The sequence below is a fragment of the Phyllostomus discolor genome, chromosome 10 (genome assembly GCF_004126475.2).
Source record: "Phyllostomus discolor isolate MPI-MPIP mPhyDis1 chromosome 10, mPhyDis1.pri.v3, whole genome shotgun sequence".
NCBI classification, from domain to species: Eukaryota; Metazoa; Chordata; class Mammalia; order Chiroptera; family Phyllostomidae; genus Phyllostomus; species Phyllostomus discolor.
Window position 1 is genome coordinate 85058733 of NC_040912.2, and position 281929 is coordinate 85340661.

The 281929-nt window shown below is 48.3% G+C and overlaps 14 protein-coding genes, 3 long non-coding RNA genes and 1 other non-coding gene across 21 annotated transcripts in view; 12 read left to right on the top strand and 6 right to left on the bottom strand.

The window, feature by feature from the left end:
• The first annotated feature begins 7551 nt into the window (after positions 1-7551).
• Positions 7552-80632, top strand: AGK (acylglycerol kinase). The gene is made up of 16 exons (XM_028525693.2): positions 7552-7640; positions 12582-12685; positions 36783-36822; positions 39662-39741; positions 46179-46254; positions 52361-52453; positions 54047-54079; positions 55387-55481; positions 60416-60485; positions 63280-63359; positions 65952-66009; positions 69984-70131; positions 70570-70667; positions 76512-76582; positions 78509-78593; positions 79598-80632. The coding sequence occupies exons 2-16, from the start codon at positions 12585-12587 to the stop codon at positions 79733-79735; spliced, it is 1266 nt and encodes a 421-aa protein (XP_028381494.1). The 5' UTR covers positions 7552-7640; positions 12582-12584; the 3' UTR covers positions 79736-80632.
• On the bottom strand, positions 76326-79968 carry LOC118497203. Its single transcript, XR_004899736.1, has 2 exons — positions 79827-79968; positions 76326-79694 (listed from the first exon to the last, which is right to left on the bottom strand). It is a non-coding gene; the product is annotated as an uncharacterized LOC118497203 (long non-coding RNA).
• Positions 80633-82846: 2214 nt separating the features above from the next.
• DENND11 (DENN domain containing 11) lies at positions 82847-117781 on the bottom strand. The gene is made up of 9 exons (XM_028526131.2): positions 117474-117781; positions 105794-105893; positions 104718-104876; positions 94819-94972; positions 93184-93322; positions 92005-92136; positions 91667-91817; positions 90960-91028; positions 82847-88798 (listed from the first exon to the last, which is right to left on the bottom strand). The coding sequence occupies exons 1-9, from the start codon at positions 117739-117741 to the stop codon at positions 88603-88605; spliced, it is 1368 nt and encodes a 455-aa protein (XP_028381932.1). The 5' UTR covers positions 117742-117781; the 3' UTR covers positions 82847-88602.
• Positions 117782-123473: 5692 nt separating this feature from the next.
• WEE2 (WEE2 oocyte meiosis inhibiting kinase) lies at positions 123474-145491 on the top strand. The gene is given in 11 exon segments (XM_028526130.2): positions 123474-124695; positions 129609-129805; positions 131427-131478; positions 133328-133500; positions 134940-135061; positions 140064-140210; positions 140902-141009; positions 141132-141217; positions 141827-141997; positions 143648-143790; positions 145338-145491. Coding segments are annotated over 11 exon segments (1695 nt in total). The 5' UTR covers positions 123474-124353.
• A 4461-nt stretch (positions 145492-149952) lies between these two features.
• Positions 149953-165991, top strand: SSBP1 (single stranded DNA binding protein 1). Of its 3 annotated transcripts, none has more exons than XM_028525796.2 (8): positions 149953-150002; positions 150692-150756; positions 152555-152615; positions 153411-153551; positions 153775-153862; positions 155971-156059; positions 159168-159240; positions 164000-165991. In XM_028525796.2, exons 2-7 carry the CDS (start codon positions 150733-150735, stop codon positions 159209-159211), a joined length of 447 nt encoding a protein of 148 aa, XP_028381597.1. In that variant the 5' UTR covers positions 149953-150002; positions 150692-150732; the 3' UTR covers positions 159212-159240; positions 164000-165991. The 3 variants fall into 3 exon arrangements, with proteins under 3 accessions (XP_028381597.1, XP_035866861.1, XP_035866860.1); XM_036010968.1 differs by having other exon boundaries at positions 149984-150066; positions 164000-164442; XM_036010967.1 differs by having other exon boundaries at positions 149996-150361; positions 164000-164442.
• Positions 165992-173047: 7056 nt separating this feature from the next.
• LOC114508123 (taste receptor type 2 member 3-like) lies at positions 173048-174110 on the top strand. The gene has a single exon (XM_028526129.2). It carries the CDS (start codon positions 173160-173162, stop codon positions 174108-174110), a length of 951 nt encoding a protein of 316 aa, XP_028381930.1. The 5' UTR covers positions 173048-173159.
• A 2544-nt stretch (positions 174111-176654) lies between these two features.
• Positions 176655-177623, top strand: LOC114508130 (taste receptor type 2 member 3-like). Its single transcript, XM_028526135.2, has one exon. It carries the CDS (start codon positions 176655-176657, stop codon positions 177603-177605), a length of 951 nt encoding a protein of 316 aa, XP_028381936.1. The 3' UTR covers positions 177606-177623.
• A 2225-nt stretch (positions 177624-179848) lies between these two features.
• LOC114508127 (taste receptor type 2 member 3-like) lies at positions 179849-181091 on the top strand. Its single transcript, XM_028526134.2, has one exon. The coding sequence runs from the start codon at positions 180141-180143 to the stop codon at positions 181089-181091; it is 951 nt and encodes a 316-aa protein (XP_028381935.1). The 5' UTR covers positions 179849-180140.
• A 9271-nt stretch (positions 181092-190362) lies between these two features.
• Positions 190363-191606, top strand: LOC114508122 (taste receptor type 2 member 3-like). The gene has a single exon (XM_028526128.2). It carries the CDS (start codon positions 190378-190380, stop codon positions 191326-191328), a length of 951 nt encoding a protein of 316 aa, XP_028381929.1. The 5' UTR covers positions 190363-190377; the 3' UTR covers positions 191329-191606.
• A 1316-nt stretch (positions 191607-192922) lies between these two features.
• Positions 192923-198037, top strand: TAS2R4 (taste 2 receptor member 4). The gene has a single exon (XM_036010970.1). It carries the CDS (start codon positions 196517-196519, stop codon positions 197432-197434), a length of 918 nt encoding a protein of 305 aa, XP_035866863.1. The 5' UTR covers positions 192923-196516; the 3' UTR covers positions 197435-198037.
• A 10765-nt stretch (positions 198038-208802) lies between these two features.
• On the top strand, positions 208803-210028 carry TAS2R5 (taste 2 receptor member 5). The gene has a single exon (XM_028525220.2). The coding sequence runs from the start codon at positions 209039-209041 to the stop codon at positions 210026-210028; it is 990 nt and encodes a 329-aa protein (XP_028381021.2). The 5' UTR covers positions 208803-209038.
• An 8727-nt stretch (positions 210029-218755) lies between these two features.
• On the bottom strand, positions 218756-223794 carry PRSS37 (serine protease 37). The gene is made up of 5 exons (XM_028526225.2): positions 223761-223794; positions 222010-222151; positions 220457-220710; positions 219748-219884; positions 218756-218946 (listed from the first exon to the last, which is right to left on the bottom strand). The coding sequence occupies exons 1-5, from the start codon at positions 223792-223794 to the stop codon at positions 218806-218808; spliced, it is 708 nt and encodes a 235-aa protein (XP_028382026.2). The 3' UTR covers positions 218756-218805.
• Positions 223795-228824: 5030 nt separating this feature from the next.
• On the bottom strand, positions 228825-228931 carry LOC114508316. The gene has a single exon (XR_003685545.1). It is a non-coding gene; the product is annotated as a U6 spliceosomal RNA (small nuclear RNA).
• Positions 228932-232158: 3227 nt separating this feature from the next.
• LOC114507264 lies at positions 232159-237033 on the top strand. Its single transcript, XR_004899737.1, has 3 exons — positions 232159-232944; positions 235735-235985; positions 236789-237033. It is a non-coding gene; the product is annotated as an uncharacterized LOC114507264 (long non-coding RNA).
• Positions 237034-257202: 20169 nt separating this feature from the next.
• On the top strand, positions 257203-258199 carry LOC114508218 (olfactory receptor 9A4). Its single transcript, XM_028526227.2, is given in 2 exon segments — positions 257203-257923; positions 257925-258199. Coding segments are annotated over 2 exon segments (942 nt in total). The 5' UTR covers positions 257203-257227; the 3' UTR covers positions 258171-258199.
• Positions 258200-259168: 969 nt separating this feature from the next.
• LOC118497204 overlaps positions 259169-281929 on the top strand; it is a 24890-nt gene continuing 2129 nt past the window's right edge. Inside the window, exons 1-2 of the long non-coding RNA XR_004899738.1 lie at positions 259169-259489; positions 269681-269687. This is a non-coding gene — a long non-coding RNA (uncharacterized LOC118497204). The remainder of the gene's footprint in view (positions 259490-269680; positions 269688-281929) is intronic.
• CLEC5A (C-type lectin domain containing 5A) lies at positions 262647-273710 on the bottom strand. 2 transcript variants are annotated; one of them, XM_036010972.1, is made up of 5 exons: positions 272589-273710; positions 269880-269939; positions 269220-269356; positions 265973-266079; positions 262647-263773 (listed from the first exon to the last, which is right to left on the bottom strand). In XM_036010972.1, the coding sequence occupies exons 1-5, from the start codon at positions 272752-272754 to the stop codon at positions 263659-263661; spliced, it is 585 nt and encodes a 194-aa protein (XP_035866865.1). In that variant the 5' UTR covers positions 272755-273710; the 3' UTR covers positions 262647-263658. The 2 variants fall into 2 exon arrangements, with proteins under 2 accessions (XP_035866865.1, XP_035866864.1); XM_036010971.1 differs by lacking the exon at positions 262647-263773 and having other exon boundaries at positions 265415-266079.
• Positions 281296-281929, bottom strand: part of TAS2R38 (taste 2 receptor member 38) — a 2158-nt gene continuing 1524 nt past the window's right edge. Inside the window, exon 1 of the mRNA XM_028525176.2 lies at positions 281296-281929. This exon is cut by the window's right edge and continues 1524 nt beyond it. The gene's annotated coding sequence lies outside the window, so the exon portion shown is untranslated.

Sequence of the window (281929 nt, forward strand, 5' to 3'; positions counted from 1 at the left end):
TCTCCCTTGCCCCACCGCCAACACTATCCCTCTGGGTTAATGGACACCAAAGCCTGGTTGGTAGAAATGGGAAAAAATGCGAAAATGGACAAAATTCTTTCCTTTGCCAAGTGGGCAGAGTTGCAATCACCACCCACATAATACAGCTTTGGCGTGTGAACCTGGGAATCACCAGGAAACAGATGGAGTTTAAATCCACCGGAGCGGGCGAGATCACTTAGGAGGAAACCGGAGCAGAGCAAAGGCTGCATCAGGCTTCCCAGGCTGCCTGACCCAGCACCCCGGACCTGGACCCAGACCCGGACCCGGACCGGGGCCTTCCAACACCAGAACTGGGTGCGGAGGCGGGAAGCCGGAAACCGAGCTCACACCAGGGCCACGCCCCCTCTGAACCCCACAGGGCCGGGTCCTCTAGCTCCGGGGTCTTCCGGCACTCCTGGGCATTCCTGGGCTTGTAGGAGCATCACCCCAGACTCTGCCTCTGTGGAGACACCCTCCCCTCACATGCCTGTGTCTTCATGTGGCGCTCTCTTTCCTGTGTGTCCTTCTGTCTTCTTTGAAGGACACCAGTCCTATTGGATGAAGGGTCAGGCCTACTCCAATATGACCTCATCTCAACTAATTATAACTCTAAAGGCCCTGTGTCCACCTTAGCTCTCATTCGGAGGTATCGTGGGGTTAGGACTTCAGCACATCTTTTGGGGACACAAATGTGTAATGACGTCTATCCCGTTACAGTATCATACAGACTGGTCTCACTGGCCTAAAAATCCCCTGTGCTCCAGCCACCTGTCCGTCTTCTCCCTGCTCCTAACCCCTGGCAACTACGGATTTTTTAACAGTTTCCATAGCTTTACTTTTTCCAGGGGTCACATGGCTGGGATCTGACAGCATGTAGCCCTTCGGATTGGCCTCTATCACTTAGTAATATGCTTTTAAAGTCTCTCCACGTCATTTCATTGATAGCTCATTTTTTCATTGTTGGGTAATATTCCATGATAATGTATTCCCGACAGACTGTTTACTTAAAAAATAAAACATCAAAAACTATGCCATATGAAAGAGAAAGAGCTGAATTAAAAAGAAAAAGGAACCCTGGCTGGCATAGCTCAGTGGATTGAGCGCGGGCTGCAAACCAAAGTGTCACAGGTTCTATTCCCAGTCGGGGTACATGCCTGGGTTGCAGGCCGTGACCCCCAGCAACTGTACATTGATGTTTCTCTCTCTCTATATATATCTCCCTCCCTTCCCTCTCTAAAAATGGATAAATAGAATCTTTAAAAAAAAAGATTAAAAAAAAAGAAAAAGGAGTATGGGCAGCTTAATGGTGGTGGAGGGGTGGGGGAGAGGGGAGTGGAGGGACGGTGGGGGAGGGGTGGGGGAGAGGGGAGTGGAGGGAGGGGGAGGGGGGAAGGATGGCGGGGGTGGGGGTGTGTGTGTGTAGAAAGGGAAATCACATACCCAGTCCAGGAGATGGTGTGCATCAGAGGAGACAGGGATTGCGGGCCAGTCATAAATATAAGAACGACAATATTTTCCCCTCTGGTCCCTCCTGAAAACACAGCTCAGCGGCCAGCAACTCCGTCCCCTGAGTTCAGGGCCTGAGCGGTCACGCTGGTGCACGCTGGTGCACAGCTTGATGCTGATAGCAGACTGAGAAAGACCAGTGTGGAAGTCCGGTGCCTCTCCACCCACATCACTCCTGGCGGTACGCCCGACACTCACGACAGGCGATACACACGTGAATGAATGGCTGAAGAAACACAGGCCGGGCCCCAGACTGGGGACAGAGCGAAGGTGCGGGGCGGCGGCAGAAAGCCCCACTCATCAATGATCTTGTGATCAGGCCCTGGAGATACTATTGCTGAACCGAAGACCCCTTGACAAGCTGCTGAGCACTGAGGAGGGACAGTCTGCATTAGATTCAAGCCAAGACATCCCCCAAAAACCCTGGCAATGAAGGAAACAAGAGCCTGGTGGCAACCAACAGACCCAGAAGAAAATGGCTTGTGCGTGTTTATTCCCAGTTCTCCCGCTACTGTCGGGTCTTCAGCGCCATCTAGTGGCGCGCGCTTCAGGCTGGCTGCGCTACCCGCGCAAGGAACCAAGGCTTCCTGCCTCGGTTTCAACCTAGAAGGAATAGAAGCTTCCTCTTAAGGTTTGAGATAAGAGACCACAGGGAAATAATGACTATATTAAGAGCATAAGAGTTAACATCAGAAATTTTAAGTCGCAGAACTTAATCTCAGCAATTACATACACAGTTAGCAGGATTTAGTATTTGTGCTTACCATTTTTTTGCAGTGTGGGGTAGGGAGCCACTTGGGACGGTGGGGGCGGGGGGGGGGGGTGGGGCGAGATCAGAAGCACCGTGGAGCAAGGTGGGAAGGAGAATCCGATCCAGCCCCTACCCGCAGGCAGAGGAAGTGTTATTTCCATATCTTGATTACAGCAAGAAAGTCTCCGTTAACTGCCCAAGGTCAAACGTGTCCAGTGTAGGCGGCGAGAGCCTAGCTGGGTGCCGGGCTATCTTCCCTTTGCTGTGCTGCTCCGGAGCCTACCCCTGTTTCTTTTGCTCCCTGCCTTGTTTTGCTGTAGTGACACTGGTGTCCTCCTCCCAGTGGGTCAGCCATCTCTTTTCTGTACTTACCAACTGTACTGAAGGCCTCGGGTCACTCTGTCCCTCGTGGAGGCACTAGAATTCCAGAGAAGTTCCGTAATGTGGATGGCACAGCTTATTGTATTTGCTATCTACATTAAGTGTATTTAACGTCAACTCACATCTCCTTCATCTGTTTTAAAGTTTTAGGCACATCTCTGTAGGTAACATTTTAAGTCTAATTTATACAATTCACAGTGAATGTTTCTCTTTATTTTTATTGTTGACATTATTGCAAATGTCCCATTCCCCCCCCCTTTGCCCCCCTCCTCCCAGCCCTTGCTCCCCCTTCCCTCTGGCTATCGCCATACTACAAGCTGCATTTTTTTTTTTTAAAGGGCACATGGTTTGGAGTTAAACAGAGAACTTACAGGTATTTGGCACCTAGTAGGTGATTTTACATCAACAACTAATTTAATTTTCATGACTAGCCCTGTAGGTAAGTTAGAGAATTATCTGTTAGTGAAGAAACAGAGATTCAGACATTGTAAACAACCACCCCCAACGACATAACACCTAAACAGAGTCTGGAAATTAAACCTGGGTTTCCTGTCTCGAAGTCTGGTAGTATTTCTGCCATGCCACTCGACTCCACAACACTTAAAGTCAAGAAGTCTAAGTTTTATTTCCAACTTAAATACATAAAACACTGTGTACTCTATTGCTCTTTTGGAAATTTGTGTGTTCATTTCTACATCAAAGGTTCTATTGAATTCTAATGCAAAGATACTTTTAGTGATTTCTACGCTCATGGAATTATTGGTTGATGTTTTTTTCCCCCTGTTACTGTTGTTTGGCGTGTGTGTGTGTGTGTGTGTGTGTGTGTAACTATTAACTCTGCTCTGAACGATGCTTTGTAAACCACCGTGAGAAATGCTGGTGGAGATGACCTGCCGGGGGGTGTGGAGAGAGAGTTGTGCACTGAATACAAATTCAATCTCTTAAAACAGCCGTTGGGTGTACTTGCCGAAAAGAGCTCAGGGCATAATTTTATTTTAAAATTATTGTTGGGGACGTCCCTTGTTCAAGACAGAATTAATGTAGGAGAGCGGGATTTCAGTGGTACAGTGATATCTCCAGGGCTCCCCACAAAAGTTAAAAAGGCTCTCACTTCCTTTCTTTGCCATCTTTCACCTTTTCTTGGGTTGCTAGTCTCTCTAGTGGCCCATCTTAACCCGCCCATCTCTGCACGCCCTAGGTTTCAAAGGTACCTTTGGCACCTGTTCTGATCTAGGGTCCCCTGGAAACTTGCGGCCACTGAGGGCAAGGGACTTTCACTGCTACACCACCCCAAAGACATCCTGTGGGCCAGCCCACTCCATTAAAGCCATCACAGTGAAGGACACGGTGCACTGTACCCTCCACCCAAAGAAGGGACACACGTCGGAGGTGACAGAATGACATCTGTGTGCTGCAGTGACCTGTTTCATGGGTGGGTGGAAAGCCGTCAGGTTTGGGTGGACTCAGAGCCCTGAAGACCTAGCAGATCTGGTCATACTCCTGGGGTCGGATCAGGAGGCTCCCAGCCTACAGCAAGACCCAGGAAGGAGTCACAATTTGGTTTTAGTTTCCATGCCTGTCATGCCTTGCCAAAGCCACCGCCTGGGGACTTACCATAGGCCTTATAAATGGTCATGGTATGTTATGCAGCATTGCCTTCTAACCCAAGAACCCAAGTGAGGTCACAGGCTGCAGCCCATGAGAGCTGCTGCTCTCACCATACCCGAGGCACTGGCCCACTGGCCTTGCAGAGCAGCAGAATGGCAGATTAAAATCCACGGGTGCCTCTAGCTGGTTAAACAAGCACTTTCAGTATGGAGTGCCACCTGTCAGACGGAGGAGAGTCTTTGAACGAGTGTGATCTGAGGCAACTCCTCCTCCTTTAGCCAGAATACGTGAGTCAGGAAATCAAGTGGCAGACTTGGGGATAGCACGGCTCGCAAGTACCCAAAATGTTTGTTTCGCGTCCCCATTGTGTCGAACATGTAATACCCAACAAAAGGATGCTGGCACCAAAAGAATATTCTTGCTGAATCTGAAGTTTGGATTCTCAGCTGGGTGTTACACCCACTGAGGTCCCTGGGTAAACAGGCGCCGCCGGTGCATCACTTCCTGCCTGCTGACCCCACCTGTCTGGCAGGCTGGGTTTTGCAAAACAATATTGGGGTCTCCGCTTGATGCAATCAACATGGACCCTGCCTTTGTCCCCCTTCACTCCTACACTAAATGGGCCGTTGCAAAGTGCCAGCCAGATGTCCTCAGGAAGAGTAGGTGGCAAAGGGTGACAAGAAGACCCATGAACAAAAGAAGTCACACTCAGGAAAAGGCAGAGCCATATGGATCTCGTGTGAGAATGGGCATTACAGAGGGTTCCTGTGAGCTCCATGTTATGATACGGAAGACGCCCCCTCTCCTGGGAACCCACGGCTTTCTTGAAAGGCCTCATTTACATGCCTCCAATCTGGCAGTAGTAGATGCAGTGGGTACTAAAGGTTACAATAAGGGAGAGATTTTAAGCATAAATACCCTAAGAACCCCATCTCCTATTTTTTTTCTCAAAGGAAACAAAGTGGTCTAAAGAAGTATCTCTGTGCATAAAATAAGTAAATAAACCAAAATGAATGTTAAAAGAATTTGTGGATAATTTTCTGTGGTAGGAATCCTGCTGGGGGGGGATCTATTCCCTCAAGCAGGATTCATTTGAGATGCTACATTTAAGGCCAGTCATTGTGATATGAGTGTTATGTCACTTTTTCTGAACCTTTAACTCTGTTTTATTGTTAACAAACCCGTAGAATACGAGCAGGGCACAGGGCCAGGGAAATAGCTGGGCGATGATGTTAGGAACATGACAGTTTAAGCATACCATGGATGCCATCTATTTTTACCTGCCTTTCCTCTCCTTTGAAACCACATCATCTTTTTAAAAACACTGCCCTCACTGTGTCCTGTATGCATCCGTAGGCTGTGGCTCACCGTTTATCTTCAGGAATGAGAAATCCCTGACTCTGATGGCTTAACAGTAAGGGATTTTATTATTTCACATAATAGGACGCCTAGGGTGTGAGCAAGCTCTTGGCAGCGTAGAGCCGTTTGGCTCGATGATGTCATCAAGGACTGGGATTCTTTTCATCCTCTGCGAGTTGGCTTTGCCCCAGGCTGACTCCCTTCACGGCCCAACAAAGGTCCTAGCAGTTTCAGATATCATGTACGCCTTTGATCCTATCTAAGGGAAACCGTGGGACTATCACTTTCTTTTTAAAAACTGCTCTATTGAGCTGTAAGTCTCATGCCAGACAATCTTCCCATTCAAAGTGCCCAATTCTGTGGTTTTCAGGACACTCATGGACTGGTGCAACCATCACCACAACCAATTTTAGAATGTTTCATCACTCCAAATCCTGCCTACATTCCTTGGTTTATGGCTCCTTCCTCAACTCCCCCCCCCCCCCCCCATCTCTGGTCTCTTCCTTATGAGGACCCCTCTCATTATACTGGGCCCACCTGGATAATCCAGGATAAAATTCTCAGGATCCTTAATTTGGTCACATCTGTAAGGTAGTCGCAGGTTCCAGGGATTAAGAGGGGCATCCTTGGGGAAGGAGGGGTCCTTCTGTTTGGCACACAGTATTCAAAATCAACGCCCGTGAAGAAGGTAGAGCAGGAGGTGAACTGGGCAGAGGGCAGAGTGAGCTGTGGTGCAGCCTGTGCATGCGGAGACCAGGTTGTGAGCTCCCTAAGCGTGCAACGTGAGGGGTGCCGTGTAGGAGGGCATCCTTGAATGCACTTAGCAGGCGTTGAGTTGACAGGATGATGGGCAGAAGGAGGAAAGGAAGAAGCCTGGGCTGACTGGCTTGGTCTTCATGCCAACCGGGAGTGGGCGTGGGGGTGGGGACTGAGGAGTGGAAGTGCTATTGGTTGGTCAGCATTGGCTCTGGCTTCTCTGTAGCTTTCTTGCTTCCTAGAATCTAGTTACTAGGCTGTGGCCAGAGAGATATTTACAAACATAAACCAAAGCCCTGGCAGGGTAGCTCAGTTGGTTAGAGCATCGCCCCAATGAGCCAAGGTTGTGGGTTTGATCCCTGGTCAGGGTGCATTCAAGAATCAACCAATGAATGCATGAATAAGTGGAACGACAAATCAATGTCTCTCTCTATGTATCAAAATCAACAAAATTAAAATGTAAACCAGATCCCATTGTTCCCCAGAATGAATCCCTTCAACACCTGTCCATCCCTTTTGGTTTAATGTCCTCACTCCTCAACACCGTGGCCTGTCTGGCTCACCGCTGCAGCTTCATTCCACCCCTTACTCCTTGGCTCCCTGGGCCTCACCCGCACTGACCCCTGGCCTGTCACACTGCCTCAGGCTTTAGAGTTTTGCACTGGCTGTTCCCTCCCCTGGGCTCGCTGTTCCCCTGGATCTCTGTTTGACCTGCTCACGTTTTAGGCCTCAGATTAATGAGGCCTCTCACGTTTTAGGTCTCAGATTAATTGCCCCTCACCCAGAGGGTCCTAACTTTGCCTCATTTAAAATAGTTCTCTCCCACTCAGCTCCTTCATATCGCCGGTTTTCTTTGTGGTCCTTATCACTACCTAAAATTGCCGTGTTCGAGTTATTTTTTTTCTTATTTTAATTTTATTTTTTAAAATATAATCTTTAATATATATATTTTTACTATTTAGTCCCCTTAGGCCTCCCTCCCCCCAGCAACCACCTCAATGTCCATGAGTCCTTTTTCCTCTTTGCTGATGTGGTGCTAGGCCCTAAAATAGAGTTGAGTGATAGATGGAAGGTTGAGTAAATGAGTGCGCGAGAAATGAAGGCAGCCCCCAAGTGGCGGCCCCTGCATACCGCACCGCCCTGGCGCGGCGGGAACCCGGGCCGGAACCCTAGGGCGACGGCAGCGGTTTCCCTGAAATGAGCGGAGGACGCTTGAGGGAGCACACAGGAAGGCGGGGCGGCGAGCGGACCGGCGGTGGTGAGTGCGGCGGGTCCGAGCGGGGAGCGGGGCGCTGGGACTAGACGGGAGCGACGAGCCCCGAGCTGCGGAGCGGAGTCGCAGGGGTCGCGCTTGGTCGTGGGGACCCGGGCTCGGAGACCGGCGTCGGGGCCGCGGGTGCGGGCGGAGCCTGGAGGGCCCAGCGCCAGTGTCGCGGGGAGGACCCCGTGCAGATGGCGGGGTCACTGAGGGAGTCAGCTGTCCTGGGTTCTGGTCCCAGAGCTGTCGCTAACTGGTGTGACCCTTATTTTATTCCTTTGGGCTTCCTGTGAGTCATTTGACAAACGGGGCGAATAGTGCCTGGTCGATTGATTGGGTTCATTCATTCCAGGTGCTTGACCAGGTTCTGTTTGCTGCAGGCGCCGCAGACAGAACCTGCATGTGAGGGGTTCGGGGGCTAGTGAGAGAACCCCCACCTGACTGGTGAGGGGGCCCAGTACCATTAGGTTTTGACGATTCCTCGAGGGGAAAGAACACCCTGCTTTTCAGGCTAGAAATAGTCATCAAACATATACAAGTGAGACTTTTACTGATACTGGAGAAAGAGAATTCCGTTGGGTACTTGGAAGGCATATACATTGTTAGCTGAAATATTGCACATTGGGACGACACCTTAAATGCTTACAGAGAAATTTACAGCGTGCGTTCACAGCCCCATCAGATGTGATCCTTGCAGCCTAATGAGTTCATCAAGCAGGTGGTGTGTCTTTGTTTTACTGACGAGGGAAGTGCATTCACAGCCCTTTCAGATGTGATCCTTACAGCCTAATAGGTTAGTCAGAGCAGGTGGGGGGGCCTTATTTTACTGATGAAGAAGTAGAGGCAGAGGCTGGGTGACTTACCCAGCCAGCACTGCCAGTAAGTGACAAAGCTGCAGCCAGAGCCTGGGCCTCAGGACCTTTGAACCAGTGCTCTTTACAGCACACTGGGTAGGTAGCCTGTATGTGTCCACTGTTCTTAGAACATACGGATTATTTGTTGGGTCGTGGTGACCTTTAAGCAGACACACGGACTCTTAGATTGTTCTCGGACTTACTGGCATTCTTCTCCATCCCTACCCTTGGATGATCTTATCTGCACTCTGACTCGACCTCCTTCATAGCTAAGAATCCCACATCCGTACCATTCTGCAATCTACATCTTCTACCCTGTGTCTCCCAGCGTCAAATTGCTAAATTTGGACCTTCACTGATCGTTTCTACTTGGATGCCCGACAACCATCTCAAGCTTAGCATCTCCTAAAGTGCATGTACTGCCTTTCTCCGGAAACCGGCACTCCCAGGCCAAAGATTGAAATCATTACCCAGTCAGTCGCCCAAGTACGAACCTGGCTTGGTTCCTGTTCTTTCATCTTCCACAATCAATTGATCACCAAGTGCTTCCAAATTTTCTCCCTCTCTTTTTAAAGAGAGGGAGAAAAAAACCTTTTTAAAGGTTTTTTTTTTTTTTTTTTTTAAGACAGAGGGGAAGGGAGGGAGAAAGAGAGGGAGAGAAACATCAGTGTGTGGTTGCCTCTTGTGTGCCCCCCACTGGGGACCTGGCCTGCAACCCAGGCATGTGCCCTGACTGGGAATCATACCAGCGACACCTTGGTTCACAGGCCAGCGCTCAATCCACGGAGCCACACCAGCCAGGGCCCACATTCTCTTTTATAAGGATCTCCCAAATCCATCTTCTATCTCCATTGCTCCTTCCCTTCTTCCTTCCTTTTGGTGACTAGAGGTTATGGTACTAACTTCCTACTGGTTCTCTTCAGCTTTAAGCTCAGCTTCACCCAGTCTGTTTTCCATCCTGCTAGGAAGTGATCTTTTCTACAGTTCAGATGTAATAATCATATCACTCGCTCGCTTAAATCCCTTCAGGTTTTTGTAAATGTCAACATAATATCCAAAGTCCCTGGAGTGGACTCAAGGTCCTTCCTGATCTTTTCCGGACCTCCCCCATCTTCCCTGTCCTTCACCTCTTGACCACTGTCACTCTAAGCGTGGTGTAGTGCGGACCTCAGTTAGAGACTCGGGTGTGCTTGTTACAAGTGGCGATGACAGCCCAGCCAGAAGAAATCAGGGTCTTGGGGGGTGATGCTTAAGAATCTGCATTTTACATACATTCTCAGCATTTTAGCAACTTTTTTTACTAGCGTTGCAGAGGCCTTGTGCTAGATGCTCCCCCATACTGACCCTGTTCTCATCTACACCTGACTACCCGCTTGTGTTGTCCTGAGTTCACTTTGGCATCTTTTGTGCCTTTGTACACATCAGTCTCGTTAGCTCCTTTTTTGGTAACTCCTCCTCATTCTTCAAAACTCAGTGTCACTGTAACTCCTGGGAAAGCTTCCCCAACCATGCACAACTGTGCGCCTCTGTGTCACCTCCAGTCTACTATTAGGTGTGCCTTTGGGTTCCATTACTGCCAGCCTGGACGGACTGGGCCCCTGGTTCACAGGAAGCTGTACTGTCCGGTACTGGTCTTGCCGTTGCTGGTGATAAGGATGTTTCTTGCCTTGGGAGGCATTTTAACCAATGGAGGTGTTAAAGAAAACAGTTATCTCGTGACACTTGTTAAAGAGTGGTAAGGTGGATTTTACTGAGGGGGCAGGGGAGAGGCATCCATCTCCACGGATGTAGAGACCACTGCAGTGGGTGTGTTGGCATGGGAGCAGGAGACGGGCTCCGACCCCACCCTGGTTCCCAGCCAAGACCAGGTGGAGGTCAGTGGATGAGAAATTACTTATGGAAAATACCAGGATACGGGGGATTCTTGTTAGAACGACTCAGTGTGGCAGGGTGGTCAGAAAACCAAGGGTGGGTTGTGTGTGTGTGTGTGTGTGTGTGTATGCGCACGCTGGCATGCACGCTAAACCCACTTGACAGGATTCTTGCCCCAACTGGATTCTGTTAGGACAGAGCAAAACCCATGGCTGGGCTCAGACCAGCAGAGAGCTCAGAGGAACCTGATTACATTCAGGGCAGAAGAGAGCCTTTGTCTGCGGTTCCAGGGAGTAACAGGAGAAGCATCATCTTCAGTGAAAGCAGCTTTTTTTTTTAATTGGTTTATTTACCGCATGCACACATAGTCATAAAAAGTTCTGTTTAAATATTTATCTGTTCAGAAAATTATTTCATTTTAGAAAACTTAGAAAATACATTGTAATTTAATAAATAAAATAAATGTCGCCCATTATCCCACAACCAAGAGGGAACTGCTAAAGTTTTTGTGTGTTTATTTCTGTTGGTGTTTTTCCCATTTATATTTGTGTTTGGACATAACTGGGATAGTACCAATTATATACGGCTTTTTCGCCTGCTGATTTTACTTCCCATTGTATTTTGAGTTTTTCCCACATCAAAAATCCTTAATGAAGAAACAGTTAATGTAGGGGAGGAAAAGTTTCATTGACCCTCGTGTGGTCTGAAACTGGGCCTGGAAACTAGCCCGACAAAGACAGATTAGCAGGACCAAAGCACGCACGTTCACTTGGAGTGAGTTTTACGTGACGTGGGAGACTTCAAAAGAAGTGGAAGACCCAGACGGACCGACCTGAGTATTTGGTGCTAGGTTTGAGGAAGAGTGGAGGAATGTGATCAAGTAAAGGCTGTGAGGTGACTGTCGCAAATGGGAAGCTTAGCAGGGGCGGCCAGCTAGGGTTCTCCTGGACACCCCTTTGCCCAGGGAGGGAAGGGTGCTCTCCTCTGGGTGTAAACAGAGCATCTTTCATGTGAGGGTTTTTTGACCCGTTTGAGGCCAGTAGGTAAAATGGGGAGGAGGTCAGACTCGTTCGGCTTAAAACATTCAGTATGCCAAGGTGTCATATTTTGGGGTAGCATGTCCTGAACTCCGTCACGTTCAGCAGTTACTTATTGCAAAGATGTTACTCGCCAGGTCTTATTTTAGGCACAGGGGACACAGCAGTGGCCAGAGCAGTCCAGCGTCTCACTCTCGTGGGGTTGACATCCCAGTGGGAGGAGCTAGTGAACCAATCAGCAGGTGAGGATCAGCGAGTGATGAGTGCCGTGCGGAGGCAAACAGCGTAACAGCAAACAGATGTGCTGTCCCTTCGTGTTTTAGAGAGGGTGAGCCGGTTTACCTTCCACTCAGGAGTGTGCCTCTCTCATTTCGTTTTGTCATCGGTGACTGTGAGCACTGAAAACATTTTATTTTGTAGGTGACCATCGATAGCTCTTCGTAGTTTGCATGTCTTTGATTACTCAGGAAGCCAGACTTTAAAAAAATTTATTTATTTTTAGAGGGGAAGGGAGGGAGAAAGAGGAGGAGAGAAACATCGATGTGTGAGAGATACATCGATCTCCTGCACTCCCACAACCCAGGCATGTGCCCTGACTGGAATCGAACCAGTGACCTTTTGGTTCACAGGCTGGTGCTCAGTCCACTGAGCCACACCAGCCAGGGCGAAGCTGAACATTTTCACGTAGCCACATATATCTCCTCATCATTGAGTTTCTGTGCCTGTTCTCTGCTTGTTCTCCTCTTGAGGGTCTAGTGTTCTGCTCTATTTTGAATAAGCTCTTACGTTACTAATTTGGCGTTGAGTCTTTTATGCACACACAGCAGATTGACACGCACCCTTCAACTGTGTGTAGTGACTGTAAGAGCAAAGGAAAAACAGGAAGCCTAGAATTCCCTTCTTGCCTTTCTGCACTGCCCCGCACCCCGCAATGAGTACAAGTGATCAGAGCGGGGAACATGGAGTTTAAGTGCAAAGACGTGGAGAGAGGAACTTCAGAAGGTGGGTGGGCAGGTGAGAAGGTCATGACGGTGGGACTGGAGGGGCGAAGATGAGCCGGGGCCCGAGAAGCCGCGAGGAGGACGCGAGCGAGGGAGGGGACCGTGGAGGAGCCCCAGGGATGCCCCGTGCTGGCCTTGGATGATCACGTGTGTCGTTTTTTCTTTCTCTCCCTTTAGAAGATGACTGTGTTCTTTAAAACGCTTCGAAGTCACTGGAAGAAAACCACAGCTGGAGTCTGCCTGCTGACATGGGGAAGCCATTGGCTCTACGGAAAACACTGGTAACTAGCTGAGAGCCCCAGCCCAGCCCAGCCCAGCCCGCCTTCACTCCCACAACCAAACTGCCCTGGGGGGCCTGAGGGTGAAATCTTGTTCAGCTGTGCTTGTCCCTGTGGGGGAGCTTTGCCCACAGAGCCCCCCACCCCCACTTCCGTCTGCCGAGGTTGAGAATAAGTCTACCAAGACATGATCTGCTTGGGGAGGAAAGGTGGCCGATCTTGCAAAGGAGAAGGGCCAGGAGCCTGTTCCTCAATGGGCTTTTATTGGGTACAGTTTGCACAGGAATACAGGTAAAGCTCATCAATCATTGTCTGGCAGTAAGGATCAAACAACAGATAATGGTCAAAGAACTCGGAGGGCTTATTCTGAGTCAGGGTCAGTTAGCTAAAGGGCCATAAAACTTTGGGGAACAAACTCATTTTATGCTTTAGACCCTTATCAGAAAATTGAGGAGGGCATTCTTAGCAGAGCAGGTTTCACAGGATTGTATGCATTCTTCCTTAGGCCTGATCTCCCTGGGAACCTCTCCTTCCTGCCCAGGGCTGCACCGCCCTCCGGCATTGTTTCAGGCTGAAGTCAGGCAGGGGAAGTAAGGCAGCCAAGAGATAGGAGACTTCTCACAGACAGAATGAGGACTGAGACTATGTCAAAGCTGAGAGGCAAGGGTCCATCACCTCCTTTTCCTATAGTCCCCCAAGTCCTTCCCTGATGCCCCCATCATGATCGTGCCTGTCTTAGGTCGTCCCTCCCTCTAGGAATCTTACCCGTCACTGGCTAACCGGTCATTTGCCCGGGGCCAAGCAGGGTGAGGTAAACGGGTGCAGAGGAGGTGCCCCTACCCAGGAGATAAGCTTTGTGTCCTTAGTGGATTATGGTCCCAAGGTCTCTGCTCAGCCTTAGCCAAGGGGGGGGGTTCCCAACACGGTCTCTATAAAACGCTGTGGTGTAGAAAGAAAAATGTCTTAAAACCACAGACAGAGGCTTCTTGTGGCAACCAGGTCTGTGAAGTCGGACTATGCAGAGCTGCTCACACTGATGCTGCGGTGGATGTGCGTTGTAGCAGCGGGTTGGGGAGGTGAGTGGTGGAGCCCAGCCTAGGGGGAGCAAGTCACCTGCCATGTTAACAGTGGACCGGGACTGGGACCGGAACTGGTGTTTCACTCCTCCTGTTTCATACTACAGTCTCCTGATCTCTTACCACTCTGGTTGCCCGACCAGACTGGTCTGCCTCCTGCAGCCCCTGTGACTGTCCTCCTGCGTCCCTCTAGGTTGGGCTCATTTAAATGAGACAAAGGCTGTCAGACCTTTTGTTTGAATAAGGAATTCCACAGGGTCCTGGGTTTTATTAGCCTGCAGGCCTGGAGGGTGGAAAAAGCGCCAGAGCGCCTCTTCTGATTTAATAGGCTACTAAGATTTAAATACACAGAGTTTTTGCATAAAAATTATACAGGTTTTCCAGGGAGCCAATCAATTTGCAGGCTTTTGGGGGATTAAGGGCTCCATCCTAAATATATAGCAAGTTCTGCGGCAATCCGGTGTCTTAAGTGACTGCTTTGTCAAACAGAAGACGGGCCAGGGAGGCCTCCTGACAAAGTCCCCACGTCGGGACGGAGACTCGTGCTGATGCTCCTGTGAGCGTCCCGTGTGTGCTCCGCCGTCGGATGGTTTTACGGTGCAGCACGGCGTCCAGCTTTCTGCAGCTGCAGAGAAGATGAACTCCCCCTCCCCCCACCCCGCCGCTTTCTGAGTGTCCTCAGTGCTAAACTTGAATTCCGTTAACTGGTACATAAAGAACAGACGCAAGAAGCTTAAATCTGGTAATACGGGGAAAAGAAAAGGGTGGAGGAAAGGTTTTAACAAATGGAATGTGACGGCCACGGTGTTTGCCTTTTCCTCCCTTTTCTAACTGTACTTGAGTCCTCAAGGAAAGGCTCCGTTAAAACACACACTTTAGCAGTAAATGTGGAGATGGAACGGGCGCTGTGCAGAGATTCAGGAATCAGGCAGCATCCCATCTCGCAGCTGGAAGGGTGCGCTGAGGGGTTGTATTCAGTAAAAAACACACAACATAAAGTTTACCCTCTTACATTAACCATTTTTAAGTGTGTGGCAATTGCTGTTAAGTTATTCACATCATTACCCAATAGATCTCCAGAACTTTTTTCATCTTGCAAAACTGAAGCTCTCTACCCACTAAACAATAACTCCCCACTTCTCCTCCCCCAGCCCCTGGCCACCTCCCTCCTACTCTCAGCCTCTTAGTGAGATTGCTTGAGATTCCTCCTATGAACCGAATCACGTGGTATTTGTCTATTGTAGCTGCCTTATTTTATTTAGCATGATGTCCTTAAGGTTCATCCATGTTGTAGCATGTGGCAGGATTTCCTTCTTTTTTAAGGCTGAGTGGTACTGGTTATGTGTATGCACCACATTTTCTTCATCCATTTATCTGTTGGTGGGTATTTGGGCGGCGCCCACCTCTCGGCTGCTGCGAGCAGTGCTAATACAGTACACCGAGGTGTGCGGCTCTGTCTTCGGGGTCTTGTTTTCCGTCCTTGCAGGTGGGCACTCAGAAGTGGGATTGCTGGGTCACATGGTAGTCTTACTTGTAATTTTCTGAGGACCCTCCATACTCTTTTCCATGTCGGCTCTACCACTTTTCATTCCCACCAGGTGCACATGAGCCCCAGTTACTCCACATCCTCACCGACACTCCTTATTTCCAGGCTCTTGATAGCTAATGGGTGAGATAGGGCATCTTGACTTGCATCTAGGGTTTTGACTTGCATTTCTCTAGTGATTGATGATGTTGAACATCTTTTCATGTTTCTTGGCCACTCATTTATCTTCTTCGGACATTTAAAAAAATAAGGTTTCTTGTACTTGGTTTTAAGTTGTTGAGTTGTAAGCATTCTCTACCCCCTTATGAGATATATAAGTCTGCAGATGTTTTCTCCCTTTTCATAGGTTGCCTTTTCACTCTGCTGATTGTATCATTTGATGCACAGAAGTTTTTAAGTTTGCTGTCATTCCATTGGCCTGTCTTCGCTTTTGTTGCCTCTGCTTTTGGGTCACACCTAAGAAATTATTGCCAAATCTAATGTCATGAAGCTTTTGCCCTGTTTTCTCCCAGAATTTTTATAGTTTTAGGCCTTATATTTAGGTCTTAAATTCACTTTCGGTCTCCCTGCCTTGTGTTGTTTTGGCATCCTTGTTGGAGGTCACTTGGTTGTATGTGCACGGATTTACTCTGGGCTTCTGCTCTGTTCCGTTGCTCTGTCTTTATGCCTGTGCTACATTGTTTTGATTTCTGTAGCTCTGTAATGTGTTTTAAAATTAGAAAGTGTAAGTCTTCCAACTCTGTTCTTTTTCAAGATTGTTTTAACTATTTAGGGTCCCAGGAGATTTCATGTAAATTTTAGGATTTTTTTCTATTTCTGCAAAAAATGCCACTGGGATTTTGATAGCAATTGCATTGAATCTGTAGATCACTCTGGGCTGTGTGGACATTTTAAGTGGTCCAATTTATGACATTGGGATAGCTGCCCATTATGTTTGTCTTTAGTTTCTTTCAGCAGTTTTTTTGTAGTTTTTAGTGTGTAAATCTTTTGTCTCCTTGGTTAAGTTATTCTTAAATATTTTATTCTATTTGATGCTATCATAAATAGGATTATTGTCATAATTTTTTCAGATTGTTTATTGTTAGTGTATAAAAATGCAACAGATTTTTTGCATGTTAACTTTTATAATCATCAACTTTGCTGAATTTGTTTATTCTAACTTTTTTTGCATGAAATCTTTAGGGTTTTCTACATATAGGATCATGTCAGCTGCAAACAGATAGTTTTAGCTCTTACTTTTCAACTTGGATGCCTTTTATTTCTTTTTCTTGCCTCATTGCTGTGTGGGACTTCCGATACTGTGTTGAATGAAGGTGCCAAGGGTGGGCATCCTTGTCTTGTTCCTGATCTTAGAGGAAAAGCCTCTAAGGCTTTAAATCCTTCGCTGTTGAGTGTGATGTGAGCTGTGGGCTTGTCACACGTGGCCTTTATTGTGTCGAGGAAGTTCCCTTCTGTTGTCTGTTTACAAATATGAAGAATGCGAGGACTGTTATATGACAAGGTTAGGGATGTGTGCATTCAGCTGCTTACTCAACCTGTCTACTTAGGTGCTTCACAGGTGCCTAGCCTCAACAGACTAAAAAGTAAAATCAAAAGCTTTCTCATCAAACCTGTCCCTTCTCAGTGATTAGCACCGCTCACCATCCGACTGATTTCCCAAACTAAAAACCGACCATCATCTTCCATTTGTCCTTCATCCTTATACCCCACATTCAGACTGTACATTCTAAGTGACTTTGCTTCTTTTAAACCTCTTATTTTGTTTGACTTCTTTTGTCTGTCCTCACTGTTGCCGCCTTTGTTTGTAGTACCATCACCCCGGCTTGGATTCTTACTGAATGGTTCCTAACCGTCCTCCTTGCATCTGCTCTTGTCCCTTTCCAATCTGTTTTGCATACCGTTGCCAGAACAGTCTTATGAAAAGTGCAGATTGCTATTGCTTTTGAGGCTCAAGTCCACAGTTCTCATCAGCTTTACATGCCGTGGGCCCCTGTGGATACATCCCTGTGTATACAAAACGTGTCCCCTTGCCACGCTGTACCTTTTAGCACGTGGGACTTCCAGGTCTTGCTGAGTGACATGTTCTTTCTGTTCCGGGGTTCCTTGGGGGGCCTTTGCATGTGCTGCTCTCTCATGGAATGCTCTCCCTCTTTCTCCCTCCCGTTTCACATAGCAGCCCTCTGCCACTTCTCCAGGTCTCAGATAGCTTCTGCCCTCTCCGGGGAGACAGTCTCAGTTAGGCAGTTCCTCCCTTCTCTTCATGGTGCTGTGAACTGCTCTGTGTAATATTCACCACCACTGTAAATTTTTTTGTTCCGTTTGTTTCTTCTCTTACATCATAAGACTAAAAAGAGCAGAAGTCCTATTTGTCTTTTTCGGTGTTGTTCCCAAAGCCCCACCCGTAGCAGACACTTGTCGCATTCTTTACTTACGGAGGAAGGCACCGGCGTGAGGATGCAGGTCTGAGTCCCTGGAGGGCAGGATCCCAGCCCCACGGACTGGCCAAGGGGTGGTGGGGAGCCCACACACCCAGGCCGCTGAATGCTCCTGGGGGGATTGGGCACGACGCCCACAGCCAGGTGACTCTCTCGTGCTCCACGCATTTATTCTGAAATATCCTCAGATTTCCCGTTTCCTGCTCCGCCTTCTCCACGCTCACCCTTAGACAGCTGGAACTCCTGTTGCAAAGGGAGAGTGAAGAGCACCAGCCAGCTGTTCGTGTGCGCACACATTCGTTCTTTGTCTCTGGGTGGGGCTGCCTCCCGCGGCCAAGGCAGCCCGCCCTCTGCCCTGACCTGCGTCCTGTCCCCAGCCCCAGCCCCAGCCCCCGCCCCCACCATGGTTACCCTTTTCCTCCCTTGCCTCTTTAGACTCCTCTTTCCCCCATTTCTCAAACTCTTCCCAGCGCTCTCTCCACTGTGCCTCCCCATTTACCGCTGCCCTGTCACTCTCCGGTGCACGCCGTTCCTGAGAGCATGCCTCACGCGCACGGTCTCTGTCCCCACTTCAGAATAGTTGAGTGAGATTTGCTTTCTGTCCCGTCACTTGAGGGAACCTGCTCTCAACAAGGTCAGTGACAGCCTCCTGGTCACTACCTCGGACGGGTGCTTTTCCATCTGTCTCGGCCACATGTGGTTCTCTCTGACCGTGTCCCCTTCAGTTTCCCGTAGGGTGTCTGGGCTCTGCTTGTCCCTTCAGTAAGCGCTGGTGTCCCCAGGTTCCGTCCTCATTCCCCGTGCTTGTCGGGTGACCGTAACCACAGCAGCGTTTCCGGGTGTGGTCCTTAGGTTCCGGACTCACGATGTTGCTCCAGTCCACATCTTGTGTCTATTGACATTCTGCATTCATAGTGTCCCTGGAGTTGTACAGTGCATCAGCCATCAGGATAGTCTTTCCTTTTTTAGATGGTTTGGGTTAAAAATTTAGATTTTTAGAGAGAGGAGAAGGGAGGGAGAAAGAGAAGGAGAGAAACATTGATTGGTTGCCTCTTGTTTGCCCCCAAAAGGGGACTCGGTCCCCAACCCAGGCATGTGCCCTGACAGGGAATCGAACCAGCAACCTGTGGGTTCATGGGCTGGCGCTCAATCCACTGAGCCACACCAGCCGGGGCAGAATATTCCTTCTAAGAGACAGCTCGAACCAGGTCACTATTCCACTGACAAGCTGTAAGTGGCCCCCCGCACCCCCCGTGCCGGGAAGACAAAGACCCTATTCCTCAGCGTGGCGGGACAGGCCCTGCCCGACTCTGCCCTTGTCTTGCTCTCCGCTTGTTTACATCCCTTCTCCCCGTCCCTGCGTGACCTCTAAACCCGACCTCCATGCCCCAGCAGCCTATAAAAGAAGGCCCCTCTCCTGTTGGCCCTCATACCCATGCCTCTGTTCTCCCCTCCACCCGCAACACCTTTTCTCTTCTTCCTCTGGCCCATACCTCAAGGTGTGTCACAAAACTCTGTAAAGCAACAATGGCATTATTAGAATAAGAGGAAAGAAAAACAGTATCTGATGAAGAATTGCTCGTGCCGGGCGAGTCATTTCCATGTATATGGTCTCACTGAATCCTCAAAATCACACTGGGAGAGAGGTGATACTATTTCCATATCACAGATAAGGAGATGGAGGGTTAGAGGGATTAGTAACTTGTCTTAAGTCATATGGCTGCTTATTCATGAAATTGGGATTCTGATGCAGGTTAATCATGCTCTAAATCTCCCATAATTTCTGTGCTTGTGACAGCTTTGGAGAGCAGGGCTCACTTCAGCATACAAATTATGCTGTACTTATTAATGGCATTACCTTTTAAACACCTTTCCTGTGACTTTATTAGAATGTCACGTTCCTATTACATTTTTCAGCCCTCAGATTGAATGAGGCTCCTTTATGAAATAGAACATATTTGTTAGCATTTATTTTTTCTAAAGATTTTATTTATTTATTTATTTTTAGAGAGGGAGGGAGAAAGAGAGGGAGAGAAACATCAATGTGTGGTTGCCTGTTGAGTGCCCCATGTTGGGGACCTGGTGCTCAACCCAGGCAGGTGCCTTGACTGGGAACTGAACCGGTGACCCTTTGGGTTCTCAGGCCAGCACTCAGTCCACTGAACCACCCCAGCCAGGGCGGTTAGCATTTAATGTAGGTTAGTGGTAAGAACTGGACACGTGGCCCAGGGACCAAGACACTCACCACAAAGCCCCCTGAGTGTTTCCGGTTCTTCCTGCATGCCCTCTGTTTTCTGTATGTGTTTCAATTTATACTTTTGTCTGACTCCCCTTCTAGTTTTTTCTCCTTTTTACTTACTGTTCTTTCCCTTACACTCTGCCTTTTACTTCTTTTTGTCCTTTTCTTAGTCCCCTGTTTAATATATAGACAAGTATATTTTTCTTCATTTCTATGAAAATGTTCAAACGTACAGCAGAGTTGAAAGAAGTTTACAATAAACACCTGCTTATCTGCTACTTGGAGTCTAGATTTTACTATTATATTTGCTTTATTGCATATCTGTATATCTCTGCATCCCTTTCTTATTCTTTTTATGTTTTTTATCCTCACCCACGGATATGTTTGTGGATTTTAGAGAGAGAGGAAGTGTGTGTCTGGGGGAGAGGGAGAGAGAGGGAGATGTGAGAGAGAAACATCTCTTGGTTGCCTCTTGTACATGCCCCGACTGGGGATCGAACCCGCATCCTAGGTGTGTGCCTGCCCTGACTGGGAATTGAACCTGCAACCTTTTGGTGCTTGGGAAAATTCCCCAAGTCACTGAACCACCTGGCCAGGGCTCAGCCTTACTTTTGATGCATTTCAAAGTAATTCGTAGACATCAGTGCCCTTCCACCTAAATACGTGACCATGCCTATCAGTAACTAGAGTTCAGCATTTGCTTCCCTGCTTGTAAAACTTGGAGTGCGGAGGACGAATCGCAAGCGCATATTTGCCAAGTTCCATCAGACGCGCACACCTGCGTGACTTGAGGTCCCCACGCAGTGCAGGTGCTGCCGTCACGCCGTCCGTGTTTTCTTCACAGCCCTTTGTCCTCAGCCTAGGAGCTTTGAGCTTTGTGCCTGTCATTGGATTTACGCAGTTCTTTCGTTTGGTCCTTCTGCTGCTGAGTAGTGTTCTCACCTGCCACTTATTTTAGAGGTACAGGATTTCAAGCTCCTTGATTTTGATTTCAAAGATTAGTGAACATAATAATTTACATTTCTCATTTTAAATAGCAAGCGAATTGTTTTATCGTATGTATTTGACTTTCATTCTGTGCTTTGAAAGGAAAGTAACATCTCCTGATATAGGAATCACATGACAATAATAATTACCTGTATTTTAATGTCGATTTTAAGATTTTAATAATGAACATGAAGTAATAGTGTAAACTGTAGTTTGCTCTTAAGGGAAAAAAATTGTTTCCAACAGATTTGTAAAAAAATTAATGTGTTTATTTATATGTCTCCTTCTTAGTTGCTTTTAGTTTGTCTTTTGACATAGATATTAGTTATTTGTAGGCTTTATTCCATCATTACTGTATTTGTAAGTTTTCTTTTCCGTTGGGAATCCTCTTGCCTTTTTCTCCCTTCCTGTAAGGGAGGAAAAACCTGGGATATGCTCCCCCCTGTATAACCTCCCCCTGTGTCAGGGTGGTGGTTGGCAGGGGCAGCCCGGACCGCCCTCAGGATGCGGCGAGAGCGAGTGAAAGGAGGAGGCAACCCATTTGCCCAGAGCGGAGAGAATTCACGTATTTCTCCTTCTTCTTCACCTGCTGTTCCCAAGCTTTCCGGGCTCCCTGGGGGAGGTTGTGCTCCAGGTTGCCTGTGGCGGTCTCTCCCTCATTCCCAGCCCTGTCAGGACACAGGTCTGCTGACAGAAGGCAGCAGAGAGGAGGCAGTCTCTGGAGTCCCACGGAACCACACTTGTGGCAGCGTGACCGTGGGCTCCTCGGCCGCAGGTCCATCGGTGAAGTGGGGATGGTTACAGGACCTCATGCGTGGCTGAAGGACCAGGCGAGATGACTGTAAGCTCCTAGCACAGTGCCTGATGGGTCTCAGGCTTCGGTAAATGCTCACGATTGTGAGGGAACAGGACTCGGCCCACGCTGCGTACGTGGGGAGTTAGAGTGAATGCATGCTGGCAGTGGGGCAGTGAGTGAGCGCAGAGATGCCAGTGGGGAAGGAAGGGGGGGGCTGGCAGATGGCCCAAGAAGATCTGGGTCCTTATTTGTTTCACCTTCTGTAGCAGGACAGCTCGGGGAAGTGTCCTGTTAAGACCGACAGAACTTAACCACAAAGTGGGCAGTTAAAACCAGCAAACCTGGTCAGAGCCCTCTCACCACTGGGACCGTGTCCCCACCCATCCTGGCCTGGCTCCGCCCGTGGTCCTGGCTGGTGCGCCTCAGTGCACAAAGCCCCTCCACTGACCCTCTGGGCGCAGCGAGGACGGCGGCTCTGCCGTAGCTCAGTTCTGGCTCCTGGCTCTCAGCCTCCATTTCCGCGCTGCCTCTGCCCCCCCCCCCCCCACCTTGGCCTTGACCCAGGGCTCCCTGCTTATTTTTGTGGAACACCTGGCCTCTCAGCTTAGCAGGGATTCTCGGTACCTCCTTGAAGATTTTTAAATCCTATAAGCACCATGAATTCCTCGACCTTAAACTTGCAAAGCAGAGACACTGTAGTGATGGTCCTGGGCCCACTGTCTCTACGTTTTCACTAATATTGGTTTTTTCTCCCCTGAATATAGGGACATTAGTCTTGATTACTGTGCATGGGCTTTCACAAACATTGGTGGCAGCTCACCTTCCAAGTCCTGTTGCTTAGAAGACATAAAAATAAATGGCTGGGAGTTTGCCTGAGGGTGGGTTCAGTGTCGTTCAGTTTTATTGAGAACTCAGTAATAATAATGGCAGTAACAGCTCACACTTAATCAGTGCTGGCTGTGTGTCACCCATGATTCAAGCACTTCACATTTATTAACTCATTTGATCTTCCTAACTCCTTTATAAGATGGTAATTAATCTCCTAGTGGTGTGAGATTAATAGTCCCGTGCAGATGAAGGGACTGAGGGACAGCGGGAACTAACCTGCTCCAGGTCACACGGAGAGTGAGTGTTAGAGCCACGATTCAAGGCCAGGTAGTCCTCATCTTAGCCACTCAGGATGGCTCCGCCGTTCAGGTGCTGGGAGAGGACCGGACTGCAAGCTGAGGTTGCTTAGCTGAGGTTGCTTATGCCGTAAGCCCCTCGCGGCGTCTGACGGATGTTTTAATGCACGGCGCCAAACCTGGGCTCCAGCCTCCCGTGACGCTGGGCGAGTTATTCCAGGTTGCTGAACTTCACTTCTGTTCGTGGCACAGCCACTCACTGCCATACGGTGACACCTTAGAGAGATCATCACAGCGCCTGGCACGTGCTGGAAGGAGCGGCTGCTTTTATTATCGGTGTGTAAGGCGCTCTGTGCTGTGTCCTGTCTGAGTGGTTCAAAGTGAGTGGAAGGGCTGCCTAAAGAAAACTGGGTTAGTTACTTTTCATTCTGGAAATCTTAAGTATAAACATTAGAGAGAATGGTATAATAAATCCACACATACCATCACCTACCTTCGACAGAGAGCAACATTTTACTAATCTTGTCTTACAACCTTTTTTCCCCTGGAATATCCCAGATATTCCCTCTCATGTCATTTTACCCGTAAGTACTTCAGCGCCTTATTTCAATGAGTAAGGACTTTAAGAAACCTCAGCGCCACTCACTATCTTGAACCTTTCGGAGTCCACAGTCTCCCGTATCACCGAACATTCCATCTGTGCGTGTTTCCTCTGGCGTCACCCCATTTTCTGTGGCACAGGTGGGTTCTCACCGATGTCAGAACAAGTTTCGTACTTTGCACTTGGTGTCGTCTCTGAAGCCTCGTAACGCCTCCTCCCTTATATAGGACCGATGTGGTATGGAGACCAGGCGGGTCTCTGTTGCTCCTGGACTGTGTTGTGCTCTGGGTGCAGCAGGGTGCTCATGGCGTGCCGTGCTGTGCTGCCGTGTTGGCGTGGGGACAGGAAGAAGAATCAGTAGTACTGATCGTCTTTACTTAAACCCGTGGCATTGTATTCATCATGGGGTTCTCTTTGCATTTACTTTAATTTTTAAAATTTTGTATTAGAATATTTATCTTTATTACTGCATTTTTTTACCCATAAATTTTGTATCTGAGGCGTGTGCCTCATTCCCCTCATTCCAGCCCTGACCATGAGTTGTGTAATTTGTCCCTCTGTCTTTCCTGTGTCTTACAAACTGGGGGTCAGGTGCAGATTCCGGGCTTCGCTGGTCGAAGCATGGGTGTGGGCCAGCAGCACAGGTTATTTCTGGGGGCTTCTGAGAAATGCAGAACCTCAGGCCCAAGCCCAGACGTGCGGAGTCAGAATCTGCATTTAACCAGAGCCCACGGGAGCTGGGTGCACGTTACCATTTGAGGAGCACCACTCGGGAGGGGTCATTAGACGCGGGTTGAGAGGCTTTGGCGAGAATGCTTCCGGGGCATGTTGATTTCCCCTCGCTGCACCCCTCAGGAAGTCCATGTGCCTGGTTGTCCTGCTCTGGGGACGCCAAGACTGAGCAGTGGAGTCAGCTGTGGTTGGCCTAGTCCACCCGTGAGAAAGTTAAGAAGGGGCCTCCTGAGAGTTCACTAGAGTGGCGTGGTCAAGAGGAGAGCTGCGGGCGTGGGTTTGAATGTCGACTTCACACTCACCAGCCGTGCCGCCCTGGATGCGGTGCTTACCCCCACGTGTCCGTTCTGTCTGCCAGCCGGGGAGCACAGCAGCGCCCATCGCCCTGGGCGGCCATGCCGGCTTCCCACCGAGGAAGACCTCCGTCGTCAGGAATAGCGCTCCTTTTCCCTTCTTACGCTCCTCCCTCCTTGTCAGAGAAAGTGTCACAACACAGGTGTCATTTGGATCGAGCCTTGCAGAGTGAGTAGGACAGCGCTCTCCTTGATGTTAATGACTTCAGTGTAGACAGGAAGTGGAAATGCAAAGCGTGTCTTTGGAGACTGGCAAAGAATTGGACTTCATTGTGGAGTTGCATTTTTTTTTTTCCAATGGGAAGTATGAAGGTGGAGAGGGCGTCTGGACTTTGCATAGAAGAAAGGCAGGAGCCAGCCTGGCGGCCTTAGGAATAGGACGAATAAGTGGGCAGATGTGAGGTCGCGATGGCGTGAATGCCGCCTGAGCGTGGCGCGTAGGCAGAGAGGCTGCTCTCGGGCTTGGGTCTCTTGCTGCTTACTGGCTGTGTGGCCTTCATCAAGTTTCTGAACTCGGAACTGTGCCTCAGTTTCCTCGGAGGTGACTGGGATGCTGAGATCTGTTTAGCAGGTTGGTTTTGGGTGTCTAGCGCCTGGCGAGTAGTTGACTTCTGGAAAAACGCTAGCTGTTATTACTACTGCTGGCCGAGTGGGCGTTCGGTTGAGGGAGAGGCAGGCAGGGGAACCTGTTTTTGGCGTCAGGACAAGGATGACTGGCTGTACGGAAAGAGGAAAGTCGCCGGGAGAATCGGTCGAAGGAGACGGTATTCTGTTCCCTTTTAGAGATGCTGGTTTTGAGATGCTGGCAGGCTCTCCAGGGGACTGTTAGATTCCAGGGGAAATTAGGAGGGAGCCACACTTGACTGGACTTGTGCTTTTTGGGGGGAGGTTATAGATCATGGTTTCAGTAATGTCTTGTGCTTCATTTGTCAGTGTCCCTGGGATTTCAGACAAAGCAGGAGTTTTACGTGACGTCAGTGTGGAGAAGCCCCTGACGTGGCAGTCGGCGGCCTGGGCCTGGCTGGTGCAGCCACCGCAGAGGGCAGTGAGGGCTTGGCCCCTCGTGGCTTCTCTTCATTGCTGATTGTGTTACAGTTTTTTTAAAAATATTTTTTTAAATTTATTTTTTAGAGGGAGGGGAAGGGAAGGAAAAAGAGAGTGAGAGAAATATCAGTGTGTGGTTGCCTGTCCCACGCCCCCTCCTGGGGGCCCTGCCTGGCCCACAACCCAGGCACATGCCCCGACTGGGAATCGAACCAGTGACCCTTTGGTTCGCAGGCTGGCGCTCAATCCACTGAGCCACACCAGCCAGGGCTGTGTTACAATTTCAAGAAAGCAGTTTGTTTGACTTCTTAGCTATTTCAAGGTTCTTGTCTGTCACTCTGCCCAAGCAGATGCTCAGGTTTGGGGTATTAATAGTTACTATTTAAAGAAGCTCATTTATGGACAGTTAAATGATATACATGCCTGTCAGCCCCGGTTTGATTGGGAGTCGGGGAACCTTTTTTATTTTAGAAAGATGCATTTTATTTTGTTTATTGATTTGAGAGAGAGAGAGAGAGAGGAAAACATCAATTTGTTCTTCCTCTTCTCTATGCACTCATTGGTTGATTCTTATATGTGCCCTGACCGGGGATTGAACCTGCAACCTTTTGTGCATGGGGATGACTCTCTGACCAACTAAGCTGCCTGGCCAGGGCTTTTTTTTTTTTTTTTTTTTGTGTGTGTGATGAAATTTCATTGTGTTCCCTTTCCTTTCAACTCTTTTGTCAGATTACTTAGAAAACAGATGTTTGTTATTTTTAAAAAGTCTGTATCATTGTTTTGTTTCTTCCTCATGTTTATTGGTGTGGGGGGTGCTGAGATGGAAGGGCAGGAGATACATTTAAGTTATGGTTTTGTTGATTTTACATCATTTTTAGTGATATTTATATCAGTGGTTTTAGCCGCTCTGAGCACTGCAGACAGTTTTAGCATCCACTGCGATTGTTCTAACCCCTTGCTAGGCAATAACTGGCCTCTCATATATTTTGGGTCGTGGACCAACACAGATCCTGACCGTGGGATGTGAGCTTACAGGTCAGAAGTTGTCCGGATCTGCGCTGCACCCTGGGGCCCACAGTAAACAGCATTCTGTGCACAGTGTTGACACAGAACAACCTGCTTGGGCGGGAGGCACCTCGTCTTCCTGAAGAGCTCTCACAACCCCTGCAGACTGGAGTAGCTTGTATGTAATGGACACTCAGTATGTGTGTGTGTGTGCCAACGTGCAGTGGTCAATAAAACAAAGAGCCAGGCTTTGATTGCCTAGTAAAGTTGAGGTGTTATAGCAAATGAAAGAAAAGTATCTGGCATAGGATGTTTAAATTGAGGTGCTGGGTGTGAGTGAATGGGTGGAGAGGAGAGCAGGAAGGAGGGGTAAATGGGCCGTGAAAGATGCCAGTGGAATGCTGAGGAGCGTTATGCAGGGGTAGGAACCATTGCAAAAGTGGCTGGTGGTGGCAGCTCAGAATGGTGGCCTTTAGGGGCAGCCAGAGTCTCACCCGACGTGGTGCCGCCTGGACTTGAACGTGAACCCAGGGGCCGGCAGAGACAAACCCAGCAGCCGGCGGAGACGGTCCACAGAGCTCCGCCAACTCTCTTGGCTCCTGTGAGTGTTGGGATGTTGGAGCAGGAGCAGAAACTGGTGTTTCTGCGGAAAGCTGAGGCTAGAATGAGAGGGTGAAAAAAGAATAATTATGTGTTCCGGGAGGAGAAAAACAGCGAGCTGTGAGGATAGAGGCTTCCTCCACTTCCAGTTTTCTCCACGGAGTGAGGGGAAACCTGCAGAGTCCACCTCCACCTCCTTGGGTGCTGGCAGCGGCTCTCGCACAGACCAAACGATTAGCGGGGCTGTGTGAGGGGACCCCTCAGGGGATGCCGCTTTCATTAAGTAATTTCCCATCCTGAATCGGAGGGAGAACACCTTGTGTGGAGAAAACCTAAGAAGTTTGGAGGTGCTTACCATGTCTACAGGAGTGTGGCTTTTCCCGTGAAGTCCACCTCAGTCCAGGGGACAGATGTCGGCTTACCGTTGTGAGCGTGTGAAACACAGTGCACTCTTGTACTATTGTTTTTTAATTATTGTTTCCCATAAGAAAAGCTGCGAGCCTACCTTTACCCCACCCTGTGTAGACTAAAGTGGTTGGGAACTAATGAGACTGGGAGAAGGGGAATGTTACATTTCTGTATTTCAGAGGGTAGGAAAGAAAGGCAACACATTAGCGCTTCGCTGTAGCTATTACTAAATTATTAACTATTATTGTAAGCGGAGTTTTCTCACTGAGGGGAGATTGAGTCTTTGGCTTCCAAGTGCTTTTGAGTGAATGAATAAAGAGCAGGGTTGGGCTGAGTTGGGCTTCTTCCTGAGCGCGCCTGCAGGAAAGAGGACAGTGCACCGCTGTGGTGACAACTCAGGGATTGAGCTGACCGCAGATGGTGGCCTTTGCCTGTGTGCACGAGTAAACAGACTGTGGACAGACCCTTGTCGGTCGCATTTTTGTCATTGGGGAAGGCCCTCAGAGAACAGAGTAGAAGCAGAACCTCGAGAGAAAGAGGCCAGGCTGAGAGTCAGGAGACGCGACTCCCAGTGCCGTCTTTAGTAACTTCTGTCCCATGCCGGACAACTCCCCGGGGGGCGGGGGGAGGCGTCTTCTCAGACCACATCAGTTACTAGTTTCCTGGCGCTCGAAGGAGAAGGCACTGCTGGACAGCACCCTCCGGCACGGAGCACCCCGGACTCCCGGGGCTTCGGGACTCGGGTCGGAGCTGTGGTGCCTGTGCTGCGCGTGTGTGTCTCTTTGCCCAGGTGAGAATCACCGATGGCAGAGCCTGTGCCGCCCCTGGGGTGCTGTCGTATCCTGCGGTTGGCGGGGATCAGCGTGTGCGGGGCGAGGTTGGAAACGTGGGACCAGACGACTTCTAAGGACTCTTCCGACCTTAACACTTGGGGCTTTCAGGAAATAGAACTTGGGCTTGGGTACCTTTGATACGGGCATTTTATTTGCCTGGCCGCCGTGGGGCTTTGATACTTCGACAAGGAGGTAGACAGAGATAGTGAAAACAGGGGTTCGAGACCTGGAAGTTGCTGTAGACATTAGGAAGCTGTGGTTAACAGCGGGTAAATTCACTGTCGGGGGTAAGTCGCACATCTCATGCAGTGAGCAGGTTAAAAGGTATTTCGGCAAAGGCCCGCAGGGAGGACTGACTTTGCAGAGACGAGAGATTCTGCAGCTCCTCTTGTATTGCTCACTCCTCAGAGTGGCGATTTTTACTAGATTTTTAATTTCAGTGCTCAGCCATTCATTCTTGTTAACCAAGAATAAGACTTCTTCCCCCCTTCTCCCCCTCCCCCCCCTTGCCTGCCTGCCTTCCTTCCTTCCTATTTTAGCAAATTTAGATAGACTTGGGGAAATGCTCTTGGCTTGCTTTATATTATTAAAAGTGTTTTTCTTTTTTTGGTGGCTTTGCTAAAGAGACCACCAACTAAAGACACCCATTCAGAGGCACCATTTGACCCCAGAGCCCCAGACCACAAGGGGGTGCACTTGCCACTGGTCCAGAGGGGAGCAGTGCCCTTGTCCTGTGTGTGTGACGGTGGACACCGTTCGCTCGGTCTTCCTGTTGCTGCACTTTCACTGTCAGCCACAGGGACCGTGGCGTTTTAATGCTGGGACGGCCCAGGGGCCCCTGTTCTCACTCCTCTTTTATGTGTGCTAAGGGGCACTGAGATGAGGGGCCGGCCCTTACTCCACAGTAATCAGTGGGTTTCTTCCTGGCCCTTTGTGCTTCCATGACGTTAGGGAAGGCCTCCAGGTCCTCGTGCTCAGGACCGATAAGAAGGTCCAATTCCTTAAGTAGCAGGTGACTCATGATGGGGAGGCCTGGGGAACATCCTTAGGTTGCCGGGAAGGCCAGGCCAGAAGGCCCTCAAATCCTCCTAAGAACCGTTAACATTTTTACTGTTCTCTTAGAGCTTCCAGCCTGTCCCGCTGCCCTTCGTCTCCTAGCCACATGAGCCCCCTTTAGGTCCGGAACAGCAGGCTTTCTTCCTTAGCAGCCGGCATCTCCCCCTCGTGGTCACACGTCTTTCTCTCGGGCAGACACGGTCAGCACTTCCCGCGCCCGCAGGGCCGCACTGCCCAGATAGAGCATCATCTGCGTGGGTGGGGATTGGGCGAATGGGAGGTGGGGGGCAGTGTTCATCTGAAGAAGCTCTTTCCCTGCACACCAGAGACTCCCTTCTCTGAGCTTCCTCTTCGTCTGTGCTCCCATCCCCACTGGTACGGGGCCCCCAGCGGGCACCGCCCCTGGCGATGCGATGATGAATTATTCTGGGGAGCTTGGAGAGGTTGAAGTGATCGCTGTAAGTGTGGAAACCTGAAATCCGTTTCACGTGGAGCAGAACTGTGCTTGCGTGCACCGAGGGAAAGGCTGGTGGTGGAGACGGCACGACGTGCCTCCGGCCCGGGGCGGGAAGGACTGTGTCTCGGGAGCGGGAGGGATCGATGGGACTTCTCTCTCCCTGTGAAGCTGTCACTGAGGTGAGAACTTAGCTCATTCTGCAGTCCGACAGCAATAAATAAAACATGTACGGCGCGGAACGAATTGAGAGCGTCTCATTTCCCGTGGTAGCAGGCACGTTCGTGTTCTTTTAAAGCCTTGGGCTGACTGACGTCAGATTTTTTTTTTTTTTTCCATTTTACAATCCAGGAGCTTCTAGTTTCTTTCGGTCAAAGAATACCTGTATTTCGTAGTGAGCACATCTTTGGAGACCCTTGTTGATGCAACTCCATCTCGCAGCACTGCTTCCAGACTGTGTTTAGTGTCAGCTCTCCCGGGAGACACCACGGGGTAGTGGGGAGAACACGGGCATGGAATGGAGGCACCGTCGTTGTGTGTCCGTGTGTCCGTGTGTGAGAGACAGGGTTTTTAGCTCACGTTCAGATTCTTGACCGTTAACACTCCGGGATTTCTCAGCTGGCCAGTCCCAGCCACTGGGATGTTTCTTGGGGTTCATCACTGAGATGGTTTAGAGGGAACCAGTTCCGTTACCTCTCCCCAAACACACACATGCACACCCAGCCCTCGGGTCGTCTTGCTGTAGTAACACACCGGTGACTGTTGTAAGCTTTTTGTCCTCTTCCGTACTCACCAGAGTGTTTCTTCCTCTTGCCTCTGGGGGTCGTCCCACTGAAGGACCGCCCACTGATCTCTCGGTTCAAGGACGCGGAGTACTCGCACAACCAGCCACCCTCAGCCTTTCCTGCTGTGAGTCTGTCTCTCCTGTTCAAACATTTGCTACTTACTACCACGCGGGTATTCACTGAGGACCACTAGCTACACGAGTCTTGCTCAGGAAGAGAACATGGTGACTTCTCCATGACTTCAGACAGTTACAGTGAAGGAAGAAAGCTAAGACACTCAGTTCTGTGTGCGGCGGGGTAAGGGTGCGGGTGGTATTGTTGTGGAAAATCACTCACACGTGGGGGAGATGGCGAAGCACGATCCTTTATTATGCGCGGGCTCAGAGAGGTTAACCATCCAAATTCTCTGAGCAAATGAGCTTAAGCTGGAGTTTTCTTTATGTACTAGGTACACAGGCAGAAAGGGAGGAGGGAGCAACTGCTAAAGCCAGCATACAGGAGCAGAATCGAAGGTCAGTGTTTTGGCCTTGAGAAAACAGGCTGTTACCCTAGGAACGGCTGCTAGTCAGCTCCTACCTAAGTCACGTTAAAACACAAAGGCACTGTGAAATTTTGCAGGTGTTACAGAGAGCACTGCTTATCAATGAAGCTGCGGAGCATAGAAGCTTTTTCATGGGGCTTTTCTTTTCCTGCCACAGTATGTGTTTGGCCTTCTAGTTCTTAAAGGCAGAGGGGATCAGATCCTTGGAGGGGCAAATCATAGTGACTTTTAGAAACAGCAAAACCTGCAGTTTGTCGAGTGTAGAGGCAGCGTCCGGAGATGCTGGGGGATCAGGAAAATGGCGCTTAGCCTGCCCCTCCGGTGTCCACCGCGTTTCTCCTTCGGTTCTCAGAGGCAGTGCGGTATCGGTCCACTCGAACCTCTGCTGGCTCTTCCCGCCTGTGTCCAGCGCGGCTCCTCCCACCACTCTGCTCCTAAGCCCGCTGTGCCATCCTCCCCGCGCCCCTCCCTCCGATCACTGCGCGTCTTTAGCCAGCACGGCAGTCTGCCGTTCCAAGGGTGTGTCCGGCTGTCCCCTGGACGCGCCGCTTGGGGTCTCCTCAAGGTCTCACGCCCACAGATCCAGTTCCTCCTCGCCCGCACCTCCTCGCGCCTGTCAGCTCTGCAAAGAGCTGTGTCCATCGTAGAAACCCGTGGCCGCGGCAGGAACGCGGGTCCTGTCTTTGACCCCGCCCTTTCCGTTCCTTCCCACAAGCCAGCCCTCAAGTTTCCTCCTGAATATCTGCTGAGTCTGTCCTCTTCCCTCTGTCCCCGCTGCTGCCGGGGTCCCGGGGTCTGCCGTAGTCGCTGCCATCACTGACCTGCAGTCCCCGAAGGGCCCTGCCTGGGCTCCCTGGGTCCAGTCTTCCTCTGGCCAGTGCCATCTTCACCCTGCGCCCAGAAAGGTCCTTCTAAAATGGAAAGGGGGTCACTCCATCTGTTCTCTTTTTTAAAACCTTTTCACGGCCCGCAGGGTAAAATCCAGACTTTTTAAATAGCTTCAAAGGCCCTTGGTGACCCGCCTGTGCCTGACTCCTCAGACCTTTTCTGCTGCCACTGCCATGGCCGGCCACCCCGAGCTGTCCCCACCCGCCTTCAGGCTGCTGTGTCTGTCGCCTTCCAGCACTTGCAGGCTTTCCACGCCTGGACCAGGGATTGTGCACATTTGGACCAGGGTTCGAACTTGCAGTTCAGGCACAGGCCCTGATGGGGAATTGAACCCTCAACCTTCTAGTTATGGGGTGAGGTTTAGCCAACTGAGCCACACCAAGCAGGGAGGAACTTCTCTTTTGAAATAGTTTGCAGATAGACCATCAGAATACCTCAGTGGGAGAACTCTTTTTTTTTTCTTTGAGAATGTTTGATTTTTAGAAACAGCTTGGTTCACAGAGTAAGACCAAGATGGTTAACACCATTTTTGATATTTAATAAAAGTATGATCGCAATGCGATTTTCCTTTGTAGTATCTAAATTGATATACATTCCGGCTTTCTTACAAGTAGTACTGACAGCATATTCCTTTTGCCTCATTAACATTCAGGAAACTATCAAAAAATCTTGAGTTTTGAATAGCACTCTGATAAAATCAAGCAGTGTTAGTAAGCTCAAGAGGGACATCTTTAATAATATTCTTAATCAGCAGTCGACCATCAAAATGTTCCTTCTAGCAAAGAAGAATTTAGGAAAAAATGATCTGAGGTGCTACCCCATATTACACAGATTTGGGGCTGTTCTCTGTCCAGCGAGGGCCACAGTGTCTGTGGCTGAAACGCATTGCGGAAGGTGGGCCCCCTATGACGCAGAGATCCTGGCTCCTTCAGGGGCCTGTTCCTCGTAGAGGGGAGGAGCCGCGGGGGAAAGGACAGGGATGTAGAGACAGGCACTCGGCGTCTGCAGAGGCACAGGGGACGTGCACGGCATAACCCTCAGGATGTGCTTATAGGTGCACGATTGGAGGCACAGATTAATCCCTGAACGAGAAGACACATCCAACCGAGTGGCTGGGGGAGCAGCCGGGCAGGGCTGGAGGCGTTGTAACCCCAGGCTCGTGGGGAAGCTGGGCCGGGGGTTCCAGTCCACGGGGACCAGTCACGGTACGCAGGTCACTGCACAGAGCCTCGCTGCAGTCTGTAGCCCAGCGGTTGCTGAGGGTTCGGTGCGCTCCCTCGTCATCGTGTAGAAGGTTGTGGATGTGAGGTATCGAGGCAGCTGTGAAGGGCTGTGGACACGTTAGGTATTTTAAACTAGTTCACTAGTTCGTACCCTGGACTTACCTCATCCTGTGTGCGTGTGTTTGTGCACATATGTGCGTGTGTATTTGTTGATGCTAGAATGATGGAGAGGGATGGGGGGCGGGGAGAAGGATGCACAGCTCTCTCTGAACCCTGGGTGAGGGGGGGAGAGGGGAGCTTGTACAGCTAACTCCCTCTGCCACAGGGTGGTGGTGGAGCAGTGTCGCTCGGGCATGTGGGGACTGAGCCCGGCAGGAAAGGCCTTGTGAGCCGGACTTCACGAGGCCTGGTGCCCCTGAAGTCTGTCACAGTGCAGCATGCGCTTTGGGGGAACTGGTGTCATTGTGGTTTTACCGGTACCTCGGTCATAGGTTTCAGCTGGGCGGCGTTGGTACGTGCCCTGGGACAGGGTTTTCTGGTGGAAGCCGGCCGCACGGTGGAATCTGAGGCCGCTTCTCCAGCCTGGCTGTGGAAGGAGGATCACCGAGCGGCCTTAGACGACACCTGTGGCTAAAAGCAAGTGGTTGGCTGTTTTAATTTCTCTTAGTTCAACCTTAAATATCAAAATTCAGTTTAAATCACGATAAAGCTGCAAAATTCAAGGGCAACGATGTTATGAAAAAGGTCTAGAAAGAGAATTTAAATGAGACGCCCATTTCTCCTTTTAGTTCTTTTCTGTAAATTGTGTGTTGGTCATCCTTTCTGGGTACTAGTCTTCTTCATTTCAGCCTGAGTACAGGCAGCTGTGTCGGCAGCGCCGGCAGCAGGCGTCACACGGAGAAGGCTCTGGGGCCCCGTGGGCGGTCCGCCATGGAAAGTGCTCTTAATGGTGTGCACGGCAGACACATTCTAGCGACCTCTGTGTTGAATGGATATTTTGATAGAATGTTTTTATTTTTGAAAGGCAAATTTATTTATTTATTTTTGTACTCCTTAAGCCCCTCACCTCTCACCCATTCTCCCATACTCACCCTCCCATCTTTTTATCTTTAACGTTTGGCATTTCAATTATGATGTGTGTTGGGGTGCGCCTCTTTGTGTCTGTCTCGTTTGGGACTCCCTGTGCTTCCTGGACTTGCATGTCTGTCACCCCCACCAAGTTAGGGAAGTTTCTTTTCATTACTTTTCAAATAGATTTCCAGGTTTTTGCTCTTGCTCTTCTTCTGGTACACCTGTGGAGTGAATGTTGGGTTGATTAGAGTTACCCACAGGCTGCTTGCACTGTCCTTGTGTTTTTTTATTCTGTTTTCTTCTTGTTGTTCTGATTGGTTGGTTTTTGCTTCCTGATGTTCCAAATCATTGATTTGATTCTTGGATTCATTCACTCTACTGTTGTTTCCCTGTAATTGTTCTTTATTTCAGTTAGTGTATCCTTCGTTTCTGACTGAGTCTTCTTTATGCTGCTGAGGTCCTCACTAAGTTCCTTGAACATCCTTAGGAGCAGTGTTTTAAAATCTGCATCTGATAGATTGCTTATCTCCATTCCCTTCAGCTCTTCTTCTGGAGTTTGGATCTGTTCTTTCATTTGGGTCATGTTTCTTTGTCTCTTTGTTTTGGCAGCCTCCCTGTGTTGGTTTCTATGTTATTAGGTAGAGCTGCTTTGACTCCATGTCTTGGTGGTGTGGCCTAATATAGTAGGTGTCCTGTAGGGTCCAGTGGCACAGCCTCCTCTATCACCCAAGCTGAGTACCTGAGGTGCGCCCTTTCTGTGGGCTGAGTACACCTTCCTCCTGTGGTTGAGCCTTGGATGCTGTTGGCAGGTCAGTGGGAGGGATTTACCCAGGCTATTCAGCTGCAAGGACTGGCTGTGACCACTGACCACCAACCTCCTCCCTCCATGGAGGATCAGCTGTGCAGGGGCAGGGTGGTGGTGCTCCAAAATGAGCTATATAGCTGTCCACTGGGTGCTCTGGCCCTGGGGTGTCCTGGGTGGTGCAGGCCCAGGTCAGCCCCGACCTGCGTATGTTGCTTAGTTTGTTTTTTAGATTCAGTTGTTAATGGTTGTGAATTTCTTGCCATATCAAGTTCATAGTTTTGATCTTCTTTTCTTAAACAAGTCCCTTTGACATTTCATGTAATAAATAATGGCTCAGCGATGATGAACTCCTGTAGTTTTACTTTGTCTGGGAAGCACTTCATTTGCCCTTTCATTCTAATTGGTAGCTTTGCTGGACAGAGTAATCTTGGTTGTAGGTCCTTGCTTTTTGCTTTTCATCACTTTAAATACTTCTTGCCAGTCCCTCTGGCCCGCATCAGCTAACAGTCTAATGGGAGCTCTTTTGTAGGTAACTCTGCATTTTTCTTGCTACTTTTAAGATTCTCTCTTTATCTTTAACCTTTGGCATTTTAATTATGATGTGTTATGGTGTGGGACTCTCTATGCTTCCTGGACTTGTATGTCTATTTCCTGAAAGGCAAAATTTTGCCTCATGCCACAATTTGCCCTTTAGGATATAAGTGGGTGGCTGACAGTGATACAAAAAATAAGAGGTTTAGATAAGACAGCAGCAGAAGCAACTAAACATCAAGTTTGTTTCTGGTGAGTGACCTGAGCAACTTCCGCCGGGTCAGAAACATGCAGGATGGGTGCATTTTACCTTTCTATTGTGCCCTCGCAGGTGATCGCAAACTGAGTGATTTAGCGCGATGCAGATTTATCACCTTACGGCTCTGGGGGAGAGTGCCAGCGTGGTCCCGCTGGGCCCAAATCCAGGTTTCGGCCACGGCTGCGCTCCTTTTGGAGGCTATCAGGAAGAGCCCACGTCCTTGCCTTTCCAGCTTCCAGGAGGTCCCCACGGTCCTGGCCTCCGTCCTCAAAGCCAGCAGGGCTGCCTCTTTCCCACCATCCATCCTCCGTGGTCAGACTCGCTCATCATCACAGCCAGGAGCGTTTCTCTGCTTCTGAGCACCCTGGTGATTGGGTTCTGCCGCCCTCACACACCATCGGAATGTGCCCGTCTCCGGGTGCCACACTCACTCCCATCTGTGACGCCACAGAGCCTCCGGTTCTGGGGGTTCGGATGTGGCCGTTTCGGGGTGCGTTATTCTGCCTGCCGTCATATGGAAGTCATTAACACTGTATGTCGTCATTCAGAGTAGGTGTTTTTCAGACCCGCTCGTCATTTGTCATAGGTCTTCAAGAAACCTCCATTCGGGTAGTGCATAGGGAAGAATTGTACATATTTAAAAAAAAAATTTGGGTTTTAACCTGTCTATTAAAGCTAACATTCGTTCTCTTCTGTTTTCTCTGCTAGTGATAACCTGCTGCGCAGAGCGGCCTGTCAGGAAGCTCAGGTAAGGCCGTTCGCTGTGAGCCAGTGGGAGCACCTCGTCTCCGCGGTGCGGGAGATGCAGACTGTTCCAGGCGCCTCCCGTCCCGAGGTGCGGTGTTTGCCCGCTCTCGGGGACGAGTCAGGTGGAGGGCCAGCGGAGGGAGTGAGCCGCCTGGCGCAGAGCAGCGCCCACCTCCGGAGGCCTGTTTACCGGAGGCCTGTTTACCGCGGGCTGAGTCCCGGGGTGCGTGGGCGGGGCTCCGGGAATTTGTTCCCATCCACGGTCGTTCCTGAGGACGAGGCTAAGCCCTGACTCACCCCGACCTGAAGAAACCCACAGGGTCTCAGTTCAGAGCAGGTGTTACTTCTCAAAGACAAACCTTCTTACAGCTGTTGGTTCCTGTCTCTAAAGCTCCACCCACAGCACAGCCAGTTCGTACCACGTGCGCCCTTAGCCCGCCCCGTGATAGTGCGCTTAAATCTTCCAGTATCTCGCTGTGCTCTTGGCAGTGCAGTTGTGAATCCTCTCAAGGCCGAGGCCACATTTTGGCTCTTTTCCCCTCTCCAAACCTGTACATTATACCTTGCAGGTGAATTCCGTGATTGAGTTGCCTTCTTGTTGAGTGCCATTTAAGTTTATTATGGCAGAAATACCAAAAAAAAGAAACAGGAAAGGAAAAAGGCATGAGGTCTGTAGTAGGAGACATGGGTGGCAAACCTGCTGTCTGTTCCCGAAATGCTTCCATGGGTGACAGTGACAGTAGGTACCATCAGCAAGTAAGTTCCTTTCTTTTCTGATCCCCTAACCGCTCTGAATCTGTTTTCTGAATTTGAGCACTTGGTCGCTTGTTTTATCTCATAGGGCTCTAAGTGGTTTTGGAAATGAACTCGAACTTTGTATTCAAGTCAAGGTGACCCCCTCTACAAGTTAACTTACCATTAGCAGCTGGAAAATCAGGAGAGGAACCCTTTCTGTCTCTCTTCAAGGGAGACCGGTCACGGGGTCCTCCCTTGCCTACGATAAATGCCTCCACCTTCGTTCGAAAGTCCATTCCCTCTTACTTCTTCAGAGACTGTGTTCTTGAGTCATTCCATCTTTTCATTTATTTACCTCTTCGCACTCTTCTTTTCTTAGAGATTTTATTTATTTACTTTTAGAGAGGGGAAGGGAAGGAGAAACATCAATGTGTGGTTGTCTCTTGTGTGCCACCTACTGGTACCTGGCCCGCCACCCAGGATGTGCCCTGACTGGGAATCGAACCTGCAACCCTGTGGTTCGCAGGCCAGCACTCAGTCCACTGACCTACACCAGCTGGGGCTCTTCCCACTGGTCAATTCTCCTCTTCCCAACACACACACTTACCTTCTGTCTGATAAAAGTGAATTCATTCTTTGAGTGTCCTCTAGTTACATTTCCTATTCATGCCCTTCTCTTATGTCTAAATTTTTGAAAGAATATGAGTTTTTAAACATCATGTAAACTTAGCTCATCATAGTCTTACATAAACTCCTTAACCTGCTGTCAACGTGAAACTTGAGTTGCAAGTAAGTGTTCTGGACAGCAGAGCAGAAACCAGGACGAGGGGGCAGAGTGTGGAGCTGTGGATCTGGAACTGGGTGGGCACGAGAACTCGTCAATTATATCATTTGTGGCCACACTCCAGAAATAGTATGGATAGAACAAGAACAAATTACAATATTTAGAGATTTGGCAGCAAAATGTTAAGGTCTAATTCAGTAAGACTGAAAACACTAGAAATTATAATGTACCAGAGGGTCATTTTTTTTAACAAAGAAACAGTATGTCTTTGAAGTATTCAGAAAAAGTTTATTTTTTTTAAAGCAAGAAATCGACAATGGTAAAAAAGGCTCTCCAGTGGACCTCAGGCAGGAGGTAGGTGTAGAGTCAGCTGTTTAATGAAAATCTGGTTATTACCTCTCATTCTTCCCTTTAGTTGCTTTGTGCACCTACCCTGGGATCCTGCCTTCTGGGCCCAGACCTGCTCCCCACTGTCTGAGACGCGGAAATTTGCCCTATGTGCCGCTTTCCTCCTCTCGTCCTTGTGCTCCTGGTGGTCCGCACCCTGGATCTCCAGGCCTCTGGATTCTGCCTCGTCCTCTCTCTGCACTTTAGAGCTGATAGAGAAGGAGAAGTTTGGATTTTAGAGTTCATCGGTGTGAATGCTAGGCTGCAATTTATTAACAATGTGACTTTGATTCAATCTTTCTGAATCCTGTCTTCCTAATCTATTAAAAGGGGAAAGGTTAAGACCTCCTAGGTTTCTCAGAACGAAGAATAATGCGTGTGAAAGTGGCACATACTAAGTACTTAGAGAACATTAATTACGTTCCTCTTCCTGTCACAGCTGATGCTACTTAGTTGTCATTCAAGGTAGCAAAGCAGCGGAGGCAGGTAGAGTATTAGTTCAGACGTATGTAAATATATGAAGATTAATTGGTAACACAAAGTTCTTCATAAATAAGCTTTAGTAATAAGTTGAAGTAGGAAAAGATTACACTCTGAAAATGAAAGACAAATGGATTAGAATCCTCTTCTGGCAGCTGTTGTCTCACTTGTGTGTTTATGATAAACCTGGCCGTAGCTTGTGGAGAAAACACAAGTTACCTCTCGTGGGTAAAGCAGGGCTTGTTTGTTATTAAATAATGGGACACTTTTGTGTTGTTGCTTATGGCGTTTGTGTTAATGTGAAATCATGAAAGAACATGTTTTTTTTTCCCTCCTAGAGTAACTATTATATCTTCTGGAAGTAAATTCTTCTGGAATGAAAGAATATATGTGATCACTAACTGAATAAAAATAAAAGGACATTCACTTAAAACTTTTCTTTTTCCCGTTCTAGGTGTTCGGCAATCAACTCATCCCTCCCAATGCGCAGGTGAAGAAGGCCACTGTCTTCCTCAACCCCGCCGCTTGCAAAGGGTAGGCGGCTCGTTAAGTACGCATTGTTGGTTTGCTGCGTGTTCGGTTTTTATAAGGGGGGAAATAATCACGGAATGGCGGGCAGCTAGTTGGATTGTTTGGAACTGGAAGACTAGGTTCAGTACTCTCCCAGCAATAAGGTGTATGTGAGATGAAGAAATAACGGGTAATGAGGTACACCTGCAAAGCTGACCGGTGCTTAGCAGGCTTGGCTCATTGAAGTTCACTGACCATTCCAGAATCAACACCCGCAAGTAAGTCTTACCTGCTTGGCAGCAGCCCCCCTGGGGGACCCCTGCCGCCATGACGTGGGTTATTAGACTTTCTCTGTTGCAAGGCGATCAAGGACGGCCATGCGCTCTGGGCTGGCACGGGCAGCAGCGTCCTTCCCTGGAGGAGTGAGGCTCAGCCAGGCCTGGGGGGGCACCCCAGGGAGAGCGCTCGCTCTTCTGGGCTGAGGAGACGGTCCGCGGACAGGGGCCTAGGGCGGGGGCGACTAACCGTGTTTCTTGCTGTGTCTCAGGACCGTGAGTAAACTGGTCTGGCGGGCTGGCTGGCAGGGTCAGGAGAGGGACTGTGGGCATCCAGGTGTGAGGGATGCTTGGGACCCTGGGTGATGCTCACGTGTCCCTGTGTGTTACCGTAACAGAGTCCCACAAAGAGACGTCCCACACACAGGTGTCCCACGCTGGAGTGAGGTGTCGAAGGGGGGTGGGCTGTGTGTGTAGTGGGGTGAGGAGTGTACGGGAACTCTGCACGTTTTTAAACTGTTAAATTTTGGGGTGACGTTGGTCAATCAGAAGTATCAAGCGTACAGTTCCCTCCTACAGCACCTGCGTGTTGCCCTGTGTGCTCACCACCCGAAGCCCCGTCTCCTTCATCCTCCGCCTCTCCTTCCCTGCTGGTGACCACTGTACCGTTGTCTGCGTCAGTGAGTTTGTTTGTCACTTTGTTTCATACCCCACACAGGAGTGCAATCGTACGGTTTTTGTCCTTCAGCATCTGACTTCCTTCACTGAGCCTGACACGGTCAGCGCCCATCTCTGTGGTTGAAAACGGCGCATTTCATCACTTTTCACGACCGTTGTGGATGCCGGCGTGTGCCGCCTCCCCTTTGTTCCCTCGCCTGCGGGAGGGCCGTTCGGGTGCTTCCGAGCCTCAGCCACTGTGAATGATGCTGCTGCAGGGGACACAGGGGCACATGTGTCTTTACCAATAAATGTTTCCGAGTTTCCAGGGAGAGACCCCCGAAGAGGGCTTGCTGGGTCATGTGGTAGCTCTGTTGTTCATTTTTTGAGGAACCTCCATACTGTTTTCCATGATGGTTGTACAAATTTACATTCCCACCCGCAGTGAATGAGAGTTCTTTTTTTGTCTATATCCTCTCCAACACTTGTTTCTTTCTTTTTCCTTCTCTCTTTTTATTAATGTTCGAATACAGTTGTCTCCGTTTTTCCACCACCATTCCCCCCGTGTTATTTCTTGTCTCATTGATAACCCTTCTAATAGGTGGTATCTTGTTGTGGTTTTGGTTTACATTTCTCTCATTTTAATGTATCTGTCGGCCACCTGTATGTCTTCTTGGGGAAAGTGTTCAGTCCTCTGCCCTTTTTCAATTGGACTGTTTGTTTCGTTGTTAAGTTACATGAGTTCGTTTTATATTTTAGATATTAGACTCTTATCAGAGGTGTCATTTGCCTGTCTTCTCCCCTTCAGTCTGTTGCCTTTTTGTTTTATCGATGGTTTCTTTTGCTGTGCAAAAGCTTTTAGTGTGATGTAGTCCTGTTTACTTATTTTTGTTTTTACTTCCTTTGTCTTTGGGGTCAAGTTCTTAAAAACTTCTCTGAGACAGACGAAGGTTCAGAGGTTTAGTACCTATGTTTTCTTCTATGTATTTAATCCATTTTGAGTTAATTTGTGTGTATGGTGTTCACCAGCAGCCTAGTTTTATTGTTTTGCACATGGCTTTCCAGTTTTCCCAGGACCACTTATGGAACAGGCGTCCCTTTCTCCATTGTGTGTTTTTGGCTCCTTTGTTGCAAAGTAGTTTCCCACAGGTATGGGTTTATTTTGGGGGTCTCCGTTCTGGTCCATTGGTCTGTGTGTCTGGGTTTCTGTCAGTACCATACTGTTTTGATTATTGTAGCTTTGTAGTGTAGTTTTGTATCAGGGAGCATGATATTTCCCACTTTGTTCTTTGTCAAGATTTATTTATTTCACTGTTTGGGGTCTTTTATGTTTCCATCTAAATTTTAGGGTTAGTTATTCTAATTTAGAGAGGAATGCTATTGGTATTTTAATAGGGATTGTATTGAATCTGTATATTGCTTTGGGTAGGAAGGACATTTTAACAGTATTAATCCTTCCAATCCATGAGTAAGGTATATCCTTCCATTTATTTGTATCTTGTTCAGTTTCTTTCTCCAGTGTCTTATAATAGCTTTGAGAGTATAGGTCTTTCACTTCTTTGGTTAAATTTCTTCTTAGGTGTTTTATACTTTTTGATGCAATTGTAAATGAGATTTTATTTTAACTTTTTCTTCTAATCATTCATTACTGGTGTGTAGAAATGCAATAGAGTTCTATGTGTTGATTCTGTATCCTACAGTTTTACCAGAGCCATCTATTAGTTCTGACAGTTTTGGGGTGAAGTCTTCAGGGTCTTCTGTGGTATATGTACTATGTACTATGTACTATCATGTCATTGCAAATGTGAGAGTTTCACATCTTTGTTTCTGTTTTGGATGCCTTTCCTCTCTGTCTCGTCCAGCTGCTGTGGCTGGGACTTCAGTGCCATTACTCTGCCTAATTGATCCTGTCTGCACGGCTTTGTTAAAGCCACTCCTTCCCCCATAAGCACCCAGTCGTAATGCCTGTCGATCACTCTTGTTTAACAGCCTCACTGCATCATAGCAGCTGTTGAGCCTAACACAGCACAGTCAGAACACCCAAGATGACTCGGTAGCCAGTGGTGGTCAGGGCAGAAGTAGCACAGAACTCAGTGGGCTTCCGAGTTTGAAGGACCAGATCTGTAAACGCCTTTCCGCTCTGTCATATTGTGGGAGCTACTTCACTTAAATGCTCTGTGTACTCTCTTGTAAAATGGGGAAAGCAATAGCCCATAACCTTACAAAACTACCAACGTAATAGGTGCCTTTAGGATGCAGTGAGATAGTCCCTTTGGAGCGCCACAGGAAGGTGGGGTGAGGGCGATACGAGCTGCTGTCACTGCTGCTGTTTACCTGTGGGCTCACGAGATTCCCTGCTGCGCGCTCCCGCCCGTCCCGAGAGTGTGCGCACCCTTCCTGCTGCCTCCTCGGACTGTTCTAGGTCCTATTCCTCTGGAAAACCAGTAATTCTGATGAAGAAAAATAGACGGCAGCTGGTCTGAGCTATAATCAGTTATATTGAGTTTCTACTTCTAAGAGATACGTTTTAAAAGACTATTTTTTTAGGTTTGTTCACATCGGTACATGTAAATGTATTTGTATTTTTAAAGATAAATTCTTGCTTAAAAGCACACTGTCTTTGTCTAAAGGCGAGGCTGGGGAAAGGCTGTCTCCCCTAAAGTGGTCGTCCCCTGAGCAAGGTGAACCCTGCACCACACTAGCAAGCAGCCGCTCCGAAATGCTCCAGCCTTGCTTTTTAAAGCTTTCGCTATTTATTGCTCTGTTTTTCTCGCCCTGACACATAATTTATTATTTATTGTGTAGCTACGTCATTATGTAGTGCTGGTTTAAAACTACATAAGAGGCTTTAAGAAATAACATAAGTGTGTGTTTATCATTAACACATAATGCATTAAGGAGTAATTATTTTTGTGTGTGTGTGCATGAACCTGGAAATTGCTACAAGTATATACAGTTTTTATTTCCAGTGCTGTCTCACCCTTGATTGTGTAATAAATAATGCACTTCTTACTATAACACCCGGTTTGTTTTTTTTTAAAGATTTATTTATTTATTTTAAAGATTTTATTTATTTATTTTTAGAGAGGGAAGGGAGGGAGGGAGAGAGAGAGAGAGAGAGAGAGAGAGAGAGAAACATCAATGTGCGGTTGCTGGGGGTTATGGCCTGCAACCCAGGAATGTACCCTGGCTGGGAATCGAACCTGGGACACTTTGGTTCCCAGCCCGCGCTCAATCCACTGAGCTACGCCAGCCAGAACACCCGGTTTTTAATCTTTTACATGGAACATTAGAAAGGGAAACGGTGTCTTCACTTTCAGAAATCTTCTGTACCCGTGGCATCACACAAAGCCACGAATAAAGGCCCAAATGTCCAAGTCTTATTTCTTAAGCTCACTTAAAGGAGCTTACAGATTTTTCTAAGTAGTCAGTATGGCGGATTGAGACTTCTTCAGAGATTTGCTTCTCAGAGGTAGATCCGATCCATGTCCAGCGGACCCTGCCTCACCCGTCTGTAATGGCAGCGTCCGGGAAGGAGGGGTGCGTGCAGTGTGACTGCCCCAGCCCGCTGCCGTTGGGGCTGAGCCGCAGACACGGCGGGCCGCGAGGAGACCCCTCCGTTTAGCCTTTCATGTAGATCCTGTGACGCGCTCAGCGCAGTGGGAAAGGCGGGGGGTGTTTGTGCAATGTGCTTATCACCTGCTCGGTCAGGCCCTTGGCTTGGGATGGTCTCTCAAACGGTTCTTGGGGACATCTATCCAAGCTTCTCAACTTCCATTTTAATTCATAATAAAGGTTTTGTGTTTTGTCCGCCGTTGGTGGTGGTTCTCTTCCGTGTAGAGAGTGTGGAATGTGGTCTGCACGTGTTCGTCATTGGCTAACCTTGCATCTTTCTAGTACACAACATTCCCAAGAAAGTCAAAGCAGGCATGACTGGTTAAAAAAAAACTTTTTGAAAGAGAGCTGAGTAAATGTGGATGTAACAGCCGTTTGGCTAGTTGACTGTTTCGAAAGGATTGGTGATAGGACACGTGATAGTTGAAAGCAGTTGGGCAAAAGGCAGGTCTCCCGGTCGGTATGTTGCACACGTACTTACTCAGCTTCGAGACTGCGCCGTTGGGGACCTTCAGCAGCCTCTGTGTTCCTTGATTCCTAGGCTTTTTTTGCATCCTGTCCTGAACTGGACAAGAGTCACTATCAGAATGATGTGTGTTTTTTATTTTTTAAAGATTTTATTTATTTATTTTTAGAGAAAGGGGAAGGGAGGGAGAAAGAGAGGGAGAGAAACAGTGATGTGCAAGAGGCACATCAATCCATTGCCTCTCATACCCCCCCAACTGGGGACCCGGCCCTCCACCCAGGCTTGTGCCCTGACCGGGAATCAAACCAGTGACCTTTCGGCTCACGGACCGGCACTCAGTCCCCTGAGCCACACCGGCCAGGGCTGATATTTTTAAAACACTTAAACTTTTCTAAGGGCTTTTTAACTGTTTCTCTTGTTACATCGTAGTCATGTCACTTCCCCTCAGAATGCACAGGTCCACACTTAGGGTGGGTCTATTCACGCGTTCACTTGTGCATTAATTCATTAGGTTCTTAGTAAGTGTGCTCCACCTGCACCAGACACACTCCTAGAGGCCAGGGGACGCAGGGACGTGCTTGGTGTCTGTCTCTGCAAGGCGTCGAGTCTGGTCCCAGACTGTCTTGCAAACCCCTCATCATCCTGCCGTGTGCAAGTCCCTGAGGGAGACGCAGACCCAGTGCTGGGGCAGCTCACGTGCCGGGAGTTTGGGAAGCTGCTGATTATCCTGTAGTTCATTTCCAACTTCTCTCTATCCTAGCAGACATTTGGCCATCATGGAAAATAATATTGCTCTCTCCAGGGATTTTACTGCAGGTTTAAAACTTAAGAAGTAAAGATAGTATTTGGAGTTGTTACAAATGACACGTTTCTCCCGCAGAGGTTGTGTTCACTGGTTAGAATTAAGCGAGAATCTGTTTGGTTCGGTCTGTTCCCTGGGGCCGTGTGAAAAATGGCAAATACAGTAAATACGTTCTCTCCTTCTGCCGCTGGAATACAAATAAGTTCCTTGAGGACGTAACCCATTGTACTTAAATTGCAAGTATTTTTTGTCTGCTTTGTTGTGTGGTCTCTCCAGCTCCTACACCTGCCTAGCACATAGTAGGTGCTCAACAAATACTTGTTGGCTGAAGCAAACATTTTTGTTTGAGTGGCTCTCTGTCTGGTGTATGTTCTTCCTCAGGAACTGCACCGGGAGCTGAGACATCCCAGATGGACACGAGCTCACTGTCTCAGACAAAGCCTGAGCTCCTGCGGGCCCCTAGTGCGGGGTCTGTGTCCCTGGCCAGAGACGCTCCTTTCTCATTGTTAAACCTCCTGCATGTGAACTTGTAGAGGGAGCCTGTGTGCCTTAGTCTCTTGCTCTGCTCTGCAGAAGGTGATTGGGCTCTTTGTTCTCCCCTTGAGAACCTGAGTTAAAATATTTGTGTTTTTTCCTTTGTCTACAGCAAAGCAAGGACTCTGTTTGAAAAAAATGCTGCCCCGATCTTGCACTTGTCCGGCATGGATGTGACCGTCGTCAAGGTGAGGCCTGCCACAGAGCGTCGGTCTTGTCCCGGCTGCCGCGGCTTGTGACGTAGCCTCTCCTCTCGGCCGGCTCGCAGAAATCAGAGTCCCTGGAGACACGGTCAGAGGTTGACATCGAGTGCTGGTTCCAACAATGGAAGTGGTTTTGTTTCCTTTGAGCATTGTCAGAGGAGGGCTAGACGGAGGCAGAAACCCGACTCCTGCATGTGAAAGTAGGACGTGGAATTGCTGTCTCTTGGAAGATGAAAATTGTTGTAGCTGCAAGAATTTCTTTTTTTAAAAAAAAAAAAACAAAAACCTGCAAGTTTGAGTGAGTAATTCCTTGCTAGCTCCACACACCAGTAAACAGTTTTTCCTCTGGTGAGGAGTTATCTCTGGTGAGGAATTTTAAATGGTAAAGCTTCAGAATTTGCAAGATTTAGGTAAGAAGAAAAGGTGATAAAATAAGTTCAAGGGCATTGTGTTATCTCAGAAGATGCTTCAGGGTACCACTCTGTTGGCTTTTAAGTGACGTGTGCGTGGTGTGTACGTGGGTATGTGTAGTGGGTGGAAACCACTGCTTACATGTTTGTGAGTCTGGTTAACCAGTTTTTAATGTTGCACATTCCATTAAATCATGGCGATTAAAAGGTCATTCAGCCCAACTTACCTTTCAGTGTTCAACTCTCTCCCCCAGCGTGTCTGAGAGGTGGGGTTTCAGCTGTCTGCCTCCGGGACTGAGGGCAGGGAAGTGAAATAACATCTATGTAAGTTCCTGAAGTGCAGATGCCAGGCTCTGTGCATTAGTGATGATAGGCTGGTTACTTAAGACTGATATTGTAGCCCTGGCTGGCATAGCCCAGTGGATTGAGCGTGGGCTGTGAACCAAAGTGTCGCAGGTTCGATTCCCAGTCAGGGTACATGCCTGGGTTGCAGGCCATGACCCTCAGCAACCACACATTGATGTTTCTCTCTCTCTCTCTCTATCTCCCTCTCTTCCCTCTCTAAAAATAAATAAATAAAATCTTTTTAAAAAAAGGCTGATATTGTTTGTTCCTGGGACATTTGGTTGAACTCACAAGTAAAACCATCTGGGCCTGGAGCTTTCTTTGAGGGATTTTTAAAAATATGTATTAAATTTCTGTAATGGCTCTAGAGGTACTCAAGTTCTATTTCTTCTTGAATTAATTTTGGGAAGGTCAGTTTGTCAAGGAATTTGTTCATTTCATCAGTGTTTTTGAATTAATTGTTCATGCATCCTCTCCTGACCTTTTAGGTTCCTGTAACATCTCATTTTTTTGCTTAGTCTAGTTTATTTGTTCCTCGTTTTGTCGTTTTCTTCCTGTCGATAGTCTTGTGAGAGGTGCTTCAGTGTACGTAGTCCGTCCTGGCCGAGAGCCGCCTGTGCTCGGTCCTCTCACGTGTGTTTGTTTCATGAATTTCCCGTTTGTCTCTGTTGTTTCCTCTTCTGCTCTCTTTGGACTTTGTGCTCCTGCTGTCCCTTTCCGACACCGTGACGTGGGTTCTGTGTCGTTAAGTCGCACCCCTCAGTGCCGCTGTGTGCATTTAAAGCTCTGCGTTTCACTCCGCTTCTTCAGCTGCATTCTGCAAACTCAGATGTGTAATTTTTTCATTTCCAAGTATTTTCCAATTTTCATCATGTTTCTTGTTTGACCTGTGTGTTATATGGGTGTGTTTTTACATTTCTGAATTTAAAGTTTTTTCAAATCTTGATCATAGTGATTTCTGATTTTCCTGTGTTTTGGTCAGAGAGCGAAATACTGAATAACTCCAGTATTTTAAAATTCACGGAGCCGTGGTGCGGCCTGCCCGGTGGTTTGTTTCCTCCGCGTCGGCTGTAGGAGATCCGGGTCTGACCGTGTCCGTTACGTGAGATCTGTCGTGTGGCTCAGATCCTCTGTGTCCTCGCCGATGTTTTCCTCTCTTCCGACTACAGGTTGTTCAGAGACAGAGGTGTCGGAGGTCCTCCATGTGGTTGTGGGCTTGTCTGTTTCTCTGCATAGTGCTGTCCACTTCTGCTTTTGGTACTGTGAGCTCATTTGCACTCGAGTCTCAAACTATTTCTCTTGCACTTTAACCCCGGCATTGAGTGACTCTCCGTAGTGCTGATCCCGAGTCCATCTTATCTGTTACGGTTAGTAACCATACCAGCTTACTTTGGGTAGTTTTTTGCCTAGTGTAATTTGTACATCTTTTTACTTTCAGCCTTTTGTATTTTTATTTTATTTTTTAAAGATAGTATTTATTTATTTTTAAAGGGGAAGGGAGGGAGAAAGAAAGGCAGAGAAGGATTGATGTATGAGAGAGACACTGATCAGTTGCCTCTCACATGCCCCCAACTGGGTACCTAGCCCACAACCCAGGCACGTGCCCTGACCGGGAATCAAAACAGAGACCTTTTGGTCTGCAGGCCAGTGCTCAGTCCACTGAACCGTACCAGCCAGGGCATGTGTTTTTATATTTTAGATGCATCATTTGTCAAGGCATGAAAACAGGACATTTTAAAAATCATTCTTTTTTTTTTTTGTCTTTTGATTGGACCACTTAGTCCATGACCACTTATTATAATTGTTGATATATTTAGATTATATCTACAGTGGTTACTATTGCCGTATAACAAACTGCCTCGACAACTGTCTTCCTGCTTCTGAGTCTGTTGGTTGGCAGGCAGTGCTCAGAGCTGCTCCTCCGCCGGTCTGGCCCAGGCTCCTCAGTGGCATGTCTTTTCGTGGCTTCTGAGCTCATTATTTTTCTCACTGAGTAATACTCCTTCGCACAGGTGTACAGCTGATTGTTTGCCTTTTTTACCTATTGGTGGACATCTTGGTCGCTTCCAATTTTGACAGTTATGAATAAAGCTATGAATATTCATGTGCAGCTTTTTATGTGGAGATAATTTTTCAACTCATTTGGATAAATACCTGAGAGTGTAATTGAGTGTGCTTAGCTTTATAAGAACCTGCCAGGTTGCATTTGAGGTCGTGCTTCCCAGCATGTCATCAGTTTCACTCAATAAACTTTTATAAAAATTTAAAAAAAACGAAATAAACTGCCAAATCACCTTTTCAAAGTAGCTGTGCCATTTTGCATTCCCACCAGCAATGAATGAAATTTCCATTGCTCCACATCCTTGTCAGTACTTGGTGGTGTCGGTGTTTTGGGTTTTAGCCATTCTAATGGGTATATACAGGGGTGGGCAAAAGTAGGTTTGTCTGCAGTCCTCTGGTGACATAGACTGTTGACCACCTTTTCATGTGCATGTTTTCCATCTGTGTATCTTCTTCGTGAGGTGTTTGTTCAGATCTTTGCTCTTTTAGTTAGGTTATTTCTTGTTCGTTTTCTTATTGAGTTCTAAAGTTCTTTGTATCCTTTAGCAGATACATGTTCTGCAAATATTTTCTCTTATACAGTCTTTTTAGCTCTTTTTAAAATTATCTTAATAGTGTTTTTCACAGGGCAGAAGTTTTTAGTTTTAAGGAAGTCCATCTAATCAGTTTTTCTCCCATGAATCTTGCTTTTGGTTGATTTATCTAAAAACTAATTACCAAACCCAGGATCTGGATCTTCTCCTATGTTATATTCTAGAAGTTTTGTAGTGTTTTTTTTTTTATTTACATTTAAGTTTATGACCCATTTTGAGTTTGCAAAAGGTGTAAGCTTAGTGTGTTGATTCATCTTTTTGCCTGGTTACACCACTTTTTTATCCTTCCTCTTTTGATGCATTTGGAATTTTCATCTGAAGATCAGACAGAGCCTCAAATGTGTTGTGCCTGTTAATGTAACCTTTTAAATTAGGGTCTGTTAAATTGGTCAAGATCTTTTTGCATTTTGGTTCTTTCCTCCGTGCACTTATTTGCATTGATTAATTTTTTGCAAATGCTTATTGAGTGCTTACTGTGAGGTATACCCTGTCTAGGTATTGGGGATGCAGTCAGAACAAAACAATCTTTTCCCATCTCTCCTGAAAGAGCTCCCATGCAAAGTGTGAAAGGAAGGGGTGCAGAAAGGAAAAACACAGATAAACATTTGATTTGTCCAATGGAGATGAATGCCAAGGAGAAAAATCAAGCAGGGTAAAGAGACCTACAATAGTGGGGGTGTTAGGTTAGTTCCAAAGGCCAAGGACAGAGACCCGAAGGGACTGAGCGAGCGATAGGGCTGCTCCAAGACAGGAAGAACCCAGGCCACGCACTGCGGTCAGGGCGGGAGTGCACTTGGGCGTTTAGGGAGACTGGGGGTGGGGCAGTGTGCTCAGAGTGGACTGAGCCAGGGGAGACCCCAGAGAGGATGAGGCTGGAGAAGGAAGCGGGGGCAGGATTGTTGCTGTGTCTCCATGAGGTGAGCAGTAAATCACCTCCTCCCTCCGCTGTTGGTAAAGAGGTGTGTAGGAAGAGGCTGCAGGGGGAGCCTTGAAGAAGAGTCCCTGAGAACCCGCCTGCACGCTGATGTCACTTCACTGAGCATCACACTTTGAGCCTAGACATTGTTACTTAATTGGTAACTCATGTCATTGTATTCTAACACATTATTTCCATACTTTCCCACCTGGTTCCCAAGAATATTATCCAATAGCTGGGCAGGTGCCTTGCTGAAAACCGGATACAATGTCGGACTGGTCTCCCAGTAGCGCCGATCTAGTCATCTGTCAGAGAGGAGGGGGAGGAGGAGGCGGCGGCTTCTGAGGGGCTTCCCTCTTGGTGGCCCCACGCGGATTCCCAGTAATCATCCATTTCGGGTGCTCACAAACCATTCTTTTAATTAGGATAGGCACATCTTTTTAAAGGAATGTTTGAAAACATATAAAGCCAGTCATTTCAATTTTTAGAATAAAAGTAGGACCATTGACCATAAAGTTAAGTGGTGTTAGTTCAGGGACCTTCTCTTCCCTTTGTGTGAACGGGCCTGCTGGCCCAGACGCTGCAGCCTGCCTGAAGTCCAGGCCTTCGACTTCTGCCCACTAGTGTGTCCGCTCTAGTGCCGGGGGGAGGGGGGTGCGTCCTTCTCTCAGTGTCAGTCCCACTGTGTCTGTTAAAGTTCAGCGTTTGGTTTTAGAGGCGGCGGCTCAGGTGGTTCATTCACTTTACACACATAGCTGAGATGAAATATTACTGATAAACATGGTGATGCCTCGGTACGTTTGACTAATTTCAGTCTTCCCTATGGTTTATGTACAGTTCTGTGTGCACTGGTAACCTTCTTTGATTGAGTACAGTACCAGTCATGAACGGTTACCTTGCTCGTTGCTTCACACACAGCCGTACAGCAGCATTATGGGGGAGCTCTGATTATCCGCCCCCCAGCATATAAAAAGTACCGTATTTTGCCACGTATAATGTGCACCCATGGTTTTGGCCCAAACTTTCAGGAAAAATTTTTTTGTTTTAATTTTTTAAATTCATGATTTATTTATATTCAGATACTTGTGTTTTTTTGTATTATAAAGGAATTTTCGCACTAACTTTTGAACATATTATAGCACAAGAAATTTTATGTAACAAGTAATTACAAAACACAGGAATAGATGTGAGGTATTTCAGCTACTACCCATGTATAATTCCCACCCTTATTTTCCCCTTAAAAATTTGGGCAAAAAAAGTGCGCGTTATGCATGGCAAAGTACGGTAATTTTGTTGATAAGGAAATTAAGATCCCGAGAGTTTAAAGCCACTCAGCTAAAAAAGTAGCAGAGCTGAGACTTAACCTAGGTCTCGTGGGCCCCCAAATCCGTGCTCTTTTCCTTCTGTTTCTCTTTCTCGTCTGTGTTTCCACCTGACTCCCTGCCTTCGGAGGAAAGCCGCTGGTAAGTGAGGTCCTGGAGTCCACGCTGGACCCGGGTGGCCCTGCGATGAGCTCATGGTGCGACTGAGACAGATCATGGGAGGGGCTGATGGGATGGTTCCGGAGGTCCCTCTGGCTCTCAGGGCACAGAGCCGTGAACACCATACACACTGCTGTGTTAGCTTTCGGCGGTTCGTGTCTGTCATTCATACAGAATTTAAGAGAAGACTCAGTGTAAAACTTTACAGAAAATAGCCTGTATTTTAAACCTGTCACCAGTGGCCCCGGGATGATACATTTACCAAAGGCGTCCTTTGTGTTCCAGACAGATTATGAGGGCCAGGCCAAGAAACTGCTGGAGCTGATGGAGAACACGGACGTGATCATTGTGGCTGGAGGCGACGGGACGTTGCAGGAGGTGTGGCCCCCGTTCTTTCTGAAGCCACGTTGGGAGGGGAACGGGGTGGGGGGGGGCAGGAAGTTGGCCATAGACCCACGGCATACAGTGGGCATCGTTTAAGAAAAGGGTTCCTTCCTACCCAGGTTCCAGGATCGTCTCCCAGACAAGCGCAGCATTACGTTTTTCTCAGGTGCCCTTTGTTTAAAGTCTGATGAATTGGAAAACAACAGGAAACCAGCTGGTGGTGGGCACGATAAGCTTCTCATGGTCTGGAGACCGTTAGTCCCGGGAATCATAGTTTCAGTTGCGAGGAATGTTCCTTAGGCAGTAAACCGAGTTCCCCTTAGCAGAGGCACCCGTTCATTCTCACTTCACTTCCGTCTCATGTTCTGTGTCCCCCGTGTTCCGACGGCGGCCCCCGCCTGTGTTGTCCACTTCCACATCCTGGTGCTCTCTCGGGCCCGGTGAGGGCTGTGAGTGTGTTGCCTTGAAGAGCTCTTTTCTGAGCAGTGGACTGGAACCCACCCCCGCCCCTCCATGTGGGAAACTGGCGAGGGGCACAGCCCCTGGCGCAGGCCGCCCTCCGCGCAGTCTGCGTCCTGTGACCCCCGTTCACACCGCACCTCGCTCGGATGCCCCTTTGCCTCCGCATGGTGGTCTCATCGGCGTCCAGCCTTCAGGAGCTGGCCCCGCAGACGGCGCACTGTTCTGTGCTTTGTTCGGCTCAGCAGTCATGTGAGCCTTAGTACGCTGCTTTTAAAAAGTCTGTGCTAATGGTCTTGCAATTGTTTTAATGGCTTTTTAATGAAGTGTGAAGACTGATGGCATGTCGGCAGAGAATGCAGCAGACCCCGTGACAGCCCCCCTGACCCTAAAAGGCACTGAGGCAGGAAGTGGAGGCAGGAGACGGGCATCAGCCTTGGCTTCACAAAGTCTTCTTAAGAAGGATTCCAGTTGTGTATTCGGTATAATCCAGCCATAAAAAATATGCCCTCACGAAAAAGGAATTAGAGGGAAATGTACCCAAGTACCAACAACTGATTGATGATGGCTGTTCTGCGGAGCGGGTTTGTGAGGAAGTGTTTTGTCTTCAGGTAGTGTTCACTTTTTACAAGACACAGTGGACTGTATTTTACATGTAAAAATAAGTTGCGTGAGAATGCCAGTGGAACGTATCCTTGACCAGAGGGCCTGCTGTCCCCCGTCTCTGTGCTCGTCGGTGAGCGGCGGTCTCCTCCCAGTGTAGCCGGGGCGGCCCTCTCCTGCGTGCACACTTGATCGTGGCACTAGGGCCCTTGTGTGATCGATGTGAGCAGCACGTGTGTGCCCATCTTCTAGGCCTGGAAACGTAATTTTGCTGATATAATGTGGAGAGTTATAATTCTTCTATCTTTGTTTTCATTGTACAAGGGGCCTTCGGTCAAGGATAAAATTTAGTTTAGCTCTGACCCCGCTGGAGAATCCTGTGCATTTCAAGAGCCAGTGCAGCTTCTGCTGTTGTTTCTAGGGGGAGAACAGGAACAAGTCTGTGGTCCATGAAAATCGAATCCGGTTCTTTCAGGACAAAGGAAATACATGCTGTCCATAATTTTTTTTCTTTCACATTTGTAGGTTATTACTGGAGTTCTTCGGAGAGCAGATGAGGTAAGCGTTTAAGAAGGGTCATTGCATTTCAGCTTTTACGTTTCTGTTGTCTCTTCGCTTCCTCCTCTTACCTTCTTGCCCATTTCCTGCTTGAAGGTGGACATAGGTTGTGCGCCCATGGATTTTGGAAAGACAAGCAGGGCCCCCGTGTTCCAGGGCACCGGGTTCTCCCGCGGTGGGCTCTTCTGCCTCGGGAATCCAGGGCATCCAAGAGCTTTTACCAAGACTTGTTTAAAATACAACTTTTCTATAAAAATCCATTTTCAAAGTATTCCTTTATAAGCAAATCATGGCACATTAATATACTGGAAGGCATACAGAGGTTAAAATGAATGAACTGCATTTATAAATATTTACACGCTGAAATCTAAAAAATATTAAGTAAAAAAAGCAGGTTCCCAAAGTATGTTATGCATTTCTGTGAAGTTTTAAAGCTGAGAAGACAAGCGTCCTGGTAAGGATGCTGTACACGGGACAGCGAGATGGAGAGACCCCCACGGCCTCCTCGGGAGAACAGCCCTTCTGAGGTGGGGGGAGGGGGAGGGGAGGGGGAGAGGGTTCCTCAGGTGCATCTCCATCATTTCATTTCTCGCACCATCGGAAGCAAATATGGCAAGATGTAACGTTTGTTAAATGTGGGTTGTGGATGTATGAGTGTGATATTAGTTTAAACATTTTTTTACAAGAACTTAAAATATGTTGCAGATAAAACAAGATAGAAGACCCTTCCCAGTCCCTTTGGTAATAACAGTAGATTGTCTTCAGAATAGTCCTCAGGGACCTTACAGTGTGTCTTTCTTCGTGGTCGCTCACTCCATCGACGGCTGTGCCGTCACCTCCTCCTGCTCTCGCTGCCACGTTTGGGCCGGAGATCGATTATAAGGCACTTCCACCTGTCGTCAGTTACTGTGCAGTAACTGAGATATTCGTGGTTGGATTTTACCTGCAACCTCGTCAAACTGTGTGACAACATAGTACAGCCTCTGTCACCATTGTCTATTTGTCTAGTAACTTGAAGATCCTCATTTTTTTTAACCAATATTTTTTCAACCAGTTGTTACTGACGAGTACCAGAATATTTCTTTCAAATTCAAAGTCGTGTTGTCTTCATGGACCCCTTGTTTTAGAAGCCGCTTACTCGGGGTTGCCTGATGGCTGGTCTAGGGGGCGGGAAGGGAGACCGGGAGGTGGGCCCAGGGTCACTTCCGGTCGCTTGTCAAAGGAGGCACCCCTGTGCCTGCCTGTCCGGCATGATTGTCTGACCGTAACAGTAACACGTGCCTCTTCTCCTCCCCCCCAACCCCCAGGCCACCTTCAGTAAGATCCCCATCGGCTTCATCCCGCTGGGGCAGACCAGCAGCTTGAGCCCGACCCTCTTCGCCGAGAGTGGAAACAGAGTCCAGTAGGTTGTCGCTGCGGGCGGGGGGTGTCTGTGGCTGAGCGAGCCTGTGAGTGGACAGTTCACGTGTGGGATGTGATAGTGGTTTTGCGCCTTGATAGCCTAAAACCTCCAGTCACTGGGGACCTGGACCAGAGGTTAGCCTGTCTGTTCCCCGGTTGGGCTGTGGGACTCATGTGCTCTAACTCAAGTCCCCAGGCCAGGTACGGAGATGCCGCCGACGTCCTTCTGCCCGTCACAGAGAGACCCTCCCCAGACTGTGTTCACGCTTTTGGGTTGTACGAGTCTGTGGTGAAAAGCAGATTGGCACCAATCATTTGTCTGTTTTAGTTATGCATGACGACAAATAGCAAGCTCTCTGAAAATGGAACCAGTAGTCTTGTCTTTATTATCTGATAATATAAGTAACTAAAACAGCGACAGGGAGTCACACCCGTGGGGCAATCAGTGCCTGCGGAGGAAGTCTCGTGGAGAAAGCAGGCAGGCGGGGTGAAGCGGGGCAGCACGGACGCCCAAGTTCAGCTGCTGTGAGTCCAGCAGTGTCCTCGGGAGTCAGGCAGGCTGCTGCTGCTGCTGCTGCTGCTCGTTTCTGTCCAGAGCATCCGTACACCAAGCTCTGGGCTTTCGAGTGGATAGGAACCTTAAATTTGAGTCTTGAATTTGACAGTAGTGAAAATATAAGCTCAAACAAATTGTTTCCAGGCTCACTGTCAGTTGCCTGACCTTTAATGAAAGCGTTGTCACACCTGAGGGGGAGGTCAATAGATAAATGAATAATGAATTTATTCATTATTGAATTAATTGTTGAATGAATTAATCAGAATCTTATGATTTCTGGTCATAACCTAGAATCAATAACAATAATAATTCTCAGGTGATTTTCTTCTTTGACATTTTTTTCTTTGGGAATTTGTTTCGGCCAGTTTTGTGGTTTTATTTTTGCTGTTGTAATTTTAGGAGTCATCTTATCTGTTTTAACAATTCTACATTTTTAAAAATAAAAGCCTGGGGGTCCATATACCAAACATTAGGCAAACACGGAGCCGTATAGCAGACCTTCCTTAAAATGCTTCTTGAGCTCCCAGCCTTCGTCTCACTGGCCCAGCTCTTTGCCAGTCACCCTGAGGCCGTTCTGGGCTGCCAGACTTTCCAAGGGGCAGCAGACAGGACCATGAATTACTCAGTTTCGCTTACCTAAGATGACCCCTATCCGGTTTGGGTCCTGGTTACTTTAGGGAGCTTGTCTTTCCCTTGGTGTGAATACAGGTGGTTGAACTGCATAGCTAGCACTCTCGGACGTGTCCGTGATCCAGGAGGCGGTGGACCTTGCTCCTCGGAGAACCCCTCGCCTTTCCAAAAGCCAGCGTGTGCTCAGCGTGCCCCCCCGCCCCCAGGTCTGCATGGCCTTCGGTCTGGGGGAAGCTGGTTTTCCTCTGAGTTACACCAACACAGTTGCTGCTTCTGTTTCCAACTTAAACATGTAGAAAACTTACTGCAGAGCACACCCCAGGGCTCTTAGGTAATTAGTCTGCCCTGAGTTCGGAGCTGTGCAGACCTCCTAACATGGCAGGTGCCCGAGGCTATTGTAGGGAACAAGGCTTCGCTTCTTGTACTGCTGTCAAGATCTGTGGTGCCAGGGTCAGTGGGGGAGAGAAGGGGATCGGGGATGTGCAGGGAACTGATCACAAAACAGTAGCTGTTCTGTGCTGTAATGCTGATTGATTTAGAGCTTGCAGGTATTGCTGGAGAATGATGAATTTAGGGTTGCATTTTAGCCGTCTTCCGCAAAACAATTTTGGGGGAAAAATGACTATGAAAAGGTTTTTTTAGTTGCAGCATTTGGTTTTAAGGTCCGTCTCTCAAAAGCACTACCTAAGCCTGTCGCTGTGCTAGCCACTCCTCAGAGCGAGCACAGAGCTCCGGAACCATTTCTGACGGCTCCCTCGCAGTGAACACGCTCGTTTTGGCCGTACCGGCCCCCGTGCTTCCTGCGTTTTCCTAGCTGAGTCTCGTTTTCTAAAGGGCTGTGCACTTCACGGATAGCATGTGTATTGGAAGGGAAAAGATGGGGCAAAGGCGTTTCAGTAAAGAAGTATGAGAAAGTAAAAACAGGTGGTTTCGTGTGTTCCAGCATGCTTACTGAGGAGCCCAGAATGTTACCTAAGCATTTGCATTAACATGTGTATTTGGGGGGTTTTGAAGCATCTGGAGTTGTGTGTAACTTTGTTGGCAACGCCCATTCAAGCGGATATGACCCCTGACTCGGGTGTGCACATTTTCAGCTGGGCCACCCCGATGGGGACATCTGTGGGGCACAGGTCTTAGATGTGGGCCTGCCCCTGGGGGTCCCCGGTGACCCGATCGCTGTGTCTGAGGCGCCCTCACAAGGTACAGGGAGCGCACCTTTGGGGTGAAGACCTGGAGTCAGTGTGGTCTTGCCACAGGCTTGCTCAGGATTTTGGGAATTTTATTTAATCTCTCTGAACCTCACTCCTGCCCTGTATTTGTCAAATGCACAGTAATGGTACTCATCTCAGAAGATTGTTTACAAACCAAAATAAAGACTAGCTGGGTAAATATGTAATCATGCTTAGGATGCTTCGCAATACAGTGAAGACTTTATGCCTATTATTGAAAACTTTTTTAGGATGGAAAATAGTAAATAACAAATAGGATGACTGTATAATTACTGAGATTAGATTTTATAATTAAATTCTCTTGCAAACTGTTTCACCTAGAAAGTATTTTTTAAAAAAAGGAAAGAACAGCCCTGGCTGGTATGGCTGAGTGGATTGAGTGCTGGCCTGCAAAACCAAAGGGTTGCCAGTTATATTCCCAGTCAGGGTACATGCCTGGGTTGCAGGCCAGTCCCCAGTAGGGGGCGTGCAAGAGGCAACCACACATTGGTGTTTCTCTCTCTCCTTCCCTTCCTCTCTAGAAATAAAATCTAAAAAAAAAAAAAGTACTATATTGAAATAAAAAATATTCTGGAAAAAAAGAGGAAAACATTTTATAGGTATTCCTGTCACTTACCATGAAGAGGTGACTTGCCTATCAAATTCACATTATTAATCAGAACTGTATAGAGCAGCCCTGGCTGGTATAGCTCAGTGGATTGAGTGCCGGCCTGCACACCAAAAGGTCGCCAGTTCAGTTCCCAGTCAGGGCACATGCCTGGGTTGCGGGCCAGGTCCCCAGTTGTGGACATGGGAGAGGCAACCCATTGATATATCTTTCCCTCTTTTTCTCCTCTTTTCCTTTCTAAAAAAATTTAAGTTAAAAAAAGAAGCTGTACAGAGCAGAATAAAGTAGGAAGGGCTATATTAAGAGAGAAGCTGCTCTTTTTTAAATGGAAATTAAAGTAATTTCTAAATAACTCCTGTCTGGCAACTGTACTTAAACTCCAGACACAATACATTTTTCACTTTAGTACTGATAACAACTATATTTATTTTTCTAAAATATATATAGCAATAATAAAGGCAATAGAATACTAACATTGCCAAGCTTTTAGAAGAACCTGAACTGCTTAGGGATGAGTCTGACAAAGGACGTGTAAGATTTATATGGTGGGAACTGCAAAACACTGAAGAGAGAACGAGACCTACATGCGTGGGAAGACACCTGTGTTCATGCTTGGTAGTTGGCTGTTGGCTGTTTCTAGACGGACGCGTAAGGCCAGCGCAGTCCCAGTCAGAGTTCCTGGAGGCTTGCTGAAGAAACTGGCAAGTAGACTCTAAAATTCATGTGGAAGAACAGAGGACCAGAGTAGACAGAATACTTTTGGAAAAGAGTAAAAATTTTTAAGGGCTTATTGCAAGGTTTACTCTAATGCTACAGGAACCCAAGGCAGCCTGGTGTCGGCATGAGAGGAAACAGAGAGATCAGTGAAAGGAAGTGTCTGGAAGTAGGCCCACGTGTATGCGGACACTTGTTTTGTTTTGTTTTTGACAAAGGCCTTCAGGCAATTCAGTGGAGAAAGTGAACACAGCTCCGTGGTGGAGGGTTACAGGGAAGGACCACGTGTAGGCTGGTTGGGGCAGGCAGAGATCCTGAGGGTGGGAAAAGCCAGCGATGCGGATGGGGGGAGGCAGGCTGGGCCAGGAGGGGCTTGATGTGGGTTCCCTCCTCCTCCCTGCTCCAAGGGCAAACACCTGGTTGGTTGTCCAGCCACGTGGTGATCTGTGGTTTCTTTTGCTGACCGTCTGTGTGTATTAACGTGTGTCTGACCCTGGCTCGAACAGAGTATAAACTCGGGAACGGTTTCTAAGCCTGGCATAGTTTCACGTCCTGCGTCGATGTCCGTAGCACACGCCTTTTTCACCTGTGGATTTTCAGCCGACTGTCAGAATGGTATTGTATCTTTGAACAAAAGAGTCGGCAATTAAAATGAAGTACATCCTAGAAATCTTGGAAAATAAGAGAACTGTGTTTTGGGTTCTGAACTATATTTTACTGAGATAACTTCCATATGTCATCCCCTTTAGTTACCCTTGGGTTGTTGTTAGGGCAGTAAGAAATACTGCTTTGTATATTTCTTAAAATGATTGAAACACATTCTATTGTACCCTTTGGAGTAGCAGGATGTTTTCCAGTAATCAGGATCAGGTGTGATGTGGAGACGCAGTGAATGTCAAGTAGTCAAATGATCGGTGCCTGGTACGAACTTCTCTTTGCCAAAGCCGTCCCTTCGAGTCTGGACCAGAGCCTCCCACTGTATTTGTTGAGTGATTCTTTCATACGTCTTGGTTCTGTTTTCCCAGAGTATCTGGAAGGACTGTGTCTTCTTTTCCTGAGCCAACTATTAGTGCTGTGGGCCGGAGTGTGTGTGAGTGTGTGTGTGTGTGAGCGTGTGTGTGAGCGAGTATGTGTGTGTGGTCGGGGGAGGTGTTGCTTATTCTTCACAACACGGCCACTTCCTCCTTGGTGTCTTGCAGACGTATTACCGACGCCACACTTGCCATTGTGCGAGGCGAGACGGTCCCACTCGATGTCTTGCAGATCAAGGTAAAGTCCTCTCCTGAGTTTGAAAATGTTAACAAAGCAACACACGTAAAGAAAACAAAATGTTACTATCGAACTGAGATGATGAAAACGACAGTCCCCCTTCTTACCCTTTCCTACCCCAAGTACAGCTCCCCGGAGGAAAACAATTTCACCTGTTTCTTCTACTTACCACCAGTAAGTGTGCTGATGATGCTACTTTTGAAAATTGTGGTTAAAAATACACATAGAATTTACCGTTGTAACCATTTTTAAGCATACAGTCCAGCACGGTGAAGTCTGCGATACTAGTTTTGATTTGTCCATTTTTGACCTTATCTCCCAGCCTCTTGGTCACATCCGAGAATGTGTCTGTGTTTTCCTCCCAGTGTCACTGTGTCACTGTTTTCGGTTCCCCCGTTGATTGCCTCTGGGCCTCGGGCATGCCCCTGCCTCGGTGGCCCTTCTGAGCACTGGAAGCGCCTGGGTGCTCCGGGCCTGACCGGGCTGGTTTCTCCTCCCCCGACCCCCGTGTGTGCGTGGGGGCCGTCTCCGTCCCCCAGGTTCTGCCAGCGGGGAAGTCCCTCTGGTGTCCCGTCTGTCCTCTGCAGGGCCGTGTCTTCCTTTGGGATTCGGGTCACTGGGTTGTCTCACAGTCTCAGCCCCCTGACGGGCATGAGAAGGGGTTTGATTCTGTAGATCATCTGGCTCTTTCTCATGTTCAGAGAGCACTGTTCTCGGGAGCGCCCAACATCCCAGATGGGAGCTGAACCCCCCTTTTCCATCGGGTGGTCCGACGTGCTCGGGCTGAGTTGTCAGGGAACACACGAGTTGTTTTAGAGAGACGCTCACCGGCTCTGCAGCTGTGTTGCTGAGAACCAGCGAGTCCCCACGGCCGCGGGCCTCCCTGGCACCCAGGCCTTGGTCTTGGGAGCCATTCTCTGAGCTAAGGGGCCAGGACTGTCTGAAGGGCTGGTCGTCAGAGGCAGGGGGATAACAAGGCGGGGAAGTACTCAAAGCTCCGAGAAGTACTCAGTACTCCTCGGGGGTGTCTGTAATGATGCCCGTCCACCTCTCACAGACTCGTGAGAACAGCTGCAATAAACGTGACCCGCTAAAACCAAGTAAGCTTGGTATTTCCCAACTTACCACACCACGGACTCCTTGTCATTATTACTCTTAGCAGCAGTTAGTGCCACGTAATAACAGCCTTCGGGCCGTCGGGGGAACCGCCCCTGTGGTCCCGGCAAACGCGCACAGTGCCGCCTCTCAGGCGAGAGCGCCCTTTCTCCTTCGTTTGTTTTCTCTCCACGCTTCCCCTCCCTGCCAGCCTCCCCCTGATTCTTCACTGTTTCACTGGGTTTGTTGTGAATTTTATGTGCATTCCCCCCCCCACCCCCCCCAACGTCCCTTGCTCCCCACACACTGGTTACACCGTTGCAGCTGCTCCGCACTGTCACGATTCTCGATGCTGCTGGAACCTCCCACACGGTATTGTATCGTCTGTGTCTGACCCCCACTGCACCCGGGGCGCCTGGAGAGCAGATGTTTTGTTATTGCTGGCCGCTAACATGTAACATGTATCCACTAACCAAAGGTCTGTGTGGAGCAAAATGAACGAACGATTAGCTTAGTCTGGTGGGAAGACTCAAAGCCCTGCTCTGTCCAGCTCTGCACTTGGCCCCAGGAGACAGGCGTGTGCGACTCTGCCGGCCAGAGCGGCCTCGCCCGCCCCCCTCTGCTCTCCCGTCTCTCGTTCCTTCCCTGTGCTCTCGCAGGCGCAGAAGGTAGAGAAGCAGACCTGCTTGAGCAGGCGCACAACCAAGGACAGAGCGGCCATGGCTGTTTGTGTGTGACCCTCCCAGAAACCCCTCCCAGGTTCCGGTGCAGTGGGAAGGGCGCGAGGGTGGGACTGAGGGCGGAGCACGCCCTCCCTGAGGACAGTTAGCCGACCTTTCCAGGCCGGCACCTCCGGGGTCAAGGATTCTCCTCCAGCTCCGAATCTCCTGCTCACGTGGCCTGAATCTTCCGCTCACACTGGAAATCGAGCCCATTCAGCCCCCGACTCTGGTCTAGGAAACGGCGGCGTCATGTCTGGCGCCGGGCGGCTCTGTCTGGAGTGTGGGGCACTTGGGCTTCAGCTGTGATTCAGAGCTGCGGAAGCCCCCGGCGGGTGTATGTGTTACTCAGACTTGAAGGGAGGGAGGGCCCTCTCGGAGCAGGAACGCTCTGAGGTGGTGGCTGCTCGGTGCACGTTCCCTTACCGTGTGTGTCCACTGCACATCTCACGGGTTTATTAGAAACTCGCTGGTTATAACATGTGGGGGCATCATTTCACCACAGAGCGTTGGGCTAGACCAGGCCACTCAGTGTTGTGACCTGTGAGGACGAGTGTCTGACTGCTCTCACGTTCAGGTGACGCGTTCTAGAGAGCCAGGGTGCTGCTCGCTCCCGACAGTCCTCGGCCTCCGAGGGGCACGCAGGCCCACCTTACCTGGGCCTTGGTCAAGTGTGTGGGAGCCGACGTCGGTCTGAAAACCAGCCTCGCTGGGTCCTTCTCAGCCCTCAGTGTGAAGTGCATGCAGGCTCCTCGCGGCCGATTCGTGAGGCCCAAGCACAGAAATCACTGTCACATAGAGTGTGGTTTACTCGCGCACTCTCACTGAGCATTCACCGAGTTGATTTCTTAAATTGCGAACATCCTTTTGGATTTTGATTTGATGAAAAGGAGGCCGAGACCCTTTGCTGGGTGCTTAACCTGCGCAGAGCCCCAAGCTGCCGTAATCACTAATTCCAGTGAAACGCTTTTGTCTTCCAGGGCGAGAAGGAGCAGCCCGTGTTTGCGATGACCGGCCTCCGGTGGGGGTCCTTCCGAGATGCCGGCGTCCAAGTTAGCAAGTAAAGACTTCCTCCGTGGATGTGTGATGGTTGTTGTAAAAAGTTTTTGTCTTCTGTTCCTCTCCTTGATGTGTCAGTGTGCACTGATCTTCTGGGGATGGACGTGGCGGGTCTGGAGTTGTGTGCATAACTAGTGGAGATAAAGGTTCGTGTCTCATTGCACAAAGGTGGGGCAGGCTCCAGCTTCCCCACACTGGCGTGGTGGTGGGTGGGGGGACGGGGGCGAGTCTCTGTTTCCAGACAGACTGCTGGGGGCTCAGGCGAGACTGCAGGGTACCCGGATGACCCGTCACCCTGCTTGTCTGGGTGCCGAGTGAAAGGCACCGCTGGGGACACAGCCTGTGGTGCTGTTACAGCCCCTGGAGGCGCTCTTGGGAAGGCCCAGTGGCCCGAGAGGCCCAGGCTGCGTCGCAGGGCAGGAGGAAAGGTGGGTGCCAGCTGCGTCGTGAGGTCGAAGGAAACGGCCAGTGGGGGCCGTGATCACAGGGCTGTCGCTGGCCCCTCATGGGGACGGACTCATTTTCGGAGACTTCGCTGTGGGACAGGAAGCCCCTGGCCTTGGGGGGGGGTGTCCTCTTGTGTTTGCTGCTGGGGGGTCCTGGGGGGCCAAGGCCCCTGGGCGGGACCAAAGGGGTCCCTGGCTGAGGCTCCCTCCCTCCGTGGTGGGTGTTCGCTTTTGCCTTTTCTTACCAACGGGCTCCCCGTTGTAGTGCAGTGTGAACCAGCTGGGATCGATCTCACGTGTGGCTCTTAGCAAGAAACCCCTCCGTCACTCGGAGGCCTTCCCGCCACAGCTTCTTCGAGGAGACTCCTCCCGCTGCTTCACCCCGTTCGTCCTGCCGTGACGTTCCCGACGGTGGACTGTCCAGAGAGAGAGAGAGAGAGAGTGCTGGTTTGTGTCCACATCCACACGCTGTGTCATTCGGGGTTCCACCACCTCTGGTCTGCAGTGCGCAGGGTGGTCCTGACTCCACGGCGTGCCCTGTGCTGCATCCGTAGTGTCGGACCATCCCAGTGGCTCGCCGAGCGGGGTCGCTCCGTGGTCCCCGGAAAAGCCTGCCGAGGACAGACGGCCTCTGAAAGGCGCTGACCAGCGGTGAGGCACCAGCGCAGGCCAGGCCCCGCTCGGAAGACCTCACACCCTTGCCCGTGTTCTGATGGACTTCAGAAGGACGAATTTTCAAATCCCGGTCACTGACACCCCGGCCAGGACTGCCTGTGGGGGGTCACTGTGTGTGCTGGGGAGAACCGGTGAGCAGGCAGTGGGGGACTTCCCAGCTGTCGGCATTCGCTGTTGGCAGAGATGCGGCGGCTGCGGGCGGTTTAGGGATAAAGGTTCCAGCCGGGATGCGTTTCTCTCTGGCTGCCTCCGAGCCAGCCGTGATGTCGGCTGATCGTCCAGGTGCCCGAGCCCCAGGTGCCCCCGAGCCCCAGGTCCTCCTGAGCAGCAGCACAGCGCTCACCTGAGCAAGAGTTAGACCGGCCCTGCAGTGCTGCCCGGTGCTGGCGTTCATGGCCCCGCTGAGCCCGCCACCAGCCCTGAGCGCGCAGCCACAGGTCCTTCCTATGAGGCTGTCCCCCGCAGGGTCCTCTTCGTCTGGCTGCCCTTCCTGCCCCGAATGGGCTCTTTCCCTCTGTCCCGCATCGAAACCCCTCACGTCGCCGCGAACCCCATGCCCTCAGTGCGGGCTTGAGCCACGCACCGCACAGGCATGTCCGGCCCAGGATGCTGGCCTCAGTGATCCCTCCGCCTTCTTCACGCTCCGCACCAATGAGCAGTGGTCCGCCTAGGCCGTGTCACATGTGTTCATACAGTCTTCACTGTTTTCTGTTTCTCTTTTGGACCGTATTTTATAAAACGATAGACCTCAAAGGAACTTGATACTCTCTTTCTTTTGCTGAAGAAGCGCAGACCGGTCAGAATTCGGGAGGGGCGGTTGAGCTGGGCTGGCTGGCGGCACGGGCTGTGAGGAGGAGCCTGCCCCACGCCGCTTGTCCCGCTCCACTCGGGCACCTGTCTCCCCCCAGCAGCTTCTGGGCAGCAGCTGGCCGCACGAAGCGGACCCTTCGTCCCGGATGTTACGTTGGCCACTTCAGAGCTGCGTGACACGAGTCGTGTGAAAGCACCTGCTTTATGACGATGTTGACCACGTGCTGGTGTGTGAGAGAACACTCCAGTGTGTTCTGGGTTGTGGGTGACACCTCGGGGGGTCACCCCGCCTCACCTCCCCGAGGCTGTGTCACCTGTGCTCCGAGCCCTTTGAGTGAGGGCTCCGCCGGTGGCTGGAAGCGCACATGACTGCGAGGCTGATGGAGGTGGGGATTCCAGGAGACTGACTGATCGTCTGCCCCTGGCACAGTGCGAGGCTCTGTCTGGGTGGCCCTAGTTACGGGCTGTGTGGCACGGCATCAAAATGCACATTAAAAGCTGACTGTGATACTCTTTTATGCTAAACCAGGGTCCTCAAAGCAGCCGCTGGTGGAGGTGTGATTGATTCCAGTGGTGTGTCTGTCATGAATGCTGTCTGCTGCATCGATCCATCGATCGGTCGTTTAATATTCTGATTAGGTTTGTGTCTTCTTCTTTCTCAGGTACTGGTACCTCGGGCCTCTGAAAACCAAAGCGGCTCACTTCTTCAGCACTTTGCAGGTAAAGGCAGCTCACGGCGAGGGGCTGTGCCCTGCCTCATTTTGTTGTTGCTCCACGAAGTAACATTTGAGAAAACGTGTTGAAAAAGTGCAAATGTTGTCACTTCATGAAGCCGCCTCTCATGCACCAGCTTAATCCCTCCAATACCAGTCCAGCAGTTCATTTCTTTGTAGTATCCCCTTCCCTTTGCCTGTCCACTCACACGGCTGCTGGACACACCTCAGGCAGAACGACCTGTCTCATCAGTCAGTCTCATGTCTGCACCAGCATCTAGAAATGGATGGGAGGTTTGTATCTAAGCGTATCTTGTCACGCAGGCTTACACGTGACACAGTAGGCTTCAAACTGTGCCAGCCAAGTACAGGCAGCGGTTATGGTGTTCGGTCGGAGCAGACACGGCACGTTGCGTCGTCAGGGAAGGTCCCGTCGTCGGGCGGTGCTGCCTCAGGCTGCGCCCCGAGCGGTGCCGGCCCGGGGAAAGCCTGAGCAGTGTGTATTGATGGAGACGCTAAGAGAAGGCACCTTATCTGGGGACCCTGCACTGTGTTCGGCTTTTATGCAAATCAGAGTGGTGTGTTCGCCGTTGGGCTGGCTAGAACTGGCGGGTGAAGTTTGAGTGAAGTTGGGTTCCTGCGTTAACGTTCACATTCTGACGTGGTTTCCTGATGATCAGAGCAGCACCTGTCTGCTGCAGAACATTTGGAAAACAGCTCCTTCACCTTCTAAAATAAACCCTAGTGAGTAAAATGCATTATTTCTGTCGCTCAAGGAATCATTTCTTTGGTGGAGTGGTGGGCGCACTTAGGAAGAAACCCAGTGACCACAGATTTAACCTGGGGAGCCTGGGAGAGCCAGACCGCCCGCCAGGCCCTCCCCGCCCGCTGGCTCTCGGCTGAGCGGCCAGCCCTTCTCTGGGCTGGGAGACGGAGGCCGATGAGACGGGTCTCCGCCCTCACGAGGTGTCCAGGTGCTGGGAGGGAGGTGCGAGTCAGTCTGTGGCAGGTGTGACGAGGGCCGAGGGCCATGCGGAAGGGCTGGGGTGGGGCAGCGAGGAGGGGCACTCCTCAGACGGAGGGTCGGTGGTCTTTACGGGCAGGTGTTGCTTCTGCTGAATTGTGAAGTGTCCGTGGGCCCAGGTAATGGGGCCAGGTTGTGTGAAGTCACAGCAGTGTGAACGGTCTGTCGTCGCAGCAGCAGGATGGCAGGAAGGGGACTTTGGGGGTGGTGGGGCGGCCCGTGGTGGGCGGGGCCTGCCCTGTGAGAGCACGGGGGACCCCCCCGAGCCCCGAGCTCACGGAGATGACACGCGCAGGGCTGTGCTGCAGAGGTGTTGTTTGGCGGCGGTGCGGGCAAGAGAGAGGTGTGGGCGGCTAACAGCAAGGCCGTCGGGAGGTTGTGGAAGTGGTCTGGTGACAAGGTGACCGGGGTGGTCACAGTGGGACTGGCAGCAGAGGGGGGTGAAGGGGAGGCTGAGGCAGAGCCCGCACAGGCTGCGAGGAGGGTCTGGCATCCCCGGGTTTCCCGTGTGAGGGCTGCACTTTGGTAGCTAGAGTTTTCCGTGAGTGTCAGTGGCGCTGGCGTTGAGACCGAGGTTGTGAAGAAAGAGGAGGTTTCACCTGGCGCAGACTGAGCTCCACCTGCCCCCGGGGCAGACGGGGGAGGCCCAGTCGTGATGGTGGTCTGGGACTCAGCAGAGAGGTCTGGGCTGAAGAAGTAATTTAAATGTCTTAGTGTGTGAGTGGCACCGAAACCGTGGGTTTGGAGAGGGTGCTGTGGAGAGGACAGGTGGCCGGGAGCAGCCCATCGGACCGTCGGCATTTCCAGAACCAGGCCTGGTGCCCGAGAGGCGCCAAGAGACGGCCCAGGGGAGGGGGCGTTTCAGGCAGAGGGGGGATCCCGGGAAGCAGCAGCGGAGTCTGGCTGCAGACGGGAGGGCATCCACTGAACTGGGCCACCTCCGCGGAGGGCTGGAGGGGATAAGTGGAGGTGAGGGAGTGGAGACCCCACGGGGAGGCCGCTCACTCAAGAAGTCTGACTTTGAAGGAGAGGAAATAGAAAAGGCAAAAGCCAGTGAAAAAAATGGGGTCAGAGGAGTGTCGTTTTCGTAATTGGAGAGATACCCGCATCCTTCTGACCTGAAGCAACAGGAAAAAAGGAGGGAGCAGGTGAAGAAACGGAGAGGAGAAGCAGCCCGAGTTGGCAGAGTCCGTGAGCAGGTGGAAGGGTGTGGGGCCCACAGGCCGGGTCGCCTCAGGCAGGGGGGGCGGCGGGGGGGCACTTTCTCCCGGGCCTGGAGAGGAAGGCAGGCGCCATCCAGGTGAAAATGGACGCGTGGAGAGTCACTGCGGCTCTCACGGAGCCCAGGAAGCCACGTGACCTGTTGAAAAGGAGGCGGCGGTGGCGGTGTGGGGACTTTGAAGGAAGATGGAAACTGGAAACGGAGGATTAGAAGGGTTATCGAGGTGTTGAGGACCTGAGACGAAAAATTTGTGGTGACGGGCATGTGTGTGCGTGGGTGACTGTTTTTCCCGTGTCGACACTCAGCAGGTGTATTACCCACCCCGTCCCCCCTGCCCCCCACAATGCTGAGCCAGGGTGTCGGAGCACAGAAACTGGAGATGGGGTGGGCCTGGCCCTGGGGCTCCTCCGGGCACACGCTCTGGGAGACCAAAGACACGAGAGGGCCAGAGTGACGGGAAAAACACGGTTCACAGTCATTAACTGGTAATTCGGCACGGAGGGAAAACGGCGTGTCAGGGACTGGGCTCCCCACCGCGATTGAAAACCTGGTTGATTATGAGCTTGAGGGGCCAAAATAACACCCCTTCCTCCCTCCTCCGGGTTTGAACCAGGTTATGAGAACAGATGCGGGAACAGGCAGGTGGAGATCGAAGTGTTAGCTTCATGAAGGTCAGCGGGAGTGAGGGACACCACCTAGACACGTGGTCACAGTCTGATGCCCCAGATTGCATTTGTCCACTCAGACTGTCTCCTCTAGGGCAGAGGCTGCCGTGGTGAGCTCACTGGGACGTGGCGGCCCGACTGTGAGTCAGAGGGGTGCTGGGTCCCTGCTGTGGTCCTCCGGACTTGGGGAGAAGGGGGCAAGATGGAGTGAGGAGGGCCAGAAAGTTATTTGTGTGTCATGCACCCCATGGAAACTTGAGAACAAGGGATTAGTCTGCCCTCAGAGACATGTAAGCCACAAGAAGATGTCCCAATACCGACAAATAGTAGTGTCTGTATTGGGACAAACAGATTCAGGACGCGACGTCCCAGATGGAATGGTTTTGGTGGCGGTGGGGACTGGATGAGGCTCTGGACATGAGTGGCTGCCATGAGGCAGGGGTGATGTCCAGGGCTGGAGGGTGAGGCCGTTGTTTTAGTGACTCCTGGGGACAGTGGCGAGACCCAGGATGACACGGGACCTGGGCTGCCAGGTGGTAGAGACAAAAAGGCTAGAGCTCGGGGACCTTTGTCCACGAAGCAGCCCCGAAAGGCCCCGAGTGGGGTCCGAGACGGGGCGAGACCGTCCCAGCCTCCATGTGGAATGTGGTTCCGGACGTGAGTGAGGTGTTAGGTGCACCTGAACTTCGTCAGTGCCTTGTCTGTGCCACCGTCAGTGTGACAATGATAACATTTATCACGGGGCGGACTCTGCCCATTTGTATCGGGGGGTTTAGACAAGTACAAGCCGTGGTGGTTAGTCCACTCCGATCCTCTCTCCGCCCTACCTCGCGGAGGTCAGTGGGGGCAGGAGCCCCTGGGAGCATGGTTTTCAGGACAGACCCTGGATGGGAAACGAGAGCTGGAGGATCCCCCGCTCCTCATCAGAGATAATGCCGCCCGGTGAGAGACTAGTCAGCTTCCGGCAGGTTCAGGGAGAGCACTGAGCAGCCTTGGCACAGGCAGAGAGAGCTCCGTGAGATGGGAACTGTGGGCTCCTGACGGATGTTTTCCCCTCTCCACTTTCCAAGGAGTGGCCTCAGACGCATCAAGCCTCCCTCTCGTACACGGGACCTAAAGCCAGACCTCCCAGCGTCGCCGACGAGACCCCCCCGCGGCCCTCTCTGTACCGGAGGATCCTGCGCAGGCTCGTGTCGTACTGGGCACAGCCGCAGGACGGTGAGCGCGGGGTGGCTGAAGGTCGAACGCGCTGGTCAGGTCAGAGCCGCCCAAAGCAGACCCCCGAACCCGTGCTGGGCCTCCCCAGAGCAGGGGCCCTTCAGGGCCCACCGTCGGCAGCCTCCCGTGTGCCACTGCACACAGACCAGTGCAGTGTCCCGTGGTCATGAACACCCCGCATCATTTGAGACAGGCGGTGGCTCCCTCTCTCTGTGTCACCAGCCTTTCTGTACTGCCGGCTGCACTGGGAGGGTGTTTCCAGCACAGAGGTTCCGCTCGGAGCCTGGCCGTTCATCCCGCGTGTGGGGGGCGTGCCGTGAAGAAACAGGTGGGGAGTCAGCAGACGCGCTGGGGGGACGGAGCTGAGCCGCTGGCCGCGGGTGGCAGGCGGGAGAGGCTACCGGGAAGAACTGACCTGCGTCTCGTGCCCCGACACAGCCCTCTCCCAGGAGGCGAGCCCCGAGGTCTGGAGGGACGTGCAGCTGTCCACCATCGAGCTGTCCATCACGACACGGAACAGCCAGCTCGACCCGACCGTAAGTGCGCTTCTCTGTTGGACGAGCGTTGGTGTCTGGGAGAGCTGACGGAGGCGGCACGCTCTCCCCGACTCAGTGCTCTCACGTTTGCCCTGGGGGGCCCAGAGGGGGGGTGGGGGAAGAGGGTGTGTGGCGCCTGTAGGAACAGCAGCGACCAGAAGGGACGGCAGAGTGCGGTGGTGGCCCAGAGGCTCGCGGGGCCTGACCATGGGTCGGGGCGTTGCTGGGGAGGCCCGAGGGCAGGAGGCCTTCGGGGGTGAGAGGTGAGCTGCTCTCGTTTGTCACAGGAATGAGAAATCGTGGAGCTTTCACTTGAGAAAACATCCCTTCTTTTTGTGACTATATTAAATATGTGGGGTTAGGCCCCCAGGGAAAAATGCTATATATGTTTTTAATTACATGTGTGTATGTTTACATAGTATCTGAGTCCAGCCTATTAACATGCCCTGCCCAATGTGGTAGCCACTAGCTGCATGTGGCAATTTAAACTTAAATTAATTAGACTTAAAATTGAAAACTCACTTCTTGAAGCACACTGGCCACCTATCAAGAGCCCAGCGGCCGTCTGTGGCAGCAGCTCCCACACGGGAAAGCGCGGACCTGAAGTGTGGCTGGTGCTGCCGCAGGCCCGGGCGGGGGGGGGGTGGGGGGGTGGGGTGGGAGGCTGCTGCAGATGCCACTCGAGTGGACGTGGAAACAGGGCAGGGGTTGGCTGTCTGGCCCAGCTGAGAATTGACTTTAGGTTTTTAAGTGGTTGGAAGAAAAGGAAAATAATTTGCGATACGTGAGAAGTACATGAAATTCAGGTTCAGTATCCGTAAGTAAGGCTGGACTGGAGCATGGCTGCATCCCTGCACATACGTGTCGTCTGTGGCCGCCTTCACGCTGCGGGGCGGAGTTGTGACGGGCTGGGTGACCCTGGAGCCTCCAGCATCGCTGTCTGGCCACTCACGGAAGGTCTGCTGACCCCTCGGCCGGAGAAACCCGCAGCAGTGCGTGCTAATAATGGGAGTGCTGTAGGAAGCGTCCTTAACTCTAGACTCAACATTGTAATCGGGTTTCATGCAGTCGGGGCAGCGTGTTCCCAGTTGACCTGGTCACTCTGGAAACTGGCACGTGGACGTGACCGTGGCTATGAACGTGTGCGTGGGCTGAGGTGAGTGGGTGAGGTGAGCGTGCGGCACGTTTTGATTCCAGCGTTAGTAGAGCATTGAGCTGTCTCCTGATTATGAAAGGAACGTGTGTGCATTGTGTAGTACAGCGCCCTCTGTCTTCTGAGTTAATGCCAGTTAGATTCAGAATTAAATGTACGAAAATAGAACCATTAAAGCCCTAGAGTGAAATCTAAGGAATAGCAATAGAAACCTGGGGAGCGAGCCTAAGGCAGAAGTCGTATTTTGATGCATTTACCTTTGTATAATTAAAAAAGAACTATAGGCAAAAATTTTTAATGACAAGTTGGGGGAAATAATCTATAGAATGTGGTAGAGTAGAAGTTAATAGCTTTCCTTTATAACCAACTCCTTAGAATAAATCCATAGGAAATGGGCAAAGGACTAAAATAAATAACAGGCAAAGGGCAAGAATAGGAATTCACAAAAGAAATAAAAAATGAGAAAACTAGCTTATATTTACTGAATACATACTACATGCTGTGCACTAAGAGTTTTACATATCAACACATGTAACCTTGATGTCTGTATTAGTAGACAGATGTAACTCTTACCTGTGTTTACAGGTAAGGAAACAGGAAAAGTGCTGAACATGAAAAAATGCAAACTGACACAGCAACTAGCAGGCTGCGGTAGACCAGAAAGCCCGAGCTGTGGTAGATCAGAAAGCCTGCTGCTGGCATTCGGTGCTGGCAGGGCTGGATGGGCAGTCCCAGCACTGCTGACGGGCACAGAGAGCAGTGGCCCTTCCTCAGTGGCTCCTGGGCTGCGTATGTGAAGCACCGAGAGCACAGTCCCGCCCTGGGCCGGTTACGTGCGTTTCTAGAACGGATCCTGCAGAAATCACCAGATTAGTGCAGTGTAGTCAGCCCCACACTTCCTACATCGTGGGATTCTGGAAACACTGGTGCAGGCGAATGTATTAAGGTTACAGCAGACAGATTCCGTTCTAGAAGAATGTCAGAAAGATAAGATCTCTGATTACACACTTCCCTTCGACCCAGTCTGATCACACGTTGCTGGTGTTCTGGAACACCGCGCCTTTCTCTTGCGGTTGGACACCAGCGGACGACTGAGTGCAGGCTTAGGTAACGGTGGCCCAAGACGAGCCCCGTGCAGAAGGCGCAGGGCTTTTGCCTCTGTGCCAGTTTTGAAAGTTGATGACACTGTGCTGTAGCAGCACATTCATTTTCTTCCTTCCACACCCCTCCGTTAAAGTAAAAGTCAATAAAATATTCAAAGACAGTGAAGGTGCCAAGTGCCAGCTCCAGATGTTCATTTATCATTCAAAGCAGCACAGGCAGAGTCTCAGAGGTGTCGGGTGTGGAGCGTGGGACGTGAGGCTCCCGGGCAGCCGTGTTCGCTGTCGTCACGGCGGCACCACACGCGGACAAGCTGATCAGGGGCCCGACTCGGCACATCTGGGTGCAGCTGTTTAGGGCGTGCCCCTGTAGTGCCTGCAGGGAAAGGCGCTCATCATGTATCGTCAGACGAACAACCAGCTTAAAGTGATTTGCACCAAGTGAATTCATTTTTATTTTAAAGAGAAGTGCTTCCACCTGTAATTGAGTTTTGTGGATGACAGAGGTAAGGCCCCAGTTTTCATTCTTCCCATGCAGGAGGCGAGTCGTCCAGGCGCCACATGCTGACGCGCCCACCCCCCACCAACCCCGCCCTGGCTGCGAAGCCTGGCACACGTCCGGTGTCCGCACGTACGGAAGCGCCTACGGCGCCTCTGTTCAGTTGCGCTGTTTGCCTGCAGTTGTTCTGGTTCTGTGCTTCTCTTAATTAGCATTGTTTTGTAAGTCTGTTTTCTCTTATTTTTGAAGAGTCGCTTGGCTGTTCTTGCCTCTTTGGCCTCTATAAATCCCTTGGAATGTTTATCTTCTTAAGATCCACATAAAAACCTGTTACATTCATCAGAATGACGTTGAACCTGCAGATCAGCCGGAGGGAAAAGGACGTTTTTGCGGTGCCAACTCCCCTGTCAGATGGCCGTGGCCTAGCACTGTATTTATTGAGATCTGCTCATGTCTTCAGTGAAGTTTTAGTTTTCTCTGTAACATTTTGCTTTTTGCTGGGTATATATTCCTGGTTATCCCAGCTTTTGATGTCACTGCAAATAGTATCTCCTGAAATTTCATTTTCTAACTGTCTGATTCAGTAGAAAAACACATAATTGATTTTTTACATTGATGCTGAATCAGCACACTAAATTCTTATTAATTATATGAAGTTCGTGGCTCCCTTTGGATTTTCTATTGACTCGGTCATATTGACTGCAAGTAGTGCAGGTTCTGCTCTTTCCTTTCAGATGCTCAGCGCCCTGATCTTCGATCCTTCCTTGCTTACCACAGCGGCTGGGGCCTCAGCGCAGGGTGGAATGGAAATTACTGTCTTACTCCCGATGGAGAGGGAAAGCGTTCATTGCTTCATTTTTGAGTTTGGTGGGGCTTTTTGTAACTACCCTTCATAAGGTTGGGGACGTTCCCTTCTATCTTGTTTTGCAAAGATATTATCATGAGTGGGTATTTAATTTTATCAGGTACCTTTCCTGCTTCTGTTGAGATAAGATTTTCTCATTTAATCTGTAACTGTAGTACAACACGCTGATTTTTGTGTTTTCACTCTTTGCAAAAGACAAATCCCAGACTTGTGTGTATAACTATCTACTTATCCTCTTAGATGTCTCCTGTACATTTCCGTCTCAGCCTGTCCCGAACTGAGCTGCTGGCTCTGCCCCTTGAAACCTGCTTTACCCACCCTTCCCCCACTGCCGCGATCATCCTCCCGGCCTCGCATTGGTTCAGGCGTCTCAGAGCCACTCGTGGCTGCTGCGTTCTCCACACATCTGATCTTTGAGGAAGTCCTGGTGGTTCCCCCTTCTGATACTGCCAGTGCTTCACCGGGCGTCCGCGCTGCCTGATCCACGTCGTATGATAGGTTCCTGCGTCGTCTCCCCGCTCCCCCTCATTCTACCCCCAGCACAGCGGCCCTATTCAAATGAAGCCAGGTCTCCTGGCTCGGCCTGGAACCCTCCTGGGGCTCCCAGGTCCCTCAGCCTCCCAGCCACTTCCCCTGGGATGGTCTGCAGGGCCCCGCTGCGCTCTCTCTTGTCTCCCCCGGCTTCACCCCGTGGTCCCCTCAGCCACTCTGTGGTGGCCACTCTGGCCCCCTCGCTGCCCTCGCGCACGTCAGGCACGCTCCCGCTGCTGTATAGGTCGCCTGTTCCCGAGACCAGTGGCTCCCAGAGTGCAGGCCATGGATCGGCAACGGCAGTCTCGGTTGGGGACTTGTTGTCAGACAAGACCTCTCGGGCCTCCCCTCTGATACCCAAACTACCACCCCGGGGTGGGGTTGGAGTCAGGCCGTACCAGGCCCTCCAAGTGGCCCCCGCGGGGGCTCGAGCACCACAGCAGCCCCGGACCCGGGCGTCCGTCCGGCTGCTACTCCGCTCACCTCCTGGAGGTGTCTGCTTGGAGGCCACTTTCTCCCCTCGGCCTGCCTGGACCCCTGTTTAAAAAGCCACTGATGCCCCCCGCCCCCCGTGTCCTTGACCTGGTTTTTTCCTGATTTTTCTAATAGGCTCTGAAGTACTCTGTAATGTACCATTTATGCCGTATACATTCACTCCATGATTGCTGTTTTTGTACTGATACACTCTAATGTACTTCTAATATTCTCTGCCATTTACTGTTTTAGTGTGATTGTTGTTTTGTTTTGTTGTGCTTATCCCTCAGTCTCCCTGGTAGAATGTAAGTTCTTTGTAGGCAGAAATCATTGGGTTACTGGTTCATCGATGTAACCCAGGCACCTGGAGTTCATTCAATAAGTCAGTGTTGAAGGTGAACTCGGAGCCGAGGCCCCTCCTTTGTGCACTGCAGCTCCCCGTGGGCAGGGAGAGCCTGCTGGGTCAGCCCTGGGACCCTCGGCCGGCTCTGGGAGGCCTGTGGGCTAGCCTGGGGAGACAGATGCCTTGCCTGTCGGTAGGGACACAAACCTCCGTTTGAAGCAGACGCAGAAAGAAGGGTTGGGCTTGAATTACAGAGGGCCCGGCTCTTACCGCTAGCCGTGAGCTGCTGGTAAATCAGGGGAGCAGGAAGCATTAGAACCAAGGCCGTTTTTGTAGCTACTTCCTTGTTGCTCAAAGCTTTCTGTGGTTGGGAGCGGGAAGCTCCTCAAACATGACCTTGGCAGAATGGTCCGCTTCTCCTAAGCTCTGGCTGCACGCCAAACTTGCACGTACAGCTCTTTAAAACAGGTACTTGGGCCCTGCCCACCGAGAAGCCGCTGTGGCAGGTGTGACGCTGGCTGGGGAGGCGGGGCTCAAAGCCCGGCCCACAGGGAGGGAGGGACTGCTGGGGCCCCTGACCTCGCTCATCGTTAATGCCAGAACCTCACAGACTCCCCGCTCTGAGTTCTGACAAACCTTCAAACCTGAGTTTTACTTGCCGTGTATAGGCAGTAAAAACCAAACAATGGAGATGAATTTTGTGGTATGTAAATTATACCTCAATAAACGTCTTAATGTAAAAGGAAAAGGTTAAGTTGCTAAAAGTCCCCTGCATAATTAATACACAGCTTTGAAATGTGAACCTGTGGGTCTCAAAGGCGACAGCAGGCTGCAGTAGCCACAATTTAGAGCACTGATGTTTATCTTCCAACCTCTCAGAGCACAGAAGACTTTATGAACATCTGCATCGAACCCGACAACGTCAGCAAAGGAGACTTCATAAGTATAGGGTAAGTGGACTGCGATTTCCTGACTGTGGGGCGAGTGGCCTGGGGCTTGGAGGAAATGAGGCTGAAGTCATTTGAATTGAATTGTATCGACTGAATTGTATCGTGTTGTATCCTGTTCAGAGTGCCCCTGAAGTCTCTATATGTATAAGGGACCCAGCGAGGGACGCGCCTTGTTTGGGAATCACAGCTTTCTCTTGGTTTCATTTGGGTTGACGTGTCTAGTGCTCCTCTCTCTCTCTGGCCTTCCCTGTTCGTTTTGGGGGGATCGGAGGGGAGCAGTCTGTCTTTCTATGGAAGGAACCCAGTGCGGCACAGGGCCTGGAAGGCTAGCGTCAGGGCCCGAAGCAGCGCTGGTCCTGCCTTGTCCTGGCCTCCTGTTTCGGAGGCATCCTCAGTTCTCTGAGTCCTTTTCCCTGAGTGTGGCCTGGAGTGATGTGATCACCTCTGACTCTCTCGGGGTTGTTTTCGGGTCTCAGGTGAGGGAATGTGCGGGGAGGGCCTTTTTCATTGTGACCTACTCCCCAGTGTCAGCTGCTGCCGCTCAGTCCCCCCTTGCCCTGCTCTCCGGGTGTTAGTGAAAAAACCCAAAAAGGGGCTGAGTACTTGGGACATTTTCCAGGTTTCCCTTTTCCGCCACAAAGTATGCTTTCAGGTCCCATCTGATTTGTTCAGCCCTCGCTTGGCCAGTTTTATTGGTTAAGGATGCTCTAGGCCCTCCCTCAGCCTTCAAAGCATCATGGACCCCTGTTGCCATGCCAACAGCCAGTCTGCTTGGCTGCATTCTGTGCTCTGGCTCAGAGCTCCCCCTCGTGCCCACTGCAAGGTTAAACATCTTCGCTGGGGAGGCGAGTCTCCATGGCGACCTCATTGTCTGCACCAGCACCCTCACTACACTGTCTGTCACTCGTTTGTGGTGTGTTTGCCGGGTACAGATTCTTAGATGCTGAACAGCTGCTCCTGCAGCCACTGGTTTGTTTGCCGTGTCTGCAGGAGGTGGGAGGGGAAACACGCCCCCTCCTCGGAACAGTGTGCAGACGCCTCTCACCGTCTCAACTGGGAGTCCGACTAGTGGGGCCCGCTCCACCCCGGGCTCCTTTGTAATTCTGACATCCAAAAATAGAAAACCGGTCGTGGTGCGTAAGTGAAGTTATCACGTTCCTCGTTATTTTGAGCATCGGCAGCAGTGACATGGTCCCCTTTGGTCTCTCCAGGAAGCGAAGTCAGGTGATGGCTCCTCTGGGTATCTGAAGGCCCACTGAGAAGCTGCTTTAGAAAACAGATGAGGTTTCACCGATGAATTACTGTTGTCAATCATTGAAAAAGAACGGGCTAACTTGGATTAGCTTTTGCCCTTCCTGTACTTCCCGCGACCAGCAGTGAGGGGGCGCTGTGTGTGGGTAGTTACTCCACCAGTGCTACGCCAGGGCCATCAGCGAGGGCAAGCACGTGCTGCGCCAAGCAGGCCGTTGCCGTGGCGAGTCGGCAGGGAGCCTCGTGTGAAACTGGTGCTTCACGCGTGAAAAAGAAACCTCTGCCTTACACTGAGATAAGTTTCTCCAAGAGTTGACTCACTCCCAAGTGCCACCAAATAACAAAAGCTTAGTACTTCTAAAGGATTTAATTTCATTCTGTTAAATGTGGGGTCTTTAACAGCCCAAGAACTGGGCCCGTGTGGACGACGTAAAACCAGGCAGTCCCGACTCCAGGCACCGCTCTCGCCAGCACGTCGGCCCCTCCCTCTGGCACGTGGCCCAGTGCCGAGCGAGGGTCCTCGTGGGAAAAATTACGCACAGGTCCCCACGCTGTTCAGTGGATCGGGGGCCCTCTGCTTAACCTCATCAGAAACAGAAAGAACTTGCCATGTTCTTGCAGCCCAATGCCATGGCCGGTGCTGGTTTACAAACCTGCTTTTTCCTCTGCTAACAGAAGCAAAAAGGTGCGAGACCCCAAGCTGCGTGCCGAGGGCACCGAGTGTCTCCAAGCCAGCCAGTGCGCCCTGCTGCTGCCCGAGGTAAGCGGGCGGGGCTGTCCCGCCGCTCTCGGGTCTTTCCCGGTCTCTCTCTCTCTGTTCGCCCCCCTCCTCTCCAGTAACAGGCCCTCAATGAGGCACCTCAGACGTGCTGAGCACGCTGCCAGCCTCTGGGTCAGAGGAAGCATACCCGAGAGATGATGGGACCCAATGTTTTTAAGCCAGGGTTCTCTAAAGTGGGCTTTGGGTCTCCTAAGCTCCCCCAGCCCCAGATGTAAATTACGCAGAGTTCCTATATTATCACACAGAAAATCCTCAAATGCTAACGGTGGACTCCACCTTCACACTCGTTGTGAAAGATCTGGGAGCGGTTTTCAGAATGGCGCTCCCTTTTCCTGGGCTGTGAAACGCCAGGCCTAGAAGAACAACCTGTATCAGTGGGAAAGTTGGAAATAGCATCTCATGTATGAGGTTAGTTATTCTATTAGCAGTACCTCAGGGACAGAGTTACTCTGGGTCACCTCTGCTCACTCACGGCCACTGTGTCACCGTATGCAGCAAGGACCTCGGTGCCCCCACAGGGGTGGCACCGGAGTCTCAACATGGACGTGCCGCATTAAAGGCACAAGTTCCGGCCAAGTTTTACAGGCTCTGCAGGGGTGTGTGCTCTGCCTGCATGGAGAGCTGAGCGCGTCCTGGGGAAGAACCTTAGACACAGTCAGGTGGCCATCCTGGCTTGCCTAAGAGGATGTGCGGTCTTTCTCATTGGGAAGGACCTGCAATGCGTTACGTGTATGAATTCCTTCCTCAAAGATGTGGCAGGACCCCTGTCTTTTAATACATATTTGAAAATTATAACCTTGCTTCTCAAGTACCCCAACATTCTGGTAGGAGATAAGAGGTCAGAGAAATAACAAAACCTTTTTCGTGGATGGGATGTTTCCAGAACCAGTGACTTAGAGGGACAGAGACTCGGGCCGCCGAGAGGACGGCGGGGAGCACGACCCCGTGTGCGTGTGGCCCTCTGAACGCTGTCTCCTCCGCAGGGCACGGGGGGCTCCTTCAGCATCGACAGTGAGGAGTACGAGGCGATGCCCGTGGAGGTGAAGCTGCTGCCCCGGAAGCTGCAGTTCTTCTGTGACCCTAGGAAGAGAGAGCAGCTGACGCCAAGCTCAGCTGAGTGAGCGCCCAGGGAGGGGCACCCGAGACCGTGCTCGAGGCCACCGTGGGACCAAAGGGAACAGACCGGACGCCTCACCCGTCCCCACAGGGCACCTGCTTCCCCTTCGCGCATGCTCTGACTTCCGTGAAGCAGCTGCTCCTGCTCAGGCTAGTTCAAGGGCGTTCTCTCACTCAGCGGATGGGGACGGGCTAGACCTCATTGTCTCCCGCACAGGCAGCCGCTGGGGCACGCGGGACCCTAGCCTCGCTCCTCCATCCCTGTCTGTCCCGTGGCCCCCGAGAACTTCCTGCCACCTTGTCCGGCTCCGGGCTTCCCCACGGGTGCTGCTGCTGCTTGGTGAGCTCTGAGTCTTTCTTAGCTTGTTTCCGTTCCAGCCTCAGTCCAAACAAAAGTGTGGGTGAGGTGTTTCCCTCTTCAGCCGTGGCTGAAATTCTGTCAACTCCTAGTTTGTTCAAGCAGTGGTTCTTAAATGTTGGTTTGCGTGCTGAACCATCCAGGGTGTCTGTTGAGAACCGAGGGACTTGGGGTCCAACCCAAACCTAAATAACTGAGTCCAGGTGGAGCCCAGCAACCTTTGTCTTCCCTGCAAAGCAGCTGTGCTCCCTAGGCAACTGCTGCGGGCCCCGCCTCACCGGATGGCGGGGGCGATAGGGGGGTTACCTAGGAATCTTCTGGAAACTGCGCACCCCGTCACGCTTTAAGGCCGGCGTCCGAAACCTGTCGAGGGAGTCAGCGCTGTCCAAGCACGTGCGTCCTGCTGTCCTGTAAATACTGGTATTTTAAAATAAAAACTGATTCACTCTTTTAAACACACTCAGTGTAATTTAAATACACAGCAGTTTGACATCACCCATGTACCAAAAAATAAACACATTCTTCAGTAGTTGAAAATTTTAAACGGACTTTCCTCCTCGTATGTTTCCGTACCCCCTTCCGCAGAGAATGGCATCATGGTGCAGGCTGTTTTCATGCGTAAAACCGTGTAATTCTGTGCTAACTGTGGAACGTTACGATACTGTTCTCATCAGTTGTGTGCCAGTAATCACAAGGTTTGGATAATTAAACGTTAACTGTATTATTAGAATGTTCTTCATCCTCGTTAGTTCATCTGCGCAAGAGCACGTGACCGTCACAGCCACGGTGCAGCAGAACTGGACACTGTGCTCCTGGTCCCGCGGTTGGTGGGCGTGGGGACGGGACGGGACGGAAGGAATTCCCTTACAGCAGTGTCTGCGGCTCTTTGAATCCTTTGGAGTTACAGGTCAAAAAACCAGTGATCCCAAAAATTACTAATAATGATCCTTCAACAGCCTGATTGCACCTTCCCTTAGGTTGTCGAACACCCGGAACCAGAAACTGCCAGCCGGCCGGTCTCGGTCGGGGTTCACTCCTCACCCCGCCAGCACCAGTTCCTCAGTCTGGGGCCCGTGGGGAGTCTTGCGCTAGAGGGGCGAGCACACGGTCGGATGGGCGGGACAGACGCCTCTCTGAAGAGGCAGGGACGGTGTGGGGGGGCTGGCCGGCCTTAGCTCCGGGCTTGGTACCAGGGCAGTAAGGTATGCCTGCGCCCACCAGCCGCTGGCAGAGTGCGGACCGCCGCCTACGGGGTCACAGAGCAGCTACGGAATGCCCAAGTGTGAGCTGCACGGAGACCGGGCTTACCTGTGTCGTCTTTGGAGCAGCATCAGAGGCTGTGCTTCTGGCAAAAACAAAAAAGGAACAAGCAGGTCCAAGCACACGGCGGGAGGGTCGCCCACTCCACACCGCCCACGGAGTGGGGAGGGGACGCGGCGGTCTGGGAAAACAATTTCCACGTGAGCCGAGCCCAGAGGATTGAGTATGTCCTGATTCTAGAACAGACTACAGGGGGCCACCTGGCCCAGAACCGGCAGCCTTGGTAGGATACCGCACACACGTGTGAGGGACTCACATCCTCCCATTGAAATCACGGAACTTAGGGTCGGGGAGGGATATTTAATCCAGGTTAGTACTTTTACTCACTTTAAATGTAAATATGCCCTGGTTCATCAAGCTGTTTTCCTGATTCAGACTGTTTCCTGTGAGAATGTGGTTTGCCCACTCTCACCGACTGCCCTGTCCTTGTGCATCACATGCGGGCGAGCAAAGGCCATTTCTAGCGCTGCGGGGGCGGGAACAGGGGCCAGAGGCGATGGGCCCTCCCTGCAGCAGCCGGAGAACCCCGCCCGCCTCCTGCTGACTGCTGACCTTCCCTCCCACGAACTTCGCTCACAAGCTGAGACGGTTTCTATTACAAATATAGATCCTTTCCATTACATGCAGTTTGACAGAAAGCCTTTTGCTTAACCTGTAGCCGATTTGCATGCACAGTTACAATTACTGTGTGTCTGGTGCTTTATACACGCAACTGCTTCACCTGTTCTAACGACCCTGAGAAGTGGGTGACATCACAGGGCTCACGCGGCCCAGGGAGTAGGAGCCTGACTTGGAACACCCCGCAGCCACCTCAGCAGTTTGCTGCCTGAAAATAAGGTTAAAAATAAAATGAAACTTCAGTGTCTATACACACACACACACACACACACACGATACACAGGGTCCGGCACAAATAACGCCCTCCCCGCTTTTTTAAATCATCTATTACAAAATCTCCCATTATAAAATCATAAGCATGTGATTCTGTAACATAGCACACTCAAGCACACCACGTGACATTTTAGGTGAATGTCTGAATTAAAACCGCACTCACACAGGCGTTACTTCTGCCGCACCCTGCATGTGTTACCGTACACGTATAAGATACAGTAGATCGTCTTAAAGTTACCTTTGATGGGAAGAGACGTGAATGGCAAGGGCTTCGGTCCCCGCGGGGTTCTCTGAAAGTCGTCGGTGGGACGGAGGGTGGGCAGTCCTGGCCTCCTGGTGGCACAGCTGTTCCGGCACCCGTTCCTGCTTCCTGGAGCACGTCTGTCCAGACCTGGCCTCCGGGAGGACCGGCGCCAGCAGCTCCTGGTTCCGTCCACCTGGCCGGGGGGCGAGGGCGGCGTGCCGCCGGCGGGCTCTGCTCCGCCCCTCCTCCCTACCACACACCTCACTTCTCGGACTCGGTGAAGGACCACACGCAGCACACGGGTTCATGTTAAAATGTGAATTTTAATTGTAAAAAGTGTCGTCTGTAAATATAGTTATCTCCGCCCCTCTGCACATAAGGTGGTTCCGATATATACAGACACGATGTACACAGATGGTGCTGGCGCCACAGGCCAGAATCGCTGCGAGAAACATCTGCTCTGAAACTCAGGCTCCCCCCAGCTTGAGGCCTTTAGAGTTCTCACCGTGGAAAACAGAGCAAGACTGACACACCTGTAAGCGCTGGTACTCGGGGTAAAACTTATCAGCTGACACTGATTTCGTAATGTGAGGTAAGGACTGGAAACAAAAATAGATTCCGTTTCTCTTATTGCTCGAACTCCGACACCGGGGCATCAATCACAACAGAGGCATGACATTTAAGGCGACCTCGACGCGACGCTTTTCCTGACTTGGAAATAGAGGGGAACCTTTGTTCCACAGCTGACGCTGTTTCTTTTCAGAAAAGGCTTACTTCCCAGACCCACGAAAAGTGCAGCCGGCCAGCGTGGGGTGAGCAAGGAAGTTGATTCTGTTCCCCTGTGCTCTGTCCCCTCACGTCCCCTCCTACCCTGTCTGCCCGAACGCCCAGGACCCGCACCTCCCCTCGCTGTGGCTTTAGCAGCTCCCTGGACTGAAACTCTCCCCGCTGCCACCTTCAAAACTCTTTAATGCTTTTGTCTCAATTCGCCCAGAGGACGTTTTCACTCTCACGTGAAGAAAATTAGCAATCAGCGAACTGCCCTTCTTTGGGTCTCTGGCCAATTTATAATCATGCCCTACCCCCACCCCTTGCATCCCCAGCCGTCCTCAGAAAGCAGGTACGAGGATCCTTAGTCCAGACGCCCATTCCACAGCAAACGAGGTCCCACTAACCGCCTGCTACAGTGATTCAGCCAACTTCTGAATTTAGATCCTGCTACCTCTGAGAGGCCGTGCTGTGCTGAGCTTCTAGAATAAACTAAAGACATGAAGGAGAGCGTACCTTCTCCATCATTACTTACAGATTCATGAGCACTGGGGATTTCTGATTTCTTTTCTGAATGTGCAGCTTCATCTAACTGCCCATTTTCCAACTCCAAAAGTGAATCAAAGTGCCAGGTATAAAACTACTTCTCATACCTGCCCCCTTTTGTACGAGAGTCTCACTTAAGGTTGGGGACCCGATGTCGTCCTCCCTAGGAGGGTCAAGTGCGTCTCCTAAAGAATGCCATTGTAATTTCACAGTCTTTGTTCACTCTCCAGAACATTTAAGTTGTAAAACTTTTATGGGGGTCTCAGTTGCTTCCCAATTCCAAAACTGCCCATTTCTCCTAAAATTACAGCTTGGAAATTTCTTTCCATTTCAAGATCTGCATACTCATTTCATCACACAGTAATAATGATACAAAATAAACTTCCATTTCTTATAAGAAAAACATGAACTGGATTCACAGTTAGCCTTTTCCCATGCCGCTCTGCGCTCCAACAGCTCCTGGGAACGGAGGTATATTAGTAACACAAGTGGAATATTAAGAGTCCATGACTTGGGAGTAAAAGGAGCCTGTGCCTCCTTGTCTTCCCCTACCTGAATCAGAAAGGGCTGTTCCCCTGTCCTCTGGTCCCAGGGTCCCTACCCACCCCTGCCCTCAGGGCACTAAGAGCAGAGAAGGGCAGGGGGGAAGCTGCGGCCTGGACTTCTCTTGGATTCGCAACCCGCCAGGGAGGAACCTCCCAGGGAGATGAAGCTGGGCGTGCATGCTGGTCCCCAGGTGAACCGTCTTGCTCTTTCAGAACCGTCATCAACACTAAGGCAAGTTCACGGCCCGTCAGAATGCTGTCTTCTGATTTCCCCTCCCTCCTTCACCCCTGCAAGGATGAGCTGCTCCGGGACTGGAGAAAGCATCTCGATCCATTCCCTGGGCCACGCGGTTTCATCAGAAAAATAAAAATTAAAATAAAAAAAAAAATGGTCCCTGAGGTCCCAACCTCTACCTGGAGTGTTCCTGTACCACTGCTAAAAGGTTAATTCTTTACTGCCCTTTGCAAAAGGTTCCCCAAAGGCCTCAGTTGAAAGGTGAATAATCTCATCTTTTTATTGTGTTTGAAGGGCTTTCAGTGTATCAAGACAAATAGCCGGTTCGTCCTCGCTGCCACTGGGAGGAAAAGCAGGCGCCCGGCTAGGATTTAATGGATCTTTATCTTCTCGCTAAAAGATCACAGGTTGTTCCACTGATGAACAAATCTTCCCAGGTGGTATTTAGAACTATCTGCACCAGGTGCTACAGTTCAATTCCCCACCTTCATTCCCGCGGGCAAAAACAAGGTTGAGCTACAGATGCAGGTGCCTGTGATAAATGATTCCCACCAGCACCTCGGTGAGTCCCACCCCTTCCCCGGCCAAATGGAAGACGAGGTGCCGCAATGGACGGCGGGTGTGGAGGCAAAACGCCTCCCGGTTCCCGGCCAGCACAGTCCCCAGGGCAGTCGGGGGCCCACCTGTGACACCCGAGCTGGACCAGAACCGCCCCCCCCCCACCAGGCCTCAGCAGAGCTCGGCGCTTGATGAAAGCCAAAGCTAACTCTCAACCAAGAACTCGGCCCACTCTTTCCAACAGGCAGGAGAGAAGCCTACCGTTTTGCACTCCTTCCAAAGGAAGAGTCCCAAGCTAGAAGACCCGCAGACACTGACAAAAAGGCTGAACGCTGCCATCTGCCCAGCCGACAAACTTGCAAAAACCCCCTCTACCTTCAGGAAGCCCCAGGGCTGGATTCCAGGCCTCCCAAGGGCTCCTGCCACCGGACCTTCTTCCAGCATGGCCTCAGGACCAGAGGGCAGCCCAGGGGTCGGGTGGGCAGTGTTCCCAGGTGGGCACACAGCCCCCGGCAGGGCACTGGAGCAGGCTGAAATCCCCCAGAGGCACCCAACAGCTGGGGCAGGTGGAGGTGTGCTCCAGCAACGCCCCTCGGTCAGGAGACCACACCCCTCGGGAGGTCTCCAGCCCCTTCCAGGAGGGCAGTGCTCACAGGCATCATCGCTGGCCCTTCAGAGCTTACGGACCAGGAGGCAAGACCTCAAAGGATGCTCACCAGCACTTCCCAAACCACAGCAGATGGTTTCTCAGAACGCATTTCAACAGTGACAGAAACCACATCCACGTGGCTGCCAGCTTCTGCTGTCACCGCGCAGGGACTCCTGCCCGGCACCTCACATACTTCTTCCCCTTCTAGAAAACCTGCGGCCAGCGACGCTGGGCTGGGCTGCCCCCCGCCCCCCTGGGGCCCTGGGGAGAAGGCTGGGGGATGGGAGTGCCGGGTACAAAGGCAGCCTTCAAAGGTGACCTCCGTATCTCAGTCAAGGCAAGGGGTACTCGGGAGTGGACAAACCCGGACAACGGTCACCACAGAGCCAGCGAGCAGTCTGGGCAGCCAGGCGGAGGGGGCGTCGAGCTGGGTTCCTGGCCTCACGAGGAAGCCGCCGTGCAGGGACGGGGCACAGGGTGGGGACACGCGTGTTCTGCTTTGAGGGTGCATTCCCCATCAGGGCACCCGGACCCCGGCCCTCTGCATGTGTGTGAGGGTGGACGCACGGACATGCCAGACAGACGGCCGCCTGCAACGGTGTGGAGTTCAGAGGAGCCCACAACTCAAGGGGAACCAGAGGAAGCTCATGTGCACCCCACGGCCTGCACCTCAGCACTTGCGAGCGCCGGGTCACACAGCCACAGGAGCGACGCGCCCGCACGCAGACCGACCGCAGCAGCAGGAGTGCTTCAGCAGAGAGCCTCCCGCCAGGTTCCCGGATTCTGCGGCAGGAGGGTCGGCCTGCATCCCCTGGGCCACCCTCTCACCCCTGCCTGCTCTGACCACCCACCCCACCCACGTCAGAAACCCTGGAACCTCTCGGACACCAGCACGGCAGCCCGGACTCGGCCCCTAAGGAAGGCCGCTCTCGGAGGCAGGAGGAGGAGCTTCCTCTTCCAGGCAGAGCGCGGGGAAGCCTCAGCCTCGACACTTAGATGATCTTCTTCTTTTGTAAAGGACGGGTCACTGACGGGGCGCTACGGCCGCCCCGCAGAAGACAGGGCGGATCGGGGGCGCGGCTTACACGGCAGCGTGGGACCGGCTATGGAACCCGTGTCTCTCTGCAGTCCCACACGTGAACCCCCGCAGCCCTGAGTCCCGTGCTGTGGGGCTGCGGCGGGAGTGCTTCCGAGGAAAACAACAAGCCCTACTACAGGGCTAGTCTCTGGGGTCAGACATGGGACCGGCCCGTTCGAAAGTGGCCCCTCTGCTGCGCCCGGTGGCCTGGCGGGAGCGTGCTCACAGACCCGGGTACAGTGACGGCTGCTCCGGGGACCACTGGGCAGGAAGGGTATGGGGGGGAGTTCTCTGTCACCAACAACCCAGCGCCCCAAGTCCAAATCCTAAGTGATGGCCCCAAGACCCTACTCACAGGAGCCGGCTTCCTGTGCACCGCCTCCCCCACCCTGACCTCCAGCAATCGCCCAGCCGAAGGGAACAGGCGGGGCCTGTGGGGAGGTGGCCGGGCCACCGCCTTTTGGGGGAAAGCAGACACTCGTCCCTGTCGTTGGGGGGTTCCCAACCACTTCCTGGGTGAAGGCACTGTCACAGTTGCTCTCCGGCAAATCTGCTGGGTCTCTGGCCCAGTCGCCCAGCTCCAGGAACGCCCTCTCTGCCGAGGAGAGGTGCGTGCGGGCCCCCGAGCTGGCGCTCGGTCCCGTCAGCGCACTCAGAGCTCCTCGCTCAATTACAGCATCGGGGACTCGGTTGTCACCCCGAGGCTCTGCTAGTAACGCCTCCCGAGGGCTCACCCGGATGGAGAAACACCTCCTCTACCCTGCCCCCCAATTCCTCTTCTTCGGTGGCAACAGGTGCCGCTCTTCAGAAACACCCCAAGGATCCCAAGAGCACGGTTAGCCCTTAAAGGAGACGCGTCTGGAAAATGAATTTGCTCAGAAGCTCCGGGGCCAGCGCCGGCCCTCAGCAGTCAGCCAACCCACCCCAGGAGGCGGGGGCTCCGGGAAAGAGGGACAGCACACAGAGCGGCCGCCAGAGACCGGGAGACCAGTCTCAGGGCTTCGTGCTGCAACCTCAGCCGTCAGCCGACCGACAGGCAGCCCTCCCTGTCATCCAGCCCTTGGGGAAGCTCCTACTTGGTGTCAGAGACACCCCCTGGTCCCACCTCGAGGTCTCTCCTCCCACGAAGACACAGACGTGTCCCGGTGAACAGGAAAACGGATCTGATCCCAAGACGGGACCCCCAGGAACGATGAAAACCTTGTACGGTCACGGTCTGGCTTCTGCCATCGGAGGGAGGGGCATCTGAGGCCGCCCTGGCAAGGTGGCGGCCCCATTCTTGAGCACGTCAGGGGACGCAGGCCACGCAGGCCACACAGGCTGCCTGAACAGCCCATCCCAGTGTTCCCAGAGCTCAGCCACTCCCAGCAACCTGGGGCCTCCGCCGTACCTCAGGTCACCCACAGGGAGGAGGTGAGAGAAGACACATCGATGAGCGCGCCGAAGACCCAGCCAGGCAGACTCCGAGGGACGTGGCCGGCTCCCGACTCCCGGGAAGCGGGACACGCAACCCCAGCCGCCTCCTCTCACCCTGCCTCTCCGGAGCACGGGAAGAACAGAGACCGCCAAAAGCACATCTGATGGGAAGTATACACAGGATTCCTTGGTGTCCACTTAGCAAAAACCGGGCCCGGGCTGCAGTCCCGCGTGACGGCGGCTCACCGGTCCGGCCCGCCCGTCCTACGGGCAGCAGGGGTTGTCGATGACCAGCATGACGTCGATGCCGTAGGCCTCCAGCAGGTCCATGAGGAAGCTGCGGTCCCCCTGGGGGTCCAGGCCCATGCCCCGGGCGTGCTCGGCGGTCAGCGTCTTGTCCTGACTGGCGGACACCTCCAGCAGGGTCTGGAATATCCGGTTGTTTTGCTCCAGGAAAAACCTGCGTTCATGAGGGAGACGCGGGAGGGAGGGCGGGAAAGACAAAAGCTCAGAACGCGGGCCGCACGTGGGGACCACGCGACGCTGTGTTCGGTTCAGTGCCTCTTGAACTGGCTCCAAAAACCAGAAACTTTTTTTTTTTTTTAAAGAAAACAGGATCAAAGTTAAATGGAAGGGTTATTAAAATGCCACTAAGATTTGCAAAGAATCCACTGGCATTAATCAAGGTATTATGAGCAAAACCTCCGAGCAAGCGATGGCCAGACCGCCAAAAAGCTCCTTCTCTGTTGAGAGGTGACTAGGGGTTTAAACACAGCCTTGGGGAGAGGCCCCCCAGACTGCGTTCCCCTCTGTCTGCTTAGTCATGAGGGGAAGTTAAAGGCCAAACACCTGATGGAGCAGTTCTGCAGTCAGGACGTCAGGTGAGGAGCTGAGGGCACCTGCATGGCCCCCGAGCCACTGCGGACCACGTGAGGCTGCCACGGGCATCCACGCTCCAGAGGCGGAGCTCCCAGGAGCGGGGGCGGGGCTGCAGGTACCAGCGCTGCCCCGGCTCACCACTGTCCTCGGGTGGTTTTCTTGAATTTTTTTTTTTTTTTTACTCATGCACAGAGCATGGCCTCAATGTCACCAATTGCCAACACCACGTGAGCGGACGGGCCGCGTTCTGAAAAGGCGTTAAACACCTAGATTTTCCCGCCGGGTCCCACAGAGCTCTGGGGGCTCCGCAAAGGTGCCCCACACGCACCCTGGATGCTCTGGACACCCAGGAACTTCAGGTGCTGGGGGGGGGGTGTGTCAAACCCTGAGGAGACCGCTGGCTCTGTGCTCAGTTCCCAGACACTTATTATATCTGAGCAGCTTTCTGAGTGTGCATCCGAAAGTACGCTGTCTGAGAATCCCAGTAGGGCACTTCGTACAAGCATCAACAGTAAGTTTTCAACATCAGAGCCAGAAAAGGTGCTGACCGCAGCTGCCGCTCCCCACCCCCTCCCAGGACGGGGCCGGAAGTCCAAACAGGAAGCCACTGCAGTTCCCAGTGCTGTGTCACCAGCTGCTTGTGAGCGAAACCAAGGTTCTAAGGGATGGAGGCTGGGCTCCCGCCTTGACCGCCGACAGGTCTCGGGGAAAGATCCCAGGGGGTGCAAGAGCTGAGTTTCCAGACTATCCCATAATACTCCGTGCAAAGGACCGCTCTGTTCAAAGGGAGCCACGGATGAGAAGTCCCCGAACCCCGAGCGACAGACAGAGCATCCTGGTCGTGGACAAACCCCAGGGCCCCCGTTTTACCCTGAAGGACCTCCCCCCCCTGCTGCTTTTCCTCACTGCGCTGCGTCCCCTGCTGACGGCATCTCAGGCTCCGTCCAGGGCTGGCGGCAGGGGGCCCAGCTCTAAGTGCCCTGCGCAGTGTGAACCCAGGGGGGACCGAGTATACACCTGGTAACCTCGGGAGGGGGGCCAGCGGGCCTGCCAAGCTCAGTGACCGAAGGGAACAGCACAGGATGCTCCGATCACCTCACTGGGCAGGTCATGGCAGGTGGTGACACTGTGGGTGCCGACACCCCAGGTGCGTAGCTCCCGTAGTGAAGGCCAGCCTTGAAGACGGCTCTGCCCACTGTCCCCACGCAGCCAGGATAACCTACCTTTGAAACGTCCGAGTGACTCCTTTCCCAGACAGACCCCTCGAAGGCACGACCCCGGCACCAGAGCGCCAACCACAGAGCCCCTCCCTCGCCCTCCTCTGCGTCTCCCAGCTCCGTGCGCTGTAAGAGCTCAGGACTAGCTCTCCACGCCCACCAATGAAAAGGAAGTATGTGCTTCTCCATTTGCCTTGTATCCAATCCCAGAGATTTCCCTGCTTTGCTTTGTCCCACCTCCTTAGTCTGCCACCAGTGGATTTCACGTAACCTTCCTTGTGTCGGTTCTGATGGATAAAATGACCTGCAAACTGCCATTCTCTGGAGCACTTGAGATTTGGTCCCCAGCCACTGTCGTCACTTTGGCTCAATACGGCCACACAAACGCTCCACAGGTGCAGGCATGTCTCACACCGACAGCAGCGATAAAGGACCCCCGGACTGCGGCGTGACACGGGAGGGCTCCAGGCCCACAGCACCTAAGGGACCCTCGGGGAGGCCCGTGGCCCAGCCCCGGCGACTTACAGCACGAAGAGGTCCTCTTCACACGGGCTGTAGTCCTCCTCCACCTCCTGGGAGTACAGCAGCGTCTGCCTGCCGTGGGGAGTCCCCATCAGACTGTGCGAGCTGCGAGGACCCTCATCCGCTAGATGGTCATGCAGACGTCTGCATAGGCCACCCCCTCCCGGGAGGTAGAGTGACCCCGAGGAGCCCCCCCAACCCCGACCCTGTCCAAAGGCAGGGCGAGAAGGGACTGGAAAATAAACAGGGAGTCAAACCTCCGCGGGCCCAGGGCTGGTTCTGGCCCTGTGCCTATGGAGGCAAGTGACAGCCCTTCCTCACCACCCATCCAACAGGGGTGAGACTGAGGTCATTCATTTCCCAGGAAACCAAATGCAGGGACTCGCAGGAGAGGAAGCACGAGTGAGTGTTTGGTGCTGCGGCGCCCACAGGAGACATCCGTCAGGGAGGAGTCCCCCGTGGGTCTGCTGCCTTGTCCAGTGCTCCAGGGGGACGCGGCCTCCCCACCACCTGTCGCCAACGTGGCGGGCCTACCGCCGGGAGTGAGCTGTGAGGGAAGGTGCGGGTGGCACCGGCTGGACCGAGGCCCAGACTCAGAGGTCCCACCTGGGGAACGTCGGTCAGAGCGTGTGCTGGCCGTGCCTGCACCTGCTACCACATGCGCCCCAGCCCCAGCCCCGCTACCTCTGCCCCGGCCCCGGCCCCGCTACCTCTGCTCGTTGAGCCGCCGGTACTTCTCCCGGTCGGCACTGTTGATCTTCAGCAGGGGCTGCAGGTGGTCGTGGTGCGTCTTCACATTCTGGTTGTCCACGTACACGTCGTACAGCTCCCGCTTCTCCTCGAAGATCTTCTCTGTGGTGCCTGTGGGACCCGAGGTCGGGAGGTGGGAACCCCGAGGCTGTGGCTGAGGGCACCGGCCCCACCTGCCCGGTCCCAGGAGCCGGGAGCCCAAAGCCCGTGAGCAGGAGGGCCCGTGGGGAGCTGGGATGCTGTCCTCTGGGCAGGGGCATGGGGGCAGGGGGCGGGAGGTGGGGGGGGGTGTGCTCACAGGCCACATAGGACACCTCCACCTCCAGGCTCTCGATGTCGGCCACGTTCACGTAGAAGAAAGGCTTGGACTCGGGGACGGTGCCCCCGATGCCGGGCAGCGAGACGTTGGCCAGGCAGCAGCAGCAGTACACTGCGGGGGGCAGACAGTGACGGGGTGGTGGGGGTCTGTGCCTCCCAGGCCCTCCCCTTCCTGCAAGGCCCGCAGGCCACCTCGGGGCAGCCAGCCTCCCCAGATGCTACCAAGGGCTTGGCTCTGCGCCGTCCTGGTGCCAGAGGAGCAGGGGCCCTGCCCTCTGAGGAGATGGCGGGGGGGGGGGGGGCACTTTCAGGTGCCACGGCAGGCCCTGATCCCAAGACCGCTCCGCGATGCCCCACCAGACCCAGTGGGCGGGTCTCAGCCCTCACCGCAGCTGGGCTTGCATCGGACGCGGCACCGCCGACCTTGTCCACACGCTCGCCTCCCGTAACCCTCCCGCCTTCCTGTCCCGGCCTCCTGACGGACATTCCACTGCAGTCCCCTCTGTCTGCCCCCTTCCCAGTTCCCGTCCCGTGCCTGCACCTTACACCCTGGCTCGCCTCTGCCCACTCCCTGTCCCCACAGGATGCTGTCTGTCCCGGGGCCACCAGTGCAGGGTGAGGCCCTCTGCACTTCTTCTCCAGCCCCGCCGCTCCCCCAGGGAGCTGACCCAGCAGCACCGGTGCCCAGTGGATGCTGCGAGACGGCCTCACCGGCAGCACATGCTCACCAAGGCCAAGGTCAGCCCTCACACCACCTGCGCCTCCCTGGTCCTGTCTGGGGGCCCCACCGTCCTCATCATCCTAGACCGGTCCCCCATCACAGCCTCACACCCGCCAGCGTCCCACAGCCCAACCACAGCCTGTTTGTTGTCGAGCTCACCCCTCAAACACAAGGACACCGAGAATGCACCCCCTCTGCTGGAGCTCCGACCCACCCAGACTGTCACCAGACTACGGGCACGTCACCCAGCCCGTCTGCATCGCCACCACAGCCCACGTTCGGAAACACAGATCCAGCCACAGGCTTGAAACCCGTGTCCCCGCCCCCCCCCCCCCCCAATAGGGCCCCAGCTCTGCTGAACTCGGCCAACAACAGAGAGACACAAGCAGCTTCCGCCCCGGGACCCAGGAAGAGGCCCCGACACCGGCCTCCATTTACCTCGGTAGCACACGACGCCCACGGGAGGGGGAGAAAATATCAAAATGCGCTTTCGAAGTAAGGCGAATTTCCAGAGGATGAGGATCTGCTCTCCAAAGAACTTAATGAACTGAGACATGCAGCCAGCTGGGTGTGTGATCTGAAAGGAATCAGAGGGGAGGCGGGAGGGAGGGACAGCTTGTCGGAGGCATCACCGCAAAAACTGTTCAACACGGGCGCGTGCAAACCCCGCCCCCGAAAATAAGAACCCCGGAGTTCAACCAAACAGATGCAGGGATGGCTACTGCCACACAAAATGGTATTTTCCCCTTTCGAAGTCTCATCCTGAAACCAGATTTCTGTAATGCAACAGCTCCCCTGGTGCTGGAGTTCAAGTTCAAGGACCGTTAACTACTTCACACAGGAGAGAGAGGTGCCGGGGAAACAGGGCTGGACATAACTCCTTGAACGTCAGAAACACAAGTGCCTGTGAGGCGACAGGACCCCTCACCGAGGCCACGCAACGCACGGACGTTGCTGAGCGCTGGGAGGAACACAGCGACGAGCGAACCGTCCCAGGTCGGGGCCCCGAATGTGTCGGGACCTGCACAGGGAGCGAGACCCACAGGGCCTGCTGGTGGCGGAGTGGCCCTCCACACTTCAGCGCCTTCCACACTAAACTTGGGGCCCTGCCAGCTCGGTCAGCACGGGGGTACGGAGGCCCTCGGCCCGCCTGCCTGCCCGCAGGGAACTCGGAGCTCCCAGCAGCTATGTGAGCTTGGAAGTGAACTCACTTCCCCGGTCGAGCCCTCAGGGGAGATCCCAGCCCCGGCTGACACCTTGGCTGTGGTCTCACAAGAGATCACAAAGCAGAGGACCCAGCCGAGCTGTGCCTGATGCCTCACGCACGGAAACTGTAAGACAACAAATACGCACTGGTTTTAACCACTAACGTCGGAGCACCGTTGGCCATGCCTCCCCCAGTCTGGGGTCAGCCTCCCTCACTTTCTGCTGCGCCAAACACTTCCGGGGGCTGCCGCCTCTTCCAAGAGGCCTTCCCAGATTTCTCCCTTGAACTCATGACCTAATTTCTCTACCAGGGAGCCAAGGTGTCTGCAGAAGTATCTTAGGGTGACCTACACGGGAGGCCGGGAGGAGCTTCAAACTCATAGTCATCTTTGTTCCCTGCCAACACCTAACACTCGGCCGGGTGTTTCGTTAGCTGTAAACAAACTTACCGTAGTGCAAAGGCAAAGTACTTCAGGAAAAACACACAATAAAGCAATATCCAAAATACTGCAACTAATTAACATCAGACCCGTGTTAATGCTTTATTGTTAGCTCCAATGTCTGACCTTAAAATATCTGAAGCAAGAATCAACGAAATCAAATCCCCGCTTTCCCCCCGGGGACCCACCCGGACTGCCTATGAGTGCAGCTCTGCACAACGATGGTGCAGTATCTAGGAAGCATATTGTTTCAGAGAACCTGCTTGGTTTTCAAAGAACCCAAATGCTAAAGTTAGCAATGCTACTCTATCAGAAGCAGACATTGGGCATGAGCCCAAGACATACATTCCTTATTAATTAAGAAAATAATTAAGCGCCACTGCACGCAGACACGAGCCCTGGGTGTGGGAGGGGCAGCAGACCTCACCTTCATCTCAGGGTACATGTACCGGTGGATGGACGGCAGCCAGTAGACGGGGGGCAGGCTGCCACCTCCCCCGGGACCTGCACGGAGCACCCCCTTCTTGTCCTCGTAGAAGGCAGCCAGATGGGAGTAGTGCCCCGGCGTCTCCAGCTGGTGCCTGCAAACACACAGGTGCACAGTGAGACGGGCTGCTGCCACGGCTCGGTCCCTCGCCAGGCCCTCTCCACCACCCCGACAGCCCCACCATGTAGGGGCAGAGGCCTGGATCCACTGAAAAGGCCCCCTTTGGAGGTTGCCCGGGATGCCTCCTCGGGAATTACGCAAGATTCTCGGGAAAAGCTCCAGCGTGGGGTCCGATACCGCTCTGTAACTCATTCCCCTTCTCATGGGAAACGGGCAGACTTAACGGACTGTGACTAATGCCTTTGTTTGTGAGCGAGGTAGGCTGGGGACTGACCCCGTGGGCCTCCCAGAGCGTGGCCACGGGCCAGGAGAAGGGGTGACTTGGAAGACCACCGATCCCCTGCCTCAGGCCGGCCTTTGTTTAGGACTCATGCTCGCCGGCGGGCTTTGTTGTTATGAAAAAATACGAGGAAGCTTACCCCACAGTGTCTCAAAGGGGAGGAAACCATTATTGTAGGAGGTCAGTCGGGACTCAGAACCTCTGCACCAAGTTGTAAGTAAAACGCTCAGAATCTCTTCTCTTTCTACACTCCCCTCCCCGCCCCCTGCTCGGGATGGCAGGGCCTGGGCAGCGGGCGGCCCTGACCCCTGACCCTCAAACCAAGAAAGCTGCACTGAGGCCCCGGACCATGTGTACAATGGAGAACCCTGCCTCCAGGGTGAATGCAGGGCGCAGTGGATACTATTTGGCACTATGGTTAATGGGGGTGTTTTAAGAGTAGAACGGTGTCCCCTCCCCCCCAAAAATATGTTGGAGGCCTCAGAATGTGACCTTATTGGGAGAGAGGGTTTCACGGCGGGCCCTAAACCAGGAGGACTGGGATCTTTCTAAAAGGGACATCTGGGCACACACAGAGACACACCCACGAGAAGGATGTCATGAGAAGATGAAGGCACGGGCCAGGAGGGATGGCCTACATGCCACAGAGGTCAAGATCGCCAGGAAACCAGCAACAGCGGGAGAGAAGCGAGGACAGAGCCCCCGCAGCCCCAGAGGAGCCGGCCCCGCCCAGCGCACACGGCTCTGGGCCCCGGGACCCCGAGAAACCACATTCCTGTTGTTGCAAGTCACCCAGTGCCCGGTACTCAGTTTCAGCAACCCTAGGACACTAACGTAGGCAGGAACTCAAAAAGGCACTTAAACCTTTCTATTAGCCCATTTGTATTTTTGTGGCACCGCACAATCTCCATCACGTGGAGACAAGAAAGAACCGAAATCTAGCTTTATTGGGCAAGGGGAGGCGCCCCTGCTCATAACCGGGCCTGGACCACCGAAGACTAACACGGGCAAGCCCCCCAAACTGCCGCTGTGGCACAAACCACTCCGATGGGAGATTTTCACTGTCCAGCCGGCAGCCAGCCGCCCTCCGCCCGCCGCCCTCCGCCCCTCCGGAGTGACTCAGAGCCCCCGGGGCCAGGCCATGCCGGCCACTTTGCCACTGCACGATCTCAGGCAGCTCACTGAGCTTTTCGGGACCCACTCCTTTCTCTTTCCTTAACGTGCCGACACTACACTTCAGTGGACGCTGGCACCGCCTCGGTATTTTTCCGAGCTGTAAGTGAGACCATGGCTCACGCCACGCGTGACTCGTCAGTCTCTCGGAGATCAAGGTTCCGTCTTCCCAGCTCTCCCGAGGTGCTCAGCCCGGGCGCTGGGAGGGCTCCGGCCGAGGTAAACAGGGGCGATTCTGGGCGAGCCCTGGGACAGACCTTCGGGCAAACTTACATTTTAGAAAGAAAGAAACCATCAACTGCGTTCCACAGACGATTACTAAAAGAGGGTTCTCCCCGATGAGCAGCTCCCTGACTCGGGGCTCCTGCACATTCCGCCTTCAGCTTCGGGCAAGGAGGCTGGGATGGGCAGGACCCTGCAGGGGCCGCGTACAGCCACTTCTCTGGTTCTCACAAAATGCTCGGGCAAGGATGGGAATCCGTGGTGCTTCAGGTGTGTTTGTCCGGCTGGGCGGATGGGAGATTTCAGGTACTTTTCAGGGGGGTGTGTCAAATTGATGCAAGTTTGATTCATACAAAATAACACAAAGATGACTAAGTTCAAGGATGTTTTCCTTGGGACCTAATTTCCCTAAAAAGAACAGTGAGAAGCATTTCACTGAAATTTTTAATTATGCATTTTCTGCATCAAAGGGGGCTGCATCAGGGTAATTTATGTGATACTCTGTCATTTCCCAGGTGTGTTGTTGATTTGCTGTTCCAATGACCGTCTTCTGTTTGGCCACATCAATCACTGAGCCACCAGGGGTGTCCAACCCATGACCCCAGGGCTACATGCGGCCCAGGATGGCTATGAAGGTGGCCTAACACAAAATCATAAATTTACTTACAACATTTTTTTTCTCATCAGTTTGTGTTAGTGTTTGTGTATTTAACGTGTGGCCCAAGACAACTCTTCTTCTTCTTCCAGTGTGGCCCGGAGATGCCAGAAGGAGGGCCTCCCCCTTGAACTAAGGTTCTAAAGGGAAGCCCTCAGTTAGGGTCCTGTAGATTCTCTGTAGGCTCTAGTCCTGTAGGGTCCTGCAGTCCTGCTGCAGGGCCCTGACCCCTGACAGGAGAACCTGTCCCTGACAGCCTACGACACCCCTGACTGGCAGAGCCGAACGGGAAGAACGTGAAATGCAGACTGTGAACACACACATCAACACGGGCTGGCAGTTCCTGCGTGAGTGCTGAACAACTGTGGTGTGACAGCCTCGAATTTCAAACACACTATAGATTTTGCAATAAACAGAATCGATCATCAAACCATACTACGAAGATACACTGAAAGGCACCGAAGCGAAGCTGCGAGTGCCAGGAGGTAAAGTGGGCATGAAAGAGGGCGCAAAAGGAGACCTTCCTGGTGATCTCACCTGTGAGGAGGCACAGATTACGACACCACCATGTGGAAATGCAGGCCGAGCACCTATGGGAGACGTCCAAGAAACTTGACATTGTAACTGACGTAACCTAAGCTACTGATCTGGGGTGCCGCTTCTGGGTCACATGGAGGATTCCCGGCAGGCCCAGGGACGCTGGTGGTCTCCTTAAACCCACAGCCCCTTCACTGACAACACGCTTGAGTGACCACGCAGATGCCCACTGCAACTCTCCCTGCCACACCCCGCAGCAAGCCACCTGGCATAAGAATGAGAGGTGCCCCGTGCAAGGATGACATGCCATCGCTCCTGTGTATCTGCCCCCGGTGCCAGCCAGCCTGTGTCCGGGCTTTGCAGATACGGAAAAGGACGCATCCCCAGGCACTGCTGGTGCGGGTCCAAACTGGTCCCACCTTCTGGAGAATCACTTGCAACTTGCATTAGATTGTACTCTGCAAATAGTGTTTGACCCAAAGATGCCATTTCTAGGAATGTGGCCAAAAGAACTGTATATGTGGATGTGAACAATCATTTGCCTACAGGGTGCTCATTTCAGAGTGGTGAGAAGTGACACACCACCCAGAAGCCCCCAGAACAGTGAAGTAGTTAAACACATGGTGGTCACCTGTGTGCTGAGATGCTATGAGCCCACCCAAACGACGGTGAGGACTGTCCGTCATGACACACTGAAAGACTAACATATCAAGTTAGAAAATTTAAACATTGAGTGATGGATTTTCTAAAAAATTACTGTGAGCATATTGACACACAGGGGAAAGACTAGAAGGGTATAAATGTAGATACATGTAGTAGATACAACTGACTGGTAGGATCATATTCTTGTTTCTTTGAGTTTTTTGTCTTATTTTTCAAAGTTTGATCACTATTTGTTAATTTTGTATTTAGTCTTTTTAAACATTTCATTGTGGAAATTTTGAATAATGCTCAGAGTGTAGAAAGAAAGCAATTAATAAACCCTCTATCAATTGATCACTTAGCGTCAACTCTCATCAATGTTTTATCAATATGGTCATATCTGTATCCTACTCCCCCAGTGCACTCCTTTTCCTGCAATATTTTAAAGCAAGTCTCTTACCATAACACTGTACCCCTAAATACTTGGGTATGCGTCTCTGACGGAGGAAGTCTATTTAAAAAATAACATCACCACCGTGCCCAATAACATGAGCAACAATAATACCTTAATATAAACTGATACCCAGTCCACATTCAAATTATGCCGACCGTCCCCAAAATGCTGTTTTACAGTTAGTTATTCGAATCGAGACCCAAGCAAGGTCCAAAACTGTTGTGATGTATCTTAATTCCTTTAATTTTACAACATTCTGTCTTCCATTTTCTAAGTTTTTTATATCATAAAGTAGCTCTCCAGTATCTTCTGATGATTAAGAAACAGTTGCAGAAAGGACTCTCTCACTAGAAGATGCTGAAGCCAAGAGACGTAAGTTTGTGATGTCAGAGACATCAGAGATAAGAATGAATGTAGAACAGGGAGGTTAGGTGTCTTCAGAAACGCAGTCTGGTTCAGTTCTGTAAACGCCAGGGCTGTGAGTGAGCAGGTCCCTGCCCAGACCCCGGCCTCGCTCCCAACACTGCTCTCTCTCTCCCGCACCCTCTGCCCTGCGGGTCCCTTCTCTCGGGCCGCCGGAGCCCTCTGCCATCCCCAGGCTGCAAAAGCTGTCTAGCTACAACTCGCAATCTAGAAGCCGGAAAAAGATGAACGAATTCAATGAAGAAAAGAATCTGCATGACAAAAAAGGAGTGTTAAACAATAAATCACCAAGTGGAAAAATATTTCCAATCTCTATCACAAAGAACAAAGCCCCCATTATACAAAGAACGTCCCAGAAATTAATTGTTAAAGGGCCAATGACCAAAAACAAACGCCGCAAAGGCTGGGAACAGTTCACGGAAAGGACACAGGGCTCAGACTCAACCTCCCCGACAAGGACAGAAATGAAAATTAAAACTACTCACATACCATGTTTTACCTAGCAAAATGCCAAAACCCCAAAACTCTGAGCCGCGTGCTGTGAGGACGCAGCAGGCCCCTGCGTCACTGCAGGGCATGCAAAACGGTGCGATCTGCACGGAAAGCAATGTGATGGCATCTATGGCTGTGACAAATACACAGACCCTCTGGACCACCACCTTCATTTTGGGGATTTGACGTGCACGTGCCCTGCCCGCATGTGGAGCGATACCTGTTTGTGGGTGTTCGGTGCGGCCTCATCTGTAACGGCAACAGACTGGAAAGAACCAAGTGTCTGTCAGTATAGGACTTGACAAAGAAAACACGGTTCTTTTCCACGGGGCACCTTTACAACAGGAAGGAACAATGAGGGACTCACTGTGGAAGACAGGAGCGATGAGAAGACCGCCAGATGCATTGTGGGAAGAAGGGCAAGGTACCAAACAGGTACACCCGCTACCTTCCGTATGAAAAGGGGGAGATGAGACTCGGCATCTGTGTTTGCACAGACACGTACACAGAGTCTAGAAAGAGACACGAGACTCTGACAGCGATTCTGGGGGTTAGTGGATGGAGGTGGGAACTGGGTAAAGACTCTTCACTGTATGCCATTCTCTCCTTCCTTTAGTAACAGAACCTTCCGAATTTTAGCTGCGCACATGGCCACCAAGTTAAGGACCACGTTTCCCAGACTCCCTTGCCGCTAGGCGTGGCTAGTGACCAAGGCAATGGAAGGTGAGCAGAAGCCACGTGTTCCTGAGATCCCCGTTGTACTGCCCCTGTGTCTTGCCCCTTCCTGCATGCTGGAGCAGGACTTGCGAACAAGCAGGGCTCTGCCATGTGGACGAAGACACTTCCCTAGAACACAGCAGAAGACACTCTCTAACATACAGCAGAATACAAGACAAAAACTGGGGTCCCAGGATGACCCTGTAAAACAGAACCACCTACCATGCTGGAGTGCTTCTCTCCCTCAGGGACTATCATGCTAAAAAAAAAATAGCTGTACTTCTGTCTTGTTTGACTGACTGTACTTTGGATGTCTTTGTTAAAGCGACTTTGCCTAACTAAAGTGATACCCAGAAATGAGTTACCACAGTGTCAAAACCACGCTGTGGCATCAGCTTAGCAGCTGGCAAGGGAAGGTGGTAAGAGAATGGATATTGCAGACTCTAAAGCTGGTGACCCCTCTTACACTGTAGCAAAAAATTTACTAAAACTTCAGTAGCTTGGAAGACAGGTCCTGTGTCACCTGAACTCGGAGCTTTAGGGGCAGCTGTGGGAAGCAGGATGCTGATTGCTTCCTCGCTGCTGTTTTTAAGTGAGCTGCTCCAAGAGTAAGAGGGAAACAGGCAAGAACGGGCAGGTTTGTAAGCAGAAGTGGAGGGAAACACAGCCGAAGGGAAGTGTATTCTCCCTGAGCTCTGCCATGTAAATTAATTGATATTCTAATCATTTGGGACTAGAAAAACCAATTGCTTCTGTACCCCAAATGCAGGAAATACGAATTTCTCTCAAAGCCTCTCTGGATAAATTTATTCTTGGCCAGACATAGGAGTCAAACCATTTGTAAAAATGCGATTGAGGGTCCCACCTCCGGGGAGTTGCCCTTAAAAGGAGGGAAAGATGGATGGGCCGAGAACGGACACTAGTAACTAATCTGCAGTCCACCGGCCTGCAAACTGAGACCCAGAAGAGACCTTGGGCAGCAGGCTCTCACCCCTGGAGCCACCTGGAAGCAAACGGACTGGAACCCAGTTCGGTGTTTGAGGGATCTACATAGTCACCGGCCTAAAAAGTCGGTGACTTTCCAACCCCTAAAGAAACCGCCTGCCCCCCAAATCTGCACTAGCAGAAAAGGTGTTCTAAGGCTATGCAGCCCCAAGAAGAGGTTCAGAAGTGGGTGTGCAGGAAAGTGGCCGAGAGGATTTTGGAGAGCAGAAGCGAAGGTTGCCAAGGAGCCTCCGCAGTCCCTGCCGGCGGGGCTGCGTTATGGTAACAGACTAGCGATTGCATTTCGCATCTTCCCTTTTCCAGCAGGAGTTAATGTGGTGGTTTCTACTCGAGCTCCCATGTAGCGTTTGGGAGGTGGGGAATGGATGGACTTGTCTGTTCTCTCACAGGTTTTGCAGGGGGAGGAGCGTGTCCTCATCCAATGAGAAGGACTGCCTCACATCACACGCAAGTCCCGGGTTGCAGCCTGAGGCATTCCCTGAATGAACCTCCGTGTCCCTCTCGGGGTGGGAAAAACGTCCTCCACTCGTGGGAAGGAGAGGACACGTGGGAACCTCGGTAGCCAGAGGGGCAAACGGAAGCAGGAGCTGCTAATTCCACCCTGCCCCCCAAATCCATTCATCCCACTTCCTGTTTGTAACAGAAGCCCCAGGATTTCCATTGGTCACCAGGCTGCCCACCTAGGGACGACCTTTCCCCGTCCACTCTGTTGTGGGGCGGGTCTTTGTGACCAAGGAACGTGACAATGGGAGGAGAAGCGATGTGGGCGACTCCCAGGTGTTTCCTCCTCCCTGCGGGCTGGAATCAGATGCAGCTGCGCTACAGAGTGGCTTTGAGCCTCTGAGAGGAGGACAGCGCGGAGGACAGCAAGCGCTCTCAGGACTTGGTGGGACATGCAGGGACATGGCGCGGGTCCCTGAACACCTGCAGGGAAGTGCAGGCTGCCCACCCTGCACCTGCCTGTCCCTGGGCTGTCCCCGAGGAGAAGGCTCTCCCGTCTCATATGCGTCACTGTCTCTCGGGGCCTCTGTTACCACCATTTAGCCAGGACCCTGAGTAACACCTTCGTGTAATTTTAGAATGCACTGCTTATTTGGGAAATTCGTTTTTTTCCAGAAGAATAATGTATTTTTAAAGTGTCAGGATCCCATTAAAAATGTTTTTTTTTTTTACTCCATAATATTACTTCTGAAACACAAAACTAAGTATTTCAAATAGAGAAAGAGACACATGCTGGAAGCTGTCCGCCACAGCTCCCACATGGAGAGAAACACACTAAATGCTCAACTCCAGGGAATAACTGAGCCAACTTTCGGGCCAGCTCTAGCTTTATAAGCTATTAAAATAATCATCAAATGATAATATGGAGAAAACATACCCATAACTGGTGCTCCTGAAGAAGGGAAAACATGCAATGGAAAAGCTGTGAATATTTTATTACAGAAGGAAAGCTTCCTGAAGTCAAAAGTAAAAGACATGTCTGTAGACCCAAGGGGACAAACTACCCCAGGAAAAATAAAAAGCTTGGAAACAGCAGAGGTAAAGAAAGACTCTAAGGCAGCCAGAGAGCAGCGACTTCCCCGGAACAATAGTGGGTAGAAGGCAGCACAGGGTTCCGTGCAGCCTCCCGAGAGGAAGGAAGAAAGACTCAGGCTTGGAACCCGCCGAGAGGAAAGGTCACAGAAAGATTAAGCAGGCGAGACCCCAGGGGAGGCAGCGCCCACGATCCTTTCATGGGGGAAAAAAACGTGCTTCACGGCAAAATCCAACCAACTGAGAGATAAGTCAGGAACTCAGGAATGGAGCGAGCCACATGGAGCCCCGGATGTGGTCGGGAACACGCAACTAAGACGGGAGAACTGTGGGCACTCGGCTCCGGAACTCCTGTCCCGGCTCCTGCACTCTATAAAACGGAGCCGGGAAGCGGGGGAGGTGCCGGGCAGGCGTATGAGACAATGGGCTCCATCTGTCAGCAGCTGAAACACGATTTACAAACCAACGACGCCTGTCCAGAGGTTCCTGCACTTTACTGTACATGTTATTTCTCAGTACAGATAGGGATAGAGCCATCTCTTCCTGCTTTCCATCATCTTTTTTCTTAACTTTGGGGAACAGATCAAGAAATAATATATCTCACTGTGAAAAAAATTCCCTTAAAGTTTGACAATCCCTTCAGTTTCATTTCGTCTTTTCCCAATACAAGTAAAATTACATATGGTTCATGAACACAGGTTGCTATTTGACCAAATTAAATCTTCATAAAACGTGAATCCTAGTTTTGCACAATTGCTTCTATTTTAGAATGGCATTCACTGCATATTGAGAATGGATGTCTCTCTTGAGCGGTAAGATTTGGGAGGCTTTTTAAAATTCACTTGCACTTCTATATAAATTATTAAGTAAGTTCGTTTTTTCCACAAGCAATAGATTTCATGTTCTTTCAAAGATAACGATCAAGAAAGATTATTACATTAAAAATCAAAACAATGAGAAATTTCCAAAACACAGTATGATGCAGAGGATGAATTTTAAAGCACACACGTACATCCATCGAAGGGGAAAATGTGCTAACATTTTCACAGTGCTTCAGGGTTTACGGATAGATTTCTCCCTCAAAACTCTGCAAGGAAACTGCAGTGCTTACATCATGAAAAAGAATATTCAATGACTAATAAATGGCTTTGCTGGTTCTGCTAGGAACTCCCTTTCTATCACCCAACACGGTAATAATCACCCTAAATAATAAAGGGTGAGGCCTAAAAGAAGCTAAGAGTCTGTTTGCCCACCCGGGGCGAGGAGGCAATTGTTGCGGCAGAGAAAAACAAAGCTCGTGTGCAGGACAGCAGACTGTTTCATTAGACCAAATTGATGTCAGTAGCAGAATAACCCGAAAGCAAAATCTACCCCAGCGGTCGTGACAGTGTGAAGACTAGCATGCAGGACGCTGGTTGAAACAAAAGGCCTGCACCCGAGGCGTGAGGAAGCACGGCCGTGGATGCTCTTGGAAAGGCGCCTGTTGCGTGGGCACACGACCCGGACCGCCGAGGGCTCGCCGGGACACCGGCTGGCAAGGCCCCGGTGCCTCCCCTCCCTGCAGACGTCGTAGGTGAGCCACGTACCGAACCTGGTTCTCCAGGAAGTGCATGTACCGGTAGAGCAGCGTGTAGGACGGAGACAGGATGCCCACAGACTTCATGCGTGCCCCGCGCTCCAGCTCGCTCTCCACGGGCATGTTGGCGAAGCAGGCCAGGCCAAAGAAGGGCCCCTTCCGGAAATAGCTTCGAAATCAGAGACAGAGAACCTGGGTTGCTTTGGTTTTCCATTGGAGATGCAGCCCCCAAGAAAAGAAATAACTGTGTCTGGGGCTCTATGTGAGAAAGCTCAGTCTAAAACACACACATTCCTAGAACCTCAGGGGGACAGTTAGCCTAAGCTGCTCAGCCTCATGACCGAGACATCCAAGGCTCACACAGATTATGGAGCTCGCCAAGGGCCATCCAGCTGGAGCCAAGACTGATCTCTGGCAAGCCTGCTGCTCCGGGCCCTCTCTCCGCTCCCTCCTATACAACGGATGACCGGGCGCACAGATCCTCCGCGGGCCTGTCTGGAACCAGTTCCGCCTCATCAGCATAAACTGTGTTGACCCTTTCCTCATGTCCTGGGGCTCTGATGCCTTTAACAGAGCACATGACCAGGGCCGTGGTGTTTCCTTCCCCTTTCTCACACTGGCTGGTCCGGGTTCCAGCCCACCGAGGAGATTAAAGCCGCTTCATCACCTCTATGCTCTTCGCTCTTCCCAAGAATCTTGATTACACAGGACTACCAACTGGCCTTACTGAAAGCTGGACTTCCCAGTTTTAGCACATAAACAGCTGGAGTTAACTGAAACTAAACCAAAACACCACGCTTTCACGGAAGCCAAAGCTCACGGGAGGTCCAGTCATTTCTTAGAAAGGGAAAGAAGTTCTGTGGTAGTTCTTCACTGTTTTGGGTCATGAAATCCATTGAGAACCTAATGAAAAGTAGGGACCTTCTTGCTAGAAAAATGATGTAAACACAAAACTATATATGTATTTTTTTCCCAGGGCATTTACATGGACCTGCTGCAGGCCCCCGATAAGAAGCCTTATGCTCTGGGGAAAGTAAAGGGTGGAGAGGAAATGATACAGAGAAGACTCCATCCGCAAGGACTTACATGAAATCCGACTGGATTTTATGGGACCCGCTGGCCATAGACTTGAACTCTACGCCCTCGAGGTCAATGTCTTGAGGTAAACACCATTCCACCATGTTTCCTGCGGGGGAGGGAGAACACGAGTTAGAAAAACAGCAGCATGCAAAGAACGAGGCTGCGAGCAGGGCGCAGCACACACGGCTTCCCGGGGAGTGCATCGATGACTTGTGGAACTTCGATCCACCTCCACGCTGCACTGTGTGCGCACAGAAAAACACGGTACGAGGTGCCGTCACAACTGCACGGCTCAGGGAATATCCCCAGTGTACACATGCCTGCGTAGCCAGCACCCAGACCAAGATGCAGGCTTTGTCTGCACATCAGTGGCCTCTCGTGTCCCCGTTGGGTCATCAACCCTCTCCCAAGGTGATGATGGTCCTGACCTCTAACGCCATACATTAGCTTTGCTGCTCTCAAAATTTTAGAAATGTGGTCACAGCTTGCATTCTTCTGTGTCTCTTTTCACTCAATATATTTTTTGCAGGATTCATCCACGTTGGTGCCTGGAGCAATAGTTTGTTCATCGATTACTTCCACCCTATGTATGTGACATTGCTTACTTAGTTGTGGATACTAACTTAGCTTATTTTCAACGGGATGCTATTACAAATAGCACTGCCGTAGGCCATCTGCGGCACACGCATGGCGAGGCCGAGCTCCATTGCTCAGAGCTCCCTTCCCTGCAGTTTCCCGCTGGGACTGGGAAGGTGGAAGTGAAGCAGCGCCACATGATGTATTTACGTCTGGCTGGTGTGGCGGGAGCACCAGGCAGCTCACACCGTGGCAGGGGTGGGGGGCGGCCAGGCCCACCTCCCCCTGGGTCCTCTTTCAGCTTTTCTGGCTCCTGAGCCAGGAGTGTGCTTGGTTCCATAGCAATCTGGGCATCAGCTTCATCAGGACACCCGTGCTGTTCAAGTGGAGGCAGTGCCGGACTGACCCAGGCTCCCCTCCCACCTCATCAGTTCCAGTGTGGTGCTCTCTCTCTCTCTCCCCGATTTCACTCCCTTCTTCCGTGACTGCTCAGCCAGGACATGCCAAGCTCCATCACCAGACACAAAGACCACAGCCTCACACGGAGTCTGCCCAGCCGCCACCCTGTGCAACACTGAGTCCCTGGTTCCGCCTCCCTGCTTGAAACTTGGCCGACACCACGTGCACATATGCAAATTTTAAATAAATTTTTAAAAATCTTTAAAAGAGATGGGCATCTAAGGCATATTTTTATAGAAGGCATTTTTTAAAAAAGAAATGCTAGTAATCAAGGGGCTATAGGTTGACCCTCAGTATCCATTCCTCCTTTTACAGGAAGCGGAACCAAATGACAAGCACATTTTTCAGTACCTTCTTTGCTCATAGGTATGGCTATGTGAGCAAATTCTAGCCAATGAGCTGTGGACAAAAGTGAGGTGGGTCGTTTCCAAAACGTGCCTTAATGGGAAGGAGAATGCCGTCCCTTCCTCCATCCTGCTGCCTGGAACGTGGAGGTGGTGACCAGCCATCCTGAATCACGCAGGGGAGGGCTCTCCCTGCACAGCATGGAGGGGACAAAGGAGCAAGAGCCACCACGAGTCCAGGCCCTGGGTGACCTCATGGATCGGAGCCCACATGCCAGCCCTGGGCCAGAGATCTCCTGGCTGATGATACATGATAAAGAAGAACCTATCTTAAGCCACTGTTAATTTGTGTCTCTGGTATTCAGGGTTGAACCCATAACACATAGGTCATAACGCAGCTGACCTATGGAATTGAGTCCCCATTACTCAGCTGGTTCCCAAAGCCTTCCTCCTGGTTCCTCGGTGCCTGGCCACTCCTTAACAACGTACAGAAACAGGAAGAGTTGGACGGACCGAATGACCTCCTATTCATTCCACTCTTCCCGTCTAGGTAGACGCCAGCCCCTCTGGGTGGGGAAGGAAGGCTGACGGACTATGGGATGGAGCCCAGGCTCTGGAACACCACTAGGGGCAGAGTTCTCGGGCCCCCAGGGAGCGCCGCTCTGAGGACACGCTCCTGGAGTGCGAGGGAAGTGGGGGAAGCAGCCCTGGCCCTCATCCCAGCCTGCTGTCTCCACCGTACTGGCGCTGTCTCCCCGGAGACAGACCCTCTTCAAGGCAGGGACTCTGCTTATTCCTCTCCGCATCCCGACACAGCACAGCGATTATCCCAAGACAGGCATTAAAAACTAAAGAAAACCGAAAACAAAAACCAAAACCCTCAGCTCTATTGACGACAGGCATGTTGTCTAAAAGCTAACTGATGGCTTAATGCTAATTTCCCTAGAGGCAATGCACGTGTGGTTACACCAGCGAGTGTCCCTCTGCGTAGGGCGCTGATGCACCAGTGTTAGAAGTAAAGGATCCTCACGTCTGCGTTTACTTTCAAACCGCTCAGGGGGAAGGAAGGACATCCATGTCTGGTGCGGTCAGTTGTGATGTGCTGTTTGCCGAATTGTGCCAACACAACGGATGTTTTAGGGGAGAATGTGAGCAGGGGAAAGTTCACATTTGCTTATGCTACAGATTCAAGGCAATTTCCATAAAAACCTCAGCAAGTTACTTTGTGGGTATTGACAAATTAATTCTAAAGTTTATATGAAAGGCAAGAGGCCCGAAATAGCCGAGATTACATTGGACTGGCCAAAAAATCCATTTAGTTTTTTTCCATAAAAGACACATTTTTCATTTCCATCAGTAACTTTATTGATTTGGATATTTTGAGTATGTTGTCTCTCTCCAACTTTTGAGTATATTGGCTTTTAGTGGGTAGAGGCCAGGGGTGCTGCTAAATGTCTTCCAATGCGTAAGACAGCCACACCGCAAAGAATTATTTGGCCAAAATGTCAACAGGACCAAGAAACATCATGAACCACTTTTGACACATTTGGTCAGTCACAGCACCTTCTCTATACACTGTACAAATCTTTTTTGCATTTCCGTCATGTTTTTACCTTTCTTGAAATAATAAAGCATAATACACAGAAAATGTGTATTTTCTTCCATCTTCAATATTAAAATGGCTACAAAAAGTCACCAATTTTGATGGATTTTTAAATGCACGCTGATATGACAGCTGTTACAATACAATCTGACAAAATTATCTCGAATGAAGTTAAAGACAACAAAGCACTACTAGAGGCACTGTATGGAAAAAACTAAACGAACTTTTGGCCAGCCCAATATTTAAGAAAAACAGTGAGAGGACTAATAGTACTCAGTTCTGAGACTTACTACAAAACCATAGTAATCAAGAGAGTGTGGAACACAAGGGAAACCACAGGAAAAAAAAACAGAAGACTGTACCAAACTAAAGTTTTTGCACAGTAAAGGAAACTATCAACAGAATGAAAAGACAATTTACTGAATGGGAGAAGATATTTACCAATGATACACCTGATTAGTAGGAGTTAATATCCAAAATCTACAAAGAACTCAAGCAAATCAACACCAAGAACCCTCCAAACAATCCAATTTAAAACATGGGCAGAGGACACGAGCCCACACTTTTCCGAAGAGGACGCACAGATGGCCAACAGACACATGAGAGATGCTCAGCATCACCGGTCATCAGGGAGATGCAGATTACAGCCATAATGAGATACCGCCTCACACCTGTCAGGAAGGCCATCATCTATACATCAACAAACAGCAAGTGCTGGTGAGGATGAGGAGAAGAGGGAACCCTCGTGCACTGTTGGTGGGAATGCAGACTGGTGCAGCCACTGTGGAAAGCAGAATGGAGATGCCTCCAAAAACTAAAAATAGAACTGCTCTATGACCCAGCTATTCCACTTCTGGATATTTATCCAAAGAAGCCCAAAACACCAATTCAAAGGAATATATGCGCCTTTATGTCCACTGCTGCACTATTTACAATGGCCAAGATATGAAACCAACCCAAGTGCCCATTAATCGACGAGTGGATAAAAAAGCGGTGGCACATATATACAATGGAGTATTACTTGGTCATAGAAAAGAATGAAATCTTACTATTTGTGACACCATGGATGCCCGTAGAGGGTATTATGCTAAATGAAATAAGTCAGTTGGAGAAAGACAAATACCATATGATCCCACTTCTGTGTGGAACCTTAAGAACAGAATAAACAAACCAAAAAAAAAAAAAAGTGAAGCAGACTCACAGAGACAGAGAACAGGCCGACGGTTGCCGGCAGGGAGTGGGGCTGAGTACTGGGTGAAAAGGGGGAAGGGATTAACAAGTACAAACAGGTAGTCACAAAATAGCCACAGGTGTGTAAGGTACAGCATGGGGGACACAGCCAACGACAGCGTGGTGACTGTGTGTGGTGCCAGGTGGGTGCTTGGGGTAACGGCGGAGCACTTAGTAGGGCATATGAGTCAGCTGCACACCTGAAACTGGTCCAAAACGTATTGAACGTGAGCTTCAGCTGAAAAAGAACCCCAGCAGGTCTTCACCGTGCACACGGAAAGCTATTTTTTAAATGTGTTTTCCCTTGTAGTTTATTCCCTTCATTTTCTGACATCGTGAAATGGACGCTTAACTCATTCTTTTTAAAGCGTTTTCTTTTCTAATGTATGCATTTAGAATGTAAATTTTCTTTAACACCCCACCTTGGCTTTCTCTCTCAAATACTGAGCTAGTCCCACAGCGACTGAGACCTGAGGGAGCGATCTGACCACGGGGGATCTCCTGTCGGCTGGTCCGTGATTCCGACCACGAAGTTCCCCATGCGAGCACAGAAAGCGCTCTGAGCTGAACGGGGCTGCACGGAGCACACATGAGGCCCCCCACACAAGCCGCAGACACCCCCAGTTCCCCCCACTCCCTGTGTGTCACCCATCACTTCCCGTATCTCTCCCTCCACCACAGTCCAGGAACGCACAACCCCCCAGCACCCTCCTTCATATGCAAACCTCGGGTCTTTTTCAAGGTAAAGTGCCATGTTTTCAGTACTGATGGGTTTAACCCTGGATCCTAGGAAAACTGTCCTATCATTTTTTTTTATTCATTTCCCATCATTTTTTTTAATGCGTCCCTGCCAGTTTTGAGTGTTATGTCCCTGCCCCATTTTTTCCCCATAAACCCGTGACTTCTACTGCATGATTTTCACAGCGCAGTGATTCTCAGTCAATCAAAGAGACACGAGTCACCATCAACTGAGCCTTTTCCGCCTCCTTCTCTCTCCTGCTCCACGCCCACCCTTTCCTTGGGCGTACGATCCTTAGGAGCACTCGCTGCACCTTATAGCAGAACAGACTGTATGAGGCTGAAGCAAGTACGGTGAAATGCCAACAAATGAAGACCTAAGTGGAGAATATATAGGTTTTTACTGTAGTGTTTTCCCAGCTTTACAGAGGATTAAAAAAATCAACAAATTGTGGAACATAATTGAAATAACTGAGACGTGGAAAAACACAAGGTGAGATACAGGCCCTGGTAAAGGGGAAAAGTTACTGAGGCGAAGTGTCATCAGGAGGGGGTGAAGAGGCACCAGGGCTATGGGGCACCCTGTATCAGAAACACAGTGCTCTCCCCAGGAATTGGAAACCAGCTTGCACGCGAACCGTGCCAGGGGTGTGTCCCACCTTTTGGCGTCTCTGGGCCCCACCGGAAGGAGAGAGGTGGCCTTGGGCCACACAGTAAACGCAATGCAACACGTAATCACACAAAATCTCATAATGTTTTGAGTAAATTCATAATTTTGTGCTGGGCCGCATTCACAGCCACCCTGGGCAGCACACGGCCTGTGGGCTGCAGTTTGGACACCCCCGGCACTGAGGCTGAGCGGGAAGTGATTTCACAAACGCAGCAGTCCTTGGGGCGAGTCATGTAGCGCTGGAGAAACTTAGCCTCCCCCCGCCCCGCCCGCGCAGCCCTGTGGTTTCCCAAACGTGCTCACCACACTGTGGGCACTCGGCCAGGGACCTGGGGCTGGGACAGATTCGACAGAAGGGCTCACCCAGGGGCAGTCAATCAAAGAGGGACACGTCACCATGGACCATGCCTGTTCCCCCTCGTTCTCTCTCCTTCTGTCTCCACACCTACCCTTTTCTTGGGCTACGACAGGTACCTACAGGCCCTGCCCAGCCTCCAGCTACAAAGAGACCTTCTGGGGAGGGGTCCACAGGACGGCTGGGGAACAAAGGAGGCAGCCTGCACTGTGTACATGCAGTCAGTCACTCAGTAAATACTGGTGGAACATAACCTGGGCTCCTGCAAAGGCAAATATATTCATGTTTAAAGGAACTTGGACAAACAGCTTACTGGGTTGGCAGCTCAATTACTCACGGGGAGCCAGAGAGCGATGCCGAGAGCCCGGCTGTGGACGTGGCTGCCGCTCCAAGGTCAGCCTGGCAGCTCTGTGTGCGGGCCTCTCAGAGCTGGCGACGTGTTACAAGCTCCTCGGCTCGGCGACACACACTCCGTCCCATCTGCGCCCAGGGCTGCCTCTGTCTTTTATTTCTGCTTCAACGTGAAGTGACCAGACCCCCGGGGCACATGCGGAGTTCCTGAGCCACCATTTCTTGGGGAGAACAGGCATTAGCCCCGGCTGCCTGTGAGGAAGCTCATCTCATGTATTTAAAGTAGAAAAGGCCATGTTCTGGAGCCAAGACAGCCTCTTGCTAACGGGAAATACACGGCTTCCTTCCCCCTTCTCGTTCACGGTCAGGTGTTTCCCAGTTGAGGATCCCCTCCCGAGGTGAGGTCTCACGCCGGAAGCAGCGGCTGCCTCCACTGGAGGTCCGGGTGCGGCTCCCCGGGCCAGCTTTCCCCTCTCCACCGTGGGCCTCGGTTTCCACTCTCCTGTGCCCTACCCATGCCCTACTTCCAGAGGGGAGGATGAGGGGTACCAGAGTCCTCGCGGCCCCTACACCACAGGGAAGAGACCTCAAGAGATGAGTTGGCTCAGACACCGGCACCAGAAAAGTAAACAGCCTGTTATCACTTGGTTTTGGTCTTAATTCACTGTAACTATGTAATCTGAAACCCACCTAGGAGGAGGACCTCCCCAAAGCCAAGGAAGAAGGAGGCAGCATAAAGAAACTTGAGGCAGGAGGAAATTCAAGTCAGCCCCATGCCAACCCAGAGCCGACTTCCAGGGCATGAATTTTACATGGAAAACAACCTGCCCTGGCTGGCGTAGCTCAGTGGATTGAGCGCGGGCTGGGAACCAAAGTGTCCCAGGTTCGATTCCCAGCAAAGGTACATTCCTGGGTTGCAGGCCATAACCCCCAGCAACTGCACATTGATGTTTCTCTCTCTCTCTCTCTCCCTAAAAATATAAATAAATAAAATCTTAAAAAAAAAAAAAAAGAAAAAGAAAACAACCTCCCACCTCTCAGGCCTCGTATCCTTTTACCCAGGGCCGTGCGGTAGGGGCAAGGAGGGCCCGCCCTGGAGACAGGCCGCCCAGGACCACCACTGGGCTCCGTCCCTCCTGCTCTGTGACTGGAGACGACTTGGCAGCCCTGGCCCTCGGTTTTTCTCGTCGTCACAGAGAAGACTGTTGGGATTGGAAGCGAGGTCCTTGAAATGCCCGGCATAGTTCCCGACACACAGTAGGCGCTTAGTCCCTGGTGGGCGCTAGAATGCCCGCCCCGGTTTACCCTCCATAGACTTTGCAGAGGAAAAACCAAATTCACGGCGGTGAGCCACACGGGGACTTCCTTCTGAAAACCACGGCAGGCGAGTCACCAGCAGCCTGGGAAAGGTCCTGCCAACGTAGGGTTGATGAGACTGACCGCAACCGTATTTCTCTGCCGTCTGATGGAAACGGCGGAGAGAGGACGTGGCCGCGTTCATCCTCCTCAGGCCTTCCTGCTGGCTCTCGGAACTGGCCTTCTCCTGGTCTCCGCCAGCCAGCCACTCTCGGGACTGCTCTTCGTATCTCAACATCATCCTCCCGATTCCCCATTCTCACTCCACGTTGTCACGGCCCCACCCATGGCTGCAGCCACTCACTGGCTGCACACGTCAGATGCCCTGGGCGGCGTCCAGGTCAGGCCCCAGACACCTCACCTACCCTCGTCCCCGGGCTACTCCTCCGGCCCCACTGTTGGAAAGAAAACGCTCGTGCGTCATTGGACGCGCGGAGAGGGTATGCAGATTGGAATGCGTGGGTGTGATTTGTGTGCACTCATTTGGCATAAACATAGGAGCATTCAGGTGCAGCGCATTAAATGGGTGTTTAGGTGTAATTGAGGCACTGGCAGCGATGGAGGGAGGCACAGAGAGTAATTCATCCTTAATCGGGAGGACAAAAGGGAAAGAAACATCTTAAAGATCTCAGTGGGCTCTCTGCCCGCCCCCGTCACCCCCCCTACCCCCCAGGCTGCCCCAATACAAACACACACAGGGCAGGAATTGCCCCCACACACCCAGACAATAACTCTGGGGAAACTGTAGCCACTCAAAGTGGACATCGTGAACAAGCAGCCCAAGGAGAAGGAGTCACAGGTGTCCCGCACTGCGGGTCTGAAGCTTTATCTGCCTCGGGCGCGCACGCAAGCCCTCAGTCCCGGGGAGAGACAGCTGTGCCCCTCCGTAGGGAGGGGGAGGGCGGGTTTCCAAGTGTGACGATGCCTTTCCCCTTCACTAAACAGAGGAAAGTGAGGACACGTTACTAGAAACCCACAGAACAAAATAAAAATTTTAAATCGGGGCCCTACAGGGTGGGTTGAACACACGGGAAAGCGGTACCCTGGCCGCCACCCTCTCCCGCCAGCTTGCGCCGCGAGCCTCTGGGCCTGGTTTCAATAGCAGCTTTGTGGCCCCGATGGCCAGCACCGCCATCCGAGGGACTCCCTGCCACAGATAAAGGCTGAGTGTGTGGATGTCAGAGTGAGAGAGAGTGTGTGTGTGTGTGTGTGTGTGTACATGCACACATACACCCACAAACCCCTAAGTCCTCAGTCATTTGTAGGTCCCACATCAACCATCGTTTTCAAACCACGAGTCCAGTGAAAAGAACGTCTTCTCAGATTTGTCCCTGCGGATACCCAACCCAGCCTTCCAAACCTCGTACCTAACGGTACAAAAGAGTTACTCTCTTCTTCTGCATCCAGAAGAGTGACGGCCTCACGTATAAACTGGGTGTAAGTGATCACATAAGTGATCACCCGGTAACAGTGGGGACCAGGATCAAATGAAACAAACTGCCTTATAGCAAAATGCCTGCCTGCGTGACGTCAGTGTCCGGGTATCATTCGCAATCCCTTCTTTCCACACTGACCGTGGCCTGAAAAACCACGACGCACGGGGCTGGGGCCTGGCCCACGCGAACCCACGCCCCCGTGAGGACCGGCTGTGCCGGCCACGGCCCTGGCAGGGTGAGGGCGCCGGCCCTGCTTTCATCTGTAGCCGCTGCACCTGTGGCTGACACGGGCCTTTCCTCCCTCCTGCCCCTCCCTGCTCAGGCAGACCCCCGCCGACGCCCCGTTTCGTCTGCTACTGTCCAGCACTTCCCACACTGAATCTCACCCTCTCATCAACAGGAAGTCCTCACTTAACCTGGACCCTCGGGTGTTCACAACTGAGGCTTTAGAGTGAAAGGGCATATGACAAAACCAATTTTACCAAAGGCTAATGGACAGAAGCAAGAGGTAGGTTCCTACAGCCTATTTCTGGTCTCAAAAACATCACCAAACTTCTAAATAAAGGCCCCGAAAAACGCTTCGAATATTAAACGTTGAAGGAAATGTTAGCTCCGCGTGCATTTGAGGAAGATGAACACAAACAAGTAAAATAACTCTTTTCCAGTCCGCTCGTGCCAGTTAAGGGTCGCAGGTGGCTGGAGCCTCTCCTGGCAGCCCAGGGCGCGGGTGGGAACCAACCTGACCAGGACACCTGTCCACCACAGGACACACTCGCGCCCACACTCACACTCACTCATATGAAGGGGCCATTTAGAAACGCCATTCACCTCATGCCCCCATCCCTGGGATGTGGGGAGTCGGAGCGGGGGGAGGGGGTGGCGAGACCGGAGTCCCAGGAGAAAACCCACACAGGGACAGGGAAAAATGGGACAACTCCACAGACAGCGGCCCTGGTCAGGAATCAATTCCCACCCCCGCCATCAATGTTATCACAAAAGCAGTTGAATGAAACAATGTCATTGGAGGACCTGCTATATTGACCTGTAGGTGACGCGCTAAGGTATAATGAATATGGCAAAGTATCTGTTTTTGTCTAGCAGGAAGGGTTGCTTTGGTCAAAAAAGAACAGCTTTGCAAACGACTGGTGTCTGGGAGGCCTGAGCATATGTGAATCGATGTGTGACTAGCACACACATTTTTACAAATGGATTGGGAAGCACCAGCACGCACTACACACACGTACAAGAGGTTGGTACTATTTCGTGACACTTCTGCGGGAGTCACGAATGTGTGCACGTGCGGATGTTGATCCGATGTCAAATTAATTTCACGGGGTGGGCCGCAGTCCAAACCATGTGAGAGCCACGGGGGTGCCGCCAAGGGACAGGCAGAACCAGAGGCCTGGTCTCCTCCCAGTGCAGGCCACCACGGTGTCTCGCTGGTGCATACTCCCTGAGCACAGTCACATTACCCCGCGGGCACCCTCGCTGCTGCCCTGTCTGCACCCCCTTCTCAGGGTCCTTACCATGCTTCACCCCACTGCACGGCACCCATCCAACTCTCCAGAATGGGTCCCCGCTCACCGTGGCAGGACCAGGAGGGGAATTCCAGAAAGTAGCAGGTGTGCATCTTTCCCTAACAGGCCCTCCGCAGGCCAGCAACTCGGCGGGAGTTCGTGGACACAAAGGCACACCTGGGCGTTAGTAAACCCCGGAGTCATGACCTCGACCTCCAGCCTCCAAAGGCGACCACGAAGCAGCTCTCCGAGTGAGAGGCCCCTCGCAGGTCAGGACTGCGGAGAGAGGGATCTGTCCCCTCACTTCTGACCCCGTGACGTCTCTCACCGCGAAAGTGCACGCTTCCTGACCGGGTGGCCCGGGTGCAGGCTACCTGCCACCACCTTTCAGTTCTCCCGACACCAAGGGCCCACCTGAGCAGGCTTCCCCGGTCTTCTTCAATGGGTCTCCAGCTCAGTCCCCCAAGCCCATGCCCCTCCTCCCTCCAAACACCGCCCACATTAATTCCTCAAAATAATACGATCGGAGAAAGTGACTTCGGCCGCTTAGAAAGTTCCCGAGCAGGGACAGGTGGAGGGCGGGGTGGGTGTGGGGAGGGCGGGGGCGAGCTTCGGACACTCAGTTTCAGGAGTTAACCTGCAGGGCATTCCTCCTCTTAAAGGTGCGTGGGGGGGGGGGGGCGGCTTTCAGCCCAACACGAAAACAAAACAAAAGCCCGTGTGTCCGTGGCCGCAAACAGGACCCTCTGTTACTGGGGAAGCGCAAACAAGGCAATGGGGCCGGGGGCACCGACCCCGAGCTGCTGAGAAGCTGGGGGACGGAAAGCAGAGGGGGTCGGAGGGTGCGGCGAACAAAGCCCCGCGTCCCGCGCCCAGACCCCCAGACCGCACGCACTCAGCCCGCTCGCTCGGCAGGAGCCCGGCGGCGGGGTGGGGGTGCAGGTGTGTGGGCGCGCGCGCCGCGAGCCCCTCCCCCGCCACTCGCCACCCGCCGAGCCCGGTGTGGGGGCGGCGACCCTCTCCCCGCCCTGGTCCCCCGAGAGGCTCTCACCCGAGCGGGGATCGAAGGTGACCACGAACACGGCCACCACCTGGTCCTCCTCCACGTCGCCCAGCTCCAGGCGCCCGGGCTGCAGCAGCACCTCGGAGGCACCCAGCTCCTCGGTCTCCCGCCTCCTCCGCGGCTCCGCGGCCACCCGGCCGCTCCCGCCGCCGCCCCAGCCCCGGCCTCCAGCCTGCAGCTCCGGGGCCTGCGGCGGGGAGACGGCGGGGCCCTCGGCCCAGCGCAGCAGCGGCGCCGCGTCGCCTCGCTCCACCATGGCGAAGCGAGGAGGAGCCGCGGGCGGCGAGGGGCGGGCGCCGGGGCGGGCTGCGGAACTCGCCTCGCGGGCCGGCCCCCGGAGCCCCGCGCTCCCGCCGCCCGAGGCCCGCACCTGCCCCGTGCGGCCCCGCCCTGCCCCCGCCGCCCTCCCGCCGGAGAAGGAGTCCTCCCAGCGGGCTCCCCTGAACTGCGTGCCTGGTTTGAGAGTGCCTGGATGCCGATGCGCGCTCGGGTGTGGGAAGTGCGTGGTGACCTGCCGCACATCCACCTGGATCTGACTACCTGTGCCTGGGTGATGGTGCCGTCTCACCTAGGATCCCGTGGGATAACTATCGCTGTGAATTTTATATGTCACTATTATTTTTTTTAAGCCCCCCTGTCACATAGACCATGACAGATGTGCGTTACATAATCCTGGGTGCGCGGCCAGACCGCCGCTGTGCTGGGAACTGAAGCACTCACGAGAGGGAGCACTGCCTGCCAGGTGCTGCTGGACTTGGGCTGGGGCCTGGGGTCCGGCCCCGAGTGGCGTGTCCCCAGCCCCGTCTAGTGAGCCCTGGCCTCCCTGGGCCCTGCCTGGGGCTCCCCATCCATTTCAGACTGAGTTTCCAGGGAGCGTGGGGGACGGTCACCTCTCCTTGGGGAGTCGGGGAGAGGTTGAACTAAGCCTATACGATGAAAGCAGTCCCTATTTGGAGTGGGGGGGGGGGCAAAATGCTGCATAAATAGGTTCTTTATTGTTATGTCGTAGATTCTTGGCCTCGAAGTAGCAGTCTTGGGCAGTCATCGATCATCCCCCTGGGAAGAGGGGTTAGATCTTACTGTCAGCATGTCTCTGGCGCTCGGGATGAGGGTCTGCATGAACACCCCGGGGTAACGCCCAGCGTGCACCCCGTGAGTCCTTCCCAAAGGCCTTTCTGAACGTTGGATGAGTCAGGTGTCTGAACAGGTCTCTCTCCTCACCATGTTCTTTCCCATTATTTTAATAGCTATTCCCAATTCTGACTCCCTCCTCCTCTGAAAGAGAGATCCAGCCACCAGATTCACCCCAGTGGTGGGGGCACTCAAAATGCTATTGTTGTAAACTACAACATAGGGGCCCTAGAAAATCCTTCATTTCCAAAGCTTTAGGCCTGACTTGGCTCATTCTCCCCAAGGGACTTCAGTTTCCTGATCTTTTGTGTGAGCCCCGCCCTCGACCCCCAGGAAATAAACACCTAATGCCCACACCCCAGTCAATGTTCTGTATACACAGAAGCCCCAAATGTCCAAACCCCAAATCTAGCGCCTCGTCCCGTCTTCCCAGACGTGCGGGTTCTAGCGCCCCGGCCTTAGTGTCTGTCTTCCAATTCCTACCGCGGCCCGTAAGGGGCGCTCACGACCCTTTGTCAGCTAAGCCAACAGGAGATTGGTGCCTCCGTACAGCGGGCCCCTCCTGCCAGCGGTAGTCCAGTAGCTTGCACATGACAGTGCTCAAAACTGTTAAGGATGGCGCCCTGACCCGTGTGGCTCAGTTGGCTGGGCGTCTTCCTAAAAAGGGCAAAGCGGAAGGTCGCTGGTTCTATTCCTGGTCGGGCACTTACAGCACCCGGTGATGTTTCTCTCCCTCTCTTTCTCCCTCCCCTCCCCCTCTCTAAAAATAAGTAAAAAAATGTTAATGATGGTGATGACACCCCTCTCAACACATTCACAGTCTGACCCTCAGTTACCTTCTCTGTGTTGCTGGACTCTCACAAGACAGCAGGAAGGGGGCTCACTGGACTGAGTTATCGGGATGGCTCTGGTGGGAGACCAGGGTGAGGGGCAAGGAGGGATGAAGGGCCCTCACACTCAGGATAATGTTGGGATAATGTTGTGTTTTTCAACGAGTTCCTCGAAAACCCCCCTACGTCAAAAGTTTAAAATGAAATTACTTTGCTTTCCAAATGCTAAATATACCGTCACTATATAAAATACATTATGTAAACTAAATCCACATCATCTAAATATGTCTGCAATCTATAAAAACATAGTGCGTATAAAACAGGCATTACATTAAAGTGCTTTTGGTCTGTAGTCTCACCCCCGAGCCGGCCCCTTTTAAGGCTTTGCGTGTCCTGCTGCATCAGTCCCGGGATGCGATGCGGGATCTTTCACTGGCTCGCATCGCTGCGGTGACTCCCAGTTGCTGCCCGCCTCTCGGAGGTCCTGTTCTCCCCAGAGATCCGTGTTTGCTTTTTGTCAGCCATTTGGGGGCGCCACCAACCCAAGCCTATTTCGGGTTAAATTCTCCGCTTGAGGTTCTTTGAATCACGCTGGCAGTACGGATTTAAAACACACGCCAGGGTGATCCCTGGATTGTACTTCAATTTCTTCGCGGAGGTTCTTCCTCTGTCCACCCAATGGCAGGGCTGAGACGAGCACCCGTCCTTGCCTGGCTCTCTCCGCGTGGGCGGCCGATGGGTCCCAGTCCCACCCAGGGCGTCATTTTAGACTCCCCATCTTGGGCCTCTTGTATTCTTAAAATAGGTGATAGATGTACATGTTTTTCTTTTCTCTGTCTACGTGTAGAAACCAGACCGCACATCGATTTCGTGTGCTTACTCTCCACCATCAGAACGCAACCATTCGCTGTCCTGTTGGCACTTTTTACAGGCATCATTTTAATGGTTTCCATTATCCGTGTGCTTGCAGATTTACCTAACCGTTCCAGCTCTCCCTGCTGGAAGAGCAAGCCTGTTCCCTTTCTGCGTTGTGCCTGCAGGGCTGGCCGAAGTCCACTCTGAACTGGCATTAGGGGCCTCTCTCGTCTGCCCACCCCTGCTGTGAGGAAGACAGACACCCCTTCGCATCAGGCTGACAGCCTCGCGGGGAAGGCAGCGAACTCGTGAGGAATGAAATCCAGAATGAGAGGTGACAAGCAGGGCAGAAGCAATCAGCCTTTGAACCGCTGACTGTGACAGGCTGCCGGAGGTGGGAGCGCCGGGAGAAACTGTGTTCGTGTTCTTCAGGGTCTCGGTGGTGCCGACAAATTGTTGACTCGCAGGTGTCTGAGGGTGTCCGTTTCCTCTCACTCTTGTCCAAGTGAGATATTGCCGTTTGCAAGCTTTTTTGCTGGTTTTTCAGATGAGAATGACATTTTGTTTTAAGGGAATGTTTTGTGACGGAACCCAATCACGGTTTCGAACTGCACGCCGGGGACACGTGGTCCCTCTTCCGTCAATTGTCTGCCTGGAATGCGATATGCTCACTCGTCCCGGGGGGTCCTTCCGCTCTTGTCACCACTTCGCACGGCTCCTGGAGGCACTAAGAGGAGTCATTTTTTTTGCCTGGCGTAATTTTTGTTAGTATTATTTCCAATTTATTGTGTGGTTTCTATGCTGCTTAGTTGCTTAATGAAATACTGAAGTTTTAAATTTTATGTAGTCAAACTTAGCGATTCTTTTGGTGATTGCTTATGTGGCTTTGACATTTAGAAAGTTGGTCTGCACCCAGAAATCTGATCAACGTTCAATTTTGTTTTCCTCTAGGTATTTGTAGAATGATTTTGATCTCAGTCTGTTTGATGTTTATATTGATATGTGATATGAAGTGAGGCTCTAGATTTTCTTATTGAATAGTTAACCAATGATTGCTACATCACTTATTAAATAAGTCTTTGATGTTCTGTGATGATAATTCCCCTTTAAAGTGCAATATTAAATTGCTGATACTTATTAATCTGTGTCTTCTTCACCACTGACCTATTCTTACACTAGTACCACGCTAATTGTATGTAGATAAAATAATATGCATGGCCTTGGCCAGGTGGCTCAGTTGGTTGGAGCATCATCCTGTACACCAAGAGGATGCAGTTTCGATTCCCAGTCAGGGTACATGCCTAGGTTGCAGGTGTTTGATCCCTGGTCGGGGCACATATGGGGGCAACCTGTTGGATTGATTTTTCTCTTTCCCTCCCTTCCTCCCACTCCCTCTCGCCGCCCCCCCCCCAATCCCTCCCTTTCTCCCTCTTGTCCTCTCTCTAAAATCAATAAATATATCCTTGGGTGAGGATTAAAAAATAATATACATGCATAATTTGAAGTTTTATTTCTTGGAAGGGTTGTCTTTTCTACTCTTTAAAAAAATCTTCTGCTTTTTTTTACCATTATTTTTCCTTGTGAAATTTAAAATAACTTTATCCATTTTCCAAAAACACAAGTGGGATTTTTTTCCATTCAAATGGCACAAGAATTAAACACTGGGGGCACACCAACGCATTCATTTAACTGGGCCACTTTATCCTGCCAGGAGCAGCCTGCCATGCAAGTGAGGACTGGGTTTCTCCACCTCCAAGGTCTCTCTGCATCATTAGCCAGCCAGGGCAAACCCTAGTGGCCCAGGCAGGAGTCCAGATTATGGGACAGGCTGACATGTCACAGGGTGCAGTCAAGAATGTGAATGCAGATCAAGAAAAGAATCGAATGATCGAGGACTATCTACACCCATACCTGACCCATGAACTTAAGTCCCTCGGTTGGATACTGAGGACCCACAGCCACCGGGAGACACCCGGGGTTCCTGGTTCGTGCAGACTCCTGGCTTCCTTCCTGTGTTTATTTCATACGTCAGACTGTGCTAGCTGTCAGGCTGGCCCAATTGCACTGCTCCTGCCCTCCACTCCTCCCAGGCCGTCTGGGCCGCAGGCACCAGGTGGTGCATCCCAGGTTGGAAGGACAGTAAATCACAGACCCCAGGGGCTGAGCTCAGGTTGGTGGTGTAGGGATTAATAAAGTAGGATATATATTCACAAAGTTACTTAAAATCAGCATGTTCCTGCCTTTCAGGCCTCTGAAATTTGCATTCGAGTTGAAAATCAAACATGGGAAAACTCATAAAAGGCATCACTCTGCAGTAATGCCCGTCATGGAGATACACAGAACGCGCAGCGGGTGCCTTGATTCTTAGCACCGGCTACAGGTCAAGCCCTGTCCCAGGCCATGGGACTAGGACCTCCAACTTGCCCTTGTGGAATTTAGGTTGTACTGGGGGTGGGATGGGGAAGACACGCTTTTGAAAACGAGCCATTAACTATGTAGTACATGACGTAGCCGTCAGTGCTGTGAAGAATGGGACACAGAGTGAGGGGCCAGAGGATGGGTGATGGCGCTTCTTTGGGGTTGTTGAGGAGGCCTTTGAGGAGACACCCGCAGGGAGCCCGGTGAGCGGGACCTGCGGGGGAAGGGTGCAGGGACGGTAGGGAGTCTAGGCCAGAGGGTGCGAGGCGGGTGGCGGGCGTCCAGCGGGTTGTGCTGGGGGAGGTGGAGGCCCCGGGGCCTTGGTGCCCGGGCTGGCTTCATCTTCTCAGTGAGCCAAGAGGCCCTGGAGGACCTGAGGACAGGATCCTTTACGATGGGATCCCCTTGGCCGCTGGCTGGAGAACAGACTGCGGTGAGGCCTGGCAGAGCAGGGTGGGAATGGGAAAGGGGCGAGAGAGAAGGTGGGTGCAGGGGAGGGGGCTGGGGGAAGAGAGAGAAATGGAAAGGCTGTCAAGAGGAGGGGAATTAAATTCCTTTGAGTCAACATCAAACTCCTCCTTGGGCCTCTCTCAGGACCCACACTCATCACACGAACAATCCCTCACGCTTGCTACCTCCTGAGTCTCTCCTGGGGGTGGAGGGGATGGATCAGGAGTGTCATTTTTCTTTTTTCACGGACTGCCTCTCACACGCATTCTCTCATGAAGGGACGCGGTGGGTTTTTTTCCTTCAAAGAGTGTTTAAACCTCCCCCGGGGGGCCTCTCTGAGAAGGAAACTGACTAATGGGTGCTAAAGACTCCCAAGCAGTAAGAAAACACTTTTTTCCCAATCAGGCACCAGGGGCCAGAGTAATTGCCATTTTCAAGTGATACGTGTCTGCTTCTTCGTGTTACTGATCTTTCAAGCCTTTCTTTCCTCAGTCTGAAGAGTTGTCTGATTCCTCGAAAGCTTTAACTGCCAACACCTGGCGGTGGGTGGGGTGCGTGAGTGGGGGACGCCTGAATTGAGGCAGGTGTGTCTGGCAAAGGTCTCAAGTGTGTCTCTCTCTGGGAGATGAGCTCCAGCCTAGGTGTGTTAGAGGCCGTTTAAAGATTGTTATTATAGCCAAGTGATGCTGAATTCTGATGAACTTTTCTTAGCTACTGGGCGGGCGGGGATAGGAAGAGAGGAGAGGGTGAGATTTCTAAATGGTAGGTGTAAAAAAGAGTGAAAATGATTTCTTTTCAGTAATGAGTTTGTTCCCAGATTGGCTAATGGGTGTCTCTAAGTCTACGCTACACTAAAGGAGCCCACTGTCTCACTGGCATTCTGTAGCCCGTGGGTTCAGGGAGACTGTGTGGAAGGTCTACAAGTGTTTCAGCATAACTCGGCTTTCGTTGCTCAGAGCGTTGCTGGCACTTTCTTTAATCAGAATGGAAATAAGGACAAGCTGAGAGCCTGCAGACGCGCGGTACTTAAGGGAGAGACCCAGCGGTGTCTCCGTGTGGCGGGTGGAGGGAAGGCCGGGCTGGACTGTGTGGCCTTGCAGGCCCAGGGTCTCCTCCTTACCCTGCATCTCCTCGTGGCCTCCCTCGGCCGGGCCTTCCCGCCTGGTCGTAGAGCTCTGGCCGAGATGGACGACAGCGGCATTAACAAAGAACTAAAGCAGAAACTGAACTTCTCGGGTTGTGAAGACGAGAGTGAGATCGGAGAACAGCGGGAAGGCCCAGAGGGCGGGGAGGCCCGGAGCTGCACCCCAGACAAGTCTGGAGCTCCTGACTCAGAGGCCAAGTTCATACCTCCCAGCACACCCCTCAGTGAGGTACGAGAACTCGCACTTTGGGAAAATGACACAGGGAGTCCAGAGCCTGTTTTGAGGACTCTGATGTCAGAAGCCCTCACGTGCCCTGCCACGCCAACCCAGCCAGGCGACCGGCGAAAGCTGCTGCACTGTGAGAGCCCCTTCACTCCCAGAGTGAGTGCGTGGTGGTGGTGCTGGTGGTTGTGGGGGCGGACCCAGGTTCCTGCGGTTCAGCTGGCGGAGAAAGGGGACTCGGTCCCTTGTGTGTCTGTGATAGACTTGCCTCTCAGCCTCGCTTACCCCCAGTTGTGTTTTTCTTGGTGAAAGTGAAGAAGAGTTTAAAGTTTTCAGAAAACAGAGCTGAATGTCTCGCCGCCTGTCTTCTCAAAACCACTGGTGCCAGCGCCTGTTTGGTGGGGGCCACGGATGAGTGTTGGGTGCTGGGTGGGGGGAAAGCTCCCAGTTAGAGAACCTTGGCACCGGCAGGCGTGCTGAAATGCAGCGCCCGGGCCGTGCACGCCGCTCAGGAGAAATTCAAGGTCTCTGGTGATAACCTGGCTCTTTGCTCCGCCAACGGCAGAGACAGGACTGGAAACCTGATCTTTCAGTCCGAGCCCATTCTTTCCATGACGACAACTGGCTCTATCTTTGTGTGATTATTTCCTAACGTTTCCTCATGTAAGAACGTTCCTATTCCCGGTCGGAGCACATGTGTCTCTCCCAGCTGCTGCTCTTCCCAGGAGGAAGTCCTCTCCCTCCTGGGCCTTGTCGAGTTCAGGCTCTTCTACTGCCTGTGAGCAGAGATGTGACCTGTTGACACTTCTGCACAAGCTGAGGATTGCAGAAAAGTGAAGCTTCCAAGTAGTTAGCATATTCCCTCATTCTTGTTGCGACTGGTCTCCTGCTACATCATCCCCCAACGGGTCATGACAGCCAGGGCCGGGCAGGGCGGCCTCCAATGGGCTGGGCCCTGGCGTGGGAGCCCGAGGGCTGGGATCAGCCCTGCTTCCTGCTGGCTCAGCGTGAAGCGCTTCAGATCGTCGTGACGACATCTGTGCTGCTGAGGCCAGCGCAGTCCCTGCTTGCAGGTCTCTGTGCCCAGGGGCACCACGTCTACAGGGAGCACTGGGCTTCCTGTCTGAGCGGTGAACAAACCACTCTCACATGCTCACGTGTCCGTCTATGGTTGTTCCAAAGGTCCCAATGCCAACCAGCCAGTCGTCCACTGATTTCCTTCTTTCTTTTTTGTTTGTTTTGAGAACCCACCGTGGGCAAGGAGCATGGGGCATGGTGTGTGAGAGAGACGAGAGGGGCCTACAGGCACTGGGTAGTAGGGGCTTCAGGAGCTGTCAGGGTTCTGTGGGGGGACTGCTTCTCAGGAAAGATACACAAGGGAAGGAGGCGTGTGAAGGCTAATGAAAGCTGGTATGGTATGACACAGAGCAAGCAGGTGGAGAAAGAGCTGAGGGAATGTGGTGCTGGGCGAAAGTACACAGGCGAGAAGACACGGTATATACATTTCATTCGCTCGTTTAAAACTTAACTAAGCACCCTGACATGCTCGCTGACCCTCTGCGGTCACGCCCATTTACTGCCTTCAGAAAGCACCCACAAAGTAAAGATAAGCACACACCGGAAACGATCATGCAAGTTCAGATCAAGTTTGCCAGAGGAGTGGCACCCATGAGGAGAAAGGTCTCAAGACATCAGAGAAGCCTTGCCAAAGAAAGTGATGTTTGAGAGAAGTCTTGAAGAGTGGGTTGGGGTTCGCCTGGCAAAGAAGAAGGGCGTGGGAACTGGAGGCCGAGGGAAAATGTCTACCGAATGATGGAGGGCAGAGGCCGTGCTGCCCTGGGAAAACCGCACATTGCTCCATGTGACAAGCCCATGAGGGTCAGAGGGCAGGCGGTGAGGCCAGAGTCAGCAGGCAGGAGCTCCGTCAAGGCTTTATCCTAAAGATGCTGAGAGGGCCATTCAATGGTTTTGGGCAGAGGCATCTTGGCAAACTCATGACCTTCATGTGGAGGACGGGATGGAGCGGGAGAGATCTGGTGGCCGGGCAGTATTCTCGGTAGATTTGCTGAGAAAGGGGAAGAGCCTGAATGACAACAGCGGTAAACGGAGAGGTGCTTAGGAATCAGTAACTGACTTGACGGAGGAGCCGAGGGAAAAAGAGAGACCTCGGGTGCAGTCGGGCCTCTTGCTGGTTTGAGTGCGTGGTTCCTTGCATCAAGGCAGGTGACAGGAGAGGAGGTGCCGGGTTGGCAAAAGCAGAGAGGTCATGTAAACACTTGGACAGATGGGCCTGAGCACAGGAAAACAACAGAAGTCGGAGATCTATATATGGACTTGGGTGCGGGTAAGTCCGTGTGGCCTGAGTAAGAAGGGACGTGGTTCAAGTCAGGGATCTTGGATGGTGCCAAGATTTGAGGGACAGGCAGAGAGCAGCAGAGTTTGGGAGGGAACTTGGAAGTGTAACTGGGAAAGCACATACTTTACGAAGAACAGGGTTTGGGTCAGGGTCAGAGGAGAGAGGCCAGGGCAGTGATAACTGGAGACGTTATGCCTGAGGCCAGGACGCTCAGGAAAGGAATGTTGGTTTAGTTCAGCCCTGCCCAAGGGCAGGACCAGAAATCGTGTGGAGTGACTTCGGCTCACCATCGGGACTTGCTACAGGACGGAGAGAGAGAGAGACAGAAGAGCTTCCTTAGGAAGCAGTGAGGCCCCTGTGGCTATATGTCCACTTGGTGGAAATGCAGACAGGATTTAAGCATCGGGGCTAATTGTACCAACTGGCCCTTTAACTTTTTCCCCCAGTCCCAAGACCCTGTATGTTGTGCCTTAGTGGGAGGTTGCCAGCTTCTCCCACCATCTCAGAAGTCAGGGGGCTATTCCCCCAATTCCCCTTTTTTCCTCTTAACCCTCTATAATAGAGCTGTTACTCATGGAATGAGCTATACTGTCTGGGGCGTATTTACACCCTCAACCTGGTCACCTTTCCAGAAACTTCCCACCTGCTTTACTTCTATGAGATTCCTTTCACAAATCTTGTTCCAAACTACATTCTTTTAGGTTTCAAAAGGGTTACTCATAATTCTGCCATTCCAGTAGTACAATCCATATGAATGTAGCTGATACCCTTCCCTATATTGTAAGTGGAGATCACAAAATCTATCAGTTGTCACATTTCCAAACTAGGGATTCTGATATCATCTGCCCAGATATGAATACTTTTCCTTCCTTTTGCCTGAAAAAATGTCCAGGCCTCATTTGTGGGCCTTGAGGTGTGGCAGCCGGAGCGTTCTGTGCAGCCTCCAGGGGCAGCCTCGTCCCTGCTTCGTGTGGGATGGAAGCGTTTTACTCTCCACACGATGAGCAGCATTAAAAAGGAAAAAAGAAAAGCTCTTTCTTAGGGAATGGTTTACTGTAATTCTTTTTTTTAAGGGTTTTTTATAAAGATTTTATTTATTTATTTTTAGAGAGGGAAGGGAGGGAGAAAGAGAGAGAGAGAGAGAGAGAGAGAGAGAGAGAAACAATCAATGTGCGGTTGCTGGGGGTCATGGCCTGCAACCCAGGCATGTGCCCTGACTGGGAATTGAACCTGTGATGCTTTGGTTTGTAGCCCGCACTCAATCCACTGAGCTATGCCAGCCAGGGCAGTTTACTGTAATTCTAAATTCATTTCCTGAGTCACGTGACATCTGAGAAGTACTACACAATTGCACATCTTTGGCACCGACACACGGTCCTATAAAGAACGTGCAGGAAGGCTGTGGCTGACGGCTCTCCGCCAGCCTCCCCAGGCTCGCTCACCCTTTGAACTCTAAGATGTATGCAAAACCCTCGTACAAACCCTCGACTCTGGCAGTGACATCGTTTTCTTCATTAAAAAAATGTTAGGGTTTTTTTAAGTGAAGAAAAATGTAACGTGTGCTCTACAGCCTCCTCCTTTTCTGCTGGCAGCAATCATGTAGTATGTGCGGGTGCAAGACCCATTTTCCTGGAGCCCTGAGTTCTTTACATGTATGTGAATGCTGCCATGCGGTGACTCGTGTTGTGACCCACCTTCTGCGTCTGCACCGAAAGGCCTTGGGCAGGGACTCTGGGCAGAGCAGACATCTTTCAGAAGGAGCTTCTCGGTACAGGATCAGGGGCTCCGTGTCCACCGTGTGCTCCCGAGGACCTGGGGTAGCTCCTCAGGCTCCTGGCATCGGGTCATATCAGCGTCCCGCTGTCTCTTCGGAGCTCTGTGTCTCTGACCGCTCCCCTCTGCTTTGTGGTTTAGTTCTGGTGAGGTTACAGGCCCGTGTTCTCCTCCCATCACCTGCTTGTGGCCGTACGTCCCGCACGTTTTTCTATTTGGTGGTATGTTAGTTGTAGCCACGCAGGGCATTGAAGCCGAGGGGCTGAGAGTTACTTCTCAGTTTTTTGGTTTTTTTTTTTTAACCCCACTTTATTTGGCGCCTACATCCTAAGGGGAATTGGAAATCCCTTCTTCCATGTTGAGTCTATGAAATCTTTCCCTTACCAAGTGGTTATTTCTGAAACACTGATGAACCGCTGCCTAGTGGACCGTCCCACCCTAAAGAGCCGGCATTCACCTCGGCCCCCCTCCCAGCGGCCAGCCCTGCCTCAGCTACTTGGTGGGCACCCAGCCCATGTTTTGATGAAGACCTGAGGGCAAGTTCAAGTATACATTCTAAGAACGTAAGGACCAGGTCTTCTAAAGTCATTTCCATTTGTCTAAGCTTAAATGGCATCCTTAAAAAGTCGGAGGTAGGACTGGATGGAGTTGGTGGTTTTCCAAGCTGCCTGTCGGACCGGCCCCGGCACTGGCCGGGGACAGAAAGAAGTATAGCTTCCCGTGTTGGGCCCCTGGTCAGACTCTCAGGGGGTAGCCTGGGAATCTGCATTTTCGTCAGAGGACCACTTATGAAGCGACTAGCTTACATGGGAGCAGGTAACCTCTAAGGCCCCTTTCAGCAATGGCAGGCTTTGGTTCAAGTATTAACTAGCTAGCTGATAGGCCACCGTTTTCTTTTCTTTACTAACCCCCTTCGGATTTGCCCTTTGCCACCCTCCCCCAGGGCCAGCTGAGCCAGCCCGTGATTTCCTCGACGGGGAAGCCGTTCGCCCGCGGCTCCAAGCACTTCAGGCTCACACCCGTGTCCTTCACAGACGAGGCCACCTCATCAGCTCTGGTGAATATTAACCCCTTCACCCCGGAGTCCTACAGGAAACAGTTCCTTCAGTCCGGTGGCAAGAGGAAAATCCGAGGAGATGTGTGAGTACGCTGTGGCCTGCGACTTCGGAGAACTGATCCCACCGTGGTGGACAGGAAGGGAGAGTGTTAAAGGGAGGCCAGGAAGGAGAACTCCGCTAGAGTGACCTTGACGTGGGTCACATGTCCCCTCCTTCCTGCACGTCAGTGTTGGCTTCCACGGGCTTTGTCATGGAGGTTCCAGCATCTTCCCACTCTGAAGTGTGCTGCGAGGTGGCCTCTCCACGGAAGGCCAGGCCAGCGCGGGGAACGCCGTGGCCCTCTGACTTCCACTAGGGAGTTAAATGGGCTGTGGGATTGCCTTCAAGGGCGGGATCGCCTCCGGCAACAGAAGGGGAGCAGGCCGGGAAGGGGTAGTTCACACTTGGAAGCGTACATTCCATTTCTAGTCTAGCTTGTCTGGCTGGTGGTGGGAGCTGTGCGGACGGATTTGAGCTTCTCCGCAGGTGACGGGAGGTGGGCTGGAGGGGAGAAGATAGTGTTGCTCTCAGAAGTGCTAAAAAGGGAAAGCCGACTGCACGAGGGTGCATATTCCTCAGGGGCATTTCTTTGCTATAATCTCTCCAAGGCTGCTTCCTTACTGAATGGAGCCGCCTCTCAAACGAGCCAGTCATGTGTGCTGCCATGAACTCAGCAAAATGGTGCACTGCTAACGATCTGAAGTTTTCGGGGTGTTTCATGTGTTACCTTGAGTTGTTTCTTTTGGGATCAATGACTACGTATTGCCCAGCCTTGGGCCCAGAATAGGTTTTCTCAGCACGGCCTCCAGGATCTTAAATAAACAGACTTCAGCGCAAGGAAACCGCCCACTCTTGTCACCAAGAATTCTATTGGTTTTAGCCATTTAGGATTATTTATAAATCGTCAGAATGAATGTTTTCACTCATCACTGAAGCTAGTTGGACTAGACAGTTAATCTGAATTCCTGGCAAGAAAACTGGTGATGATTTGGTAATGTCACCTATTGCTTCTGGGAGGGTATTTTTCTTATTTATTGTGTTGTTACTTTATAGTTTCGAGTGTAATTTTATTTTAAGTTACAAATGTCAAGCATCCATTTATTTCCATGAGTGGGATGCCTTCCCTTTGCCATTACCGCCCCATACTTCTCCAGAAGGAAAATCTACAGCTTGGCTGATGTAGGAATTAAAATCTTGCAAACAGGACGTTTGTCAGAGACTTCAACTCACTGAAAAGGAACCGACAGCATCTTAGCCAGCGTCAGAGCTCCTGCTGCTGTACTAACACTCTGCCCGTGAACCTCACCCACACAAAGCCGGGTTCCGGGGGAGGCGGGTGTCAGACGGGGAGTGTGCAGGGTGGCGGTGAAGACCACCGATGGTCTCACGTGTGTTCCGTGTGCCTTCCTGCCCCCGGTTCCCAGCAGATGTTGCTCTGTTTGCCTGCAACCCCGCTCCCTTCCTTCATCTGGCTCCTGCCCATTCTTGGGATCCTGGCTTACACATCCTCTCGTTTGGGGAAGACTTTTCCTCTTGAAATAACTCGTTGGGAACTGCCTGAAGTATCCCTTGATGTCTTGGTCTTATGCTCATAGTGTCGAGATCAGTAAGTGCTAATTGTATACTGATACCACTTCTTTTTCTTTTCTTTTCTTTTTTTTAAGCGAGGAAACTGATCCAGGGGAAGGAATGGCAGAGCAAGGGCTGCCTGCCAAGGTGAGCACCGGTCTCTGTACGCAGTGCCGTAGTGACAGTCATCCCCCTCTCCTCCTCCCGCCTCCCTTCTTCATTCCTCCCCACTCCCGACACTCTGTAGCAAAGGTGCTTTGCATCTGAATTTACCTGGACTCTCATCAGGGTCTGCATTACTAGCTAGTTGTTACTTCACCTGACAGTGTCTGATAGGCACGTTGCTGAATCATTACCTTGGAGTAGTTTTATATTAAAGGTTATTGCTTGTGTCTTTGATCTGGGGGGGAAATTCTATACCCATGGGGTAGAGAAATAAAGGAAAAATCAAGATATCTAAGGGCTCAACAAAGAAAAACAGAACAGAAAAAAATAGCACAAAGCCAGAGGTTTCCATGTAAAAATTTCAGCTCTTCAGTATGTCAGTATTGATTTTGATAATCCTCACAAGTTTTGATCTAGTATCTCTCATCTGATAATCTAACCTGATAAAATGCCACTGTAAATACCATCACCAGAAACACTCACTGCAGCCATAACTGTAATATAGCAAAAGAACTAAATAAAGTAAAAGAGGGAGGAGTGCTAAGTGTCCAATAATAGGATGGCCAAATAAATTACAGGTTAAAGTCAGTGGGATATTGCACCGCCATTAAGGTGTTTGCCGTCAAAACGTGGCTAGTTCAACGGTCCATGCACAGAAGGGGAGGGGTTGAATTTGAGGGGCGGACAGCAAGCTGGCTTATTTGGTGTTGGAGGCGAGGATGGGAAGGTAGTGGGTGGGTGACTGGTAGGCGACCTTGAGGCCTCTGATCAGAAGGGGTCCTTGAAGGAAACAGGTGGGTGTGTCTGATGCTGCAGTGTCCTTCTGCAGAAGTGATTCCTACTATCAGAGGAGATGGAGGGAGGGCCGGTAGCTCTAGCGAACCCAGACAGGGAGGAACCAGAGCTTGAGACTGGCTCAGGGCAATGGGGCAGATCTCGCTGATGGAGACTGGTGTGGGATGTCGAAAATGAAGAGCCAGGGAGAGTCAAGATTTTTAAAACTCAAAGTTAGATGAAAAGAGTTCTCGCTCACGGGGACACTAGGACCATGCTGACTTTGTGGAGATAAATCAGCTTAGATGGAGACTCATAGAAATTCATGAAAATCAGAGCCACCATTTGCTGAGATTACTATGTGCTAAGACACACACACACACACACACACACACACCCCACCCCCAAAGTAGTATTTAAAAGAACCCTGAGGACTGGTTGCTATCAACCTCATCTGACAGATGAGAAAGCTGGTTGGCCTGAGGTTATTTACTAGCCGGGCAATCAGTGATGTTGCTACTTGCCCAGCAGGGGAAGTGGTTACAGTATCTAAGCATGTCACCCGAAATAATCAAGTTGACAAGTGTTTTCCGAGCTAAGATTTGTGAGGAAGCAAACTGAACACAAGTATAAGCATGCTTACTCAACTCGAGATAAAAAAACACGAGCAGCCAGAGTGCAAGACATGCAGAGGGGTCCAAGGGAGGCTGGGGGGTTGTTTGGTTTTGCTTTCTTCCAACATGCTCGCTCCACCCAGGCCCCGGTCAGCGTTTCAGCCAAGGGGCAGGAGCTCCAGCCGTGAGGAGACGTGTCCCTTGCAGGAGCATGTGGGTCCGAACAGTGAGGCCAGACAGGAAATGAAAGTACAGAGGAGGCGGTCAGCAACTGGGGAGCTTCTTGCTACCATGAATAGTGGTGATACACACAGAATCCAGTGATTGCCCCAGAAGCCTTTTTTTTTTTTAAACTTAGAGAAATTTAGGAATCTGCCTCCATTTTACTGCTCACACTTTCTTTAGGGAGGATGATTTTAACTATTTTTACTGGAATATTTCAGAGATGTGTCCTACGAGAGACCGACATGACTTCCCGCTATGAAAAGGAGTTCATGGAGGTAGAAAAGATCGGGGTTGGGGAATTCGGTACCGTCTACAAGTGCATTAAGAGGCTGGATGGATGTGTTTATGCAATAAAACGCTCCACGAAATCTTTTGCACAATTATCCAATGAGTGAGTACCTTTGACATGTACTAGAAACACAAACTTGGATTTGGAAAGCATTTTTCTTGTCAAAATATTTTAAGTAATAGCACTGACGTTATGAAAAACATTCACTGCTTTTAAAGACCGCCCCACCCCTCCACTGTAGGTCGTCTCCCATTTGTAACCTCAGAAAACTTTCTGAGTTTTCCAGGTCAGAGATGAGTTACTTCCTGAAATATACCACGGTCATTTCGGGTCATTTTGTGGTGTGTGTGTGCACGTGCACTTGTGTGGTCTCTGTGGCTTTTACTCCTTGGTCTTACTGCTTTTTAAAAATTAATAGATTTATGGAACGGCCTTACAGTGTCTGTTTAGCTCATCAGAAACATTGCCAAGTAGGAAGTTATCGTTAACTCCTTGGTCTATCTCTGCTTTGTATTAATAATGAATTCAATAGCCAAGTTTCAAGGACTACACGCAAGAAAAGATTAACAGAGAATTTAAATCTCATTCCCAGAGGTAATTGTTCTTCCTTTCCCCAAGTAAAACAAACATTTTCAGACCCAGCCAAAGCTTTCAATGAACTGTGGGGCTATAACACTTAAGCCAAATCTGGAATTATAGATTTTTGGAGTTCTCCATTTTTATACAGAAACTCACCGAATACTGTATTTTGCTTTTCTTGTGTTGGATTTCCTGTTCCACAATAAATATTCCTCTCCAGGACTGTCCCCCTGATTCCCTGTTGGCCGAGTTTAATGTTGACTTGGACTGTCTGGCCTGCATAGAGTAGATGGAGGGCCCAGGACAACACCCACAGTCAAGGCCATGGGGGCCTTCTTGTGAAGCCCATCTGGGTACTCTGATTATGATACAGTGACGTAGAGACCCAAAGCCTGTCTGCTGTTGAGGTGGCACCACCTAAGCCTCCTCTTTACCTCCGCCACGTTTGATCAAAAACCACGGACTTTGGTGCCAAGATGACCAAGGTTCTGGTCTGAGGCCTCCTGTCACTGGCTTGACTTTGGGCCAGTCACTGAATTTTCTAAAGCGCAGGTGGCAAGCACAAGGCCCGTGGGTCGAATGTGGCCCCCCCACCTTGTTTTATCCGGCCTGGCACCTTGTTTCTACCCGGCAGCAGGGCCAAGCTCTTGCTTTACTATTAAGGAGTAGTTACGTTTATACAGACCTGAAATTACACTCGGCCCTTTGTAGCCAACCTCAAGGCTGATGTGACTTCCGGTGAAAGTGATTTAGACACCCCTGTGTCAATTCAGGGGCTTTATAATCTAAAGCCTTTATCCTTGCCACCATATCTTACTGGTAGTTATGGACACTAGAGATGAAATAGTAAGCACTCAACAAATGTTCTGACATGGTTAATAATGCTCCATGTCTTGTCTTTGAAAAACATGTGCATGTCTGTTACCTTGGTTCACATTTTTCTCCATGCTCCCCTGTCTCAGGAACTCGGCCTTGCATGAAGTTTATGCTCACTCGGTGCTCGGCCATCATCCCCACGTGGTCCGCTACTACTCCGCGTGGGTGGAGGATGACCACATGATCATTCAGAATGAATACTGCAACGGTAAGCATGCGCACTGACGACGATGGGGAGGGAGACGGACTTGTAAGTCTTCAGAAGAAAATCTCTGCCTCTTCCTTGTAGCTCGTTTGGCAGAGTCACGCCCACATGTCTGCACTGCGGTTTTGCTTGGAAGCGGGGAGCTGGAGGACTTGGGTCGGGTCAGACGGGGACTTCAGGTTCACGCTATTCCACATTGCTCTCGAAGCTGATGAGTAGCTGATTCACAGAAGCTGTGACTCCCTTCCCACTTTACTTAATGCCAGGGAACTTCGACTCCAGTGGTTTGAAGGGTAAACCATCCGTTCACCATTTGCTAGGAATTCTAAAAGATACGGGCATAGTCCCCACCACTTTGGGGGGAGGAGGCGGTGAATTTATACAGCCAACTTTTGATTACTTTTCAAGTGGGCTGCTGAGTTCGGGAATCAGCCGTGTTTCCTGCTGCTCCTTTCCTTCGAGCTCTAGGGTTCTCCCCAGAGTAAGGGCCCGGGACGAGGGGCTGGGTCTGAGACTCGGGGCCTCCAGATCTCTTCTCCGAGGCCCTTCAGGATGGCACACACAGGGTAACCAGCAGAACTTTTTCTGGGCTCCTGCAGTCACAGAGTGGTCTTCTGGTTTACCGTATTTCTGATCCACGACGAAGGGGCCGACTTAGCAGCAGCCATGTGTTGCTGTTCTCGGAAATACCTTTCATCAGAAAGTTCAGTGGTAAAGCATAAAGGTGCCACGGCACGGAATAGAAGCTTGCCATCATCTGGGGAGCGGCAGTCCGTATTCTGGCATGGGATACTGGATAAGGGCATCCCCTCTCCCCCAGCGCGCCTCCCCCTGCCCCACCCCCCCCCAGCTCCTTTACGGGCACGCAGTCTGTCTTCCCTGAGCACGCGTGCCCAGCCTGGCTCGTGAGCACGGAGATCGGTGGTAACGCTTCATCACTGTATGCACTGTTAAGTACACGGGTGCATAAGTAAATAACATTATGAAATGCAAGAACCATATAAAATGGTGCAAATCATGATTTTGCATTTCTCTTGTTATTTCCTTACAGCCTGATTTCTTTGTAGCCTTCTCTGTGACTTTGTGGGGGTTTCCTTCAATAAGCTCACCCCAAGCCCCTTTTTCTCAGTGTCTTTGAGATAAAAAAAAACAAAAACAAAGACGGACCCTATCTTTACAGAGGGGATTGAAAAGTTGAGACTTTTCTTATTATCTCCTCTTCCTAATTTCCCTTGCCATGACCCAAGATTCCCTGTTCCTTTCCTCCTCCTCTCTGTAAGAATACTGGTTTTATTTTTATGTTATTTCTATGACTTTTAGCTACTAACAAAGATAATACCAAACAACAAAAATCAATAAAGCAAACCAAAACAGATTTGGGGCAATGCAAAGATTTCAAAGTGGCCAAAAAAAAAAAATGAGATGGAGTGATTGCTCCTCTTATAACTCATCTTTTCATTCTTTTCAACGTTCCAATACCTTCTGCAGGCTGGACACGGTATTAAGCTCTGGGTAAGAAACACTGTACAGTGAGATAAGGTAAATCCTTATCTTCAAGGAGCTGTATTCCACTTGCTCCGTTACAGTGACCATGCAAGAGACAATTAGGTGCAAAGCCAGATGGCACAACTACGGATAAAAAGCTTTCAGAGAAGATGACTGTCAGCAAGAGGCACTGTGGGGTGGAGGAAGGGGCCGGGGCTCTTGAGCCGGGCAGACCGGGGTTGAAGCCCAGCTCTGCTGCACGCTACTTGTACGCTTGCCAGGACGTCACTTAATCTCACTGAGTTAAGAGACTAGTCGTTATTTAGGGGGAGTAGTTTGACAACTGGCAACCACCTACATAAAATGCTAGCACAGTGACAATACAGGATACGCGGTAAGAAGTCTGTAACAGCTGTCATTACAGTGGCCTGAGAAAATCTGCAGGAGGGAAGACTTGCAGAGGATTAGGAGAGTTCGTGGAAGGACCGGGAAGATGTTCAGTTAGGGGGCAGCCTGCAGGCAAAGGGCATGATGGTGCTGGCAATGGGTCTGGGCTCACAGACAGTAGGGACACGATGGGACGGATGGAAGGGCCCCTATAGCATGAAATGGAAGCAAGGTGCACTGTGGGAAGACCAGAGAGGGCCGTGAAAGCCAGGCAGTGGGTTTGGACCGGAGGTGACAGATTATGAGCAATCACTGTCTATTCATTGTGCTGGTCCACTAACTCCACTGAGCACTCGCCAAGTAAAATGTAACTCTGATTTCTCCTAATGCAATTCACACATTCTGAACCTTTCACATGTGAACTGACCGGGGAAAATAAAGCGTGCCCTTCCACCTTGTCTTGTCTGTAGCTATGGGTACTCCATGCTCAGACTTTGCCCTGTGGCTCTAAATAAAAGACGAGTCCAAAGAATCTGTAAGGTAGAGTGGCCAGTGCCTCGACCCTTCTCCTCCCTTCACTCCCCCTGCGTCCCCTCCCTTCAACTTTCCCTCCTCATGCCCACCTGCCCCCTGTACCCCCAGCCTGCCGTAGCATCAGGCTGGGACATACAGTTATGGTTTTAATTCAGATGGTAAATAAGATGATTGAGATGACTTTGATTGTTACAAGAGACTAGCAGTCATCTGAAATCCCTGATTGTCTCCTCGGAGCCCCGAACCAATTCAGGGAACCAGTGTTCCCTCCTCCTCCCCCAACCCTTGCTGAGATCCCCTCCCTACAAGTCACCGCAGGGTCAGCCTCAGCAGTCTGAAGGTTTGCAGGAGCAGGCTGCTTCTGCAACCACCGGGATCCTACCTCATGCAGGACTGGACGATGAGTCTCTCCCTGCAGGCTGTATTTTCTAGTGACGTCTTCTGTCACTGAAGTTCGGCAGAGCGTGCTTATCGAGAATGGTGGTTCTCACGTTTGTCCGAGCGATGTGACATCGGGAAGTTGGTGTCCCCTGTGAAATACCATGAATACGGGTTACACTTTCCGCCAAACCAGGAACCCTTTACCAGCAGCAAAATAAACTTGTGTTGAAGGTAGCAACTTCAAACCACGATTGTGAGAGTGCAAGTGTGTGAACAAAGTACCCTGTTGAATTGTCGGTCTGCATTTGCCATTTATCACTATGTATTTGGTTTGGTATTAGTTAGCTGCACGAGCAGACAGGAAAATGTAGATATATTTCTCTTAAGGTTTTTTTTTCTCCTGCCAAGAGGGGAAGTACCTTTATTTTATCTAAAGGAAGGAATTCAGCAGCTCATGCTCTGAAGGGGGTATGAGAAGTGCTGCCCAGAACTGGTGACGGCCACCCGCAGGGGCTGCCTGGGGTTCCGGAGCTGAGGCTCCAGTGTGGCTCCGCGAGGTTAGCAGGGGTGATGTTTACTGTCCATTCAGTACGGCTACGTCCACAGACACATACTTCCTTGTTAACATGTGCTATTTAGTCAAGAACAGTTAATTATGCTTGTCTCCAAGAAGTGGACAATCAGCATTAGCTGTAACAAAAAAAGGATATTCAAATACCTTTGCATACAGCACACATAGGTACTTTTCAGTAAGTTCTCCTATTTTCAATGATTCCTTGGCTAACTTTAGTATTACCTACAGAGCTTCTGAGTAATTGCAAGTGCTGCCAGCCTTGGTCCAGTCACCCTTACTGAGTACCCACAGTTCTTCAGGGGATTAGAAATATTTCTGCATCTAACCTGCAAGAACACGTTCAAGGGTTTCCGAGTACTCCCAGCATGCTTCTCTCTTTCCATATCTATTATGGGACCCTTGACTCAGTCTCTCTCTTCCTTCGGTCGCCAGGATGGACACTCAGATCAGAAGATATTTATTAGGTGCCAGACCTAGGGGAGGATGATGCAATGCAGGCCCTGTACTAAGGGGCACCCTGGCTGGGACAGAAACGAGAGTCCAAGTGGACAGGGGCCTGGACGCAGCCCTCCCCTCCTTGTCCCGCCTCAGAACCTCACCTGCAAACTCGGTCTCGGGGGGGACCTCATTTTCGACAAGATCCAACACATTCCTCCTTCACTTGGTCTTCCTTCCTAACCAATGTCACCTGCAGGGCACACTTTCTTCTAAGAAGCATCCCAGGGTGAAAAAAACCACCTTTAGTCCCTCTTTGTGTTTCTGAAAGGTGAATTCTTTCCTTTCTGAACTTAGTTATTTTAACACGACAGATCACTGTTCACTTTGTTTTTTTCATGGGATACTCTTAAATACGGATTTCCTTAGAAATACCATTGCCATCTGAGATCCTATTCTGAAGGGTGGAACTATGGGCTTTATAACTGCCAGGGGGACACAGGACTTTGTGATTTTGACTGAAGGGGCTACCAATAGATGCTAATCAATGAAATGGGGGGTCAGACACGTTCTCATGCCTCAGTGCAGGGCATCAGGCTCAGGGAATCAGGTGAGCCCAGGCCTCATGTCTGATGATGACAGCGACAAAGCAGGAGCCTCTAGCGGGGGGACAGATACAGTGACTCAGATAGGATTTAGGCATGCATCAACATTTCATACTTTCCTCAGGGAAGCAGTCCTAAAATGTTCTTGTTTCATGATATATTTTTAATGGAATTAAACTTAGAATCAATGACATTAAAATTACTCACGGGCTATAACGATTAGAGTGACACTGGCATGAAATTAATCATCATGCCCACGGTAACTGTGTGACTTAGGCCGATTGGCCTTCTGGTTAATCATTAGGTGAAACTTTGAAAATGTTAGTTGAGGCATACCCCAGGCAATAGGGACATGTATTGGATATTGGGGGTATGACGTGTTTATGTCCCCTTTAAAAGCCCTGTAACCCTTCTTTCTAACATGCCTGTGGTGTAGACAGGGGGAGATATTATTATGTTTTGCGTTGACACTGGAGTCATACAGACTCGCTGGACACAGTTCATTCACAAGAAATTTATCGATTATTGACTGAGCTTTCATCTGTGAGATTTATACCTTTTCTCTCATTCTGTGTGTGTGTTCCCCTTGGTTGTTCTTTCCTAGGTGGGAGCTTGCATGCTGCCATAGCTGAAAACACCAAGTCCGGCAGTCATTTTGAAGAGCCGAAACTCAAAGACATCCTTCTACAGATTTCCCTGGGGCTCAAGTACATCCACAGCTCCGGCATGGTGCACATGGACATCAAACCGAGTCAGTACGGCTTCCCCGGCTCCCCCGGCTCCCCCGGCCCCTCCGGCCCTGTTCAGTTCTTTCCACGCTCTAGACAGACTCTATGCCTGTGTGTCTATCCGATGTCAGAGACGCTGTTTGCTGGCAGAATCCTTTCCTCTCACGAGTTTGCCCCAAACAAGTTCAGTTAAATGGCTTTCACCATTTTCTCCCTGGGCCCAGGGGCACAGAGGAAGAAAAGACTCTTTCCCAGATAGTGAAGCTGAAGTATGAAAATAAGTATTTAACTTACTCCACAGGTCCGAGTGACCGCGTGTTGGGTCCGTCCCGTGTTTACTGGTGCTGTGCCCTTCACACGGACTGAAGGGAGCAGAAATGCATGCTTTGGGCCTCATCAGTGTGAAACTCAAGGAAACGTTGTTACTGTATTGTGGGTTTCCCTCCTTATTTCTTTGTTTTGAGGCCACCAGCCTCTTTGGAGGACGGGGTTATGTGTGACGCCAGTTTCACTTAATGAGGTGTTACGTTGCCAATCACTGAGCAGACTGCTCATAGGCAGTGTGAGCGATTCCAGGGAAGAAGAGAAACCTCGTACTGTTGCAAGTCACACAGAAGAGGCAGAGAGGGGAGTGGCTGGGATGGCAAATCCAAAAAGCCTTTGGGGTGAAAAATCTCAGGAATCATTATTTACATCAACCCTGTATTTTTGCAGGTAACATCTTCATTTGTCATCAGATGCAAAGTGACTCTCAGGCGGTCCAAGAGGAGACTGAAAATGACGCCGACTGGTTTCTCTCTGCTAATGTGATGTACAAAATCGGTGAGTCTGCCTCGTATCCTGACCTGCATTCCGTTTTCCTATAAAATTTATACTGATGACTCCATCCGTTTCTGTTTTAAGCAAGCCACGCTTTTAAGGAGCTCTGTTTCTTTCTTTTTCAGGAGACTTAGGTCTTGCAACATCAATAAGCAAACCCAAAGTGGAAGAGGGAGATATCCACTTCCTGGCTAAGGAGATTTTGCAAGAGGTATGGATTAGGGGAATGGAGGCTGTTTTGTAACCCACTGAACCTTCTGACTCTCAAATGATACAAAAGGAAAAGTGCATATTTATAATGTAAACTCATGTTATCCCTTTTCCTATTCAGAATGGAGACCAAAGATAGGAGAGCAATTTTCCCCCAAAAGCATGAGGAAGGCTGGCTCATTCATGGATTAATCAGTATTCGTACTGTTCTTTGTAAAGGTTCTTGACCGTTTCTAGTATTTCTTAGAATTTGCAAACTCATGGATTGCCCAGGAGGAAGGAAGGCTTTACTGGTCCAACCCACTGTCATCACACTACCTACCCTTTGACAGTGTGCCAGCTCTGGTCACCGAGAAGGCCTTTAGTCTCTGCCCACCTCCTAGGATGTCTGTGGGGTCAGGCCTGGCACTGCAGTGTCAGTCGGGTGGACTGTGCTCTGCCCTCTGCTGTCTTCCTAGAAGTAAACCTCTCCCCACCGTGGACGTGACCCTGCCCATTGAGTCTGTTTAAGCCCACACGCACTCAGATGAACCTTTCTCACCCGGTGTATCTTCGCCTAGACTCACGCCACTTGGCAAGCCAACTGGCCTGCCTGTCTTCTGTTTGGCAGGATTATCAGCATCTCCCCAAAGGAGACATATTCGCCTTGGGACTGACGATGGCGGTGGCCGCGGGCGCAGAGCCCTTACCCAGCAACGGCGCCTCGTGGCATCACATCCGCCAGGGTCACCTTCCGCACATTCCTCAGGAGCTCTCGGGAGAATTCTACAGCCTGCTCAAGGTGCTCTCTCTCGTGAAACGAGGAGATGAAATCATCTGTATTTTTTAAAAAATGTAACGGCAAGTGGGTAGGGGGAGGGAAGTGGAGATGTTGGCAGTGACACTGACAGAAGGGAGAGGGCTCACGAGCAGGAAGCCAGCAGAGACCAGCGGACTGAAGGCTTCTCGGGGACATTTCGGGACTATCAGAGAGGCCTTTTATGCAATGGCTTAAAAATCTGGTTACATTCTTTCCATTTGCCTTTCTGAACAACCCTGTGTGGTGGGCAGTTGAGAAAGTCAAGGCTCACAATGGTTTCCTGACTTGTAATCCACCTCCGATAATCAACGGACTCCAAAATCAAACCTGGTCTTTTTCCTTCTATTTTGGGGTCTTCACCATTGTCAATAGTAGCAGTGATGTGATTACTAAACAAACAAACAAAGCAAACCCTGGGTTCTGAGTGCATGGAAGAAAGTATAAGCTAATTTATTGGTCAGTAAGTGACAACCATTTAAGCTGCTGGAAGAAAGGTAACGTCAACCCAGGAATCTGTATCACTTGTACTCAGTGACATCTCAGTGTGTGTAGGGACAAGGGAAGGGAGGTCTCACACTGAAGGAGGGAGGCACAAAAAAATCTACACTGTTGGGAAGCTGAGAATTATACTAAGAAAAAAAGTATGTAAGACTTACTCTAGGACTTAATGAACAAGAACCACTAGGATCCCTCAAACAGCCTTAGAAATAATCTACCTTCTTGGAGATTAAATCTGAGTTTCGCAGTTTGCCTGAAAACTTCAAATTTAATTACAGACTTGTCCCGCCTCACGTCTGCTTTCCTGAAAGGGGGAGGCAAACCCTCCCTCGCAGTGGTCTGTGTTCCCAGTGTAACCACCTAGTTTTATGTGCAAGTTACCCTCCCATGTAGCGGGAAATTATCGGGTGCCTCAGTTCTGGCCCTGTTCTAGGTGCTACATATATTCACTTAATTCTCAGGATAGTCCAGAAGGTGAATACCGCTGTCCCAAATACCAGGGAAAGGAAACAGAAATTCAGCATAGGCAAGTGACTTGCTCCAGACGACCGAGCTAATGGCAGAACTGGCTCTGAATGCCGGCCCCCAGATGGAAGGCTCATTATACGACACTGCTAATTGCTGCATGTAATTAGGTGTTTTCTACTGTCTTCAAGTTGTCTTAGGTTACAGACACCCACCCCCACCTGAAGACAAGTGCTGTAGGAATATATTGTCACGGTGCGGTATCTTTAAGTAATTTTAAGTGAGAAAGGAGCATGCTGTGGTTAGAAAGCAAGCCGGACTAGGAGCTGGGTAACCTGGATTTCAGTCTTGGTCCGGTCAATGACTTAGACAAGCCACTTTTTATTTCAGGACCCATTTTTTTCCTGTTTAAAATTAAGGCAACAGACTAGTTAGTCATCCAACCAGCTCCAAACTATGATACTGAAAGGTAAGTCGGAGGTATGGGCGCCTGATGCGACCAGATGCAGATGATGGCCTGTCCCAGGTGGAGCGAAGTTGTCATCTATTTCCTCCCTCCGCACAAAGGAGAGGCAGTTTCGGCCAACCCACCAGCAGAAGCTGGCTTGGGGTCGGCCTGGGTGGGGAGATCACCTCAACGCTGAAGCTTCTGTCTCCTTCGGTCATCAGAGTATGATCCACCCGGACCCGAGGGAGAGACCCTCTGCAGCAGCCCTGGTGAGAAGCCCCGTTCTCCGTTCCTCGCTGGGGAAAGCGGAAGAGCTCCAGCTGCAGCTGAACTTGGAGAAGATGAAGACAGCCACACTGGAAAGGTAGCTGTTGGGTATCGGAGTTGAGGAAGAACCTGTTTGTGTACTGCTCATACTGATATGACTGGTGTATCTTCTCTGTGGATGCGAGTGGAACCCGACAGTATCATGCACCGGTCTCCGCCCAGGAAGAGAGTAGCAGCCTGAGGCCCTTTGCAGCACGGGCTGGAGGCGCTGTGACCGAGAGCATTCAGTTAACTCGAAGGAAGCAGAGTGAAGAATATAAGGGAATACAACTGGGGAAGAAAACATAGTAGGGTTCTCAGTGACAACACGTGTTCTAGAAACTGACAGATGGTCTGTCTCCCAGTGCAAGGAAACCCTAGTTAAGGTGAGAAGAGACCTGTTTCAGGATTCCACTGAATTTCAGGGGCAGGCAGCTGCTCCCTGTTGGTCTGTGTTCAGAGGAAGAGATACTTTTCCAAACCAAAAGAAGCAGCCTGATTACTTCTTCATATTAGATTGTGTTCATGGGCGCATTCATTCATTAATCTATTCCGTCATTAAACAAATGGGAATTAATGAGATGGGGCGGGGCTGGTATAAAGGTCAGGCAGTGATGTGTGAGCAGAGTTCTGAAGGCATTTAAAAGTGATTGTTATATACACTGTGCACTACTGAAAATATAAATGAAGATGAAAACATCGTTTGTGTGTAAAATAAGCTCAGAAGTCCAGCTTCTTTTGGGTACACAATCCATCTTAGAGTAATTACCCTGAAGAGGCCCTGAAATGATTTCTTGGCAATGACCTGTGGAGACTCTAAGCTTTTAGTCAGGTAATTGTTCCTAATAAGCAACTTAATATCTTTTTGCTCTCATTCTGGATTCCATCTTCCTACCTAATAAACAAAAGACACACACATACACACACATATAACACATACACATATAATCACAGGAATGTAAGTTTTCCTTCAGGCGTGCTGTGTGCATCCTGTGAAGCCACCTATACGGGCACAGGTGACTGTCATCAGCAATGACCAGTGATGAGCACCCATCATAGAGCAGGGGCAGCTGCCTTCTTGCAGTTGTCTAGACTGGGGTTGGCAAACTGTCCCATAAAGAGCTAGGTGGTAAATACTTTACACTGTGGGCCATTTGATCTTGGCTGCCACCACTAGACTCTGCCGTAGTAATGTGGAAGCGGCCGTAGGCAACATGTAAATGAACGAGGGTGGCTAAGTTTTCCAATAAAACTTTATTAGTAAAAGCAGTGGCTGGCCAGACGTGGCCCAGGGGCTGTTGTGCTGTGCCTTCATATATAGCCTGTAGAGATGCTCCCACTCCCCCAAATATTTTTTTTAAATTTTAAAGACAATGTATGCCGTGATCAGCAGGATTTGGGAAACCAACTGGGTGTGTGTGGAGGCACACGTGTGCCGGCCATCTTCTAAGACGACCACGGGAGCGGACTTTCTGTTCCGTGTACAGCTTAGGCTTGTTTCTGTAAATACCGAAGTAAAAAGAAATAGCTGTCTGTATGTCAGCGTTGATCATAAATATCTCTAATTTAGGACAGAGTAACATGCTTTTCCTCTTTCATTGCCAGGAAACTGAGAGAAGTGCAGCAGGCCCTGTCCCCCCAGGAAGGCCACAGTGACCCTGAGGCCTTGGGGGCCCCCACAGCATCACGCCCCAAACGCCTGGTGGGAGGAAAGAGTGCGAAGTCTTTGAGCTTCACCTAAGGGGATTCTTCCTCCTAGGGCCTCATTTCACACCGACCCACAGTGAACACCGACTGTGCCAAACTTGCTCTTGTAAACGGAAAGATTAACCAACTTCAGTGCCCGGAGATGTCAAAAGTATTCCTGATCTAGCACTTAGAGCCAAGATCCTAAAGCGACTGAGGCGTCCTACAGCAATGGTCTCGGGCACAATCATCTCCTCTGTTGTTCTATTCCTAACGCCGCCCACCCAGAGTTCATTTCTCACATTCACTGGGCACAACGGGAAAGCGTGGGCTTCTGACCTGATGGGAGAGGAGGAACCAGCCCTCGCTGCAGCCTGTGGACTAAGAGGCTGCTCTAGGGAATGACCCAGGAAGGATCCCGGCGGCTCTCCCTGCACGTAGAAAGAAACACAACCTTGTTTTGAGTTGAGGCATCAGCGTACAAGAAAGTGCACCTCGATTTCACCAAATGTCTCCCAGGCTATCTGATGGTATTTGTGAAAGAATTTTCCGCCACTTGAGTTTTCATACTGTGTTCTCTGAACGGAGATGATCTCTTTCTCAGATGCCGTATTTATTAAGTATACATGACTTCATCGTTTATTGAAGCAATTAGAAATAAGACTACACGTAACTCGAAGTTTCTGAGCTGGCCGTTAACTGATGGGGCAGAAGCAGTGGGTCGTGGGGATGAGAGAAGTTCGATGTGATTGTTCCTCCTTGGTCTGTTCGCCCTGACACTCTTGTAAGTGCTATGACTGGTTTTGATTTTCTGCAGGTCACCAATTTCTCCTTGATTTTTATCAAAGTTTGGCTTTGTTTCCTGTGCTTTTTATCATATTTTATCCCCAACCCTTTTCTCTGTACATATTTTTAAAGGAATAGAATATTTGTAAATAAAGGTTTTTATCTTATCCAAAGCCAAATCTGGGTAAAGCACTCGTCTTTGTAATATGTAACTACCAAAGAATGAGAAACTTATGTTGGAAACCATTTCACAGGTAGATGGGTGACAATTTAGTAGGCTTGTACTAACAGGCCTTGGCTTTGAGGCCGTCCCACAGGCCCAGAAGCTTATAATGGCCATTCTATGGTATAAAATAATGTTGGTCATTAAGGCATTTGATAACTGTGTCACATTAATAAAGGTAGCCTATAAATGGTTTGTAAGGTTTTTTTATGCCTTATTTTCTTCTTTTCCCTTAATGTTTATGTTATTTTTCAATTGAATAAACCATCATACGGTTTTTTTTCTGTCTCACAGTAGCAATTTTTTCCGTGCAATTTAGTGGGGGTATAGTGCTCCATATTGCCCATTGACATTTTTAAAAACCAATCTTTATTCAAGGTTTTGAGTTAATTTATCTCTTGCCTCTCCCAAGCCGGCCTTGTCCTTTGCAGTAGAGTACAAGGTCAACCCCAATTTGTGGTTTATAAACAGGCAGATTAAGAGTATGCAATGTATAGATGAGAATTTTTGGTCATACTTGTCTTCTTAGCCAATGACAACTACTCCTATTAGGGACTATGATGCCTTCTCTACCACATTCCTACCATGACCCCTGAATGTACCGGGTGGCAGATTATTGGTTTCTCTCCCTCTCTCTTTTGCTGGTCCCCATGGGGCAGGAAGTCACCAAAAGAGAAGGTAGCTGCATAGACACTGACAGATGTGGAAGATACTGGGTCTATTTTCAATGTGCATGGTGCTTTCTGTTGTTTTTTTTTTTTTTTAGACCAACCTTTTCCATGCTTCTCACTACAAAGTACTTGTGAACACACAGAAAGAGGGAGAGATTAGTGGTATAACAAAGAAAGAACTTTTAGGGCCAAATGCCTGAATATGGATGGATAGAGGTAGGGGATCAGGGAGAAGTTTTAAAGAAAGAGTTTCAAAGTTCAAGTCTGGGAGAATCCTGGTACCATTAACACAAATGAGGAGCTTGGAAGGGGGAACATTGTCTTTAAAGGAAAAGACAAATTTAGTTTTTTATTTGACTTAACGTCTCAAGGGGAAGGAGGATTTTTAAATAGGAAATCACGGAAGGGCACTGACAGTAGTGATTTAGTGGGTGGAATGTGGAACGATTCATACCCGTACAAGGCCTGAAGATGGTATAATAAAATGGAATAAACGTTGCTGAGGGGGTCCCTTAAAATAGTCAGGAGGCTATTAAGGACGTGAGGCACACCTTGTGCCCCAGTTCTCAGAGCTGTTATTAAGTTGCTAAACCTTGTTGCTAAACTCAGCTCAAAGCCCAGCGATAAACATCCTGGGACAACAGGGGCTACCTAGACTTCTATGGACCTTCCTTCTTTGTACTTTTGTCCCCTCATTTGCATACTGGAATCAACCAATCCTTGATAAGCTAGCAGCAATCCTTCATTTGCATGAAAGAATGACATTTTGTGGGGTTTGCCTTTATAAACCCCGCCTTCTTTTGTTCTTCTCTCCAGAGTGCAGTTGGATTGCTTCCCGAATCTTCCTTGTTTGGATTTGAATCCTTCAATACTCCAAATAAACTTTTAATTTGTTTTACAGCCTCAAATCTTTACTGGTTAACAATAGTGTTTCAGGAACTCAACATTGGGAAGGGAGGCATACAATGGAGCTAAGTGTCTAGAAATATACCGTGAAAGAACAGAGGACTGTGCAATAAAACCGGCAAGCCTTGTGAAGGGGGTGGGGGGGGGCGCACAAGGCAGGCCTGACAAGCTCAGTGACCCAAAGTAACCCCACAGGATGGTCTGATTACAAATTCTTAACTGGGCATCCCAGGCCTTTGGCAAAGGTCAATCTTTAAGTGACCTCTGTCCATTGCTCTTACAAAGCTAGCATAAAATACATTTGAAATGCCAGAGTATTTCGTTTTCTTGTGCCTCGAAGACACAATAGAAGACACAATCGTCAGCACCACAGTGAGACCACAGAAGTCCTCATAGTTATCTTGTTCCCCACAACCATCTCTATGTGCTGTGTCAATTATTATTATTCTGTGCCCTTCGATGTAAAAGCAGTTTCTCCATTTGTCTTGTATCCAAGCCTAGAGATTTCCTGCTCCCCCGTCCCCACTTTCTTCCACTTTCTTAATGTACCATTAATGAATTTCATGCACCTTCCTTACATCTTCTTTGATTCTAATGCATAAAATAAACTGCAAAACTGCCATTCTACGGAGTATGTCACATCTTGTTCCCCAGCATATGTCATCAGTTTAGCTCAATAAACTTGTAAAACTTTTCTACAGGTTTGGGACGTTCTATGTCAATAATACCAACTATTAAGTCAGACTTTTAAGTGGGTCAAGTTGTAACAAGGAAACCATGTTAAGCAGTTCATAGTTTTTCTTTTCAAGGGCAAAGGTGGACATCGAAGGGTTTTAAGTTGGGTCCTGAGGAAACTTGCATGTGTTAGAATGATCTGGAGGGTACCTTCCTTTTCTAGAAACCAGACAGTGCAAGGACCAGGATAAGGGGACGACCCCCTCTGGCCTTTATTCTGCAATCGGTGGGGCTCCAGACTCCTCTTCACTACCAGGGCCAAGGTTAGGGTGAAGGAGGCAAAATTTAAGGGGCACCAAAGATTCAGCCATCCAGGTTAGTGATACTTTCGTGCAATATCTTAAAAATATTAAAATTAATAAAAATATCCATGATAAACAATACCAGGCTTTTAAATAAATACAAGATCTGTAAGCTGAAGTTAATTAAAATTATTCAAGATAGCCACTTGGTCAAGAAAAGTTGTCAGACATGACAATTCTTGCAGTTGGAAATAAGTAGATATTGAAAATATTATCAATCAGTGTTTGTGCATTAAAGCCAGGAAAGTAAAATTATAATGAAGTGTTTTTGGTATAAATATTTAAACTTTAAACAATAGTGAGTTTTAATACACCTACTTTTCAAGTATTCAATATTTCTTCAAGTTAAAATTTAATGTTTTGGAATTTAAAAAAAAATACGTAGAAATACGGGGGGGGGGGGGGGGGGAGCATATTTTTTCCAAGTGCCCCAGAATCCAGTACGGCTTGAATCTTGTATTTAATTAAAATACTAATTTTTTGTTCAGCACGAATTTTTTTGCATCAATTTTCGTTTTAAACATCGCATTAAAATATTTGTATTGATTGCCAATTTTTTTGCGACTCCTTACTTTGCATTCTCAGCTCTAGGCCCACTCTCCTTTTCCTAGTTTCTTTACTGCTTTAGGACGTCTGAATCTTTCCAGTTCTCCAGAGGCGGCGCTATCCGCTGTGTCGCCTACCTCGACCCCTCCTGGGCCCGGTCGGGAATTTCGTTTCATTTTAAACTTGAAATCAGCCCCACTCACCGCTTGGCGGCGTTGACTTCTCCGCTCCCGCCGGTGAAAAAGCTCCCGGAACTAACGCGTTAAGGGGGCGGGTTTCCCGCGGCGACGGCGCGGCCGCGTTTCTGCTACGCACGCCACGGACTTTCCGGTTTCTCCCTCTTCTCGCGAGGCTTGCGTCACACCTGCGCCGGTGAGCGACCTCCTGCCTGGGCGCTGTCTGGCTCGTGCATCCGGTGAGGCTAGGAGGACGGCATGAGCTCTGTGCTGGGTGTTCGTGCGGCCCTGCGTGGGTCGGAGGTGGTGCCGTCGGTGTCTGCCCCTTCTCTTGTCACGCGTGGGGAGGACTTCGCGGTTTCCTCTCACATCGCAGCCCGTCTATGTCGTTTGTGGGAGAGCCACTTTGAGAAAGGGTGCCTGCCATCCTGGCGGCGAGGCCGGGGAGCCCAGGAATCTCCTTAGTCTTTGCTAACGGGGATGGAGGCAATAAGTTTTGCAGCAGCAAGCTTCAGATTTAAGTCCCTTGCTGACATTGTAGTGTTTATGGAGCCCTTCCTGTGTGTCAGGAACTGTTTCAGGTGAATTGGATTTGACAGTGATTAAGTCCGACAGAAATCCTTGCCCTCTGGGAGCTTGCCTTTTAGTAAAATTTGAGAAGACAGTGGAATGGAAATGGGAATAACTCACTATAAGAATCTTTTTTGTATCAGTTGGAGAACAAGGGATCAAAAGGATACAGGTGTCAGGTTTTTGTTGGGGACGAATGAGCCCTCATCAGCTGTGCAGGGCTGTCGAGTTGTTACGGTTGGTCATAAGGTGGGTGGTATAAGAGTGAGGAATGCACGTAGGAATTCAGGATTAGTGAATCCGTGCTCCTGCTATGAGAGGTAATATTAATTTATTTCTCTTTTTTTTTTCCTTTCAGAAAAAGACTAAAGATTGGATTGTAGGAAAAAAATAGAAGCAATGTTTCGAAGGCCTGTATTACAGGTAATCGCTTTTCCATGTTAGTGCCGAGGTGGGTTATTATCAGCCTCTGTGGTTCGATTCTTGAGAAATTTGGCTGCAGAGGCAGAAGACCTTTGAGCCCACCCACTTGATGTGTCCTGATTTGACATGGAGGGTCCCGATTTTTGTGCACCCGAAATGAAATGTATTATTCCATAATATTTAAGAGCCCATCTGACTCATTGGCGTACTCAAATTAGTGTATTTCTAGAAGAATCATGATACAGATGACTAGTTAGCAGCTTGATTCTTTAGTATGTTCTGACTCGCATCTTTATCTTCTTATCCACCTTTGGCCCAAAAACATAGCGGTAGGCTTCGATAGCCAACAGTACCCCGGAAATGGGTGTTCATTTGATTGGTGGACATCTGCTGTATACATAAACAGTGCTGCCACTTGGCACATGGGGTTCCTTTGATGTCGCGGTTTAGCTCTGTGAACCCATCGTTGTGCCCGGTGATGTGTACTCATGTCTTAGCAGTAGCCCTGGCACAGAATGCCTTTAAAAAGGGGGCACCAGCGAGTGTCGGGAAAGCAGCAGCCTTGATGGTAGAAGGTGCTGGGTTCTAGGCATGACTTGCCACTTACTTCTTATAGGGTTTGGGCAAGTGACTTAATGTCTCAGAACTTCATTTTCTTTCATCTCTAAAATGGGGATGATTTTGCATAGTTTATTGATTCATTCTCAGGATTAACTGGTGAGAGCAAAGGCCCTCAGTCGGTGTGAGTCTCGGTGGCTGTCATCATCAGTGAGTGCTGCTCTTCCGTGGCAGTGACTGCCTTTTTCTGGCACACGCATTTCGACAGTCACATCTTTGAAATTTTTCAAAGAGCCAAATTTGTCTATCTTAGCCTTTTTCCTTTGGCTCATTGAAAACGTGAGTTTTTCCAGCCTATATTGCATTTTACCTTTTGCGTGCAGCCCAGAAGCACCATAATCAGGAGTGTCACCACACAAGAAACAGGAGCCAACTCTGAGTTCGCTTTCTTGGGCGTGCTCTCTGGTGCCTCCTTTGTACTGGGGTGGCCAAAAAGTTCGTTTGTTTTTTCTGTAAGGTGCCTCTAGTAGCACTTAATTGTCTTTGACTTAATTTGAAACAATGGTGTTGGATTGTATTGTGACAGCTGTCATATCAGCGTGCATTTAAAAAACTTATCAAAGTTGACAAATTCTTGTGCAGCCATTTTCATATTGAAGATAAAATATGCAACATTTCCAGCATATTATCCTTTATTATTTATAGAGAAATAAAAAGCAACTGAAATGCAAAAAAGATTTGTGTAGTGTATGGAGAAGGTGCTATGACTGATCGAATGTGTCAAAAGCATCCTGTGAGCTTTGGACAATGCTTCACAGTCAGGTGGGCCAGTCGAAGTTGATGGTGATCAAATGGAGACATTAATTTAGAGCAATCAGTGTTATACCTCATGGGAAATAGCCAACATATTCAAAATATCCAAATCAATAAAGTGACTGGTGAAAATGAAGAATGTCTTCTATTTTATGAAAATGAAGAATGTCTTCTATTTTATGGAAAAGACTTTTTGGCTAACCCAGTACCTTTGGGCTTCTGTGGTGGGCTGCCCTTAAGTGGTGCTGGGTCCTTCTGGCACCATGCAATTGGACAGCATGAGATGTGTATGTCTTGTCTTCCGTGGATGCAGTGGGAGCAGCTGACTGGATGGTGCCTGAATGTGAGGAGGTCTCCTATTTGTGTTTGCCTATCCCCCAAAATTCCAAAAAAATTATACCCATTTTATTCACTTGTTCCACTTTAGGTGTTTCATCAATTTGTAAGACACGAGTCTGAAACAGTAAGCAGCTTGGTCCTTGAAAGATGTAAGTAGTGGCTAAGTTCCAAGTATGGAGCTTTTGAAGTACGCTGTTTCCGGCAGTGTGCTGGGATACTTTCTCAGACGTGTTGCAGGGGTGCCCTGGTTGGGTTACGATCTGTTAGTCATCGTGCCTCTGGCTCCCGTTGGCCTCTGGCTCATTGACCTCTCGGATCTTGGCTTGCCCCATCAGGCTGCAGGGCCGAGCATAAACTGGGCCCTTCTTTGTTACCAGTCAATTTTTGCTCCCCCTGTTCGCCTTCCTGCCGTAGAATTTCCTTGAGTCATATTTGGTTGTCTGAGTTTTCGAAGGTTATGTGCTGTTTGGCCAGGGGACTGAAAGTTTGTGAAACCTGTTTCATAGAAACATTTTCTTGTATTTGTAAAGATTTTCAGATTTCAGATTAGTTTTTTTTTAATGAGACAGTTTTTTTTTAATATTGTGCTATTTTTAAATTTTTATTTATTTTTTTAGATTTTATTTATTTATTTTTAGAGAGGGAAGGAAGGGAGAGAGAGAGAGAGAGAGAGAAACATCAATGTGCAGTTGCTGGGGGCCATGGCCTGCAACCCAGGCATGTGCCCTAACTGGGAATCGAACCTGCGACACTAGTTTTTTTAAAGGTATTTTAAAGAAGAATTTCAGATAAAGAGCTTAACATTGTTTTGTGGGGCTACTCTAAGAATATTTCCTCCTTTCTTGTCCACCCTCTTCTCCCGGTCTCATTATTTGCCCCTTCAACTGATTTTCCTCTTGTGGACATTTCTTTCGGTCTCATTTTACCTACATGTTGCATTTCAGCTCTGAACCGTGTGCAGTTACTTGGGCGAGTGGGGCAGGACCCCGTCATGAGACAGGCGGAAGGGAAAAACCCGGTCACGATATTCTCTCTAGCCACAAATGAGATGTGGAAGTCAGGAGAAAACGAAACATACCAGATGGGTGAGTGTGAAAGACTGGGTCCGTAATTTTACCAGCAATGAGGAGGCATTATTTCCCTTCAGTTCTCTCACTAGAGAGTAGCTGCTTTCAGAAAGGACCTTTCTTCTCTGGCTTTGCGCTGTTCTCATGGACACAGGGGTGGTGGTTTTGCTGGGCATGTGTCCTTTGGCGTTCCTTTTGTCTGCCGGCCTTTGTGACCCTGTTTCCCGTTCTCGTGATTTAGGTGATGTCAGTCAAAAGACGACGTGGCACAGAATTTCAGTCTTCCGGCCCGGCCTCAGAGATGTGGCGTATCAGTATGTGAAAAAGGGGTAAGTTGAGGCAGGGAGAACCTTGCAACTGCAGTGGTTTAAGATCTGATGAGTATTCCTCACAGAATGTGTAACTCCTTTGTTCCTGAGTACTACTAATTATATGAACTCAAGAGACATTAATTCAGTGGTTAATACTCATGCAGGTGCTGCTTTGTGTGAAAAGGTGTATGGAACCTGGTTTAGGCTTCTGAGAACTGAAAGCTTAGGGAAAGTGGGGTGTGTGCAAACACAGAAGCAGCTGAGACCAGGGGGAGGCGGGAGTACCGGGCGCCCTGGAGCACGTGCAGCACGGGTTTATAGGGGTCCTGCACTGCCACAGCTGGGGTCCCGGTGGTGCCGTGCGTCTGTCTGCTATGTGACGGCCTTGGCACAGATTCCAGGGTGTGTGGAGCCTGACACAGTGAGGTGTTACGGTCATGTTCACATCAGTTATTTTGTAGTTGATATTTTTGTGTAGGCTTCTTAGGTCTCCCTGGAGTGCTTGGGTTGGTTATGTGTAACAAGTGCTTTCTCCAAACCCGCAGGACAGAAGGGCGTGTTTGACAGCAGTTGTAGCCGCAGTTACTGTGTGTCACGAAAAGTAGCTTCAGCGGCGACTGCAGTTTCCGCTTTTCAGTGACTGCATACCTTTTCTGCACGTGTACCTCCCTTGTCCTTTATACACGTGTGTGAACACGTGCGCGCACATGCACACCGGTAGGAAGCGTCAAGGAAAATGTACCTGCAGTTTCACCCGCTGGCGCGTTCTGATTGACTTCCAGGTCAGCCTCCTAACTAGTGCAGAAACAGTCTCAGTGACTCTGAGTGAAACACGCAGCTGTAAACCTCTATTTTGAATTTTAATAACTTAAGCCTCTTGAGAATAACTTTAGGAATTGGAAACTAAGTGGAAGTCAAATCTGTTGGGGGTCCAAAGTCAAGGGTCAAGGGGAACGACACATTGGAGACCAACCCGAGATGTTTGAAGGCTGCAGCCAGGTCACCTTCCACTCTCATGGTCTTGAGGTTGCTTTTCTTTCTTTCTTTCTTTTTTTTTTTTTATTTTAGCTTAAGATTTTGAAAACATTTTTTAAAACTGTTTATCTTCATTGTATTTATTTTCCATTACCGTTTAGTCCACTTATTCCCCCCTTTCCCCAGCAGTCACCACACTGCTGTCCGTGAGTCCTTGTTCCTTTTCGCTCAGTCCTTTCACTCCCTAATTTCCCTGCCCCTCCCTTAGCTGTCATCCTGCTCTCCATCTGTGAGTCTGTCCCCGTTTTCCTTGTTAGTTCGGTTTGTCCATTAGATTCCACACACGAGTGAAATCAAATGGTGTTTGTCTTTCTCTGACTGGCTTATTGCACTTAGTGCAGTGTTCTTCAGGTCCACCTACGCTGTCGCACTGGGTAAAGTTTTCTTGTCTTTATGGTCGAGTAGTATTCTGTTGTGCGAATGTCCCATAATTGTTTTATCTGCTTGTCTGCTCATGGACACTAGGGCCGCTTCCATATCTTGGTGATTGTAAATAACGCTGCAGTTAACATAGGTGCTTATGTTCTTTCAGTTAGTGTTTTGGGTTCCTTCAGATGTATTTCCAGAAGTGGGATTGCTGGGTCGAAAGGCAGATCCATTTTTAATTTTTGAGGCATTTCCACACTGCTTTGCACAGTGGCTGCACCAGCCTGCATTCTCACCAGCAGGGCACAGGGGTTCCCCTCCCTTCACATCCTCACGGGCACTTGGATGATTTATTGATCACAGCCCTTCTGACAGGTGTGAGGTGACAGCTCATTGTGGTTGGTATGCATCTCTCTGATGATTGGTGACATCGAGCATCTTTTCATGTCTGCCGGCCATCTGTGTGTCCTCTTTGGGTATTGAAACTTTCTTGGGACCACCGTCCGTTCAAGGATGAAATCGTTGTCCTTTTTAACTAGATGAGCCAAGTCTGTACACTCCGTTTCAGTACTCATAACCCTGAACTTTGGAAAGTGGTAGCAAAAATGAGCTTAATCTGTGATTGTATATTTCACCCTCAGTGTATCCTCATTACTGCTTCTGATCGGACTCTCTCTTGTAAGGCATATCCGTCTCCAGACTAAAAGCTGTACGTTTTATTTCAGGTCTCGAATTTATGTGGAAGGGAAAGTAGACTACGGTGAATACATGGATAAAAATAATGTGAGGCGGCAAGCAACAACAATCATAGCTGGTAAGAAGAAGCTTGTGGTGACAGCTGTTCTCTCTTCCCCCTTCGTGAGTAGCTCGGCTGTGTCGTAAGTGGCTGCAGCTGGGCTGGGGGTACTGATGCTGGCGGGATCGCGCTGCGGCTCGCAGAGGGGCTCTGCGTGTGGTTGGTGGGCCTGCGCACGTTTACCTGTTCCTTTACGAGATTGCCTCCGTGCTCAGACGGCGTTATTCACAGGCAGTGCTGAGTATGGATTGGACTGTCTGTGCCCGTTCTGACTGCGGAGCCAGCCACGCTGAAACGCAGGGTCTCCGGAGGGCACGGCCTGAAAGGGAGAAGCCTGTGGCGAGGCCGAGTTACCCTGGGGTGAGGGGCGCTGGACGTTGGTGCAGATTTAGTCAGGGAGCCTTTTCGGTACTCACGATGCTTTTGTGTTGAGTTCCTGTTTTTCTCATTAAACAATGTACAAAGTAACCTGGAAAAGATAGGCGCACAGAGTTAAAGAATGTTAAGAAGCTATCCCCTAGAGCAGTTTTCAAACTTGTTTCCGAATTCTACAGGTTTTTTCTATACCCCTTTGGACATCTTTAAGTTGACATTAACATTTTTTCAGTATAAAACTCATACTCTTAAATGTGTTAATGGATCTCAATACCGTAGTAATTTGATAACCTATTGTCATTTTTAAAAAAATCTATGAACAAGCTCTTCAGCATTTGGACATTTTACAGTCAGGTACCATGTAACGACCTTTGGGTCAACGAAGGACCACATGTGGGCAGTGGGGCCATAATATTGTAATGGGGCTGAAAATTTCCTGTTGCCTGGTGACGTGGTAGCCATTGTAACGTCACAGCACAACACATTTCTCACCTGTGTGAGGTGTGCTGGTGTCAACAAGCCTGCACTGCCGGTTGTGTAAAAGCGTAGCACACACAGTTATGTACAGTACGTAATACTTGATAGTGTTAAATGACTGTTACTGGTTTATATATTTACCACGCTGTTATCATTTTAGGGTGTACTCTTTCTACTCATGAAGAAACTTTCCTGTAGAACAGAAAGTGTTACACCCAGCAGCTCTGGGTTGTATCGTTTTTTTCTTGTGCCTGATGTAATGATGTGCACTTGGTACAGTAACAGGCTGTGCAGGCTTGCAGCCCAGGAGCACCAGGCTGCACTACACAGCCTGGTGTGCGGTCGGCTGGGCCACCTGGGTCTGCGTCAGTGCCCTCGGTGGCATCTGCCCTCGGTGGTGTCAGCACAATGCCGGGACCGCCCAGCAAACCATTTCTCAGAACCCATCCCCGCCATCAAGTGGCACGTGACTGCATTGCCTTCTCCCTGAATGTGTCTGTCCATTCTGTGTTCTTCTCCCAAGTGTGTCATAATAAATTGTATAGTTAAGAATCTTTTATTATTTGTCCTGTTATATTGGTAACAAATTACATAAATAGAAATTAAATTTTTTTTCTAATTCTCTGAAAGTAAGGTGCTATGTTACATTTCTTCTTCATTGGGTTATTACAGTTAGTTTTAGTACATAGTTGACCAAAACAACTTTGATATATAAATAGAAAAACTGCCCTGGCTGGTGTGGCTCAGTTGACTGAGTGCCAGCCTGTGAACCAAAAGGTCACTGGTTCGATTCCCAGTTAGGGCATATGCCTGTGTTGTGGGCCAGGTCCCCAGTAGGGGAGGGGGCGTGTGTGTGAGAGCCAACTATACACTGATGTTTCTCTTCCTCTCTTTCTCCCTCCCTTCCCCTTTCTCTAAAAAAGTAAATAAAATCTTTTAAGAAATTATCCAAAAAAAAGAAAAACTAAAATTTAATTGACAGTTCATCTTACAATGAGTTAAACGGTCCTCCCCCATCCCCCCATTCTTGGGTAAAGTGCTAAAATAAGACATTTGTTAATGATTGACATTTCTGTATCTTTTGATATATTTATTTATTTACGAGCATTAAACACTTTACTGTTTCACTGTATACCAAGTGTGTGGGCTGATTTCAGATTATGTGAATTGTTATGAACCTAGCCAAATAGATGCATTTCAGATTATCTGCGAATTTGTGTTTTTCTTGTTACTAGTGTTCACTAGCATGGGTGGTTGAGTAATTAACGTAGGTTTATAGCTCATAGTAAAAATGGATAGGTCTTTAGGGACATTTGAATTGAAAGGAGTAGCGTTTATTTCGTTGATCTCTTTCATGGCCATATTTTTTCCTCCGAAGGGTCATGTCTGTGACTTAGAAACCCCCCCAGCGGGTGGCGCTCTTGCCTTCCCAGTGTCACAGCTCTGATACTCCCTTCTGAAATAACCATTCTGCCTCAGACTATTCTGTTTTTAGATGCATGTAGTTATGAACAAGTAGTCATTATGTAATAGCCATTTTTGAATACTTTCTTAGTTAAAAGAATCTGGGTTTTTTGGAGCTATGCAGGAAGTACTACTTACTTCTTTTCCTTTGCTTGTCCTGAACGAACTCCGTCTGGAACTGACTCCATCTGGGACAGCATTCTGAGAGCCCTTAGATGAAAATGCTCTCTGTAATACTGATTAGTAAAAATTTTCCGAAGAATGAATATGTAAAACTTGATGTTTTGAAATTTAAAAATAAAATGCTTGTATGTGAGCATTCAAACTCCCTCGAAGATGTAAATAAGTCTGTCCTTGCTCCCAAGGCCTTGGGTGGAGCCCTGCCCCTCCTCCACGTCCTGGCATCGGAGGCATCGGAATGCGGGGCCTGGGTCCTCTTCCGCGGGAGGGTGTGCTGCCTGCCCTGGGGGCAGCCGTCTGCGCATTGAAAGCTTCTAAATGTGTGCCTCGCTTGGTAGACAGTTGTTTCTGAGAGGACCTCAGCCCCCTTCCGGGAGGGTGGGAAATGCCCCACCTCCTCTCACGAGGCCGGAGTTGGCTGACGGACGGACAGCCGCAGCCCAGCTCTGAGCTCCGTGGTGCCTGTTGTCTATGCCTCTCGCGAACACCGCAGGGGTGGTTGACTGTTTCGAGGGCCTGTAGACCGTCTTTTCAGTGAATGGCACTGAAGTGTGTGTGTCCTGGAGGGAAAGGATGGAGGGGGTGGCAGCGAGCACTGAAGGTAACGCCTCTGCTCTGGCTTCCTTGCAGACAACATCATCTTCCTGAGCGACCAGACGAAGGAGAAGCCGTAGAGCGATCGTTCTTGCTTGGCCGGCGCTCGGTACAGTCCCTTTTCCCAATCATGCGTAGTCTTTATAGTGCTAAGGACAGGAATTAAAGTATTCTTTTATATAAAACGAGTGGTAACACTTCTCCTTTCCCCTCACTGTCGCTCCCTGTTCCCCTTTTTGTGCCATCGGCCTCGTTAGTTCCGGTCTATATGACGTTCACTAGTTGCTTATTCCTCTAGGGACGGTTTTTGCGCACAAGGTACAAGCAGGGGACTGTCGGGCTTATCTGTGCACGGCAAGGGGATGCGCGTGCTTTGGGAGGAAGACCTCTTGTCCGTGCGCGCCTCTGTTCCAGCGCTGCTCCGGCCACCCGGGGTTTGTCGGGCATCGCCCTGTGCCAGGCGTCCGTCTCGCTGTCGTAGGCACTGACTTCACTGCCTGCCTGCTCTGTGGACTCAAGGGCAAGGGCTTTACCTTCTCCGTGCACTCGCCCTGTAACCCGTGCTGGGCGTGGACGGAGGCTGGGTGAGTCTTGACAGGCATGACCCCTGTGGGATATCCAGCTTCAGCCCAGGTTGAAGGGGGTTGCTGAGCAGGTTGGTGTCTGACCTGAACAGCTTCCAGACTAACCTGCCTTCTTCACATCTTTTGTTTGTGGGCAGTTTCAGTGGTAGCGTTTACGGAGTAAAGTTTGCTAGCAGTAAAGACCTAAACGTTAACGAGGGGTGAAATCCATCCCCTGCAGGTGGTGCCCCCCCGGGCTGCGGTTCTGCGGGTCCCTGTCACGCTCAGCCCCAGTGTCCTCTCTCCTGTTATTCTGGCCCAGAGCTCGCCGGGAGCTTCCCTGGCCAGCCGCGGACGATGCCTCTGCAGGTCAGCGCTGCAGGCACGGCCGTTTTCCCTGTTTCCCCCGCGGTCTGTTGATGCGCGTGTGCACACACCTTTTAGTACCAGATTCCGTTACGGTCTCTGGGTGCCAGGATCCTGTGTGATTTCCTGTACACTTTTGTACATCCTAATTTTTTTAAAGCATTAAAAGTGCGTTATGTTTATAACAAGAACAAATAAACAAAGCTGTTTCCACTTTTGGGAAAAAAGCTTTCCAAGCCAGCCTTGCGGTACTATGTCCTGGAGGCGAACAGGTCATCTTCCTGTGTCCCCCACCACCTGCACCTTGGCATCTCATGCCCAGACACGGCTCCACCTTGTATTTTCATTCCCCTCGTAATGTGGGGACGGAAACCAGAGCGGCCCTCTGTAAAGACCAGCCCGTATGGGACCTGCTGCTCACTGCCAGCACAGTTTTCAGCCAGTGACCCATTTCTTACATATCACTGGATGATCAATCCAGACGACATCCAGAACACCAAGGTCATGTCTGGCTGTTTGGGGGTCCTTTGTCATTGTCAGCCGGGAAACAGCCTGTCCTTTGCAGCTCAGGAGACACCCGTGGTAGTGTCCCCCGTTCCCCAGAGGTCACGCAGTGCTGTAAGCCAGGGTTGCCTTTACTCCCACTGCCCGTAGCCCCGCCCAGCTCAGCCCAGCACGGCGGCGTCTCAGGGCATTGTGGGTGTTGTCGTGCAGCTGGAGCTCACCGATGCACCACGGGCAGGACCACCTCACTTGGTGTTCCTCCGGGGTTTGCACTGTGTGCGTGTGGACTGTGGAGCAACAGCAGGCAGACTGGCAGTGAGAGATGATCGTAGGTGACTGCTTGTACAGGAACCTCTTACAGCGACCATATCCATGTCTGGCGTTGTTCGTGTGCGTACTGCATGCCGAGCACGGGCTCAGTGCTCTTTATCATCGTCTCATTTCTTCTTGGCCCTGCGAAGAAGGTAGGGTTATCTCCATTCTCCCTGTGAGGGGGAAGCACGCTGAGTAGAGGTTAAGTAGCAGTAAAGTCATGCAGCTTGGAAGAGGCAACCTTGAGTTCACAGTCAGGTGTGTGAGTTTGCATTTTGCTTCCTGCCCACTGCCTGCCTCCGGCCACCCTCCCACTCCCATTGCCCCCGGTGTCCGGACCCCCCGCTGCTCACCTGTGCCGGCACCCCATGCAGGGTGCTTCCGAACCTCACTGGGACTTGGATACATAATTGGTGGGGGGAGGAGCACACCTGAGGGAGAATGCCCCCACCTCCTTATTCCCTCTGATTTTATTCTGATAACTTACAGGAAAGTAAGTCATAATTTCTGTACCAGGTTATCACGGCATCCTCTTCTGCTTTTTAATCAAGCGGTGTCTCTGCTGGTTAAAATGAGGCTGGGGGTCTGCCCCTCACTGTCTTTCCTACTGAGAGATGACGTCGTCAGGAAGGTGGTTCTAGAATTTGTCAGGCTCCCTTAAGTCTGAGAGTGGGCGGGCGTCACCCACCAGTGGGTCCCCTCACTGCTGTCACTGCCTCTGCACCGGTCCCACCGGGACGGGGTGCGGCTCCTCTTGCCGCAGGAATCAGGCAGCCCCAGGGACAGCGTTTCTCTCTCTGCCTCTCCTCTTCATCCTTTCGTTCTCCTGTGCTTTTGACCTCGGGGCCTTTTTGGCCATAAAGTAGTACACGGTGACATTGTGCAGTTCTTCTGCCACGCCTGTCGTTGGAAAAGCGGTGGTCCGTTGTACTAGTCCGGTGAAGGCCATCCAGTCAGAAAGCCTGGGTTTGAACCCCTGCTTCCTCCACCAGCCGAGTGGCCTCTGGTGAGTGTCTTAAGTCTCCCTGCCTTGGATTTGGGTTGTTTTCCTGTAGATAAAACAAAGGCAGCAGTGGTGCCTACTTTATAGGCCTGCTGTGGTGAGCACGAGAAATGACAGGTGTGGCTTACTCAGCACGCAGTGACTGGGTCAGGGGCTCAGCACACGCTGGCTCTTGTTCCCGCCCAGTTATCTCAGTCAAGGCCTGTGACTCTTTCAGTCACTGAGCCAGTGTCATCGAGTCCCGTGGACACTAGAATGTGAGAGCATAAGCATATTAACTTGAATGTGTTGTACTTGACCTTGTTGTTTCTAATACCCATGGGTTACTGAGTATGTATTCCTCTTGGGACGTGTTTTTCTTTTGTTTGTTTTTAATCTTCCGTGACTTTTTACAACTAACCTGGCGTCTTCGTACGCGCAGAAGTTAGTTGGCCACCTGCTGTGTGCCGTGCACCGAACAGGCCTGGGTGTATGGGGGTGAATGCACAGCAGTCCTGCATCGAAGGAGCTCTCATCTAGGAAGATGGGGGTGGGTGGGACGATAAACGGGAGCCTGTGCAGCTCACTGTGACACGGTAGAATGCAGCCCTGTGCGGGCACAGAGGGGAATAGTTAGGTTCGTTTTTAGCAGAAGAAACAGCATGAACAGTGGTCAGAAACTTAAAAACGTCAAAGCAGTGAAAGATAAAGCGGTGGACAGTGGGCGGGGATAGATCAGAACGGGCCTGGGAAGCTTGCAGAGGGCCGTGGCAGTGGGGAGCCCCGGAAGGTTTTAGGAGGAGACAGCCCACCAGAAGTGGGCTTCAGAAAGAACAATGTGGACAGGTGGAGGGCCGAAGGGAAGAGCTTGGAGGCAGTTAGGGAGCTGCTGGAAGGCCTAGAAAGGTAAGTAGACTGGGGATGTGGGGGGAGGGGAGAGGCATTTGGCATTCACATTGATGCCGTCATTGTGTGTTGGGCTCCTGCTGGGCTCCGGGTTAGGGATAGTAAGAACGTGTACCCACTGCCCAGAATCTCGTAGTGGTGCTAAGAGAAAAGGCAGTTTTAAGGTAATTCTGAAGCTCCTGGCGTGGGCAGATGTGTGGGTAGTGGCACTTTGTTTCTGAAACTAAGGACTGTGGGTGCGGGAGCAGATTTGAGAAGGGGGCCGGCGATGGGTTTACTTTGGACGTAGATGATCAGGTTAAGCTTCCGTTTGCCAGGGTGATGACTGGTGAGTCTGGAGCTCAGCAGAGAAGTTGAGATGAGTGGCTTTTTGCTTTTCTTCTGCCAAGCACATTGTAAACAGATTTTGTGAAGTAACTTTCAAAAGTTGCCTAGCTTCCAGCTTTCTGTTGTGGAAAACTACAATGGGGGAAAGCCTTGCAGTTTTACAGCCTACCCGGGATTTGTTTTAACCCGGCTTGGTGAGGTGACAGACGTGGAGACAGCTGCCTTCGAGAGAGAAGTTTCTTTCTTACTGTTCCTGAGAGGTGGGGCCACACCACCCCTTGTAGGACCACATGGGTAGGTCAGGAGGCAGGAGTGAGGGGGAAGTATGGGTGAGAGCTTTTATTATGGATTTTCATGGGGTGGAAATGGGTGAGACAGGATAGGCAAGCTGAGCAAGAATAGGACCGGACAGTTTGCATTATTTGCAGCAGGCTCCGGGCTGTGCGGGTGGTCCCCAGGTGCCAGGCCCTGGGGTGACTGTGCAGAGGAGCAGTGTCCCGTCCTGTAGAAGCCTGATTACAGGAGGCTAATGGGGGTGTAGACTTAGGATTGGTTGGTTTGCATGGCAAAGGCCCGCTCACGGGCAAGTCATTTACTATTTCTAGGAATTAGCTAAACTTGGGAGGGGACAGTTCCTCCCACAGCCTGTGAGGCCCCGAGATGTCAGTGCATCATGAAATACAGGAAACGTGATTAACATGCTACCCTTATCCATGATCCCTTCTGCATTTACAGAATCCATACGTTACTGGGGGGTGACAGGGTGCACGGCTAAAACACTGCACTTTTACTCTCCTTTGCAGTGGAGGGTGGCTAAGGGGGTACAGGCAGAAGTCATGTGAAGCTTTCAAGGAAGTTCCTTAAATGAGCTAACTCTGTCAGGAGGCTCATGCCTTTTGCTTCTCCAGACCCTCATCTGGCTTTCGTCTGAAGTGTGGACACGGTGATTGGATCTCCGGCAGCCACCGTGAACCCCGAGGTGACCTTCAGGACGGAAGGCCGGAGCCGGGATGGCTGGTGACCGAGGGGCCAGCATGCCAGCCGGATGGACAGTCGACCTCTGGACTTCCCTGGGAGACACAAATAAACCTCGCCCTTGTTTCAGCCACTCTTTTGTTCTCTGTAGTTAAACCCAGTCCTTACGAATTCACACGTTTTATTTAGCCTTTATTTTCATGTATGTGGTCAACTCCTTATTCTTACGCTTTCTCTTAGACGACTTTTCTACTGCAAGTAAAAGTGTGATCTCACCTCTGCTCCCACCGCCCTTCAGGCATTTCACCTGTGTCTCCTTCTGAGTTTGGGAGGGAACTGGGATAGAAAATGTACACAAAAGCTTAGCAGTAGTGTTTAAAAAAGTGAATTTAAGCACATTTTTAAAATCAAGTAAACAGTGTAGTTTTGCTTGTAGTTCCCGGTGAGGACCCGTAACGAACCGCCCCCTACAGTTAACGACAGGAGCACTCAGGTCCCGGACAGCAGTGCTGCCTTGTGCTTCCCCTGCCAGAGTGCTGGCCAGGTCGTTCAGGGTGAGGGGTGAGGACGCGTTCTGTCGCAAAACGACTGGGTCCCACGTGCAACATGGTTTTTATTGCATCATTGCTGTCCTAGCTCAGGCCTTCATAACAAAATACCACAGACTGGCTGGCTTAAACGACAGACATTTATTTTCTCACCATTCTGTAGGTTCCAGTCCTAGATTAGGTGCCAGCATAGTCTCTGTGGTGAGGCTTGTTTCCCAGCTTGGAGGCGACTGCCGTTTTGCTGCGTGCTCACATGACCTCTTTGTGCACGCAGGCAGAGAAAGGGCCTTTAGCACGTGAAGTTTTAAAAAGGATTTCAATTTTTAGAGAAAACGGAAGGGAGGGAGAAAGAAACATCTATGCACGTGCAACACATCGATCAGTTGCCTCTTGTATGTTCACAACTGGGGGCCTGGCCCGTAACCCAGGCACGTGCCCTGACTGGGAATTGAACCAGCGCTCAACCCACTGAGCCACACCGGCCAGGGCCATGTGTGAATTTTGAGGAGATAGTTTAGTCCATGACATTGAGCTTGTGGGAGGAAAGGGACCTCTCCAAGTGATGAGTTTTAAACTAGGAGCTGAAACTAGAGCAGTAAGTGGGAAACACTGGAAAAAAAGGAGGTTTCACACTGACAGGTATTAATTTTGACATTGTGGTCTGGAAACAGGTATGTGTCAAAGGTGTACCTCCAACAGCCTTGAAAGAAGAGAGCATTTAATTCAGGAACAAGGCATGGTGCCTTGTTAAGATTGGAAAGGAAGAAGCAAAGTTACCAGTGCTGTGATTCCACAGAGAACAAAATCTATGAGTAATTAAGCATTGCTGGAAACAAGATCAGTGTAACGAAGGTCAGTGGCAAACAACAGCAAAGAAAACGTAACTTTAAAAAGATGCCATATACAAGAACATCAGAAAGGGAAAGGAGTCTCCAAATGTGTGGTCTCTGGAGAACATTCTAAGACTCTATTGAAGTACATTAGGAGACTAAATGTGTTGGTACACCATGCCATGTGTATCGGGAGTGCCAACAACATAAAGATGTCAGCCTTTCCCAGATTGATGTTATAGGCGGAGCAGAAGGAATAAAAATGCCCAGCAGTGTTCTGGGGGAACTGGTCAAGTTGATTATAAAGATTTACTGATAAGCAAGGACAATTTACTCCTGAAGAGGAAGCATGAGATGGGAAACTTGCTCCCAGTTGGCAAGACTTATTTAAAAAAAAAAAATAAGGCTGTAGTCATAGATGCAGCAATAAACAGGACAGTGGTGTTGAATAGAAGACCCAGAAGCAGACCCTGAGTACATGAAAATGCTACATGATAAAAGTGGCCTTAATGATCACTAGGCAAAGTATGGATTATTAAATAAGTGATGCTAGGAAAATTTCCATACAAAAAGATGAAATTGGGTCTCTACCTTACACCTTGTGCAGAAATGAATTCTTGGTTATCTAAAGACTTGTTTGTGGAAGGCAAAATTCTAACAATTTTGGAAGAAGATACCAGACAATGGTTTTATGACTTGGGGGCATGGAAGTTTTCAAAGAAAAATGTGACCAGGGGACATAGAAAAGAGCGATCAATTGTACTGTTAAAAATGACCTTTGTTGGGAGAAGGGATTAAGAAGGACAAATGGTAGTTACAGAACAGTCACAGGGGTGTAAAGTACAGCATAATGAGTATAGTCAGTAGTAGTCTATGTATGGTGTCAGACGGGTGTGACATTTATTGGGACGAAAACTCATTAAGTTATGTAATGTCTGATCATTGGGATGTACACCTAAAACTAATATTGTATGTGAACTGTATTGAAAATAAAAAGATTAAAAGGAAAAAAATGACCCTCGTTTATCAAAAGTCACCAAGAAGCAAAATGACAAGTCACACAATGAGAAGATATCTTCAGTTACGTAAATGAGAGATCTAGAATATGTAAAGACCTACAGAGCAATACGGAACTAACAGCTTAGTAGAAAAATGGCCAAAGACGTAGAGGCGTTTAGCAGAGAGGTCAATATAAAGGATCCACTTATATATGAAAAAATGGTCATTGATACGGAAATGCATACCAGAAACGGCAGCGAAATTTCATTTTAAGCCCTTTACACGGGCACATGTCCAGACATCCTTGGATCACAGCGGGGAGTGGGAATCGGCACCTCCTTTTGAGGGGACATGTTGGCATTAACGTGTAATGTTGAGATTTCACCTGGCTATTCCACCTTTAAGGTACACCCTGCAGGAAACCTGCCCATGTGGGCCAGGAAACATGTCCAAGGGTGGTGTGTAGCCATGATGTACGTAAGCGTACCAAACTGGAAACAGCCCCAAGAATCATCAACAGCACATGGGCAAATGAATGCTCAACGGTGGACTATTTCGCAGCGGTGCAAATGATTTGCAGCTGTTGCTGTGACCAGAATAACGTTTATAAACCACGTGGAGTCAGTATTAGCTTACAGAAGACATTCGTGTAGCATGTCACTTTTAACAAAGTTAAAATCAAGCACAAGTAGGAAATACATTTATGGAGAGGCACCTGTGTGGTAAAAGTATTCACACGGGAAAGGGCTGATGAACACAAAACTCAGGGTGAGCCGCCACAGGAAACAGGCAGGCGCAAGGGGGCGGCTAGGGAAGCGCTCGGGGTGCAGGCTGCGGCTCTGCTGCTGGTGTCTGACTCCTTAAGTTGGGTGGTGGGGCCTTTGAGGCTTGTTTTGTTGCTTTATAACTTACCTAGATGTGGCATGTATTTTTACATGTGTTAAATTTTCATTGAACAAGTTTCCATAAAAATACCTCAAGCACAGGTAGTGTATAGTGCAATGACCCTGTTAATGCTGATGATAATAACAGCTGATATTTAATGAACACCCCCACCTCATGCATTTTAATCACTGTCACTACTCCATAACAAATAGGTAGCTACTATGACGATGCCTATGTTATGGATGAGCAGATTGAAGCTCAGGGAGTTTAATTGCCTGAGGTCACATAAGAGTGTCCCTCGGGTGTAACTCCAGGTGTGACTCCTGAACCTGGGCTTAGCCATTCACTCATACTGACTATTGGGTCCCTCTTCATTCCATTTATCTGGAACTCCAGGGTCAGGAAGATCAAGAAATTTGCCTAATGTGACATAGCGTAAAGCAGGGCTAGGACAAGGATGCAAGTATCTTCTAGGGTTTTCCCAGTTCACCCCGGCAGCAGATCACTACGCGATACAACGTGTTACACAGACCAGGAGTCGTGTTGGAGGCAGAGCAGGGGACCTGCAGGGCTGCAGAGATCTCATCATACACCTGTTGGTTGGAGTCGCACTCACCAGGAGCCGGAGCAGACGGCGCTGTGTGTGATGGAGGAAGGGGGCCTGAGGTCTTGCCCCTGACCCGATATTCCTGCTCAGGGCCCTGTTTCTTCCCTCATATTTGTTGGGGTGTCACCAGTGGGTGACCTCTGAGGTCTCCAGTGAGGGCAACAGGTCCTGACCCAGGCTGCCTAGCTGAGAACCCCTGCTCCGCTGCCACAACTCCTTGAGGATCTCTGAGCCTGAACTTCTTCCTCTTGTTTTCTTAATGCTTTTTTTAAAAAAGATTTTATTTATTTATTTTTAGAGAGGGAAGGGAGGGAGAAAGAGAGAGCGAAACATCAATGTGTGGTTGCTGGGGGTCATGGCCTGCAACCCAGGCACGTGCCCTGACTGGGAATCGAACCTGCGACATTTTGGTTCACAGCCTGCGCTCAATCCACTGAGCTACGCCAGCCAGGTGAACTTCTTCTTAAAAATGGGGCCAACAGTGGCACTCACCCCATGGTTGAAAATCAAGTGACTTAATTATAGATACCTTAACACGACACACCGCGTATAATTCAGCACTGTGTATGTTTATTGTTTTCGCGCTTAGATGATGTGTGATCTGTTAGTGGATAAATCACCACCGTTCTCCCTCCTACTTCTGTGGGGCATGGAATTCCCTTTTCTTCACCTTGCCTGCCAGGTGAACTCTCATTCATTTTTCAAGGCTATCTCAAATATCATCTCTTCTTTCAAGCCCGTGACTGTTTCAGACGGAATTTGGTCCCTCCTCCGTGCCAGCACGTGTATTCTGTGTCTGTCCCTCACGGCACTGGTCGCACTGTCGTGCAGTCTTTCTGTGGAGGTGTCTCTCTGGCTGACCAGCCCGTGATTTCCTGTCCTGGGCACAGTGCCCGTCACATAGTAGATGCTCAAGAAATGTTAGATGAGTACCTGGCAGACACAGGGATGGAAACTTAAGTTCTAGAAGTTCACCTATTTTTTCCATTATGTTTCCTGAAAACATAATAGAACACCATTAAAAATTAAATTAGCTAAGAACAAAAATCCAACGTTCTTAAACTTCATTTGTTCAATGTATATTTTTTGAGGTTCTACTGTGATATGTTCCAAAGACTGACCGTGTGGCCTGAGGATTCAGTGAGTAAGACGACAGAAGGGGGGATAATTAATAATTTGGAGTGACAGGCACATCTCAGGACTATCCTGGACAAACTGGGAAATGTGATCGTTATTGCAGGGAATTTATGCTATCGAGAGGAAAGTTGTCCAGAAATGATCTTACGAGTTCAATCTAGGTTGCTAGCACAACAAGCTAGAAAAAAGGGTTTCTTCCACATTTTCCAGCGGAAGGTGCTTCACGTAGCTCAGTTCCCGTAGGATTGGAGGCTTTCTCCTGGCAGTTGGGACTGCTACATCCCATGGGCTCCACGTTCCCCAGGTTCTACATAGCTGGCCTCCCCAGACAACTACTGGAATTGCAGGCTCCCCAAAGCCAAATATTTCAGCATGAAGCAGCTTACTGACAGAGTTGCTCATCAGAAGTGTGAGCCCAAGGAGGCTCCCCGGGCAGGCAGGCAGACCCACACTGCGAAGCCAGTGGTGCCCTGGCCCTCTGTGCACTCACAGGATGGTGGGGAGGAACCTCACATTTGCTTCGGTGGATGTAACTTTTCCCTTATTCCAGTAAAGCCTGCGCGCGCCTCAACTCAGACCAGGTGACACAGTACAATGTGTCTCGGATCCTGGTACATGCAGGAGGGTATGCAGAAGAGGTTCTCACATACAGCTTATATACATATGTATTATATACGATGTCTGTCTAGAAGTTATCCAGCCTTGTAATGTGAAAAATAGAGGCATTTACTGAACAAGATCCAAGATCCAAGAAACATTGTACACAGGACAATGATGCTTCAGTCCCCTTCAAAGTAGGCACATTGGGACCTCACACAGTTGTCCCAGCTGTCATCAGTTGTGCCGTTGCATTTTCCTGAATCTCATTGACAGCCTGAAATCTCTTCTCTTTCAAAGGTGATTTTAGTTTTGGGAAGAGCCAGAAGTCAGGAGGCAACCGAGTCTGGGCTGTCGGAGGGCTGAGTCCCCTGGGTGACTTGGTGGCTTGCCACAACACCCTGCACAAGACGTGATGCAGGAGGGGTGTGTTGTCATATACAGGTTCCTTGGGGGAATGTTCAAGCTTAATGCAAATTTTTTCTTTTAAATATATTTTATTGATTATGCTATTACGGTTGTCCCAATCTTCTCCCCTTTATTCCCTTCCACCATGCACCCCCCTCCCATCCTTATTCCCCCACTTTAGTTCACATCCATGGGTCATACATATAAATTCTTTGGCTTCTCCATTTTCCATACTAACTTAACCTCCCCCTGTCTATTTTGTACCTACCATTTATACTTGTAACCTGTAACTTTCTGCCCATTCTTCCCCCTTCCCCTCCCCACTGATAACCCTCTGTGTGATCTCCATTTCTGTGATTCTGTTTCTGTTCTAGTTGTTTGCTTAGTTTGTTTTTGTTTTAGTATTTTTAGGTTCAGGTGTTGATAGTTGTGAGTTGTTTTCATTGTACTGCTTATATTTTTTATCTTTCTCATTTTCTTAGATAAGTGCCTCTAACATTTCATATAATAAGGGCTTGGTGATGATGAACTCCTTTAACTTGACATTATCTGGGAAGCACTTTCTCTGCCCTTCCATTCTAAATGAGAGCTTTGCTGGATAGAGTAATTTTGGATGTAGGTCCTTGCCTCTCATGACTTTGAATATTTCTTTCCAGTCCCTTCTTGCCTGTAAGTTCTCTTTTGAGAAATCAACTGACAGTCTTATGGGAACTCCTTTGTAGGTAACCCTCTCCTTTTCTCTTGCTGCTTTTCAGGTTCTCTCCTTATCTTTAATCTTGGGTAATGTAATTATGATGTGCATTGATGTGTGTTTCTTTGGGTCCAACTTCTTTGGGACTCTCTGAGCTTCCTGAGCTTCCTGGAAGTGTGTTTCCTCTGCCAGATTGGGGAAGTTCTTCATTATTTGTTCAAATAAGTTTTCAGTTTCTTGCTCTTCCTCTCTTCCTTTTGATACCCCTATGATTGGATGTTGGAAGGTTTAGAGTTGTTCTGGAGGTTCCTAAGTCTCTCCTCATTTTTGAATTCCTATTTCTTCATTCTGTTCTGGTTGAGTGTTTCTTCCTTCCTTCCATCCAGACTGTTGATTTGAGTCCTAGTTTCCTTCCCGTCCCTGTTCATTCCCTGTGCATTTTCCTTTATTTCACTTTTCATAGCCTTCACTTTTTCCTCTATATTTTGACCATACTCAACCAGTACTGTGAGCATGTTGGTTACCAGTGTTGTGAACTCCTCAGCTAATAGGTTGGCTATCTCTTCATCACTTAGTTGTATTTTTTCTGGAGCTTTAATCTGTTGTTTTATTTGGGCCATATTTTTTTCCCTTGGCACACCTGTTGTATAGTCGGGGGTGGAGCCTTGGGTGCCCGCCAGGGTGGGGCAATCCATGTGGCTGTGTCCTGGTGCTGTATATGGGGAAGGGTTCCAAGAGGGAACAATGACACTTGCTAAGCTCTCGGCCAGCTTTCACTCACTTCTGCCACTACCTACCAGCAAAACGGGCCCTTCTGGTGCTGATTCTCAGGTGGGTGGGTTTGTTCTAGGACCTGTGGGTCTCTCCAATGAACTTTCCTGTGAGGCTGGGAGTATCTCCCGCCACCGCAATTCCTACAGGTTTTTCCAGTCAGAGGTGTTGAGACTTTATTTCCCCATGCTGGAATTCTGGGTTGCACTATCTGTCTTGCTCCCCAGTTGTCTCTCCCAGTTTATCTGGAGGAAAATATGGGACCACCCTGGTCCTCCAGCCGCCGCCGGTCCTCTCTGCCCCGGCTGCCTGTCTCCACCCCCTCCTAATAGTCTGGATGAATGTTTCTTCTTTAATTTTTTGGTGGTTGGACTTCCATACAGCTTGATTTTCAGGCAGTTCTGGTTGGTTTTTTGTTTGTTTTTTAAATTTGTTGTTTTTCTTCCTTGGGTTGAGTGAAGAGACAGCATGTATCTACCTATTCCTCCATGTTGGCTGGATGTCCTCAATGCAAAATTGATGCAGATTTGTTGCTCTGCTTACGTAGTATTTTTCAGTGTGAGGGCCACACAATGTACATGCTCACTCAACAGTGTCTACCACACCCGCTGACTAGTACAGTGAAGTTGTCATTGTTTGCACATGCGCATTCCAGTCCATTCTGCTTGGCTGCCAGGGTCCATTGATATCAAAAAACTGTTTTCATTGTATTAAAAATGGCTAGACTTTGTCCAGACAGACCTCGTATATTATATACATATGTTTATATCCTGACGTATATGTTTTTATATACTGACATACACACATAGGGAAGTCATATAAAATACTGTTGTTGGTTATGGTCAAAAGTTGTAAGGCCCTGTTTTAGGTAAAGAAGCCTTCTTTGCTTCACAAGTGTGTGTGATCTGTGTGTGATCCCTGTGCTTAAGTACTTATCAATATAGTGGTCAAGCCCTCTGGCAAATTTGTATCTTGGATAGCCTGTATGCTCTACTGCATTAGTGCTAGCACTCAGGTGTTCAGATAGCGAGGGTTTCTGAGGACAAGACTCACTGGGGAGGAACTCAGGTTGCCTCAAGTAAGGCACACCCCAGAGGCACACTGGTGGCAATGAATCAACAATACCTGTTTATGGACTTCAGCCTCCCCCCAAGGTGACTTTGATAGAGCCTTATGGTGGAGTTCTGGAATTTGGCCCTTTTCTGTGTGTGTCCCTGAGTCCTAAGTTTGGATTGTATGTGTGACTCTTCTGGTGACACCTTTCTGTCCTGGGTGGCTCAGAAACTGAGTCTGAGTCCCCCATCTTCTTTGTGGCTCAGCCCTTCCTTGTCTGCATGACACCGGACACTACTCTCTTTGCATATTGGCAAAGAGCTGCTGAGTTTAGATCATAGATGGAATGTGACCTTCCATGTCACCTGTGCAGAGGAAAGACCAGCCTGAAAGAGCCAGAGACAGTCAGTAGATTCTACAACAGACTACATTGGGAAGAGGGAAGACACAGGCACCATAAAGCAGCAGGTACAGACAGGCATTAGGTTCACAGGGAGAAATTTGAAATCAGCAAGGAGGTGGTACATCAGCAGAAAGAACGAAGACCAGGTCTGCCTGAGAGCTGACATGCTGGGATTCGCCAAGGTGGGGCGTCTGTTTCTCTCTGTGACTCTGTTCATTCTGGGAATGCTGGGGAATGGTTTCATTGTGGTGGTCAATGTCAGGAGCTGGTTCAAGAACAAGAGAATCTCTTGGTCTGACTTCATCATCTCTGCACTGGCTCTCTCCAGGATTGTTCTGCTATGGATTCTGTTTCTTGACTGTGTATCAATGGCAATCTTTTCCAAAGTCTTGGCTGAATTGGGACCACTGGAAGTTATTGGTATTTTCTGGACATTTACAAACCATCTGAGCATTTGGCTGGCCACCTGCCTTGGTGTCCTCTACTGTCTGAAAATAGCCAGTTTCTCCCACCCCAGGTTCCTCTGGCTCAAGTGGAGAGTGTCCAGGATGGTCGTGTGGATGCTGCTGGGTGCACTGCTCTTCTCCTGTGGCAGTGCCATATCTCTGATTCCTCAGTTTCAGATCTATTCTCTTCTCCGTGAAACTGCTGGTGCAGGGAATGTGACTGAGCACTTTGGAAAGCAAATGGGTGAATATCAGCAGATTCATGTTCTTAACATGCTGTGGTACACCCCTCCCCTAATTCTGTGTCTGGCCTCCTACATCCTGCTCATCCTGTCCCTGGGGAGGCACATGCAGCAGATGCGGCAAAGCAGAAGCAGCCCCAGTGATGCAAGCACTGAGGCCCACAGGAGGGCCATCAGAATTATCCTCTCGTTCCTCTTTCTCCTCCTGTTTTATTTTCTTGCCTTTTTAGTTACATCATCTAGTTATCTCCTACCAAGACCTGAGATGGCTACAATAATTGGAGAAGTAATTACAATGCTTTATCCTGCTAGCCACTCATTCATTCTCATTCTGGGGAACAACAAGCTGAAGCAGACCTTTGTGGAGCTGCTCTGCTGTGAGTCTTGTCATCCAAACCCTGGGCCCAAAGGACCGCTTGCCCCATAGACTGGCAGAGGAGACTGGCGGGAGCCTGGGAGTCCTTCAGGTGTGCTCCAGACCACATGGCTCCTCCCCACCCTCCTGAGGCACCAGTCCTGTGACATCAGTAGGATAGAGGCAGTACTGCTGACCTGACCCACCCAAGGATACTTTGCATGACCTCCCATTTGTGTGGTTATTTTTGAGACTGTAAAACAGCTGTTGGAAAATGTCAGTATAGTAAGAACACTCTCAGTATGTGGACATGGGGTGGTATTTCAATAACTGTCAGCCCAATATCATGAGCCGATAACTAGCATTTATGTGAAGTTCATACTGCCAGTGACAAGCCCATGTGAGTGCAACAGGGTAGTGAATTGTGGGACAGAGAAGAAGCATTGCAGCCCCCCAGACTGGGTTTGAACTGGCCTCAGGCAAGGCATTCTAATCACCTGTCTGATCCTCTGGTCCCTCCCTTTAAAATGTGGGCTGTGACCCCAAGCTCACAGGGTTTTGGAGATCCACGAGACCACGTGTGCCAACCTTTTAGTTCAGCGTATTGTGTAACGTGCTCAATTGGTGAAGATCCTAATTGTCACTAATGGTGAATTGTGCAGCAGTTCCTTCGAAGACATTAGTTCCCACAGACCCATTGTGTCATCACACAATGGAGTGACAACTAGACCTTGGGTACTGGGTCCCATCCAGTCTTAGAGTGGTGAAGTCAATCCCTTCCATTCCAATTGTCTTTGCATTACTTTGTCATTATGCTAAAGCAAATAATCTTTTTCTGTATTTTTTCTGAATTCAAGTTATATTTATTTATTTATTTTTTATTTTTGTTCCAGTACGGTTGTCTCCATTTCCACCCCACCACTCTTCCCCAGCCTACCCATCCCCTAGTAGGATGCACAATCAAGTGTGTGATCAGCAAGCAACATTGGGAGAAATAGAGTATGATAGAGAATGTATGATAGTCACACATGTGGGAAAGGGAAACATGGATTGGTGAATCCTTTGAGTTCCCCAGCACATATTTATTGTATACAAGGTCTTTCCAGAAGTATGCAGCCTTGTAATATCAAAGATAGAGACATTTAATGCAGAAGGTACAAGATTTAAGGAACATTGTACATAGGACAATGATGCCTCCGTTCCCTTCAAAGTAGCCACCTTGGGACCTCACCAAGTTCTCCCAATCCCTATCAGCTGCCCAGGTGTATCTTCCTGAATGTTATTGGCGATCTGAAATCTGTTCTCTTCAAAGATGATTTTCATTTTTGGAACAGCCAGAAGTCGCTGGGCACCAATTTAGACTGTAGGGGGATTGAGTCACCCGAGTGATTGATGGTTTGCCAAAAACTGTGAATGAGATGTGATGCATGAGTGGGCATATAGTCATGATGAAGCTGCCGATCACCAGTTGCCAATAGCTGCATTCTTCTGAATCATCTGAATAGTTTCCACAGAGGAATGTTCAAGCTAAACACAAAATTTAATGCCGATTTTTTGCTCTACTTATGTAGTCATTTTGAATGCAATGGCCACGCAGTACACATGCTCACTCAATGGAGTCTGCCACCCCCACTGAGTAGTACAGTGAAGTTGTCATTGTTCACACATGCCCATTCCAGTCCACTCTCCTTGGCTGCCAGGTTACATGGATGTCACACAAACTATTCTTTTTATATTTACAGACATTGTATGTTATATACATATAAGTGGATCATGGCATTTATGTTTTTTTATATAGTGACATACACATACAAGTCATACAAAATATTACTGTTGGTCATGGTCAAAATGTGTAAGATCTTGTTTTAGATAAATAAGCCATCTTTGCTTGAAAAAATGGTATCTGTGTGTGGTCTCTGTCAGCTCAACTACTTATAAATATAGTGGTCAAGCCCCCTGGCAAATTCATACCTTGAATTGCTTATATGCTGTACTGCACTAGTGCTAGCACTCAGGGGTTCATACAGCGAGGATTTCTGAGGACAAGGCTCACTGGGGAGGAACTCGAGGTCCTTCGAGTAAGGCACACCCCAGAGGCACACTGGTGGCAATGACTCAACTTATACCTGTTTATGGATTCAGCCTTCCCCCAGGTGTCTTTGATAGAGCCTTATGGTGGAGTTCCGGAATTACCCCTCCCATTTTGTGTCCTCCCTCTGGATTGTGTGGTGACTCTTCTGGTGACACTCACTGTCTGTTCTGGGTGGCTCAGAAACTGAGTCTGAGTCCCCCATCTTCTTTGTGGCTCAGCCCTTCCTTGTCTGCATGACACCGGACACTACTCTCTTTGCATATTGGCAAAGAGCTGCTGAGTTTAGATCATAGATGGAATGTGACCTTCCATGTCACCTGTGCAGAGGACAGACCAGCCTGAAAGAGCCAGAGACAGTCAGTAGACTGTGCTCTACAACAGACTAGATTGGGAAGAGAGAAGACACAGGCACCATAAAGCAGCAGGTACAGACAGGCATTAGGTTCACAGGGAGAAATTTGAAATCAGCAAGGAGGTGGTGCATCAGCAGAAAGAACAAAGACCAGGTCTGCCCGACAGCTGACATGCTGGGATTCGCCAAGGTGGGGCATGTGTTTCTCTCTGTGACTCTGCTCATTCTGGGAATGCTGGGGAATGGTTTCATTGGGGTGGTCAATGTCAGGAGCTGGTTCAAGAGCAAGAGAATCTCTTGGTCTGACTTCATCATCTCTGCACTGGCTCTCTCCAAGATTATTCTGCTGTGGATTCTGTTTCTTGATTGTGTATCAATGGTGATCTTTTCCAAAGCCTTGGCTGAATTGAGACCACTGGAAGTTATTGATGTTTTCTGGACATTTACAAACCATCTGAGCATTTGGCTGGCCACCTGCCTTGGTGTCCTCTACTGTCTGAAAATCGCCAGTTTCTCCCACCCCACGTTCCTCTGGCTCAAGTGGAGAGTGTCCAGGGTGGTCATGTGGATGCTGCTGGGTGCACTGCTCTTCTCCTTTGGCAGTGCCATGTCTCTGATTTGTGAATTACCGATCTATTTTCTTCTCCGTGAAACTGCTGGTGCAGGGAATGTGACTGAACACTTTGGAAAGCAAATGGGTGAATATCAGCAGATTCATGTCCTTAACATGCTGTGGTACACCCCTCCCCTAATTCTGTGTCTGGCCTCCTACATCCTGCTCATCCTGTCCCTGGGGAGGCACATGCAGCAGATGCGGCAAAGCAGAAGCAGCGCCAGTGATGCAAGCACTGAGGCCCACAGGAGGGCCATCAGAATTATCCTCTCATTCTTCTTTCTCCTCCTGTTTTATTTTCTTGCCTTTTCAATTACTTCATACAGTTACCTCCTACCAAGCAGTGAAATGGCTACTATAATTGGACAACTAATTACAATGCTTTATCCTGCTAGCCACTCATTCATTCTCATTCTGGGGAACAACAAGCTAAAGCAGACCTTTGTGGAGCTGCTCTGCTGTGAGTGTGGTCATCTGAAGCCTGGATCCAAAGGACCGCTTGCCCCATAGACTGGCAGAGGAGACTGGCGGGAGCCTGGGAGTCCTTCAGGTGTGCTCCAGACCACATGGCTCCTCCCCACCCCCCTGAGGCATCAGTTCTGTGACATCAGTAGGATAGAGGCAGTACTGCTGACCTGTCCTACCCAAGGATACTTTGCATGACATCCCATTTGTGTGGTTATTTTTGAGACTGTAAAACAGCTGTTGGAAAATGTCAGTATAGTAAGAACACCCTCAGTATGTGGACATGGGGTGGTATTTCAATAACTGTCAGCCCAATATAATGAGCTGAGAACTAGCTTTTATGTCAAGTTCATACTGCCAGTGACAAGCCCATGTGAGTGCAACAGGGTAGTGTATTGTGGGACAGAGCAGAAGCATTGCAGTCCCCCAGACTGGGTTTGAACTGGCCTCAGGCAAGGCATTCTAATCACCTATCTGATCCTCTGGTCCCTCCCTTTAAAATGTGGGCTGTGACCCCAAGCTCACAGGGTTTTGGAGATCCACGAGACCATGTGTGCCAACCTTTTAGTTCAGTGTATTGTGTAACGTGCTCAATTGGTGAAGCTCCTATTGTCACTAATGGTGCATTGTGCAGCAGTTCCTTCGAAGACATTAGTTCCCACAGACCCATTGTGTCATCACACAATGGAGTGACAACTAGACCTCGGATACTGGGTTCCATCCAGTCTTGCGGAGGTGAAGTCATTCCCTCCCCTTCCAATTGTCTTTGCATTACTTTGTCATTATGCTAAAACAAATAATCTTTTTCTGTTTTTTCCTGAATTCTATTTATTTATTTATTTATTTTTGGTCAAGTAGGGTTGTCTCCATTTCCACCCCACCACTCTTCCCCACCCTACCCATCCTCTAGTAGGTTGCACAATCAAGTGTGTGTGATCAGCAAGCAACATTGGGAGAAATAGAGTATGATAGAGAATGTATGATAGTCACACATGTGGGAAAGGGAAACATGGATTTGTGAAACCTTTGAGTTCCCCAGCACATATTTATCGCATACCAGGTCTGTCCAGAAGTTATGCAGCCTTGCAATATCAAAAACAGACATTTATTGAGGAAGATCCATGATTCAGGAAACATTGTACACAGGACAATGAAGCCTCAGTCCTCTTCAAAGTGGCCACCTTGGGACCTCACACAGTCTCTCAATTGCTGTTAACTGCTCAGCTGTATTTTCCTGAATCTCGCTGACAGTGTGAAATCTGTTCTCTTCAAAGGTGATTTTTTGGAAAAGCCAGAAGTCGCTGGGCACCAAATTTGGGCTGTAGGGTGGTTGAGTCACCTGAGTGATTGATGGTTCACCAAAAAAACTCTGCACGAGATGTGACGCATGAGTGGGCACATAGTCGTGATGAAGCTGCCGATCACTAGTTGCCCATAGCTGCATTCTTCTGAATCATCTGAATAGTTTCCACAGAGGAATGTTCAAGCTTAACACAAAATTTAATGCCGATTTTTTGCTCTACTTATGTAGTCATTTTGAATGCAATGGCCACGCAGTACACATGCTCACTCAATGGAGTCTGCCACCCCCACTGAGTAGTACAGTGAAGTTGTCATTGTTCACACATGCCCATTCCAGTCCACTCTCCTTGGCTGCCAGGTTACATGGATGTCACACAAACTATTCTTTTTATATTTACAGACCTCATATGTTATATACATATATGTAGATCATGGCATTTATGTTTTTTATATAGTGACATACACACACATAAAAGCAATATGAAGTGTTATTGTTGGTCATGGGCAAAATGTGTGAGGCCCTGTTTTGGATAAATAAGCCATCTTTGCTTGACCAGCAGTATCTGTGTGTGATCTCTGTCAGCTCAAGTACCTATAAATATAGCGGTCAAGCCCTCTGACAAATTCATACTTTGAATTGCTTATATGCTGTACGCCATTAGTGCTAGCACTTGGGTGTTCAGATAGCGAGGGTTTCTGAGGACATGGCTCACTGGGGAGGAGCTCGTGGTCCCTCAGTAAGGCACACCCCAGAGGCACACTGGTGGCTATGACTCAACTTTACCTGTTTATGGACTTCAGCCTTCCCTCAGGGTGACTTTGATAGAGCCCTATGGTGGAGTCCTGGAATTTCCCCTCTCATTTTGTGTCCTCCCTCTGGATTGTGTGTGTGACTCTTCTGGTGACACTCACCATTCTGTTCTGCGTGGCTCAGAACCTGAGTCTGAGTGCTCCATCTTCTTTGTGGCTTGGCCCTTCTTTGTGTGCATGACACCGGACACTACTCTCTTTGCATATTGGCAAAGAGCTGCTGAGTTTAGATCATAGATGGAATGTGACCTTCCATGTCACCTGTGCAGAGGACAGACCAGCCTGAAAGAGCCAGAGACAGTCAGTAGACTGTGCTCTACAACAGACTAGATTGGGAAGAGAGAAGACACAGGCACCATAAAGCAGCAGGTACAGACAGGCATTAGGTTCACAGGGAGAAATTTGAAATCAGCAAGGAGGTGGTGCATCAGCAGAAAGAACAAAGACCAGGTCTGCCTGAGAGCTGACATGCCAGGACTCGCCAAGTTAGTGTTTCTGTTTCTTTCTGGGACTCTGTTCATTCTGGGAATGCTGGGGAATGGTTTCATTGCGGTGGTCAATGTCAGGAGCTGGTTCAAGAGCAAGAGAATCTCTTGGTCTGACTTCATCATCACTGCACTGGCTCTCTCCAGGATTGTTCTGCTGTGGATTCTCTTGACTGATTCTATAATAGTGGCATTCTTTTTCAACGTCTATACTGATGGTACAGCAAGGGGTGTTACTGATGTTTTCTGGACATTTACAAACCATCTGAGCATTTGGCTGGCTACCTGCCTTGGTGTCCTCTACTGTCTGAAAATCGCCAGTTTCTCCCACCCGATGTTCCTCTGGCTCAAGTGGAGAGTGTCCAGGGTGGTCATGTGGATGCTGCTGGGCGCCCTGCTCTTCTCCTGTGGCAGTGCCATGTCTCTGATTCCTCAGTTTCAGATCTATTCTCTTCTCCGTGAAACTGCTGGCACAGGGAATGTGACTGAGCACCTTAGGAAGCAAATGGGTAAATATCAGCAGATTCATGTTCTTAAAATGCTGCGGTACATCCCTCCCCTAATTCTGTCTCTGGCCTCCTACATCCTGCTCATCCTGTCCCTGGGGAGGCACATGCAGCAGATGCGGCAAAGCAGAACCAGCCCCAGTGATGCAAGCACTGAGGCCCACAGGAGGGCCATCAGAATTATCCTCTCGTTCCTCTTTCTCTTCCTGTTTTATTTTCTTGCCTTTTCAATTACTTCATACAGTTATCTCCTCCCAAGCAGGGAGATGACTAAGTTCATTGGACAACTAACTACAATGTTTTATCCTGTTGGCCACTCATTCATTCTCATTCTGGGGAACAACAAGCTGAAGCAGACCTTTGTGGAGCTGCTCTGCTGTGAGTGTGGTCATCTGAAGCCTGGATCCAAAGGACCACTTGCCTCATAGACTGGCAGAAGGGACAGGTGGAGTCTCGCATTCTTCAGCCTGGCTCAAGACTACAGAGCTCTTCCCGACCCTTCCAAGGCACCAGTTCTGTGACATCAGTAGGATAGAGACAGTACTGCTGACCTGACCCACCCAACGACTCCCCGCATGGCCTCCTTTCTGTGATTGTTTTGGAGAAGGTAGAACAGCCTTTGGAAAATGTCAGTGTAGTAAGAACACCCTCAGTATGTGGACATTCAGTTTTATTTCCACAACTGCCAGTCCAACATAATGAGCTGATAACTAGTTTTTATGTCAAGTTCATACTGCCAGTGACAAGCCCATGTGAGTGCAACAGGGTAGTGAATTATGGGACAGAGCAGAAGCATTGCAGTCCCCCAGACTGGGTTTGAACTGGCCTCAGGCAAGGCATTCTAATCACCTGTCTGATCCTCTGGTCCCTCCCTTTAAAATGTGGGCTGTGACCCCAAGCTCACAGGGTTTTGGAGATCCACGAGACCATGTGTGCCAACCTTTTAGTTCAGCGTATTGTGTAACGTGCTCAATTGGTGAAGCTCCTATTGTCACTAATGGTGCATTGTGCAACAGTTCCTTGGAAGACATTAGTTCCCACAGACCCATTGTGTCATCACACAATGGAGTGACAACTAGACCTTAGGTACTGGGTTCCGTCCAGTCTTGGGGTGGTAAAGTCATTCCCTTCCCTTCCAATTGTCCTTGCATTGCTTTGCCATTATGCTAAAGTAAATTATCTTTCTTCTTTTTTTTTTTCCAAATTCAAGTCATTTGGTTTTTAATTTAATTATTTTTTTAATTTTGTTCAAGGACTGTTGACTCCATTTTTCCCCACCAGTCTACCCATCCCCACTTCCTTCCTTCAACCCTTCCACCCCTTGGCTTTGTCCATGGGTGCCATATACATGTTCCCTGATGACCCTTTCCCTTTTCCCACCATTACCTGCCTCGTCCCTCCCCTCTGGTTACTATCAGTTTGTTCTTTATATGCATGTATCTGGTTATATTTTGCTCCCTCTTTTGTTTTGCTGATTAGGTTCCACCTATGTGTGAGATCATGTGACATTTGTCTTTCACTGCTTGGTTTATTTCACTTAACATAATGCTTTCCAGTTCCATTCATGCTGTCACAAAGGGTAGGAGCTCCTTCTTTCTTTGAGGCCTTTGAGCAGACTCATCAAGAAAAAAAGAGAAGCCCTGGCTGGCATAGCTCAGTGGATTGAGCATGGGCTGGGAACCAAAGTGTCCCAGGTTCGATTCCCAGCCAGGGTACATGCCTGGGTTGCAGGCCATAACCCCCAGCAACCGCACATTGATGTTTCTCTCTCTCTCTCTCTCTCTCTCCGTCTCCCTCCCTTCCCTCTCTAAAAAAAATATAATAATAAAAAAATAAATAAATAAAAAAAATTAAAAAAAAAAAAGAGAGAGGACCCAAATAAATGAAATCAGGAATGAAAGAGATTACAATCGATAGCACAGATATACAAAGGATTGTAAGAAATTACTATGAACAACTATATGCAAAGAGATTTGAAAAATCTGAGTGAAAAGGACACATTTATAGAGAAGTATAATTTTCCAAAACTGAATGAAGAAGAAGCAGAAAGCCGAACAGACCAGTAGAGGGTGGTGAAGTCCAAACAGTAATCAGAAACCTCCCGGCACAAAAATCCCTGGACCACACAGTTTCCCAGGAGAATTTAGCTAAGGAAATTATCAAGTAGTTGTTTCTATTTCTTAGATTTGACAAAAGTCCAAGGAGTTTGTTATGACCCAGTATGGGTATCTGCTTTTAAAATTTCAGAAGTTCATTTAAAAAATAATATAACTGCTTTTTATAAGTGTAATCACTTTTCCTGTAATGAAATTACATAGACATTGATTTACCTCCTGTCACTGAGCAGGGGTGACAGCTCAGTTAGTGCTTCAGATCATCAAGAATTCTCAGACCCGTGAACATACTCAGGACACGTGGCAATTGTGAGTCTGGGTTTCTGTCAGTAATGGGCTCTGCGGCGGGAGGTTGTTGCAGCAGCAAGGGGGACTCTGAGAGCCTGGGTTCACATCCTGAGCCCTGCCTGAGGGGCTGGGTGACTTTGGGGAAGCTCCTTGACCTCTCTCTACTTCCCTTTCCTCATGTGTGAAGTGGGAATGGTACTGTGTAGGTAGGGTTGTTGGAGGGAATGAGTGAGTTAACATGAAAACTGCTTGAAGTCCCACATGGAGTAAAAACACTCAATGAATATTGCTCTTGTCATTGCTGTTGTTTTGTTACACGTTGACCTGGCGTGAAGGATCAGCACATCACTTGGGATTTAGTCATATGTGACCAGAAGTTAATTTTAGGATTGTTGTGGAATGTATATACTCATTTCTAAAATTGCAGGAATAAAGGTCTTTTGGTCAAAACTGTGTGCTTTCAAATTGATACTTGTCCCTTGAATCTGCTAGGAAAACCCCTAATTCTGAAGTAACCTAATGTTCCCTTTGAAAAAGGTATGTGTTGGAACCTAAAAGAATGATTCAGTGTTCATTCCTACTTTACTGAAATACAAGGATTCTGAAACGGTTCCTTCTGTAATTCATACAATCAGCGCTTCCTTTCAGCACAGGGCAGCTTAACTAAGGGAATCCAGGCTGCCTGGGTGGACAGCTGCTGTGCTAACCCTGATGCAGCCCCTCTTCTGCAGTCCCCCCTCACCCACACCTGGACACTTGTTGCTGTTTTAGGACATCCTTGTCCTAGCCCCGCTTTATGCTAACTATGTGGCATTAGGCAAATTTCTTGATCTTTCTGACCCTCGAGTTCCAGATAAATGGAATGAAGAGGGACCCGATAGTCAGTATGAGTGAATGGCTAAGCCCAAGTTCAGGAGTCAGACCTGGAGTTAGACCTGAGGGCCACTCTTATGTGACCTCAGGCAGTTAAACTCCCTGAGCTTCAGTCTGCTCATCTGAACCATAGGCATCGTCATAGTAGCTACCTATTTGTTATGGAGTCGTTATAGTCATTAAACTGTACAGTGCCTATAAAATACATGAGGTGGGGGTGTTCATTAAATATCAGCTATTATTATCACCAGCATTAACAGGGTCATTGCACTATATACTACCTGTGCTTGGGATATTTTTATGGGAACTTCTGTTTGTTCAATGAAAATTTAACACATAGAAAAATACATGCCACATCTATGTGAGTTATAAAGCAACAAAATAATCCCATATGGCCCCACCACCCAACTTAAGGAGTCAGACACCAGCAGCAGAGCCGCAGCCTGCACCCCCAGCGCTTCCCTAGCCGCCCCCTTGTGCCTGCCAGTTTCCTGTGGCGGCTCACCCTGAGTTTTGTGTTCATCAGCCCTTTCCCGTGTGAATACTTTTACCACACAGGTGCCTCTCCATAAACGTATTTCCGACTTGTGCTTGACTTTAACTTTGTTAAAAGTGACATGCTACACAAGTGTTCCTGTAAGCTAATACTGACTCCACGTGGTTTATAAACGTTATTCTGGTCACAGCAACAGCTGCACTTCATCTGCACCGCTGCGAAATAGTCCACCGTTGAGCATTCATTTGCCCATGTGCTGTTGATGATTCTTTGGGTCGTTTCCAGTTTGGTACGCTTACGTACATCATGGCTACACACCACCCTTGGACACGTTTCTTGGCCCACATGGGCAGGTTTCCTGCAGGGTGTACCTTAAAGGTGGAATAGCCAGGTGAAATCTCAACATTACACGTTAATGCCAACATGTCTCCTCAAAAGGAGTTGCCCATTTCCACTCCCCCACCACCGCATTAGGGATTTTCATTGGTCTGCAGCATCCCCCTGCCCCCTTTTTCCAATGGATGTATGGACATGTGCCCGTGTAATGGAATAAAATGAAATTTCACTGCAGTTTCTGGTGTGCATTGACTTGATTATCAATGCCCCCTTTTCATACAGTAATGGTTCCTTTACATTGTCTTGTCTGTGAAATGCCTCTTCGTCTCTGACCATTTTTCCACTAGCTGTTGTTTACATATTGCTTTGCATATTCTAGATATTTCAATTATGTTACTGCAAATATCTTCTCATTGTGATGGCATTTTGCTTTATGGTGACTTTTGATAAACAAGGGTCACTTTTTCCTTTTAATTATTTTTACATAATGTTAAATAAAACATGCCAGTGTAAATGCCAGAAAATGTACATGCCTTAACTAAAACTGTTGCTAAAAATGCCAACCACCACCTGAGCCTGTTGGAAAAATGGTACTGATACATTTGCTTGACGCAGGGTTGCCACAAACTTACTCTTTTTAAAAGTATATTTTATTAGTTATGCTATTACAGTTGTTTCTTTTTTTTTCCCTTTTATCCCCCTCTGCCCTACACCCCCATACCCTCCCTAGTTCAGCATTACCACACCTTAGTTCATGTCCATGGGTCATGATGTACACATTCTTTGGTTTCTCTATTTTCTATACTATTCTTCACCTCCCCCTGTCTATTTTGTACATACCTATTATGCTTCTTATTCCCTGTACCTTTTCCCCTATTCTCCTCCTGCCCCCTTCTCTCTAATAACCCTCCATGTGATCTCCGTTTCTGTGATTCTGTTCCTGTTCTAGTTGTTTGCTTACTTTGTTTTGTTTTTGTTCTTTAGGTTCATGCTGATAGTTGTGAGTTTCTGGTCATTTTACTGTTTGTATTTTTGATCCTCTTCTTTTTCTTAGATATGTCCCTTTAACATTTCATATAATAATGGTGTGGTGATGATGAACTCCTTTAACTTGACCTTATCTGGGAAGCACTCTATCTGCCCTTCATTCTAAATGTTTATTAGCTTTGCTGGATAGAGTAATCTTGGATGTAGGTCCTTGCCTTTCATGATTTTGAATACTTCTTTCCAGCCCCTTCTTGCATGTAAGGTTTCTTTTGAGAAATCGGCTGATAGTCTAATGGGAACTCCTTTGTAGGTAACTCTCTCCTTCTCTCTCGCTGCTTTTCAGATCCTCTCCTTCTCCTTAAACTTGAGTAACTTAATTATGATGTATCATGGTGCATTCCTCCTTGGACTTCTTTGGGATTCTCTGGGTTTCCTGGACTTCCTGGAAGTCTATTTCCTTCCCCCAATTGGGGGGGGTTCCTTTATTATATTTTGAAATAAGTTTTCAATTTCTTGCTCTTTCTCTTCTCCTTCTGTCACCCCTATGATTAGGATGTTCGAATGTTTGAAGTTGTCCCAGAAGCTCTTAAGCCTCTCTTCATTTTTTCAAACTTTTGTTTCTTCTTTCTGTTCCAATTGAATGTTTATTTCTTCCATCTGTTCCAAATCTTTGATTTGAGTCCTGTTTTCCCTCCCTTCACTGTTGGTTCCCTGTGTATTTTTCTTTGTTTAACTTTGCATAGCCTTCACTTCTTCCCCTATTTAGTGTCCATACTCAATTCTGTGAGCATCCTGGTTACCAGTGTTTTGAGCTCTGCATCTGATAGGTTGTCTATCTCCTTGTCACTTAGTTCTTTTTCTGGAATTTTGATCTGTTCTTTCATTTGGGCCATGTTTCTTTGTCTTGGTGCACCTGATACGTAGTAAGGGGCAGAGCCTTAGGCATTTGTCAGGGTGGACCAACCCACATGGGTGTATTATGGTGCTGTATATGGGGAAGGCATCAGAGTGGGAACAATGCTACTTGCTCAGCTCTCGTCTTGCTTTCTGTCCCTTGCCCTGCTACCCACAAGCAAATCAGGCCCTTCTGGTGGTGATTTGCAGGTGGGTGGGTTTGTGTAAGTTCTAGGACCCTGTGGGTCTCTCCAACAAACTCTCCTGTAATAGGTTGGGAGTTTCTCCTGCCACTGCACCCCCACAGATTTTTGCAGCCTGAGATTTTGAGGCTTTATTTCCCTGCAATGAAACCCTGGGTTGTGCGGTCTGTCTCGCTCCCTTGTTGTTTCTCCTGGTTTATCCGCATGTGAATATGGGACTCCGGGTACAACAGCTGCCATCTCGTCCTTCTGTCTATCACATTGCTGTGTGTCCTCTCCTCCCCCACTGCCCATCTCTGCTCTTCCTATCAGTGTGGACGAATATTTCTTCTTTAACTCCTTGGTTGTTGGACCTCTTTACAGTTGGATTTTCATGCAATTTTGGTTGGTTTTTGCTTTTAAATTTGTCATTCTCCTTCTTTTTGTTGTGTGAGGAAGCAAAGTGTATTGACCTATGCCTCTATCTTGGCTGGAAGTCTGCTATTTTCTCGGGTTGCCACGAACTTTCAATTTGTAAAAAACAGTATATGCCAGGCACAGTGAAGCAGAGTCCAAATAAAATTAGCTGTGCCTGTAGCCCCATCTTTTAGTAATCCCTTTTAAACCTCCTGCAAAATTATTCAGTCTGTGCCTGTTGATTCCAGTCCGGCCCTGACTTAACACCTAACTTTGGTCTTTGACCTAAAACAATGGTTGACAGCCAGAGTGGGATGTCTGAGAAGCCTTTCTAGGGACCTGCAGCCCGGGTAAAAGATCCAAGGATACAGTACTGTGGCCATGCTATATTGGACCCTCCAGCAGACTGTGTATGGAGCTCCAGGATTTATGGAATTGGACTTGTAATATGCAATCATATATGGTCATTTGGTGGCAGATGGTCAACAGTCATTTTGGAAGCAGCCATTACTAGTGCTGTGATACTTAGTCATAGTACGATTGTTTTAGTATTGATGTTAAAAACTGGAATGCTATTATTGTGGGCTTGTATTTCATGTCAGCAGTACCTGATGGAGTCGTAGCAGCATTAAGGATGGTACCTAACAAAGTCTTTGAACTCTGGTCACCAACTAATGTGGGGTACATGGGAACACAGTGTCCTGGGAAAGAATCAAAAGACAAGAAAGAAAAAAATTATAGTGAAGCCTAAATTGCTCAATAATGACTTCTAAAAAGGTGCAAGTTCTAACTTTATAAGGGGTAAAAGTAAGCAGGCTAGCATAAAAGTATGTCACACGTGAATTAGTATGTGAAATGCATTCTGATGTGTTGTGTATCCTAAACTCTCTCCTCATTGGCTAATTCTACAAAGATGTTTCTCTTCATGAGGGGATGTAAAAGGTGTTATAATAACAAAAATCTGGATCTAGAACTGCAGCCAGGATTAGAAAAACTGAAGAGGGTGGGCGGTAGGTTGTGGGATGAGCCCTGCCCCTGGTCGAGGGGTTCTGTTACAGGACTCTGAGAGGTGGCTGGGGACCAGCCTTCTGATGCCCCAGCACAGAGCTCTGGGAGCCTTGCTGGGCCATGTCGTCATGTCAGCCTGAGGAGGCTGACAGCGACTAAGGAGGACTGTGTGCACGCCCAAGTGTGCTCTGCAGTGCTCTGAGTCACACTGTACCCCATATAATGCCAGGTTTGATGAGGTCACCAGGCTGACGTGAGTGGCTCCCGGGCATGTGTTCAGAAGAGACCGTGTGTCATTCATTTGGACTTACTGCCTGCTACTCCATGAGGCCCTTCTGATGGGACCTGAGGCGTAACCTTCCGTCTTTCTTTAGATAATGTTGCTGAACTCTGCTTTGTATCTAGACTTTGCTCCATCCTCTAGATCAGTGTTTTCAAACAGTACTCATCACAGCTCACTAAGAAGGTTGCTCAATCAAGTTTGTGATCAGCAAGCAACATTGGAAGAAATAGAGTATCATAGAGAATAGGAGAGTCACACATGTGGGAAAGAGAAACGTGGATTTGTGAAACCTTTGAGTTCCCCAGCACACATTTATTGTATACAAGGTCTTTCCAGAAGTTATCCAGCCTTGTAATATCAAAGATAGAGACATTTAATGCAGAAGGTACAAGATTTAAGAAACATTGTACATAGGACAATGAAGCCTGTTTCCTTCAAAGTAGTCACCTTAGGACCTCCCAAAGTTCTCCCAATCCCTATCAGCTGCCCAGGTGTATTTTCCTGAATGTCATTGGCAGTCTGAAATCTGTTCTCTTCAAAGATGCTTTTCATTTTTGGAAAAGCCAGAAGTCACTGGGCACCAAATTTGGGCTGTAGGGGGGTTGAGTCACCTGAGTGATTGATGGTCTGCCAAAAACTCTGCATGAGATGTGATGCATGAGCGGGCACATAGTTGTGATGAAGCTGCCAATCACCAGTTGCCCATAGCTGCATTCTTCTGAATCATCTGAATAGTTTCCACAGAGGAATGTCCAAGCTTAACACAAAATTTAATGCTGATTTTTTGCTCTACCTGCTTAGTCATTTTGAATGCAACAGCCACGCAGTACACATGCTCACTCAATGGAGTCTGCCACCCCCACTGAGTAGTACAGTGAAGTTGTCATTGTTCACACATGTGCATTCCAGTCCACTCTCCTTGGCTGCCAGGTTACATGGATGTCACACAAACTATTCTTTTTATATTGACAGACCTCATATGTTATATACATATATGTAGATCATGGCATTTATGTTTTTTATATAGTGACATACACACACATAAAAGCAATATAATGTGTTATTGTTGGTCATGGGCAAAATGTGTGAGGCCCTGTTTTGGATAAATAAGCCATCTTTGCTTGACCAGCAGTATCTGTGTGTGATCTCTGTCAGCTCAAGTACCTATAAATATAGTGGTCAAGCCCTCTGACAAATTCATACCTTGAATAGCCTATATGCTGTACGCCATTAGTGCTAGCACTTGGGTGTTCAGATAGCGAGGGTTTCTGAGGACAAGGCTCACTGGGGAGGAACTCGTGGTCCCTCAGTAAGGCACACCCCAGAGGCACACTGGTGGCAATGACTCAACTTTACCTGTTTATGGACTTCAGCCTTCCCTCAGGGTGACTTTGATAGAGCCCTATGGTGGAGTCCTGGAATTTCCCCTCTCATTTTGTGTCCTCTCTCTGGATTGTGTGTGTGACACTTCTGGTGACACTCACCATTCTGTTCTGCGTGGCTCAGAAACTGAGTCTGAGTGCTCCATCTTCTTTGTGGCTCAGCCCTTCTTTGTGTGACACCGGACACTACTCTCTTTGCATATTGGCAAAGAGCTGCTGAGTTTAGATCATAGATGGAATGTGACCTTCTGTGTCACCTGTGCAGAGGACAGACCAGCCTGAAAGAGCCAGAGACAGTCAGTAGACAACAGACTACATTGGGAAGAGAGAAGACACAGGCACCGTAAAGCAGCAGGTACACACAGGCATTAGGTTCATAGGGAGAAATTTGAAATCAGCAAGGAGGTGGTGCATCAGCAGAAAGAACGAAGACCAGGTCTGCCTGAGAGCTAACATGCTGGGATTGGCCAAGTCAGTGTTTCTGTTTCTTTCTGGGACTCTGTTCATTCTGGGAATGCTGGGGAATGGTTTCATTGCGGTGGTCAATGTCAGGAGCTGGTTCAAGAGCAAGAGAATCTCTTGGTCTGACTTCATTATTTCTGCTCTGGCTCTCTCCAGGATTGTTCTGCTGTCGATTCTCTTGGCTGACTCTGTAATAGTGGTGTTCTTTGTCATCGTCTATATTTATGGTTCCTCTGGAGATATTATTCATGTTTTCTGGACATTTACAAACCATCTGAGCATTTGGCTGGCCACCTGCCTTGGTGTCCTCTACTGTCTAAAAATCGCCAGTTTCTCCCACCCCACGTTCCTCTGGCTCAAGTGGAGAGTGTCCAGGGTGGTCGTGTGGATGCTGCTGGGTGCACTGCTCTTCTCCTGTGGCAGTGCTGTATCTCTGAGTCCTCAGTTTCAGATCTATTTTCTTCTCCGCGAAACTGTTGGCACAGGCAATGTGACTGAACACCTTAGAAAGCAAATGGGTGAATATCAGCAGATTTATGTCCTTAACCTGCTGTGGTACACCCCTCCCCTAATTCTGTGTCTGGCCTCCTACATCCTGCTCATCCTGTCCCTGGGGAGGCACATGCAGCAGATGCGGCAAAGCAGAAGCAGCCCCAGCGATGCAAGCACTGAGGCCCACAGGAGGGCCATCAGAATTATCCTCTCGTTCCTCTTTCTCTTCCTGTTTTATTTTCTTGCCTTTTTAGTTACTTCATCCAGTAATTTCCTCCCAAGCAGGGAGATGACTAAGTTCATTGGACAACTAACCACAATGCTTTATCTTGCTGGCCACTCATTCATTCTCATTCTGGGGAACAACAAGCTGAAGCAGACCTTTGTGGAGCTGCTCTGCTGTGAGTGTGGTCATCTGAAGCCTGGATCCAAAGGACCGCTTGCCCCATAGACTGGCAGAGGGGACAGGCGGAGTCTCGAATTCTTCAGCCTGGCTCAAGACTACAGAGCTCTTCCCGACCCTTCCAAGGCACCAGTCCTGTGACATCAGTAGGATAGAGACAGTACTGCTGACCTGACCCACCCAAGGACTCCCCACATGGCCTCCTTTCTGTGGTTGTTTTGGAGAAGGTAGAACAGCCTTTGGAAAATGTCAGTGTAGTAAGAACACCTTCAGTATGTGGACATGGAGTTGTATTTCCACAATTGTCAGCTCAGCATAATGAGCCGATTACTAGCATTCATGTCAAGTTTACACTGACTGTGGCAAGCCAATGAAAGTGAAACAGGGTAGTGAATTATGGGACAGAGCAGAAGCATTGCAGTCCCCCAGACTGGGTTTGAACTTGGCCTCACCTGAACTTTTATTCACCTGTCTGATCCTCTGGTCCCTCCCTTTAAAATGTGGGCTGTGACCCCAAGCTCACAGGGTTTTGGAGATCCACGAGACCATGTGTGCCAACCCTTTAGTTCAGCGTATTGTGTAACGTGCTCAATTGGTGAAGCTCCTATTGTCACTAATGGTGAATTGTGCAACATTTTCCTTGAACACATTAGTTCCCACAAACCCATTGTGTCATCACAGAGTGGAGTGACAACTAGACCTCAGATACTGGGTTCCATGCAGCCTTGCGGCGGTGAAGTCATTCCCTTCCCTTCCAATTGTCCTTGCATTGCTTTGCCATTATGCTAAAGTAAATTTTCAAGTATTTTTTTAAATTTTTTTATATTAGACCCAAATACAAGCATTTTGTTAATGACCCAGATTGATATCTGCTTTTTAAAATTTCAGAATTTTATTTAAAATCTAATATGAGCCCTTTTTATAAGCAGTTAATCACTTTTACTATAATAAAATTACATAGGCATTGATTTACCTCCTGTCACTGAGCAGGGGTGACAACTCAGTGAGCACGTTAGTGCTTCAGATCATCAAGAATTCTCAGACCCGTGAACATACTCAGGACACATGGCAATTGTGAGTCTGGGTTTCTGTCAGTAATGGGCTCTGCGGCGGGAGGTTGTTGTAGCAGCAAGGTGGACTCTGACGCCTGGGTTCACATCCTGAGCCCTGCCTGAGGGACTGGGTGACTTTGGGGAAGCTCCTTGACCTCTCTCTACTTCCCTTTTCTCATGTGTGAAGTGGGAATGGTACTGTGTAGGTAGGGTTGTTGGAGGGAATGAGTGAGTTAACATGAAAACTGCTTGAAGTCCCACATGGAGTAAAAACACTCAATGAATATTGCTCTTGTCATTGCTGTTGTTTTGTTACACGTTGACCTGGCGTGAAGGATCAGCACATCACTTGGGATTTAGTCATATGTGACCAGAAATTAATTTTAGGATTGTTGTGGAATGTATATACTCATTTCTAAAATTGCAGGAATAAAGGTCTTTTGGTCAAAACTGTGTGCTTCCTATTGATACTAGTTCCTTGAGGGCTGGTGGGGCAAGCAGCACCCACGGGCCAAGAAGCTCTTTCTGGAAGCCCCAGGAGACAAGGCCCTGACACTTGTCCGCCACCACAGAGTTAATCTGGCCCTCCTCCCCATACCCCTGAGCCCTCGCTACAGGAGAGAAGCAGGGCATGGAGAGGACGTCTCTGAGATTTCTTCTTTTAGATCTGTAGAGTCTGAAGATTTTTCTGAAGACATTCTTCACATGCTCGCATTGGGTTAAACAGTCCCCTCCCCCGCCCCAGGCAGTAGGTGAGGTCTCAGGACATAAACCTCATTATTGCAGACAAAATTCAGACCCTTATTTTCCCTGCACATTTCTGAGTTGGCAGAGTTAGTACATTTCATTGACTGTGCTATAATTAAATTGTCATTGTGACTTGGTGGAAATGGCCAGGTGATCAGAGCAACATTCTTGCAGGTTAACCCTGGGGAATTATGTTTTCAGAAGTTCATGAGTGAACTTTCTCAGCGTGTTCTGTCTGGCCTTGATGTCTGTTTATTGCCAGATAGGGTACTTTCCAGCCGGAGAGGGATGATGTGTGAATTATTCGTAGTTGCTCAATGTTGTGCCCTTACTGCCCAGCTGGTAGAGCTCCTGGAGAAAGGAATGGCTTCTGGCTTGCTGCTGCACGCTGCTGCAAGAGCTCTGATCCCAGCTTCTCTTGAATCTGGTTTATCCATTCACAGCACAGATATTCATCTAACACTTTGCACCAAGCACTATATTGGATCACTTCCTGTTTTCAAAATCGTCCTATTTAGTGGGCAAGAAACACACAGATGCAAGTGTTTCATTTCCGCACCATTGAAACAGATGCTTCCCCCAAGAGGAAGGGAACATCTGTCTTGTCACAGAGGGTCCTGGCTCAGGTGACCTTTGTGTCCAGCTCCCTGTCGTGGCAGCCATGCAAATGCATTGCTCAATTCCCCTGCAGCGGGGCACATGATTGATGGATGATGCCAGCTGCTGACACCCACCACTTCGAGGCCACAGGTCCTTCTGGCTGCTCTCAGCCTGTGATGGGGCCCTGTGGGCTATGAAGGCAGGTCTATTCCCCCGAGACATGAGACCCTTCCAACAGGCAATGTTGGCCCAAGGACTCTCCATGAGCTTGGTGGAATATGCTGGGGGACTCTGCTGTAGCCTGGGACTCTCCGTACCGAATTCTTCCTTCCTGCTTCCTTTTTTACAGGTGTTGTACCTACTTTACTGCCCGAATACTCTGCCCACCTCCTCTTCCTCCCTACCCCCTATAGTCTTTTGAAAGCCTAATACCGTTTCAGCCTGTTCTTCTTGTCACTAAAAGATGTTTTCTTTAGATGCATAAGAATTCTAGAAATTGTCCCAGATTCTTCCTTCTCCTTCAGATTCAATATTTATCTTCCACGTCTATTTGGCTACTAGATCCATTTGGTTGTACTTTGTAAACATTTCTCTCAAGTGTCCCCCAGTCTCAGTTTCTACCCTTCAATCCATCAGAGGGACTGCAGCAGGATTGTAGCTAATTTCCTATTTCCAATTCTGTCCCTTTCCAGCAAAACCTTTCTATGTTACTTGGATGATGGTCTTCATACAGTGAAAAGACATCACAGTACTCCTCTTTTAAAGTCCTGCAATGCTCTTTATTGCTTTGGTTAAAGCCCAGACTTCTTAGCTTGGAACACAGAGCCATTCCTCATCTGGCCCTTCTTTTCCTATCTAGATTCATCTTCCCATTTCTTACTTTTCGAAAAGAACCTTGAAGTACTTCATCAAGCTAAGCCAAGCCATTCTTTTGCTTTGACTCTTTGCCGTTAAGGTTTCCCTGCAGGGAAGGGTAGGAGCTCCCCTAAAACAAAAACTTCCTTTACAAAAGGAGCCACTGCTTCTAGGAGTGATTTCGCAGACATAGCCTCTGGGGTTGAGCCAAGGGACAAACACATAAAAAGAGCCACCACTTTCAGGGAGGTCAGAGGCAGGGATCTTCATGCGGTATTTACATTTAGCTGAAGGTCCAATGCTCATACAGAGGAAGACAGGATTTTAACACCTTTCCTATGTTGACTCTTTCAGAAATGACTTCTGACAGAACCAGCCTACCCAACTGATCATGCTAATGACACGGTCGCATCATAATTGTAGTCTCCCCGGCTACTGAGAACCCAAAACGTGGTGTGTCACACTCTGAAAGCAGTTGGTTACTGCCCATAGTGGGTCCCCCCCGCTTGGGGAACATTTAATTTAGTATTTTACTCCATATTACTCATTTTAGCTAAATGTGGTATTTGTAATATTTCAACTTCATTGTTTTAGAGCAGTAGTCTATTTTACCCATAATTAAGTGCAAATATGTGCTCTGTGACATGTATATTCTTCCCTTTAATCAGTGCCTTGCTCCTTCCTCTGTGTAACTTATCTGGGCCTGCCCCTGTCCGTGCCCCTTAGTTTTGTACCAAGAGCTCTTTGTCCAAAGACCAGCTGGGCTTCAGCCCAAGGAGTTCTCCAAGGCTTGTCTTCATCATCTGGGTGAAAGGGCCTCATGAATTTATTGTCCCTCCTGGACCGAGTAATCTTCATATTTTACCTCCTTCTTTTCACCTTTTCCTATTTGCTTTGGTAACAGGACTTTGGATGCCTTATGATGCTGGTTTGGTGATCTAGACTGGTTCATGCAGGGTTGTGCCATGGTTTCACCTGACTGCTACAGTAGACAAGAGATGCCAGACTCTTGCATTCACTCGGGGTTTTCAATAACATCATTTGCTCGAAATAGTGTATACTTTCTTCCCTGAGCAATTACAGAGAAATCGGGCAATGAGATGCCTGTGTATTTGGCCCACAAAACTGTAACTAAAGTGTTACTGTGCATCTGGTACCAGAGTACTTTGATTGGCAGTTAAGTGTCTAAGATGGAATAACCACGTGTGAGTGAAGCATAAATCCAGATCTATAAGGAAACGTGAAATGGTTGGCAGTTCTTTTCCAAGAGAAAGCAGGTTGCAGCAAATGAGTATGACCCTAATCCCTATATGTGACTGGGGAGGGAATGCAGAGTGAGAATCATCCCGAGAGGATGGAATTAATTGAAAAAGGCTTTCTCAGGGAGGTGTCAGGTCTTTGAACTTGATCTGTTAGATAACTGTCAATCACTGTAGGTGCTAAGGGATGAAAGAGGGCTATCAGCGTAGCCAGAATGACCCCTGTGGCATGAGCAGATCAGAGGGTAGAGAAAAGGTGGGTTCGGGCAACTCATGGGTGTGTGGATGGGGGTGGATGCGACGGGATGAGGCATATTCTGGGGTTGCTGTGAAGAAAAGGCACCTTCTCTGTGCTACAGTGACCGAAACAGTGCTGGTCGGGAACTCTGTCACTTGGGTTTGATGTCCTTGGAGCTTGCCGATACTGCCCCTTCAGCTGTCCTTCTCTTGGAGGAGTGGGCTCCCAGGTTTACCCAGGCTGTCTGAATTAGGCATTTCTGAGGAAAACAGGACGCCAGTGAAGAGAGAGTAATGTGATCCTCAGAAGATTTGCATCTCAGTAAAAGCAGCTGGCTCTTAGCCCACTAATGGCTCATTTGCCACACTGGGGAAAAGGAAAGAAGGGAATGTTCCTTCTGGCTGGATACCGGTGCCTCCTTGTACATTTCAGTGTTTCTCCTGTTCCCAACATCAGCACCACATCCGCTCAACCCGTAAGGAGAGATGATGCCGGACATGCTCTTTGTTGTTATTGTCTCAGCAACTTTGGATTTTGTAGGACTCGTTTTGAATCTGTTTATTGCAGTCGTCAGTTGCCAGACCAGGGTTAAAAGCCATCGAATCTCTTCTTCTGATAAGATCCTGTTCAGCTTGGGCATCACCAGATGCCTTGCGCTGTCACTGTCTCTCCTGTCCATCCTCTACCGCTTCGTCTCTCCACGTGTCGGGAGGTCAGTCAGCCTGTTTGGTGTCATGCTGTGTTGGGTGTTTTTGGACTCCAGCAGTCTCTGGTTTGTGACCCTGCTCAACGTCCTCTACTGTGTGAAGATTACTAACTTGCAGCACTCAGTTTTTCTCCTGCTGAGGCAAAATCTCTCCTCAAAGACCCCGAGGCTGCTGGTGGCCTGCGTGCTGGTTTCCGCCCTCACCACGCTTCTGTATGCCGTGCTCAGACAGACGCTGCGGTTTCCTGAATATGTGACCAGGAGGAATGGCACAGATTTCAGCGTCAGTGAGCGCATCTTGTCTTTGGCCATCTCTTTGTTCTTGAGCTCATTTCTCCAGTTCCTCATTAATGTGACTTCCGCTTCCTTGCTAATAAACTCCTTGAGGAGACACATACAGACGATGCAGAGAAGCGCCAGTGGCTTTTGGAATCCCCAGACCGAAGCTCACGTGGGCGCTATGAAGCTGATGGTCTACTCCCTCCTCCTGTACATCCCCTACTCCGTGGCTGCCCTGTCCCTCCACCTCCCGTCCTCCGTAGGGATGAATCTGGGAACCAGGTCCGTGTGTGTGTTGCTCTCTGCTGTTTACCATCCAGGACATTCTGTTCTCATTATTGTCACACATCCTAAACTGAAAACAAAAGCAAAGAAGATTCTGTGTTTCAACAAGTGGTGGAATATCAGTAGGGAATAATGGCTGCAGTCACTTTGTAGTTGGGAGCAAGATTATTCTCTGTTAGTGGTTTCACCATCAGTCTGAGGGCTTCCTTTTGTAATTGCTGATACGGTCTTAGGCTGCGTAGAAGCCAGAGCAGCAATTACGTCTGCCTGTAGTTAATTTTTCAAAGTTTTTGCTAATATTTTTAAATTAGGCACTTTCTATTAGGAGTTTGTTTGGGGTATCTTTTATCAGCTACTGAAGTATAATGGGAGTTCCCCCAAATGAACAAATACATTGTAGTTCATGTGTGTAGTGTTAAGCCCTGACAGTTGTTTATCTTTTTTCTTTTGTACTTCAAGTTCTTGACTTAAGCTCTTTTCTTCTTTTTTTTTTAAAATTGAGGTGTCATTGCTTATTAGCATTATATAAGTTCCTGGTGTACCATATGGCAATCCGCTGTCCGATACACTGTAATGTGCTCAGCACCAAATGACCAGTTCTCATCTGTGAGCAAATAATTGACCCGCTTTACCCATTTCAACCTCCCACACCCCCTGCCCTCCGGTAACCACCGTCTGTTGTCTGTACCCATGAGTTTGTTGTGTTTTGTTTGTTTGTTTGTTTCTTTTTTGTTTTATATTCTGTGTACCAGTGAAATCATACAGTTTTCATACTTTTCCATCTGACATATTTCACTTAGCACAATGCCCTCAAGGTCCATCCATATTGTTGCCAATGGCAATATTTCATCCTTTTGATGGCTGAGTAGTATTCCATTGTATATATGTACCACATCTTATATGTTCACCTGTCGATGGATACTTCATTGTTTCCATATCTTGGAAAACAGTAAGGAGATACTTTAAAAAAGTAGAACTACCGAATGATCCCCCAATCCCTTTTGTGTGTATTTATCTGAAGAATGTGGAAACAAAAATTTGAAAACATATGTGCATCACTGTATTCACTGTAGCATTATTCACAGTAGGCAAGATGTGGAGACAGCCTGCCTTCAGCTTGGACTGCAAGGCGTCCACTTCAGCGGACAGCCACGTCGCTAGTCACAACTAGATGGAGAGCCAGGCCACCTCCCTCACGGAGGCTCCTTACTTTTAAAGGTCTTGGTTTGTTTTAGTACTGATCATTGGAGCCACATTTTTTCTTTTTCTGCACTTTAAATTGCCACTCCTGTGTTTTAAATTCACCCATAAAGAGTGAATGCTCAGAAACCCTATGCCCCCACCCCTCAACCTCAGTGAAAGCAGAACCCTAGGTCCATTCTCTCTGTCTCTCTCTGTCTCTCTCTCTCTCTCTCATTCTCTCTCATCCTCTGCCTGTGACCTTGCTGTGTGACCCCAAGTGTCCTATGTTACTTCCAGGTTCTCTAAGTAATAAACCTTTATCATTGCAAAGTTTCCTGCTGGTTTTTCCTAAGGGGTGTCTTGCAGTCATAATAAGAATTCAACTGCCTGTCCAGCCACAGTATGGTTATCGATAGGCTGAGACCAGCACACAATGTTTTAGTTAAATTTTTGAGGTTTAGTTGAGGTGTCCAGGGTAAGGACTCAGCACTGGGAGTCACTGGATTGGCTTAAAGCATCACCAGAGAGCACAAAGCAGAAGGGAGAAAAGGGAACTTTCAGAGAGAAACTGGAGCAAAGAAAAAAGGGAAAGAAAATAGGTGTACATTGTGGCCGATGCACATAAAAACTGTCCTCAACTTGCTGGTGACAGTAACTGAGCTATGTACATATGAATACATATACATACACACACTCACATGCATACACACACACATATACACACACACTCACACACACACACACATACATACATCCCATATCTTCTTTATCCATCCATCTGTCGATGGACACTTTGGTTGTTTCCATGTCTTGGAAAACAGTATGGAGGCTGATTTTCTAGGCTTTTTTTCTAGAAAGAAGGGAAGGATCAGAGTTGCTAGATGGAGGGAAGTGATTAGTATTAGAGAAGCCCAGTCCAGGAGAGTTCCAAGCATCTTAAAATCCAGGTAGCTAGCCTAAGGGCAAGGTGAAAAGCAAGTTCCAGAGAGTGCCCTTCTAATTACTTGATGGGTTGCTGACCAGTTCATGACTCTCTTAATTAAAGCCAACTAGATCTTCAAATTTAGAAGAAGCAAGTTCCAAATAGTGGCATTAGCACAGCCTGTGTGCAGCTTCATCGAAGATTGCGCCTCAGACTGGGATGATGGGATCCAGAGGGAGCCGCGTGGGGCCGTGGGGCTGCCGGCGGGAGTGCCTGCTTTGGGCGAGTTCGCACCATCCCGTTCTGCAGTCGTGCACTGAGTCGTGTGGGCACTGTGCATGCCCCGGGAGAACCCGGGTGTTTTTTTTTTTCTTAGTTGGGACGGCGGCACTGTGGCTCCTGAGGAGCAGGATTGCGGAGATGGGATATCGGTAAGTTTTGGAATGGGGGTTGGGGAATAATAATTTATACGGTTTTTCAGTGTGTATAAAACACTCATATAATAGTTTTAGACCTTCAGGTAAATAGTCTTATTAAAATAACCTTCTCTTTATTAACAACAAAAGAGAAATCAGCACATTTTACAATTTATCTGAATTTTTTCACTGTGGCCTCTAGAATCCTGACTGCAATATTTAGCAAGGATTACCCAAACCAATATTTTATACTAGAAAACTTAGAGGTACTCTTACTTTTAGAATCTTAGCATTAGGAGATGAAGGATTACTCAGAGCGATGAGCTGCCCGTTATGACATGAGAACTCCATGTGAGTAGCAGGAACCTCATGGTTCCCCAGGATCTGGATCTGGAATCTCCCCCTCTCTGCCGTAGTAACGGATTTCCAGCTACCCAGAATTTTGGCAGCCGATTGCATTGTGCAGCTTTCTCTTATAAGTAGGTGTTGCCATGTGATCAAGTTCTGCCAACAGACTATGAGCAGATGTGATGTATAATTTTTAGGGGACGACCCTGTACAGGTATGTCCTTCCTTCCCCTTTTGCCCTTCCTTCTTCCTGCCTGCTGGACGGTAATGATTGGCCATCTTGGACCGTGCAGGTGAGGTGACCACTTGGGATTTGTGGAACAATGATCTATCCTAGAATTGGCACCATAGTTGGTGGCACTGTGGAGCTGTCACACCAGCTCTAGACTCTTGGCATCTTATTTGCAGGACTGGTCATGAGAGACAGGCGTCTCCATTCTTTCGGTCCCTGTCTTTCTCTTGCCTTACAAATAAATTATGCTTTACCATAATTACATATGGTAACATAGCTCTTCATGATGAAGCAGTTTGTAGTTATTTATTGTCCTATAGTCAAAGAACATTTTCAGATGACTTGTGAGAATACTTGTGTTTTGATACTTGTGATGAGAGAAATAAAGGTAAAAACATGTATATGGCATAGGATTCCGATATTTGTAAAAAATATGCATAGTGAAAGAAAATTGCAAAGAGCAATTTATCTTCAAGTGGAAAGTTTTGAGCAATGTTTTTTACATTTTCTAAATTTTCTAGGATGAACATATATTTCTTCTATAATCAGAAAAACCACATACTTTAAAATATGCATGGTATATAAATATCTATCTTTTTGTCTGTCTGTAGGTCTCCCTGCAGGTCTGTTTAAAGGCATGTAGAGTGTCCTGATCTTAACATCCCGTGTCTCCTGTGTAGGAGAGGCCGAGTGAACAACCTTTCTTCTGGTTAGCCTGCATTCTTTCCCTCGTGTTGGCAACATTCTGCTGTTTCATTTTTTGATCATCCCACATTATTTTTTTCCCCCATCAGGGCTGGATGTGCTGTTTTTCCATTAGGACTTGTATTAGCACTGTTTTTGCTGTTTGAAGGAAGTCTTGAGTCTTTGTTTTTTGTGGGTTGGTTTTTTTTTTTTTTGGAATTTAAAAAATTATTTTATTGTTGTTCAAGTACAGTTGTCTACCTTTTCCCCCACCACTCCCCCGCAACCCACCCAGGCACCCCAACCTCCCTGCCCTGATTCCAGCCCCCTCCCCCCATGGTTTTGTCTACGTGTCCTTTGTACTTCTTCCTGAAAACCCTTCTCCGCTTTGCCCCATTGTCCCCTCCCATTTCCCCTCTGCTTGCTGTCAGATTGTTCTTACTTTCAATGTCTCTGGTTATATTTTGCTTGCTTATTTGTTTTGTTGATTAGGTTCCACTTATAGGTGAGATCATATGGTATTTCTCTTTACCACCTGGCTTATCTCACTTAGCATAATGCTCTCCAGTTCCATCCAAGCTGTCGCAAAGGGTAGGAGTTCCTTCTTTCTTTTTGCTGCATAGCATTCCATCATGTAAATGCACCATAGTTTTTCAATCCATTAAGTCTTTGTTTAGGCGCTGGCCCCAAGTTCTCCTTGGGCACAGTTTTAGTGATACTGTGGGTGTGGGTTTGGAGTTTTGCTGGTTCCAGTGTGCCTTGCCATGAAATACTTATTCACCAGGAATTTAAAAAAAAATCAGAGTTCGTTTCTTCAAGATATGATAACTTGTAGGCTCTCTAATGCTATAGTCGCTGCCTGTTCAGGCAGGGAGGGGATGTTTAGAACTCTCTAATAAGATGAGTCGCTTTTGGAAATGAAGGGGGGTGCCAGGGTAGTGTCCGTATGATGTCATGACACCCCGAGGAAGCTCTGACTCTGGGGCATTGCCATTAACTTTTAATTGCTGCTAGCGCAGTGTTGTCTTACCTATATTTTGCCATGTTATTTTATTGTTTTTTTTACAACTTCTTTGACAGTGTAGGTATTATTATACCCATTATGCAGTTGAGAAAATTGAGACACAGACAGGATAACTAAATGGCTCATTATAGTAAGTCTAGGAAGGGGTAGAGCCAAGGCCCCAATTCATCTTCTGGCTCTAAAATCCAGTCTTTTCCTACCATATCAGGAGAGGTTGAGAGACATGGGGATGGAGTAGCGTCATGCCCAATAATAAAGCTTTATTTTCTTGAGAAAGAAAATATTCAAAATGATGTCCAAAGCAGGATTTGTCCAGTCTAAAAACCTACTCAGGGCTACTGAGATAAATATTTATCTACTCATTTCCATGTGTCTGTCAATCTGTGTAACTATCTACCTGCCGAGGTTGGGGAAGGAAGGTATGAAAACCGTGTGGGTGTTTAGTTTCCTTAGGTGAGACAAGGGTCACAGTAAATGACATTTATGTATTTATTATGTAAATACATAATAAATGTTATGTAAATATTGGGCATTTTAGTCCTGAAATTTAGGTGAGATACAATTTTAAAACCAAGAAGTATTAACATTAGAGAAGGAGCCATTTAAAAATTTTTTTAAATGCTGCTACTGGGGAAGGAATAGGCCAACAGATGCTAAGAAAGTAGAATTCGTGTAAGAACTAAATGAAATTCTTAGGCAGTTAAAGGATTTAAAACATTTATATTACCACATTTCACTTAACCGTGTTACTTTGGGAGCTCCTCATACTATTGTCAGCATTCTGTTTATGAGCCATTTCCAGTTGTTTAAAAAACAAACAAAAGAAAGAAGGAATAAAGAAGAAGGAGACATTTATCATGTAAAGCCTGAAGTGAATGTGGGTGCCAGTGAATCTCACTGAAGGCATTTAGTTTCCCAGGAACATGCCTTTTCAAAGTGAAAGCCGGCAAGGGATCTTCTAGGCTAGCCCACTGCTCCTCAGGGAGGGTGGGGGAGGCGGGAAGCAGTCTGTTGGGACTTTTCTTCACATTTGGTATGCCCTGCCTCCCATCGAAGTGGTCTGACCGAACACTCTAGGAATTTGGACCACTGGCCCCTAGCCAGCTAAACTCCCGGAGAGAAAAAGGGTGAAAGGGAACTGTGTGTGTGTGTGTGTGTGTGTGTGTGTGAGGATTTGCCTGGCAAGGAAATTAACAAGGAAGCGATAGGATTAATGGAGGTCAGGGAGGAGAGGGGACAGGGAGTGTGAAGGCTAAGGACAGGAGGGGGCGGGGCATGGACGGCACCCCACTGCCCATGCTGGGTGGTGGCATGAGGTCAGTGTCCTGGGGGAGCACAGTGGTGCCATCGCGTCAGAACAGCCGGACTGTGTGGACGACAGCTGCAGGGTGCACAGGGCAAGGCCGTGCCTAATTCCGCCTCCTTCCGAAGCAGCGAGAGGCGCTGGTGCAGGACTCAGCGTGTGTACAGCCTGCTGGCAAGTGAGCTGTCTAAACACAGGTGCACCCTTTACAGATTTGTTCAATAAACGTTTCTGACCCATTTTAAAAGCAGGAAGATTCTTTGTCTCAACTTTGCTGCTCTTCTAGTTGGGGCAGTGACTGAGAATGATGATCTGAATGTCAAGAGAAGAAATAGTGAAATATACTGATACTGCTCAGAAAATCTTTTGCCCTGGCCGGTGTGGCTCAGTTGGTTGGAGTGTTATCCGTCACACCAAAAGGTTGGCGGTTTGATTCCTGGTCAGGGCACATGCCTAGGTTGTGGGTTCCATCCCTGACTGAGCATGTCTGGGAAGCATTCCTGTCAGGGCATAGGCCTAGGCTGCGGGTTCAGTACCCAGTTGGCCTCATATGGGAAGCAACCAGTCAATGTTTCTCACATCAATGTTTCTCCCTCTCTCTCTAAAATCAATAAACCTGGTTTTCTAAAAATTAAAAAAAGAGAAAATCTCTGTGTCTTCAACTTTAGCTTATGTTTTTAAAGACCTGGGGTAGTTAGTCTTCCATCTTTATTCTTGCTTTCCAGAAACTCTGGAATCACGCAGATCACCTTCTTTGGAAGCAGCAGCTGGTGGCAGCTCCGTTCTGCCTGTGACTGAGGAGACTTCGGGTGCTCTCCTACCTTATTGAAAGGGGTGATTGTGGAGAGAAGTCACCAAGGAAGGAAAGAAAAGTTACATTCATTATAGCATTTGCTAGACACCAGGCCGGATAATTTCATATGTCCTTGTACCATCACAATAGCCCTGTGAGGCGAACACTATTGCACGTTTTATAAAGAGGAACCTGGAGATCTGAGAGGCTCACTGGGTCCTCTAAGGACAAGCTACTAGCTGGTCGAGTTGGGAAGCAAACCCAAATCTGTTTGACATTGAAGTCCACTGCCTTTCTATGAATGGCCTCCGTGCCCCCTTTGTAAGTCCCCTTCCCAAGGAGCCAGTCGTGAGGTTTGTGTCCCATTGGGGACGTGTGCAAGCCTGAACCTGTGAGCGCTTGTCTGGACGAGCAGACCCCCAGAAAGCCCTGCCTGCGGTCACTGGTCTGACCCTTCGCTCAGCACAATCTTACAACGTGACAGGGAAGCCTCAGTCTCCTAGGTCTCCTCTGGAAACACGCAATTCTCAACTCATTGAAATGCGATTTTCATTCAGTTTTCTGTACCTGAGTTTTATATAAAGTTTGAAAACTGAAGTTTGAATTTTTTATTTTGTTTTATTGTAGGAAAAGTTGCAGAGTACAGAGTTGCCCCATTTTCCTCACTCAGTTTCCTAACGTTGCTGTTCCAGGTAGCCTGGTACGTTTGTTAAAGCTAAGAAACTAGCACAGGCTACGCGACAGACTTTATACGGATCTTACCGGCTTTCCCGTCCATGTTCTCCCCCTCCCCCCAACATCCAGACAAGGATGTCCTGCTCCGTTTGGTCGGCAGGGATTCTTAATCTACTCCTGTCTCACATGTTTCTCAGCCTTCCCCTGTTTGTCCATGGCCTTGACAGTTTTGAAGATCACTGTGCAGGCATTTTGCAACATGTCCCTCCCCCTGCGTGTGTCTGATATTTTTCTCGTGGTTAGACAAGTATTATGGGCTCTTGGGGAAGGGGCGCAAGCTTCTCATCGTCTCCTCAGGGGTGTGCGGTATCACCCTGACTTATCACTGGTCACGTGACCCTCGGTGGCTGGGCGAAGGTGCTGTCTGCCAGGTGTCTCCGCTCTCCAGTTATTCTAGTTCCCTTTCCAGACTCACCTGGTTAGGAGTCAGTAAGTACCGCTCAGCTCCAAGGGAAGGCACATCAAGCCCTGCCTCATACAGGGCCTCCCCAGTCTTGTCCACTGTGCTTACCTCTTCCCCAGTCTTCACTTGTGGAAGCAGACAAAAAGACTTCCTCGCTCCCCCATCGGCCACGTCCCCGCATGGCTGCGCGGCCACTCCACCCACGCTCTCCACCCTGCCGTACTGCTGACGCTCAGTCTTCTTCCTCAAAGACTGATCGTGCTGCGTGTGCCCGGGATGCATTCCTCCAGCCCCTCCCAGCACCTGAAGTCTAGGACCCAAGGGGTACCGACCCAGGGAACGAGAACCCCACCTCCTTATAAGGTGGTGGTGAAAGAAGCTGGAAAGAGTTTGAATATACTTGTATATTCCTGTTACATGTGTTTGTTAAAAGTTTAATCTGCTCAGTTTCTGAGTTTCTGGACCCACACAGCGCATTAAGGAAGAGAAGAATTAATTTGCCCAGGTCAACCCCTGCTAGTGAGGAGCTCCCTTGACGCCATCTGGGGGCAGTGCACACTTCCAGGAAGCCGTGAAGAGGCCGCCTGTGCGTGGGAGTACACAGTGAGCTCGTCGTGGTTGGGACAAGTCCCTAGTACACTAGGGACGGAGATGTACTTAGTCTTGCAACTTGGTCGGGGAGGGCATTCCTAGGGGGACAGTTTCAGACTTGAGTCTTGGAAATCGGAGTCTTGCGGCTACTTCTTTCTCTTTTACTTGGCTTTTTGTGCCTGGGCTAGCCTTCTTCCATGATCTCCAGCTCTTCCTCCTGCAGGCTCACCGCGGTCTCATCTCTGAGACACGCTTGGCTGCCTACACTTCTCTCCGTTCCATCATGATGGCCTAGAGGAACCTGCCTTGTTGGAAGTCCTACAGGCCATGCGTGGGGAAAAGACCTCGTTAGCCCTTACGCCAGGTTATTGCCAGCAGTAACATGAATTAAAATTTTTGTTCTTTGTATTCCTTTGATTTTGAAATAAAATGAGAGGGTAACATGAAAAATGGAATAGAAACCAGAGCTATTGCTCTCTGAGCAATGCAAAGTACATTATTTTAATAAACCCCAGAAGTAGAAATGGAGTTTTCATATTTTGCATGGGAAGTATCACATTTTTCTAAACTACTGTGGACAATTTAATTTTCTTTGCCAGCACACTGAATGTCCCATGATGAAAGGAAGTAAAAAAAATACCTATTATTTTGAAATAACGTGTTTGAAAAAAAGACAAACTTGTGCATCGATTGCTATATATTTTTAGGCAAGCACTTTTCTTATTGGAATTAACTAATTATCTCAATTCCCCGTGTGGTTCAGGCTTTCTTAATACCAGTAATAAAGTAGTCTGTCAAGAAACATTCATATTTATGGGAATTTCTTTCTTTCTTCTTCCTTCCCTCCCGCCCTCCCTCCCGCCCTCCCTCCCTGGCCAGAATAGGCTTTCTGGATACAGGTCACTTGACTACCACGCTTTGTATGCAGTTCACCTCCCAGAACCTAGAGCACGACAGGGCAGGGTGGCAGACAAGGGTTAGCTATGTCCGCTGTCTAGAAGTCACCATAGAAACCCAGTTCTTATTGTTCTGGGACTGGCTTCTTTGATTTAGCATAATACGCCCCAGGTCCATCTATGCTGTTGCAGAAGGCAAGATTTCCTTCCTTTTATAGCCCAGTGGCACTCCATTGTACAAATGTACCACAGCTTTTTTTTTTTTCATCTGCTCACCTACTGATGGGCACTTGGACTGCTTCCAGATCTTGGCTATTGTAACACTGCAATGAACCAATGTCACACCAATAAATTCAATAAAAATGTTTTTAAAAGATGAGAAACCCTGCTCTTGGAGAAGTGCATGTCTCATCCAGGTTTTCTGGCTTGTGGCAGATTGTGACCTTCTCTGCGTCTCCACAGCCACGGCCAGCACCTCGAGGCACCAGGTCCTGCATCCGAGTGGAGATGGTACACGGCTGTGCTCCCTGGAAGCAGGGCTGCACACGCTCACTCCCGTGTCCTGCGCCTGGTACACTGCCTGGCACATAATGAGCATCTTATCTTCATCTGAAGGAGGGGAAATGTGTCCCACAGTCCACTGTAGTCTTAGCAGACCAGCTGAGGTCCAGAGAGGGCAGCAGTTTGTCTGCAGCTCCACCGAGGCTGCGCTGGGGCCAGATGCCGGAGCTCCTGACCCCTCATGCAGAACTCTTCCTACTACCCCGCCGCTGCCTTTCTGAGGAGCTAGCCCGGCCTTCCTCCTCCTTTCTCATCTAGTTCCTCTTGCTCCCCACTTGTTCAGAGTTGTGTCTAGCCTGCTTTGAACACTGTATTGTTTTTTGTTTAATTTCCTGTGTAGCAACACAAACTTAGCAGCTTCAAAGGGCATACATGTATTGTGTCACAGTCTCTGTGGCTCAAGAATTTCGGGCACAGCCTGCGTGGGGCCTGTCTGCAGGGTTTCGGAAACTGTGGTGAGGATGTTGGCTGGGCTGTTCCTTCTGTGGAGCTCAGGGTACTCTCTCAAACTCAGTGGTTGTTGGAAGAGTTCAGTTCCTTGCAGTTGTAGGACCAAGGTTTTCTTACTGGCTGTCAACTGCGGGCTCACCTCAGCATCCAGAGGTTTTGTGCAGTTGATCACCACGTGGCAGCTGGGCAATTCAGGGCCAGCAGGAGGGCCCAGTCCCTTGTCCCAGACTTTAACTGATTAAGTCAGGCCCACCCAGGATGATCTGCTTTTGGAAAAACTCAACCTTGTATAATTTGGGATCTAAATTACATCTGCCAAAGCCCATCATCTTTGCCACATAATGTAGGCACAGAAGTGCCATCCCATTTTGTTCACATTCCCATTGCAGCTCAAGGATTGTTCAGGGTGGGCATCTTGGGGGCTGTCTCAGAATCTAGTGTACCACACACGCATCTGCGTGGGGCTGGTCCCCGGGAAGTTGCAGCCTGGGTAGTAAATGAAGCTTTACCTATGTTTCTTGATAACTGTGCTTATCTTTTTTTTTTTCACTTCTTGGGGCTCATCTTCTTCCTTGTCTCCTTCCTCTTGAGACCTTGATGTGAGATATATGCTAAGTCAGGTGTGCGAGGGTTGCTGGGCATCAGGGCAGGGGGCTTCAAAGACCCCGATTGACAAGAATGTCTTCTCTACCTGACCTACATACATGTTTTTTTATTTGGCACTTAATATAATGTTTTGGCTCTCTGTTTTCTGCCCCCAAATGTCCTCTACTTCTCTCTTTGATAATGAAATACACTTTAAATGTTTGTGTTTATTTGACTTTCATGCTCATATGTTCAGAGTTCTTTTTGTGAAAATAAAGTTTCCTTTTTTTATTCATATGAGCTCCCCTCTGGCAGGGCGTAGAACCTGAGACCTCTGATCTGGCCTTTCTCACTGACATGTCTCTCATACTACGCGCTGGTGTCTAGACATCGGCCCTTGAGCCCTGAGAGGGAAGCTTGGTGTCTGCGCTGCTGGCCCAGGTCCCTGGGTCTAGGCTCGGAGTTCGCTCGTGTGGATGCAAATACGAAGGGGATAACTTCTACACTCTGTTCCTGGTCACGGCTGGTCAGTGTCTGCCTGAGGACAGGTTGCAGAAGGGCAGGGCCAGATCCAGATTTCGTGGTGTGGAAACCCACCGGGAGCGCGGTGTCATGCCCAGGGGGCCGGAAGCCCCACCTGGAGCCGCAGGCATTCCTCAGCACGAGGGCAGGGCTCTTCCCGAGACAACCGAGAAGGCTCCTTCCCCAGCTATGTTGACTGCCACCCTAGGGCTGCTCATGCTGGTGGCCATGGCCGAGTTTCTCATCGGCCTGGTTGGAAACGGAGTCCTCGTGGTCTGGAGTCTTCAAGAATGGGTCAGAAAATCCAAGGCGCTCTCCTACCACCTCATTGTCCTGGGCCTGGCTGGCTGCCGATTTCTCCTGCAGTGCCTGATCATGGTGGACTTAATCCTGTGGCCGTTCTTCCAGAACAACCATGGGCTCCGCTCCCTCAGTCTCTTCTGGGCTGTGGTCAGCCAGGCCAGCCTGTGGTTTGCCACTTTCCTCAGTGTCTTCTACTGCAAGAAGATCGTGACCTTCGAACACCGTGTCTACCTGTGGCTGAAGCGGAGAGCTTATTGCCTGAGTGGCTGGTGCCTTGTAGGGGGCCTCCTGACCAATGGGTTACTTGCAGCCCACATTGGCTCAGAGTTCTACAGTAGATCCCAAAGAAACAGCAGCATCCTGGACCAGATTTCGAGCTGGCACTACCAGCGTGTGCTGCGTCTCAATTCGGGAAGTGCCCTGCCTTTCGCGTTGTTTCTTCTTTCCTCTGGGATGCTGATTGTCTCTCTGTACAGACACCACAGGAGGATGAAGGTCCACACCGCTGGCAGGAGTGACGCGCGGGCCAAGGCTCACATCGCTGTCCTGAAGTCCTTGGTCTGCTTCCTTATACTTTACGTGGTTTACTTCGCGGCCAGCCCCTACTCCATCACCGCCAAAGTCCCTCCTGCTGATCTCGTCACCGTCTTCGTCTCGGAGACGCTCATGGCTGCCTCTCCTTCTCTTCATTCCGTCATATTGATCCTGGGGAACCCCAGCGCGAAGGAGGCTTGTCGGAGGGCCCTGTGGAAGGCAGCGCGTGCTTGGCGGCTCTGAGGCCCGCGCGCCCGAGGGAGAAGAGTCAGTCTTTTGACAGCTCTCCATGGGGGAGTTGACTTGCATAGCTTCTGAAGTTTTCCTTCTTTCACACAGACTAAAAATACTATTTCTCTCTCAGTACACTATTTTCACATGTTATGGAAATCAACGCTGGGGCTTTAGATTTGGTAAAAGGGGTGTTATATTCTGTTTATGTATAGTAAATAATATATTTCTTTTTAAGTTACATATGTAAGTTACATTTTTCCTGTTGTAGGAAACAGAGATGAGGGGCAATAAGATTGATTTTTGTGAAATTCCATCTATCCCTTAATGTTAGGTATTTTGGATGAGCTTTAAAAAAAGATGTATCTAGTTTTCTTTTGCCATTTCTTTAACATAGTAGGTCTAGTTATATAACTAAAAACCAAAATAAAACATCTTTGTATTTCAGGACATTTCTCTGAGCCCTAGAAGTCAGTTGGCTGCCTTGATGGATATGAAGTTGCAAAGCCCAAACCTGGAGCAGGGCAAGGAAGGAGTGAAGGGCACTTGTTGCTCTTAAAAAGAACGCCTCTCCTTGAAGAGGTCACGCCTCATCCTCCTTGGTCATTTAGCCTCCCCGAGGGTCCGCTCGGGCCTCCCCACAGCCCGAAGTCAGAGTGTGAGCAGGCCGGGTCTCTGAGCTGGACGGCACCCCGGGGGCAGACGCACAGCCGCAGGAGCTGTGTCTGCTTTTGTTTTCTCTCGGGTCCCCAGTGCCTGGAACCCCATGCAGAACGCAGCTTCCTGACTCCTGGTGCGGGGCTCTTTCCCTGACGTCATGCTGCCGTCCTAATGCGCTAGCTTCACCGTGCGCTCCCCCGAATCCCGTCCGTCTTCCGTGTGCTTCCTCAGCCTCAGTTTTGAGCCTCGTGCAAACACATTGCTTTTGGCTCAGTTCTAGGGGGTCTGGAATCTAATGGACAACATTTAAGATGCTTAAAGGTTTTTTCCACTTCCTGCACATCATGCTACTCTGCTTTCATTAACTTATTCTCTCTAACGTGTCTTCCCCTTGCTGCAAGTCGTGAACTGCGGCACATGGTAGCCACGTGTGGGTGTTTGTCATCGGGGGGAGAGCTGGTCCCACCAACGTCACAGTGAGCTGTTGAGGTCACGCACTGTCTTTTGTTTTCTGGGAGTGAGAGTCCATTCTTCTCAAGTAGAGAGCTGCCTCTCCTTGGTTACGCTTTTAGTAGCAGTGTGAATTTTTCATTATGCCTGGCCTTGTTTGGATGGATGTCCTTTGTGACCAACCGTTGTAATGGCAGTTACGGTACCTAACATTTCTGGGGAGGTTACATTCTATCAAGTATTCTTACATACAGTCCATCATGCCATTAGACTTTAATAGCAACTCTGTGCAGTTGGTAATTCTAACTCCATTTTACAGACAACAAAACTTAGGCTGGAATGATAATTTGCTTAAGATCATCAACTGTCAACTGGTAAAAATGCAGATAAAACAGTTACAGATTTTTGGACTCCCAAGTCTTGTGGATGTCCAGTAAACCCGAAGTCCCTCTTGTTCAGACTTGTAAGAATTTATGCTAGCAGGCCTGTGGAGTGCTCGAGCTGATGAGTATTTTTAAACAGATGAAATAAGCAGCTAATCCTGCAAGTCTTGTGTTGGTGGGATGCGTGGGAGCCAGGGTCCAAACTCACGACAATCTGAAGTTTCTGTGGCTTGCTTTTCTGGGGGACAAAACCTTTGTGTTTCCCCAGTCACCCTTCGGGATTAGGTTTCCTTCCGTTTCTGCACATGATTTTAGCTCGTGATGGGTGTGAGGTTGCTTTGTGTTTTATCCAAGAAAACAAATCTGGAGGCAAATTCGTGTTCTTGAATCGATTCCTATGTAATTAATCCTTCTGTAGTTTGCATTCTGACAGCTGCAGCTGGATCCGCGTGCATGGGCGTGCATGAGCGTGTGCCCCTGTGTGTAGATATCACTAGCCTTCCTTTTTGTTGTGGGGAGTGACCGTGTAGCCTAGAGGGGGGACTCAGAAGGATTTAAATGGTACGAAAAGGTAGAGAATGAATCACGGCGTGTGCCCCTTTCTCTCTCTCTTGTTAGTCTCCCTGACCAAATATAGTCCAATTTTCCCACTTGTCTTAGTTCTTCTAGTGATTATTTTCACGACTCTAAATAAGGTTTGCCCCTCAAACTTGTCTTACCAACTTTGAACTATAACTTCTGAATCCCGTTCATTAAAGTTTGGGGATTATCTCAACCCCAAATCTGTTCCCCTCTCCCATATCTGATTAGTTTTATTTATTTGTCATTCTACCAGCCATTAATGTAAAAACTTTAAGTAGTATGTTTTTCAACTTAGTGTTTGAACCATAACTTATGGCAATATCTAGAGAACCTTAAACGAAGCAGAAGGAGGAGTTCGTGTTTCCATTCTCCTGTACCTCTCCCGGGACCCAACTCGTTGTTCAGCTCCACGTAGCTTAAGGAGGAAACAAACCTGCTGGAAGAAAACTGGCTTCATCTGAAAGGATCAGGGGGGAGGCTGCAGAGTCAGTGTCAAAATGGCAACCCAGATGGTTTGAACAGCCGAGAACACACCAGGTTACTCGACAAGACTGGTGGCAGCACCACCCCCCACATCGCATCTGTCAGCACTGTGTCCTTCCCCTGCCACTGCCTCTGGGAATGTGTCCCTTTCAGTCATAGCTCCAAGGCCCCAAATCCTGGGGAAGAGGATTCACCAGGAGTCCCCTGGGTGGCTGGTTCCAGGTCACACTCCTCCCTAGTGGACAGGTCCTGAGGGTGGCGGGGGAGTCTGATTCCCCTTTGGCTTCTGAATGATGCATTTTTTAAATTAGATGAAATGAAGTACTCATCAACCAGTTTAAGCAGCAGAATCAGTACAGCTGATGGTGAATCAATGAACAGGAAGTTTGGTCCAAAGACGTGCCTTAGAAGCTATGGGGAAGCACTAGAAAGATGGAACATGTAAAAGAAAAGGAAGCTGTACGACACACAGAAATAACAGGGTAGAGTCAGAGTGATCGAGCACAGGGCTGGTCGGGAGCAGGAGGGAGGCAATGCCTCCGTCAAAGGAGCGTGTTTCCTCAAGCTCTCTGGCGGCCATTCTGACAGGGAGGGACACTGACAAAAAATTAAAGAGGAGAAAGCAAGTTTCTTCAGAAAAACATGTCAAGAAGCAAATACTGGTGAAAGTCCAAGAGCCCTGTCACCTTCCAGGGCAGACCCTCAGCGGCAGAGATGGTAACGTGTTTCAGACGGAGAAAAGGAGGGATGCCCGTGTTGGGATTTAGAGGAAAAGTCCTAACTGACAGTAGAGAGTACTGGGTGGATTCAGAAGGTGGAGTGAAATGAGGAAGAAAAGGCATTTCTTTAAATCCTGAGCCATGGAGCCAGCAGAAGGACCAGATTTCTGACATTGATGATGTAGTAAGAAAACTGTGAAATCAGAGCCAAATAAAACTTGTACTGTTCTAGTTGTTTGAATTTGTCTTTCTACATTGGCTTTTGTTTTCTAAACATTTTCCAGGCTATTGTATCTTTGGATTGCAGAACAATTTGCACCATTTTTTTAATGTGCATTGTTAAAAATGTTCAGAGTGAAGCTACTTGTGAATTTCATTAAGGACAATTGCTTTGTCCTTACACTGGGTTGCCCACAACCTAGTGTAAAATAAAATCAAGTAATACAAAATAAACAAATAAATAAATAACAGGGTGTTTGTGTAAATAGAGTCCCAGAAGGAGATGGTAAAAATGAAAAGAAGGAATAAAATATTTGAAGAATTAATGACCAAAAATTACACTGAGTTAAAGAAAGATTTAAAAAAAATACTAGATTGAAAAGGTTCAAAGTGTGTTAAACAAGACAGATAAGTTGAGGGGGGGACCTTTCACATTTATGGACATTGTAGAAAAGTTGAAGACTATCGAAGGTGAAAGGAAAGTTTCCAGAACTTTAAGAGAGAAAGAGCAGATCAAAAGTCAGAGTGACACTTCTCAGCAGAATGCAGAAAAACAAGGTTTGGCATTACATTTTATTCTGGTGAATGTTTTATTCTTAAATTCAAATAACACCGAGAAGAAAAGTTTAGAAACATTTTTCTGGGTAAAATAAAATATTTATTTTGCATTAATCACAGGGAGTTAATTTTTAAAACGTCAGTGAAAGCTCAGTGGGTTGGGGACTATGAGTTAGTGAGCAAATTCTGAAGTGTTCTAATAATACAAGAAAATGTTGAAACTCTAAAGGACTCGGAAAGACTGTGGTGTGACTCTACAACTGAATTAATAGGGCCAGTGCTGCATGTAAATGAAGATGATTCTAGATGGAAAAACTTATCTAGCACAATAGTTACCAGTGCTACTTCATAGAATGAAGTAAAGGAAATAGGATGGAGAGACAAAAAAATTAAGCATATAGACTGAAGACCAAATAAACTGTTGGGGTCATTTACTGTCCATTACAATGAAAGCCTTAGCAATATCTAGGCATTCCGAGAAGAAAGCTGGAAAGTTTGTGGAAGTGCTTTCCTTGAGTGGAGCTGGTAGAGTAGTAGCTTCAAGAATCTACATTCTCCTGGCTGGTGTAGCTCAGTGGATTGAGCACGGACTGCAAACCAAAGTGTCGCAGGTTCGATTCCCAGTCAGGGCACATGCCTAGGGTGCAAGCCACGGCCCCCAGCAACTGCACATTGATGTTTCTCTCTCTCTCTCTCTTTCTCCCTCCCTTCCCTCTCTAAAAATAAATAAATAAAAAATCTAAAAAAAAAAAAAGAATCTACATTCTACACAATGCTGAGTTACTGGTGAAATTACGAGTGAGAATTCAATAGCTGAAAGACATTCCTTTTGTGTTTTTAAAAAAGTCGTTGTTAGATGGGGCTACAGGCTGGTTCGTAATTTTAATGGTAGTGAAACTGATCGTTAGAAAGTAGTGCCCTCCAAGATTTGTTCTTTGAAAGAGGAACAAGCCCCAGTTTAAAAGCTGTGAGTGATCGATGCTGAGCACAAAGGCTAGCGGAGATACACACCTTTCCAGGATTCTTATTAGGACTGTTTTGATTTCAGTTAGTGCTGGGGTTACAAGATTGCATAGGTTTTCAGTAGCCTCCTCCAATATTATTTCCCTCATAAGCTCTTTTAATTTGTGGGCGTGATTTTGAAATGTGTTTTATGAGAACACATACATCACTTTATAGCAGGATGACTTATTTGTCGTAAGTTTGTCATGAGGATTAAGTGAATTACTATATGTGAAGTGCTTAGAAGAGTGCCTGGTGCATAGTAATATCTGTAAGTATTTAATATTACCATACTGTAATACCTTTAGTATTATTATCACACTACTCTTCGGAACAGTAGCTAAGTATTTGCACTGGTGAGGAATAATTAAAGCCAGAGAACGTAGAATAGAAATGCCTGATAAATATGGTTTGGCAGTGGCTTCCCGGGTATCTGTGTGCTTCACAGTCCCTTGCTAGTTTCTTTAATCCTGCCCACACCTTTACAAATGATTAACTTCTCTTCAGTGATCTCTTTGGGTGTATTATTCTTTTGACTTACATATATTAATAAGTCAAATTTGTTCTTTGAAAAGACTAAGTAGGAAATCCACTGATAAGATTACTATCAGATTACTAAAAGTAAGATTACTTAGACTACTAAATCCGAGATGTGTGCTGGACATCAAGGGAGAGATGCTGAGTGGACAGCTGAGCGCCTGAGACTAGAAGTCAGGGGTCAAATCTAAATGGGAGATATTCCAGTACATTTGGGAATTCTTAGGTTGTATATGGTGTTTAAAATCACAGGGCTGGAGACGTGTCTAGATCCTTTGCTCATTTTTAATTGTGTTGTCTTTTTGGTGTTGAGTTGTTCAGGTTCTTAATATATTTTGGAAATTAACCTCCTGTCAGATGTATTATTAGCGAATGTGCTCTCTCGGGCAGTGGTTGCCTTTCCACTTCGCTGATGGTTTCTTTTGCTGCACAAACTAAAGGCCTTTTAGTTTGATGTAATCCCATTTGTTTATCTTTTTCCGTATTTCCTTTGCCCGCAGAGATACATTGGTAAAAATATTGCTGTAAGAGATGTCTGAGATTTTCCTGTCTATGTTTTCTTCTATGATTTTTATGGTTTTACAGCTTATATTTAAGTCTTTTATGCATTTTGAGTTTTTCTGGTGTGTGGTATAAGTTGGTGGCCTAGTTTCATTTTTTTTTTTCATGTACTTGTCCAAATTTCCCAGCACCATTCATGGAAAAGGCTGTCTTTACTCCATTGTAGGCCCTTGCCTCCTTTGTCAAATATTAGTTGACCATAAAGGTGTGCCTGTGTGTTCATCACAGTGTTATTGATAATAGCCAAGATCTGGAAACAGGCCAAGTGCCCATCAGTAGACGAGGGTATAAAAGAAGCTGTGACACATTTACATGATGGAACATCACTCAGCTATAAAAGTGAAAAAATCTTTGGCATAGATGGACCTGGAAATTATTATGCTAAGTGGAATAAGTCAATCAGAGATAGACAAATACTATATGTTCTCACTTACACGTGGAATTTAATAAACAAAATAATTCAATGAGCAAACTAGGAAGAGAAGCATAGATACATGAAACAGGCTGACAGCTGTCAGAGGGGCAGGGGGTTGGGAGACTGTGTGAAAAAGGTGAAGGGACTGAGCAAAAATATGTGTATATATGACACACAGACACAGGCGGCAGTGTGGTGACAGCCAGAGGGAAAGGGGGGTGGGGCAGGTGGAAGAGGGCCAAGTGGGGGTCGATGGTGGCCAGAAGAGACGTGACTTTGGATGGTGAGTGCGTGATGCTGTATGCAGATGTTGTTTTATCGAGATGTACACTTGAAGCCTGTGTGGTTTATTCAATCAATGTTGCCCAATAAACTCCATAATAAATAAACAAATGAATCAATAAAGTCATAAGACTGGTGTGGGTCACTAAGGAAGTAGGTGTAATAGGGAAAAGAGGAAGTCCAAGACTAGGACTCGGGGAACTCTGGTGTTAGAGGTGAGAGAGGCCGCATTAGTAAAGGAGACAGAAAAGAGGGGGCCAGTAGGGCAGACGGACAAAAGACAGTGGTGTCCTGGAGGCCAGGTAAAGAATCTTTTCGGGGAGAGGGAATGACTGACTTTGTCAAATGCGGCTGACAAGGTCAAGTAAAATGAGACCTTTGAATTTAGAAACATACACGTCGTGGGTGACTTTAGAAAGAACAGTGTTAGAGGGGGCGAAAGTCCCCATCTCCTTGCCAGCTGGTGGCTGCGGGCCCTTCCCAGTCTCTGGATTGTTCACATTTCCTGCCTTGTGGCCTGCTTCTTCCATCTCCAGAGCCTGCAGTGGTGGGTCAGGTCCTTCTTGTGCTCTGAGTCTACTGCCTCTTTTTCTGTTGCCGCATTTCCCTGGCCAAGTAGTCTGACTCCCTCTTCTTTAAAAGCCCACGTGATTACACTGGTCCCACTCACGTAGTCCAGGACGCTCTCCCCACCTTAAGGTCCGCAGACATAAGCATATATCTGTAAAACTTCATTTTCTTTTTTTTCTCTTTTTTTTATTTCAATCATTGTTCAAGTAAAACTTCATTTTCCATATAAAATAACATATTCATGGGGCCTTGGGATTAGGGTGTGGACACTTTGATGTGGGGCATTTTTATATCTAACACAGAAATCATGAAGTGTACATTGCATTTTAAACGGTAGGAGTGTAAAATATTGCCCAAGGATGGCGTGTGGTTATTTCCTATATCTTCTGCGGGGAGGTTCCTTTATCCTTCCTTGTCTTATATGCCTCAATCTCCTGGGTACCCGGAATTCTTCTATCACTTCCAGATTTGGGATATATGAAAAGGTGTTTTACCAAGTTCTCAACAAGAGGACTGGCACCTGCTTTCTTGACCTTGTTAATCTCATGGGTCTGTGGGCAAGCCCACTTTGTACCCATCCTTTACCTCCTCTCAGCCATCTCTGCCTCTCGAGCTCTGCGTCTGCCCCGAGATTATGCCCTTCTTGGATCTAGGTGACTTATTTATTCGCCTTGCTCCGGAGATGCCAGGCCTCCTTGTAGACTTTGTTTATGGTTGGTAATTCTTTCCCGAAGCTCTGTTTTTTATTTTCTACCCATCCACTAGCTCTCCCCCTGCTTCATGCTGCAGTCCGTACATCAGTGAGACCAAGCATGACCATTCTTAGGGGAGCTCATTCCAGTACCCAGGGTCTTGGACTCAAGTGAGAACCTCAAGCCCTTTGAGCGATAAGAGAGCTAGCAGGAAAGTAGGCGTCAACATCTGTTGTGATGCCACGCGAACTCCTCTGAGTTTGAGGCTAGAGCATGGGATCGAGAATCTGCCATTGTGGGGCTGCAGTCCAGGCTCTGATAGCCACCAGCTATAGACAATGTTAAGTAACCTCTTTTAGTTCCAATTTTCGCATTTGTGACACGGGGATAAAAGATAGCCTCAAAGGTTTGTTATGAGCAGGTGTACCCCGGTGCAGTGTAGTTAAGTTTTCATTTCATCTTTTGTTTCTGGTTCTTTTAGAATAAGAAACAAGATAAGAAATTAGAATAAGAACAAAATAAGAAATTTAGAATAAGAACAAAAATAAGGAAACATAGCCTATTGGTGTGATGCATCCAAATGTTTGTATTTGGATATTTTATTTTGAGTTTGGGGCAAAGAGCGCTTGCATAGTCAGCGGCAGAGCTGGCGGGCTGCAGGGCGAGTGGCGGGGTCTCATTGCTTTTTAGTGACGCTGTCAATCCAGGATATGTATTTGTAAACATTGGTGTAGATGCCGACGTCCCCACCCATGAAGTGTCCGACCTCGATCCCCTGGAGCTTGTTTTTGCAGACAACTGTAGCGACGGCCACTTCCTACCGGAGAGACGGGTGCAGAGAGAGGGAGAGGGAGAGGGAGATTTGGTCAGATCTCAGAGACGCACTGTAGTCCCCAACTTGGGCGAGCCCTGCCTGGAGGTAGCGTGCTGGGTCCTGAAAAGAGTGCGGAAGGAGGAGACGGGCAGCTTGAGTCATTTATCAGGCTTTGCCGTCATTATCCTTGTGTGATCTTGAGAAAGTTAGAGAAAAACCTTCTGAAGACTCACATGTAAAATGAGTCTATCCCCACTTATTTGAACTAGTGAAGCAGGTTTCCATTTGTGAAAAGTCTGAATTATCCTTTTTTAAAAAATTGTTGTTCAAGTACAGTTTTCTGCCTCTTACCCCCATCTCAGCCCACCCCCCAGCCCTCCCCACCTCCCTGCCATTTCCACCGTTGCCCCTTTTTATTGTCCACGTGTCCTTTATACTTGTTCCTGCGAACCCTTCCCCTTTTCCCCCGAAATTCCCTCCCCTCTCCTCTCTGGTCACTCTCAGCCTGTTCTCTATTTTAGTGAATAATTATCTTTTTTTTCAGCAATGCCCATTCTCACTTGCAGCTGTGAGAATGACGGTATTATTAACTGCAGGCACTGCACGAGGCCCCTAAGTGAGCAAAGGCATTGGTGAGGAGAGCCCAATGCTGAAGAAGAAACGGGTTTGCTGCAGCCTTATCAGATTCTAAAAAAAAAAAAAAAATTGAGAGGATGAGGGCTTTCCATTTTTCTCAAGATCAAGGTTACGTAGTTAACTAGACACATACAAGTTCCTGAAAGCTGAATATAGAGAAAAGATTACCCCAAAAATTCGGCTGAATACTTTGACAAATTTAACACATAAGGAGTTCCTGTGGCTTTTCCCTTGCTCGGTTTTCTGGCACTCTTTGTCCGACATCACGGGGGCCTCCAGGTTCTGCCTCAAATCAGGGTGTCGGCCTGAGGGAGTCAGGGAGAGAGAAACTTTCCCATTCGTGTTGTTGCTTAGCCCCTCCGCCACCGCCCCTCCTACAACTGGCGGTTTGTTTGTGTGTCTGAAGAAAATCAGGGACGAAGAGCAGGGAGGAGACGACCCTGGGCGTGGTTATGAGAGTCACTCCTGAGGATTTTGAAAGAGCCTTTTTGTCTCTGGCAGAAGCAGAGTCTTCTGCTCTGTGTCCAGTCTTGGGGGAAGAAGAGGTGGCCTGACTCGGGGTCTCAGAGGCCTCCTCTGTACGTGACATGAGCCTGTGTGGGACGGAGGGGCACAGCCTCTTTAATGTGAACCGTGTCTCTGACCATCAGGACCCACGTCCTCCACAGGGTCAATGGGCAGCGGATGGGGCCTTAGACACCCCGGGAAAGGAGGAGCTTCAGACTGCTGGGTGTGTCTCTTCTTGCCAGGCCATTTGTGTAGTCACTCCCTGTGGTCTCCCCCAATCTCCTGCCCCCTCTTCTCAGCTATGCGGACATGAGTGCCCCTCTCGAGGGATAGCTGATGACCCCAACTTGCTGTGGGGGGGTGCACTCACCATTGTTGTCTTGGCTCCAGTCCAAACCTGAAAGCAGACAGATGGTGCCTGGCCGGACGTTGCTGGTGGCGAGGTCAAGGGGCTGGACTTTGTGGCTGAAGTTGGCTGGCTTAGACAGCTTAATGAGCATGAGGTCATCCTGGGGGTAGCTGTCGCTGTAATTCCAGTAGCGGATAATGTTGATGGGGCTAATAATCTGCTCTGTCCCATCTCTGACTCTGATCTTGAAATTTCCCAGCATCACTTTCAGGTTTCTGGAGGGAGAGGGTTTGGAAGTAATCACTATCATTACTACCACCACCACCACCACCACCACCACCATCATCATCATCATCATCATCATCACCAAAGCCAATATTCAACATTACCATGTCCCAGGTACTGTGGCAAGTTCTCCACCTGGATGTTGAGTTACCTCATTTACCACTCAACAAATCTGTGAAGGGGATTCTATTTTTAATGCCCATTTTTCACGTGAAGTCATGGAGGCACGTGAGAGTAATCAACCTTGGTCACACAGTCAGCAGCGGAGCCTTTAACTACTAGGTTCTGAGGAAGCGTCCTCAATGCAGAGGAGAGGACAATTACGCATGGCACAGCTATATTGCTCTCCCTTCCTTGCGGCTCCAGCCTGTCCAGCTGGGCAGCTCTGTTCTGGTGCGGGTAAGGGAATGGGACGACCTGAGTGTTGGATAGCTCCTGTTTGCTTCATCAGATCCACGCCCGACCCTATGTGGTCCTGCTCTGTACCTTTGGAAAGTGATGTATGTGGACTAAATGGATGGGCTTTGTCCAGTAGGAAGCACCGCAAAGTAACTGGAGGGAGAAGTCTGAGGCTGGAGAACTTATCCTCCCAGCTCCCTCTCTGCAGGGTTGCCATAGATCGGCTGTTGGCAGTGTCTCATAACCAAAGGTTACAGCTCATATAAGGCAGTCTCTCCCTACGATTCCTTTCTCTCTCCTTCCCCCTGCCCCCTCTCTAACCCCACTTGTACCCATTTTCTCCTCACCCATTCAGGTCTCGGGGTAGTAACCTTTCTAATACTAACCGTGGGAGTCCTGAACCGATCTTTGTGTTTTTCCTATTTCCCTTGTCCATCCCTTTGTCATTAGTTCTTTTTTAAAATTTTCCTGAATTTATCCAATTTGAGCCTCCCTAAGTTAGCTACTGGTCCCTTAACTTCTGAAATGCATTTGTATTGCATATTGCTAGTACAGAACTTGGACCAGCTGATGGAGACTGAACGCATAACATTGGGACAGGCTCTTCAGTGGCAGCACTATCGACATTTGGGGGCTGGATAATTCCGTGTTGTGGGGGCTGTCCTGTGCGCCGTAGGATCTGTAGCAGTGTCCTTGCCCTGGCCGCTGTTCACTAGCTGATGGCAACAGCACTGTCCTCCCCACTCCCAACTCTGTGGTGACAACCAAAAATATCTTCGGGGTTTGCCAAACGTACCCTGTGTGGGGGGAGCATTGTCTCTATTTGAGAATCACTGATGTCGAATGAGTAGTAGCTATTTCAGGGGCGAGGGGCAGTGCCCAGCACTCACGGTAGGTAGCAGTGAGCCGGGGCCAGCACCCAGTTCTCTCTGATGAGGACGCCCACGCAGGGGTTGAAGTGAGACCTGAGGTAGGCCAGGTAGGGGGCGTGGTCTTCCTGCTGCACCGCGGAGTAGGCAGAGAGGAGAGTCCCTGAGGAAATAACGCTCTTGATGAATCAGACATTCTTAGAACAAACGGTACCGTCCACCGTGTCCTAGTTGAAGAGGAATATGTATAGTTTAAAAAAGTAATCGAAGGGCCAGGAAATGTTTGACATTTTTTTCTAATAAAAATATAAATTCAAATGACATACCACTTTATCTAGTATTAATACTAATCATTTTTCCTTAATGTTGATAAGATTCAATCCAAGAAAGCACACTCAGACTCTCATTCACCGCCCCGTAGGAGTGTTGATTCACTCTAACTTTTTGAGAAGCAATTTAGAAATAGGCATCGAGAATTACAAATACTTATCACCTGTGGCCAAATAGTCCCAGACCCAAGAATCCATTCTGCTGAAATAATCAGATGTAGACAAAGATTGTGAATAAGTCTGGTCACATTAGCACCATCTATAATAGGTAAACATCGGAAACATAAATGTCCAATACAGTCGTGTTGGACATTGAAGTGAAAAAGTACACCATACATATTAAAATTGTATAAATAATATTTATACATAGTAAACAGCTAAGGAAATATTGGTACCCTTTCTTTAAGATAAAAATAATTAAATCTAGTAATTCAATTGTCTAAAAATAAGAAGCCAAAAATAAATCACTTAAATTCAAAAATATATAAATAAAATAAAGTCTGGGAATAAACTCAAACCAAGTATTAGCATGCATTGATTGAGAGGTGGCATTATGAGTGATGTTTATTTATTTATTTATTTATTTTTACTTTTTAATATTTTGAACTTTCTTGACATGGATATGTAATATTTTTTATAAGTGAATTATTTAAAAAAAAACTAGAGGTGAAAGAGGAAGAAGGCTAACTCTAGTATCGGAAATAAAGCCCTGTTCCCGTGTGGGCTGCCCTCGGTACTTCAGTTAGCCCGCCCCGAATGCAGCTCGAACCGCTTCTCACGCAGGCTCCTGTGTGTGGGCACAGTTCAGAACTCCAGGGGGAGAAGGCAGAGCGCTAATAAGGATAAAAGGCACTGAGCTCTTGGATTTATTTAACCTTCACCATGACCCTGTTACGTAGGCAGGAATATCCCCGTTTTGACTGTAGAAACTGAAGCCCAGATGGACCGATTAACTTGTGCACTTGGAGACGCGGCCCAGGCAGTCCAACAGTTGCCAGCGACCCCTGCCTCCACAACCTTCGGGAAGGCAGGGAGTGCGGGGGCAGGGCTCTTGCATTTGATCTTTTGTTCCCGCCTTCTCCAGTCCCTGCATTCTGAGTGTCTGGGCCTTGGATGTCAAAAGGAGCTCTCTGTCCTTGGGGCTACCCTGGGACTTCCCCAGTGGGTGGTGAGACCCACATTGTAAAAAACCAGGGGGGAACACTCCCTGTTGAGTATTCTTCAAGAAAAGTGTACACCGTGAAGCACCCCACAGCTTAGCGCTGGGGGAGTGGCTGCAGCGTGTCCCGAGAGCTGTGGGTGGAGTAGAAAAAGCAGGGGGACCCTAGTTCTGCTCATGACCCTTTTTTTTGTGCCCTCCACACATCCTGTGCCGGTCTGCCTCGCTTCATCCTACATCAACCTCTGCCTCATAGGATGGAGTAGACGGTCATGGATACGTACCAAAAAGGACGCTCAGACAGAAGATACGTTGCATGGCGGTCCAGACCTTCCCCTGGGACATGTAGAAGAAGGTCAGCAGAGTATGGAACTTGCAGCTCAGTCTTCTCCTTGAGAACACCTGGTAGAGTCAGTGGCTATGGTTAGGCACATGACAGAGGGGAGAAAGAAGGATCTAGATGGACAGATGGAGGCCCTTCTGCTTCAGGACGGTGGGGGACTGCACCTCTCCTGGAGCCGTTAGGGAAGGAAAAAGAAGCCTAGTTCCTTAGGCTTCTCAATCCGGGTCCCTCGCCCTGCTGTCCCTAGAGGCCTCTCTGACTAAAGGTAGCTCAGCTGCCTGTGGGAGGTGAGCCCGGGCTCGGGACCGATATTCCCCATGGAGTTTCTGAGGCCAGGACCGTGGGGGGCAGGATTCTGCACCTTCGCTCAGGAAGACAGTGTCCCCAGGTTTGCTCCGAACCCCCTAATAGTTATTTATACCCCCCCTCAGCCCCTCCCTGCTTTATTACACAAGCCTCATCTCTCCCTGTTGCTCACTCTTTCATCACTCGGCCGTCATCACCAGCTGGGTGGGGGTGTCCTGACCGAGCGCTTGGCGCTAAGGAAATGTGGAAATGGGGAAGCACTCACTGGACAGTTCTTCCGACATCTGGAGAATGTTTGGACTCTAGATTACTCACGTTGGTGGCAGTTAAGAAGGCAAGACCTCTCAGTGCTTTCTAACCTAACGAGAAGACGTCTCAGCCCGTGCTCTCCTGGGACGATTGGGGGGGGGCACACGCGACAAGAGAAAGAGCCGTCGCGCTAACAGCTGACACCCACGGAGCCCCTACTGAACGCCATGCACTGGGCTCAGCTCTTCGCAGACATCGTTGGTGGCCATGCTATGTTAAGTTAGGCTAATGTGATGTACGCCAGTCACACTCCGTGTCACTGCAACCCTTTAGGTTTCCTTAAGCCCATAATCTCACTCCAATCCCTCAACGACCCAGAAAGAGAAGACAGGGCTGGGCTGGTATCATTCCCCCCCCCCCCCCCCCCCCCCCCCCCCCAGAGCTGTAGGTGACAGAACTGAAATGGAGAATTTGAGTAACTTTCTCAAAATCATAGCTGACCGGGAAGACTAGATGTAGACTCTAGATCTTATTAGGCGTGCCCGGCTTTTCAACCACAGCCTGTCGGCTGTAGCTGACCAACCAGCGGTGTGGATCCTGGCAGACTCCCCGTTCCCTCCCACGAAGTCCCCCGGGTGTGATATGAAAACCAGACACGGCAGCACGAACTTGACTGACGTCTCAGGGAGCAGGGAGGTGCACCGCGGAGTAGGGCTGGTTTATGAGACACAGGGCGGGGCAAGAGGAGGTCTACAGTTGTTTATATGGAAGACAATACAGGGATGAGTAAACAACAATGCAAGAATAAACCCCATTTCGCATACTCACAACCGCACATCCAGTCCTGCCCCACCCTGTGTGCTGAGGTTGGAGGTCAGCACGGAGTCCTGGAAGGTTTTCTGCGGTGGGTGCCGGGGTTAGTTAGCACCGGTGGGACGTTGAGAAAGAGACAGGCTTTACTCTGCGGTTGTTTTCCCAGATCTTCGGGAAATACCGTGGGCCAGGAAGGGACTTGGAGGCCCGGTGCAGGAGTGTGAGGGCTAAGGACAGAAAAAGCAGGGTTTCTCTCTGGGAGAAGCTCTTTAAAGACAACATTGTCTGCGGGAGGTTGGCACTGGGGACTACTCCGTGTGTCTGAATTCCTCACTGGCACCCAATCCCACGTCTTCAAATGCCCCTTGGAGGCCATCGCTCGCCTCTCCTTTAGGCCCCTGAAAGGCAGCATGAGAGAATTACACTCCTCCTTCCTCCAGCCTTTCCAATGCATTTTTTACCTGCCCTCCTTCTTTTGGGAGATGAATGTGCCCTCTGCGTGGTTAGATTGCTCTTTTTCTCACCACTGAATCCCAAAGTCCGTGCCCATTTGAGGAATTTCGAAAATCCACTCACGCCTTTCCGCTCCCGCTGCTGCCACCCTAGCCCAGGCCGTGAAGTCGTCTGGCGTGGACTGACGTCTGTGACCGTCCGCTGTGGCTCAAACGGACACTCTCTCTTTGACTCGACTGTTTTTTCCCTCTAAAATGCAGATGAGGTCATACTAGTTTCCTTCTCAAAACTCTCCAGCCATCCCCTGCTGCCGGAAGAACAAACGTCAGGCGTGCTTTAGGGGCCTGCCCTGGACTCGCACCTCGTCTCGTCTGCGTCTCTTCCCCTCCCCTCCGCCGCCCCTCTCCCGCTGCCCGCCTCGCCTACTGCTTTTGAGACCTACCAAACTGAAGCATGGGTTTTCTTGTTTTCTAACTAATAACTTTTTATATGTTACTTTAGCCTTTGAATTCTTCCTTTAGATTGTCAGTCCCATTTGGTGTTTTCATTTTTGTTTCTGGATGCTGATAGCTGATGTGGATATTCCTCTTAAAGTTTCTCTTTGGAAAAAATAACTTTAGAATCCGATGGATGGATGGATGGATGGATGGTGTGTGTGTAATAGTCAATTTTTCCTCATACGTTTGTAAGCTACTTGTTATTGAGTTCTTTATCTACTAGTGTTATAATAGATTCTGTGTACATATGGAGACATATCAGTCTCTGGTCTCATTCCACAGAATATCTCAAATTTATAGGACTCTAAATCTATTCTTGTTTCATTCTGCTATCTGATTTTCTATTTAAGCAATATTCTTGTTCTATTTTGCCACCAGAAATGAATTTGAAAAAGACAGCTACTGAGAAAGCTGAGAGAGAGAGAGTGTATGTGCAAGTGAGTGTGCAAATGATCATATGCAGGCCATGTCCAGGAGGGCAGTATAGTCAGGGCACACGTAAGGATCTGACGGGAGCCACGGTGTGGGCCTTGGTGGGGAACTTTCACTCACTTTGCACTTTCACTCACACGAGGTGTGTGGCTGTGCAATATGCATCCATGCAAGTGGAGCAGTTCTGAGGGGCGTGGGCCGAGTGTGACACATGCATGAAGGGGAGGGGAGTCACACAGAGGGGCGGGGACAGCTCTGCGTCATCAGAGTAGCCCAGAGAGGAGAGGGGCCAGTGGGGACCCCTCAGGTAGAGGGAGGGAGGGGTGCAAGTCACACTCTGGGAGGCAGGAGCTGGTGAGAAGAACTGAGAGGCAAAGGAAGGACCTTGGGATGAATTTGAACTCCGCGGAAGGTTCACTTGACTCCTTTGGAATTCTTTCCCCTAGATGAGGCGGATACCGCCCAGGTCCTTGAGCTCGTCATCCCACTGGGCAGACTGCGCCTGGACGGAGGAGGTTTCCATGGGTGCTGTCCCTTTTATACCCTGAGGCTCAAGCCTGGAAGGGGAGCCCTCTAGACGACACACTTTCATAGACTCCTCTCCCCGGTTCCATCCCGCACCTTCCCCCGCCCTTCAGAAGCCCCCCACGGGTCCCGAGTCCTGAACCTGCCTCGTGCCGGTCAGTGTCCGCTCCATCCTTAGCTTCAGGACAGGATCCGGGCATCGGCATGAAGTGTGCGCTGCTGGTGGTCTTGCTGATGGCGACTGGTGAGTGACTGAAGGTGTCCCTTTGTCAGGTTGGTTAGGACCCTGTGCAGGGCTGGTGAGGCTGGGGTGCTTGAGGAGAGGGAGAGCTGGTGGGTCAGAACATGGGAGTTTGGGACGTGGGTGGTATACTAGTCATCTCATGTGCAGGCTCAGCCATTTGTTGTACCTGACCAAACCTTTTTATTACGGACTGGAAACCTCCTCTGAGCTTCTGATGCCCTTCTTGGGCTGAAATGTGGAGGCCCGCCAGCGGGCAGGAGGGAGAGAGGATGCTGCAAGGGGGAATCGGAATCTATAACAGACATAAAAAGCAAAAGCAGCAGGTATTTTGCTGTAAGGTTCAAAAGGAAAAAATAGATCCTATTCTTTGGGCTTTAAGACATACTGTGTAATAATAATCACCCTCGCCACCACCACCATAAAAGCATATACTTATACAGTACCTGTATAATGGCCACTGCCCTGTTTTCTACCTATTAACTCACTTAATTCTTATTACAACTTTGTGAGATGAGTATTATTGTTCTCATTTTATTGATGAGGAAACTGAGGCACAGAGCAATTCAGTAACTTACTATAATGAAACTAGTATGGCTCTGTGACTAGGCAGTAATGCTCTTCTGCTTAATAGTTCAGTGGTTTTGGACAAATGCCCTAACCGCTCTGATCCTGTTTTCTTATGTGAAACATGGGGAAATAATGTCTGTCTTTCAATAATGCGTAATGCTTCCTAGACCGAGCGTAGTGAGCCGCGTTACGTGCAGCAGGGGATGGGAGGTTTTTCCCTCCCACAGAGAAACCAGCAGGTGTGAAGGCCGTGAGGGGCAACGTGTTCAGAAGCCCACCTGCGTAGCTGGAGAGCAGAGGAGGGAGGGGAGTGGGAGCCCTACAGCGGACAGCCTTCTATCCTTGGTTTTAGAAACGATCCTGGTTGTAGTAGAAAGCCTTTAAAGAGTTTTAAATATGGGAGTGATGTGGCCACATTTATGATTTAAAAAGATTCATGTGACTCCACTCAGCATAATTCTCTTGAGATTTTCCCAAGCTGTGTTCATATGAATAATTTGTTCCTTTTTATTTTGAGTACTATTCCATGGTATGGATGCACCGCAATTTGTTTAATTACCCACCCAATGAAGGACATCAATGAACGCATCTGCTACATTTAAAAAATTTATTGTTGTTCAAGTACAGTTGTCTGCATTTACCCCCCACCACTCCCCCCCCCACCCCAGCCACATCCACCTTCCTCCCCTGCTTCCATCCCCCCTTGGTTTTGTCCGTGTGTCCTTTATAGTTGTTCCTGAAAACCCTTCCCCCCATCATCCCCTCCCACCTCCCTTCTGGTTACTGTCAGATTGTTCTTAGTTTCAATGTCTCTGGTGGTATTTTGCTTGCTTGTTTGTTTTGTTGATTAGGTCCCACTTAAAGGTGAGATCACATGGTATGTGTCCCTCACCGCCTGGCTTACGTCACCCAGCATAATAAAAATGTGGAACACTTCGTGAGTTTGCGTGTTATCCAAGCACAGCGGCCATGCTAATCTTCTCTGTGTCGTTTCTGTTTTAGTATATGTGCCGCCGAAGCGAGCGCAAAAGCTGCTACATTTTGTATGATAAGTTTTTTTTGGTCTGGGATTCAGTCCAGAAAATGCAATTTCTAGCCCTATGGTAATTTTATGTTTACTTTCATAGCAAACTTCCAAATGGATTTCCAGATTGGCTGCACAATTTTACATCTGCCACAGCAATGTATGAGTGAGCTATTTTCTCTACATCCTTGCCATCATTTTTTCACTTCAGCCATCCTGTTACATGGATAGTGATATCTCATAGTTGTAATGTTCACTTACCCAGGGACTAATGCTGTTGAGTATCTACTTACCCTATGTATATTCTCTTCAGTGAAGTGCCTGTTCTTGTCTTTTGCTCAGTTTCTACTTAGACTTTGGTTGTTTTTTAATTTGACTGTTGACTCTGAGAGTAGATAATAGATAGTTTAGATACACGTACTTTGTCAGATAGGAGGTTAGCACATATTTTCCCCCCAGTATGTAACTTGTCTTTAACCTCTCTTCAGGGCGTCTTTTTCTGATGAAGTCATATTGATCGATTTTTCCTTTTATGGGTTTTGGTTTTGGTGTCAAGTCTAAGAATTCTTGTGGAACCCTAGAGCCTGAAAATGTTCTCTCTTTTTTTTTCTGCTATAAGTGTTAGTTATATATTTAAGTCTGTAACCCATCTAAGTTAAATTCTGTATAAGGTGTGAGCTTCCGGTAGAGATTTTGTTTTCAGTCTATGGATGTTTAACTGCTCCAGCACTATTTGTTAAACGGCTGTACTTTATTGAGTTGCTATTGTACCTGTGTCAAAAATCAGTTGGACATACCGGTGTGTGTCTATTCCTGGGCTTTCTGTTTCGTCCCATCAGTTTCTGAGCCTGCCCCTCTGCCAGTGCCGCATCGTCTGCAGTACTGTGCCTACACAAGCAAGTCTTAATAGTGGGCGCAGGGGTATCTTCCCCTCTGTTTTTTAAACATTATTTTAGCCTGTGACTTTTCCTATACAAGTTTCCATAAGTTTCTCTCTGAATACAATAAATCTTGCTGGAATTTTGATGGGAATTTTATTAAACCTGTAAATTAGTTTGGGCAGAACTGGCATTTTTACTCTGTTGCGTTTTATAGTTTAGGAACATAGCATGTCATTCCTTTTCTCAAATATTTAGTTCTTTGATTTGTTTCATCAGCATTTTGTAGTTTTCAGCCTAAAGATTTTGTATATATTTTGTTAACTGTATGCCTAATTATTTAATTTTCTTTAGAGTGATTGCAACTGGTATTGCATTTTAAATTTTGGATTTTATATATTCATTGCCAATGTGTAGAAGTGTTGGTTGATTTTTGTGTGCTGATCATGTATCCTGTAACCCTGCTGAACTCACATGTTCTAGGAGTTTTTTTGTAGATTCCCTGGAATTTTCTGTATAAACAACCATGCCACATACAAATAAGAATGGTTGTATTTCTTCCTTCCCAGTTGGTTTGTCTTTTATTTCTTTTCCTTGCCTTGTTGCAGTGGCCAGAATGTGCAGTACTATTTTGAGTAAGAGTGTTGAGAGTGGACAGTGTCTTATTTCAGGTCTCAAAGTGTAAGCATTCAGTTTTTTGCCTTTAAGTATGTTAACTGTAGGGTTTTGTAGATGCTTTTTATCAAGTTAGGTAATTATTCTTTCTAACTTACTGAGATATTTTATTAAGAGTGGATGATGGGTTTTTCAACTGCTTTCCACTATCTGTACCATTAACATAATAAATTTTCCTATTTAGCCTGTTGATATGATAGATTACATTGATTAATTTTCAAACATTAAACTAGGCTTGCATGCCTGGAATGAGCCCCATTTTGGTGTATAATTTTCTATGCATTGCTAGGTTTGATTCCCTAATATTTGCTGAGGACTTTTATAGCTGCATGATGACAGCCATTTGAATGGGTGTGAGATGAGATCTCATTTGGGTTTGGATTTGCATCTGCCTGATAATTAGCGAAGCTGAGAATCTTTTCCTGTGCCCATTGGCCATTTGGATGTCTTCTTTGGAAAAATATCTGCCCATTTTTCTGTTTAGTTCTTCTGCCCATTTTTTAAATTGGGTTGTTTGTTTGCTTTTGTTGAGTTATATGAGTTCTTTACATATTTTGAATATTAACACTGTATTCAATGTCTGACCTAAAATTATTTTTATCCCATTCTATAAGTTGCCTTTTCATTTTATTGATTTTTTTCTAATACAGATGCTTTTTAGTTTAATATAGCCTCACTTGTTGGTTTTTGCTTTTGTTGCTTGTGCTGCTGGTGTCAGAGCCAAGAAATCATTGTCAAGACTCATGTCAGGGAGCTTCTTCCTCATGTTTTCTTGTAGGAGTTTTACAGTATTTCATTCACAATAGCATCAAAAATGGTAAAATACTTAGGAATAAATGTAATCAAGGAAATGAAAAATCTGTACAATGACAAGGTTTTCATGAAATTGAGGAAGATACAAACAAATTGAAAGATATTCCATGTTAATGGATTAGAAGAATTAATATCATTAAAATGTTCACACTACCCAAAGTCATCTACAGATTCAGTGCAATCCCTATCAAAATTCCAAAGGTATTTTTCATGGAAATAGAAACAAAATCAGAAACTTTGTATGGAGCCACAGAAGACCTCTAACAGCCAATGAAATCTGGAAAACGAAGAAAAGACAGGAGGTATTACACTTCCTGATAGCAAACCATACTGAAAAGCTATAGTAATTAAAACGGTATGTTACTAGCATTAAAATAGACACATAAGCCATTGGAACAGAATATAGAGAGCTGGAAATGACCCTCTGCATGTATGTCAACTAATATTTGACAAGGGAACTAAGAACACCCAATGGGGAAAGGACAGTTTTATCAACAAATGTTGTTGGGTAAATGGGATAACCACAGGCAGAAACATTCAGATGGACCCCTTGTCTTACACCACCCACAAAAATGAACTCAAATGGATTAAAGACTTAAACATAAGGTCAGAAAAAATAAAATTCCCAGAAAAAAAAAAACACAAAGAAGCAGCTCCAAATTGATTTTCAAATGTTGAGAAATAACATTATCGAGCATTCATTATATGCCAAACATTCTTCCAAACAACTTAAATATATTAACACATTTAATGCTCAAAATAACCCTAGGATAGAAGTTTAAGATCTCAGTGTACAAATAAGGAATTAATATATAGATATTTACATAATTTGTTTAAGTTCATACTAATAGTAATGATAGAGCCAGAATCTGAATCTAGGCACCTATTTCCAGAGTATTTAAGTGCCCATCTGTACCAAGTATCTCTCCCTACATTCTCATGTCAGAATTAAAGTTTTAATTTTCATTTCTGTTGGAGTCATGATAACTGGTCCCAGAACATCCCTAGTGAATTAGTAGGAAAAGTCAGGGAGATGTAGGAAAGGCTGCATTGCTGAGGGTCTGGTGGATAGAGCCAAGACATAGTAAGATTTTGGGAGACTGGGAATGAGCAAGGGTGTCTGGAGAGAAGTAAGGAGGTCATGTGGAGAATAAGTGCATACATGGGATTTGGAATCAGATAGACTGAAGTCTGAATCCTTGAAGCAACCATCGTACACTATTTGTATGGCCTCAAGGAAGTTTCCTAATGTTAGGTTCTTAATCTGTAAAATAATTTAAAATTTATCTACCCAACAGTTTTTTTTTCTGTGAAAATTTAAAAAAAATTTTTAAAGTATGGGAAGTGCTCAGTACTGTGTTTTTATAGTACGATCTTCTGGTACCATCAAGTAGTGGTGAGTGAGTGGTAAAGATTGATATAGTCTGACACCGGCATCCCAAACGCTCCATAACCGCTCTGTTTCTTTTAATCAACTGGAATGTCTCTTGATCCTCTTCTCTCTGTGTTCCAGGTGCGGTTCCATGTGCAGGCACGGGAGAGTTCAATCATTTGTTCTACGTATTATATCTGAGGTCCAGTCACCAGCCCTGTGTGGGGACCCTGATTGCCCCTCAGTGGGTCATAACAGCTGCACACTGCTTCTTACCGTAAGTAACGGGGACCGGTCCGCTCTGTTCCAGAGCTCCAAGGCCGGGACTCAACACCCCTTGGGGAATTCTGAACAATCTGTGCTGGTTGGGAAATCCTAGGGCTGTGATGGTTAACAGGACCTCAGTTACTGTTGAATATAATTGAAGCTTGCTCTTTGGACCAGTATGGAGTCAAGTTTTATAAACCTTTCTCATGTGCTTGAAAGAGTGTATACTCTCTGATCTTAGGATAGAAAATTCTTAATGTGTTAAATGTGTTACATTCTGTAGTCCCAATCTCTATTCTTACTAAATTTTTCTTGCTTGATATTAACAATTGAGAGAACTGTATTGAAATATTCTCTAGTATTAATAGAATGGTCAAAATAGTTTCATAAGTTTATCAGAGATATATTTTCAGGTTATTTTTTTAAGTACCTGTAAATTTAAGTACATTTATAAACTATATATTTTGTATATTCTTGATAATATTGAACATGTCATTATGTTATTGATTTTCCTCAGATAGACAATTTTTTGTCTTAAAATCTTTTTAGGCAGATATTAATATACCAGTCCTGGTTTTCTTTTGCTTAGTATTATCCTGGTATATAATTTTACATCTTTTCTTTTCCTTTTCTTTACATCTTTCTGTATCCTTTTGTTTTAAGCATGTCTTTTAATTTACATGTAGCAGGATTTTTGAAAAGTACAATATTACAATCTCTGTCTTTTAACTGGTGAATTTAGGCCTTTTCTATTTACTTTGAATTTTGCTATATTTGGACTTGTTTCTGCCTATTATGAATTTCTACTCTGTTTATGTTAATCTGAAAATACTTTTCCCATTTTATTAGATTAATATTTTTAGATAGCTTTCAAATTTAATTTTTGTGGAATATATGCAACTATTTCTGTTCCTTTAGCCATTGCTTTATAAGTTTTAATGTGGTTATTTAATGTAGCAAAGTCTAAAGTTAAACAACATCTTAATGCCTTCCTCATGTCCCTCCTCAGGTATATTCCATCCATATCCCACAGAGGCAACCATTATTCTGTTTTTTTTCTCCACCATAGTTTAGTTTTTCATGCTTTTGAGTTGTTTTAAGTCAAAATTTACTCACCATAACTTATCAAAATGAGATGGTCATCTATTATTTATCATGAACTCTCTTCAATATAAACTTCTGTATTTACTTACAAACATATTTTATGGTAAATTAAAGTAGATTCTTGGAAGAAGGGGAAAAGGGAAATAGAGGAAGAAAAAAGAAACTATAACAGGGGACCCATTTTATATAGTTACTAAATGAACACCGTAAACATGAGTGAGTTTCCTTCTCCAAGAAAGGAGAGTAATCTCAGAAACAGAAAAGGCCGATTTGGCAAGCACAGACACACAAGAGAGCCGTTACAGCTGTTTTAAACAGTAAGTCAGGCCTCACGATTCCATCATGTTATGTCATCGAAACGCCAGTTCTTATTAATCCCCAGGGTGTGGACATGCAGGAGGTGATCCAGTAAGTGATCTCTCGTTTAGCTGGTCAAGAGCGAATCTTACCGTGAAGGTTTCTTTCCTTTCGGTTCTACTGTGTCCCTCAAAGGAACAATCTTGCTCTTGTCAGAAGTTCCCCTAAGGGGCCACTGCAATTCCCTGTTGTCGCTGGGGAGTTATGCCGTTTAGAGCAGCATTTACACGTGTGCTCCCGGGGACCGGGCAGACTGAGATGACCCCACGAGAACTACAGCGGTCAGCAAAAACAACGTGGCTGAAGACCATCCGCCCCCAACTGGGGCCCCGCAAAATCCCTCACTCCAAGCAGATGACCATAAAGACCACACAGAAACAAGACAAAGGAGAGCCCTGAGAACGTACAGTGTCTTCTAAAATTGACCCCGAACAAAGTTTATCGAAAGGATGCTGCTTTAATGAGATCTGCCAAGCTTCTCAGTCCGTGGGGTTGCCTGAAGGATGGTCTTACTGGGCCCATTCCTGTCCTATCCCTTTAGACTGTATCTTATATACTCCCAGCGAAGCGACAAGAACACGCTGAGAGGCAAGTGGTACTGTTGTTAGGAGACAAGATAAGCTTGGCATTTGGAAGTTTAGCAGAGAAATTGGCGCTCAGCTCCCAACGTGGTACTTACCCTTCCTGTCACGGTTGCAGAGATCCCTGAGTAAGAGAGCGGGGGCCTCAAGGGAGTGTCCTGTTCTGAACCGAGGGTCCTGAGCCATGACAGCAAGGGGATATTAAATGGATCCCAGTGGGACATCCAGGATTTTTGACTGCTGTTCTCCTAAAGGACCACCAGAAAAAGTTGTTGACCCAGCAGAGTTTCGATAGCAATCGGTAGAGCATAATGTATTCATATGGTCCTCCCTGGCTTTAAAATATTTCAGCTCTCTCCAAGCCATAACTTAGTTTCGTTGTACAACCACACATTTGCTTTCCCCTCCTACCCCAAAGAGCCCCCTAAGAGAACTTACCACTTTCATACAAGCCTTGACTGTGCGTGTGTATGCTTCTTCCATCTGTCTTGGTCTGGGATTGGAGCTGCTCTCTGGAGTTATGCTGAGAGCAGAGCCCAAGCCATTGCGTTGCTTGACCCCTGAATTTACAGAGTGCGCAACCTGCATGACCACCTGTGGCAGCTACGCCTAAAAGACCACATGGATAGGGATAAGAAGAGAAGGTTAACGGGTTGCTATAGAAGAGAAATGGTGTGCACAGGTTTGAGTGTGTGTGAGGGGGACAGACTGGCCTTGTGATGTATGATGGCACCCATTTGTGTGTGTCCATTTTCCAGAGATCTCCAGGTTATCTTACATGGCGGTTCTCGAAGTTTCCAAGACGCCACTGGGGAGATGATACCCTATAAGAAGATCTTCATCCACCCAAACTTCACTGTCACATCTCCCAAAAATGACCTGATGCTGATACAGTTGTCTGTGCCTCTCACCTTCTTCTCCGCGGACACTTTGCACTTACCTGCTCCTCTGAATGATGAAGTTAAAGATTGCGTGATTCACACCTGGTTACAGACTACAGATTTTTTGGGTGAGTGGCTATCAAAAAGAAGAGGTAGTTGTGTTCTTGGGTGTATTCACACCTGTAGGGTCGCTGAGGAATTAGGGGAAGGTCTTGGAAACTGTAGGCCCGGTGCCCGATTTCTAAGCACAGGTGCGAGGCTGAACTAGAGCAGCACCGCTGGCTCTGCGAAGTAGAAGGGTGACCTCCTCTAAGCCTTCGGGAATCGGACCCTAAACTGAGCTGTTACGTGTATGTATCACACTGGCACACACCACAGAGGGCTGGGATCCGGGGGTCTATGTTCGAATATTGGTTCTGCCATTTATGATAGGGTTATTGACACATTGCTTAACTTCTTTGAGTCTCAGTTTGAAAATTCGTGGAAGTCGTATTTTCCCTTGACCTAACAGGAGTGATATTGTCATGACTACAACATCAGTAATAGCTACCATTTGTTGAGCACTGATTACGTACCAGGCACGAAGTCCCCTGTACATATTATTCAGTTGTTTTCATACATCGTGTAGATGTTTTATTAGGATATATATCTTTTAAATGAGAAAACCAAGACTTGAAGATTAACAGATTGTCCAAGGCCCCAAACTTGGCGATGGCATAGCTTGGATTCAGATCTTGCTTGCTGCCTCTTCTCCAGCCACCCCTTGAGGCTGATGGTCCATCCGAGATGGTAAATGGAGTGGGAGGGTATGTTTCATCCATGCTTCTTCCCCCGAGTCCATTTCAACGGAGAATGAGCCCTGAGGGAGGAGGGGCAGCGTGCCTCATGATAACGCAAACCAGAATGAAAATCTCTTGTTTCCTGTGCCTAGGGAATACAGGCAGCACCCTGTACAGCATGAAGAGTCGATTGGATCCTGATTTAGACTGCATGAGATTGCTGGATGGAAAGTTCCTTCCAGGCATGTTCTGTATGGGAAACACACTAGGCAGCAGAGACCCATGCCAGGTACCTTTCCTCGTCTCGTTCGCCTACAGGCTCTGCAGCTTGCTTCTGTCTTTGTGTCTGTGACCTGTCACCCTTCGTCCAGGGTGTGGGATATACAGTTAGTTTAGAGCTCAGAGAGACAGGAGCTGAAGAATGACTCTCTGTCCTCCAGCCTGTGTTGGAGAGGAGAGAAACGGCTGTTCTGGCGGTGCGAAGCTGCCTTCCAGCTACTGCTCTGAAATGTGTGTGTAGGGCGTGCTAAGGGGTGGGGGCAGTTAGTGCAGTGGACAGGAGCGGCATATATACTGTCTTATATGCTGGGTTCCTTCGCATGGCAAATAGAGCGGCTTTCCTTTTTGTTCAGGTGTTGAGGGACCCTCAGGTGGGAGGGACGTTCTGACCTCTGCTCTGTCCAGCAGGTGGTCGCAGCCGCCCCCGCCATATGTGGCAGCGAGTTACAAGGAATCATGTCCTGGGCGACAGGCTGCATTCTGACGGGACACACCATGGTCTTCACCGACCTCCACAGCTACAGTCCGTGGATCGAGAACGTTATTTCCGCAGAATAAGCTCGCATCGCGCTCCACAGATGCCCTCGCACCCCAGCCGACCCACACCCACTCCATCACGCGTCTCCGTCCCAGGCTTCCCCAGAGCTGGGCCTGGCTGGAGTTGCAAAAGAGATCGGCGCTGACTCCTGGGCGTTGGCATGGCTCTGCTTTCTTTCACTGCGCGCCGGCTCGCCCCCAGCCTGTGTGAGTGAGTGTGCATAACACCAAAAACATGCATGTGGGCTTCAGGAAGTGGAAGCCACCCAGGAAGCTTTCTGGATTCTCTTAGCTCAGATATGTCTTTTAAAATATTGTCTGCTTTATCCTAAGAACAAAAAAGACCAAGTAGAAATGAGGGGCAATAACTACTGGGATTCTATCTGGGCAAGACATAAACCACACGCCACACAGTTGAACAGTAATTTGCTGAAAATCGATTAGATGATTTAGCAATAGTTTTAAAGGCCTTTCCTGGGTCAGTGTGAGTGTGTGTGTGTGTATGTGTTTGTGTTTGTGTCTATGGGTTGTTGTAGTTGTTTTCATGAGCTACTTAAAAGATCTGTAGGACTGAAGTGTTGCTTACGTTTGCTGAGGCTACACCAAGGGCAGTGCAACTACAGCTGTAAAGCGCCTCACTGGTTTTGAAGATCACAGTGCGTGTCTGCATATATCAAAGAGCATTCGGATTTTCAGTTGGCAAAACTTTTCTAGAAATGAGGATCTGGGGGATTTCTTGTTTATTCATGCATTTATTTCTCTCTTAAAAAAAACTTAGTGAAAAATTGCACTGTGTTAGAAAGTGCACCGGACGGTACAAAGACTATAAAAGCGAATCCTGCCCCTGAACTGAACTATGAATTAAAAGCCACATAATGAGGATGAGACGCATCCACAGATAACTGTAGTGCAGTGCTGAGCCCGAGGAGTTCTTGAGGAAAGGTAGGTACAGGGTGCTTGGGCTGTGCCAGAGAGGAAGGGATCACGGCTGGGTGGAAAAACGGCTTACTTGAAAGAGCTAGTCCATAAACTTCGGGTACAATATTAATGGGCAGAGGTGGGCAGAGAGGGCATTCGGAGAATCAGCAGAGTCTGAATCCAGGGAGCTAGGGGCAGCAGTCGGTAAGTGAGCACTTGGCAAACAGTCAACAGTCCAGAATGGGGAGCGTACAGGGTAAGTGAACACAGAAGATTAGGTGAATGTAACTAGAGGGTGGGTTTGTGTAACAGGGTGTAGGCTTATAGGGGTGTAGACTTAATGGGGCATAGGCTGAGTGAGAGGCCCCAGGGCCCCCACGTCTCACCTGGGGGCTGGGAAAAGCAGCAGCACGGGGACTGAGAGTTGTTTTGCACGTCAGTAACAGCAGACTAGACTCCAGTCTGTGGGGGGCCAGGAAGGTATGCATGACTTTAACCCATGATGTAGCTGGGGGGCAGCTCCCAGGTTACAGCACCCGTGCGAGAGCTTAGAGATGGTTTGCCCCAAGCCACCAGGGGCCACACCTGCCTAAGTATGGTGGCCAAAAAAGGCAGAAAATACGGGAGTGCTGGCAGGGGTAGCCGATCGTGGGAGGAGTCAGAAATGGAGTTGCAAGGGAGATCCGTGCCTGGGATTTAAACCCGGGTACGGCAGCCACGTGGGGACGTAACCACACGGTTTTAGGAGCAGAGAGGGGGCTCCTTTGACCACATGGCTTAGGAAGCAGGAAAGCAAGATGCAGCAGTGTGCGGAGCTCTCTCTTAGCTGTTTGAAAGCGTGCAGAAGGACTCCCCGGCTTGCCATGAAGATGCGGTTTTAAATTAAGAACACGAGCCTAGCCAAATTCAGACTTCTCTTTTCTTTTCCTGAGATAGGGTACCCTTGACCAGCCTGGTTTGGCAAGGGGAGGCAGGAGTGTGTGTGTGTGTGTGTGTGTGTGTTTTAAAGGGACTTTGGGATTTAACGGTGACATTCTGCCATAACTGTAACTGGTATAACTTTTGAGTAAATAGTTCCTTTCCTTTTCACCAAGCTCTGGCATTAAGACCCACAAATCCTAACATGACAGTGGCAGCAAAGACAATATTAATGGACATAATAAAAAAAAAAAGACCCCTGGGGAGGTGAGCTTTTTTCTGTAACAGTTGTGTGATGGAAGTGATACATTATTATTAGGGTACTTACATTTACTCCCCAACTCACTGGTTTGCGGGAGAGGTTGTCACTAATCACTCCTGACCTCCTGCCCTGCTCCATCCTCTGCTCCTGAGGGGAGGTGGAGCGATCTTTCTGTTTGAGGAGTCCAGGGCAGAAACCAAGCTCACACCATTTTCCCTCCCTTCTCTGGCTCCTCTGAGAGAGGGCGCCCCAGTGCCCCATTGTGTGGGTGTTGCAGGGGCAGAGCTGCAAAAGGGTGGGCTGGGGGGAAGCCGGCAGTTTTCATTTCTGCCTGCGGTGCATTGATCCCACCCATCCAAGCCTTGTGTTTCAGCCAGTTTTGATCAGCGATAGGCTGCAATACATTTATGTATATGCACCTGTTTATCTCCATCAATCTCTTCTCCTTTTCTGTGTCTTCTTGAGGATGTTTTATCACAGGACAGAATCTAAAAGTAGCAGTCTCCTATGAGCACAGAGCAGAATGAAGCTTCGATAGCCTCCAAAGGCCCCAGGGTGGGTAGTAGGAAGACACGCCCCACCCCTCCCCTTCCCTCTGTGAGCATCCTTGGACCTGCCCTCGAAGGAGCAGGTTGTCAGGGAAGCAGTTTTCTCTGTCCTGTCTGCCTCAGTGTCCCCAACAAATCATTTTGCCAGAGTTAGAGATGAGAAATGGTGTCTCATGTAATTTTAATGTGAATTTCTCTTTAAATGAGTGAAGTGAACATTATATTTTTTAAAGATTTTATTTATTTATTTTTAGAGAGGGAAGGGAGAGAGAGGGAGAGAGAGAGAGAGAGAAACATCAATGTGTGGTTGCTGGGGGTCGTGGCCTGCAACCCAGGCATGTGCCCTGACTGGGAATTGAACCTGCGACACTTTGGTTCGAAGCCCACGCTCAATCCACTGAGCTACGCCAGCCAGGGCGTGAACATTATATTTGCAAGGACCATTTGTTTATTTCTACTATTTACTTTTTATCAGCTTTTTTATCTATTTTCTTCATTTTAAGAGGATTTTATAGAGATTAGCTTTTTATTTGTGATATATGAGGGGGAACCCTCCCACCAAACTAGAATTTATGAAATGTGTATTCTTACATGCTTAAACTTCAGTCACCTTCAGAGCACTCTCTGTTTGACACAACACACCTATGAAGATGTTTTTTCCATTGCTCAACACAATTTTTAAATTGTTAATATTGATGCCTTTTAGTGCTTCTGCCATTTTTTTTGTTCCACCTCTCCCGCATTGGCAAAACATTTCCCTTTAAGGAATTTTATCATCTGGGGAAACAAAAAAAGTTGCTCAGGGTGAGATGGATAAATAGGGAGGGTGGGGTACGGGGGTCATGCTGTTTTTGTTCAAAAGCTGCTGAACACTCAGTGCAGTGTGGGCGGGTGCGCTCGTAAATTGCCCACCATGAAATGGGCAAACGTGTTGAAAGAGCTTTCAGAAAAATTCGCTGAAGCCAAATGCAGCCTCTCACAACAATGCCCTGTGGTACACTAATACAGATGGGTTCCTAGAACACTCACCTAGTCGGGGAAGCCTGTACTACAAGGGGCCCGCCCTCCAGGAGATAATTCCATTTTTGGGAGGCCTCCCTAGTACCTTACCAATATTTTCTCCAATTTTATCTTTTGTGTTTGACCTTGCTTAAAGTTATTTTGACAGGCAAAAGTCAAACTTCAAAACCTTTTTATGTAGTCAAATCTGTCATTTCTTTTATGCTTCTGGATTTTGTATCACAGTGAGAAAATCTTTTTGTACTCCCAAATCTAAAGGAAATTTACCGATTTTTTTTTCTATTTTTGGGTTTTACATTTAGCCCTGGTATCTATTTGGAGCTTACTCTAGGATAAGATGTGTGGAAAAATATTCACTCAACATCTATCATACACCAAAATGAAACAATTTTTATAGGATATCTTTGAGTCTTATAATTTCAAAGTTTGTAGGTTCTAAGGGATCTTCCAGGACAATTTATTATTTATAGAAAATCCTCTACAAAACAGTATTTTGTATTAATAATGAACATTCGTCCAGGAGTCAGGAGACCCTCGTCATTAAATCTGATTTGCTATTAAATTGCTGTGTGACCTTCAGTTATTCAACCTCGTGTTCTCTAATATTAGATATTGACTATCGTACATTTCAAACATTTTCTTATCTACATGTATAACTCAAACAGTTCCTGATTTCAGAACTTCACTACAAATCTTCAATAATCAAAACACTGTAGTACAAGCATATGGATAGATATATACATCAATAGACTAGAATTGAGAGTTTAGAGAAATAAACTCATGGGCAGTTGATTATTTATTTGTTCATTCTTTATTTTTCATTGTTGATACTGTTACAGTTGTCCCGACCTGGCCCACCCCCACCCAGCCCCTGCTCACCCCCCAGGCCATCCCCACACCGTTGTCCGTGTCCGTGGGTTATGCGTGTGTGTTCTTTGGCTACTCCCCTCACCTTCTTTTCTCCAGTACCCTCTCCCCTCTGACAGCTGTCAGTCTGCCCCATGTATCCATGCTTCATTTCTATTTTGTTCATTAGTTTATTTCGTTTATTAGATTCCACATAAAAGTAGACCACATGGTATTTGTCTTTCACTGACTGGCTCATGTCACTTAGCATAAAACTGTCTAGGTCCATCCTTGCAGTTGCAAAAGGTAAGAGTTCCCTTTTCTTTTTTTTACTGCTGTGTAGTATTCCATTATGCATCCACTCATCTACTGATGGGCCCTTGGGCTGTTTCCAGATCTTGGCTATTATAAATAATGCTTCTATGAACATACAGGTGCATATATTCTTTGTGAGTTGTGTTTTGGGATTCTTAGGATATATTCCTAGAAGTGGAATCGCTGGGTCAAAAGGCAGTTCCATTTTTAATTTTTTGAGAAAACTCCAACTGGTTTCCACAGCGGCTGCACCAGTCTGCATTCCCACCAGCACTGCACTAGGGTTCCCCTTTATCCATGTCCTCGCCAGCACTTGTTTGTTGATTTAATGATGGTAGCCATTTTGACAAGTGTGTGGTGATATTTCATTGTGGGTTTAATTTGCATGTCTCCGATGATTAGTGACACTGAGCATTTTGTCATTTGTCTGTTGGCCATCTGTATGTCCTCCTAGGAGAAATGTATATTCAAATCCTCTGCCCATTTTTTAACTGGATCTCTTGTCTTCTTGGCATATGGTCAATTGATTCCAGCAATGTTCCAAAAGCATTCGACAGGAAAAGAATAATTACCAAACCCAGTGGTTCTGGGAATGTAACATTTCTTAGTTGCTTTTTTCTTGAACTAGTGTCTCCTTGGTTGCTTTGCAGAGTTCTGACAAAGTTCTGACAGCCTCTGCTTGTCTTCTTACGTCTCTGTGGAACTACTGCCTACTGCACCATCTCACTCACGTCACCTGCCCGTCCCTGGTCTGTGTTTTTTTGTATCTTAGAATTGTGTGTGTATCTTCTGCTCGGGGGTATCTGCAGTGCTAAATGGAACAAGGTAGATGCACGAGAGAGAACAGGAGATTGGTTTGGACTGCTTTGTGGTAATTAGGACTTGTGGTCTGGGAAGCAAGTCCTCCCAGAGGCTGCGTGGGTGCTAAGAAGCTCCTGATAAGGGGGTTTCAAGTCTTCCCATAAAAAAACTTTAAGGGGTTCAACAATTTGATTAGCCTCAGGAGAGAAGGGCTGAAGGTTTCTCTGGCTTTCCCTTAACTGCGTCCCTAGGGTCCCTCAGGGTGTGACTTTCCTTGGGGACACCTTGGGGAGGAAAAGGAGGAGGGAGAAGGTCAGAGACAGCTGCACTTCCTGCAGCCCTATTATTCTGGACTTTTCCCTGAGTGCCTATGTGAAGACAGTCTCCTCTTTCCCTGAGAGGGAGGGCAGCAGAGGTTTGCCCTGGCCCCCAGAGCCTGCTCAGCACAAGTCGGGTAGGAGGTGGCCTGGGCTGATTCTAGGAGAGCCATAGAACTTTCCAGTCCAGTCCCTTTCTCTGGAGGTGAGTGTCTTTCAGGAGTCGCCCTCTGTGAAGGACAGAGGAGGAGAAATCAGGATGGGAGGTTCTGGGCCTGACTGCTCTCTTCAACAAGCACATCTACGGTGGGCTTGGGGGGCGGCCTAACGGGTGGGCTCGTCTCCAAACACCCCCTGCGCAGAAGAGAGCAGGTTCCGTGCTTCCCCGACTCAGTGTCTGACAAGACGCAGCTCCTTGGTCTTGCCAGGACTCTGCTCTCTCCTTTCTTGTCATTGGGTCCCGGCCAAGCAGAAAGGATGGAAGATAAAACAGGGAGTCTCCCAAGAAGTCTGTCGTTGGTCCTTGTTACCCAGTTGCCATTTCATAGGGGAGCTCCGGAGAGAGGACTGCGGGTTGACAGGGCAGTGTTTCAGTGAAGACTGAAGGGCGAGAAAGCGAAGTTTGCCTCAAAATCAGCCACAGTCAGGACTGGATGAACTTTGTCCCTAGGCCCATCCCTTGATGGATGGATTCATTCGTTCATTCAGAACCGTTCATCACCAATCAGAAGCAGTAAGTAGACATGACAGAGTTTCTGCTTTCATGAAGTTTCCACTGTAACATGGGAGACAGAAAATAAACAGTAAACATATAATTTTAGGCAAGGAGAACTAAGAAGATAAACGGATCCTGGTGAGGTGACCGAGCAAAGAGGGGCATGTGCTCTTAGAGGGGATGGTGAGAAAAGGCCCCCTGATCTCGGGCACTTGAGCAAAGACCCGAAGGAACGGAGGACCAGATCCCAGAAATCCTAGGGGGCTCAAGTCCTTGGGTCTATTTTATGTTAGTGACAACTGGATCTTTAATTTTTTTTCAAATAATTTTGGAGGAAAACTTTGGCTGTAAAGGGGAACATTGGCTCTGGGGGACTTGCCTCACTTTCCGGTCACTTTCCGAGATGGACACCCTGGGCACATACCTGTGCGGCTTGGGCTGGACCCAGAGTTCACATCTGGCTGCTCTGATCCCCTGATTTATCTAGCGTTTGGAGTTCTTGCAAAGACAGGGGATGCTGAAATGGGACCTTTAGCCTCTTGTCTGCCGTTCCCAGCATGAGGTCGATGTCGGACAGGTGGAGGTTGAGGGACAGGTAGAACCTCCTCCCAGCCCCTTCTGGAGACCTTCCTCCTCTGAGTCTGGCGATTGTGGTATCAGAGTCTTAGAGGCCCCGACTGACTGAGCTCAGGCACTGACTAGTCTGTCTTTCATGGGAAGACACATTCACTGGGGAGAAAAGCCAGGTAGACCTTTTCTCCCAAGAATAAGGAGGAAGAAAGCAGTAATTCACCCAGGAACTCACTGACCGGTAGGATGAAAAAGACTCGGTCCTTGCCACTGAAATCTTACAGAGCTCTTGAGTGAGTTTCCCATCCCCCTCCCATCAGTAATACCCATGATGCTAGAGGTGAAGGAAAAGCTTCAAAAGGACCATTGTGGAAGTGGTCTCTGGGTCATGAAGATACAGAGGAAATACATCAGCAGCTCTGGGTAGGTTGGGGCCAGAAAACATTTCTGTTGCATGGGATACCGGAGGACTCACAGGGTAAAATGTGCTTGGTGGGCCAGATTGTTGAGGGCATTCCAGATGGAAGGGAGTCAGTGGTACAGAGGAGCACGTTGTAGTCAGGGAGGCAGACTTGAACGGCTGTTCAGAGTGGAGGGAGAGACAGGATGACCTGCGGATTGAGAGATGCAGGTGCTGTGTGCTGGGCAGAGCCTATGAGCTGGCACTTCGGTGACTGGGCTCTTTCTTGGCCAGATTGTTTTCTTCATATATTGTGTATATTCTTAAAAAAATGGCAGTGGCCACATGGGAGAGACATTAGAACACAGACATTAGAACTCCAGTCATGTGGTGGAGCCCATACACAAACAGGAGGGAAAGATACTGTTTCTGCACCTGCTATTGTTTCTGCTCCATCTGAGATCAGAAGCAGAGTTACATCTCCTTTGTTCTCTAGACATCATAAGGAACAAGCACCCAGAAATACATGTTGGAAAATCACCCCAGCGTCACTGAATTTTATCTCTTAGGCTTCCCTGCCACCCAAGCATTCTGCCACACCTTGTTTGTACCTCCTTCCTCTTCTCCTTAGTGACAGGAGTGGGCAACCTCGTCATCATGATGGTGTTGGTGAACATCTGCAGTGCCCCTGTGCATTTCCTCCTCCGCCCCCTCTCTGTCCTAGAGACCCTGGTCACATCCGTTGTGGTCCCCTTGATGTTCTATAAATCACATGGCAACCACAAGCCAAAAATCTGTCCTAGATCTACCAAAAGTAAAGGGATAGAAATCCAAAAATAATGCTGTGAAAAGTCATCAACATACAGGACAATAAGAAAGGAACAGAGAATTACAAACACAATCAGAAAACAATAAAATGGCAATAACTGTGCACTATCAACAATTAATTTAAATGTGAATAAGCCAAATGCTCCAATCAAATGACATGTGGTGGCTGAATGCATAAAAAAACAAGACCCAAGCCCTGGCTGGCGTAGCTCAGTGGATTGAGCGCGGGCTGGGAACCAAAGTTCCCAGCCAGGGTACATGCCTGGGTTGTAGGCCATGACCCCCAGCAACCGCACATTGATCTCTCTCTCTCTCTCTCTCTCTCTCTATCTCCCTCCCTTCCCTCTCTAAAAATAAATAAATACAATCGGAAAAAAAAAACAAGACCCATATATATGCTGCCTACAAGAGACCCACTTCAGATTGAAAGACATGCAGAGACTGATTGATTGTGAAGGGATGGAAAAAGATACTTCATGAAAATGGAAACAAAAATGCTGGGGTAACAATACTAATATGAGACAAATATACTTTAAACCAAAGGCTGTAACAAGAGAACAAGAAGAGGATTTAATGATAATAAAGAGGACATAGCTTGTGCACATCCATGCACCTAATGCAGGAGCACCTACATATATGAAGCAAATATTGGTGGACGTAAAGGAAGAGATCAACAGCAGTACCCTAATAAGGGACTTTGATACCCCATTGACATTAATAGGTAGATCTTCCAGACAAAATCAACAAGGAAGCAGTGGCCTTCTATGATACATTAAACCAGATGGACTTAATAGATGTTTTTAGAATATTTCATCCAAAAGCAGCAAAATATACATTTTTTTCTAGTGCATCTGGAACATTTTCCATATCAGACCACATGTTAGACCACAAAAGAAGTCTAAAATTTAAGAAGATTGAAATTATATCAATCATGTTCTTCAATCACAGTGGTATGAAACTGGAAATCAGTTACAAGAAGAAAACTGAACAATATAAACATGTAGAGGCTAAAGAACATGCTATTAAACAATGAATGGGTTAATATCAAGATCAAAGAGGATATCAAAATATATCGAGACAAATGAAAACACGATGACCCCAATCAGTGGGACACAGCCAGGGCAGTTCTAAGAGGGAAATTCTTAGCCATACAGGCCTACCTCAGAAAACAAGAAAAATCTCAAATAAACAATCTAACCTTACACCTAAAGAAAGTTGGAAAAGAAGAACAAAGAACAAGGTGAGTAGGAGGGAGAAAAATAATAAAGATCAGAGCAAAAATAAAAGAAATAGAGACTAAAAAACAATACAAAAGATTATAAAACCAAGAGCTGGTTCTTTGAAAAGATAAACAAAATTGATAAACCTTTAGCCAGATTCATCAAGAAAAAAGATAGAGGGCCCAAATAAATAAATCAGAAATGAAAGAGGAGAAGTGACCAGTAACTCCACAGAAATACAAAGGATTATAATAAAATACTACAAACAATTGTGTGCCAACAAATTGGACAGACATGGATAAATTCCTAGAAATATATAATCTTCCAAGACTGAATCAGGAAGAAACAGAATGATAATTACTAACGAAACTGAATCAGTAATCAAAACACCCCCAATAAACATGCCGTAAATTCTGGACCAGATGGCTTCACAGGTGAATTTCACCAAACATTCAAAGAAGAATTAATACCTATTTTTCTCAAACTATTTCAAAAATTTGAAGAGAAGGGAAGCCTCCTGAACTAACTTTATATGACCAGCATTACCCTGGTACCAAAACCAGACGAAGACACTAAAAAATTAAAAATTATAGGCCAATATCCCTGATGAACATAGATGCAAAAATCCTCAACAGAATATTAGCAAACTGAGTTCAGCAATACTTTAAAAAGATCATACAGTAGGATTAAGTGGGATTTTTTTTTTCCTGGGATGCAAGCTTGTTTCCTTATCTGTAAATTGGTTAATGCAATATACCACCTAAGTCAAATTAAGGATAAAAATCACAATCATATCAATAGATGAAGAAAAAGCATTGGACATTATCCGACATCTATTTATGATAACACCTCTCAGCAAAGGGGACACAGAGGGAACACACCTCAACATAGCAAAGGCCATAAATGGCACACGCACAGTTAACATGTTCAATGGGGAAAAGCTGAAAGCTTCTTTCTGGAAGATGAGGAACAAGACAAGGACTTCCGCTTTCACTCAACCTGGTGCTGGAAGCCTTGGCCACAGCAATCAGACCACAGAAATAAAAAGGCATTCACATTGGAAAGGAAGAAGTAAAACTCATCATTTGCAAATGATATTGTGTGTAGAGAACCCTAAAGATTCCACCAAAAACTGTTAGATCTGATAAATGAATTCAGTAAAGTAGCTGCATACAAAATGAACATTTAGAAATTGGTTGAATTTTATATACCAATAATAAACTATCAGAAAGAGATATTAAGAAAGCAATCCCATTTTCAATTGCATCAAAAAAATACCTGGGAATGGATTTAACCAAGGAGGAAAAAAGACCTCTACTTGGAAATTTGTAAGATATTGAAGAAAAAATTGAAGACAATAATTCTTTGGAAGAAATCTGAAACACCCTATGTTCATTGCAGCATTATTTGCAATATCCAAGGTATGGAAGCAACTTATGTGTCCATCTATGACAAATGGACAAAGTGAGGACATGGATAAAGCGGTGGGACGTATATACAGTGAAATATTAATCAGCCATAAAAAGAATGAAATTTTGCCATTTATGATAATGTGAATGGACCTATAGAATATTATGTAAAGTGAAATAAGTCAGACAGAGAGAGAGAAACACCACATATTTCACCTATGTAAGGAATCTAAAAAAACGTGAGCAAACAAAACAGAAAAAAACTCACAGATACAGAGAACAGTATAGGTGCCAGATGGGTGGGGGACTGGAGGGGTGGGGGAAAAGTTTGGAAGGTATGAAGAAATACAAATCGCCAGTTACAAAAATAGTCACGGGGATATAAAATACAGCATAAGGAATACAGTCAATAATACTGTAATAACTAGTTATGGTGTCAAATGAATATAAAAACTACTTTGTAAGGTATGTAAATGTGTAATCACTATGCTGTACACCAGAAACTGATGTAATATTGTATGTCAACTGTCATGGAAAAATTTAAAAACAAAATGGCATTAAAAAAATAAAAAGATAGCCCTGGCTGGCGTAGCTCAATGGCTTGAGCTCGGGCTGCGAACCAAAGTGTCGCAGGTTCGATTCCCAGTCGGGGTACATGCCTGGGTTGCAGGCCATGACCCCCAGCAACCGCACATCGATGTTTCTCTCTCTGTCTTTCTCCCTCTCTAAAAATAAATAAATAAAATCTTAAAAAATAATAAAAAGATAAAAATGATCCAAGGAAATGTGATCAATTAAAACAAATTAAAGAAAGTAATCAAATGCAATTCATGAACCTGGATAAGATCTTTGTATTTTTAAAAAGCTATAAAGGTATTTGGAAAAATTTAGTACGGACTATACATTTTATATTACTGAAGTAATGTTGATTTTCTCATATGTGATAATGGTATCCTTGTTATGTCAGAGAATGTCCTTCTTCAACATGAAGTGTATTCTCAACATCAGGAGCATAGTAGATATTTTATACCTCTTCCTTTACTAACCAGGATGCAGATGAAGTACGAGTGTGGAAGCATTGTGATCCAGCGTACTAAATTCCTGAAAGCAGGGTAGGCCACCTTGGCAGCGGAGTAGTGAATAGTTTCACACAAGCCATCTCCCTGCTGTGTTCCCCATCAGTCGGTCAGGCAGAGAATGGAAGTCAATTCTGACCTGTGAGTTTAAGGGAGGCACTCTGAAACTGATCCAAGGATTCCATTTAGCAAGCTGGTCTATGCAGGGCACACTTTTCTTCACGTGCAAACACCGTCCTAGAGTGTCTCACATGGCCTTCCGTACACTTACGGCCCCTGTCAAATCAAGAGAAAATGTAAGGGGGCCAGCGTATCTAAGGATCAATCTCACTAGGACAGATTTTTCTCCCAATTTTCAAGACACGCTTTCTTGGCCCTGGCTGGTGTAGCTCAGTGGATGGACCATGGGGCTGGGAACCAAAGTGTCCCAGGTTCAATTCCCAGCCAGGGTACATGCCTGGGTTGCAGGCCATAACCCCCGGCAACCGCACATTGATGTTTCTCTCTCTCTCTCTCTAAAAATAAATAAATAAAATTTTTAAAAAAGACACGCTTTCTTACCATTCTAACGAGATTTTGGACACTGAATCACTTGGTCTAGCTTACCGAACAAGTTAATGCAAAACGTAGGTGAGCATTCCTGAGGTTCTAACTCTCAGACTCTACCTCTGGCGATGCAATTTGGAAGAATAATCACCAAGGAGAAACGTCTTTAGAAAATTAATGGCAAATACTCCATAAAATACTCTTTTAGCAGGGTCCTTCAGGTTAAGAAAACATCTGCCTAATAGCACCATAGTAAAATGTATTTTATATTCATCTAAGTCTGAGACAGAGTTGTTCCTGTGGGATTCTGGGGATAATGGGGTGATTCTTTGATTCCAAACCAGGTTCCCAAGCCCAGAAGTCAGGAGCACATCACTTTAGAAGAGCAGAGGGAGAGCAAGGGTTTTGTGCTGGGCCTGTGAGCATGAGAGGGCCATGAGGAGGAGGCGGGGAGAGCGGCAGCTTAGAGTCTCTCGGGAGAGAGCTCTGAGTGTTGTGCTCTAATGTATTAGTAGAAGTGAAGCGGAAGGGTACACACTGAAGAGGGAGATAATTGCTTCAATTGCTTACAAAGTTTTCAAAGTGAGGAAGTAATTAGTCCCTTGTGTGTCAGTGCAAAGAAACTTTTCAGGTGGAGAAAATTTTTTTTCCTGATTCAGAGATGCCTCCGGACATTAACAGATGCTCAGGGTTGGAGACACCTTTGCCTGCTGTCTAGTGGCATTGGAGATGCTAATGAAGGAATAAACTTGATGTTAACTCGAGATTAACCTCCTTAAGTTGTATTCCTTTGAGGTACCCGTGTACACATACATGCAAGTGTCCACCCACGCCCCCCCCCATGAGTGTCACCCATCTCTCCACTTCCCAGTGCAAAGCCAGCAGCCTTGGACCCGAGGGCAGCCCCACACTGTGATATCTGTGTTTCAAACTGTGAGGAATGCCTCTTCTCCAACTAGAGCATCAATGGCATTGACCTTGGAAGCGACCTATCTTGGTTTCTTGTGATATTTAGGGATATTTTCCAGGCTCTGTAATCTGAGTTAGCCCTACGTTCTCTGTCCATGACTCCTAGAGCATGAGAGAGAGAGAGAGAGAGAGAGAGAGAGAGAGAGGGAGAGAGAGAGAGAGATCAGAGGAGGAACCTCTCCTAAATCTGCCCTTTCTTCAACCCTTATCCATTCCTCTCCACAAAACTCAGCTCTGGTTCTCTGGTTCACAGCTCTGGTTCTCTCCAAACTGGGCTGTGTACACTGCATATGAGAACCCTAATAACTCCTACGTACCCTACCAAGTCCAGGGCTATAAGATGGGGAACAGAGCATCAAGGAGGATCAAGATTCCTGAAAATCAGACAGCTGACAACCCCCCCACCCCCCCAGGATATTACAGTAAAGTTCCAGGGAAAAGAAGAAATAAGCAGCCTGACTTTCTGTTTAAAATGCTCAGCTGACCGTTTACTTCTACTCGCCCTCCCAGCCATGCTAAAAGGAATAAAAGAGGAGTTAACAAAGACAGAGAGCACGTGGGGATGGGAAGGTAAAATGGACAGTGAGGGTCGACTGTATCATTCTCTTGTTGGTATTTATTTGGTGTCAGTTGCTGTAAAGATTAAACTGCTATGAACATTCTAATAAAAGTCTGTGAGGACATACATTTTTTCCTTAGGTAAATAGCAGGAAAAAATATCTTTTGTTTTAATTTTTAATTCAATTATTTATTTATTTATATTTAGAGACTTGTTTTTTTTTTGTATTATAAAGGAATTTTAGCATTTGTTTTTGAACATATTATGGTACAAGAAATTTTATGTCACAAATAATTACAAAACACAAGAGCAGGTACAAAGTATTTCAGGTATTGACCATGTATAAAGTGCATCCTTATTTTCCCCTAAAAAATGTGGGCAAAAAGTGTGCATTATACATGGCAAAATACAGTATTTACAAACAATGTACTTATACAGATATTGCTCAGACTCTCCATTTGTTTTTCCTGCCAGTAACAGCTGCCTTGCTTTGCAACTTTCCTTGAACATTCACCCTCTCTCTTCCCCATCGTGTGCCCCTCCAGATGTCACAAAGCTAACCACGGCGTTTCCCCTTGTGTCTTATGCTCCCTAGGCCTGCTTTCTTGGTTCGATTCCAAGTTTTGATGGAGCAGAATTTCCAGCCTCCTTCTAATAGAGAAGTCACAAGAGGTAAGTTTTTGATGTTTAGATGTTTTTATTCCAGTATCATACTGTAGTGTCACTTTGGGCAGGTAAAAACACCTGTACACCCCTCCCCCCAGTTGCCGCAGGGCACCCCAATACACAGTGCCCGGGGAGGGAGCCTTGGCAGGAGGCTAGCGGCCCGCATCTGCAGGACAGGGAGAGACCACAGCCTGAGTGTTAGCTCTGTCCTTGGAAAAGCAAGAGGGAGGCTGTCAGATCCAGGCCTGGTGTGTTCCAGGAACTAAAGGACATGCCACTTAAAAATTCGGCCACCAGAGGGCACAAGAAGTGTAGAGCAGGTGTGTCCACAGAGGCTCTGAGAAATCCTCAGTTGCCAGACTCTCTCAGAATCGCTAGCAGGGCTGACAGAGGGTCTTTCTTCTCTTGAAGTCAGTCAGTAAATGAAGCGAATCTATTAATCCACGAATGAATAATGGAACAGTACTCAGCCTTCAAAGGTGGAAATCCTGTCATTTGTGGCACCATGGACAGCATAGAGGAAACTTGAGGGCATTATGCTGAGTGAAATGTCAGAGAAAGACAAATATTGTACGATCTCACTTGTGTGTGAAACCTAGAAAAGCTGACCTCATAGGAGCAGAGAGTGGATTGGTGGTTGCCAGGCCTGGGGAGTGGGAGAAATTCAGAGATGTTGATCAAAGGGTAAGAGCTCCCAGTTATAATTGATAAGTCCTGGGGATCGAGTGTACCGCATGGTGGCTGCATTTAATGACATCGTGATGGCGTCATACGACAGGCATTTATCTGTGTATGACCTTTTCATTCACTGTGATGTGTCTGAGCATCATCCACTCTGTGTTTATCAGCAGTTTGTTATTTTCCATTGCTGAGTAGTATTTCCTCATGTGCATATACCATTCTCTTGTTGATGGGTATTTACTCTGTCATTAGCTACAATGAATAAAGGTACTATGAATGCTATAACAGAAGGATTTGTGAGGACATGTGTTTTCATTTATTTTGGGCAACTACCTACAAGTAGAATTGCTGGATCATAGGGAAGGGGTATACTTAGCTTTAAATAGACCCATAAATTCTTTTTGAATAGGTTTTACTGGTTTATACACTGTCCTACTTCTGAATTCTCTACTGGGCTGCTGTGGCCTTAGACAACCCCGGAAGGATATCTAGAGAAACTGAACCATACCTTGGATTAGGGAAGCTGGTTCCGCAACACGGATCCTAAGAGGAAGAGTCCATCCTCTTTGGATTCTGCATTTGCTATCAGCCTGGCTTCACGTTTTCCCAACTGCATCACGTGACCCAGCACAGCTGCTCAGAGGCTCACAGGCAGATGCTGGGACAGAGGAGTCCTGGGCAGCTGTCAGCACAGTCCGCATGGGGACGAGGGCCTCTGGGTTGGCTCCTTCCTTCACAGTGTGGCCACTGACTCCTGACACATTAGTGTCATCCTGGGATCTGCACGGGGTTACCTCTGAAATAGAAACATCCTTCCCGGGAGCTCTGGGGATGGGCCCGGGAGGGTGTCACTTCAGGAGATTATGAATTGATTCAACTCTTCTGAGGGAGGTTTGATAACAGCTAATAACTTACTATAATTAAAAAGATGTACAAATTTACAGACCTGTGAAGGTATTTATTGCATCAGTATTTATAGAAGTGAAACTGGAGAAAACAAAATGTTCATCAGCCTGCTCATTAAGTAAATGATCAGTCTATCCAGAAAGGGAATATTTATGAAGCCATCACTTAAAGTGTGATTGATAATCATTGCTAATGGGGAAAGGTTTAACACATACACAAGCACGCACACACAAAGATACATGTGATTACATTTTATATCTAAAGAATAAAGTAGCAGGACAGTATGCTTATTAAAATATCATTTACTCAAAGAGAATATATGGAGATATTCATGTACAGACACAGGAGACTTCCATATGATCACACTAGAAATTCATATTAATATTTAGCTCTAGGAGACGGATGAGGAGAATGAAGCAGATGGGGAGAGAGACATTTACCTTACATCTTCCCACTTGATTTTTTCAATTATGACCTGTGTTAATCTTATGAAAATGACCGTTGTTTTTCAAAATATCAAACTAATTATTTTAAATGTGGTTTTGCTCTTTAATTGAGCATCCCGACCACCCTCACTTTTCTGGAGGGTTTATTTATTTATTTGCCAATCCCAGATGTTGTTTCTTCAAGCTTTCTCCCTCAATTCAAGCAGTTCAGGGAGATGACCTGCCAGCCTCTGAGGGCCTGGACGGGAGCTGTGTGGCTCCACGGCCGCAGCTGGGATGCACGCTTGTCGGAGGGACAGGAACGGGCTGTGGCGTGAACAGAGTGTGAGGCTGGGTGAGGTATTGGTCCTCTCTATTTCTCTCTTACCAGGTTCCCGTGACAGTGGCCTGATAGTATGTGGTAGAGACAGGGCAAGGATCATCTGGGAAAAATGGGCTTCGTGAAACCTTGGGGATGAAAAGGAGTTTCTGAAGGCAGCCCACTGGGTGTTCTCTGGGTTGTGGACGTATGTCTTGGAGCCATGAGTGGGGTGATCAGCTTGGGGTCACTTGGGTGCCGTAGGGCTAAGTGGGATCAGGGAGAGGCAGAGGAGACAGCAGGCTGGCTGTGCACAGCTTGCGCTGTTTGGTGATAGGCAAGGGCTGGGGAGGAAGGCAGCTGGGAGCCGAGGAACTCCTGCCTGGGAGTCAGGTTTGCCCACTGCACACAATGTTCTGTGTTCTAACACTTGATTAACCTTGGGAGCGGGGAGTGAAAGTTTATTCAGCTTTTCCTTGACTGTGTCCCCAGTGTGTCCGTGAACCTGTGCAAATCGTTCCTCAGTGTACAGCTGTCCTTGGGGACAGATCGGGGAGAGAAAGAAGGAGGCAGAGAGAATGAGAAGCGGGAGACAGCTGGATTCCCCTGAGCACTGTTTTTTTGGACTTCTTCCTAAGCTCCTCTGTGGGGACAGTGCTGTTCACCATGAGCGGAGACAGCAGGAGCTGTCTGCCTCCCAAGCATGGTTCCGCACCAGGGGATTGATGCCTGGACAGCTACTGAACTTCCCAGTCCAGTCCCCTTCTCTGCAGCTAAGTGTCTTCCCAGAACCCCTGTCAACGAAGGAGAGAGGAGGAGAGCATCATGGGAGGGCCTCCTAAAACAAGAGCACCTAGAATCTGCGGAGTGGACCGAGGGAGTTCAAGACTGAGGACGTCCAGACGTGTCTCTGCCATCACCTTGCTCTCTCTTTCTCTTCATCAGTTCCGTGTATCTGCTCGCCATTTCGCAGGGGAACTCTAGCGCGGGAGACGCTGCAGGTTGACTGGGCAGTGCTTCAGAGCGGGGTGAGTGGAGGGAAAGGTAGTCAGGCTGGGTGATGTCTGTTGTTTCAGCGACTTGTTCTTTAATCTGTTCATTCAGGTATTGGCAGACTCTCTTCTTGTCCCTGGTGCTGGTCCAAGAAAGACAGAGCTTGCCTTCAGGGTACTTAATTCTAACATGGGATTTTGTTGAGAAATGAATAATCAGGTCAATGGGTAATAGGACTTGAGATATTGATGGGAGCCAACAGGAAGAAAAGTACAGTCTAAAACAGAGAGTGAAATTGTGCACATATCGCTTCAGAGGGAATGAGTGAGAAACGGCCCAGAAACAGAAAACATTTGAGTCAAGATCCGTGTGGTCTTTACTCACGATCAAGGGAAGGAGCCCAGACACCCTAAGGAGCTCAGTATAATCTATTTTGGTGCCTTCTAACACTTTTCCTTACCCCGGGGCTCTGGAGGAGAAGCAAGGCCATACAGACAAGCAGAGATGCTGTTTGGAATTTTCCGAGTTGCTCTCCGAGGCTGAGGTCACCGAAGTTCGGGTGGAGGGGCACACCGCCCAGGTCTTGTCCCCCCTGCTGGGGCGACAGAGTTGAGGCCTGAGAAATGTAAAGCATGCTGCCTCCTTGTCACGGCTGTTTCCTTGTGTCCTAGCCTCAGGGTAGAGACCATAAAGTAGAGATGGAAGTTCCTTCTGGATCCCACCCTCTGTCATCCTTGGGGTTCCAGAAGAATCAAAATCTCAGAGCAGGAGAAGATGAGAACTCTTGGAGCTTTATTGAATGAGAGGTGGAGGATGGCTTTCATTATAGCACTAACGAAAACATGTGGATAGCCCACTCCAGAGACCCAGCTCCCCAGAAGTCAGGAAAAGACTCAACATTTTGTCTCAAATAGCTCTTTTCTTATGACAATGTCCTGGATAGATCCTCACTTCCCCCAAATGTCCCCAAAGGTAAATATAACCGAGGAGAAACTTTAAAATGAATATAATGCAAATAAAACCTGTGCTTAGAGGAGACAAAGGAAAGCAACAACCATGTCTGGGTGGGACTGGCTAGGAATACTTCCTTGTAACTGTTTAAATGTACTTGGAGGGCACGCACCTAGCAGGCACGGAAGGCAGCTGAGGGCATTCAGGGTGGGAGGGGTGGCGGTAAAAAGGGGCACCTTGTGGTCAGGGAAGTAGACAGGGAGGCAGGTCAGAGCAGAGTTGGAGGCAGGACGTGCAGGGAAGTGAGAGACAAGGGTGCGTGTACTGGGGTGGGCGGGGTTTCCTGCCTGGAGTGGTATTGGGTGAATGTTGCGCATCTTCTTGGACGTACACATTTGTCTTCATATAGTCCGTATTTTCTTCCTAAACCCTTTCACACCAGCCTTTTGCAGAAAATAATAGCATCATGTTGTGGAATCTAGGAGCAAGATACATTTCTTCAAGTTGGGAATGTCTTTAGTCTTTTTGAGATCAGCAACATTTTCTCTTTTGCTCTTTAGACTTATTTCATAGGGAACAGGAGCTGAGAACTGAGTGATGAGCAATTACTCTAGTGCCACTGACTTTTGTCTCCTTGGCTTCCCCGGCTCCCAAGGACTGTACCACATGCTCTTTGCTGCCTTCCTCTTCTTCTACTCGGTGACGCTGATGGGAAACACGGTCATCATCGTGGTTGTCCGTGTGGCTAAGCGTCTGCACTCCCCCATGTATTTCTTCCTCGGCCACCTCTCTGTCTTGGAGACCCTGACCACATCCGTCATCGTCCCCGTCATGCTCTGGGGCTTGCTGCTCCCTGGGAGGCAGACAATATCTCTGGCAGGATGCGTCGCCCAGCTCTTCCTGTACCTTGCTCTGGGGACCACGGAGTTTGCATCACTGGGAGTCATGGCTGTGGACCGTTACGTGGCTGCCTGTAACCCTCTGAGATACAACATCATTATGAACAGCCACACCTGCATCGGGGTGGTAATTGTGTCGTGGCTCTTTATGCCCCTTTTCCAGATCTGGCCAGTCTACGCCACGTTTCAGCTTACCTTCTGCAAATCAAACGTGCTAGGCCATTTTTCATGTGACTGAGGGCAACTGCCCCAACTCTCTTGCAATAATACTATTTTCATAGAGTTCATTCTCTCTTTAATGGCTGTTTTTGTTCTTTTTGGTTCTCTGGCACCAACAATCGTCTCCTACACTTACATCATCTCCACCATCCTCAAGATCCCCTTGGCCTCTGGCCTCCAGGAAAGCCTTCTCCACGTGCGCCTCCCACTTCACCTTCGTGGTGATCGGCTACGGCACCTGCCTGTTCCTCTTCGTGAAACCCAAGCAGACGCAGGCGGCCGAGTACAACAAGATCGTCTCCCTGCTGATTTCTGTGGTAACCCCTTTCCTGAACCCCTTCATCTTCACCCTCCGAGACGACCAAGTCAAAGAGGCCCTTCGGGATGGAGGGAAGCGATGCTGTGAGCTACTCAGGAACTAGCCTTCCCCTACGGCATTTTGCACGGGGAAAACTCTTATTGTGGAGCCTGGAATAATCTGCAAAGTACTTACTCATCTCCGAGCTGCCTCTTGTCATCATCTTGTGTCTTCTGTGCACAACACAAGTCCAATAAGTCATCACCATGGTTTTCACGTGGTTGGCTGTTAGCTTGAAAATTTATTTTATTATCTTAAAGATACACACACACACATACATATACAGGGTGGGGCAAAAGCAGGTTTACAGTTGTTTGCATGGAAAATAACACAAAACTAGTAAAATAATAATACAAGAATAAACTCCGTGTTTCGTGTACTCACAAGTATAAACGTACTTTTGCCCACCCCTGTATGTGTACACATGTAGGTATATGGTTTTTCAAGTTATGGTACAGTTCACAGTAAAACTTTAGAAAACTAAATGTAAAAAAAATATGTGTGATATTTAGATTTCTGAACAGAAAAGGCTAGCTGCCTACTTAATTCTAGGTTTTGAGCGTTTTCCCAGGACGTGTCCTGCGCGTTGTGTCCTGCATGTAAACCTGCCCGCTCCTTGTCTGGCTCAAACCTATTCTCTTCATTTGCTGTCCCAAAGCCCCGTGGCCTCATTTCTTCCCCTCAGAGTGTAGAGAAGGAAGTCATTCCACAATTCAGGACGCCTTTACAGGCGCCAGGGTGGCTGGTTTTAAACACCGACACACCTGTAACTAGTGGACTGCCTCAGGAAGAGCGACGCAAGGAGGCGTTCTCTCAGTCACTCAATAGCACTCAGACCATGCTGCCTGCCACGGGGTGGGGGCTGGGTGGGCAGTGGAGCAGCTGTGCTGGGGCTGAAGCGACAAGGGCAGGTGGGCTCCCTGGGCTGAGGGGCGTGCACCACCAGGGGCAGAAGCAGGGGCAGCCTCTGCTGCCTCCCCCTGCCGTTCTCACACTCTCTAGACTGTGCACGGTCCGTGATACCTGCCCTGGGCCGCCCGGCCCGCCACTTGTGGGTCCTCTCCTGACTCCTCTTCGAAGCTCTCTCTGCCCGTGGCTCTGGTTCTCCGGCACATTGCTTAGTTCTCCTTTTCCTCCGCCCCCTCAGCATCCCCGAGTTCACTGTGCTGTGACCCAGCTATCCACTGAGCTGTCCCCGTGCTGGTTTCCTGCGTTTCTCAACCTTGACCCACCCTGTTTCCAGTCAACGTTTCCATTGCTTCTGTCATGAGCACAACTTGACCCACTATGGCGTTTCTGTAATAACAAAATATTGATAGCCCAGTGGAATATGCATAGGTGGCTGGTTAAAGAAAGGATGTTTTATCTGAACGATGGAATATTGTGTAGCTGTAAAAAGAATAAAGATGCTCTGATTTCAATGATTAGAAATGAGCTCCAAGCTATATTGTGGAATGGGAAAAGCAAAGCACACTGGAGTTAGTTAGTATTCAGCCTTCTGTGTAAGGGCAGAGTGGGAACGGATGTGCAGTGAGTCCTCACTTAACGTTGTTGGTGGGCTTTTGAAACTGTGGCAAAATGATGTATCATAAAGCCAGTTGTGCCGTAAGTATTGATATACGTGAGAATTAAACTCCTATGGCAACTTTATCACAACATGAGGAGGACCTGCTACACATTTATATTTGTGTTTGCTTATATTTGCTCGTGGACAGCGTGGCAAGAATCTAGTGGGGGAGTGGGTGCATGGCATGGGGAAGGGAGCCCGGCTGTCCCTGTGGTGTGGCCGTGTGTGTGTCGCCTGCACAAATAAAGTAATTGCCTTTCTTTTGTGTCTTAGGGATGCGGTAGTTCAACCTCTCATCTTTTATTTATGTATTGATGTATTTATTCCTTCTGTTACACAGAAATACCTGCTTATTTACTGATACATATATTTCTCTGACAGGGAGATGTTTAGTAAGTAGAGCCTCCTCTTAAATCAAAACATTTTGGGAAATATTTTTAGAAGGTAGAGTAAAAGCTGGGAGCTGAAGGAGAATGTCACTGTGGCACAAAGACAGGAAGGGACTTGCCCAAGGTCACACCGTTAGTATGCAAGACCCAAACCTACGCAGTCTGGCTTCAGAGCATCATCTTAACCACTGTGCTGAACAGCCCACACTGCCGCATTGTGCAGCGCTAGCTGTCTGTCTTTGTCTGAACTGCTTGTTACTCGCTCTTGTATCAGGCTGGTCCAGGTTATGTTATAACAAACAACCTCAGAACTCTCCGTAGCCCACAATAGCCAACACGTATTGTGTTCTCGGTGTTGGCCCACCACGGTCAGTGTCCCTCTGCCCCTGTGGGTCTTCAGTATAGTCCAGGCTAACGGGGCAGCCTCTAATGGGATGGGGGGTGCAGAGTGGGGTAAACTGTGGTCAGATTTCACTGGGCAAAGCAAGTGACGAGTCCAAGCCTGCTGTCAGCAGGGCAAGAAAGGATTCTCCTCCTGCCGGGAGGGACAGTGAGTCTGTGAACAATAATCATATCATCTACCACAATGTCTAACTTCAGTCCAGAAGCACAAGATCATGTATGTCTAAAAAAGGGCAAATTTATACATTGTACTGTTCTTTGATTGTTATAGTCTGTTGCTTCTATAATCTAGATACCTGCTTATAGTTAGATTCAAGAGGGAAAAACAATTGGATAGAACATTGTTTTCAATCCTAAGAGTTTAAAAAATCAGCACCTGGAGAAACTGGATATCCACAAGCAGAGAAGAATGGATTTGGATTCTTACCTTATACCATATACGGAAATCAACTCAAAATAGACCAAAGATCTAGATACAAGAGCTAAAACTGTAACACTCTTAGAGGAGATCATAGGGGAACAGCTTCAGGGCACTGGAGTTGGCAGTGATTTAATGGATATGACGCCAAAAACGCAGGCAACAAAAGGAAAAATACGTAAATTGACTTTATCAAAAGTAAAACCCTTTGCATCAAAGGACACCATCAAGAGAGTGAAAAAGCGAGTCGAAGAGCCACTTCTGGGAGAAAGATCTCAACTGCGAATCTTCCACGAAGGGCTTCCCCTGTTGTTTATTGCCATTGAGGTACACGGTGGGGGTCATTTAATAGACCCAAGCGTTTTGTGAGAGGGCCGTGACTGGTCTGTTTTACAGTAAGGAGACCAAGGCACAGAAAGCATAAAGAATTGCAGATTCACATAGCACATTGGACGCAAAGTCAGGAATCTAATCCAATGGGGTATTAGATTTCCATTGCTTTTCAAAAAGCCACCCCACTGCTACCCTGTGAGGCGACATTGATCTATCCTTCTAATGATCTGGCCACCCTGGGGCCTCAGGAATAAACTTAGAGTCCTCCCATTTCCTTTATGCTCCCTACCCACACCCCGGCCCAGCCCACGGGACCCCTTTTAGCCTGCGTAGAATAAGCCTTCATCTTGGGGAAAATTTGAGCTGTCTGTCTCCTGGGAAAATCACTAGGTGTCTACATTTCCGGACTCTGAAAGTCTGTAGTTTATTCTGTCACAGAATAGGAAGTGTGGCAACCACAGTTCTCCCTTTTCAAAGCAGAACGGTTGGTTCCTCTCTGTAGTCCGAATTCTGGGGCTTACCTTTGGTTAGAATTCTGCTTACTCTTTTTTTTTTTTTTTTTTTTACCACAAACACAGCTCCCCTTCCCTTCCCTGGCTGTGATACTCTTCTTTGCTAACACCATCAGATTACTAATACAATGCCAACGTCCGCTCTACCCCCACTCGAATTATCCCGTGCAATCTCCTTCAAGCAAATTCTAACACCTAATGCATTCTCTCAGTTTTAAAAATTATGAATAAGTGGCATGCTAATTAATCAAAAATCATGAAGCCTAGAAATACAGGAACAGAGCTTAGTGGTGTAATGAAAATAAAACGGACAATTTAATATGACACCCATCTAATGACAGAATCATTGTGGCCCTTTGTCATTTGATGTAAATAAATGGTAAGCATTTTACTTAGGTGACTATAATCTCCATTAACATTGTAAGTCTCTCCTATGATTTAATTCTTGTCACTGAAAACCCATGGCATCTCTTTTCTCCATGCCATGCACGGAGGAGGGTGTGTAGCTGGAGTCATGCTGTGAGTACGGAGAACAGAGAGGGTGCCCCGCGACTCTTCTGCCTCTTTCTTGCCTTCCTTCTGGTCTGGCCAAATGAACCCGTTGTTTCCTCTGCGCGATTTCTATTTGTCCCTGGTGTCCCCTTCCCCCAAATGCCCACTCCTTGCCTCCACCCAATGTTTCCTTGAGCATCCCTCCCCTTTTTTAAAAAAAATTTATTCATTTGTTTTTAGAGAGAGGGGAAGGGAAGGAGAAAGAGAGGGAGAGAAACATCAATGTGTGGTTGCCTCACATGTGCCCCCTACCGGGGACCTGGCCTGGCCAGCAACCCAAGCGTGTGCCCTGACTGGGAATTGAACCGGCAACCCTTTGGTTCAGAGACCTGCACTCAATCCACTGAGCTACACCAATCAGGGCCTATCTCTCCCCTTTTCCTACTTCTTGATCAGGGGAACCCATCCAGGGCCAGCGTGGTGCCAACCAGTGCAAGGCTGTGGTGTCTTTGGATCAGTAGGCTGTCCCTGGTAGCCAAGTCTCTCCAGAACTGCAAGGAGGAATATGTGGTCAATGGGGCCCAAGAGTCAATCCCAGTTTCTTAAAATATACACAACAAATGTGATCAAACCATCAGAATCTGTTAAAATGGAAATTCAGGCCAAGACCAAGAAAAGTTTTAGCTTGAGTCTCTCTTAGGGCTTTGCTGGAGAACAGAGACTCAGTCACTTGGTCATCTTGGGTTGTCTTAAAAGGAGTTTCCTAGCAGATTCCTGGCTGCCTAGACTCCTCCTCCTCCCCTGGAACGGCGTTCTCTCTGCTCTAAGCCTGGCTCCGGGGCCCTTCCCCAACCCTGGCCTCAATTCAGACCAAGGAGGGCCTGTGCTGTCCCACCTGGGGTGGGCTGGGGTCATGGGACCGGGGCCTCTTGGGAACAGAGATGAGGGCACAGAAGTAACAGACGAAACCCTGCTGACCAGTCAGAGATGCTCAGTTCTACAGAAACACACCGACTTTATGCCACCTGAGCCGCCCCCATGAAACTGACCATCTCCCCTGGACAGGGCTGGTCTCCAGTCCCCCAAGGTGGGGTTCAGAAGCCCAACCCCCCCCGCCCCCACAAGCCAGGACCTCTTCCAGTTTACAGATGGATGAAGGGGGCTTTGACTCGATCTGTTCAGACCCAAAAAGAATCACAGGCGGGACTGTCCCAGGAAATGGGGTCTTGAGGAATTGCTGGGTCACAGCGGGGAGTGCGCCTCCGCTGTGTCCATGCAAGTTCGTTCATGGAGGGGCCCGTGTGTCTGCTCCGGGGATTCATTAGGGAGCTCTGCCCGTAACCTGTGGGGGACAGCGCAGTAATTTGATGTTCGGTATTTTCTCCTGCTGTCTCCATAAGTGTATTTGTCGTTCTTGCCAGAGACTGCAGAGAACACGGTCATTTGGCAGGCTTGTCACAGATCCAGCGGTGCGGGGTGTCACACAGTGCAGCATCGAATGTCTTCGTTAGGCCCATGGTCACACAGTTGAAACTCGGAAGCTCATTGGTGACACTAAAGGGGAAAAGATCCTGTGGTTACAACCCATCACGTCAGCCCTGCTTTTTCCTGATTTTGATAGGGGACTCAAGACCTGAAAAATTTTAGCTTAAGGTAAAAAGTTATATGAGTCTAGCAAGTAATGTGTATGCTAAAGCTTTTGTTTCAGAAACTACAGATAAGGCCCATCCTGGCTCCTGGGGAAAACAGCCGACCTCCTGGGGCACTGATAGAAGATTACCGCCTGGGGACATCCACACCTTTGTTCCAGGGAGAGTAGCCGACCACCCCCACACCCTTGGGACCAGCTAACTGCCCAGGACAGAAATGTTGCAGCTTCTGAATCTCAAAGCCCTCACCCGACCTTATTTGTCCGCCCCCACCCCCTTATAAAAGATCTGGCCAGGAAAGAGAACGGAAGGTGGTTTGTTAGGGTATGAATCCGCCGTCTTCTCAGATTTCCACCCATCTGAATAAAGCACCCATAAAAGATTCAATCACTGTCATTGCTTCTTGGATTTGGTAGTGACAGGCAGCCCCAATGCCGGTGTCATTTCCGGTTACAATTTTAGTCCCCTTCCATCCCAAGTCCATCTCTAAACTGACCCAAGTCCATCTCTAAACTGACCCTTTCACGTGAACTCTCCTGTGAGCCTTTCTGGACTCACAACCTTGGATTCGTTCGCCCTGTGTTTGGTCAGAAACATCTCCTGGGTCATCTGTCCCATTTCCTCTCAGAAATAATATTTTCGTCCTGAAGGTACTATGAGCGCAGCGGGAGGCCTGAGAGGAGGGGGAAGAGATGTCTCTTTCCTTTCTGGGCAGCAGGCGCCTTTAGGGAACACTTCGTTGGCCATCTCCCACCCCTTTTTCTGCCATTCAGCCCCTTCCAGTCTGACTGGGAAGAGTCTGGTTTCATGCAAAGGTTAAGAGTTTTGGAATCAAGTGGATGTGGGATCAAACTGTGGCTCCATCAATTCCCAGCCTGGTGACATTGGACACATTTCTAAGTCTCTCATCCTTATTCAACTGTCTATTAAATGAGGATTAATAAAAGCGTTTTCTACGGCATCACTGTCAGTACTGCAGAAACAGCATGTGTAAAGGGCCTGGCTGTAGGAGAGACTGTTCAGCGTGGCGTGGGCCCAGCCCCCACTCGGAGATGCACAGGACCCACGCCTGTGGATAGGTTCTCCCGTGGGGAATCAGGCCTGCAATGTGCCTAGGCCGCTTTGAGTCTTGCTTTTGCTAAAAAACTCCCTCACCCCAAATTGAGGACATTTACTGCAAAATAACTTCCTAAAATCCATGCTAAACCTTCCAGGAATGTGTGTAACCGGTTCAACCACTTTTGCCTTTTCATTTGCAAATATCCCTCTTCTGTGATGTGGTTAGTGACATTGGTTCCTTTGTTTTCTGTAAAAGGTAACCACCTAAAGTGAACCTGTGCTTAGTAAATGAGGACCATCGTGTAATGTGCCCAGAGAGAGAAATGAAGGCCTGTCATGGCGGAGGCCACGGCTTTTTGCTCCCCTTGAGAGTGAAGCCGCTCGCCCTTTTCCTCTGCAGGACTCGGTGGTCCGTGTGAATGTCTCTCCCCATCCACAATGTCACAGACCCCACGAGCTGGGGTCCGCATCACCTGGCATGTAGTGGACAGTGAATGTGCACTTCCTCTCCTCTGTGGGACGCCCACGTACAGGCCGGAGGGCTGACTCAAGCCTGTGTGACTCAACCTCTCCCGACATACACTGCGATGTCATGTTGTTCAACAGTGCTCTGTCCACGGCACGGCAGACGGGAGAAAGCTCTTGGGAGTTAACATTCCTAGATATAAGGCACAGACAAGTTGCTTATGATGTCCTCTCTTTAGATAAAGAAGTCACATCTGGGGAACTTGTAAGAACCTAATAATAAAATGTGATCTGTGGGTTACAAGAGACTTACGAGATATAGTTGGATCCTAATTTGAACAAAATAATTTGTTGTAGGAATCCTCTTCTCTCTACTTAGACATGTTGGCTATGTTCCATAATAGTAAAACATTTACAGGAAAATGTGTCTCTGGGAATAGATGGGTTGGAAGCAAGGAGAGGAAGAGGACAAAGGCATAGGTCTCCGCCTTTTCGCCATCCAGGACAAACCTGCTGCATCTCAGGCCTAGACTCTCGAGGCAAGCAAGGATCCCCAGAAAAGTGTGAAATGCTTACGTACTTGCCGTTGAAAACAGAGTTGTCGATCCAACGCCACCTTTTCTCTGCCGGCTGGTATCGTAAGCCAATAAAATACTTCTCCGCTCCAGTTATGTCCTGGAGAAACTTCTAGAAAACAGAAGGATCTTTGCTGTTGTTTCCCTTGTGCCAGTGGCCCATGATTCTATCTGATTCCGGGATCCAGGAAGACTGGCAGGGGACTCGGGGACCGGCTGCTGCTGGCAGCCGGCATAAACCCCAGAGAAGTAATTGCCAGTCTACCCAGGGCATCAGGATCTCTTGGAGACCTTGTTAAAACTGGCTGTGAAGTCTGCTGGATCAAGGATTTAGATTTCTAACATATTCCCAAGGGATGGGAAATGGCAGGGGAGGGTACTATGCCTTCTAAAAAAAAGCAATTCCAAATACATCCCCTTTCTTGGCACTTTCTGCATAGGGTTGTTTCACTGATTGCCAGACATTTGACGTTCCAAATGAGGTTTGGTCAAATGAGTTTGTCACGTACTTGGCAAGAGAAAACAGATTTAAAGTGTATTGCTAAGGCAGATAATTCCACTGGAAATAATCAGTGTTTATTGAGTATTTGTTGACTTGACACTCATCCAAGACATCTTAGTTTCTGTATTACATTAAAGAATAACAAATACCCCAGCCGAGAGGCTGGGAACTCCTGGCCTCTTCTGTACCCTTCCCGCACTCAGGGGACACCCGAGTCCACCGGGATGTTCTCTGCCTCCCCATGGCCGGTGCCTCGGTCCCTCCTCTCCCGGTGCTCTCCTTCCTGGAAATATCCCGATTTTATTACTTTTAAAAATCAGTGACCAAATTTACTCCTTTAACAAACATTTCAGTGTCTGTTGTGTGCCAAGCATTGTATGAGGCTGGGGTATGGAAACAAATTTGTTTCTCCTAAAGAAATTATTATCTAAAACAGCGGTTGGCAAGCTACGGCCAGCAGGCCAAATCCAGACTGTAGCCCGTTTGGGTAAATAAGGCTTTATTAGAACATGGCCAAGTCCACTTAAAAAATATTGTTTATGGCTGCTTTTGAGGTACAAGGGCAGCGTTAAGTAGTCATGACAGAGACCTTATGACCTGAAAGGCATAAAATACATACTATTCGGCTCTTTACGAAAAAATGTGCTGGCCTATGGTCTAACACAAGGGCTCTTAACTCTTTTGCTGGACAAGCTTCCTAGGGGATCTATGAAGCTGTTGGAATTGTATTCAAATTTTGTGCCCATATAATGTTTCTGGGAAGAGGTGCATAGATTTCCCCTCCAGTTCTAAGACCCCAGTCATGCCTGCACGTTGAAGAGGCAGAGCTACAATCAGAGAAGGCAGATGCGTCACCGGCACCGTGTGATGCCCCGGGAAGCACGTGCTGGGTCGGGCACAGGCAGAAGGAGGGAGTGATCGATTCTGCGTGAATTTGGGGTTTTCCAGAAAGACTCTAGAAGAGGTGTCCTTGAGATGAATTTTGGCAGACAGCTGTCTGTTGGGCAAATGCTAGGCAAGGGTGTGGGTCAGAGTTGGACTTTCTGCAAGAGAGAGCATCAGACCCCAGGGAGACTGCAGAGCATCCTGGAGCATTTGAGGGACTGCAAGATGTCCAGCGTGGTTACTGCAGAGGTCGGAGGGAGCGGGCTGGGGATGCAGACCTGGAGAGGCTGGACCGTGCATCCTGCCAGGGAAGCTAGACTGGCAAATGGCCCAGCCAGTTTGGAGCCACAGAGATTTTGTGAGATCGGTTCCGTGGAGGATAGGTAAGAAGGGTCAAAACCAGGGGCAAAGTGAGGAGTGAGAAGAATTTGGGAGAAATCTAGATGAGAGGTGAATTATTTTCTACAGGGACAGATAGGGAAGGATTTGTTTAGCAACTGATTTAAGAGCGAAGAGAAAAGGTCAGGTCCCAGCAAACTGTCAGCATTTGATCTTGGGTGGCAGGGTTCCTCGCCAGGATCTGGAATGTAGCAAGAGGGGCAGGTGGGTAGAGTTGAGTGGACTCAGCTGGAATATGGCGAGTCTGTGGTGCTTTCGAGACATCAAAGGGGAATTCGATGTCCTGTCTGGTCCGGAGAGAGCTAGCCGGAAGAGGCTGCGCTGCAGACACAGACTTGAGAATCCTCAGCAAACCACTGGTGTGGAGCTTTTTCTGGGCTTAGCGTGGAGGATGAGTGGTAGAGGACGCCAAGGGTGGCGCTTGACATGCGCCAGGACTTAAGGGTTGAGTAGAAGGAAAGGGGCTACTTTCTGTCCCATTCCCCACTTCTCCTCGTCTTTCTTCTCCCCACTCTCCTGCTCCTGGTGTTGTGCTACAACGTTTTTTTTCTTCCCGGGGGTCCTTAGCCCTAGAGGATCTGTCACTGTTTGTTGGACAGCTACATCCAAGGTTCACAGGAGATCCTCGTACAAATTCTAAGAAGGGGGAAGGGATGCAGGGGATGGAAGGAAGATTACTGTATGCAGCACAATGTCTAGCACTCTGAGGATGCCTAGGATTTGCAGGAGAGGCAACTATAAATTAAACTGTATTACTGTCAAAAAATTAATAGAGTATAGGTTTTGGAGTCAGAGAGCTCTCAAGTCCACGGGCCGTCACTCGGTGGGTGTACGACCTTGGTCACATTACTTCTTGGTGCCCTAGTTTCCTCATACATAAATAATGGATAATAACACCTCCTCAGAATTGTTCTGACAATAAAGGAGATAATAAAACAAAGCTTTTTTGCATAATGTTAGCTATTTTCATCATATTGGATACCAGAATCCCAAGTCTATGACCTAATTCTTTGTGTTTCTTCTATCACTCATTTTGTAAATTTGCAACTTCCATATTTATGAGGCAAACTGTGATGATACATTAATTAACAGCTCATATCATTGCAGTCTTCCATAGTTCTTAAACAGCTTTCGTACACATCAGCTCATTTGGCCATTCCCTGCACTTCAGGTGTTCTGATGCATTCCCAGGATGCCAGTCTGCTCCTGTGCACCCCCCACCCCCGGGAGAAACCACAGAGGGTGGGTTTCACGAGCTCAAGTGGACCTGAGGAGCACACCCCAGGGCTACTGAGAAGGGTCTCCCGTCTCTCTGTTGGGAACAAGGAGCTCGAGCTCCCAGCCAGCCACCTCTCCTCCCCTCGCCCCCAGGGTGCCCCTGCTCCGCCAGTCAGGTTGCCCGCCACCTCCTCCCCCTGAGGCTGGCCACAGGAGGGCTGCTGTATATGCCCTTCCGACCCTCTCACCAGTTTCTCTGGTGTGTTGACAATGGCCAAAGTCGATTCTTGCGCTTCACAAATGGCCCTGCTTTCGCCCCAGGGCATTTCCGAGGTGAACAAGAAAAAACATCTTCCTTGAAGAAAATCCCATCTCCTGGGGCAGACTAAGGGAATTTGAGGGAAGAGAGTATGAGATGAGCGGTCGAGGGTGTGAGCCCTGGAACTGACTCGGAAGATAGTGGCACGTGGGTTTGTTTATAACGACTGTGTTCATACAAATCAGCCTCAATCCAGGGAGACATGTTTCCAGTCGAGTCTCAGTTTCCCTGTCTGTAACACGAAGGGGATGAATTAGAAGGTCTTTATCCATCCCTTTGGGCAAAAAGTTTCGTAAGAACGGGGGCAGCGGAAAAAGCCTTTGAGAACTCTGTACATGAGCCGGGGCCAGGTGACTTGGTTCGTTGGAGGGTCATCCCATACACTGAAAGGTTGTGGGTTCCATCCCCGGTCAGGGCACATATGGGGGACAACTGATTGGTGTTTCTCTCTCTTCCCCCCACCTTTCCCCTTCTCCCTACCCTCCTTCTCTCTCTAAAATCAGTAAGAACATATCCTTGGGAGAGGATTAAAAAGAGCTGGTACATGAGAATCCGGGGCTAAAGAGGAGGTAATAACCCTGCCCTTTACCTGTTCCAGAGCTCTCTGTGGGACTGAAGCTGACGTCACCATTCCCGAAAATCTGCGGGACTGAAATGAGAAGCAGACCTGAAGGTAGGCATGTGATGAATATGACACACAGACATCACAGCAGCTGTTCGGTCCCTGTGGCTATTTGCCTCTGGACAGTGGAGGTGACAGGGGCTCTCAGTCACTCTGTGCTAGAATTTTTTCAGAGACTATCTTTCTTGGAACCTTCTATCTAACTGCTACCATTATTCTTCATGCCCCACACCCCAAGTTCTAGTTCATGTCTTTTTGGTGTGGCAGTAGGTGTGAAATGCTGAGAGAAAGAACAGGAGAAAGGAAGAGGAATGGATGAACTTAGTATCAGAAGGAAACCTCTCTCGGCCACCTCTGACAGCATTTTCCCCAAAGGCCTATTCGGGCCACTGCCCCTGCAGGTGCCACACAGCATCTTCGCTGTGCTTCCCGGCCTGGTGCCTCGAACCCTGTATGAAAACGCATCATCCTGGCCTGTACCTTTCGGGCCCTTCCCTGAGCAGTGCTCAGCGATAAGGACCGTGGCTACCTAGAACAACTTTCAGGGTCAGGGGCTGGCTATTGGCAGACAAGAAGGCAGGTGAACATTCCTAGGGGCAGAAAAGTGTGAAGTATTGCTTCGAATAGAAATAAGGAAGTCGATAGATTCCAGGAGGCCTCATTTGTCCCGGGACGCTGGCTGTCTGACCAGGCAGGCGCAGTGGCTCTGGGGGTGGCTGAATGCATCCTCAGTGGCCTAATTATGGCGGAAGATGCCTTTAGTTCACCCAGATACCGCATTAGCTGCTTGCAATTATATTAATAAAACATACAAGTTTGCACCCTCCTTTTATCTCAGTCTCCAGTTCAAAGGCTCTGTGTGATATGTGTGTAATAATCTGGTTTTCACCAGAAACCAACACCACTCCATAAATACTTCATGAGCATCTCCACCACGGACCTCAGGCCACCGAGAGGCTCGGTTGGTGCAAAGACAAACAAGAGATTATCCTCCTCCTAAAGATGTGCAGGGCAGGAGGTGTCTTCAGAGGAAGTGAGAAGGAGATCCTCAGGAAAGTCTCGAGAGGAGGTGGGTTTAGTGGGGGGAACCGCGCCTCCCTTCTCCTCACCCCTGAAGCTCTGCCAGCGCGCCCTGTTCTTTATAGTCGGCCAGCGTCCCCTGTTGCTGTTCTCCTTCTGTGGCTGGTCCGCTCTAGTGCTCGGCACACGTGGAGATGCTGAATGTTTTCCCCCCCGGGGGCATGGGCTTCTTTGTAACAATTCCTTTAGGGGCACAGCGTGCCGGCCTTTACTAAGTGCTTTCCCAGTACGCCACAGTGATTCCACACAAACCCTCCCCGGGCCCAGGAGGGACACGGAGGGAGGGTCAGGCATTGCACTCAGTCTAGTCTAGGGTTCCCAACTATAAAAGGAAGGGAAGACATTAGAAGCTAGTTTTTTGGAGGTACTGCATTTATTTTATTTTATTTTCCAGTTTTATTGAGCTATAACTGACATAGAACGTTTTGCAAATTTCAGGCATACAGTGGGATGATTTGGTGCACAGACCCATTGCAAAATTTATTACCACAGTGCGATTAGCTAACACCTTCATCACTACAGATAGTTGTCCCCTTTTCTCGGTGGTAAGAACATTTAAGATCTACTCTTTCAGCTACTTCCAGGCATCGAATACAGTATTGTTAACTGTAGTCACCAGGGTTCTCAGGCTGCTGTCCATTAGATGTGCATCCCCAGAACTCATATATCTTATAAATTAGGAGATCTTTATGATCGCTTCCTGCCAGATCAATTCTTGGGAAAAGTCCCTAAGAGAGGTCTTTAGGAATCTAGCACCTAAGAACCTGGTGGAGAGGAGATTATTGGCATGCACGTTGCCTGTTTCATAGCTCCTTGTGGGGCCGAAGCTGTCATTACTTTCACCAAAAATCCATGGGACTGCAAAGAAGTCAGCTGTCGGCTCAGCCCCAGCTGCAGGGTGAGTGTAACGAACATCCCTGCAGGGGCTGCTAGGCACTGTGACTAATGGAAAATGTTGAACCCTCTGACTCTGAGGTGGGCAAAGATAGGTACATGTGTTTGTGACTATGCTCATCCTTTCCTGTTCACATTTTCTTCCTGCCCTTGGATGGGATGGGAATGGCAGCTTCAGGCTGGGTCATCAGGAAGCCAGCTCTTACCTGCCTTGCTGCCTTCTAATCCCATTCCCTCTCTTATTTAGTTTCCCTCCTGGAGAAGATTCTACTTGCTGCAATTGCAGCAAATTCCCTTGATATGAGGCTTTCTTTCTAAGCTTTGGACAAATAAGTTTCTATGCGCACAGAAGAAAACTTCCTGCCCCTGTGAAACCCTTTATCTTAGGTTACCACTCTTAGTACAGCCTACCATTAGGATGAACTGCGGCTGAATGTTCACATTTTAGCAACAACAACGAGCACTGCTGAGAATTTCAGCTCAGATTACCCAATTCGTACCCTACGGTAAAAGCTTTGCGTGGGGTTCTGCATCTCCAAGGTGGACCGAGGAGCCTGGCCCCTGGTGTGTTTGGGGAAGTGAGAAGGGTGGTGTCAGTTGCTCCCAGGTGGAAAGACTTGGGCACTTAACCTCACCTTCTGAGAAAGGAGCCAAAGGACGAGACAGTATGGAGCTGGGGTAAGAAGTTGCTCAAATACTCACAGTAAAGCAGAAAGAGGGTTGTTCCGATAACTTTAAGCGCCACCACGATAAGCACAGAGATGATCATGTGCCAGTTCATGACGGAGGAGCTGAGGAGGCCTGTGGGGGTTAGAGCACATGCCACCATCAGTGTCTGGGGACAAGAGGTCTTTCCACCAGGATGCATGCCAGCGTCTTCCTCAGGCACCCTTGGGAAGGGACTTGGGAGACAGGCCTGCCATTGACAGGTGCCAGGAGGAGATACAGCACAGGCCCCGAAGATGGGTAGGATTTGTTCCGGTTGGGAGCCTTGGAACTTGGCATGGCGTCTCTCCTTCACCCACCCTTTAGCTCTGGGCCTCAGCCCTGTCCCCGTCTGTGGCTACTAAATTCTGTCTAATGAAATAAATCCTTTCTTGGACTTTGAAAATGCTTAGCCTTGAAATGATTCTTGTTCCCTAGCACCTTCCTTAGTCGTCTTGGTCATACTGACTTCAGCTGTCAGAAGCCTCAGTCTTAAGGACTGTGTCGGGAGCTGACAGATAGGATGGGTGTCCTTGCAGGGCTTGGCGCTGGGGAAGAGCCAACCGTCTGTGCAGAGGACGGACACATAGACTTACCTGTCCCCTCCTGGGAGGCTGAGCTTGCTGGCCGGCGGGGATCTTCCCAGTGGTCTTACTCCTGGCGCCGTGCGCAGGGGCCCCTTTCCTGAGAGTACGTTCCTTCTGCTCAGGCGACGTCCTTCCTTCTTCACGGTCTCTCTGTCTTGGCAGCATCCCCAGGCAAACCCTTCTTCCTGTTCAGCGTTCTTGGCAAAGAGAGAGGGTGGGGCAAGGAGGGGAAGGGAATCGACAGCTTTTGCGGCGAGAGGAAGGTTCCTGCTGGGGCAGTTCCAATACAGAGGACCATTTTCAGGAGAACTTGGAAGACAAAATACCTCAATGCAGATGAATCCTTTCTCTGTATCTGAATGTCATTGAAATGCAGTGGGAAGGAAATGGAGTAAACACTTAACAAATAGGGAACCTGCATGCAGGGTATCTGGAAATTATTTGTACTTGCCTTGCCATCTTTTTGCAAATCTGAAGTCACGGATATTAGTGAGCAGGTCCTCACGTGCCCCATTCTGTCCACTCACGGCCTGTCATATGGCTTTGCTCAGTCCCCTCTGGCCCCAGCCCCTCACCTCCCAGACCATGTGCCCTGTGACGATGGTGACTCCTCAGTATTTTTGGAGAGTGGTGCTCTGCTGGGTACAGGGGACGAAGTGAGGGCAAACAATGCTCAAGTCTTATTATGAAGGAGTGTTTACTGCATGTTAACCTTGAAGTTTTCCTTTACATAAAAAAGCTACATGGATTTATTAGAATATATTGGTAAGGAAACATGAGAAAATGAGAGACATCCATATAAGTTCACACATTTAACCATAGTCATTGTTAACACCTCTGGGTGAGTATCTTCCCAGATGAGTAGGTAGGTAGAAAAAATAGATATTGATTCATTTAGAAATGGAATCAGTCCTGGCTGGCGTAGCTCAGTGGATTGAGTGTGGGTTGCGAACCAGAGTGTCGCAGGTTTGATTCCCAGTCAGGGTATATGCCTGGGTTGCAGGCTATGACCCCCAGCAACTGCACATTGACGTTTCTCTCTCTCTCTCTATCTCCCTCCCTTCCCTCTCTAAAAATAAATAAATAAAATCTTTTTAAAAATTTAGCTTAAAAAAAGAAATGGAATCATTTTGAATATAGGGGTGGGGAGAAAGTATGTTTGTGGAGCATATAGTAGGTGTGAAGCACCAAGAGAACCCTCTCCCATCTCCCGGGCACACCCACATGCATGCCTCTATACTTGCTTAGCTAGATAATTCTGATTCCCCTTTTGGATCTTACTTAGGTTAGATGTCACTTCTTTCAGAAAAGTTTGTCTGCTGATTCTCCTTCCCTGCTCCAGCTGGGTTGAGGTGCCCTTTATTTATGGTTTCATTATATCACGTCCTTTTTCCTTGAGAGCACTTATTGAACTGTAAGGCATTCCTGCGTTTCCCCTGCTGGACGCTGGGAAGCCCTGGAGGCGGGGCTTCCCGTCTCCCCACGACTGCGACTCCAGCACACCCGTGGGGCTCAGACACTGCAGCTCAGCAGCGGGCTTCTAGGCTTGTTGGGTTTTGTGATTTATTTGAGAGAGGGTAGCAGGGCCTACAAAATATTTCTAATCAATGAACATTTTTTTTGCGATATTCTTTATACCAATTAATACATTTGCTGCTGTAGTTTTCAGTAAGGATAACTTAAGTGCTAAACCATCTCCGAAGGGGTCGATTTCTGATGAGAAAACTTCACATCTTAAATAACCAGCCTGGAGAAAGGATTGTGACTATATTATTTCAAGGACAGCTCACCATCCCCGAGTTAATAGAATTAATTTTTATTCATTTATATGTTACTAATACTGTGTTATTGTAAAGTAGATCACCACTCAGACCATGTGACAAGCCAGACTTCATAGAATGGACAGAGTAAGGAGTCACCAAAGGGACCCCGTCGTAGAACTCGGTGACACATACAGTCACATGGAGAGTCAGGGCCTGGCGGTGAGGGGTGGCGGTGGGGAGCGGAGATTCCAGAGCAGCTGTCACACTTGCACTTGGAGCAGTGGCTTACTGAGTCAACTACAATCTGTGCCGCAGAGGGATAATGAGGACACGACTCCCTTTCTGTCCAGCGCCCCAGCACTAGGCAGACGAAACGCTGGCGTAGCAGTCAGACTTCCTGCTCAGGTTGCCTCCAGCCGGCAAAACAGAATGAGAGGGGGAAACCCTGTCCCCTCCCCTGCCCAGCTTCCCCTACCAAGTCCTCTAGGATTGACTCTTTGGATATCTATTGGGTCCCACGTCAACTTTGAATGATTCAAATGGTACCTGTGATACTTACAACATCAAGAAATGACCTGTACCTGTGTGCTAAGAAAAGCTCGGGCATTTTCCTATAGAGAAGTCAAACTCATAAGCATGTCCAGCAAGAACTTCTGTGATGGGACTTGTTAAAGTTAGACTTATCCGTGAGCTGAAAACCACCGGGATGGCATTTCGCAATGGTGAGGCACTGAGGTCTGCTCGTTGCATCATTCACCAGGAAGCTCTCTGTGCTGGGAGACTCATGGATGTGGCAACGCAAGCTGTGTGCCAGCCATGCCTGAAAGTCCAGAAACACAGTAAAGCCAGGCTTGGTGGGGTGAACTGGGGAGTCTGCTGTACTCCACGCACACACTAAGCAACACTGAGATGAACCAAAGGAACACAAACAGTGTCAGTCTGAAGAGTCCCCACTTGCTTAGTTATTGAAATGATTAGTGGGCTCCCCAGAGGAGGTGATGTTTGAGTGCCTATAAGCCTGTCCACAGCTGAGTGAAATGGTTCTGCCATCTTTGTGTCTCCTCCTGGGCTTACTGGTTCCATTTATGGATTTTGTCCCACCCATTCTATTATAGATCTTCTGGTTGCAGGTGTAAGAACTTCCCTGCAACCAAACGTAGGCGAGAGTGGTATGTATTGACTCATGAAATACAATCAAGTGTTTTACAGTGACACCAAAGCAGGACAAGGACGTAGCTGACCTCTGGAACATCAGGAGCCAAATGAGACCCAGTTTTGCAATATCTACCTCTAGTCTATGCTCATTTCTGTTTGTGAGAGGAAATAGGACGAGAAACATAGCCATGACGAGCTTTTGGATTTTATGCCTTACACATTTTTTCTTGGATTAAGAAAAGATCCTGGAATTGACCCATCAAATATGGTGCGGGCAGGATCACGGTAAACATTTTAGATGGAGCCAAGGAGGAGGAGTTACCTGCAGAAGTAGGTGGTGGTTGTCAGAAGAAAGAAGGTACTAGGAAGGAAAAACATCTGGTCTGTTCCATCCATCCTCGCTACCTCTTACCTGCTCGCTCCTCCCAGAGCCATGGCCTCCAGCCTTGCCTTTCTCTCTGCCTTTATAACCCAGTTCCAAACTGACCTTTCCCAGACGAGCTTCTCTTTGGATGACCACACATGTTTCCACTTCTATTCTCTAACCTGAATTTTCATTCTTCATTTTCACGAGTCGGCTGCTGTTTTCCAACTAGGTGATGTGATGTCAATCCAGTTGCGTTAAGCTTCAAACCACATTTACTTGCCATTTTCCCCAAACTCAATCCAACTTCCCTTCGCCACTTCTTTATTTTTATTAACAATTGTGTCATATTACAACACACTTACACACTGAAAACATCCTTGATTCTTCGTTTTTTATCAACCACATATTAAAACACTAGTTGATGTTTTTCAAAAGCTCTTTTATACCTTTGCCACTCCCACTACTCCATCCAAGTCCAAATCTTTAATCACAGTCGGGGTGCAAATGGCTCAAACCCTTTGCCTCCTGTGCTTCCAATCAGTATGAGGCAATACCATCAGCCATATCATTATAAAATCACTGTTAAGGTCATGTCACTTCCCTATTTAAGATTCTGTTATAGCCATTAGCATTAACAAGCCTCTTGAGTTTGGGAGAAAATATTTGTAAACTACATAGCTGATAAGGGATTGATATCCAAAATAGGTATGCAACTCATACAACTCCATAGCAAAACAAAAGAGAACAAAAGCCAAACCTTATTAAAAATTGGCAGAGGATGTGAATTGATATTTTCCCCAAAAAGACATACAAATGGCCAACAAGTATTACAGGAAAAGGTTCTTAGCATCACTTATTAGAGAAATGCAAATCCAAACCACAAGGAGATATCATCTCACACCTGTTAAATGGGTATTATCAGAAAGACAGCAGATAACATGCTGGTGAAGATGTGGACCTTCGTGCCCTATTGGTGAGGATGGAAACTGGTACAGGTTCCATGAAAAACTGTGTGGAGGAGCTTGAAAGAATTGAAATAGAACTATCATATGATCCAGCAATCTCACTTCTCTCTAGGTATACATCTGAAGAAAATGAAATCACTATTTTGAAGCACTACCTGTACTTCCTTGCAGCATTATTCACAATAGCCAAGAACTGGAAACAGCCTAAGGTCCATCAACAGATAAATGGGTACAGAAAATGTGATATATATTATCCAGCCACAAAAAGGAAGGAAACCCTGCCATTGGAGACAACATGGATGGACCTTGAGGGCATCGTGCTAAGTGAAGTAAGTCAGAGAGAAAGACAGATACTGTGTGATCTCACATACATTTGAAATCTAAAATCAGTGGACTCAGAAATGGTGGTTGTCAGGAGCTGGGGGTGGGGACAGGGAGATGTTGATCAAAGGGTATAAACTCTCAGTTATAATGTGAATACATTATAATGTGAATACATTTTGGGGACCTCATGTACATTGTGGTGACTCTAGTTCATAATACTGAATTGTATGTATATTTGAAAGTTGCCATGAAGGAAGAGATTTCATAATTGCACCATAACCACCACCACCAACAAAATGGCAGTTATACAAGGCAAAGGATGTGTTAACTAACCTGATTATGGTAAACATTTCACAATATGTATGTGAAATTAAGGTATCAAATTACCATTGATTCATTAATCTTACAAATATTATATGTCAGTGATATTCTTTCTCAATAATGGAGGGATGCAGTATATTAAAATTTGTGGGATATGGCAAAAAATGGTTAGGAAACTTAAAGTTTAAAATGTTTATATTAAAACTCAAAAAATTAACGATGTAATTTTATGCCTTAAGAAGCTAAATGAGAGAGAAATTAAACCTAAGAAAGTAGAAGAAATGAAATAATAAACAATAGAAACGAAGTAGAAGAAAATAAAAGAAATTTGGAAATATCAATAAATCAATAAATCCCTAGGTAGAGTGATGAATTAAAAAGAGAACAAAAGTGATTAAAATTGGGAATGAAAGGGGTTAGCAAAACAAATATTACAAATGTTAAAATGACAATAAAGGGACATTATAATTAAATTTATGCCAATAAATTAGAAAATAGACAAAGTCCTTGAAAAATACAACTTACCAAAATAGACGCAATGACAAATAGAAAATATTAATAATACTCTAGTTATTAAAATAGAGACAGACTCACAGAGAGCAGGATAACAGCTAAGGGGGACGGAGGAAGTTAGGGGAGAGGTTGAGCAAAGAGGAGAAATGACTCATGGGCATGGACAGCAGTGGGGTGACTGGGGAGGGCATTTGAGGGGACTAAATGGTAATGGGAGAAATACAATAAAAATAATTTAAAAAATAAAATGAAATTGTAATTATTATAATTTAAAAAAACCTTTCTAAATAGGAATTTCAGGCCCTAATTATTTCTCTGATTAATGCTATCAAATTTTTAGAGAAGGAATAATACCAATTCTATACAAAGTCTTAAAGAAAATTAAGAAGCTGAAATTGCTTTGTATTTGTGTTATGGACCCAGGATAATCCTGATGCCAAACTTGACAAAGATATTTTTTTAAAAAATAGAAGTTAATAGTCCTTCTGAACATACATGCAAAAATTCTTTACATTAGCAAGTAAAATAGACCAACATATAAAAGTAATAATACACTATGACTAAGTAGAGATTGATCCCAGCAACGCAAGATTTATTTAGCATTCAAGAATTATTCAGTATAAATCGCTATGTTAACAAAATGCAGAAGAGATATACAATCATCTCAATAAATACAGAAGAAAGGTTTTAATAAAACTAACCCCCATTAATGATAAAAAGTTTTACCATACTAGGAGTAAGAATAGTCTTTCTTAATCTGACCATGGAGCTCTAACAGATCTAACTTACATTAGGTATGTAAGTATAATATATAGTCATAGCTAACATTGCATTTAATGAATAAATAGTGCATGTTTCCCCCCTAAAATCAGGACTGAGGCAAGGATGGATATTCATGTTCTTCTAATCAGTATTGTGCTGAATATTCCAGCCAATGAAATAAGTTACATAAAGTGAATGAAGGGCCTACAGATTGGGTAGGAAGAAGTACAATTATCTTTATTTGTTGATGACATAATGGTGTAAGTATCAAATTTTGAAGAGCCCACAAACAAATATTAGGACTAATAAGCCAATTTAGACAAGTAACAAGGCACATGGGTAATATACAAAAATCAATTACATTTTTATATACTAGCAGCAAATAATTGAAAAATAAAATTTAAAAATTTACATTGATAACATTATAAAGTATTACTTAGGATAATTTTATCAAAAGACATGTAAGACCTCTATGCTCAAAGGTATAATGCATGGCTGAGAGAAATTAAAGATGTAAATAAATGCAGAGATATATCATATTCATAGATTGTCAGACTGAATGTTTTTAAAAAGCCAGTTCTCCTCAAGTTGGCCTTTGGATTCAGCATGATAAGAATTTTAACAGGATTTTTAAAAAGTAAACAAATTAATCCCAAATTTGTAAATTTGGATGAGGCAAAACAATTTTGGGGAAAAAAGTAAGTTTGGAAAACTCACAATACCTGGTTTCAATATTTACCATTAACCTACAGTAATCAAGAAGGTGAATCTTGCTGACAGACAAATACAGTATATTAATGGAATACAACATAGAGATCCATAATATGTATATGGCATATATATAGTATATATAGAAAGAGATCCATTAACATATAGTCACATGGTTTTTGACAAAGGTGTCAAATCAATTCAGCAAGGAAAGGAAATCTTATTTCTGAGGGTCTCAGCATTGGCTGCACCCTGGAGTCACCTGGGGGAGCTTTAAAAATGATGCCTGGATCCCACCTCCAGAAATTCCATTCCAGTGACCTAGCATGTCACCTGGGCATTGAGATTTTTTAAAGCTTCCCAGGAGATTTTACCGTGCAGCTAGGAGTTGGAGCTACTACCTTTTAAGGGAAGCAGGACAACTTTGGTGTCCATCAAGGAGAGATGAAGTTGCAATCCACAGCCACTGGAGGTGACGAGAAGGAAAATCTGGGAAAACCAAGACGAAGAATTGGATGTATCAAGTCCAGGTGCCTGAGAGAAGGAAGCAGTTCTGTAGCAGCACCCACAGCTGGCAGAAGGAGGCGACACTGTGGATGTCCTCGCTCTGAAGTTCGTCAAGATCTACAAGGTCTGTCTGGAAAAAGTCCAGCCACTGTTAATATAATGAGAACAGTTTGTGTGACTTTGATGTAACCTGGCAGCAAAGAGAGTGGACTGGAAGGCACATGTGTGAGCAATGATGACTTCACTGTACTGGTCAGTGGGGGCGGTAGATGCTGTTGAGTGAGCATGTGCACTGTGTGGCCATGACATTCAAAATGAGTAGGTAGAGCAAGAATTCTGCATCAAATTTTGTGTTAAGCTTGAACATTCCTCTGCAGAAACTATTTAGATGATTCAGAAGTCCACAGTTGTGGACAGCTGGTGATTGGCAGCTTCGTCATGACAATGCACCTGCTCACACATCATGTCTTATGCAGTGTTTTTGCAAAACATCAAATCACCCAAGAGACTGAGCCCCACTGCAGCCCAGATTTAGCATCCTGTGACTTCTGGCTTTTCCCCAAACTGAAATCATCTTTGAAAGGGGAGAGATTTCAGATCATCAATGAGATTCAGAAAAATACAATGGGGCAGCTGATGGCGATTGGGAGAACTGTGTGAGGTCCCAAGGTGCCTGCTTTGAAGGGGACTGAGGCATCATTGTCCTGTGTGCAATGTTTCTTGAATCTTCTTCAATCAATGCCTCTATTTTTCATAGTACATAGCTGGATACTTTCTGGACAGACCTCATATGTCTGCTACGCCTTTTCCTTTACTGAGCTTTTTGGGATCTGATTTGAGGGAAGCTGTTCTGGCTAGGTGTCTGTGCAGGCAGAAAGAGAAGCTGAATTGCTACACACATACCTTTTGGCTAGGCTCTTTCGGCAGGTTCCCCAGCTGTGTTTGTTGATCAGTGTTTGGTACCAGGCAAAGTACTGTCTTCAAGGGCAGTCAAGGGGAGCCAGAAGGTACCCACAAGGCGCTGGTGTCCAGGGTGCCTACCGAGGAAAGGGCTGCCTGTCTTGCCCCCTTGCCCACCACCGTACAGCAGGTTGAGTGTGCATTTCTGAGTCAGTGTCTTTTCAGACAAAATGCCCCCTGTCCTCTGCTTCCTGCAGAAGTTCTAATGAAGATATCTCTTAATGCTGACATCGTTGTTCTTCTAAGTTTGTTTTTTATATCTCGTAAAGCTGTGGAGCTTGAGGAGGATTATCTAATTGCCGTGGTGGTACACATGATCAAACATTGTGCTAGCACCTGTTTGAAGAAATAGGTTCAGCAGTCACTGGAAAAGCCGGCCGTGTTATCCTGGGAACTAGATATTATT

What these genes read in the sequence shown, in the direction of transcription:
- SSBP1 (XM_028525796.2), top strand. Translation starts at nt 150,733, where the DNA reads ATGTTTCGAAGGCCTGTATTACAG. An exon ending in TTCGAAGGCCTGTATTACAG is followed by an intron (nt 150,757 to 152,554) that starts GTAATCGCTTTT and finishes GTTCCACTTTAG; the next exon opens with GTGTTTCATCAATTTGTAAG. An exon ending in AAACGAAACATACCAGATGG is followed by an intron (nt 153,552 to 153,774) that starts GTGAGTGTGAAA and finishes CTCGTGATTTAG; the next exon opens with GTGATGTCAGTCAAAAGACG.
- AGK (XM_028525693.2), top strand. Translation starts at nt 12,585, where the DNA reads ATGACTGTGTTCTTTAAAACGCTTCGAAGTCACTGGAAGAAAACCACA. An exon ending in TGGCTCTACGGAAAACACTG is followed by an intron (nt 12,686 to 36,782) that starts GTAACTAGCTGA and finishes TTTCTCTGCTAG; the next exon opens with TGATAACCTGCTGCGCAGAG. An exon ending in GGAGACTTCATAAGTATAGG is followed by an intron (nt 76,583 to 78,508) that starts GTAAGTGGACTG and finishes CTCTGCTAACAG; the next exon opens with AAGCAAAAAGGTGCGAGACC.
- LOC114508130 (XM_028526135.2), top strand. Translation starts at nt 176,655, where the DNA reads ATGCTGGGATTCGCCAAGGTGGGGCATGTGTTTCTCTCTGTGACTCTG.
- TAS2R5 (XM_028525220.2), top strand. Translation starts at nt 209,039, where the DNA reads ATGCCCAGGGGGCCGGAAGCCCCACCTGGAGCCGCAGGCATTCCTCAG.
- LOC114508122 (XM_028526128.2), top strand. Translation starts at nt 190,378, where the DNA reads ATGCTGGGATTGGCCAAGTCAGTGTTTCTGTTTCTTTCTGGGACTCTG.
- PRSS37 (XM_028526225.2), bottom strand. Translation starts at nt 223,794, where the DNA reads ATGCAACGTATCTTCTGTCTGAGCGTCCTTTTTG. An exon ending in CTGTCTGAGCGTCCTTTTTG is followed by an intron (nt 222,152 to 223,760) that starts GTACGTATCCAT and finishes TTATTTCCTCAG; the next exon opens with GGACTCTCCTCTCTGCCTAC. An exon ending in CTGGAGCCAAGACAACAATG is followed by an intron (nt 219,885 to 220,456) that starts GTGAGTGCACCC and finishes TGACTCCCTCAG; the next exon opens with GCCGACACCCTGATTTGAGG.
- TAS2R4 (XM_036010970.1), top strand. Translation starts at nt 196,517, where the DNA reads ATGATGCCGGACATGCTCTTTGTTGTTATTGTCTCAGCAACTTTGGAT.
- DENND11 (XM_028526131.2), bottom strand. Translation starts at nt 117,741, where the DNA reads ATGGTGGAGCGAGGCGACGCGGCGCCGCTGCTGCGCTGGGCCGAGGGC. An exon ending in TTCCTGGAGAACCAGGTTCG is followed by an intron (nt 94,973 to 104,717) that starts GTACGTGGCTCA and finishes GTGTGTTTGCAG; the next exon opens with GCACCAGCTGGAGACGCCGG. An exon ending in GAAGAGGACCTCTTCGTGCT is followed by an intron (nt 88,799 to 90,959) that starts GTAAGTCGCCGG and finishes TCATGAACGCAG; the next exon opens with GTTTTTCCTGGAGCAAAACA.
- LOC114508127 (XM_028526134.2), top strand. Translation starts at nt 180,141, where the DNA reads ATGCCAGGACTCGCCAAGTTAGTGTTTCTGTTTCTTTCTGGGACTCTG.
- CLEC5A (XM_036010971.1), bottom strand. Translation starts at nt 272,754, where the DNA reads ATGCATCCTGGTGGAAAGACCTCTTGTCCCCAGACACTGATGGTGGCA. An exon ending in AACCCTCTTTCTGCTTTACT is followed by an intron (nt 269,940 to 272,588) that starts GTGAGTATTTGA and finishes TTCTCATTTCAG; the next exon opens with TCCCGCAGATTTTCGGGAAT. An exon ending in TCAACACACCAGAGAAACTG is followed by an intron (nt 266,080 to 269,219) that starts GTGAGAGGGTCG and finishes TCTGTTTTCTAG; the next exon opens with AAGTTTCTCCAGGACATAAC.
- LOC114508123 (XM_028526129.2), top strand. Translation starts at nt 173,160, where the DNA reads ATGCTGGGATTCGCCAAGGTGGGGCGTCTGTTTCTCTCTGTGACTCTG.